This window comes from Arvicanthis niloticus, chromosome 1 (genome assembly GCF_011762505.2).
Source record: "Arvicanthis niloticus isolate mArvNil1 chromosome 1, mArvNil1.pat.X, whole genome shotgun sequence".
NCBI lineage: Eukaryota > Metazoa > Chordata > Mammalia > Rodentia > Muridae > Arvicanthis > Arvicanthis niloticus.
The window spans coordinates 90272951-90561308 of record NC_047658.1 but is presented as its reverse complement, the minus strand read 5'-3'; the positions used below and the strand labels follow the sequence as shown (position 1 = coordinate 90561308).

General features: G+C 43.2%; 3 protein-coding genes and 2 long non-coding RNA genes across 13 annotated transcripts in view; 2 read left to right on the top strand and 3 right to left on the bottom strand.

Moving 5' to 3' along the window:
* The window catches only part of Slc5a11 (solute carrier family 5 member 11), a 56552-nt gene extending 7125 nt beyond the window's left edge, over window positions 1–49427 (bottom strand). The window contains 13 exon segments of the mRNA XM_034511398.2: window positions 565–672; window positions 3741–3876; window positions 5908–6113; window positions 11842–11922; window positions 15337–15442; window positions 17144–17248; window positions 23585–23644; window positions 24867–24896; window positions 24899–24937; window positions 24939–24974; window positions 26059–26130; window positions 29618–29775; window positions 49219–49427. Of these exon segments, the coding sequence (XP_034367289.2) occupies window positions 565–672; window positions 3741–3876; window positions 5908–6113; window positions 11842–11922; window positions 15337–15442; window positions 17144–17248; window positions 23585–23644; window positions 24867–24896; window positions 24899–24937; window positions 24939–24974; window positions 26059–26130; window positions 29618–29775; window positions 49219–49234 (1153 nt within the window). The 5' untranslated portion in view covers window positions 49235–49427.
* Window positions 49428–67712: 18285 nt separating this feature from the next.
* Window positions 67713–197275, bottom strand: Tnrc6a (trinucleotide repeat containing adaptor 6A). 6 transcript variants are annotated; one of them, XM_034496354.2, is made up of 25 exons: window positions 136066–136468; window positions 135690–135737; window positions 116690–116777; window positions 109711–109732; window positions 99109–99486; window positions 89793–92375; window positions 88509–88685; window positions 87368–87543; window positions 86224–86256; window positions 84775–84855; window positions 83968–84019; window positions 82268–82410; window positions 81711–81857; window positions 81425–81562; window positions 80650–80778; window positions 80091–80168; window positions 79691–79898; window positions 77749–77880; window positions 75303–75461; window positions 74697–74837; window positions 73207–73314; window positions 72080–72304; window positions 70686–70756; window positions 70084–70223; window positions 67713–69709 (listed from the first exon to the last, which is right to left on the bottom strand). In XM_034496354.2, the coding sequence occupies exons 1-25, from the start codon at window positions 136068–136070 to the stop codon at window positions 69334–69336; spliced, it is 5838 nt and encodes a 1945-aa protein (XP_034352245.1). In that variant the 5' UTR covers window positions 136071–136468; the 3' UTR covers window positions 67713–69333. The 6 variants fall into 6 exon arrangements, with proteins under 6 accessions (XP_034352245.1, XP_076798323.1, XP_076798330.1 ...); XM_076942208.1 differs by lacking the exons at window positions 135690–135737; window positions 136066–136468 and adding an exon at window positions 197150–197274; XM_076942215.1 differs by lacking the exons at window positions 135690–135737; window positions 136066–136468 and adding an exon at window positions 197150–197274 and having other exon boundaries at window positions 72080–72301.
* On the top strand, window positions 180154–188490 carry LOC143443899 (uncharacterized). The gene is made up of 3 exons (XR_013113293.1): window positions 180154–180288; window positions 183654–183874; window positions 188027–188490. It is a non-coding gene; the product is annotated as an uncharacterized LOC143443899 (long non-coding RNA).
* LOC143443897 (uncharacterized) lies at window positions 194854–202474 on the top strand. The gene is made up of 2 exons (XR_013113290.1): window positions 194854–195082; window positions 201916–202474. It is a non-coding gene; the product is annotated as an uncharacterized LOC143443897 (long non-coding RNA).
* A 44417-nt stretch (window positions 202475–246891) lies between these two features.
* On the bottom strand, window positions 246892–277651 carry Rbbp6 (RB binding protein 6, ubiquitin ligase). 4 transcript variants are annotated; one of them, XM_076942188.1, is made up of 19 exons: window positions 277435–277651; window positions 272588–272687; window positions 270150–270186; window positions 265698–265742; window positions 263712–263800; window positions 263497–263596; window positions 262995–263134; window positions 261064–261177; window positions 259975–260147; window positions 258884–258987; window positions 258435–258772; window positions 256758–256854; window positions 256536–256614; window positions 256378–256432; window positions 254310–254378; window positions 252183–252545; window positions 251790–251891; window positions 249213–250961; window positions 246892–248863 (listed from the first exon to the last, which is right to left on the bottom strand). In XM_076942188.1, the coding sequence occupies exons 1-19, from the start codon at window positions 277598–277600 to the stop codon at window positions 247306–247308; spliced, it is 5478 nt and encodes a 1825-aa protein (XP_076798303.1). In that variant the 5' UTR covers window positions 277601–277651; the 3' UTR covers window positions 246892–247305. The 4 variants fall into 4 exon arrangements, with proteins under 4 accessions (XP_076798303.1, XP_076798305.1, XP_034342680.1 ...); XM_076942190.1 differs by lacking the exon at window positions 251790–251891; XM_034486789.2 differs by lacking the exon at window positions 261064–261177 and having other exon boundaries at window positions 277435–277648.
* Between the last annotated feature and the right edge of the window lie 10707 nt (window positions 277652–288358).

Sequence of the window (288358 nt, the reverse complement as noted above, 5' to 3'; positions counted from 1 at the left end):
GCCTTGGGCTTTCTGATGGCAGATTCTGTCTTCACTTGGGATCCTATTACCCCAGGGCCAAAGCTAGCTGATCCTGATGGCTCAACTCTGGGGAGGTAGACCTTCTTTTTTGTTTGTTTGGTTTTTTTTGTTTGTTTGTTTTTCAAGTCAAGATTTCTCTGTTCTCTGTTTCTCTGAGTTCTACATCGATTGGTAGGCAGCAGGAAGAGAGAGTGACACTGGCCCTGGCTTGGGCTTCTGTTTTGTTTTGTTTTTCGAGACAGGGTTTCTCTGTGTAGCCTTGGTTGTCCTGGAACTCACTCTGTAGACCAGGCTGGCCTCGAACTCAGAAATCTGCCTGCCTCTGCCTCCCAAGTGCTGGGATTAAAGGCGTGCGCCACCATCGCCCGGCTGGAGGTAGGCCTTCTGTTGGCATAGTCATACAAAACTCTGTGGTCCTGACAGATTCTGGCCTTTGTGGTGCCCACAGCTCTCCAGCTCAACCATACTTCATGTTTGCACCCAGACAGTATCCTCCTTTCTGGGTGGTCCAGGGGACTGCGTATAGGGGTGAGGGGACATTACCTGTGGGCAAAAGTTCCAGCACAAGTTTGGGATATGCGATGTCTGAACAGCCAGAGGGGTTGCTACAGACCCGCTGGCAGATGTCGGGATGTGCACAGGCTACTTGATCTACGGAAGAAATGTAAGCCACAGTGAGACAGACGGTCCCAAACCCAGGCCCAGCTAGAGTGTGCCAGAACCTGGCCAGCCCTAGAAGGGTCTATGAGCTTATACTCAAGAAAACTAGAAAAGAGCCTCAACTCTAAGCTGTGGCCATTGTCCCTTCAGCATTCTGAGCTCCTGCTGCCAACCCATAGAACTGAGGTGATGACATACTACTTCATAACATTAGCGTGACCGTTGTCTGCAAAAGCAACTCTGTTTCATAAGATTAACACGACAAGGCTGGCAAGATGGTGCTGACCATGCCGGGAACCTGTTTGATCCCTGGTTCCCTGTGGCGGAAGGAGAGAACTAAAGCTCATGTTGCCTCTGACCTCCACACTGATGTCATGACACGTGCACACATACACAAAAACATACTTACGCCACCCCAGCCCCCACATATACACAGTTCATAAGTAGACGAAGGGCCAGCAAGCCTTAGGACCTTTGTTTAAATCTCAAGGTGCCACATTATAGAAGGAGAGAACAGACTCCTGCAGGTTGTCCTCTGACCTCACACAGGTGACATGGCACACTTGCATGCATATGTGTGCACAAATGTGCACACATACACACACACACATACACACACACACCACTAAAATAATGATTAAAAATATAGGCTAATGGAAAAACAGAGCATACCAATTTAATACACATTAAAAATTCAGCACCTAGGTATGATCATACAGAACACAGTAAGAACACATTACTACTGTCACTGGATGCCAAATAGAACCATAACACCTAATAGCCAGTCATAGGAAGAATCCTATCTCGGACTTCATCTCCTTGGTTGTCAGGGTGGGAGACAGCTATTCATATCTACAGTGAAGTCCTTCTGTGTTACTTTTTAAAAAATACTTAACATTTTTTCTTCTTGGGTGTTGGGTCTAGGTCTCAGGGCTTTGTGCACACTGGACATGCAGTCTACTACTGAGCTGGACCCCAGCCCTGTCAGTGCTTTTCAACCCCCTTTCTTGCCTTCCTCAGATGCTCACAGGTTTCAGTTACTACTGCTCATTTTAGATTCAAGCTCTCCAGGAGTTTCAAACCCTAAATATCTTTTCTCTTTTCTCATCTAAAAAAAAAAAACCAACTTTATTTTTAGCTGTGTGGTGGCGGCATATGCCTTTAATCCCGGCACTCAAGAGGCAGAGGAGACAGGCAGATCTCTCAAGTTCAGGGCCAGCCTGGTCTACAAAGCAAATTCCAGTGATTTCCAGGACAGCCAAAGCTACACAGAGAAAGCGTGTCTTGAAAAATCCAACCAAACAACAAAACAACAAAAACCTTTATCTTTAAATTCTATGTCCATGTGTGTGTCTGTAAATGATTACAAGAGCCCAGAAAAAGGCCTTCGGTCCCCTGGAACTGCACTTGCCTCGCCTGGGTGCGGGGAACTGAACTCAGGTCCTCTGGAAGTATATTGTGAGCCATCTTTCCAGCCCCAGTATTTTTCTTTCTTTCTTTTTTTTTTTTTTTTTTCCCAATTCTTTCCTCTCCTGAGAAGTTCTCTGATTTCTCCAGTGTAAAATTGCCTACCCATCCTGGTTCTCTAGTTTGTCTCAGTACTGCACCTCTGCTGTGGCTAGGGTATGATTTGAGTCCATGTGTTGGGAGTTTGGGTCCTCAGTGTGGCAGTATCTGGAGGCCCTTTAAGAGGTGGAGTTTAGTAGGAAGTCCTTAGATCATTGGGGATGTGTCCCTCAGATTGGGCTGGGGAAATGCCTTCAGCAGCAAGATGCTTGCTGAGCGAGCATGGGAACCTGAGTTCAGCTCCCAGAATCTATGTGAAAAGCTGGGCACAACGGCACACACTGGTGATGCCAGCCCAGGAGTGAGGGATGGAAAGGCAGATAAGAGGATCCCCAGAGCTCATTGGCTAGCCATCCTAGTCAGATCAGTGAGCTCCAGGTTCACTGAGAGGCCCTGTCTTTAATAACAAAGGAAAGGGAGGTTAAATGATGTACTCGAGGCCACGTAGCTCCTAAGAGGGAGAGCTGAGGCTCAAGCACAGACAGTCCAGAACAGCACTAACCATCAGGACCTGTCTGAGCACAGGGACCTAGCCTCAGCAGGCGCACGGTGAGTGTGTCGCTTTAAACCATGCTCATTGTTGTCTCTCAGGCTTTACTGGACAGCTGTATACTTTTACATGGAGTCACCAAGAAGCCAAGATCTCAGATCTTGCCCTCCCCACCACCTAGGTAGCTTTTGCCCTCTATGTGGGGGCACAACTTAGGATCCCCATCTGGGCTGAAGAGGCAAGCTCTCAGAGTTCAGCACCATGGATGGTGCCCTTCCCTCCAGCTCCCTCTTAATTCTTAAAGATTCTAAATGATTTAGATGTAATTGGACTGGCTGATGGATGGTTGTTCATCCTATCCTTTCTTTGCCTCTGTATAACATCTGTAGAGGTGGTGAGCACGGGGAGCACACTCTCCACTTTATGGTCTCCTTTGAGTTAGTAACAGCCTTGGTGCTGTTTAAGGAAAAACAGGTTTGCTATGTACAGATCACCAGCTCCTGACACCACAGCACCACAGAGGTTCCTGGCCGCATCATCCTATTAAGTACTATTTATCCCTATGTTTAACCTCTTGACTGCATTTAAAAATGTAATCCCAGCACTTGAGAGGCAGATGTGGGAACATCATGAGTTCAAGGCCAGCCTAGGCCATATAAGATTCTTACTCAAAAAGAAAATCTTATGGTGTGTGGTGGTGGTGGTGGTGTGTGTGAGTGTGTGTGTGTGTGTGTGTGTGTGTGTGTGTGTGTGTGTGTCTTCAGAACACTGAGCTCAAACCCTAAAGCACAAGGACATGACTTGTCTTGGGGAATAAGCATGTGGAACCATGTGACCTTCAAGCAGTCTGTGGTGTGAAGAATGCAGTGGAGGACTCCACACCAGTCAGTCTTGCCTGCTGAGTCAGCATTGGGGAGCAGCATGAAGTCAGTAGCTAGACCATTTCCCAAAGCCTGAGACTTGCAGACAGACCAGTGACCTCTGTCCCCAACAGCTTCCTCACCTGGAAAGAGGACTCTGCTGACCATACCAGGGAACACCATTAGGAAAAGAGGAAGCACTTTCAGGTATGCAGCCATCAGGGAGCCGCCTTTGGCATGAGACAGGTTCTTGGCAGCCAGACTCCGCTGAACAATCACCTGGAACACAGTGAAGGTGGTTGGAAGCTGAAGACAGTGTGCTCACCGGTCATGTGTAGCTCCTCAGTAGGAGGAGTGGACCTGAGATCTGGGTCCTTGTTTAGGAGAAAGCATCTCTCTTCACCTTTATCTCCTGGTCTGACTGGGGTGGCCATGACTCCTTCACTGTCCCCTTCCTATTACATCCAAGAGTTAAGACTTTGTCAGCTACAATTAACTCCAGAATTAACCCACCTCTTCTGCTGTCATAGTTAGTTTAGGTAAAAGAATGTACTGAAGACAGTCCAGTTAAATCTGTCAGTAGAACAACTTCATATATACATATATATGATATATATATGATGTGTTGTGTATTATATAAAATATGTATATACACATATACGTATATATGTGTATGTGAATATAAATATATGCATACTCATATATTGCATACGTGTGTGTGTGTGTGTGTGTGTGTGTGCAAAGGAGGGGCTGGAGAGATGGCTTAGCAGTTAAGAGCACTAGATGCCCTTGCAGAGGATCTATTGTCAGTTTCCAGCACCCATATGATGGCTCACAAGCATCTGTTACTCAGTCTCAGAGGGTCTGAAGCCCTCTTCTCACTTACAGGCACCAGGTATACATGTTACACTGGCATACATCCTGGCCAACATTCATAGACGTGCAGTAAAAATAAATAAATGCTTAGGAAAGCAAAGGAACAATGTACTCTACCAGGGGATAGCCCCAGTGGGACTGCTAACTATGGAGGGAACATGACCTGACAGGCTGCACCCTGGACATCTCATAGGTAGGGTTCTTAGAGGATGACGTTGCCTTGATGACATCATCTCAGAGGAACTGTGTACTTTAGAGGTGGAGTTACGCAGCCTGGGTTCAAGCCTGTCTCCCCACTACCCACCTGTGTGAATCTGGACACCCAGTGTGGCCTTTCTTTGCCTTAGTATTCTTACCGACCAAATGGACAGCTTTGAAATTAGGTAGAAGTATTTGGCACAGTCAGGATAGCACCTAACACATAGTAATCTCTCATAGACAATAATTGCCATAATTTGCATGAAAGGTTTTTTTCTTAGTGTTCTTCTTTTGCTGTTGTTGGCTTTTTACAAAATATATATCCTTTTGTGTTAAGATAACTATTTTTCTTACTAACTGGAGCTCTCACTCAGCACCCTGAATAAGAAGAACATGTAGGGTGGGGTCTATCCCCCTCTGGACCATCACCCTAGGCTATGCTAGACTTTACAGTACAACGTGCACACAGTTAAGGTAAAAGCAAGGCTGCCTTGAGGCCCATTTCTCTGAAGAAGCTACGAGACCGAACTCCACCAGACGGCCACCAGAGGTGTCACAGTGTCAAGGATGTTACTAAATAGAAAATGTTTGTTAATGCTACGACTGCAGAAATAGTGACAGAAACTGAGCCAGGGGACAAGTGTTGGGACCCAAAGGATTCATCCACCCAGAGCTCAAAAGCCCTGGTCATGACTGGGACAAGATCAGTCTGTGGCTTTTAAATTCTGAAACTGATAGAAATTGTAGCGATTGAGTGGTTCCTTTTATCTTTCATTGTGTGTGCTCTCAGATTTCTTTTGTCTCACCATACTTTTAAAAAAGTGACACCCTTAACCTCTCAAGGGACAAATCTGTCATCTCTTTATGTTCTCAGGTAATGACAGAGAAGCTTCATATTGGCTCTAGATTCTTAAGTGCCAGGAGTGTCTGGGTTGCTTATTGAACAAATGACATGCACTTCAAATCTTGAAATAAAATTTATCATCTTCTTCTTATCTTCTTATAATGAAGCTTATGACTAGTTCTTCCCAGACATAGAGCAGTGTTACACCCCATGCCGCCCTACTCTGTGACCAGCAGCTCCAGATCCACCATTAGCATTTGTAAGCAAAGCAACTGGTAGAGGAGAGGATGCAAGAAATGGAGATGGGGAAACAGGACAGCAGACAGCAAAGTCACATGGCAGACGCCAGACGCCCCCAAGGCACCAAAGAGGCCTTCAGCCAGCTCCCATACCTGATCTGTACACCAGTACCAGAGAGATGGGATGGACATTCCAAACAGGATCCCAGGCCAGGGGAGATCAGAGGTCAATGGATCTCGGAAGATGTGGAAGGCATCTTCCCGGGGTAGCCCACAGCTGCTGTTCTCACTCCGGTTACTAGCCAGGGCTAAGAAGTACTGGTCCTTCAGGCCTTCCATCCCTCCGACGGCTGCAAAACCTAGGGAGCAGAAGAAGCCTAAGATTGCCAGGACCTCATGGAGTATGTAGCAAGGTAGAGACAGATGGTGGCCTAGTTAGAGCAGAGCTTCTGAGAAACAGTGTCCCCTTAAGGATTCTCAGTCTGTCCTTTCCCTCGCATGTCTCAATACCTGCTGAAAATTACTTCTCAGAATAGTTAACACAGAGAGACGTGAGTGTGTGGGTGTACGGGTGTATTCATATGCACATTCTGTAGTGGGATGTCAGGGTTAGATCAGAGGGCAACTTGGGGGAGTCAGTGTTCTCCTGCCACTGTGTGAATTCCAGGGATCAAGCTCAGGTCAGAAGGCCTGACAGCAAATGCCTTTATCCACGGAGTCACCTCACTGACTACTATCTCTAGATGCACAGTATAAAGCATGGGGGATTATATATAAAAAAAAAAAAAAAAAAGGAAGCAATCCATCAAATAATAGGCCTTTGATGTAAAATAATAAAATAGTAGATCTTAGAATGCTTTAGTTATGGAACTGTGAACACACACACAAAGGCCTGAGTTTGGATCCCCAGCACCCACGTAAGAGCCAAGCACCATAGTGATAATCTGTAACCACACCATTAGGATAGTAAAAGAAGAGGAGTGGATCCCAAGGGCTTGCTGTTCACCTACTCTAGCTAATGGGTGAGCTCCAGGTTCAGTGGGAGATCCCTGTCTCAAACAATAAGATAGAAAGAAATGGAGGAAGACACCTTACATCGACTCCAGCCCTCCACGTGTGTGCTCATGAGCAAGCACACCCACAGACATGTGTACAAACACCACACACACACACAATCAGCAACAACTCTAATTCAATTAAAAGAAACTTGGGATATCTTTTGATACCAAAGTCATAGGTCCTGCTAATATCACTGCAGTTTGTTACCTACCTTTAAAATTGGGAACTGTTGAGAGGCCCACCTGCTATAATGGCCACACAGCTTGGGCTGAATGAAGACACTAGAGGCCTTTCTGCCTTGTGGCCCACCTGCAGGGAGAGCCACTATGATGTACAAGTATGTGATAGAGAGTTGGGAGAGGAACAGATACTGAATAGTTTGAACATTATGAAGAAAGGTAGAAACAGAATCAGAGGGTAGTGAGGAACAGCCTGGTGTGTAGCCTCTGCTGCCACCTAAAACCACGGTAATGTCCCGGCTGGTGCTATGGGCCATGTTTGTGTCCCTGGCCATGCAGCAGCAGGGGTCTGTGCCAATGTCTGTGACCCATGTTACCACCAAAGGCCATGTAGATATCCCTGGTCTAGGCTGCTGCCTGGGACTATGTTAATGTTCAAGAGCTATGCAGAGCTGGCCCCGCCCCTCACCAGCTGTGGCACTTGGGATAGCGGGCCCCATACCTTACCTGGGCAGCATAGTAGAGCTGGTTCTAGTGGCAAGACAGGGACAGGAGGTGAGCTGCCCAAGGGTGTGAGTGCAGAAGAGCTGGCCCCCACCCCTTGTCTGGAGAGATGGCTCAGCAGTTAAGAGCACTTGCTAGAGTGCTTAAGAGGAATGGGGTTCGATACCCAGCATCCACATAGAGGCTCACAACCATCTGTAACTCTGGTCCCAGGGGATCCAACACCCTCTTCTGGCCTCAGCACACATACACACACCCCCCCCCCCATCCATACACACACACACACATGCACACTCACTCACACACACATGCACACGCACACAGGCATACATGCAGACAAAATATCTAAGCATATAAAAGAAATTAAAAAGGTTTTGAGAAGCAAGTAACCCGGAACAGACAAACCACAGCAGATAGTACAGTTGAATATAGAATTGGATTAGGAGTGGGATCAAGCTTCCTAAATTCACGAATCAGTTGGTAATAATTGAAGTATAGACCATGGGCCGGAGGGAAGGCCGGGACCTGGGATTCTGTCTGATTGAAGTGCAGACCCTGACTTAACAGATCAGACTTGGGGCTGGGATTCCTTTTATGAGCTCTGGGGTGACACTGAGGTTACTGGCCATGGACCACACTCTGGTAGCACCAGTGTAGGAGCTATCAGGGTACCAAATAAAACTCCACTTAGATAAAAGGTAATGGCTTCTGAATTTTAGTCTTGATCTACTCAACCTCTTCCGGGTCATTTTCCCAGGTCATTAAGCAGTCAATCACACCAGTATCCGTAAATAATAACATCATCTCTTTGATTTCAATAGATGTATCTTATATTTCATATGGCAGCAAGGGGGCTAGGCAGTGGTGGTGCATGCCTTTAATCCCAGCACTTGGGAGGCAGAGGCAGGCGGATTTCTGAGTTCGAGGCTCAGCCTAGTCTACAGAGTGAGTTCTAGGACAGCCAGGGCTACACAGAGAAACCCTGTCTCGAAAAACAAAAACAAAAATCATATGGCAGCAAGTAATAAAAATAGCCTTTTCCTGTTTCTACTAGGACAGTTTGTAGTATCAAATGTTCTGGTTTCTTCTTTAGAAATTGGACTATTAAGGTTTTCTATTTTTTCTTGACTCAAATTTAATAAGTCACAGTCTATATATGAGCAAGGAATGGTGGCTGTCTCTCGACCTGGCTATTTCCTGTCATCTGGCTGACTCCTGCTGTAACGACATAAATTTCTGTTTAATAAGGCCCTCCCCACAATGACAGACTAAAATCTCTGAAACTGTGAGCCAACGCAAATCTTTTCTGTTTCTAAGTTGTTCATGTCAGTAATTCTATTACAGCCATGGAAAAACTAACAGTCATAAAAAAGTAAAACAAACAAAAAAACAAAAACCCAGACTCCATCACAACACAGGTAATGCCCAAGGCATTTGAAGCTAGAGGTGTGCAAGAGAGCTGTCAAAAAAAAAACAAAAAAAAAAAAACCCTAAGCTCGGCTCAGCCCCTACCAGATTGGCCCCTCATTAACAACCTGGCCAAAGAACTAAGCTCATATCCAAACATAATTCAGTTTACTCAACATCAAAGGAAATAATGAGGTGCCCAAAAAAGAAAGAAAAATGACCTACCGTTTTGAAACAAAGTGATAAAGGCAAACTGAGAGGTGACCCAGATGTTGCAACTGTCAGACAGGAAATGAAAAATAACCATGATTAATAGGTTATAGAGGCTGCAGTGCAAATGTGGGCAATATTCATGACTAGAGGGACAATCTCAGCAGAGATACACAAGGAAGGGCTAAATGGGACTGGGGTGGAGTCTGGTGGCAGAGTGTTTGCTTAGCGAGCATAAGGAGGTTGGTTTGCTCCCCAGTAATGGAAAAATGAAAGAGAAGGATGAAAAAGAGGGGAAAGAGGGAAAGAGAAGAAAAGATGAAAGGATATAACGGAGATGATACAGAGGTGACAAATCGCTCTTCCATCAGCAGACCACACAGCCAAAGAAGACATCAGCAAGCTGGAAACCATGTGGATAGAAATAACTCATGCTGAAATAGAAAGAAGAGGCCATGAGAAGGTGTGACATAGGGAGTTTGGTGAGACTTGGAACTAACCGGGTGTGGTGGTGTACACCTTTAATCCCAGCAGTGACCCTAACCCTGAGAGGCAGAGATGCAGGCCAGTATGGTCTACAGAGTGGAGGAGGTAAAGGAGGAAGAGGAGGAGGAAGAAGAAGAGGAGGAAGAGCTGGAGGAGGAAGAAGAGAAGAGAAAGAAGAAGAGGAGGAAGTGGTGAAAAGGGAGGAGGAGGAGGAGGAAGAGGAAAAAGAGGAGGAGGAAAAGGAGGAGGAGGAAAGAGAAGAGGTAAGAAATCAAAATGTGCCATTAAATCATAGTTCCCCAAATCTCAAGAGTCTCAATGAGGATAAACACAACCCCCATTCACATATTGTGTTAGAAATGTTACAACAGAAGGTAAGGAACCAGGCACAGTGGCTTAGAAGTTCAGCAACAGCCTCAGTCACACAGTGAGAAAAAAAGCAAAAGGTGTTAAAAGTTAAACAATAAAAAAAGATGATGCCGAAACCTTCAAGTCAGCCAAAGAGGGATCTCAGTACATGGAGAAGTAGAAGTGAGAACAGCAGACCTCCCTGCTGTGGTGCAGAAGGCAGGAGAGACTCTGCTAACATACTGGGAAATCAAGTCAAAACCAAGATTATTACATACAGTAAAGGCAGCTTTCAAAAGTGATCAACAAACAGGGGTGTTTTCAGACACAAACTTTACTACAACAGGGAGAGAAAATAGAAATGAAGAATTTTATTTTTCTTCACTGGGGTGCAGAACAGTCTGACTGAAAGCTAGCAAGTTATTTTTGTTGTTTGAATCATGAAACAAATGTCTGACTCTGTGGTTCTTTCTTTGAAATTTCATTTGAAAGTTGAAAGTGACATAGGTCCAAAACACAGTCTGTGCCCTGTGCTGTGCTAAAAGCCAAATCCTTCCTGGGCTTTTGGTACCCAGGCTTCTCCACAAACGTAATCAGTTTCACGGCCAGAGGCAAGATGGCTTAGGTTTGAAGTCTGAAGCAGTTCTCACCACACCTGGCCGCCATCTTACTTATTAGCCTTGTTTGGCAGCCATTGCCTGGAGTTTTGCAATCTAAAAGACTACCAGGCCAGGGAGAAGGCTCAGTAGCTAAGGCACTTGCCATACAAGTGTGAAGACCAAAGCTTGGAGGCTGGAACCCATGGATGAACTAGTTGTACTTGACAAAACATCTATAATGCCAGCGTGTCGCGGGTAGAAATTGAATGGCCATAGCAAACTGACTAGCTATACTAGAATTGGTGAGGTCATGTTGAGACTTGAAGACACAAGACACCCAAGATCAACCTTGAACCTCCGTATGCAAGTACACACACCCCACATGTGTGCCCCACACAAGCAAATATGCACACATACATGCATGCCCCCACACACACAGAATAAGGAAGATCTCCGATGTCACTGTTCCCAGTTTTACATGGAAATGCATCTGAATGCCATGTGCTTTGACATGTTGTATGTTACAGTGACACTGGACTGGGTGCAAAGGACATGAAAGCACTCTTCTGCTGTCCTATTCTTCTGTGTCCAAATCTCAAAAGGTCAGAAACATCACTGTCAAAGTTTGATGGCTCTCTTCCTTTCATTTATTTATGTAATCATTTATCCAGACAGTATCAGAAAAAGATTGTCCGTTTTCACTTTGAAAAATAGTCAATTTATTCTCTATCTACTACAAAGTGGTCAGCTCTGAAATTATATACACACAAGCAACAAAAGGAGACTTAGCAGGTTGTACTTACTTACTCTTATGTGAGTAATAACAGTACTCAAAGAAAGAGAGACCATCAATTTGAGAGGGAGTGAGGGGAGCCATATAGGAAAAGTTGGAGGGAGGAAAGGGAAAGGAGAAGGTGACTTATATAAGTATATTTTAATTTAAAATATTTTTAAAAAGAAAGTAGCAAAATCCAGAGTTGGGGATATGGCTTGCAGGTGCCCGTGTGAGAGCTGCACAGATCGAGAAGCTCGGGGGGGGGGGGGGGGCAGACAAGTGATTCCAGAGTTGATCAGCTCAGCCAGTGTAGGCAAACCAGTGAGCCCCAGGCTCCAAACGTAAAGGTGGAGGAGAGTAACTGGAGGAGAAAGCTGATGTTGCACACACACATACAAACATACAGGTGATATCCCACCTCCTCTTTCCTTCCCCCTCTCTATCTCACACACACACTAAACATGAATCCTGATCTGCAGGTTTGCCTATCACAGTGATGAAACCAGAGCTCCCCACTTACTGTAGCCCATCAGGATGAACGCTCCTATCAGCATGATCCCAGTCTGCAGAGCATCTGTGTAGATGACAGCAGCCAGACCTCCTGTAGGGAAGAGCACAGGCTAGGGTCAGACACTCCCACAGGAGGATTACTCCGGGTTAGAGGGGGCCAAGGTGGAGATCCCACAGATTTCTTAGGATTGAGGAGCCTCCCAGATGGCTGCCTTAGCCGGTCCCCCTGTGCTGTGAACATTGTTTCTGTTTCAGCTTCCTTCAGCTCCCTCCGGCTCCCAGGGAAGAGAACTGAAGCTGACTTCTCTACTTCTCTGACTTTCAGTGATCCAAACAATAGGGTGGACCTGCTTGCATGGGACTCCACACCTTTCCTCTAGGAACCCTGGGACTACGTTGCCCTGAGAACAGCATGCTTTAAGAAGCCTCAGGCACTGTGGTACCACACACTGGGAATCCGAGACTGTGGAAGGTGGAGGCAGGAGAGTACTGTGCTTGCTCGTGACCAGACTAGGAAACATAAAACCGTGTTCCAAAACAAGGTGACTGGAAGGAACTCAGAGGCAGAGCGAACCTTGGGTTCAGTCCTCGGCCCCACTTAACTCAATGGAGGGGAAGCTGCTCCCCACAGCCTGAGCTAACCACCCACCGCGTGAGGGAGGCCATCTGTTTCATCCAGCCATTCCAACTGACACTGAAGTATAGCTCCACAAAGCCATGTGAGGCCATCGAATCGTCCACCCAGGCTGCCCGTGCACTTATGGCACTGACAGGCCATTGTTTAAGCCCCCACAAGGCGTGTGGACCCTTGTTATGTGGCACATGGGTACTTGCAGCAGTTCCTCACTCACACAGGAAGCGGGGCTTACACTACAGGCCTAACTCTGAACATTTCCCTTTCTTATTAAAAAAAAAAAAAAAAGCTTAGCATCCTAGATATTAAGTTTCACTATGTAATACTCAAACAAAATTAGTTCTTAATTCTCTCTCTCTTCCTCTCCCACATCACCCTGGATCCCATTTACCACAGCCTCGTTCTGTTTACATATCACTTGTGCCCTGCTGCCCTCTGCCTCTCTTCAGGAACACCTACGTCATTTGTGAAAGTTATTTTCAAGAGTTGTACTTTATTTTTAAATATTTTGTTACATCTGCTTGTGCGTGTGCGCACACATGCCATGGCTCACGTATGGAGGTCAGAAGACAGCTTGCAGGACTCAGTTCTCTTCTGCCACCATGTGGGTTCTCAGGGATTGGGCTCTTGCTGACAGGTTTGGTGGTGAGCACCTTTAACCCCTGAGCCATCTCTCAGGCCCAACACCTTTATTTTTAAGGTTGGAAAAAGAACATGAGTTCTGGCTATTCCAAACACCACCTGGGCTTAACACCACCACAGTGGCCTAAGAGGATTCTCATCGAATTTGCCCTCTCAGAAAAATCTTTGTGGTGTTCACAAGTCCATAAATATGTAGACAGAGCAATGGCTCCAGCCTCCTCTGGGTGTCTCCCTGTTAGGGGAAAAGAACACTGACCTGATACCTGATACAGACATGTTTACCAGAAGGCAAATTGCTGTGAAATTAAGAAAAAACTGTAGAAGGGTGTGGCGTCCTTAACATCCCCCTCCTGAGCAGCAGCAATGGCGCTCTCTCCCAAGTGATGGGAGACCGGCCTTACAATCCCACCCGAGCTCTCTGCTGTTCTCTCAAGTGAGGCAGAAGTCATGAGAGCTCATAGGTTAGTGCTTTGAGGCCACCTTATTTCTATACCAGTTTGGTACCCACTGAGCCCTTCTTTTTTCCATATGGAGGCACACCATTCTATTCAATTGGTCACTGAACATCCAGTGGCACCAGGCTCTGTGAGCCCAAGAGGCATGTTTCTGCCCTCACAGAACATCCAGCCAAACAGAGGGGACAGACTCCTCCATTCAAGGAACTCAAAGATGAACTAACAGTGACAAAGATGAAATGAACATGACAATTAGCTCACTCCTCTTCAGCTCTGAGCACATGGCTTCCAGTAGTCTTTCTGCATTAGGGGCTTCTGTGTATACTGAGTTGTGTCCCCTCCCTCCCTGATTAGAGCCACCAGTGGGTGGTGTTCTGTGACACTTGGAGCAAGTTTTTCTTTTTTTCCTTCCAGAGTGCTGGTCCCTTCCCTGCCTCCTAGCCAGCTCCTCAGAGCTGCTGCAGTCATGTTCCGAGGTAAGCCTTCGAATAGCACCCCCTGAAGTTCAGTGGATACGGGCACATTGCCATTGCCACTGACGCCCTGGCTATACCATGGTTGGGGGATGTGTGCTGTCATCCCACAGGCTCTACAGTTGTCCTCCCCTCTTCTTGGAACTCTCCACATTTCTCAAGTCATTTAAATTTGGTTGAGAGATGACCTTTGAGAGTCCTTGACTGAGTGTCCTGTTTTCAAAGAGCCTTCCCCTTTAAAAGAGCTTTCCCAGCTCCTTAGTCACCCTTGGTAGCATTTATCAAGGGTAATAATATACTCTGACATTGACAATTGATTTCTTTGTTCATGATTTGTTTCCTCATAGCCACTAGAAGGGGTGTGTGTGTGTGTGTGTGTGTGTGTGTGTGTGTGTGTGTGTGTGTAAAAGTTTTGGGTTATGTTGTTAATTTGGTTTCAGTAGTTTTCTTTTGGTATGGAGAGTTGTTCTGGAGAGACAGGATCTCTGTATAACCCAGGCTGGCCTTGAACTCCTTCCCCAAGCCCCCAAATTCTGGGATTATAGGCCTAAGCCCACACAGCCAGTTTATGGTAAAGACTTTTGTTTCACGGGTCTATTTCCATACCCAGTTTTCTTTGGCAAATGACACCCAGGTGATCAACACACGTGAGTATGTTTAGGTACACATGCATTTGTGGAATGAATTACACCAAGAGGAGGCAGACCAGTGATAAGCCAGAGGAGACAAACAACCAGCTACTTGAGAGCCTCCTATTGCCAGTTACAACTTGAACACAGAACACAAATTTAAGAGAAAAAAGACAAAGCTGTCTAAACACAGGTTCTCAAACCAGCTTCACATTGCCCAACTTTGTATCATACATGTGGATTCACGCTTGGCACTTAGTAGTCTCTCAATAGTCCTTCTGGGATGCATGGGTAGGAAAAGATTGTGTAGCTGTGGGAATATTTGTTTGTTTGTTGAAATGGTCTTACTACACAGCCCAGTCTGGCCTCAGACTAGGATCCTCCTGCCTCAGCCTCCTGGGTGTTGGGATGATGGACATGATCCCACCTGCTTTATCTGGCTTATTTGTGGTGCATTTAAATAATCCCTTTTCTTATTGAATAACCTTCTTTCCTTTGGATAATGATTTTTAAAATGTGATTGTTCCGGACAGTGGAGTGAGAGTGAGATTTAATGAGTAAATGCCCTTAGCACACTATGACTGGTATGTCATGGAAGGTATGTCAGGATAAAGTAGGTGGCCCACAGCCCTGCCTAGCAACTCTCTAACTATCACCCATGCCCCATGATACCTGCAACAGTGTACAGAGCTGTGATTGCCAGCAGCCCTACTATGGCCAGGTACAGATCCAGGTTCAAGGACTGCTGAATGAAGATGGCCCCTGCATACATGTCCACCTGTAGGATGGGAAGTTGAAGAGTGAATGGATGGGTAGATGGACGACAGAGTGGGTGGATAGGGTAGATGGATGGGTGGATGAGGAGCGTGCGGAGGAGGGAGTGTGTAGGTAGATAGATAGATAGATAGATAGATAGATAGATAGATAGATAGGCTAGAGAGTGGGTGGAAGAGGGACTGAATGGGTGAACGGAGGAAGAAATGAATAAGTGGACTCATGGAATATATAGATGAATGGATAGATGGATGGATGGATAAATGGATGGGTGATGGATGGATGGATGACAGAGTGGGCGAATGAATGAATGGATAGATAGATGGAATGAATAGATGAATGGATGGATAGACAGATGGATGGATGGAGGATGAATGGATAGATGGACGGAATTGATAGATGAATGGATGGATAGACGGATGGATGGATAGATGGATGGAATGGATAGATGAATGGATGGATAGACAGATGGATGGACAGATAGATGGACTGATGAAGGAGTGGGTAGATAGATAGATGGATGGATGGGCAGACCAATGGATGGATGGGTGGGTGGATGGTTGAGGGAGTGGATAGATACGTGGGTCAGGGAGTGGATGTGTAATTGAAGAGAAAGGAGTGGATGTATAATGGGCATTCCTGGCAACTCCCCATGACCAGGCCCTCTCCCAAACTCTGACAAAAACAGTAAAGCTACACATATTATTTCCTCATTCATCTCATCCTAAGCTGGAGGGAGGGACTCAAAATAAAGCCCCATGGGCAGCTAAGTTTGAGAGGTCTGCCCTGCACTCTGGCAACAACCTCATGGCCTCTCCATTTCTACTCTCTTCCTACCTGCCCTCCTCTACACTGTGGCCTGTGTGTTCTAGCCAGGATGATCTTGTTCACCTGTGTGGCTCACATCATCCACAATAGGCAAGAGAGAGCTGTGTACCAGGCCCTTCAATGCTGGCCAGTTGTTAACCTCATATTCTTTATTCACTCTGTATCTCTGGGGCTTTGGGCTCCATCTCTTAACATATGATTTCGTGCATCTTCCAGCTTTGGCTTGTGTTGGTCTAGCCATCTGGACTGGCAATGCTCCTCTTTCCAACTGGTGGATTGCTCCTAAGATGGCATTCACCCTGTGCCAGACTATAAGAAATCATTTTAAAAAGAGCGCCTTGAATCTGCAGCAAGGACGCAGCCTATTGTGCTGTTTGTACTAGACGGGATTTCTCCTGCCCCTGCAGGACAGACATCCATGTGGGACAAGAGCATCACCACCCCCAGGAGTGACAGCTTCAGCTGATCCTGCTGAGCAGTCCATGCCTGGGGATTACAGTGCATCTAGTGTTTACCACCTTCCTGGAGACCAGCCCATCCAAAGGTCATCGTGAGCCATGCCCAGGCAGTCCTCAGCACATCTGATTAAGATCTGACCACTCTCTCATATCTGGAGAGATATGAGAGATATGAGGTCACAAGGGCAGGGAAGTGGGGGTGGTTCTTGGATCTTTATTCATGCTGAGATGTCACCAAACTTTGGCGTGCCTAGAGATTCCTTGCCTCTGTCTGTCCTTTATTCAAGATTCTTCTGCCTCCTCCCCTCTCTCTATTCCCTCTAACATCAAACCTGCCCCAGAGAGAAGTGATGTGGAGGAAACTTCTTGCAGTACACTTGATGCTGTAGGATCGTGGCTAGGCCATGTGTTCGCCTTACCGAGATCTTGGTGAAGATGTAGATGAACAGGTAGAGCACAGCCAGGGTGATGGAGATCCTGCTGCCTCCAAAGCGTCGCCTTAGGTATTCTGGCATCGTGGTAACCTGAGGGTTCAAAGAGATTGTAGCCCCCAGATGACCTTGGGCATTTGCTTCCCAGCCTGGCCACCAGCCCGGCCCACCTCTCCCATCCCCACTGAACTCAGAAGGACAGAATATCTTTTTGGGCTTCTTCATGGGAAACATAAGGAGAAAGAGGACTTGCCGAGGGGCAGACTGTGGAAGCATTTGGGTCAAGATAGGGTTCTGCACCTAACTTGTGTTTCAGGTGTGTGTGTGTGTGTGTGTGTGTGTGTGTGTGTGTGTGTGTGTGTGTGTACACGCCTGTGTGCACATAATGACTGCATGCTACTGCCCAAATGTGGAAGTCAGAGGACAGCTTACACGAGTTGAATCTCTCCTTCCATCATGTGGGTTTGAGGATCAAATTCAGGTTGCCAGGCTTGGTACCAAGCATCTTTCCCAGATGAGCCACATCACCACCCTAGACATGAGGCCGGGTGTTTTCCATCCTAGTTTAGCTGTAAGCTGGATTTTTTAAACTTATGAATGAAATTGTCAAAGAATAGTTTTTAAAAAAAAAATTAAAGAGAGAAGCAAGAGATAACATTGCTGAAGTACTAAGGGCATCCAAGCTGCACATGAAACTTTGTCCTCTGTCCCATAATAAGATGAGCATGCCTTATAGCATATCACATAAACACATGCAGTGGTTGTATGTCATTAAAAACAAAATAAAGCTCATTTCAAAAATTAAGGGGAAAAAAATCCACCAAGCAAGGTGGTTTGTGCTTACAATCCCAGTATTCAAGAGGCTGAGGCTGGAGGATTAAGAGTTTAAGCTTATTCAGTAAGACCCTGTTGCAAAATTAAATTAAATTAAATTAAAAAAAGAGAGAAAAATAAAAACCCTGAAAGACAATGGAAAGAAAAGTTTTGTTCCATGGAACAGTGTAGTTGGCCCCACAACCAACACTGAAATCATTACGGGAATCCCTGTCTGCCCATCCTCCAATGAGAAGCAAGGAATTCTGGGAACAGAATGTGTAGACTTGAGAAAACATCTTCATCCAAGAGGCACTGAGTTCTGACCACTCACAGACATCTGGGATGGGAGGCTGAGGCTGAGGCTGAGGCTGAGGCTGAGGCTGAGGCTGAGGCTGAGGCTGAGGCTGAAGCAGTCACAATCATGTGGGATGCTCTAGGGACTGGGTTGTCCGTGATGCTGAGAACCATGATTTGGGTTGTAGTTTTAAAAGGCTATGGAATGTCCTTCTCAGTCACTCTGGGACCTGGGGCTAGCAGACATTCTTCTACAAGGACCCAGGTGTCAGGTGAGGAAGGATAGATGATGGTGATAATCATGGGGTGCATGTCTACATTTGGAGAGGCCGGGCTGTGGTTTGGACTCACAGCATCTCCCAAAACCTCACATGGGGAGGGCTTAGTCCCCAGTTGATGGATCTAGTCAGAGAAGTCATTGGAGCCTGGGAGCTCTGACCTAGTAACGGACTCATCTGTTGATGAATTCATAACTGGCTGACATTATCAGAAGGTAGAGGGAACTAGGAAGCTGGCCTGGCTGGAGAAAGTAGGTGTTGAGGGATAGATTCTGTCACCAGCCCTTTCCTGACTCTCTTCTTCTTGGGTGCCATGAAGTGAGTGGCCTTTCCTACCATACTTTCCCCTCCATGATGTTTCTGTCTTGCCATGGGTCTAAAGCAAGGGAGACAGCTAATAGAAATATCTGGAAATGTGAAAATAAACCCCTCCCCTTGTTTATCTCAAAGACTATGTCACAGTGAAGACAAATGACTAATGTGGGCTGAGTGGCCAGACCTGCTTCAAGAACAAGCCTTGGCAGTGATCCCAGCATTTGAAAGACTGAGGCAGGAAGATTATGAGTTTGAAGCCAGCCTGGGCTACCTGATGAAAACCTGTCTCAAAAAAGTTAAACTGGTAAATTCATAGTAGAATCTGACGGAACATTCTAGACAGTAGGAGAATTCCAAATAAGATGAGTTAAATGTTGACACATATTTGATTTTTCATGTTAAAATATTGCCAAAAATAAATATACCAATAGATATGTTAGTAGGATTAAAGCTTTGTTGTCCATCTTTTCTCAAAAGGTAAATTGGGATGCTGACTCTCATGGGAGTTCTACCTGGACTTTTCTTTTATGCAAGGGTCCTCAGCAGGAAGTTTCCAGAAGTATTTTATACAGAGCTCTGACACTGTCAGGAATACAGCACAGAGAGGTTGAAGCAACCCTTGTACACTGTGGGAGCTGAGACCTAATCAGAGAGCACAATGGGTACTCCATTCCATTCAGATAAATGTGTCCAAAAAGACACTCAGCAACCACTATCTAATCTGTGAATGACAGCTACATCTGGCCTTGGTTCCTGAGTTAGTTCTCCTCTCATTGGCTGCTGGCGCTATCAGTTGACCCTGGGGTCAATCTAGGATAACTGCAGCTTCTACCTACAGGAAGTTTCTAGTTATTAAAAGACAGAAGAGGAGGAGAAGATGAGAAGCAGGAAGGAAGGAACAAAGGAGCGTGTTCATCATTAACACACAATGAGCCTTAAGCATCTCAAAGGTATCCCTTATTCTCAAGTCCAGGCCATTCAGGAAATAGTCCAGTGAGTCAGAGAATCTAGACCATAATCTTCCTCCAGGTATAGACTCAAACCACAGCCCAATTCAGTGATAAAGGACCAGGAGACCAATTAGGGACCATCCCTTTCGTTGGTACTAGCTGAATGGGCCCAAGTAAATATAGCAGCTGGATGTGGTGGCATGCACCCATAATCCTGACAGGAAGATCACAAATTTAAGGTCAGCTTGGGCCACATACTGAGACTGTCCCAAAAGCTAACTAAAGCAAGACAACTCAAACAAAAGACAGCCACCCTTAGAGATTACCACTGACAGTGACTCTGCATTAGATTATACACACACTGTCTCTCTTGATAGTGGAGACTTTAGAGGAAACCCCAGAAACTCTCTCCAGATGAGATCCAGTGTGCCCCTCATCCATGTCCTGTGAAATCAATGCCACCTGGTTATACCCCACATGAAGCTTAATGCATGGTCTTCACTAGATGAGTGTTCAGAGAAAATGACAGAAGAGCATGTGATTGCTTGGTGGGCTCCTGAAGGCTATGGCTCAGTCTCCATGTTCATAAGCAAAGTTAGTCTCTAAGGATGGGAATTATTTGATGCTGACCTCTAACAAGGTAAATATGCAGTAACATCTAAGGTCTGGGGAAGTGCTCAGTCTGTAATCTGCAGTGTTATCTAAGGGTTGGAGAGGTGCCCAGTCTATGTTTGCTATGCTAAAAGAGGGTCATAGTTTGATCCCCAGAACCCGCTGGGTGTCGTAGCACACTTAGAGATCCCAATGCTGGGGCTGGTGAGATGTCTCAGCAGTTAAGAGCACTGGCTGTTCTTCCAAGTCCTGAATTCAAGTCCCAGCAACTACATGGTGGCTCACAATCATCTGTAATGGGATCCGATGCCCTCTTTTAGCATGCAGATGCATATGCAGTAGAACACTCATACATAAAATAAAATAAAATAAAATAAAATAAAATAAAATAAGAAAATCTCAGTGCTGAGGAGGCAGAGACGGGAGGATTCTAGCCAGGCAGCCTAGTTTAATTGGTGAGCCTCAGAGCCCAGTGAGTTCCTCTCTTAAAGAATAAGGTTTGGCTCCTGAGAATCAAAGCCCAAGGCTGAACTCTGGCTTGGATGTGCATGTGCATAAGTATGCATGTTTACCCACACATGCATGTGTGCACACACAAGTAATAAATTCTCAGTGGATAACATTGAATGGAGAAGGTCTAGAAGACAGTATACAGAAAAAATATTGTTATGACCTTAGAGTAGGTAAGGATTTTTGTTGTTATGACTGGAGAGAAGATCTTACTCTATAGGCCAGCCTGCAACTCCTGTAGCCTAGGATTGCCTCAAATTCATGGCAATCCTCCTGCCTCGGCCTTCTGAATGGTAATATAACAGACATGAACCATCACATCTAACTAGGAAAAAAGATTTTTAAAATGAAACATTGAAAGGAAAGGTGATAAAAGAGACTACAGTAAAACTGAAATCCCTGGCCTGTACAAGGCTCCATGCCTGGTAACACACACACACACACACACACACACACACACACACACACACACACACACAAATAAAATAAGAAAATCTCAGTGCTGAGGAGGCAGAGACAGGAGGATCCTAGCCAGGCAGGCTGGTTTAATTGGTATCACACACACACACACACACACACACGGAAGGAAAGGAGAAGCCTCTGAATAGAAAACATGTGTATAACCCCTAAGTTCCCCCAACAGCTTGTTTCCAGAACTGATTTTGCAAATTCCAGAATTGATAACCTGTAAGAAAGTACCATTAGCATCATGGCTCCCCACAGCCCAATAGAACACACTAAAAGCCCACAAGTCACAGAATGATTAGTACAAGATCTCGAGTCACTCTACACAACCCTACACCACAAGGGATTCTCACCCCACCTTGCTACACAGCTAAGAATAGCCAGCTGCATACATCCCAGTTCCATGTGCACACAGCTTTAAGGAGTCAGATCAACTGCATAAAACTCCACTGCACAGGGTGTATAATTGAAACTCTAACACTAAACCAGAAAGTGAGCGGCCATGACTGAAGGGGAAGAAGCATCTAGAAGAGGACGTGGGAGTAGTCTTACAACACAACACATTTGTGCTTTACGGCTCAACTGTATGTTTACTGTGTGCTGCCACACCTGACTTTATGTCCCAATAAAAGCAAACTGGGTGGTGGTTTATGTTCTCACTTACCCAGCATGGGCTCACTCTCTCCATGGCACCACACAAAAGATGTCTTTTTAAATAATCCCAGGATTTGTTTTTTCCTATTTTGTGGTACAGGGCATAGAACCCAGGACCTGTGTGCCTGGGCTAGCAAAGTACCACTGACCTGCGTCACAGCCCAATATCATCTTGTTATAGGACATAAGAGTGTACAGCTTTATTCATATTGTCCCTTTTTCTGCCTTTATGTACCATGGCAAGGATGTCCCCTCTGCCTTGGAAGGCACCGTGAGTATTGATAGTTTATCTACTATAAACAGTTATAGCATTGAGTATTGATAGTTTATCTACTATAAACAGTTATAGCAGCCTGAGTTATCTCAGATCTCTCAACCTCACCCACTCCCAATAGCCAGCCTCCCAGCATGCAACATTGCTTTCTGCTTGCCAGAGAAAAATGGGACCATCATCTGAGAACACCTGCCTACCCCCCCCAACTCTGATGAACAACCTGCATCTTGCCACCCTTTCTCCTTCCCTGTCTGATCAGTTAAAACCTGTTGCTTAGCAGGTGCTTACAGGCCAAATCAGACAACCCAAGGTCAACCCTCCCAGAACCCTTGGAAGGAGAGAACCAGTTCCTGAAAGTGTCCTCTGACCTCCACATAGTCTGTGGCACACATGAACCTGTGCACACATGCACCTTGCACACACACACACACACACACACACACACACACACACACACCACTCTTGGCATATCTGAGATGTTTTGTGTATGTACTTCACTTCCCTATTTCACATGAGTTCATGAGCAGGCCCAGGCCCCCTGCCCATCCACACCTCCTTTAGACTCCTGGCAGTCTCCACAGGGGGGTCCATGAGTCCCACTTGGCCACTTTTTAACTTTTCGTAATTTCTAATCCCCTAATTCCTCCTACATTGTCTACTTTTAAATTTTCATATTACAAAGTTAAATTCTGTTATTGCTCAGTGGGTGGCTATGATGCCATGTGACCTGACACAGACAAGCAGCTGACAGTGGCGTCAAAGAGCCTTCGCAAAACTGCTTTCTACCAAGTCTAAGCCGGGGTGTGGTTTGGTGGCAGCAGTGATGGATTCCATCCCTAGCAGACACACACAAAAACCAAAGTAGATATCATCTGCCCAATTCTTTGTTGACATGCCATCTCAGTCAGAAATAGCTCAGCCACTGTGTCACACACATGCATGCATGGATATATATATATGCGTGTGTTTTAGCTAAAAGCAACATGTTATGGCCAATGCATATAGGGGATGGTAAGGTTTACCTTTGGGTTCTGACATTGAAAAGATCTTTTTGAGGCCAGTCACTGAGTACCCCGTGTGTACAGTGGATATCGGGTCCAGTCAGAACTGCATGGGATAGGGTTTTGGTTTTTTTTTTTTTTATCCCCTCACTTGTGCAGTGTCTGTCCCCAGTAGCAGACTTAGTGGCTGTCTGATGGATGTGTGCTGGCCTTCCCAAGGTTGTTCCCATGTCATATTACCCTCCCCGCTTCACACTCACCTGGCCAGCTATGTAGATGGGAAGGAAGATCCAGGCCAGCATCAGCACAGAAAACAAGCCCTGTCCAAAAAACAAAACAAAACACAATCAGAGCTTCCCCGTGTAGCCTGCACCCCACCCCTGATTCGGTCCCTTCCTTGCTGAGTGGGTCGCTTTCCCTGACCTGACCTTCATACTTCCATTTTTAAAATGCCAAGAGACTAACAGCATAGGGAAGAGTTCTTGAATCCTCAGCTTCTTAGAGGTGAGATGGGAAACTCATTTTAGCTAAGGCGTTTGGGACTAGTGTGAGCAACATGTGAGACCTTCAACCAAACCAAACCAAACCCCAAACACACAAACAGATGAAAAGAGGATAAAGGAGACAGGAAACAGAAATAAAAGATTTGGGGACATCTATTTCCATCTCCTAATACTATTGTATTAGGTACTCTTCAGTTGATTCTGTACCCCCTTCTATTCCCCTGCAGTGGGGGATGGGGGGGTGGGAGGGGGGTATGCTAACAGGGAGCTGAGGCTTCTGGGAGAGTCACCCCTGGAAGAGCCATCTTCCTCCCTTATGAATAAGCCATAAGAGAACCTCATCAGACTGCTTCAGAATCAGTCCAGTGGTACTGAATAAGCTTTTAGTCCATGCCAGGCACTCCCCTGCAGGAGTTCGATTCATCTCCACACCGCCCCCTAATGTGCATGGGAGGTTCAGAAAAGTCAGGCAACTGGACCACAGTCACACAGCTTGCGAATACGAATGCCGAGACCACCTGGTTCTGGCCTGTAGGAGACTCTTATGTGGCACATAAGTCCGTGGCTGGCACAGGGTAAGCACTTGAAAATATTTGTGATTATGAGCAATACAAGCGCCCCTAGAAAAAGCTACTCTGTGAGATGCCTCCAACGGAGAGAAATGTGCAGAAGCATCTCCGTGGCTCCGGGGACATGAAGGACACATAGCTCTGAGCATTTCGTTTCAGCGATGGCCAACTGATGCCTAAAATAGATGACTATGCCTTCTGTCACCTACTGCCTGTTGCTTCCTACGTAGGCAAGGAAGCATCTTGAGCCCTCACCCTTTTGATTTGGGGGATTGTGTCCCTATATAGGTCCCCAAAAAGCAGATACAGAGAGACACAAATAACTTTTGTTGGCCAGGAGCAACTGTGAAGCCTCCTGTTTGCTTAACTAAAGAGGGCATCCATTTTTAAAGTACCAAGTGAGTGTTCTCATGCCTCCCTGGTTTCTGCTGCAGAACAAGGGGAGATGTCTGTATCATGGCGAAACTCACATTAAGTTCATAGGCAGCGACAGAAAATGCACCACAGCAGCACCAGACCCTGCTAGGCCAATGAAGTGTCCCACTTCCAACGTTGCTGGCAAACAAGGATGCACCCACCTGTGGGGAGATGAATGGGAGAGATCCTGGAGCTGGGCCTGGGAAAACGTCCTGACTCCCAGTTCTGACCAGTCTTGAAAAGACAGGTAGGGAAATAGACTGTGAGACCATTCTATCCTGTGTGCCTTATTTGTGCAGTGCACAGCTTGAGAAAGTGTCTGTAGCATCCGTGATTACAGGTAAATACCTCGTGATACCAACCAGCTCTGCTTCCAGCTCAGCAAAGTGTGTGTGTGTGTGTGTGTGTGTGTGTGTGTGTGTGTGAGAGAGAGAGAGAGAGAGAGAGAGAGAGAGAGAGAGAGAGAGCATATGTGTTCATGTGTGCACATGTGGATGTGTGTGCATGTGTGCATGTATGTGCATGCGTGCACGTGTGCACATGTGTGTGCATGTGTGTACACATGTGCGTGTGTGTATGTGTGACAGTGTCTGAAGATCCACTTAAAAAGGAATAGCTAATTGAACTGTTGTGCTTGTTATCTGTGCCTTCAATATCCAGTCCACTTGGTTCTGTGAATAGTCTCCATTTTCATTCCAACAGACAGCTCAGAGCAGCAGTCTACCCTAGCCATGGCAACTGGTACACTGATGAGCTTGAGGTGCAGTCAGGGATACAACAGTTGCCAGGGATACTGCCAGGGAGGGAGGCAGATATTCCTCACACGCTGGCCTGGACCTGGAGGGGGATGAGCAGTCTGGAGTGGTGGTCTTGTGAAGCTGAAAGTGTCTGGCTATGGAGACCTTGGAGAAGGAGAGAGGCTAAAGCAGATAATTGAAACTAGGTTATCCAGTCATAGCAATGTTGGGAGATTGCACCTCTGCAAGTATCCTGGAGGTGGAATGACAGATTCTTTTATGTAAATAGATTTGAGTGGGAGCAAAGTTTTCTCTAGTTTTCACTACAGCTTGAAGACAACATGGAGTGAAACAATGTCAGAGTTTGAAGAGTCTTTGAGAAATGACTAAAAACCTACAGCTTTGCGGGGCGTAGGTGGGAAACAGAGCCTTGTGCATCCTCAGCAAGCATCTACCACAGAACTCCATCCCAGCCTAAGAAGATGTGAACTAACCAGAGATCACTTACTGGCCACCACACCATGTTTCCTCCAGCCAGGAAGTAGCCTTTCACTGTGTCCCGTTTGGTCCTCACTGTGGACTGCGAAGAAGAAGAGGGCTGTGTGAGGAGAGCGCGTGCTTGGCCATCCGAGGAGAGCAGAGGCTGTGAACTGCAAGGCCACATTTGGACCGAGATTCATTTTGTTTGACTGAAACTTTGACACGGCTACCTTTAGAGCAGACCTCCTCTCTGGCCAGGGGAGTCCTGCCAGTGCCCGCCTCACATGTTTGGGATAACCTGCAGGTCCTCTAGACATCTGAGCTGCAGATCTGTGGCTTGCCAGTGGCAGCTCCAAGTGGATTTCATTGTTTATTGTTTTCATTGTTCTATAAACTGTTTCTATGAGGTTTTCCATAAGTACCAGGTCATTTCTTTCTTTCTATTTTTCTTCTCCCCCCCCCCACCTCTCTCTTTCTCTCTCTTCAAGATAGTGTTTCTCTGTATAATAGCCCTGGCTGTCCCGAAACTCTCTTTGTAGTCCAGGCTGGCCTTGAATTTTCAAAGATCACCCTGTCTCTGCTTCTCAAGTGCTGGGATTAAAGGCGCATACCATGCACAAACAGCAGTGCATCCCCATTGACCCCTATGGGGTTGCTGTTTGGGGGCTTGTACCACAGTTGTTGAAGAGACTGAGGCTGAAGCCCCAGTCTATCCTTGCTCTGTAACATAGTACCCAGAGGTCAGAATCTGTACACATGAAAATCTCTCTCTCACAGTTCTGAGGGTCATAAGTCAAGGTGCCAGCAGGTCCAACTTCTGGAGGGCCTGTCTCTCTAGATGAAGACTCCTCTCTGTCCTCCCTCATGTGATGGGAGAGAAGAAGGGTACAAAAGAGACTGGCTGGTATCTTTATCTCTTTTATAATGCCCCCACCCTCCTGGCAACCACTTCCTGAAGGTGCTACCACTTAATACCATTACACAGAGGCTAAAATCCAACATGAGGTTTGGAAGGGATGTAAGTGGCTCATTCTCATATTCATATTCTCTCTCTCTCTCTCTCTCTCTCTCTCTCTCTCTCTCTCTCTCTCTCTCCAGGGTCTCATGTAGCCTAGGCTCAAAGTCTCTATGTAGCTGGAGGTGACTTTGAACTCCTGATCTTCCTGCTTGCATCGTTTAAATGTTGGGATTATGATTATGATTACACATCACTGTGCCCAGTTTGTTACTGTACTGGGGATATAAGCTAGGATCTCATGCATGCTAGGTGAATGCTTTAACAACTGAGCTAGTCCATAAGTATTTCTTTTTTATTTAAAAATTTAATTACAGTTATTAATTTATTCCTTTGTGTGCATGTGTGCAAACACATGTGTGCACATGCGCTTGCCATAGCATATCTGTGGAAATCAAAAGACAATTTATGGAAGTCAGTTCTCTCCTTCCACCAGGTGAGTTCTAGAGATCACACTGGGGTAGCAAGTGCCGTTACCCACAGAGCCATCTTGCCAGGCCCCATTAAGTAGTTCTTAAATATACTCTATGTAAGGCTATTCAGCCTCATTCATTACAAGGGAGTGTTAACAATACCGAGACATCCTTTTCCCATGTCAGGTTGGCAAAATGAAAGCAATACATTGATTTACCACCTTACTACTGAAGGTGGTAAACAGGCTGGCATATACCACTGCTGGGGGTGCAGACTAAAGCTAGCTTAAAGAGGACACTCTGATGGCTGCTGCCATACTACAAATACGTGTTGTCTGGTAACCTGAGAAATCCACTGTAAGGAAAGTACCCTGCATTAGCCTCACTCCAGAATAATGGGTGTACACAGTTGGCCCATTACAGCGCTGTGGTAAGAAATGGGAGAACAAAAGCCTAGATGGCCCCCAGCACAGGTCACTGAATAAGTCACACTGGAAGCATCTGCAGGAACGCCCTGCAACTTCTAAGACAATGAAGATGGCTCTATGTACTGATGTAAAAGATGTCTAGGAGACAGGCAGAGCTGGGTGGAAATAGCAAGGTTAGAAAAAAATAGGACAGTGCGCACACACACATGTACATATACATGTACACATACACACATGTACACACACAAACACATACCACACACATGTAGACATACATGTACACACACTATACACACACTACACACACGTGCACACACACATGTATATACACGTGTACACACTCTACACACACATGTATACCCATATACACATACTACACACACGTACACACACATTAATGTTTTCTTTCTCGAACACACACTACACCACACACACACACCAACATTTGCTCTGTCTCACAAACACAATAGTGTTTTCTCTATCTCTGTGTCTCACTCACAAACACACACACACATGCACACACCTAACATTTGCTCCATTTCTCTGTCTTTGTCTCCCTTTCTTTCTCTGTCTCTCTTTTTCTGTCTCTCTCTATCTCTCTTACACACACGCGCACACGCACATAATGTTTGCTGTCTGGGCATGATATTGCACACCTGTAATTCCTGCATTCCAGAGGCTAAAGCAGGAGACCCACACATTTGAAGCCGGACTGTACTACACAGCAAGACTCAGTCTCCAAAATACATGTCATTGGTTTTGATTTGCTTTTAAACCTGGAAGCATATATTAATAAAAATTAATCCAAAGCTCATGAATTAATAATCGTAGTCACCTCTGAAGAAAAGGGTCATAGTGAGACTTTATATGATACTTATTAAGCTACTATTAGTTTTGAGCCATGTGACTATAACTGTATTACTGTGAAAATGCATATATATGCATATGTGCATATATATGATATATATCATATACATGAGAGCATAGTTTTCAAAGTATAAAATGAGGAGTCTAGCTCATAATTTAGTAATAGATTAAAGAATCTAAATTCTTAGGGCCTAGGTTTTCTTTATCTATAAATTGGGTTTAAAATCTTCCTTGAGGGGCTGGCTGGAGAGAACGCTAAGTGGTTAAGAATGTTTACACTTCTTGTAGAGGACCAGAGTTGGGTTCCCAGCATCTACATAGGTGGCCCACAACAATCTTTAACTCTAGCTCACATTTTCTTCTGGTCTCTTCTGACTTCTGTGGGCATGCACACATGATCACATATCTATACACACACACACACACACACACACACACACACCTACACACACATTTTTAAAAAGTAACAAAATACTGGTTTTCTAAAAGAGATCTTCCTTACAAATTACAGAAAATAACATAACTTATGCCCAGCACACAGTGCATTTAAAAAATTCAGGGTCTCCCTATTCTAGCAATGTACTCTACCACTGACTTGTATCCCAGGCACCCACATATTTGGGGGGGGGATCTTTTAGAGACAAAGTCTCACCATGTATTCCTGGCTGTCCTGGAACTTGCTATATAGGCCAGGCTGGCCTCAAACTCACAGAGATCACCTGCCTACACATATTTTAAGTCCTAATTGCTATGGTTCATTTCTTCCCTTCTTGTTATCATGTTTCCTAAAGGATAGGTTTTACTCTGGGGTTTTGACCAGACATTTTCTCCTTGTCCCATCTCTCACATCATCTTCTGGCTTACCCATAATCCAACAGCCAGAACAAAGAGGAAGTACAGAACCAGGACAGCAATGTCTGCAGGCTCCATGCTCTTCTGAGGAAAGGCTTTCAGGGCATCAGACTGTGGAGACTGAGGGCTGATGGTGGCACTCTCCATGGTGCTGAATGAGCCTCTCGGTCCTGGGAAAAGCAAAGCAATGTTAGATTCCTTTCTTCTCTTAATCTGTGGCTGTCTCCCATGGGGTGGGGGGAGAAGAGAAAGAGAGAGAGAGAGAGAGAGAGAGAGAGAGAGAGAGAGAGAGAGAGAGAGAGAGACAGAGAGACAGAGAGACAGAGAGAGACAGAGAGGCAAAGAGAGAGACAGAGACACAGAGACAGACAGAGACAGACAGAGACAGGCAGACAGAGACATACAGAAAGATACAGACAGACAGATAGACAGACAGACAGAGACACAGAAACAGATAGAGAGACAGACAGACAGAGACACAGAGACAGAGAGATAGAGAGACAGACAAAGAGACAGAGATACAGAGAGACAGAGAGATACCTAGATGGAGATCTGGTGGAGACAGAGCTTTAGGAAGTCAGATACATCCCTCTGACCATCCACTCTTTCACCTACTCAGAAAAACATAGATTTTTCTGTAGTTGATTTGTTTGTTTGGTTTTGTTTTCATTTTAACAATTCAACTATTCACTCAGCAAAAGATAAAGAACAAACAATTCAAAGATTACACAAAACAGTGAGCATGTTAGTAACCCCAGCACTTTGGAGGACTTCTGATTGTGAGGCTAGCCTGGGCTACATAGCAAAACCCTGTCAGAAAGAGAAAATTAAAAAGAAAGTTCCAGCATGCTTTTTGTCCTGGTCTAGTTTCTGTTGATTTCCAAACACCATGACCAAAAGCAACTTGGAGAGGAAAGGGTTTATCTCATCATATATGGTACAGTCCATCTCTGAGCCAAGTCAGGAGCTCAGTGCAGATACTGAAGGAGAGACCATGGTGGAACACTGCTTACTGGCTTGTTCCCAGGCTCACGTTGAGCTGCCTTTCTCATACAGCCCAGGCCTGCCTCCCAGGGATAGCATGGTCCACAGTAGACTGGACCAAACCACATTAATTAGCAGCTAAGAACATGTCTCACAGACATGACCACAGGCTAACCTGATGGAGGTGATCCCTCAAGTGAGATTCCCTCTTCCTGGGCATCTCAGTTTGCTTTCTGTTGCTGTAATAAACACCAGGACCAAATGCAACCTGAGGAGGACAAGGTTTATTTGGCTTACACGTCCATATCACAGCACATCCTTGAGGGAAGTCAGCACAGGAACTCATGCAGGGACCTGGAGACAGAAACTGATGCAAAGGCCACAGAGAAATACTACTTACTAGCTTGTTGCCCATGGCTTACTCAGCCTGCTCTCTTATACTACCCACCTGCTTAGGATGGCACTGCCCAGAGTGAGTTTGGTCCTTCCACATCAATCATTAACAGGGAGATGGGCCACAGACTTGCCCAGGTCAGTCTGATGAAGGCAATTCCTCAACAGAAAGTCCCTGTTCCCCTATGGCATACATTTGTGGATAAGTTTGAATGGATAAAAAGTAACAATAATTTTAAAAAAAAAGTCATCACATGGCCAGAGTAAAGTAAGAGGAGGCAGTCTTGTTCTAATGCTGCATGCTTCCATAGATTGCTTATATTTAATATACACAGAGCACCTGCTGCCTGCCTGGAGTCCCTCTAAAGTGTTTTTCTACATTGCAAAGTGGATACTGTTATCATCCTTATTTTGTTAAAAAAAAAAAAAATTAAGACAGAAATGCTAAGAAGCTTGTCCAGGTAACACAATTCAAGTGGAAGAGTTGGGTTTGAACCCGAATAACCTTGCTCCAGAATCCATGCTTTGAACTACTATTAGACACTACTTCTCTGAAGACTGCATTTCCATGGGCAGTTAAAGAGAGTCCTACAATAGGCTGAATAATGGCCCCAAAGATATTAATATCTAATATCCAGAGCCTGTGATTGTATGCTAGCCAGTTGACCTTAAAATAGGGTGATCCCTGATGCAGCTGGACGCTTCTAATGCAATCACAAACAGCACGGAATTGGAAGGGCTGGATAAGGGTAAGAAGGGTCAGCTCAGTATTTCTGGCTTTAAGCATAGGATGATGGGCCCTGAACCAAGGAATGCAAGTGGCTTCTAGAAGCTGACAAAGCAAATGAGCAGAATCTGACCCAGGGCCTCCAGAAAGAACTCAGCTCTGCTGAGGCCTGTGTGTATGGTAGAGGATATTCAAGTCATGTGTATGTGCCTATGTGTATGGTAGAGGGTGTGCATATTAGGGTTCTCTAGAGTCACAAAACTTATGGAATGTCTCTAAATATTAGATATATTTATTGGAATGACTTACAGTCTGCAGTCTGACTAACCCAACAATGGGCAGCTGTGAATAGGAGGTCCAAGAGGCTACTAGGTTGCTCAGTGCCACGAAGCTAGGTGTTTCAGCTAGTCTTCTGTATAAGCTGGAATCCTGAAGAAGTAGGCTTCCAGTGGGTATGCTGGCAAAATAAGTGCAAGCAGGTAAAGATGGAGCCCTTCCTTCCATTGTCCTTATGTGGGCCTCCAGCAGAAGGTATGGCCCAGATTAAAGGTGTATGCCAGGAGCCAACCTTACTCCATTTTGAAAGAATAATTTTAGGTTTTGTTTTTCCTCAGCTATCAACTCCTGAGAAAGCAGGTGGCCAATGGTCACTGTGCCCTAAGGAAAGTGGTTGCTGCACCCTGAGCCAGACAAAAACATTGGGCTGCAAGATATCCAAGTGGCAGAATGCCCAGCCTCTGTGAAATTCCCAAGCACATTATCCCCTTCCCTGCCTGTATAAATTGCCTGAGAAAATATAGCTTGACGAACCTTGATCAGAAAACTTGACTTGGTCTTGTTCTTTGTATCTCCTGTCCCTTCCATTCTCTCCCCCTTTCTCTTAGGGTACCCTGTTGCAGGCCAGGGCAGATGTGTACCACCACTCCTGAACCTAAGATTTTTTTTAGTTGGACCTTGCTCTGTGGCAGACTGGCCTTGAACTGAGAGATCTGCATGCCTCTGTCTCCTGGAATTACAGGCATGTACCACCTTGCCTGGGCCTAAGATTTTCATGGCCACTATGCCTCAAGATCCAGATCAAAAGCATGTGTCACCATCCAACACTTACAGGATCAAAAGACTGTGCCTTTCAACCTCAAGATCTGGATCACAGGTGTACCCTCCATTTCTGGATTGTAGTTCATTCCAGATAATCAAGTTGACAATCAGGAATGGCCATCGCAATCTACCCCTTATCAACTTGACACACATCATATCTCATGGCCAAATGAAAACAATCAAGTTGACAATCAGGAATGGTCATCACAATCCATCCCTTGTCAACTTGATACACATCATATCTCATGTCCAAATGAAAACAATAACCAATACCCCATCTTCTGAAGTGCATATGTGTTATTTACCAAAGAGTCCAAAATAGTTGCTACCTCCTGCTCACCTGGTCCAATCAGCATAATTCTGTCTATATAGTGCACCAGTGTGAATTTTGTAGAAAAGACAGACGACGTTCAAGATCCCTTCTAATTAATTATGACACAGGGCAGGAGAGGTAATATATTTGAGGCAAAACTGTAAAGGTATACTGCTGGCCTTGCCAACTGAAAGCAAATTGCTTCTGGTTGTCCATATGGTCAGGTACTAAGAAAAAGACATTTGCTAGATCAATAGCTGCATACCAAGGTGTGTTAATTTGTTCAAGTAAGGAAACTACATCTGGTACAGCAGCTGCCATTGGAGTTACTACCTGATTTAGTTTTCGATTGTCAACTGTCATTCTCCACAATCCATCTGTCTTCTGCTCTGGCCAGACAGAGGAGTTAAAGGGAGATGTGGTGGGAACCACCACCCCCGAGTCTTTCAAGTCCTTGATGGTGGCACTAATTCCTGCAGTTCCTCCAGAGATATGACAATGTTCTTGATTCACTGTTTTCCTTGGGAGAGGCAACTCTAAAGGTTTCCATTTAGCCTTTCCAACCATAATAGCCCTCACCCCACAGGTCAGGGAACCAATGTGAGAATTCTGCCAACTTCTAAGTGTATCTATCCCAACTATATATTCTAGAACTGGAGAAATAACCACAGGATGAGTTAGGGGACCACTGGACCTACTGTGAGTCAGACATCAGCCAAAACTCCATCAATCACCTGGCCTCCATAAGCCCTGACTTTAACTGGAGGGCCACAATGTTTCTTGGGATCTCTCAGATTTAACATCAATTCAGGCCAGGCAGTGGTGGTGCAAGCCTTTAATTCCAGCACTTGGGAGGCAGAGGCCCTCTGGCTCTCACACCTCAAAAAAGACTCTGCTTTAGGGCTGGAGAGGTGGCTCGGAGGCCAAGAGCACTGGCTGATCTTGAAGACGATGTAAGATTGGTCCTTAGCACCTACATGAAAGTTTACCACTGCCTGTCTCTGGCTCCAGGGTCTACAGAGTGAGTTCCAAGACAGCCAGAACTATACAGAAAAACCCTGTCTTGGAAAAACAACAACAACAACAACAACAAAAAAAAAACAACAACAACAACAAAAACCAACCAAACAAAAAACAAACATCAATTTAGAACCAGTATTCAGTAGACCCCAGAAAGTCTGACTATTTTCTTTCCCTCAGTATAAAGTTACTCTTGTAAAAGACCATAGGTCCCTCTGGGGAAGAACAGGAGAAAGGCCAATAGCAAAACTTTTAAATGTCTTATCAAGGTCCTTCCTCAGCGGAACCTTCATTCAAGGGGTTCTGCAAACTGGCTCAAGTCTGGAAATTGATTCACTGGCCAAGACTGCCTTTAGCCTTGATCCAATATAGCCTTTCTTTCATTTGTTTGACAATTTTTCTGTGTATACAGGTCAAACAGAAATGCAATGGGCTTCATATCTATTTCATGCCTGGAAACACCATGAGTACTTAGCCAGTACCAAAGGTTCATACAAATCATGCCATTATAAAATTGACCTCGCCTGTGCTGACCATTGTAAGTTAGGTGAATATAATGCTGTTTTGTCTATGCTGGCTATTATAATAACTATGATCTCCTTGCCTCTGGAGATTCAGTGCTGGCACCTGGTCCCTGCTACCTTGGGGCCCAATTAAACCCATTGCATTTAGTTCAGCCAACTAAGCATCAGTGTCTCCAACCCTAAGGTTTGGCACAATTAAAAGGAAAACAAAACTCTTCAAATGTGCTGGTGCCCCTCTCACCATTTTGCATCTTACAGGATTCATGAAGGGCGTGTCATCTGGACATCCCAACCTGGTGGAAGATTAGGCTTTACACAGTGTACCCACTCTAGTGTTGCAATTTCCCTGAGCCTTAAAAATCTTCTCACCAGCATAAGGATAAGCTGAGGAATAGCCGGCATCTCCAACTCCTTTTCAGTAAGCCAACTTTTCATAAACGCTTCAGCCAATCAATCAAATAAGCTTTGGACACCTTTTTTAAATGTGCAAGCTTCCATATTAAACCTAGAATCTCCTCTCAGAGGATTTATATCAATAAACTCAGCCTGATCTAGTTTTATATTTCTTTCATCATTATCCCACAGCCTTAAAATCCGTTCCCACACATATTCTCCAGACTTCTGCTTGAATTAATTATCAAACTCAGTGTGGTAGTTTGAATATGCTTGACCCAGGAAGTGGCACTATTAGGAGGTGTGGTCTTTTTGGAGGAAATGTCACTGTGGGGGTGGGCTTTGAGACCCTCCTTCTAGCTGCCTTGAAAACAGTTCTGCCTTGACTGTCTTCAGATCAAGATGTAGAAGGCTGGAGAGATGACCCAGTGGTTAAGACCACTGACTGCCGTTCCAGAGGTCCTGAGTTCAATTTCCCAGGAACTACATGGTGGCTCACAACCATCTGTAATGAGAGCTGTTGCCCTCTTCTGGTGTGCATGAAGTCAGCTACAGTGAAAAAAGATCCCTTCCCCTCCCCCACCCCCCAAAAAAGGAAAAAAAGAAGATGTAGAACTCTCAGCTCCTCCAGCGACATGCCTGCCTGCCTGCCTGGATGCTGCCATGCTTGATGATAATGGACTGAACTTCTAAACCTGTAAGCCAGCCCCAATTAAATGTCCTTTTATAAAAGTTGTCTTGGTCATGGTGTCTCTTCACAGCAATTGTAACCCTAACTAAAACACTCCTTAAGCTCATGGTAATGTAAGGCCCCCACGAATGGAGGACCTCACCCAAGCCTCGGGAATTCGAGGCCACCCATTAACTGCAAGACACTGAACTTGATGTAATCAGCAAGAGGCATATTTTAATCAGTATACTGAGGTCAAGACCTGTAGCCCACGCAGGGGCAATGGGGTCTGACCCCGGGGCTTTGAAGACAGAGAAAATTTAAAGCCCAAAACCACAACTCAGGGGGGGAAACCACAACCCAGGGGGAGTAAGGGAGGGCTATTAGAGAGCACCTGTGGAAAGTCCCAGCCCATTATTCAGTTTGTGTCAGGGTACAAGGAACAGGCTAATCTCTAAGAGCCTATACGTAATCAGCCAAGTTCCTGGTATCCAGGGTGCACAGGCACGCTAACTTGAACGCTCAGCTCAAACCCTATTCAATCTATCTTATGGTTAGTTTTGTTCCTGGTATCCAGGATGTATGAGCACACTGAGAACTCCCAACTCAAACTCTCCTGGTATCCAGGGTGCACAACCCAAACTCTCCTGGTATCCAGGTGCACTGGCCTCCCAACTCAAACTCTCCTGGTATCCATAGCACTTGGTCACGCTGACCTAAACTCCCAGCTCTGAACTCCTATCTCATCTAATTTGTCTTATGGATAGCTAATTTCCTGGAGCCCAGAGTGCAGAACAAGCTGATCTGCACTTTTGACTCCATCTATGAAAAGTTTAAAATTTTTTTAACTCTTTCAGTAACGTAGCACACTTCCTCATATAAATGACAGTTTTTACGTCACCTTGAGGAGCCTGCTTTGCCTCAAGTCTGATTATAGGTCTAGAGGCAACTATTGGTGGGTCTTGAGGAACATCAGTATTGTCTTGCCTGGCATTTTCTTCAGAAAAAAAAAAATCACTGCTGGTATATCAGGCGATGAAGAATTAATTTCCTCAGGTAAAAGGGGCAATATTTTAAGAGGTGAGACTACTGAGGGTACTTCCTCAGGTGAGGTAAACCCTTGAGACTCTGAGGATTTAGAGTTCTCAGCTTCAACAGGGTCCACCCACACAGCCCCATCTCAAGTTACAGGAGCCCATTCTTTGCCAATTAATGCCCTTTAACTGCTGATACCTTCTAAGGCTGAGACTTAAATTTTTGCTGTAATTCAACCAACCTTGCTGTACTGGCTGGTTTTGTGTGTTAATTTGACACAAGCTGGAGTTATCACAGAGAAAGGAGCCTCCCTTGAGGAAATGCCTCCATAAGTATTTTCTCAATTAGTGATCAAGGGTGGGAGGGCCCATTGTGGGTGGTGCCATCCCTGGGTTGGTAGTCCTGGGTTCTATAAGAAAGCAAGCTGAGCAAGGCAGGGGAAGCAAGACAGTAAGCAGCACCCCTCCATGGCCTATGCATCAGCTCCTGCCTCTAGGTTCCTACCCCATGTGAGTTCTAGTCCTGACTTCCTTTGGTGATGAACAGCAATGTGGAAATGTAAGCTGAATAAACCCTTTCCTCCTCAACTTGCTTCTTGGTCATGATGTTTGTGCAGGAATAGAAACCCTGTCTTAGACACTTATCATGAGGGCTTCAGTTTGATTTTCTGAAACTAAAGCTCTGTGGCTGCTGGAGAGACGATTCTCTTCACAGGCACATTTAGATTGTTTATTTGCATCTGGAGCTGGTCAACTTTATTATGCAGTTCATTCTTTTATCGATTTATACATAAATGCTAAGAGCAACCAACTAGCAAAATCATTTTCCATATTTTCCCCCAAACTGCCAAAAGTCTCATATACCATGTCACTTAAACCATTGCCATTCAGAATTGATAAGCATAATCAATGGCATTCACTTCTTTAAGTTTGAAATAGTTTTCACCATTGGCTTTCAATATTTTCTGAATTCCCGGAGAGAGGGTGACTGAAGAGGTTTCAGTAGCTGAAGGTGCTGGTGAATTAGAAGGTACTAGCAAAGGCAGGACTCCCCCCTCCCAGTGGAGGGATAAGGACACCAACCCACCTACAAAACTTTTGACACAAAATTTGTCCTGTCTACAAGAAATACAGGGACAAAGATGGAGCAGAGACTGAGGGAAGGGCCAAACAATAACTGGCCCAAATTGAGAGCCATCCCATGGGCAAGCGCCAATTCCTGACGCTATTAATGATACTCTGGTAGGCTTGCAGACATGACTGTACTAGCCTAGCATGGGAGGCCCCACCCAATAGCTGTCTGAAACAGATGCAGAGACCCACAGCCAAAAACTGGAAGGCGCTTGGGGACTCTTATGGAAGAGTTGGCAGAATTGAGGGCCTCAAAGTGGCTAGGAACTCCATAGGAAGACCAACAGAATCAACTAACCTGGATCCTTGGGGGCTCTCAGAGACTGGGCCACCAATAAAAGAGCAGACATGGGCTGGACCTAGGCCTCCCCACACATGTGTAGCAGATGTGCAACTCAAGTCTCCATGTGGGTCCTGAACAACTAGAACGGGAGTTGTCCTAAAGATCTTGCCTGTCTGTGGAATCCGTTCCGTTCTCCAACTGGGCTCCCTTGTCTGACCTTAGTGGGAGAGGATATGCCTAGCCCTGCACAGACTTAACTAGCCAGGGTGGGGGAACACTCGGGAGGGGACACCCTCTCAGAGAAGGGGGAACTGAGAAGGGGGCAGCAATTGGGAAGTAAAATGAATAAATAAATAAATAAATAAATAAATAAATAAATAAATGGAAAAAAGAGAGAAGGTGCTGCCAAATTATAAAGCCTACTCCAGATGCTTAAAAGATTCACTCTTATACATCTGTTCCTCTAGAACCACTCCAAGTACCAACTTCCGTATTAGTCAGGGTTCTCTAGAGTCACAGAACTTATGGAATGTCTCTATATATTAAAGGAATTTATTGGAATGACTTACAGTCTGCAGTCTGTAAGGTGTTTCAGCTAGTCTTCTGTATAAACTGTAACCCCAAGGAAGTTCCAACAGATGTGCTTGCTGGCTAGTATGTGCGAGCAGGAGAAGAAGGAGCCCTTCCTTCTTTCATTGTTCTTAAGTGCGTCTCTAGCAGAAGGTGTGGCCCAGTTTAGTATCACCACACCTGGACCTAAATTTTTCTTATCTTGGAATTTGGTCTCTCCCAGGCTGGCCTTGAACTCAGAGATCTGCATGCCTCTGTCTCCTGGGATTAAAGGCATGTACCACCTTGCTTGGGCCTAAGATTTTCATAGCCACTATGCCTCAAGATCCAGATCAAAAGCATGTGTCATCCAACACTTACAGGATCAAAAGCCAGTGCCTTCCAACCTCAAGATCTGGATCACAGGTGTGCTCTCCCTTTCTGGATTGTAGTTCATTCCAGATTTAGTCAGGTTGATAACCAGGAATAGCCATCTCAGTGTGTAAACTGTGGGTGTGTCTGTGTATGTGCACAGGCCTGGAGGGGTATGCAGAGATGAACATCAGGATTTTTTTTTTTTTTGGCTTTCCACCTTATGTTTTGAGGTAGGGTCTCTCACAGCTTCCCAGAGAGCCCAGGGATCTGCCTTCTCTGTCCTCAGAGCTGGCGTTACAGGCAGGAACCACACAGCTGTTTACTGGCAATCTGAGCTCAGATTCTCATGCTTGCAAAGCAAGTACTTTCCACATTGAGCTAATGCCTCAGCTGTCTCCTGACCCCTGGATTTGAGCTCAGTAAGACCCATCTGGCACTTTGAATTCCAGACCTCAAGATGATAAGCCTGTGTTTTTAGCCTCCACATCTGGAATAATTGTCGGGGCGGCAGCAGCAAGGAGAGACTAGAAAAACTCCTTCAGTGGTTCTGACTGGGGTATGGGTATAGTTAGGGTCAGGAAGTCAGTCTCACCATCCACAGTGTGCACCCTAATACTGGGACAGATCTCCCCAGAGACAACACCCTGTGATGGTCCGTGTAGGTCTGTGTGGTATAAATGCAGAGACTCTGACAAACCAGAAGCTTTAAGAAGTCGTGCTCTGGGGGATGAGGGGTGATCAGTCAGAAAAGTGCTCTGCGTGAGCTTGAGCCTCTGTCTCCAGGGAAAAACAAAACAACACAAAAAGTCTGGCTATCATAGTGATATGATCTTGTCATCTCAGCTCTCGGGAGGTAACGACAGGAGGATCATTGGGGTTTGCTAGCCAGTCAGGCTAGCCTAATTGGTGAGCCACAGGTCCCACTGAGATACTATCTCAAAAACAAACAAAACCCAAGGTGAATGGTTCCTAAGAAAAGAATGGTTCCTGAATTTGATCCAAATGACTTCTGGGGTCTACATGCATGCGAATATACATGCACACATATTTGCAGCACATATGAACTTATATACATACCAAAGGAAGGAAGGAGTGAGAGAGAAGGGAAGGAGGGAAGGAAAGAAGGAAAGAGGGACAGAGGGAGGGAAGGGGAGGGAGAGAGAGAAAGAGAGGGAGAGAGAGAGAGAGAGAGAGAGAGAGAGAGAGAGAGAGAGAGAGAGAAGGATTCCAGCGGGCTGGAGAGAGGTCCTGAGTTCAATTCTTAGAAACCACATGGTGGCTCACAACCATCTGTAATGGGATCCGATGCCCTCTTCTGTGTGTCTGAAGACAGTTGCAGTGTACTCACTCATATAAATAAAAAATAAATAAATCTTTAAAAAAAAACAACAACAAAGAAAACAAACAAAAGGATTCCAGCTCTGGAGGCATCTTGCTGCCCCACCCCTTATCAGCCCTGAGAAGCTGAACAAGCCCTGTGATGCTACAGATAGGACACAATACAAGTTTGTGGTTCCGAGCCTGCTGGGGGGCTTTCACTCCATAGCACAGTTATCTTCACCTTGCAGCCCTATAGCTGAGCCCCCTGAATACAGAGATCGAAAGTGTGTGCCACCAAGACTAGCTGCCCGTTTGACACTGTCTGTAGGGCGTTGAACTTCGTCATTGAACACACACATTCACCACCATGGTCGGTATCTCCTGTTTCTTTAGTCTATATTTACTATTTCCTGCAAGGTGGGTGAGGAAAGGAGCGTCTCATTTTATGTGGAGGAATTTAGGAGATAGGTTATGCGAGACATGCTGTCTACCCCATGACTGCTGAGACAGACCCCAGTACTGTAAAACAAAAGAAAAAGAGAAGAAGCCCTGGCTTACTTTCTGTTGCTGTGATAAGCACCTCAGCCAAAGGCAACTTGGGGAGGAGAGGTTTCGTTTGGCTTACATATCTTAGGTCATAGTTCACTGAGGGAAGCCAAGTCAGAAACTCAAATAGATGCTACGGAGGGATGCTGCTTACTGGCTTGCTCCTCCTGCCTTCTCTGCTTGCTTTCTTATACACCCTAGGACCACCTGCCCAGGCACCACTCACAGTGGGTTAGGTCCTCCCTCATCAGTCATCAATTAAGAAAACGTTCCACAGTCCTGTCTAGAGGCCAGTTTTATGGGAACATTTACTCAATTGAGGTTCCCTTTTCCAGATGACTCCAGCTTATGATAAGTGGATGAAAAACTGACCAGCGCAGGAAGGAAAGAAGGACGAAAGGGAGGGAGGGAGGGAGGGAGAGAGGGAGGGAGGGAAGAAGGAAGGGAAAGAGGGAAGAAGGGAGGAAAAGAGGGAAGAAGGGAGAAAGGGAGGGAAGGAGGAAGGAAGGGAGGGAGGGAGAGAGGGAGGAAGGAAGGAAGGAAGGAAGGAAGGGAGGCAAATATTTCAATTTACAAACTGAGCTGTCACTATGATATATCACTCTTCTAATTGAAGAAAGAGTCCTAAGAAAAAACATTTTAGATGCTGCCATGAATATTAAAAACAAGTACACATCTAAGCATAGTGGTGCATGCTTTTATTTCCAGCAACTGGGAGGCAGAGACAGGAGGATTTCTGTGAGTCCAAGGTCAACCTGGTCTATATAGTTAGTTTCAGGACAGCCAAGGCTATCTATATAGAGACCCTGTCTCAGAAAACAAAAACCAAACAAGTACACTAGTGTCTTGCATAAACTGGAGAAGGGTCTAGACTTATGTATTTACAAGCATGGTTTTTGCCCCCATGACTGTCTGGGATGTCTGAAAGCCTCAGCTACGAGGTAGTCCTGTCCATTGCAGCATGTGTTGCATCAGCTCTCTATATACTAGATATAAATCATCATGATCAAAATCTCTCGCATCCTGAAAGATCAGTATCCCCAGTGCACACCTTTGCCCCAGGTTAAATAATGCCATTAAAGAATTTTTAATAAATAAAGGGTGGGCCTGGGCATGCAGCCTGGTGGTGGAGCACTTGTCTAATGTGCACGCGGGCCTAGGTTCCATTCCCAGCACTGCAGTAAGATACTGATAATAACAACAAGGAAGTAGCATGAGCAGTTGGGGATGGAGGGTAGTATCAGGTGGCAGCCAGAGATAGGCAGGAAGTGAGTCTAAAGGCCATGGCTCTGCCTGGGCAAAGTACAGCGTGGCTTCGAAGGCTGGTTGGTTTGTTACTGCAGTTGTAACAAAATACCTTAGCCTGCATACATTTTAAAGGTTTGTTTTATGTGTGCATGTATGTGCCTAAGTGTATGTATGTGCATTGTGTACATGTAGATGTCTGCAGAGCCAGAAGATGTCAGATCTTTTGGCACTGGAGTTATAGGCAAAGATATGAGTGGTGTACATTGAACCCAGGCCCTTTGCAAGAGTAGCAAGTGATCGTAATGATGGAGTCACCCCTCGAGCCCCGGGAATAATTTATCAGTAGCATGAATCTGTTGGCCACAGCTCTAGAGAAGCCCAAGATCAAGGTGATAACAGTTTTCTGCTATCTGCTGAAAGCTGGTCCTCATTAAATGATGCTTTTTCTGAGTCCTCCCAGGGTAGAAGAAACAAGCAGCCTCCATAAAGCTTCTTTTAGAAGGGAACTAATCCAGTCTGTGATGACTTTGCTATGGGACTTAAGAACTGCTCAGCGGCCCTGCCTCTTATCACTTTTGTGCTGGGGTTTGGGTTGTAACCTATGACTCTTAAGGAGACACACAAAATCTAACCACATCACAGGTAGAAAATCAGAGAAAGCATCTGCAAATTGCTTATAAAACTTGATAAGGTCAGCTGGACGGGGACATTCAAGAGCAATGTCCTGCTTCTATTAGGAGCTGCACAGAGACCCATTTTCTTTTCTTTCTTTTTTTTTTAAAGATTTATTTATGCATTTTATGCATTTTATGTATATGACTTTGTAGCCGTCTTCATGTACACCAGAAGAGCCACCATGTGGTGGCTGGGATTTGAACTCAGGACCTCTGGAAGAGCAGCCAGTGCTCTTAACAGCTGAGCCATCTCTCCAGCCCATGACCCATGTTCAAACTGACTTTTGTGTAAGGTAATTAAGAGGAATCTTGTCTGACCAGACAGTTATTTTGGATTTCTTGGGCATTATGGGATGCTGAGCATCATCTCTGGTTTGTATCCCCTACATGCCAGGAGCATCTCCCAAGTTGTGAGACCTAATATAGCCCTACTTAATTGTAGGCTAAGATAGCCCCTTAATTGTAGGCTCTTCGTTGAGAGGCCACAGGTGCTCTGAGGCCTGCAAGGCCCCTCTCACCGCAAGTGCAGCCCTGACTGTCTTTCCCCAGGCAGGACCTTGCTCTTAGTCCTGAGGTAACAGCATTCCCAGCTTTTCAGATGTGGGACAGGAGACTCTCTGAGAAGAGAAAACAAGGGCAAGTGCCAATATAAGCTCTTATGGGGAGCATGTGGTGGTGCACTGCTCTAATGCCAGCGCTCTGGTGAATTCTGGTCTACACAGGCTGGCGGGGGAGGGAAACTCTTATAGGGAAACAAGAAAAGGAAGAGCAGCATTGAAAGACAGGCATTGTGATTCACGGCCTGTGAAACAGGACAAAGGAGCAGGCAGGCTCCCATCCAGCTCTGCCCACCTCTGAGGCCCAGGCAGGTCTGGAAATTATGGCCCCTTGCTTCTGTGGACTTGGATGGTGATACCTGAGGTGTCATAACCTGAGGTGTTATGTGACCAGAGGCAGGCTCTAGGATGGGCATGGAGGGTTGTAGATTCCAACTCTGAAAGACTCTGGAGGCTCTGGGAGGAGGTGCGGCACCCTGGGCCTTGGGCGCTGTCTTAATCAAAGCCTCACTGGGTAGGACATGTTCTCACTGCCTTTATTTTATTTTATTTTATTTTGTTTTTTGTTTTTTTTTTGTTGTTTTTTTTTTGTTTTTTTTTTTTTTTTTTTTTTTTTTTTTTTTTTGAGACAGGGTTTCTCTGTATAGTCTTTGGCTGTCCTGGAACTCAAGACCAGGCTGGCCTCGAACTCAGAAATCCGCCTGCCTCTGCCTCCAAAGTGCTGGGATTAAAGGCGTGCACCACCACTGCCCGGCTCTCACTGCCTTTAAAAGTGAGAATGTTGTGTATCCTAGAGTCTAAAGTCACATAGGAAATGCAACAGCCTGGGATCCAGCTTGGCAGATCCTCTGTCACAGAAACAGGGAACTCTGGGGAAGCACACAATGCAATTCAGGTAGGAATGGTTGCTGTACCTGAGAAAAGTGGTGGAAGGATCTAGAAAATCACAGGGAATGGAAAGAAGCAAGAGGAGAGGAAGGACTGCGGCCTTCTGCTTTGGACCCATTGGGCCATCGGTGTCCCCAGCCCCACCCCCCGCTGAGCTCCTTTTTGCCCATTGCCTGCCAGGCACTGAGGAGGCCCACACATAAGCAAGTCTTTCATCACTGCAAGGGGAGGCTGGCACAGCTTCTAAGTGATTCAGAGACGTTGGAGCTGGGAGGCTGCATCTTCTCAGTGGGGACAGGAGCTGGACCACAGATGCTGGGAACCCAGAGCTGCCTCCCTGCACCTGCCTTGACCCACAGCACAAAGTACAACTGTGACCACAGTGACAAGTAGCTTGGGCACAAAGTATGTTGTGTGTTCTCTGCATCCTCTTGTTTCATCCTCCTGGTCATCCCTTTGGCTCATGGGTGAGAAACAAGGCACCAGGATGCCAAAGTGAAGCCGGGTCAGGTCCTGGGTGTGCCAGTCAAGGCCACAGGTGCTGCTGGAACACAGGTCAGGAAGTCACTGTGTCCCTGCAGCTGTCTGTTCTTCTTTCCTCCCTTCCCTTTACCTTCCTTTCTTGTCTTTCTCTTCCTCCCTTTGACTGCTTTTTTATACATATTTGTGCTGGGACTTAGGACTCAGTAGAGTATTTGTTAGGCAACCATCTATGTGGCAGGTTCTATGTTATGCCCTTATGCAGTGAGACATTTAAAATGTTTTGCTTATTTTTTTACATGCATGTGCCTGGATATATGTGTGCACATGTGTACCACATGTGTGCGTGAGCTCAGGAGAGAGCACTGGATCCTCTGGCACCAGTTATAGGATGGTGTGAGGCACTGTGTGGTACCAGAAACTGAACCCAAGGCCTCCAGAAGAGCCAACCAGGGCTCTTGACCACCCTCTTGAGCCATCTCCCCATCCCCTTAGTAAGACCTTTAGTAGGTGCCAGCTGTGTGCCACGCTCTGTGTTAGGCCCTGGAAGTCCAAAGGAACATTCATTAGTTATCATCTGTGTGCCAGGTTCTACATAGTGAGCTCTATCTGACTCTGAGGGCTCAGTAGAGCAAGTACCTACTAGGCACTAGCTGTGTACCAAGCTCACCACACTTAGGGAGGCAGCCCTGCTCCCACTCTCATGATTTTTACCCCAGGCCTTTGCCATGCCCAGAAACACCAAACGAAACGAGCTCCATTCAGTGCCTTTTGCACAGAGCACCATGAATATATGAACCCAGCCTGCCTCCGAGGGCCAAGTGATGGGTGGGCCTTTCGATCCCCTTCTCAAAGCCCCTTGCCAGCTCCCTTCCGGAGGGGTGGGGTGAGGGCAGCCAGTCCTGACAAAGGCTTTCTTTGCAAGCAGAACAGGCTGCCCTTGAGGTTGCCTAGTGGCCAGAGCACAAAAGGAAGCTCAGTCAAGCAGGGACAGCTCCTTCTGGCCTTTTACAGACCGATTGTGCTAAGGGAGATGTGGAAATTTTCCACACCACAGTGCAAGGGCAAACAAAACCAAACCAGGAAAGCAAGCTAAGTCAGAGCCACCTGTGGCCGACTGTATTTGCTCCAGGTTTTTGTTTTGGTTTGTTTTTGGCTTTTGGTCTCAGTCTGGCTCCTGTGTGTACCTTCTGATGAGAGTCACAATCTTTACAACTTATGTGTGTTCCAAACTTTTCACAAGGGGTGGAAAAGAAGTGTTATCCACATCCCACTGCTCACAGCTTAATGCCTTCCTGTGTATGTTAGAGACACTCCCAACACCAAGTGTCAAATTTGATGCTTCTGCCAAGATGCTGGCAAGTTTCCCAGGAAGAAGAAAAAAAAACAAACAAAAAAAAAAAAAAATGCAGGGAGGCAGGAAGTGGTTCCCTTGCACCAGTAGAAAACGAAAACTACCATCTAATTATAAATTTTAACTATGGGCAGAAGATTCCCTGGGAAATAGATGTATTGTTGCAAACCAACTGTGCAGACTTCAGAACCTCAGCGCACCAGCCCAGTTCTCCCCTGCTTCCTCATCTGTGATCTGGAGCAAAAACTTCTCCCAGGCTGTTTCCCCAGCTATAAAATGAGAATGACAGTCAGGTGTCCACCGAAGTGAACAGGTGAGCTTCATCACATGGTTTGGAACAAGATGTTTGATATGTTCAAATCCTTCAAATACAAGCAGCGGGGAAGAAAGAAAGGAGTGTGGACTTTGTGTCCAGGGAGACCTGGATGCTTGCGCGTGAATCTCATTTGCAACTCAGCATTACAAGGTTAGGCCTCTAGTAACCTCCACTTAACAGGAAAGTACCACTGGTAAATGACTGAACCAGGCCCCAGCCCAGCGTTAACTCTGACTTCTACTCACCATGAGATAGATAGAACCTTTGGCAGAAGCCCAGAAGTAACACCAAGCTTTGAGCTGTAGCCACTTGTACCCTTCTTCCTGTGCCTCAACGGGAACCTGCCACTTCATAGCCACAAGCTAGCCCTGTGTCTGGCCTGGTCTAAGGAGGTTGGTGGTAGACCAGCCTAGCTAGGGGGAGACCTCGCTAGGGGAGAGGGTCCACTGCAAGGCCAGGAAAACTGAGAGGGCCTAAGGCTGCTGGAAGAAGGAGCTCACCAGCCTCTTGATGCTTGGAACAGAAAAGGGCTGATGGAGGCTGGAGAGATGGCTCAGTGGTTAAGAGCACTGGCTGCTCTTCCAGAGGACCTGAGTTCAATTCCCAGCAGCCACACGGTGGCTCACAGCCATCTGTAATGGGATCTGGTGCTCTTTTCTAGTGTGTATGAAGACAGTGTACTCGTATACATAAAATAAATAAATTTTAAAGAAAAAGGCTAATGGACAGACTTATCCCAGCTCATTAGGGGGAAAAAAAAACCAGTTCTAGTGGTGATGGGAGAATTTCAAAGCATGGGACAGCAAGGCAAGTTTTCCTAATGGGCCATAGGAGATAAGAGATGGGAGTGCTGGGGAACTAGATGAGTCTTCTTCATCCACCTATCCCATACAGGTATGGCCCTGTCCCAAAATACCACAAGATCATCTATTTAATACAGACATGTTCATTCATGTCAGTACGGCATCTCTCACAGATGCCCACAGATATCCAAAATTAGCAAGTACAGGCCAGAGACCAAGCTCTTCAGCAGAAGGCAGGTGTCTCTGACTAGCCATGTCACTAACTGCTCACACCTGAAGCCCAAAGCATCCTTGAGTCACATCCACCCACATACCCAACTGTACACTGGTTTATTCATCCATCTTTCCATGTGTCTACCCACCCAAGAATCCATCTGTCCCTCCATTTATCCATCCATCCGTCTGTCCGTCCGTCCATCCATGAATGAGATCCATGAATATATCCAGCCAGACATCTAACAAGTGATATCTGAGCAGTTCTATTTTCCTCTACTTCCAAAACATACCTTAAATCTGTCTGTGCTCCTAACTAACCACCATCACTCCCAGAGCAAGGAGCTCTTCCTGCCTGCTGCTCCTTAGATTCCTTTCGATTTCTTCCTGATATGGAAGCCACAGAGGAATCCGAACACAAAGCAAATTACTCAGTTGCCTCTGTCCATTCTTTGAAAGCTCGTGATGTGCTCGGGGTCCTTGGCTTCCATTCCTTGTCTGATATGCTCTCACCCACCGTTTTACAAAGCCCTCCTCATTCTTTAGACGCCAACAGACATCGATCCCACCTGCCTACTCGTGGCCTCAGTCTAAGTCAGGTCCCTTTCATATCAAATGTCATTTTGCTCACAGTTTAGTGAAGCGTGGCACATGGCTTGTATAACTCTCCTGAAATTCCTTGTCTCACAGTACTGTGAGCACCAGGAAGGCAGAGATAACTAGTCTGCCTTATCTTGTGCCCCCAAAGCAGACGCTCTATAAACACTAGACTTACAAACAAATATCCCAACAATGGCAGCATTTGTCAAATGCAGTTTCAGAATCGTCTATCAACCATTCCCCAGAGCTGACCAGCTCACAGCCATGAGGGCTGGATCTCAGCTTTGCCCGGTTTTTTGTGTCACCTTGAGCAAATTGTTCAATGGCCTTAGGGGATGTCTGTTTACCCACCCTCCCTAGCAGCTGTGCAGTTGGAAGAGATCCAGGCCGTGTAGGTGGGCTGTGCAGGTAGGACCCGGCTTTACCTAGCTGATTAAGAGCAGAGGTATAGCCTTCCAGATAAGTGTGACCCAAGCAGCTTCCCGCTTCCTTATCTCTGCGGACTTCTCTGCCACACCTGAGGGCTGAGCCAGGCTGACCTCCGAATTCTCATCTGACAGATAAAGAACCTGAGGCTTCCATCCCTCATTGTTCCTGAATAGTAGAGCTGAGACCCCTGGCCTTTGTTGTCAGCTGCTGATACCCCCCACCCCCAAACCACACTCCTGTAGGCCAGGAGCAAACAAAACTTCTCTGACTCCCATGAAGTTCATGGATGGGAGATCAGCCAGAATGGTTGTCCAGTCCTCAGACCCAAGGAGCTTCCCAGTTTAGACAGTGGGCATCTCAGAGAGGAGGGAGCTTACCTTCTTCAGGATGCAGGCTCTACCGCCCTAGGGTCTCAGGGACTTCAGAAGCCAAAGGCAGTGACTGTGAGAAGGGAGACCCCTGGGATTTCCTGTCCTTTGCAGCAGAGAGCAGCAGAGGACAGCAGAGGCCCTGCCTCCTTGCCTGCTGCTGAGAAAGGTTCCTCACAGGTCAAACTCCAAACTCCAGCCTCGGCTGCGGCAGCAGTTTAAAGGAAGCCTGGATGGTCTCTCCAGAACCCTTGAACTCTGAGCAGGCCCCGTGAGGAAAGGGGCCTGCCCTGCCCTCATTGGGCCTTGGCCAGTGCCCTTACCTGGCAGGGGGCCCATGGCCTGGAGAGGCAGGGGAGACTGGAGCCTGGGTCCTGGGCTGCGTCACTCATTCACTCTCCCGCCTCCCCTCCACTCTGGGAGCAGGCAGCCTTAGGACAGCTGGAGGAGCAGGGGGAGAAGGGCGTGTAAGAGATAAAAGGGACGTGCCCAGAAGGACAGCAGCCCTAGTGCGGCAGCAACTGTGCTTTGTCTCCTCAGACCAAGGCAGGACAGACACACAGCATCCAGACTAACTGTGAGGAAGAAGCAGGCCCCAGACTGAGCTCACACAGTGTACAAGACTCCAGGGCAGGTCCGGGTAGAGCAGCTCAAGGCTGCAAACAGTTTTATTCATTCCTAGCATTTGCAGGCTGCTATGCTGAAGTCACTGTCAGTGTTACTGCGTGAAAAGCCACTTAGGTGACACCTGTCAGAGAGGTTTAACCAGGGGAACCTACCCTCAATGTGGCAGCAGCATCCTATGGGATGGTTTACAATGAAAACAGAAGAGGAAGACTGTGCAAGCCCAAGAACCTTAGTGTGGATCCCCAGCACCCTTGCAAAGAACTGGGTATCATGTGTATGTCTGTAATCCCAGGGGGCTGGGGGTTGGCATCCCAGGAGGATGCCATGGCTCACTGACCAGCCCATCTACCAATCAATACACTTCAGTTTCAGTGACTGTCTCAAAAACTAAGGTAGCAAAGAAGTGTAGAGGCACATGCCTTTAATCCCAGCACTCGAGGCAGGGGCAGGGGCAGGGGCCGGGCCGGGGCCGGGGGCCGGGGGGCGGGGGCGGGGGGCGGGGGGCGGGGGGCGGGGGCGGGAGCAGGGGCAGGCAGATTTCTGTGAGTTTGAAGCCAGCCTGGTCTACATAGTGAGTTCCAGAACAGCCAGAGCTAACAGTAAGATTCCATCTTGAAAATATCATCACCATCACCACCACCGTCATCATCATGATGTAGTAAATGATAAAGGAAGGCTTCTGACTTTAACCTCTGGTCTCCACATATTTAAGTGGACGAGCACACCCATACACATTGCAACACACACACACACACACACACACACACACACACTGAGCTAAGTACTACCATTCCTCCCTGCCTTGGTGCCTCATGCTGAGGCTGCTTTTTATACCTCCATTGTCACCACAGCCTAGCTTGTTTTGTCAGGTACACTTGTAACAACAACCCCCCAAATACCTTGAGACTGTGCTCTGAATTCCCCACCTTTCTAGAATAATATAAAGAGCACTCTGCATTGGTCCCAAGGTCAGAGCCTGCCAGAGAGAGAGATATTTTTCAAAAGCAGCAGCAGCAGATGATGATGGTGATGATGACAACGACCATGACACTAGGAGTCAGGGCCATGTGGACACAGCACCAGCGACAGAAGTAGGTTATCGTAGAGGACACACTGCAGCCCCAATCCAGCCCTGATTTCTTTGGACAGACCTTGGGGGGACCTGGGGCAGGTTCCAGGAACTTTCAGTGGAAGCCTGTATACCTAACAAGGCAGGACAGGGGGAACCGCCACCAATGGCAGAACATGCGCCCCTGTAGGAGAGATAGCCATGACCCAGCCCTAGTGGTGGCACAACATAGGAACCCTTTGAGCTCTACAGAGCTCTACGGAGCTCTACGGAGCTCGTGATGGTCATATGTGAGAGCCAGAGGTGGCCACTCGACTGTGGCTGTCACCTCTACCTTTACCCAGGGTGATAAAGAGTAGGAAGAATGACATCGTAGCCATTTGGGAGAGCTGTGTGGGTTTTCGATCTATACCCCTTGTCTCAGTGGCTTTTCTCTTACTAATTTTTTTGTTCATTTTATACTTATTAGTTTATAGGTTCCACTCACCACCCCAGTCATTCTCCCTGGTCTCCGTCCACCATTCACCCTCTCCCTTCTCCACATGCCCTACATATTTTCCTCTGTTTTAAAGAGTAGTGAAGAGAGCATGCAAAGTAATGGGCTCACAGGGGCGTTTCATACCCGTGTCCTTTTACTTGAATAGCGTCCTTCTTCTCCTCCCTCTAACTGGTTCCCTCCCTCCCTTCCCCCAAACTCTCTCTGTTTGTATGTCCCAGGTGTTCTCTCACTCTCTATTCCCCTCCTTCCCCTTAAGCTCTCTTCTCACAGTGCCCCCTTTCCAGGTTCAAGACCCACACACACATACGTAAATTTAAATCTATGTTCTACACAGGAGAAGTGTGTGTGTGTGTGTGTGTGTGTGTGTGTGTGTGCCCACGTGCGCATGTGTGCAGTACCTATTTTTCTTTACTTACCTCCGTCTCCTGCCCATGTTCCTCCTTGCTACTTCTCTTTAAGATGTGTCCTTCCCTGATGGGTCCCTCCACTCTCTTGTCATATCCATAGGTCTATATATTTTTAAATCTAAATTCTGTGTATGAGAGAAAACATCGCCGGGCCGTGGTGGCTCACGCCTTTAAATCCCAGCACTTGGGAGGCAGAGGCAGGCGGATTTCTGAGTTCCAGGCCAGCCTGGTCTACAAAGTGAGTCCCAGAACAGCCTGGGCTACACAGAGAAACCCTGTCTCGAAAAACCAAAGAGGGGGGGGGGGAGAGGGAGGGAGGGAGGGAGGGAGGGAGAGAGAGAGAGAGAGAGAGAGAGAGAGAGAGAGAGAGAGAGAGAGAGAGAGAGAGAGAGAAAACGTGTGCTATTTGAATTTCTGAATCTGGCTATTTGGCTTTGACGATTATTTGAGGGTAACCTCTAATGCACTTTTCTAACTGCTGACCTAGCTAACTCCCCAGGAGTACGCCGCAAATACTTGCTGTTTCTCAGAGGCTTCCTTCTCTCTCCTCCTCAGTCTTCTTCCTCCCCTTTCCTTCTGTCACCCCTAACCAGGTAACTCAGAACCCTCCCGCCTCTAATCCCTCCAGTAATTTGCTGTGGACATTTTATTTAACCAGTAGTTTTAGATTAAGGAACAAGATTTGCACAATAAAAGCTAGTAATGCGAGAATTCACAGTAGACCCAGAACTTCCGGGACAGAAATGCATAGCAACAAAGCAAACCTCAGTACCCTGCTGTAGCAGGTGCCCACAGGTGTGACAATGGTTAGAACCGGTACACAGGAAGAGCTGGCCCGCAGACAGGTGAGCCTTGGCTCTCAGGCCCTGATCCGCCAGGAGCTGCCAGTTGCAATGAGAAAACACCACACTCTTTCCCCTCTGATCTTTTAACCCAGACTTCCACTGTTGGAATTTCTGGATCCTGATATCTCCTTTATTTGTTGCTGTTGCCGTTGCTATAGCTGATTTTCAGAGCCTGGATAATTTGTAAAGCAGAAAGGTGTTCATGGTTCTGGAGGTTGGGGTTTCAAGGGCTTCACAGACCAGGGTTGCCTTCATCTACAGCAAGTGCAGGCAAGTATGAAGGTTCGGGGCAAATATTTGAAGTGTCTAAGCCCTGATTTTCTCGCCTGAAATGCAGGATGATAACAGCATGAGGACAGTTCATCAAGCAGATGCCTTGAGATCATGCCCATAACATTGGTCCCAGCCCAGGGGTCATTTCCCTTTTCTCCTCTTTAGCTCAGGAGTGTTCTGTGGAGTGCTCCAGTGGCAGAAAGTGCAGGGCAGCCATGAGAACCCAGCTGTCTGCTCTGAAGCCATGACTTAAGGAAATGTTCAGAGTCCAATGTTGTTGTGGCTGCTCTAGGGGATGCTGAGGCAGTCTGTTCAAAGCCAGCATGGGTTCCATAATGACAGAAAAGAAAGAAAAAAGAAAGACTGCAAACACCAAGGACAGTGAGCTGATTTGAACATGGAAGTGGAACTGATTTAAATGAATATGCAGGGAGGGGGGTGTTGTTATCTTAGGATCAATAACTATTTAAAATGGTTTCCTAAGTGCCTAATAACTCTGGAAATACTCTACCTAACACAAGTTCCTGCATGTAAGGTAGCTCATGACCAGAACATTCGACTGCAAAAGCTTTCTGGAGTCTTTCAAAGTAAGAGGTTCCCCCAGCTGAGAGGTCTGAGAACCACTGCATCCAAGCAGGCCAGCATGCATCCGCGCCTGTCCTGTGAGCTCTCTGAAACACATCCTGTCTAAAGCCAGAGCCACCGGGTATGTGTCAAAAGGTGGCAGGGCTCAATGAGTGAAGTGCTTGCCCTGTGAGTATCAGAAAAAAACCCAAGTTCAATCCCCAGCACCCACATAAAAGTCAGACACAGCGGTGTGTACCTATAATCCTAGTGCTGGAGAGGGGGACAGAGACAAATTGGCAAGCTTCAGGTTTAGTGAGAGACTCTGTCTCAAAGTGTAAGGTGGAAAAGAATCTAGGGAAACACCTGCCTGGACCTCAGGGTTTCACATGTACATACACACACATGCGCGCACACACATGCACACACACACAAACACACACACACCAACGGTGTCTTCTGATAAGGGCAGACCTGGGATGCCTGTTAAGGGCAGCAGGCACTGCTGCATTAATGCGGGTGTTTGTGTCTCAATACAGCAGAAAGTGCTTTGCATAGGAGGCTGTTAAAGCACCGGACCTCTTTCACTTAATCGCTAAGCACTTCAACCTCAGGGGTTGAGGTTAAAGCTCAACGTTGGCAGGGCCTGAGGTCTGAAGTGGAATGTGACCACGCTGGAAGTTTATCAGAGTAGAACAGGATCCGTGGAAGCCAAGTGCTGTGCTTTATACCTGAATCTGTGGGAAACTTTATCCTTGGGGTCAGAGGTTAATGGCACTTGGAGGTGAGACCTGGGGAAACGAGATTAGGATAGAGGGTGTCATTTCTGGATCAGTGGTTATCTCTTGAGTGCCTGTATTATAAAAGCTCCCCTCTAACCCTTCACTGCCCCCCTCCTCCAAAAGTTTTATTTTCATGGGAGTGATCTAGAAACAAGAGTTACTACTAAGGAAGTGGCAGGGGAAACTATGTGTGACAATGCATAGGGAAACTGAATTGACATAAGGGACTGTGAGCGGTGGAGCTGAGGCTGGGCTGTCACAGGTAACTGTTGTGTGTTGTATTGAAAGGATGAATGGGTGAGCTAAAGGTTCAACAGAGAATTCCTTCTTCCCCACCTCTGACTCCCAACACCGCACAAAGATGCTGGGCTGGACCAGTGGGAGGACTGTAGAGAGTGCGGAAGAGGTCTCAAGCTGTGTCCATGCCTTTGGGCCAGCCAGAAGATGACTTTACCTTTTGAGTGCTTGCCACTCTCACTATGTGGGACTCTGGGCTTCCTTAAAAATCTAGAGTTAGTTCCTGGGGATTAGAGAGATGGCTCAGTGGTTAAAAGTGTAAGACTCTTGGGGAGTCGTAGTTTACCCCCTAAGTGAACCATGCAGAGACGTAAATCAATGCAAAAAGCAAGAGGAATTTTAATGATCCAATGCATTAAGGCCGTTCTACACCAAAGGTGGAGTGGCGGCCCAGGCAGCCCATTTGGTCAGTTTTTATGCAGTTTAAGGGGTAGACTAGAGAAACAGTGACTAGGCACAATATGCTTGGCAGAACAGTGTGACTTTTAAACTGATTGGTCTTTGGGAAATGAGGTGGCAAGGACCTCCCTTGTCTGTAAGTGGCAAGGGTTGGTCGGTCCTGCAGAATGTGTCTACATGCCTTCCCCACCCGAAGATGGTTCCCTTCCATGTGGTCTGAGGAATGTTAGTCAACCTCTTCCTTCCTCCTCTGACTGAGGAATGTTAATTAGCCTCTTCCATGGGGGGAGACAAGTGTTCCAAAGTTGCTCTTCAAAAGCACTGGCTGCTCTTCCAGAGGTCCCGAGTTCAATTCCCAGCAACCACGTGGTGGCTCACAACCATCTGTAACGGGATCGGATGCCCTCTTCTGGTGTATCTGAAGAGAACAACAGTGTACTCATATACATAAATAAATCTTTAAAAAATCTTTTTTAAATCTTAGTGTTTCATCCAGCAAGTTCTTTGCTAGATGTAACCCTTCCGCCTTGGACGCCCAGCCTCTGGAACCATGAGGACATGAAGCTTCATGCTCTATACATTACCCAGGCTCTCAGATTCAGTTATAGCAATGGAAAACAAACTAAGATATCAGCAGACCAAAACTTGTGCCATCACAAGTCTGGGACTCTGGGTGTTTTTGCTGAAGGTCTGGCATGGGGGTGAGTCAGCATGGGGCCAGCTGCATGACCCATGTCCCTGGGGGTCTGTGGACAGTGTACAATTAAACCTTGGAGGTAGGAATGTCACCTGCTGTGAATCCATGCCTAAACCCAGCCATTAAGTCAGAGCCTGGGAATGCCATCCTCCTTTAGAGGCTAGACCTAGAGCTGGGGACCAGGCCTTCACCACACAAGCCACTTCACATTCACACTGGGAGAGTCTCATGTTACTGCAGCATGAGACTTGGCCCTAGCATGTCCATCCAAAGCTCACGGCCTATGGTGAGTACAGGGCACATTGTAAAATGAAGGTTCTGCTATCTTGCTCTAGAAAGACAGAGTGTCTCCATCCTCAGCCTAGGAAGGATGGACACAATATCCTGGGATGTCATTGTCCCTCCACTTTGCATCTGGCCCCTGTGATTCAGCTGGTGTGTGACCTGGATAAGTTGTTTCGCCTCCTCAAACTTGATGCACACCTCTAAGAGATGTGCATCTGTAAGAAAGAAAAGGCAACAAGAGAGTGCACAAGGAAGTGCAAGCCAATTATGGAGCTTTGCTCTGTGAGAAACAAAGATGCCTCTGTTTATTAAGTTACTTTCATGACCATTTTCAGGATTACTGGTGTTGCTGGTTCATAACTAGGCCTCACCCCTGGACTTCTCAGGTACATTCACTGACAGTTCAAAACACCTTGCCCCAGCCTACCACTGCATCCCATAGGAAGCTGCATTAAGGTCGAGAAGGCAGATATGGGACCTCAACCGTGCTTTGGGAAACATCACTTGCCTTTGTGGTGCCTGTTGACACCACAGCCGCACAGAGTCTGTGCCTTCTCTACCCTTGGCTGGAAGAAGCAGGTAGCTGCAAATGCTCGGAGATCGTACGTTATACCATGTCCCTTTACTTCTGGCTTTGTGTTTGGTTTGAGACACAGTCTCAATAAGCTGCCTGGGTAGAACTTGCAAATACTGCCTAAGTTGGCTTTGAATGTGTCATCCTCTTGGTTTTAGCCTTCTGGTGACAAGTGTCCATTACCGTACCAGGCCCAGTGCCCTCTGAATGCTACAGTGATCTCTATTATAATGGCCTTCAACTCATAACAAGCAGTGAGAAGTGTGTGCTCTCAGTGGCTCTCCCCTTGCCGACAGCAGAAGGTGGGACCAGCATGGCTTCCTTATTACCTCCCCAAGTTCTGCGCCGGCCTTTAGTCCTCTGTGACTGCAGCTTTCCCACGTTCTAACAAACTACTGCTTCCTAAAAATGCCAAGCAGCAGGTCGGTCACCAGCCTTTGGTTAACCCTGCCTGGACCACCTCAAGGAGGTGCCCCATCCCCTAAATCATTACTAGAGACCTTTGCTGTGTGATAACAACTTCCTTGCTGGGACGTGTCTCAAACAGCCCCCTGCTGTCTGCAGGAGGAACTGCACAGGGCCAAGCATGAGGTCACTTTCCCACAGGTTGAGAACACCTACTCTAGTTGAGTCCAGACACATTTAAAGTTTGAGAAGGGATGTTTCCAAATGTTCATGAAGGACGATCAGATCACATAGGCAGTGAGGAGATGACCCACTTTCTTGGGCTAATGTCTATGTCAGCCAGATCAGAGATGTGAGGACTCTGAGCTCTCCAGGGAGGAGATTTATAAAAGAATCATCAGTAATGTATCTGTGGTATAAATTTGGGATTTTAAATTTTAAATAGAATTACAGAGGAAAGCCAGCTGAGCCTGCCTTCTTCTAAAGGAAGTTGCTAACGTTTTGGGTTTTGTTTTGTTTCCCAGAAGTCTGTTTCTGTGCGCCCCCCTGTGGCTGCCTTCTCCACTTACATGCAAGGTGGGTCCCAGAGGTCCTTCAGTTATGGGGCCGGTGGGCGTACGGGTGAGCACAACTCACACCATGAGTCTCCCACATTCATGAGCACGCATGCACACAGACAGCAAGCAGTTAATACCCCCTTTTCAAGGTAAAACAATAAAAATAAAAAACAAGACCAGCAAGATGTCTCAGTAAAGGCTCCTGCCACCAAGCTTGGGGACCTGAATTTGATCCTTCACCCCTATGTAGAAGGAGAAGACTGATTTCCTCAAGCTGTCTCAACTCATACAGACACAATCAATCAATCAATTAGTAAATGTGAACAGAAAATAAAGATAGATAAATAAATTAAATAGGTTAATTAATTAACGGGCCAAATGAAGTAACAGGTGAATGGTGTTACGGAAGCTGAGAACCACACATGCAGAAAATACAAGACTGGAGGATTCATGTATCTACAAAATTATCACCTCAAAATGACAACCATTGTCCTTTCTAGTGTCCCGAGTGCTGTCACCCTCCCCCAGCCTCACCAGCAGACAACCAAGTTATGTCTGAAGTCTCTACAGCTGTGTCTGTCTGTGGCCCATCACGTGCTCTACACACCTTGGGACCTGCTTGCTTCACCTGGCATGCTGATTTTAGTGCTTGTTCCTGTTGCTTGGATCAACAGTTGGATACACAACTGCTCTTCTGTTAATGGACATTTGAATTGGCTTCTCTGTGGTCCCAGTACCGTGAGCCATAGTGGACAGCCTTATGCTGACACATCCTTTCTCTCGGTAATGACTTGGGAGGGAAGCAGCTGGAACCCGTGGTCAGTATGTGTTCGATTCAGAAATAGCCAAGCTATCTGCAAGTGGTTGTGGCACTGTCCATTGCCTAGAGAGGAATGAGTCGCACACAAGGGTTCCTTTGTCTGTTCTGAAGCCACACAGTTCTAGCTCCGTTGCTTCCCACCTCACCAGCCAGGTGGCTCTGCAACAGGCACTTTAAATTTCCCAAGGCCTTGGTTTGTGCAGCTACTGGGTGGCTTGCTATTCTGGGCTATTCTATCCTAAATCCTGCCACAGATTTGCTATGTGTCTAAGTTACTTTCCTATTGCTGTGATAAGACAGCATGACCAAAGCAACTTTTATAAAAGAGTTTATTTGGGCTTACAGTTCCTGAGGATTATAGTCTGTGACCATCATGGAGGAGAGCGAGCATGGCAGCAGGCAGGCAGGCATGGCACTGGAGCAGCAGCTAAAAACTAAAACTAACATCTGATCCCAACAGACAAAGCAGAGAGAGCTAACTAGGAATCGTGTGGGCTTTGGAAACTTCCCACTGCCTGCCCCAGTGACACACCTCCTCTAAAAGGCTACACCTCCTAATCCTTCCAAAGAGCTCCACCAACTGGGGACCAAGTATTCAAATGTATGAGCCTATGGGGATGTTCTTGTTTATGCCAACACACCAGGCCTATCATAAATCCCCTCCAGACAGCACATCTTCAAACCTTACTAACTGTAAGCTTCAGACAATGGATGTTCCTGTTCCTCGTCAGTATGCCTGCACACGCCACCTTGCCTTGCTTTTGATCCCAAATTCTCTGGGCCAGATGCAGAAAACTCAGGATTTCATGCCTTTAGATGAAACGGAAGAGAAATTTGAACAAACTCTCTGGCTTCAATTGCTCTCAGTTAACTTTAAAAACCGATAATTTGGGGCTAGGGATACAGTCAGTTGATCACGTGTTTGTCTTGTAAGCATGAAGCCCTCTGAATCAAAAGGAGGAAAAAGAGAGAGAGAGAGAGAGAGAGAGAGAGAGAGAGAGAGAGAGAGAGAGAGAGAGAGAGTGTGTGTATGTGTGTGTGTGTGCCTAACTTGTGCAGGCATGCATGTTGGGCCATGTTAAGGGTCCTCTTTTTTTTGTTTTTTGTTTTTTGTTTTTTTAAGACAGGGTTTCTCTGTGTAGTCCTGACTGTCCTGGAACTCACTCTGTAGACCAGGCTGGCCTCGAACTCAGAAATCCACCTGCCTCTGCCTCCCAAGTGCTGGGATTAAAGGCGTGCGCCACCATGCCCGGCTCTATTTTTTCTTTTTTATAATTTATTTTTCATTTTATATGCATTGATGTTTTGCCTGCATGTGTGTCTGTGTGAGAGTGGCAGACACCCTGGAACTGGAGTTACAGACAGATGTGAGCTGCCATCTGGGTGCTGGGAATTGAATCTGTCTCTTCTGGAAAATCAGCCAGTACAGTGCTCTTAACCGCTGAGCCATCTCTCCAGCCCTGAGGGTTTCTCATGAACCAGGAATTTGATATCTTCAGCCAGGCTGGTGGCCACTGAGTCCACTGAGTCTCCATGTCCTCTAACCCTGGGGTTATAGTTGCATGTGGCCATGCCTGGTTTTGTTTACACAGGTGCTGGGGGTTTGAACTCAGATTCTCATGCTTGCACTGCAAGCTCTGGTCCTCACGTTGCCATCTCCTTCTCCCCAGACAGAACTTTTTATAAGAAAAATAAAGGCTGTGAATAAGGTTGCCTTAGTTAGGGTTTTATTGTTGTGAACAGACACCATGACCAAGGCAACTCTTATAAGGACAACATGTAATTGGGGCTGGCTTACAAGTTCGGAGGTTCAGTCCATTACTATCAAGGTGGTAGCATGGAAGCATCCAGGCAGGCATGGTGCAGGAGGAGCTGAGAGTTCTATATCTTCATCTGAAAGCCATTAGGAGAAGACTGGCTCCCACATGGTTTGGAGGAGAAGGATCTCATTGCCCACTCCCACAGTGACACACTTCTTCCAACAAGGCCACACCTCCTAATAGTGCCACTCCCTGGGCCAAGCATATTCAAACCACCACAAAGGTTGAGTCATGGTTCAGTGAGAGAGGTATGGCTCAGCAAGAGAGAACGGCAAGTACAAGACCCTGAGCGCCATCCTCAGCACCTAAATAAATAACAATAAAACCTTTACATAGACTTCACCCTGTCAATTTTGAACTGCATGGGTTTAATACAAATTCATCAAAAAGTCTTTGGTGTTCAGAGCTTTAGCATAGTAGACAAGTGGTCTCATGACATATCTCCATCCGAGGAAGCAGAGACTTGGGACGTCAATGAGATGCCCAACACAAGGTCACACACACATCACAATGCTGTGCCTCCATTGCAGTTGTGGGTACTGGGATGTGGGGAGAAGGATACACCTACACTTCTCTTGGACAGCTGATACTTCACACAAAACACAGAAGTTCTATCCTTGACAGCCCCAGAGGGGAAGGCCCTGCAGTGCCAATGCAGAGGAAGGAATGGCTATGGCATGCTCTAGGAGGTCAGAGGAGTGCTATTAGGACATGAAAAAGAATGAGGTTCTGATCCACGGTGCAACCTGGAAGCACTTCGAAGCCATACAGGCAGACCAATAGCCTACACATTGGCCAACTCCAGTTATAGAAACATCCAGAATAGACAGGTGGAGTGAGTCATTCCTGACAGCACTCAGGAGGCAGAGGCAGGAAAATCAAGAATTATATTTATACATAGTAACACCATTGTCTGTTGGGGCTGGCTCAGCGCTGAGCACTTACTGAGCTGCATGCCCACCATCTCACCGGGCAGGGTTCTACTCCAGCCCAAGACCCAGCCAACCCAAGACGTTGCCTAGAGCGGGGAAGGGCTGTTTGTGGTGGAGATGGGGGAGATGTAGTAAACAGTGGCGAGCCAGGTATGAGCTTGCCAGTGGGGCCTGCTGGACTTTGAGCACACTTAGTGCCTTGGTTTTACAGTGCCGGCGATCTAAGAAGAACCTGGCACCACTGAGCACAACCAGCGCCTCTGACCCATGAGTGAATTATGGCATGGGGACTCTGTCAATGAAATGGTTAGGCTCTTTCTAATAAATAAACGTTCTTGGAGTAGGGCGCTAGGCTTTGTTGGTTTGCTTGTTTGTTTGTTTTTCGAGACAGGGTTTCTCTGCATACCCCTGGCTGTCCTGGAACTCACTCTGTAGACCAGGCTGGCCTCAAACTCACAGAGACCCATTGTCTCTGCCTCCCAAGTGCTGGAGTTAAAGGCCTGAGCCCACCACTGGCCAGCTAAGATTTTTTTTTCTAATACTTCAACCTTTTTGTAAGCTTGTATTAATTGATTGATTGACTTTTTTTTTGTTTTGTTTTGTTTTTTTTTGTTAAATCTATCTCTCTCACCAGGCAGTGGTGGCGCACGCCTTTAATCCCAGCACTTGGGAGGCAGAGGCAGGTGGATTTCTGAGTTCGAGGCCAGCCTGGTCTACAGAGTGTGTTCCAGGACAGCCAGGGCTACACAGAGAAACCCTGTCTTGAAAAAAACAAACAAAAAAATCTCTCTCTGTCTCTCTGTCTCTGTTTCTCTCTCTTTCTGTGTGTGTGTGTGTGTGTGTGTGTGTGTGTGTGTGTGTGTGTGTGACAGAGAGAGAGAGAGAGAGAGAGAGAGAGAGAGAGAGAGAGAGAGAGAGAGAGAGAGAAAGGAGGGGGGATGCCTTCACTTTGAGGAACCTGCTCGTGTGCTTATATGCTTAAAGAGGCTCCAGATGTAGATTGCCGGTGGACTATGGGCTGGCTGGAGATTCTGAAAAAGCTGATAGCTATTTCTTCACTGGCCATCTACTACCAAGTCCTCAGCGCTGTTGAACCTCCAGCTGATTTCATGTGACCCCACCCACATTATGGAGAACAATCTTCAGTTTAAATGTTCATCAGACCCAAGCATAGCCTCACAGAAACATCCAGAATAATAGTAATCATGTATTTGCAATGCCATAGTTCAACTGATCTGACACAAAAAATTAGCCTTGGAAGATTCGGTCTCATCGATGTCGAAACTCTTCTTCCTTGACAGGAAGCTTCCTGTTTCCACCTCCTCCCCGTGACTTCTGCCTTTCAGAACTCCCTTTTGGCCTTTCCCACCTGAGACCCTCTACTCATCTTGGGGTGTATTCTGAACAGTCTAGCTGCTTCTTTCAAGGGCACACATGCGCATTGGTGCAGTTCCTGGTCCCGCCTCATTCCCCACCTCCTTTTCCCATTGGCTTCCAACCTAGCTTCCTTATACAACTCCACCCTTGAGCGACATCGCTCAGCCTCCCAGCGGTTCCAGCCCAACCTCTCCCTGCTTGCCTGCCACCTCAGTCTACTTTCTGTTGCTGACACAAAATATCTGAAGCTGTATAACTTATGAAAAAAATTAGAAGGTTATTTATTTAGCTCACGGTTCTGGAGGCTGGGAATTCCAAGAACACGATGCTGGCTTGGATTTGGCATCTGGCAAGGTTCTTCTTGCTGTGTCATAACGCGGAGCCAGAGCAAGCCTTCTGGAGAGCGCTTGCATTTATCACACAGCCACATTCTATCCCCATTAACCCATTAGGCCATGGATGGGTTGATTTTTTTTCACCTTCCAAAGGCTCCAAGTACCATTATTGTATGAGAGTGAGCGTCAAGTTTCTAGCATGTGAGTTTAATGAATGGGAGGACAGAGGCAGGCGGCCCAGCACATGCTCATTGTTTCATACCCAGTGCATTAAGTGTAGTCTCTACCCAGAGCAACAGTGCATCCCTGTAAACCCCAGGACCCAAGAAGCTGAAGCCAGAGGATTGTGTGTTTGAAGTTAGCCTGAGCTACACAATAAGAACTTATCTCAAAAGTACAAAAAAGCCAAGCAGTGGTGTCACACGCCTTTAATCCCAGCACTTGGGAGGCAGAGACAGGCAGATTTCTGCGTATGAGGCCAGCCTGGTCTACAGAGTGAATTCCAGGACAGCCAGGACTACCCAGAGAAACCTTGTCTCGAAAAACCAAAAAAAAAAAAAAAAAAAAAAAAAAGTACAAAAAGGGGGTTGGAGGAGTCCCTGACCATATCCCTTCAGTCTCCTGTCTCCTCTCTCTGGGGTGTGGGGTCCTCTCTGGAATGTGTAGGTTACCTTGTGAGTAGTGAGCTTGCTGGCCGTAGCTCCTCCAAGTCTCTCACACAGGAAGCTGTGTTGGGGCCAGGAAAGTTGCCAGGCACCAGGAAACCTAAAGCCAAGTAGAGAAGAGAAGAAAGGGCAAGAAGCCCGGAGTGCATGAACAGGGACAAGCATTCAGAGGCCCGTTACAGAAGTGGGTCACACAGGAACTCCAGGTCACATCTGGTCATTTCTCGAAGGCTCGACAGCTGGAAGTTCCATTGAGTCATTCTCATTGCATTCGGAGCCTACAGATGGCATACTGGCCTTGGCAGGGTCGGAGACAGCAAGGCACTGAGGGTGCAGACAGCTGGTAAGTGCTGGACTGGTGTTGCTGTCAATACTGGGCTCTCTCATAGGCTGCCAGGTGCTGGGTGCATGCTAAGTTTAACAGCATTCACATTCTCTTTGTTGGTAGGGAACAGAACTCATGGTTCTCTCCATTAGTAGGGTCTACAGATGTGGCCACATTGTCCCAATGTTGATGGGGACAAATTTGTACTAGTTGAGAGGGGCACTGCACTTAGAAAAGTAGCACCTGCAGTGAGGTCAGGAAGCAACCAGCAAATGTCCTGAGGTAGGAGAGTTTGCTCAGATGTCAGGAGACAACCTTGCAGTCCTGGCTCCTGAGTTGAGGTGTGGAGACGGGCTCTCCCCAGTTGCTGAAGAAAGTCATTGTAGGGTTGTAATCACAGCAGTGACTGGATTGAGCAGAGGAGTAAAGGCCAGATTTCATTCTGACTGCGGGGTGGAGACTCTGTGGGCTGGTGAGCAAGGCTCTATCTGAAGCCAGGTTCTTAGTTCTGGTAATTTACTGTAGGAAAACTGTCTGTTTATGAAAATGCAAGGAGCTGAATGTTATGCAGAACAGAGATTCTGAGGCATTGAGGGTGTTGTGGGGCAAACGTGGTGGGATGCTGACCCGGCCCTGTAGAAACTCTTCAGAGGAGAACAGGTGGGCTGGATGCTATACAAGGGCCAGTGCTGGGCAGCGGCGCAAGTGGCCTGCTGAGACTTTCACCTTAGGTAGGTCCAATCAAAGCCTCCTTAACCAGGAAACAGAGGCAGCTTCCGAGGTCAGGAACTGGCAGGTGTAGGAGCTCTGCCCAGGTTGTCATCCCCCCCCCCCCCACACACACACTCATGGTTTCACCTAAGAGCTTATATCTGTTTTTCAAGATTCCTGGCTTTTTATGGGTGTGACTAGCTGCATGTATATATGAACACTGTGTGCTTGCCTGGTGCCCTTGGAGGCCAGAAGAGGGTGTAGGCTCCCCTGGGATTGTAGTTACAGATAGTAAGAGCTGCCATGTGAGGGAATTGAACTTGGGTTCTCTGAAAGAGCAGCCAGTGCTCTTAACTGCTGAGCCATTACTTCAGCCCTACTTAGGAGATTTCTAAAATTTGGTTCACCTCAAAATCAAGACTCAATTTAAGAAGATTTATTTGGGGGCTGAAGAGATAGCTCAGTGGTTGAGAGCACTGGCTGCTCTTCCAGAGGTTCTCAGCACCCACATGGCAGCTCACTACCACCTGTAACTCCAGTCCTATGAGACTTGACTCTCTCTCCTGGCTTCCTTGGGCACTGCTTGCATGTGGAACACATACATACATTCAGGCAAAACACATACACATACATTTAAAAGGAAAAAAATTAATTTTTTCCTAGTGCTTTGAGCATGCTAGACAAGTGATCTACTTCTCAACTGCATCTCTGCTGGGGTGGTATATGAGTGTGTGCATATGAGTGTGTGTATATGAATGTATGTATGAATGTGCATATGAGTAGGGGGTCTGTAGAACCAAGGCAGTTGTTGGTGTCTCCCTCTTTCACTACCTTACTTCTTTTATGTATTACTCTGTGTGTGTGTGTGTGTGTGTGTGTGTGTGTGTGTGTGTGTGTGTGTGTGCGACCTGAGTGGAGATTAGGAAACTACTCTGTGGCCCTGGTTACCTCCTTCCACCTTTATGTGACCTCCAAAGGCTGAACAACTCAGGCCATCAGTTTTTGAAGCAAGTTCCTCCACCCCCATGAGCCATTTTGCCAGCCCCTTCACCTTACTTCTTGAGATAACGACTCTCACTGAGCCTGAGCTCTCTAATTGTGCTAGACTGGTGACTAGACACGTCCCCAGGATCCGATCTGTGCCCCTCAGTGCTGGGATGGTTGGAGCACACCACCCGACTTACTTCTTAGGTGAGTATCGAGGAACTGAACTCCTGTCTTCATGCTTAAACAACAAGCGGTTTGGCCCCTAAGCCATCTCCTCATCCCCCAGTTTACATATTTTAACCGAAACTTTCTTTTTATGTCTAGATCCATACACATCCATAAGAAATAAAGAGAAACTCATGGATTCCCAAGTTTTCCTTGCTGGTCACAGCTATCACTGAACAACGTCGCAACTAGAAGTTGCGTCTAGAGAGTTCACTGCCTGCAGCCAGATGGTCACAGGTGGGTGTGTGGGTGTGCGTGTGCGCATGCCTACATGCCAGTTGTTGTGACCAAATCATTGGTGTACACTGCATTATTGACTAAAGCAGTCAAGACACCAAGCATCCTATTGCCAGCAGAATCTGTTACAGAGCCAACAATTTGGCTGCTCATAGCATGCCAGTAATGTGAGAAATAAGGGCTGGGCCTGGGACTACACCTTGCAGGAAGCACCAGATGAAAAGATAGAACCCAGGTGATGGTCCACACTTGCTGTATTAGTATATTAAGGCCCGGAAACCTTGGGCCCTATGAAATGACATGGCTCAGGGCACAGGCGATCCTCCTAGGCAGGCAAGACTAAGAGCCCTGTCCTGTCCTGTTCTAGTCAGCTTCCTTGTTCCCTTGCTCCCATCTGACCATTTCTGGAGCCCTTCCAAGTCCACCTCACTCTCAGATGTTTTTGCCCATGTGTAACTGCTGCAATGCTATCCGGGTATCTGCTCAGAGGCCTGCCCTTAAAAGGGACCTTTCTCTCTCCAGAATTTTTTTGTACAAGGGAATGATGAGCAGCGAGCACACCAATATCGTCCTCTGACATGGGTGTGCGCACTATGCATAGAAATCAAGAAAATAAAAGCTAGGGGCTGGAGAGATGGCTCAGAGGTTAAGAGCACTGCTCTTCCAGACGTCCTGAATTCAATTCCCAGCAACCACATGGTGGCTCACAACCACCTGTAATTGGATCTGATGCCGTCTTCTGGTATCTGAAGACAGCTACAGTGTACTCACATAAAATAAATCTTAAAACGAAAATAAAAGCTTAACAACTGTGTGGAGCTAGGTACCTCTAGAACACAGCTGGAGAAGTAGAGCCAGAAAGTGGCTCACATTCTTCTTCCTCTAACTGGGGATATTTGGAGGGGTGGGTTGAAGCACGCAGCTTTATGGAGCTGTTTCATGCGAACGCTATCCAGAGCACATTTTGGCCCAAACTCTAGTCATGTCCATGGCTTTTGTGTTTACTGGAGTTCTAACTCTAAGAAGCACCCTCTGATCTGGGATCAGTGAACACTGCTGAGCAGCCGTGTCTGAGGACAAGCCAGGTTCAGGAAGATCTGCCACGGAGGGGAGAGAGAGTGCAGGGCAGCTTGTGGCAGAGGTGAGAACCCGGCTGAAGTGGAAGCGGGAGCATACTCCACTAGGCCTGAGCCACTGCCTAAGTTTAGGCTGATTCCCAAAGGCCCCAAGCAGTTGGAGGTGTGTCAGACACAGGCCTGTGGGAAGGGACAGGTAAGAACGAGGTACTGATGATAACTGGGAGGGATATGGAGACTCAGTAGGGATAAGTAAGTAGCAGTTATTAATAAGGCAAATATCAAAGCCACTTAAAATATATTTTTTAAATCAAACACTTTATTTCCACATAACAAGCGCAAAAAACTCCCAAACACTTTTAACAATACAATTAACGAAGTCATGAAGTCAGTTACATACTACTCAAAGCCCCAAACGGTCACTCAGCTTAACGCTCCAAACATCTCCACACATGGTTTTTCAAAGCTACCTTTGGTTTTTGGAAAAACCAGTATGGACGTCAACACACACCGAATGCATTAAACATTTGCTTAGGTTACGGTGTCCGACATTAGCTTATACCTGGCAAGTGGAGCGTGGTTTGAAGTCATACAGGTTCTGTGCCCAGAGCTCCTGCAGTGAGGAGGGGCGAAGGGCACGGGGAAGAAAGGCCAGTCCAGGTGGTGGCATCCCCACTGTGTGAGGTATGAGAGGTTAACGCTAGGACGCTGTCAAGTCAGTAAGCTTCGTGTCCGAATGGTCCCGATGAGGCTTGAGATGGGCACAGATGGTGGGGAAGGTGAAGCCAGAGAAGAGCTTTGAGCAACAAGCTCCCACAGACGCTCAGGGGAGGAGGGAGCAAGCTACAGTTTCCACTGTTCTCACATTATCTCAGGGTGATTGTGGAGAAGTTCAGGTAAAACGTTCAAATATTTGCTTAGATTTTTAATCTGCTGCTCTATGAGAAGAACTCTCACATGCAGCAACTTTGTAACTTTTATTATAAAAGAGCCTACAAATAAATCCACAAAAAAGAGACAATTAATGTTGAGCAGCCAAAAAGTCATGGTTTATTATCTGAAGATTTCATAATTCAAACACAACCAAACTGTACATTTACAATCACATATCCTATCTGTAAACAGTTAAAAGCCACTGACCGCTTTTGCATCTTAGGACACAAACAGTTAGAATCAAGGCAATGAAATGATGGCATATTCTGTACTGTTAAAAGTTTACCCTTGTTTAGTCTCTCTTTGACTAAGCAAGCATTATAATACCATTTGTGGGCAAAACAACAGGGGCTAGGGAAGAAAGAAATTTTAAAATGGTGTAACTCGTTAGTTTGCAACAACATTTAAAATTTTTTATACAACAAACAACTCTGTAAGCCCAATGTCTTGGTTACAGTATGCATAGTTACTGATCTCGGCTTTAAGGTACAACAGTTAAACATGAACACAGTCACAAGAGAGCAGAGACATGAGAGCCACTGATGGGGTTACAAAAGTCACCTAGCGATTAGCAAACCATCATCACTCACTACTAAAGGACAGCATCTGAAAGCAGACGGCAACTCCAGCTCGAAGCGTATTTTTTTCTTTTTTCTTTTTTTTTTTTCTTTTTTTTGGCAGAGAAAATCTTGAACAGAGCAATACGTAGTATCAGTGCTAAAAGTTGGGGTTTCTTCTTTCCTATAAGAAACTACAAGATTTTTTGACCGGGGAACTGGTTTCCTGAGAACCATGCTCTTTGATTTAGGACAGGAATAGAAAACAGAAGAACATGGCCAAATGCTGCTCTTTTTCCCAGAGATAGAAAGCGTCTTTTAAATCACCCTCCTCTTTTTTTTTTTTTTTTGTCTTTTAATTTTTTTTTTAAATGATGGAAGAGTAAACATTTTTTTTCTCAAAAAACAAACAAAAAATCTGTAAACAAGAAGGTTCACCATGGGAACCTTCAAAACAACATGGAAAGCCTGTTCAAAGTGCAGGGCCCGTCCTGGGCAGCAGGCGGGCTGCAGGTCACAGCGGTGGCCACAGTTTCTCAAACTGTAGAGCGAAATTCTTTAGTTTTACAACATGAAAAAACTGGTGCAATACTTTCATTAAGAATCCTACGTCAGTATCTTAACTTGATCTTTTAAACTCCACGATACCACACTAAGGTAGGCAACATGAGGCATAGTAGAGAGCGCACGCCTTTAAGAACATCCTTGAGTAAACATTTACACTGGAACAGCTGCCCCCCCATATTGCCGATTAGACGGAGAGAACATCACTCAGTGCAAAGGTAAAAGCTCATACATCAGCCCAAAAACGGTTTTGCAAAAAAAATACAAATAAAAATAAAAGGTGGGGATGGGGGATGGAAATGAAGGAAAGAAGGAATCCGAAGGCTAAACATGATGAATACACAAGTGAGCTCATTCCACACGGTTAGCTGTATGGCGCTATTTGGGAGTGTAAATAGATAGATACCCTTTCACATTATAATATTGGCCTGCATGATTCAAGTATTCAAACTGATATGTTTTGGGGAAAACAAAGTGGAAAATGTGCAGAAAACAGCTGTTCCCACAGGTGGCCCTGGCTGCAGGCGGCGAGCCCAACTTAGTGCTCCTTTCCTTCTCTTCTTGAGGTCACAGTTTACGTCTATACCTATGCAATTACATGGACTCTCCACCCCCACCCAGGTGGTCAACAGAAAGAAAAGCATTAATGGGGGATGGGCTGCTAATTCCCCGGGGGTCGCTGCTGCTTGGGGGACCCCACAGGCTTGTGGAATAATGTGGGGTCCCCCAGAGGGAAGTGCCGTGAAGGTCTCCACAGTTAGTTCCCGACAGCCCAGCACCATTCCAGTGATTGAGATCAGTCCGGCTGGAGAATGAGTGGGAACAGTCGAGGGAGCCCAGCCGGCTCTGGCTGGACCCAAGAGACTGCCAGCCAGGAGAAGGGGTCAGAGACTGACTTTGTGCAAAGAAGCGACTGATCTCCTCTTCACTGGCAAACTCAGCGAGAATAGTAGTGTTCCCCAGCACACACCTAGAGGAGAGGACACAACATGAGGTCTTCTAGCTGCATGGCTTCACAAGTTCAACTAGCAGTGGGACCTGCTCTGAGAGAAAATCAAGGAGGTGCAGAAGGAGCCTGGCCTGTTCCATGCCCAGAGTGAGTGTCCCAGAAGGGGCCATGGGGTATCTAGACCAGGTCTGCCTCCCACAGGCAGTGAAAGGGCTTCTCCAGGATCTAAGGTCTTGTTTATTTCCTGAAGTAGCCTCCAACTCCTAGGCTCAAGTTATTCCTCTGCCTTAGTCTCTCCAGGTCCACACTAACCAGGTCCACACGGGGTCTTGGGTTGGGCTTTTACTCAACAGCTCCCCCAGACCCTCTCCATCAGGAGTCTTAGGGCAACTTACATGTGCAGAGACTTTTGTGCCTTCACTACCTCTTCTTTTGAACTGTAACGGACCAGAGCATTTCCATGTGGGAGGTTCAGATGGAATGTAATCAGTGGGCCATGCTGCATGCACAGGGTGCGCAGAGTTGAGCCGTCAATCTAGACAGAGCAGGCTGAGGTTAGGGGCTCCATTATAAGAGCCATTGGAAGGTACCTCTTTCTCATGCCGGGTTTCTTATGTGCAGTGGGCCTAGAGCTAGGCATGGCTTCATGTCTTTTCCTCACCCACTCCAGGACAGAACCTCAAGACACTGCTCCCTAGGAGTGGGAGAGTAGCCCAGAGGCTAAGAAAATGCTCAGATAGGAAAAAAGCCAAGGTTTCTGAGGGGCAACATAATCCCACAGAGACATACCTGCAAAGCCCAGCACCACTCAGTATTGGGTGAGACATAGGTTTTGTATTATTGTGTTGTCCTAAATATAACAGCATGAGAATCATTGGATCAGACTAGAGGCAGCTGAGTGTCACTTTCTGCCTAGCCTTGATGACCAATGACAGGCCTGTTTGGAACACTAAGCCTTCCCCAGCCTACTGTGTGCACTGATCAAGCCCCTCCTTACCTGAGGTGTGAGGTTCTTCAGAACAAGCCAATTGGTTATTCTCCCTGAGCTGCTCTCACCCCAGCTGGAGCCTGAACAAAGAAAAAGCAGTCAGTATTCTAGAGCTCTGCTTAAATGACTGTTTAAGACAAATACAGCCAATCAAATGACAGTTAATTTCAGTCATCAGGAATCTGGGCTTCTTTCTCTTTTGCCTACTTTCTCCTTGTGTAACCAAAGACCTGTGACATCAGCTTGCTCCGACTTGGACCAGGTGCTGACCCCTACCTTCAGGTGCCTCTGTTCCATGGCATCTTTTCATTTAGGGCAAAGTACTTCCAAAAGGTGCTCTTAAGGGCAGGCCTCAGGTACACCTCTCTGCATGTGTCCCTAAGACAAGAACCTTTAAAGGCCTGAAGTGTTTGGCATCTTTTGACTTTGTCTAGGTTACCGAGTGAGTTCCCCATTGAGCCTTTCCTGCATGACCTCAAGGCAATCCTTTTCCTTCTAGAAAGTAACATTTAAACACAATTAAGAACCACCTCCCCCCCAAGACTCCTTACAGGTATTTCACTGTATGTTACCACAGGCCTATGTCTGCTTGACCTTAAGGGTCAATAGGACCCACTTCCACTCTCAAATGTCTGCTTAAACAGTAAGCTTCATGGTCATTCTTGGGATAGGCCAAGCTATTACCCAAACAAGCCCAATCTCTATATACTTCTCTCCAGCTTAATTTCCTATGTAACAGTCTTGCTCTGCAAGCCAGCTACGAGTTAGAAAACAACAGACCTTTTAAGATGCATTTCCTTTGGGGCTGAGGGAGCGCACACCTTTAATCCCAGCACTTGGGAAGCAGCGGCAGGTGATCTCAGTAAGTTTCATGCCAGCCTGGTCTACAGTGAGTTCTAGGATCCACCAGCGCTACACAGAGAAACCCTTTCTCCAAAGCCAAAACCCAAACCAAACCAAACAAACAAACAACAAAAGAACAAAAACAGACAGACAACAAACAAACAAATAAACAAACAGCCAAGCATTCCCAAGGAGCTTTTGAGAAGAGATCACCCCACTAGCATTGCTTTGGGTAAGCATTCTTATTTATTTAGACAGGGTCTCATGGACAGATGACACCAACGTCCTCATATGGACTATTCCTATCCTCACTCGCCCTGTGCTAGGATTTTAGGCACGCACAACCACACAGGTTTGGCTAAACATTCTTAAGGAAATTAGTCAAGACTCCTAAAGATAAGTAAAAGGTAGTGATGACCTAGAATTCTGTTCAAACTCACTCTGCCTTTAGAGTGTGAGCCCGTAGCTGACAGTGTTGGTCCATGTTAAATTGGAGAGCTGGTACTAACCAGTATTCAACAAACAGCCCATAATCAAGCACGATGGCTACTGTGTCCTACCTGGGGTATATCTGGCGTCAGAATTTCCCCATCCTCCACCTACACGAAGGGGAGAATTATCCCACGTAGACAAGGGTGGCTTCTGACCAGTCAGCCCCGGAGGTGGGCGGGACGGAGCAGTGATGTTTTTAGGTGGCAAAGGGACTTTCCACAGCTCATGAGCCAGAGAGGTGTTTGTAACTGAACCAGGAGACCACGTCAATTTGGAATCACTATTTCTGGCTACTTAAAGGAGAAGAGGGAAAAAGAAAATAAAAAAAAAAAAGTGAAGAAGGTGGGATAATGTTAGAAAGAGAAAGTTCACACAATAATATTCACTGTCCCATGAAAAGTAAGTCGAATAAACAATAACTATCAAATCCAGTTAAAGGCCTACAGGAGAAAAACAAATAGCCCAAAGTTGACCATCCTCCCCCAGGCCCTGGGCCCTCATCGGTTGCTGTCTTTAGACTGTGCAAGCAGAGAATGCCCTCAGATCACAGCACAGACTAGAAGATGGTCCACTCAAGAGAGACACAGCCACAGATACGTTTTAAGCTCATCATTTACTCATAGGAGACGGGCTATAGCAGTTACTCCAAGTTAGAAAGGTGGCAAATGCTCACTGGGAGAAAGGCAACTATGTCAAACACAGTGCTAAAAGACAGGGGAGAGAAGGGGTGGGAAGCTCCTCAGTAACTCTTGAGCATTCAGACCTGAGTTATTACAAAGTGCATGGCCATCAGGCCAAGGCTCCTCTGAGTGTGGCTGCAGGAAGCCTAGCCACAGCAGTGTCCTTGAGCTGCAGCAGACACGCACACTGAAACCCCAGGGCTCTAGCCATCTAGCTCACTGCAGAGACACACCTCCAAATGTGCACTTCCCACATCTCATACAACTACCAGTCTGTGAAGGACTGAAAATAAAGAACAAATACAAATGGCATGCAGAAGGCTTTGGATTAAACGGTGCCTTATCACAGGGCTGAGGTGGCTTAGATGGCAGAGAGCTGTGTGGTAGATGTAGACTGGTCTTCAAAGGGGAGAGATGATGTTTGCAACACTTCAATAGGATCACAAACCCTCCCCAACAACCTGAGAAGCCAGCAGAGGAAAAGCCCCAGGGAGGCAGTTCCTGAGAGGGCCTACCTGAAGTGCTTTGTGCTGTACTGCTGAGGGGAACATTGTAGTTGGAGGCACGAATGGATGACCAGGCACTAGTTGAAGGCAGCGTGGTGTTCAAGGATGAGGATGACCCTGCAGAAGGGAGTCAATTAGCAGAGCTTCAGGCCCACGACAGCAGCTTCCTTCCTGCCGTCTCTGACCTGGCTTAGAACAGGTACTTCCTCCTTGATCCCCGAGTGTGCAGTGGCTAAATGAGCCAGCTCTCCTTCCAGCTTCCACTGGGCACTCAAGAGGCTGTTATGCTGCTCCTAGCTTGACTCTGAACCACAATGACTATGTACTGGCCGGGCAGGTCATCAAGGCAGCCTGTCAGGCAGTCCAAGAGCCAGGCCTTTCAGCCTTCTCCAAACTTGGGCTCTGTAGTTAACATATTCTCTTCCTTCGGTTCTGGCCCAGACCTGACCATCAGCTAGGCACCAGGACAGTCCCTTGTGCACTCCATCTACATACACTGACCTTTCCGCTAAAGACTTTTGGTTGGAGCTCTCTTTCTTTTAACATAAAATCTAATCTTTTGACTTTCAGAACATTCTTCCCACAAAGAAACAGTTTCTATAAACAACTAATTCTTCTATAACTCCCTTTAAGCCTGGCCTCGTGCCTCACTATCTTCTATTGAATTGACTTTCATGACCTCTGCACAGCTATTTGGTAGATTCTGCCATTTCAGAACGACAGGATTCTTCACGTAGCACTATGATATGACAAATACTTGCTGCCTTAGTAAACTATATATCAGTAAAGACTGTTAGCTCTTTTACGTGCTTTGTAAATTACTGAAAGGGATAGAAAGGAGAATATATTTTACACAAAAAATTCAATTATTTTAGTATTTCAGTAACTCTTTTCATTAATCTTTCTTCTAGGACAAAACAATGGACAGAATATTTACATATGCCTATAGTGAAAAACTGCCCCATGGTAGTCATAGGGTTATTTCACCTGATAACCCTTTAGAAAAGATATGTGTTTCATAGAACCTTGAGATTCCAGGCAGGCAGACTATTTAACCTGAGGAAAGTCCGTCAACATTCCAAGTATAAATGAACTATACAACTGGCAGTGGCTGACAGCGCTACTGGAGATAAACGTTTGCATTTCCTTAGTGTTTACTTCATCAAGCCACAAATCCAAATCATCTTTTTTTTTTTTTTTTGGTTTTTCGAGACAGGGTTTCTCTATGTAGCTCTGGCTGTCCTGGAACTCACTCTGTAGACCAGGCTGACCTCGAACTCAGAAATCCACCTGCCTCTGCCTCCTAAGTGCTGGGATTAAAGGTGTGCGCCACCACCACCCGGCCCAAGTCATCTTAAAAGTAGACAGTTAATGTGTTTTCTTGTCACAACTCTTGTAGGTGTAAGAGGCAGAATTCTGCCTAAAGACTCCTGAGCCATCCTGACTTGTTATCCCATGCTGCTGCACAATGATCTGACACCAACTCAAGCCCTACGTACCACTGTTCCTGTCCCTGAGGTGGTCAACTTCCCGCACAGTATTAATTGAAAGACTGTTTATGACACTGCCAGGAGTGACGTAAGGGTCAGTTTCAGGGTCAATGTTTGGATAACCTTTCCATGGTTCACCAGGGCGAAATTCTGCAAATACAAATTCAAAATTAGTGTACAGCTTTAAAATCCAACTTAAATATGCACACATTCATTTCTAAGTTCTGTGTGACAACACCCTAAAAGGCCAGGCTGGTAACACACCTATAATCCTAACTTGCTTGTTTATACAACTGAAATCATTTCTCTGAGCTTGTATCTTTTCAGCACTGCAGCAATTCAAACAGGCCAGAGATGCACCTCTGGTGACCCTCGGTGTCAGATGAGTCCTTTGACATCGTCAGAGAAGAACTACCAACTAGAGGCTTTCATGAGACTCCTCATACCAGCTGGTGGACTCATCCACCATCACTGTTTGGAGCAGTACACTGGAGCATGTAGTCAATGACCGGAGTTCAAGCTCACCTCTCCCCTGCATCACCTCAGCACTTCTGATCACAGAGCCAGGCTAAGCCACGGCTGAGACCAGACACGGAGAGGCTGTAAGCATCTTACCTGGTGGCCAGTTAACACTGCTAGAGCCGTTAGGCGATTTGGCACGTGGCCAGCCATCTCCTATTGAACCTGGAGGACTGGCTGGTGAAGTACTGCTATTCATAAAGTCATAGGGAACAAATGGAGACTCTTCCAGCCTAAAACCACTTGAAATAGCACCTACAAAGAACAATACGGTGGTGAGCAAGCTTTATCATCACAGTCACTTCTATAGCAAAGCTTCTCATTAGGAAAATGGATGCCCAACTGTCCAGTACATTATATGAAGATGCAAGAGAAAAGGAGCACTCTGCTCTCTGACAGACAGCAGGTAAGGATTTTGACACATCACATAAAGAGTGGGTGGAAAGAACTGCTGACTCCAGGATGCCTGTTGCTTCTTTTCTCTGTGCCTCTCTGCTTATAATTTCATTCTGATGAAGACAGACCCTTTGCCCAAGTGCCAGATCAATCTCTACTAATTGGTGTGTGCGTGCGTGCGTGCGTGCGTGCGTGCGTGTGTGTGTGTGTGTGTGTGTGTGTGTGTGTGTGTGTGTGTATTTTCACTCATGGAAGGCAGAGAGAGTGTCTGATTTCCTGGGGCTGTGAGTTGTCAAACACTGGTGCTGGAAGGTAAACTGAGGGCCTCTCTCAAGTGGAGAGCTGTCTCTCCAGTCCCACCTCTAAATGGCCTAATCGTTTGACTCCACATCTACTACTCTGTCTTCTGCCTCTGTTCTGGCTCAGAACAGATGTCATCAAGCTGTTCTCTTAGTAGGTCTTCCTACAGCTGAGTAGTTGATAAGTTTAAGACTTTAGGGTTGAGTCTCTTCATACAGCCTCTTGAGACTCAGCATACCCAGGCATTCCTATGGAACACTGTCTCAGACTTTTAACACAACTCAATGTGCTACATCTTAAGAGTACTTATTATACTGTATCATGAGTGTCCACATTTACCTCTGCTAACAAAAGAGCTTCTCTAGGGCAGGTTTCTGTGTGCAGAAACATCTACTGTTTACAAGTTCAACTATGGGCCCAGAAGAACTTGCTCATCTGTGCATTCTAGGAGTCTAGAATCATCCTATAAAGGCACAGGAAATCCATTAACTTTTGAAGACAAATAGGTAATAATCCCAGCTAAATATGATATTTCCAAAAGAAATTAAAGTAGCTGTTAAAAAGATAATTATCAAACCTATGACATGTGTGTGTGAGAGATGCCAGATATGTTAGTATAGACCTATAATTCCAGTACCAGGGAAGCCAAGGTAGGAAAACTGTGAGCTCAAAACCATCCTGGACTACATAGTAAAATCAAATAGAAAATTGCTGTATAATTTAATTCCACAATGAGCAAACCAAGTTAAATAATAGAACATAAGGACAATAAAATCACTTGGATACCCCCTAAATGAGCATAAAAAAGGGGATTAATGCTAGGTGTACACCAGGACAGCAGGTCTAGAAGGCTAGACCCTGTGTGTCCTGGGTGGATGGGGACCTCAGACTATTATTCTGGAAATGGATACAGAAATAAATCAAGTCCTAATGACATATCCCCATGGATCAGTGTATTTCCCAACCTTTCTGCAGTAGTTAGTGATTAACACAAGTCCCATGACTGGTCAATAATCCAAAAGTAAAATACACCAGAGTGTACAGCCAGTCCTCTAGGATGTCTATATTGCTGCTTCCTTCACCTCAAGGCTCAGAATACATGCAGAAGAAGGGACGGAAAGACTTTAAGAGCCAGGAAATGGTATTTTCTAGATATAACATGGCAGAGGCACATATGAACTTACAGAGATCGTGAGAGCATACACAAGACCAGTGTAAATTCAAGCTAGGCAAAATCTCAGCATCCAGGAAGGGAGAGGGACACAAAGTCTCACTCCCAGATGAGGAACCATTGGCATTGACTGTGGCTGGGAAGGGAAAGTTAGTTTGCTTCAATGGAATAACACTCAAGGACAGGTCACAGGGCCAGGAGACAACAAAAACTGGCCTCCATAGTTGTTGCTGGTAGTTTAAAAACAAAACAAAACACTACCCACAAACACACACATACACACGTTATATGACAATATATATTGTCAAAGAATAGATAAATACATTTAAAGAGAGAAAATGAGATATTTTAAAAAATTTAATACATCCCCAGATTGCTCCTATGTCTCTGTAACACATTATAATTGATGTCAATTTGTTTTCTACTTGGAAGTTTCTGGAAAAGCAGTTAACTCCTGAGCCATCTCTTCAGCTCTTTGTTTTTGAAATTACAGTGTATGTGGAGTATGTGTGAAGGTCAGAGACAAGTTGGGGAGATGGCTCTGTCTTCATATCATGTGAGTCTTAAACACTCAACTCTGGTTGTCCAGCTTGGTGGCAGACCACCTGTTAAGCAGTCTTCCTCCACACCCACCCACCATTTGTTTCCAGACAAGTCTAATACTATAACTGATACCATGTTTGCTGGAGTTTTGATCCAACGACGTGTTCACAGACATGCTGTCCACTGTTGTCCACTTCCTTAGTCGAGACTGTGGCTCTTTAATACTGTTCATATCCATATTTACATTCAAGTTTGAGTTCAAGCCTTGAAAACACAATTTAAATCTTACAGAACAGTGTATTGTCCTTCCACTACCAAACACCTTGTTCCTACTACTCTTAACTGTGCAAATGTGCAGTGACGTCACAAGTGCCTGGACCGTAGCTGCTCTAGTGCTCCACGGTACTCTGTTTTCAAACCATAAGGGATAATGCTGTCATAGGTGGAAACTATTCCTCCATACAACTTAGATTATTAAAAAAACTTCCCAAAATAGTAGCAAAAAAGTTTTAAGGAGACTGTGTAAAGTTTGTTGTTGCACCCTGAGACATTTTCCCAGAATGCCATGTATAATATATGATCATTCTCAATTGTCATTCCTTGATTGCAAACTGATGAAATTTCCAGATGGCTCACTAGCCAAAGGATGCTATTTAAAAGTACAGCTCCTGCCAGGCAGTGGTGGCACACGCCTTTAATCCCAGCACTTGGGAGGCAGAGGCAGGCGGATTTCTGAGTTCGAGGCCAGCCTGGTCTACAGAGTGAGCTCCAGGACAGCCAGGACTACACAGAGAAACACTGTCTCAAAAAAACAAAAACAAAAAGCAAAAAACAAAAACCAAACAAACAAAAAGTACAGCTCCTAGCTCCAACAGTAACATCTGAGAAAAAAAAAAAGACTCCAGTATCTAAAGGCACAATTTATTAGAAATTCAGTGGTTTCAAATTCTGATATTACATCTGAAGTATGAATTCTCCAAAGTCATTCCAAGTTCCATTTTTGCAGAAAGCAATCAAATTTGTGCTCTTAGACCTATGAATTAGACCAAGAATTTGCAAATATACTGCATAAAGGTTCAAAAGGTATCCTGGAGAATGTATGGGCTATACAGCCTTCCCTCTATCACTATGCAAAAGTACCCACAGATAATGTTAAAACAAACCAACAAACACAGCTCTGTTCCAATAAAACTTTCTTTGTGAAGTTAAGACAGTGGGCCAAGGTTTGTTTACAGGCTATAGAGCGATGTCTGTGTGAATGAAGCAGAAGAGACAGGCTGTCAGGAGAAGCAGCTCATCAGTGGCTTCTGTACTGTCTGGCACAGTTCTAACTGACATGGAAACTTCTTCTGCTAACCACCCCAAGACCTTATGTCCTAGCTGAGAGTCTATTATGTAATACCAAAAGAATCAAATAAGAAGCCTCCCAATCAAAGAATCACCAGCAGAAGCACATACCCCAAGCACTGTTTACAGCCCAAAATATGATAGGAGAACGAATGGTCTTTAACAGAACTGGGGTAGTAACCAACTACTCATGAGGAACAACTCATTTATAGGAAACTGTTGTTCAGGTGGGTGAGATAAAAGACAAAAGGAGGTGTGGTTAACCAAGAATCAAAACATAATCAGGAACCTGGGAAAGAGAAAACACACAATCCTTAAATCTCCTCAAAGAATAAAAAAACCTGGTTCTACAGTGAGGAAAATGACAATTTCTCTTCACACTTGTTCTCCTAAGACAAGTGACAACATATGGGACTATTCCCAGTATATTCTAGAGCAGTGCCTGCACACCACGTCTCTTCCTCACAGTGTTGTCATGAGTTTTCCTGCCCTTGCACACTCTACAGTCTGAGTCTGAAAATGAGTGTATCCTTTAGTCTGATCCTTCCAGTAGGTAGAACAGTCTGAAATACTGTGATAGCACCCCTGAAACATGAAGATGAGCTTCATCTAGAAGAAAGTACATTCCTCTCCAGTAAGTAGCGTCTAAGCCCGGCGCTGTGCTGGAGGACAGCTGCAAAGGCAGTGGAGGCACTGTATAGTGTACAGTGGCCAAGCAGGAACTCACCTATAGGAAAGTTGCTGAAAGCATTTACTGGCGATGGCCCTTTCTGCAGCTCGGGTGTAGTGTGGGGCATGACATTGTCAAGGAAGGACTTCATGGCTGGTTGATGGAGCGGCTGCTGAGAAGGCGGAGTCTGCTGCTTCACCAGCAGGCTTGGATCAAGTTGACGAGACTGTTGCATCATCTGCTGCTGCACACTAAGAGGTCGACCCTTCAAACAACAAAACGATGCAGGAAAATTGTAGGGGATATGTTTACAGGGACAAACTCTTCACTTCTGAACTCACCTCCTTCTCAGGAAGAAGGTCACCAATTAAAGTTCTATAGTTACAATGACTAAAAAGCACACTTGGTTATATTTTAATAAAATTCTTTCATAGACAAGTGGAGAGAACTGATCTACCTGCTGGTCTTGCTGCTGTCGGTTAGCAGAAGGCACGCTTCTCTGACTCTGTGCCCTCTGCTGCTGCGCTAACAATCGCTGAAAGAAGACAGAAAAAGGTTGTCATTGTTCAGCTGTTACTAGTTAGAACGTTTAAGGATGACTATGGTCAATGGACCTTGTAGAACTATGCTACATACCCATATCCCACCTCACATAGTAACATCTTTCCATGGAATATCTCTACTAGGTTCCAGAAATGGGGGAAATCGCCCCCCCCCAAAACCAAAAACCACCACCACCACCACAATACTTGTGCAGTATTGTGACTCTGTATATGTTAAACTCTACCAATAAAGCACCCCCTCACCCCAGCTCACACTTGTAACAGGATTGTTTTTCCTATTCATTCTTCCTTTCCTGTATCTCCCCTGAAGACATCTTGCGCTTCATGTAGGTTCATGGTTCATCTTTTCTGACATGCTGTCAGCTCTATGCACGCTATCATTGTGCTGCCTCTGTTTACTGCAGTGCCTAATACAGAACCCCACTGCATACCAAGGAGACAGTAAGTACATACCTGTAATTGGGAGATTTGAGAAAGCTGGTTTAGTTGGGATAGCTGGTTCAGCATGGCTACCTGTTGAGGGCCAAAGAGCGGATTCAGGCCACCGTTGTTTGGTGCATACTTCAGCAATGAAACTGGAACCTTAGGATCACAACGGTAAGTTAATAATGTTGCTGTAATACCCAGACTAGCTAAATATACTGTGCAACTTAATTATCAACAGGGCAGCTCAAGTAGTGGCTGTTTCATGAGGAGTTAGTCATTCAAAGTGTGTTCTCACACATACTCTTTCTCACAGTAACTACAAATAACAAGGATAAAGCCTAACCTATTTGACGTCACTATTGCTCTCCCGACAGTGTTTTACAATGAAAATGGTACAGTTCAAAATAACCATTAATTTTATTTTTCGCTCACACTTTTGCAATAACAGCTCATTGGCTCTTTCAGCACCCCGAAGATGTCAAAAATTATTATAATGCCCAGTGGTTATCTCAAACATAAAATTTTAAATTTAACTTATTTTTATGTGAATGGATGTTTTGCTTCCATGTTATGTCAGTGACACATGCATTCCTGATGCCCAGAGAGACCAGGAGAGGGCATCAGATTCCTCAGGAATAGAGTCACAAATAGCTGGGGGCTGCCACGAGAATGAGAATCAAATTGGATCCTCTGAAAGAACAGCCAGGGCTCTAAATGCCGAGCCACCGCTCCAGCCCCTAAACATAAACGTATTCAAAGTTCTTCCCAGGAAAGTGGAGGAGAAGACCAGAAGCTTGTTCACCTGAGGGGAGAGTAATGGAGGAGGCACTTGAGCACGAAGATTAGGCTGAGATGAACTGAGAGGTTGTGCTGGAGGCTGCTGCATGCCCCGGGGTTGTGCTGCTGTGTTTCCAACACCAAACATACTGGGATTGCCATTCTAGAAAACAAACAACAAAGTAACAAAGTGATTCTTCAGGGAAAGACACTCCTTACCATATGACACTGTTTTAAACTACATACAAGAGAGACATTACTACTAAGACAGATCATTCAAGAGAAAGCCTATAATGCACATCTGGACTTACCTGTCTAACAGAATTCAAGTTTTGCGTACCCAGCCCTGCTATGGAGCCAAGGGCCTGGTTAGGTAGTGCACTATTTGAAGGGGGAAGCTTCATGCTTTGACTGGACATAAACTGCATGTTTTGGGATTCATCTGCTACAATGCCATCCTGATTGGACAGACAGAAAGATGTGTAACACCAGCCAAGCAAACAAGTAGAAGGGAGAAATCATTGCAGGAACAGAAGAGAGGCCACATGACATTCCAGCACCAACAGGAAACAGGTAGAAAACAGAAGAGATCAGATTAGTGTTAATTCTAGAGCACATAAAAAGAGTCAAACACATATTTCATGGGATTAAGAAGAAAATATAAACACAAGGTCTATGCTAAACTGAGATATAAATAAAACAATAAACTAAAACTCCATTAATAGGAAAGTCACTTGATTATGCTTTTTATATTATATATATTTTCCCTAAATATTATACTACTAAGGGCATGGTTGATTATTCTCAGATTTAAAAAAAAAAAAAAAAAAAAAAAAAAAAGGAAGGAAAAAAGAAGGAAAGATGGTACCTTATCAAAGTAAGGATTGCGCTCCATGGAAGACTCTTTGGAAATCTGAGGCCGAGACCCAGGGCCTTTCCCGACCGTTCGATTGTAATCACCAATATTCAGGCTATGTTTATCAATCTCCATCCTCTTGTCTTGTAACATTCCTAATAAATGCAAAAGATTATCACCAGTAGGAAGAGAACCAATTTATTTCATTAAAAAAACGGGTTTACTTTCCAAAATGAAACAATTTCTGCTTTAACAAGAATATGTAAAAACTACATTTCCATTACATAAGTTCTACATCTTACAGGTAACATTCATCCCTTAATTCTCCACATTTCCTCAGTCCTAAAATCTAACCCATTTATTCATTGCAAATGTTCTGAGATGTCTATCATCATCAAAATACCAACAAAAGGAAAAACTTCTTTAAATAAAACACCTTTTAAAAATGCCATTAATTTCTTAAAATACATCAAGTATTTGAACAGTCTTCCTTTTAGCACCTGAAAAATCCTCCCTAGATCATCAATAATCTCAAAACAATATCCCTTTTCTCAGTTCTTTCCCAAAGAGATACATGAGGAGCTGACCAGAGTTCTGCCCACTAGTGAGACATGAGGAAGTGTTAGCCCTCTTTAAGCCAGCTCCCCTCTCCTCACTGTCCTAGGACCATCTTCTGTGCTGAGTGACAAACTAAAACAGGTAATAGATCTAGATAGGTTTACATAGAGCAGTCCAAAGAAGTAAATTTAGAATGAAGAGACATGTAAGTAGCTGGTCATCACTAACAGTGCTGCAATCATAGCACGGCAAGTAAAGAGTCCAATGTGTCTGTCTGCCTTGAATATAAGAGTTGCTGTGTGGATGTTGCTCAAAGTATAGGTTTTTAGATTCTAGATGTTCAACTGGTACTTCGTGCAAATACTATCAAATCCAAAAATTCAGCATTTGAAATGCTTCTGGTCCTACCTGAAACCACCTGCAGTGTATCTCGTTTCAACTGGATGTTAAATTTGTATTCATTTCTATGGGCCAATCATTTTCTTTCTCTTTCCCACTTTGCTTTATTCAAAAGTTAACTCTAATTTAGTCTTTAGGAGAGAAACAGGCTGCAATGAGGGTCATTTTCTCAGTGACACAATGGGGACTGCATTCCATTGTCCTCATAAGAAAGCAATTTGTTGTATAGTGAGTCAGAAATGAGTATGGAGTCATTTCACCACTGCGTTCAATTTAGTCCTCTAATTTGGGAAGATCAGCCCCAGCCTGGTTATCTGGCACTGTCACTTTGGCCAGGCTGAACCACCTACTCCAGCCAGCCCTGCCCTCCTTCATCACTCTCAGACTTCCTGTTCCAGCCAAAGACTGCCTAGCATTTCTATGGTTTGAGATGTTTGTCATTTACCAAAGTCTTTATTATGCAGTCCTCTGATCCAGATGACTACATCCTGCACCTCAATAACGCCCTCTTGATGGGGCTTTGAGTCCACAGATGGACACCAGCACCACCTGAGATGTGCAGTGACGTGTCCCTTAAAGGGATATCACAACTCACTTTACTAGGTTGTGCTCACACAGTGTAGCACCAAGGTGTCTATGTGAGGAGCCAGAGCTGCTCTCTTCCACTGAGTAAGGCTCTTTCAGACAGAGCAGGACACAAGCAGGACTGTTTATCAGTGATGAATACACACCAGAATGACTGACTTTTCTCTCACCTCCAGAAAGATCCATCTTATTGCTCTGTACATTTTCTTCTGGTGAGTCTCTCTGAGGTAGGAAAAAGCAGTGTGTTAGCAGATTTTACCAAGCAAATCAAACGTGAAGAACTTTCCTTATTCCCTCATCTAAAATGTTAGCAGACTTGATCAAGCAAAACCAACGTGGAAAACTTTCCTTATTTCCTCATCTAAAATGCAAGCAGGTCATGAAGTTTCTCCTTTTAAATGTGTCTGTATTTCTGTGTGTTTGGCACAGATGTGCAAGTGCATGAAGAGGCCAGGACAGAACTTCGAATGCCCTGGAGCTACAGTAAATGTGGGTGTGAGTCCCCTCCAAAGTACAGGACAGACCCTGTTCCCCTGAAGAGAAGCAAGTCCTTTCAACCATGAACTGACTCTCCAGCCCTATTTTTAAAAATATTATTATGCTTTAATGTATTTTTAAGATGTGCTCAAAATTTACACAATTTAAGAATTAAGTCTTGTTGGCTAATTTTACTCTTAATCAACTCATATTTTAAAGATGAGAAATAATTTTTTAAAGACATTGTTTTATGTAAATATGCTGTAGCTGTCGTCAGACACATCAGAAAAGGGAATCAAATCCCATTACAGATGGTTGTGAGCCACCATGTGGTTGCTGGGAATTAAACTCAGTACCTCTGGAGGAGCAGTCAGTGCTCTTAACTGCTGAGCCATCTCTCCAGCCTGAGAAATAATTTTTAATAAAATAAAATAAAACTGGGATATATTATGAACCATTACTAAAAAGGGTTTTATTGGCTGCTAAGACAATATACTTACTGAAAAACTGATATTTGAAAACTGTTTAACGAAGGGGTTTATCCACGCGTCCTCTTGTTTGTTTCCGCCTTTCATCATTCCCTTTGTAAATAAAAGAGTAGAGAAGATGCCATGGCCGTCTCTAATTATCTGGACATCGTGATGGACTAGTAAAACTTTAAGACAATTCCCAACTCTCATTTTTAGCCAATATTTTCTCCTTCAATCAACTCTTATTTAGAGGTGTTAACAATTAAATAAGTAAACTCATTTGATTTTCAACTTCCTTTGCTCCAGGCCTCTGGTATAGCTGTAATGTACAGAGATCTCTAAAGGCAGGCAGTCAGAAGGAAAAGACAAAAGCAATGGAGGACCATGGGACATTCCGGCCTCACAGATGGACTGTGCTCCCTGACATGTATCACCATTTAGGTTTATGAAATTCTCATACCAAAGTAAAAATTAGTACGTAGATTCTCAGCTTTGTCCTAACAAACCAATTTAATCCATAATTTAGTCATGATATGAAGGAACATTTTACTAAAAACCAACATCTCTCCCAAACACCCACTAGATATTTTCACATGATAATGTCTTTAAAGGTTTCCATTTGTGCTGCTAAGAACACACTATGCTGAGCAGCAGTTGGGCTGCTGTGGTGGGCTGAGCAGTACAGATAGTACACTGAGAACAGGCAGCAGACACAGAGCGAGGCTGGAAGCCACAGAGACCTCACAGAGACCTCGGCCTCACACTGATGTGATGACCATAGGACCATCTCAGTGTATTAATGTCCTTTCCCAATGCTATTACCTGTTCCTTCTGACTGTGAAAGAGCACAGCTTAACTCCCCACAAAGGCAGATCTCTAAAGCAAGCACCTAACTCTCTCCAAAGAATCTGAAGGCACCTCTGATTCCTGTTTCCTCTTTCCACTTCCTCCCATAGACTGAACAACTGCTAACCTCTGCCCTTTCTATCCTTAAATGCATTTCTAACTGTTTTTCCTTTCCACCTGGGATGATGTAGCAGCTTCTTGAGATCCCTACCTCTGGTTTTTCTCTACTCCAACTAGCATTTCACACCAATACTAGACATCTCTGAATAAGTTTTTTTTTAAGCCATTGAAGTTGCCTTCTTGTAAATTTCACTGGCTCCATACTTTGTCTAATAATAAAGTTCCTATTTATCCTTCCTCTAACTACAGAGCCAGCTTTTCTTTGTCATTTCTTAGAAATCTTTCAGTTCTATCAGGCCATCCCAGGTATCTTCTACATCCCAGCACACTTGTGCTCACCTGATGCCCCACCAGAGACTAGGAGCCCCTGAAGGGGCTGCTCTTCAGTGTATTCAAACCCCAGCACCAAGCACAGTACCTGGCACACAGCAGAAGCTAAATAAGAGTTTGCAGTTGCTCTCTAAAGATTTTTACTAGCAGAAACAAAGGAGAAAGAGTAAAAAGGCTACACACCCTTTCCCTTCTCCTTTTTTTGCCACTCAGACCCTGTAAGGAAAGACAAAGTCACAAAACAGCACGGTCCAGTGGGAAGAACAAGGTGTTGAATCGCAAGACTTAAGCTGAGTCCTTGCTCTGTCACTTACTAGTTATGCAACTTTGGGCCAATCACCACCTTTTCCAGTCTCAGCTTCCTCCTCAGTATCCTATCTCAGAAGTTTATGAGGATCAAATGATTCATGTAAAACATGTACAAGCAAGTCATAAGCTACATGGCCAGGCATCAATAGGCAAATCCAGCCAAATGAAAAAAATTATAAAATAAAAATGGCAGGTCCTAGACATTGAATCCCAGGATTAAAACGGACCAACCTTGGCCTTGAGTTAGGCCAGGTACCCACCAAATATATGACTTTTTGAGGTCTTCAAAAGCTAATTATTCTCAAATAGGGTGATGAGGACATTTTAGAGTCACTTGTGAGACTGGGCACCTATTTTGAAAGATGTTCCCAGGAGAATCTACAGCCAGCCCCCAGTCCCCAGTACTACTACTTCCCAGGACCCAGTGGTTCCTAAACCTGGCTCAACATCAGACATATTTGTTGAGCTGGTGCAATTTCCAAAACTGAGTAGACCTTAGGATTAGCAGACTACATTTTGAACAAATGCAACCCATTTCTCATGTAAAGACAGGTATGGAAATTCTTCCTAGGGATTTCATCACAGGACCTTGGGGATGAGAAAGGGACAATGATGGTTAGTGAATAAACAGAATGGTGACTCTGGGCATGGGGAAGGCTGGGACTCTGGTGAGGAGGTTAATGGAGACGGAGATGAACTGGCAGTGAAATGGACAGTCAACATGGATTTGCCCTTCTCTTCATCCTCACCACTGCTGGTGCCTTGTGGGGCTTGTTGCCCCAGGCAGTACTGGTGGAGCTGAGGAGGAGAGAAATCCCGAGCTGTAGCAGTGGGGAGAAAGGAAGTTCCCATGATCTTATGTTTTTCTAGGTAGCTGCCCATTCAAGAGGCTATACACCTAAGTTGGGGGCTGCCTGGACTGTACTGACTGCCATAAATGGGCAGATAGATTAATTTTCTGTGGGTAAACTACCTTTGAGATATACAGTTTCAAGAGCTTTGCTCTTGAAATGTTTACCTTTGACGACATTTTCTTGGTGTAAGGTGGCCAATTTAGAGACGAGTTAAGCTCTTGAGATGAGTTGCTGTTCCACATTCCAATCTCCACATCCTCCTCCTCATCCCAGCCTGTGGGGCGACTCCCGGGCAATGGCATCTCATCACCACACCAGCCATCTTGCATAGATTTGGGCCCTGATTTGCAGATTTATGATACAAAGACAAACAGAATTTAAGGGAAAAAATTCTCCAAAAGGTCAAGCATGTTTCAAAGTACAGAGACATGCAAGCTAAACCAAGTACACTTTTACTTCTCAGATACACAGAACAGAAAAGGTGTATTTTGTGACACTGAAAGTCACTGGAAAGAACTTATTTTTATTAAAACATCCAATAAAACTTTCCATGTCTTCACAAATCTTAGGGTTTCTAATCATGGGCAACAGTGGTTTATTTTTTTAAAGATTTATTTATTTATTTTATGTATATGAGCACACCATTGCTCTCTTCAGACACACCAGAAGAGGGCATCAGATTCCATTGCAGATATTTGTGAGCCACCATGTGGTTGCTGGGAATTAAACTCAGGACTCTGGAAGAACAGTCGGTGCTCTTAACCGCTGAGCTATCTCTCCAGCCCCGCAATAGTGGTTTCTTATACATACTTATTCGGTCTTTAGAATGATACAAAAGACAGAGGGCAAATGAGACAGAAAAGATAATTTCCTATACAATATTTTCTACAAGGCTGTTCAAAGGGTACTGAAGCCACAATAGAACAAACATCTATCTCTACTCACAGTCCTTGGGGCTCCTACAACAACCTCTTGGGTCCTGAGCCGAAGAGGGTAGAGGAACAATATTCATGTGCATTCCAGGGTCCTTCCCATGTAAGATTTGATGGACTGGACACATGTCCCACATTATACTATCTAGTATCTCAAGCTAAATAACATGAAAGCTGCTAAATTCAGTTTTAAATAATCCAACAAGAGAAAGAATTTAGATTTGGTGGAAGATATGTAAATCATTAATAGTTACTTTTGAGAAATACATTAGTAGTGACAATTTAGGAGCACTAGCCCATCATTTAAATGTAGCTCGTGAGTTTATCAGCAGCACCACTACAAAATGGCTGCTAAAGATCACTGCTGACTTACCAGATTTGCTTAATGATTGTGGACCAACAGAGCTGGAGCCCCATGTGGATGCACTGGATGCTGCAGTAATGGGTTCTCCCCAGCTGGGACCACTGTCTATGGGCTTGCCCCAGGCTGAAGTACCATTATCCACAGTTGTGGCTGGAGTAGAAGGCTCTGCCCAAGGTTCACCCCAGCCTTTAGAAAGTATGGGAAAAGAAGTCATCAGCATAGATGTTAGGAAGCACCTCAAATAAAGGACAAGGAAGAGGACTTGGAGAACAAGATGAAGAATCTCACATCACACACTGAAAAATGATGCTGTGACAAGCAATAGACATATTTTGTGAAGAATACAAATTATTCTGCATTAACATAACTGTATAATGTTTTAACCATTTCTTTCAAAACTGCCTTCTTGGTGTTAGGGCAGACTCTTTTTAATAATTTAATTGTAGCAAATCATCTTCCTAAAAATGTCAGGTTCTTCTGAACCAAAGCTTCAGAACTGAGCAGTGTAAATTTACACTAATTACACTTTCCTGAAAGGACAGTCTTTCCACAGCACTGTAGTGGAGAATAACTGACTACATGACTACCATCAGGTACGCAGCCAGACTACCTTATACACACTGGAAAAAAGGTCTACACTTTCCCTAAGAGTTAAACATAAATCAATAGACTAGGCTTATATTTCAAAACAAAACAAAAGCCCCACATAATTAGGCACTAAAATAATTCATAAAAACATCACCGGCTCTCTAACCAATGGAGCATCACTCAATAAAACTCCCATTAACAAAGGCAATGTAGGCCTGTCACATTTAGAAAACGTTGCCCTATCAATTTACAGAGAAAGTACTGAGTACAGGAGAGGAAAGGTCGGAGTATACTAGAAAGCAGTGTGATGCTTCAGATGCACACACTGTATCCAGTTATCTGAGGAGATATTGACTTCATGCCTCATTTAGAAAATCCCCTAAGGTCAAATATAATACCAAATATCTAGAGTATTGTAGTCAGGCACTTGTCTTTATTGCACTTCAATAGTGAAACCACAGTGTTAAGGCTTGACTAAGAATACCTAAATAAGTATGTAACTTTGCCACTTCACCCCTTCTACTACATTCCTAACAGAATAGAGCAACAATCCTCAAGACAGAGCTGTTGCCTGGTGAACATCACCTCTAGGTCACAGCTGAAAGGCCTCGATGTGCATACTCTGTGTTACGTAAATCTTATGACAGCATGTCAACACAAAGCTTGCTTCCACAATACCTCTGCACTCCACATAGGAACGCTTACCAGAGCCACTGCTGGTCTCCTTGCTTGAGACGGCACTTGCAGCCGGCAATAGCCGGTGCATCTGTGCTTGCTGGTCTGAGCGGCTGCTGCCTTCCGGGATGTTTTTATTCCACATGTTCACATTTTTGTAGTTGTATTTGCTTGGATCTCCCCAAGCTGAAGTTCCATCATCGATCTCCATTTTTCGTCGTATAGATTCTGGGGATGGCTCCTCCCAGCCTGTGGGTTCTTCCTCCTTTGTTGGAGCAGGAATAGGTCCCCCAAGCCAGCCTGTACCAGGAGGCTTGCTGGTGGCTGGTGGGATTCCCCATGATCCAACAATGTCTTGTTGCTTGTTCCAATCTGGAGAACTAACTGGTTTTGATGAATCTCCCCAACCTAGAGACTGATTACACTTTGGAGGGTCTCCCCATCCCTGGGAAGAAGTAGGTTTAGAAGATTCATCCCATCCTGATGAGTTATTTGGATTTATATTATTTCCCCAAGTAAAAGAACTAGTTTTCCCAAGTTCGTTCCAACCAGAAATGGACCTGTCACTGTCACTGCCTCCTGAGCTGGATTTCTTATTAGCCTCACCCCAATGGTTACTCCTGGAAGATTCTCCCCAGTTATCACTGGCAGAAACAGACCAGCCTTGGCTTGACTTTTGTCCATCACCCCAGCCTTGTTTGTTCTTTTGCGAATCATTCCATGCAGACTTGTCTTCTTTGCAATTCCCCCACTGATTGCTCTTGATCATTCCTGTAGCAGCAGAATCATCTTCCCACCCCCCCTGGCAGTTTGAGCCTTTGGAATCTCCCCACCTCAGAGTAGGTTTGGGATCACCCCACCCTGATACAGATGAGGTATCATTACTATTAGGGCTAGTCTTATCTGTACATGCCCCTGAGTTAAAAGTCTGTGTTGCAGAGCTTCCCCAGGCCTCTGTCCCATTGTCAGTCTTTCTTTCCCCTCTTGGTGATGTCTCTGTATCCCAGGCAGTATTCTGCTTAATAGGAGTCTGTCCCCACCCAGAGTTGGATAGGACACGTGGATCTAAGTCAGTTCTGTTTACAATGCTTTGGAGTAATGTGTGCTGATCAATTTTTCTTCTATCTCTACTCTGACTTTCCCCGGTTACCTTCTCTTCAAGGCGTCCAGTGCTCTCTGCACTACCATCACTCTCCACTGTGCCTCCTGCTTTGGCCCACACACTGTTTTGCTCATTCGTCTGAGATGTGGCAGAACCCTGATCATCTTCCTCAGTAGATTTCCATCCATTTGTAAGCTTCTTACCATTGCCATTTGCACTGTCATTGGAATGCTGGTTGCTAGGCAGTTTGTTCCACTCCACACTGGATAGACTAGTGCCAGTGTTCTGTGCAGGACTTCCCCATCCTCTTCGACTTCCTCCAGAATTTGCACCATTTCCACTTCCCCATGGTGAACTCTGGGAATTCACTGTCCCAGGCTCCCATACACCTCCCCCTTTATTTGTATTAACTTGAAAGTTAGTCCCCATAGGCCCATTTATGCCAGGCTGCATTAGAGTTGCATTCACAGTGTCACCATTGGCTTGGCCATTAGGGCCTGCACATTTGTCGCCAGAGTAATTAGAACCATAGGCACCCCATGTAGTACCGTAGGAGCCTCCAGTTTTTGACTCTCCATTACTAAGGTGAGAAAGGGAAGTGCCATTCATAACTGACGGAGCCTGTATCTGAGGATGATTCATTGTGCTCACACGCCAGGCCCCTGGATTACTAGTAGGCAGTTCATTATTTTGTACTGAACCGGAGTTTGGTAAACTAGAGGTCATAAAGTTAGTAGTGTTATTTGGTCCAGTCGTTTCAGTGGTGATATTCTGAGGTTGACCACTGAATGAAACCTTCTGTGTACCACTTACTTCAGGCTCACAAGTTTCCTGAAGGCTACCCCAGGTACCATGGGTAGAAGAGCCACTGACTTTAGAGTTGATACTCTGATTGTTAGGCATCTGGCCTATGGTACTACATTGAATATTGATGCCAGAACTCCCACTCCCTACAGGCCCTTTTAGGGCAAGTCCATTGTTTTCTAATACTGGCCAGGCACCATGGTTGCTAGCTGAATTCAAAGTGCTTGGATTTAACCCTCCATTTGATGAAGAACTTACAGTGCCCCAAGCATTCATTCTATTGTTACTACTTTCTGGTTTGCTTTCAGGAGCATCCACAGAAACCTGACATGTGCTTATTATGGCTCCATGGGGAAAGCCCCACGGGCCAGTACTACTTCCATGGCCCACATTATTGCTGCTGCTACCAACCACAAATTTGCTTTGAGAACCAAGTCCAGTGCTGTTCCGAAGGCCATCTTTCTCACCACCTGTGTTCCCTGAAGCCATGACAGTGATGTTTCTCTCTGACTCAGAATTGGAGGCAGAATCAGCATCTATACATTCTGAAGCCAACTCAGGATCACTGCCAGGGGCTGAGGGCCATGCTTCTTTTTCCAACAAGTCGTTTACAGCATTCTTACAGCTTGTGCTACAGTCACTTGTAGAAGACACAGGTCCCCGCTGGCAATTTTCATAATGGGATCCTGAAGTATTATGATTTATATCTAGAATAAAGGAGAAGTATATCTATTTATAAGTGTTAACAATTTCCAAAATGATATTATGTAGGCTGAGAAAAATGATGATCCATTACAAATACACGTAGCTCCTCAACATTAGCAAGATGCTCCGCAGAATGACTTTGAGGCTCTGATTATCTTTCAGCCACCAATCTCCACGCTCAGGAATTTCACAGGCAGAATTCTGCTGCTTTGTTCAATACTCTACAGTACAGCATGGAACAGAAAGTCCCACAGGGAGACCTGCTAAATATATGAATGGACAACATCCAACAAATACAAGAATTCTGGAGTGAGGAAGACTGGGTGGTAATGATGAATAATGACAATCCAGGCTTAGGACTTGACGTGGGAGAAAACAGGCTGGGATGCAGAAAGGTAAGTAAGTGTAAGCAGCCCAAAGTGACTCAGGTTCCTGAAACAGCTTTCCATACAACTCCTTTGGGTTAGAACAATTCTGTAAGGATCCCAAAGCCTTGCACTGTATTTCTGTTTTATTAGTGTATACATTTAAATACCATACAAGAAAGAACATTAATTTTAAACAATTTTCTAATTTACTTTCATAGCCATGCTTAGTAGGAAACAACAGAGAAAATTTGGTGTTGAAAATCACCAAATTATGACCAGTAAGTAATTCAGCAGCTGATACTGAAGTCCATAAGGGACCAATCATATGACCAAGCCTTAGACTGCCATCCAACTACCATCTATGTTTATTTATTTCTATTCTTTCCCACAGACAGCATCACTAAGTGTTTTTGTTAGTTTCTCAGTCTAACTCATTTAAAGGTCAAGTGGGCAGAAATGCATCTGTGACACTAGCTACATGAAACACTTGCACTTAGGCTGTCTTGAAGGGTGGCTTATACTACAATTCCCAGGATGAAGGTCAGAAATAAATCAAAGTCACACTATTAGCGTGATTTGCTAGTATGAAAAACTATTGCTGCTTGTACCACTTTCTCAAAGTACAAATGCTAAGTAACAAATGATGAAGAACTGTAAGAATGGCAAGAAAACCAACTAGAGACCGACCGATCTATAACGTCTCCAGTTAATAAGCTAAGTAAGTGCTGCAAAGTGCACCAACTACTGCTCCCTTTGCAATTACTTCATCACAATGTGAGTAGCTGGTTTTGGTCACACCACTAATCCAAGCTCTTAGGAGGCAGATCTCTGATTCAGAGGCAAGCATGGACTAATTAATAGAACCCTGCTCATCTGACCATCCATCCTCCCAAAAGGTAGTCAATGGTATTTGTCTTCTCCATTGCTCATGTAGAATCCATATGGTAAAAAGAACCAAAAAGTCAGTCTTCCTGGAAGAAATAATTCTATACTGCAACTCATAGGGGAAATATCCACCCCTGGCCAACAGTCACTGCTACACAGCAGCAGGTCTGCAAACCCCTGCACCAAGTGCCTGGGACAATTGTATAGTACAAGTATCGCCCTCACTTTGTATGTAAGAAACCAAGAAACAGAAGTTAACTTGTAGAAACTGAGTGAGAGAAGCAAGATGTGATGGACAGTTTTAAGTTAACTTCAAACAAACTAAAGTCACGAGAGGAGGGAACCTGAATTAAGAAATTGTCTCCAAGCTACACATGGTGGTAGATGAGGAAGACAGATCTGAGTGTGAGGCCAATCTGGTCTATAGAACAAGTTCCAGGATAGTCAGGACTACACAGAGAGACCCTGTCTCAAAAAAAGCAAAACTAAAACCAAACCAAAGCCAAACCAAAACCAAAAACCAACCAAGCCCCCCACACCCACCAAAGACAAAAAAAAAACCAAAAGAACAACAACAAACAAATCAGGCTGTTGGCAAGCCTGTAGGGTATTTTCTTGATTAATGGTTGACGGGGGAGTCCCAGCCTGCTGTGAGTGGCCCCATCCCTGGGCATATGGTCCTGGGTTCTGTAAGAAAGCAGGCTGGTTAAGCAGCACTCCTCCATGGACTCTGCATAAGCTCCTGCTTCCAGGTTCCTGCCTGGTTCCTACACTGACTTCCTTTGATGATAAACAGTAATGGAGAACTGTAAGCCTTTTCTTCCAAAGCTGCATTTTGGTCACAGTGTTTCATCACAGCAACAGAACATACAAGATACACAAGATAATTATAGTCCCCTATACAGCAAAGTAGCTTTTAAAAGAAAAAAAAAAAAAGGACTGACACACGAGGAACAACAACGGGGCCTCAAGCTTGAATCCTTTATAGATGCTAGAGGACATCTATATAGGAACCTGTGAAATGAGGTCATATTATTTTCATCTGGGGGGTTGGAAGTGCTAGGGATTGAAACCTTTACATGCTTGGCAAGTATTTTGACACTCACTGTGTCCCTGGTCCTTTGAGTTTTGAGATGGCGTCTCTCTGTGTAGCCCAGGCTGGTTTTGAATTTGTGAACAATCTTTCAGTACTAGCCACAGGAATATTGAGATTATGGTTACAACAATGTGCCACCATACCCAGAAAAAGAAGGGTGAGGGTAACCTTTTAATAAACTTGGTTGTTCAACTAACCATTAACTACCTAAGAAAAGCATTTAGTAACTGCTGTCAGCAGGTGAGAATTACATGAAAGGTCAGGCATGATGGAGCGCGCCTTTAATCCCAGCACTTGGGAGGCAGAGGCAGGTGGATTTCTGTGGGTTCTAGAACAACCTGGTCTACACACTGAGTTCCAGAACAGCCAAGGCTATGTAGAGAGACCCTGCCTGTCTCAAAGCAAAATAAACAACAAACCAAGAGACATTTATACCACCTAGTCTCTGAGACCAAAGGCAAGACCTTGTCTCTTTTGTCTGCCTTAGTTTCCTTATCTAGATAGCAGGGACTACCCTCATATGACTGCTACAAGAATTAAATGATTAACTAAAGGAGCTATATCTGGCCCATGTAAGGCACTACCATCATTAATGAATGCACACCCATGATTATCATGATACTCATCTCCCCAACACATTTTCACTTATCTCATCACCCACATGAAGAACAAAATCACAGCTAGTGTAATGTGTCTGTTTTACTATTGTAAATAGAGTGTCAACTACTCATACTCCTAGGAAACCTCCTTCCAGAAAACATGGGGTAAAGCATAAAACTTCTTTAATAATTTTCCTTAACTTGGTATTTTTCCTATATTTTTAAAAATTATTATTTAAACATATGTCTATATATTTGTGTGACTGTCCCATGACATGTATTTCTGTGTGTATGTGTGTGGTGTGTGTTCCTGAAGGCCAGAAAAGGACACTGGATTCTCTGTAGTTGGAGTCACAGGCTGTTTTGAGCCATATGATGTGAATGTTGGGAAAATACTTGGTTTTTTCAAAAAGTGCAAGACATCTAGCCATGTTGTTTTCTAAGACTTAAGCCTTCGCCTTTATTCTTCCCTGTGTACAATAAAGCAAAAGCACCACCCCTTCCCCCACACCTAGGGCAGCCAGTTTGCATCACTATCTTGGATTACTGCACGTGTCTCTGCATGCATATGTTGACAATTCCATAAGGCAGGGATAAGAAAAAAAAAAACACTGGGCATCTACATTTACAATAAAACTACTCACACTGAAAATAACAGAGTTTAACTATGAATAACACAAAGTACTCCCACTGCAACATGAAAAAGACAGGAATACATATCAATAAACCTACTCAATCCTGTGCTGAAAGGACTGCTAGGTAAATTATAATTCACACATGTAGGTGTGGTAATAAAAGTCTGTAATCCTGGCAGTTGAGGAAAGAGGTGGAGAGAAGAGGATCAAGGTCATATTCAGCTACAAATGAGATAGAGGCCAGGCTGAGCTTTACACACTCAGGCAGAACACACTGTGTACACAGTAAGTACATAAATCTTAAAAAAAAAAAAAAAAAAAGGCTGGAGAAGAGACTACCCTTAGTCTCAGGGCACTGAACATGAAATGCCATGAGGTTCATCACCTCACTTTCAAATGGCTTAACCATAACGAACGTGTGCATGCATGTGTGATAAGAATAAAAAACCACAGTGAGTCAATTAAGAATGCTTCAGCCCTTGGGTTGGAAAGGATGGACAGTCACCATTCTAGTCTTTTAACTGTACTGCATGGCTTGTGTCACATGAATAAAGGAGAGATCAGAGCATTTGGTCGTAACAGTATTCCATCAGGGCTAAGTATTACCTCCACTAGAGTCTCCCAACTCAGTCTATTTGAACAAGAGCAGGATCTGTCCTGGCTTTAGAGTCAAGTGCAAAGAAGCAGTCTGAAACTCTGTGTCTTTACTGTGTGAGCTGTGTGTGTGTGTGTGTGTGTGTGTGTGTGTGTGTGTGTGTGTGTGTATGTATGTGTGTGTGTACCTAAGTGCCAGAGATCAGACAACTCTGTAGTCTCAGTTCTTGAGACTGAACTCAGGCCATTAGGCTTGCATACATGGTACATATACATACTCATGCAAGATCACAAGTACACATATTTTTAAAAGGTTTAAAAAATAAACCTATAAAGACAGAAGTACCAATCTTGTTCCTCAGTGTTTCCGTTCCATAGTCTGCATTCCCTATGGCTTTAGGATTCAATGTCTCCAGATACATGTGGCACTTTGCTTGCTAATCGTCTAGACACAGGCAGAAGATATTCCTCACTTTCTTTGGAGGCTTTTGCCTATGTTCACACCTGAAAACTTTCATCAGAATGCACATATGTAAAACTTGATTTCTCTGACTCACACTCATTTTGTGTATATGTGCATGATTGTGCATGTGTGTGGAGGACATAGGCCGATGCTGGGTGTTTTTGTTCTTAGGATTGGGTTTTTTTTTTTTTTTTTTTTTTTTTTTTTGCCTAGACTTTTTTTTTTTGTTTGCCAACAAACAAGTCCCAAGTCCCAAGGATCCTCCCTTACCTTATCTTCCCAGTGCTAAGATTACAAATATGAATCACTCTCTTTGGCCTTTAAAAAAAAAAAAAACAGGGCTGCTAACTCAGCCCTCATACTTGCACAGTAGCACTTTAGTGAGTGAGCCATCTCTCCAGTCCCATACTTATTTTTGAGACACATGACTCTAATTACACTACTGTTGTTTCCACTTTAAAAATAGCTTTGTTTTTTTCCCAAATGGAAGAGACATACATAAAATTTCATACTATATCACATCACTGTCTGTTTATCATATACCATCGGACCTGGCTCAATATAGGTATTCATTCAGGTATTTGATAGATAAGTAATACTTTACTAACAGATTGCTTATGCTGCTGAGCAATACACTGTTTTCTAACCTGGGTTCCCAAATGAAACTCAACTTCTTAATTACCTATAACCTGGCCTATGTACAATGTTAAGCTCATTTTAAACAGTGTAGGTCTTTGAGTAAATGTTAGTGTGTGCTGGCTGGTCTTATGTCAACCTGACACAAGCTAATTTATCTGAAAGGAGGGAACCTCAATTGAGAAAATGCCTCCATAAGATCCAGTTAAAGGGCATTTTCTTAATTAGTGATTGATGGGAGAGAGCACAGTCTACTGTGGGTGGGGCCATCCCTGGGCAAGAGGTCCTGGGTTCTAAGCAGGCTGAGCAAGCCATGATGAGCAAGCCAGTAAGCAGCACTCCTCTATGGCCTTAGCATCAGCTGCTGCCTCCAGGTTCCTACCCTGACTTCCTTCGATGATGAACTGTTTTAAAATATCTCATACAATTTAGACTTCAAAGCACCTTTATAAGGCAAGATCCTGTCCGGCAGCAGTGGGGCACACCTTTAATCCCAGCACTTGGGAGGCAGAGGCCGGCAGATTTCTGAGTTCGAGGCCAGCCTGGTGTACAGAGTGAGTTCCAGGACAGCCAGGGCTACACAGAGAAACCCTGTCTCAAAAAACAAAGCAAAAAACAAAAAAACAAAAAGGTAGAATCCTGGTGTCTATATTATAAATTAAGAAAGAAGGTCCATGATGGGTATGGGGGCATAAACCTTTTAATCCCAGCACTTGAGAGGCTGAGGCAGGTGAATTTCTCAGAATTTAAGGCCAGCTACAGTTCCAAGGTGAGACTCTTAAAACAAAACAATTAAAAACCAAAAGGAAGGTCTCATGAATTAGTTTCCTGATCAGTCTCACACAGGTAGTAAGTGATTTAGGAGCAGAGGAAGTACATCTACGTCCCTTTAAAAATGTGCTGCTCTAGAAACCTAGCTTAGAAATGTCTTCCTGCCCCTTTCTTATCACGTCCAATATACTGCTATAGAGTACCACGGTGTATGAGCATGGCTCTGGAGTCAGACTCATGGGCTTGAATCCAAAATGTACTATTTACTAGCTGTGAAATATCTACTATATCTTAAGAGAGAGAGAGTAGTGCTTGGTATACATAAAAGAGCATTCAGGCAGCAAGTGACTACTTAGCAGGGATGGTCAGGAATAAAGATGATAGTTACCCCTGTGTAGGGTGGCTCAGGAGTAAATGTAACTGAACAACACAAGGAGTGGGGAGGGCTTGATTTTAACTACAAACTTCTGAAAGTATGGGACCTGAAAGAAGACCAAAGCAATCACCATATTCAGTTTCTAAGTAAGACAGGTATATACCCCATAGTAAAGGATTCTCCACTCAGTCTTCCTACTCAGGATTCTAAAATCAAAGCCCAGCTCTTGCTACATGAAACATATCACCAAAAACTATAGATTGCAACACTCCCACACTGCCAGTGAGCTGTGTAAGAACTGCCTTTACTCACCTGACTGGCTCTTGCTGTTCTGCACCTCTCCGTTATTTTGTGGCTGTTGATTTGCTACAGCACTGCTTTCTGATTGGCTGTTTAACACCTTAACAGCAGATCCCAAGTTTGCTGCTATGACAGGAAAATGCTGACCCCTCTTTAGAAGCTGTTTGTGTTCCTGGTGGCGAAATCTTGGAGGTACTTCACGCGGATACCGAGGCAAGGCTTGTGGCTGCTGCTCTTGCTGCTGCTGCTGCTGCTGCGGCTGCGGCGGCGGCTGCTGATTGCTGGCTGTAGCTCGCTTGGCATTATTATTAGTGCTGGTTGCTGTGGAAGTGCCGTTATCAGAGTTGGCAGGCTGAGGCTGGCTTACACTGGGCTTTATCTGTTCTGGCACTAATTCCAAAAAAACAAAACAAAACAAAAAACAAAGAAACAGAAAAAGATCAGCCAGTGAGTGAAGTATACTTTACCTTCAAACTCAAAGGCACTAAGAAAACAACCCGAACAGAAGCTTTAGGCTTCAGAACACCCTCATTCAGAGGTGCAAGTTTCTGAAGAGATACCACTATGTGGAGTCAAACTTCCCAAACAAGCTACTCAAGTGTCCACAATGATGGTCATTCTTGACCAGGACAATGCTCATGGTCATCTCTCTTTACCATACTACACTTGGCCAGAGAGCAAATATTTGTTATTTAAAATATACAACAAAAGAACAAATGGGGCAACTGACTGATGGCCTAAAGCAGGGGTTCTCAACTGTGGGCTACCTATCAGACAGTACAATTTATAACAGTAGCAAAATTACAGTTATGAAGAAGCAACAAAATAATTTTACAGTTGAGAATCACCACAACATGAAAAACTGTAATAAACAGTCAAAGCATTGGGGAGGTTGAGAACCACTATCCTAAAGGAACCTTCAATTCTCTACTAACCGTTCTTGTTTCATTTTATTTTTATATTCTTGATTTTTAAAAAATTAAGCATTTGCACAGGTGTTCTACCTCCAAGGGTATCATCTGTACACTACATGTGTACAGTGCCAGTGGATTCCACAGAGGCATTAGATACCTTGGGGCTAGAGTTACAGAGGGCTGTGAGCCACCACCGGGGTGCTAGGAATTTAACCCAGGTTTCCAGATGAGTCAGTGCTTTGTTTTCTATTTTATCATCTGAGACATGATTTCACTGTATAACCTGGGTTGCTCCAATAATCCATTATATAACTCAGGTTGCCTCAAACATGCAGTCCTCCTGCCTCATCACCCTAAACTGCAGGGCCTATTAATGGATGCAACCATATTGGGCTTAATCCCTATTTAAGTTTTTAGAAGATACAGGTGAAAAACCCTTCATTTTCATATAAAAGGACAATGTTAACAGTTTTCCACTGGTAAATACAATGTCTGAGCAAAGGACTAGCTTGGAATAACAAATGCAGGTGACACAGGATAGAACCTGTGCACCCACTAAGAAAGAGTAATTACCTGAACAGCACCTTAAACAAACCTAAGAAACTACTTGTCTAGTATATATGTAACTGGAAAGTGACAGGTGACTATGACTGTTCAGCATGAATATCTGTAAATAACCTGATGAAAGTACCAAGAATAGACCTCATCTCTGAAACAAGGACTGGCATGGTGTCTGAGAATTGGCTTCAATTCAAGCCCAATCTTGCTGTCTCCTCCATTAAGACTTCCTAGTGTCAAAGGCAATAGTTACTACAAAGCACAGAACATAAGCCTGTTTAAGTACTGGCTGCTCTGTAATGACTGGCATACTATTGTACCTGCAATAGTCCAATACAGAACAAAATAGAACTCTGGTACTGGAAAGAATACCTGAGAAAATTCTGGTAAAGTCCTCCCCCCCACCCTCCCGGTAAAGTTTTGTGTGTGTGTGTGTGTGTGTTTGTTTTGTTTTTTTGAGACAGGACTTCTCTGTGTAGCCCTGGCTACACACAGAACTCACTCTATAGACCAGGCTGGCCTGGAACTCAGAAATCCACCTGCCTCTGCCTCCCAAGTGCTGGGATTAAAGGCGTGCGCCACCACTGCCCGGCCCCTGGTAAAGTCTTAAGAGCTCTAGTCCAGTAGTAAAAGACCCTGAGCTGGACTGAGAAAGCTATTGTTTTATTTCTCTTCTATAAAGCATTACCCAACACATTGTAACAGTAAATAAATGCTATTGTTGTAACAAGAGAGCTATTTATCAGGTGCTTCTACCATAAAATGCTTTGACTGAGGTTTTGGTCACTGTGTTTTAAAGTATTCAATCCACCTTTCTCCTACATGGTCAGCTTCAGGCTGCCTGTCAACAATCAAAACTAATCTTTTTTTTTTAATACACATTTCCTGAGTTATCTCTCACATTAATATTTTCTATATAGATCCTAGTTTTTATTTCAGTGTGACTTTATTTTTTAACAATACTGAAGTAAACTATAGTCAAGAGAATTTACAAGTGAAAACTAACATTCTCTCTTGTTTGGCACTCTTTCATTCTTTATTATTACTGTATTTATTTACTGTGTATGTTGACTAATTTCATGTCAACTTGACACAAGCTAGAGTCAAAGCAGAGAGAGTCTTGAGAAAATACCTCCACGAAACTGGGCTGTAGGCTGATGGGAGAGAGGCCAGCCCACTGTGGGTGGGGGCAATCCTGACTTGGCTATCTTGAGTTTTGTAAGAAATTAAGCTGGGTAAGGAAGGAATGGGGATCAAACCAGGAAGCAGCCTTCCTTTGTGGTACCTCTGCATCAGCCCCTACCTCCAGATTCCTGGCCTGCTTAAGTTCCTACCCTTACTGCTTTTGATGATATTAAATTGTGAGTCAAATAAACCCTTTCCTTCTCAAGGTGACTTTGGTCACAGGGTTTCATTACAGCAATAGCAATTCTGACTAAGATAGTGGGGTTGTATGTGGGAGCACCACTGGGCCAGAGGACAACTTTCAGAGTAAGATCCAGGTGACTGTGTGGACTGTGAGGAACAACCAACCTTAGCTTGTCAGGTTTGCCATAAGCCATCTCACTGGTCCCATCATTTTCATCCTTTAAAAAGTATTTTTGTTTTATATGTATACATGTTTGCCAGAATGTATGTATGAGTGCATGAGTTAGATTCCCTGGAACTAGAGTTACAGACGGTTGTGAGCTGCTTTGTGGGTGCTGCAAACTAATCAGGTTCAGGTTCCTCTGTAAAAGTGCTCTTAACCATGGAGCCATCTCTCCAGGCCCATCCTTTTCTTTTAGCAATAACTTGGGCTAAGCATTTTTTCTCTTAATATAATGCTCCCAATAGGTAACAATGATGTATATTCCTTTGTGCATCTCACACAATAATAAGAAAAAGCTGTGAATGCATTTTATGGATGTCTAGGATGAAAGGCATTTTATATTAATAAAATAAAATTTATGTAAAGCTAAAACTTTTCATAAGCTGAACATCACAGGATCAAAACATATACAAATTGAAGAAAGAAAAAAAACATTGAAAAAAGTTGACAGTGGTAATAACTTTAAGATGGGGTGGTGCTGTAACATCCTGTCCTCTGGACATGACACGGCTATCACAACCATCAACTCACAACTGTCACCACTGCACAAGACCTCCATAAAGACCAAACCATTCCATCAAATATGGACTAGATGATGGAGCTCCAGGCCCAAGCCCTAACTGAGGAGCTACTGGTACTGGACAGTTGCTGGGGAAAGAACTGGACTTAGTTATCAAAAAAAGAAGACATGATAGTCAGACGTATATTGGGGGTAAACATAGGGGGAGTTAGAGGGAAATAGGGGTTACTTGATATAATCACATTTTATTATATACATGTATAAAATAAAAAACTTAGAAAAACCGTAAAATCCAATTGTTCAGTGAGGCCTAATTTAAGAAAACATTGACCATAAGCACTTAGCTTATTTAGAATTAGAAGTCCAAGTTAATGTGACAAAAGCTATCTGAGTCTATGTGTCCCTCTGAGCAAACATTCCCTTTTCTGGATGTGTGTACCCATGAGGTCTGCTGTTCCTAATCCCCATCTGTGGAATGACTTCAAACATGGCTTGGTTCTTGATACAGAGTATCAAGACTTCTCAGACTATAAATCTTTATAATGTAGAAAATACAACAAATACCAACTGGACAATAATAAGCAAATACAGCTAGCTCACTTGAATTAATAACAAAAAATTCAAAGCTAAACAAGCATGGGCAAATCATAAATAACCAGTTCAGTAAACATTAGTAAAAGTGAGAAAACTCCAATTTTAACCTACCAATCTTAAAAGATTTACTCTTTTAAGGTGTGTGTATATATATGAGAGAGAGATAGAGCTAGAGAGAGAGAGAGAGAGAGAGAGACAGAGACAGAGACAGAGACAGAGAGATATGCATGGCCCCAAAAGGATATCAGATCAGCTGCAGCTGGAATTTCAGGCAGTATAGGTACTGGAAAATGAATTCCAGACTTCTGCAAGAGCACTCAGCATCCTAACCTTACCTCCAACTCACCTTGATAAACCCCCATCCAAGTTCCAAAGATGATATAACTCATGTCTTAAGGAAAACATAATGTACTGTTATTTTCCCTTTACTACATTGGGCTCTATTTTAATGGAAAGAAAAAGCAAATCACTACCTGAATGACCCTAAAGCTCTACAGAAAGTCCTAGCATGTTATTTCAAAGCAAGAAAGGTGGCCAGGATATTGCAAAACCAGAGTGACAGAAACGTAAACATACATGTTTCTGTTTCACCTGAATGCCAGACAATGTGTGTGTTATCTCTTCATCATAATTTTATGCCCTTGAGGTACTACCGTTTTACAGATACAGTGAGGGAGACACAGAAGAAAGCTGTGTAAACAGAGCATCTAGTAAACAGCAGACCTAAAAGGCAAAATCAGTGTGACCTCAAAACAAATGTCCTTCATAATGTAAATTTAATGAAATTAAGAGTAAAAACCTAACAATAGGGGAATGGTTAATAATGGATTAAACACGTTAAAAAGTATTTATGCCTATTAAAATAAGACAGGAATGTGGGCTCAATGAGTTAACATTAATGAAAAAAATGAAGGAAAACCAAGCTCTGTGTTCACTTCTGACAGGAACAGGTATAGCTGTAGATTTTAGCTCAAACCCCAGAGCTTTCAATACACTACCTGTTTCATTCTACAACAAAGACACGGGCTGGATCATCTCCCCTCTGAGTACTGGTATGATGCTGGAAAATGAATTCCAGTTAAGAAACTTGCCTAAAACCACAGAAATAAAGACTGCAAAGATGACAGTCAACCCCAGTCACCATCTTTAGCAGTGACTCAAAGCTCTCAGCCTCTGGCCATCCCCCAGCATTGTCCATAGGACACAGCAGAACAAAGGATCTCATCAGAATGCACTTTGAGATGTAGGTACTACTTTGATCAAAGTTAAAGGACTAAAAAGTGTACAGTGTTAAATACAGGTGAAATATTTTAGTGTGTACTGTCTTTTTGGAGGACTTGTAAGTGATGTTATCGGATACTCTTACTAATTCACCTAATTCTTTTCTAAAGCTTAAGAGAGAAGGTTCCTATATTGTTCATTTTCAAACTGAAGCCCTGATTTTGTAGATTCTTAGACTCTCAGCTCAGGACACACAACTCTGGGACACTCCCATACACACACCCAAACTATCTACTCTTCTCCTTAATTTCTGAACATAGTTACAGATTACAGCTCACTGCTAAACTGCTTTTCTACTATCTCCTGTTTCCTTGGTCCTTTTCAGAATCACTATACACATTAAAACACATAATCTTTCATTTTTATCAATTTAAACAATTTACTGGTGGCTGTGTTCTTAAAACAGAATGAGGCCATAGCATTTTCTGTGAATGTACTGTGTACATTAATCTAATCTTATGCATGTCCATCTAAATCCTCTTCCCTCTTTAATAACAGGCAAGGAAAAAGGACTCTATCAACCAAACAAAATTATTTTCTGTGAAAGTAGGCTGCTATTTTCACATCTTATTAGCAGAGAACTATAAATCTTATTTGTCACATAACTCAAAGACAGCTCTCACAGGAAGAAAGGAATCTGGCATTAAGCGGTTCTTTCTTTCTTTCTTTCTTTCTTTCTTTCTTTCTTTCTTTCTTTCTTTCTAAAGAATTATTTATGTATGAGTACACAATGTCGCTGTCTTCAGATACACCAGAAGAGGGCATTAGATACCATTAGATTGCTGAAAATTAAACTCTTAACTACTGAGCCATCTCTCCAGCCCCCATTAGGAGGTTCTTAATCAGCAATCATCTCTGTTTGGTTTCAAACATCAGCACACACTGGCCTCCAAATCAGCTTACAATGCAGAACCATGGTGGCATACTGAATAAGCCACACTAACCTCAACACCATCCTAACTCTCCTGGTGACTCATCTACCAATGTGACAGAATGAGCTATGGGCACGTACCAGAGAATAGGTACCAGATTCTCCAGAGTGCCATATCAGCTGTGAACAGCCTCTTAAGTACACCCAAGAATCTCAACCATCTACACCATACTACATGCTTGAAGTCACAGCTTCCTGACATCTCAGTTTTCTACTCTGAAGCTCTATAAAGTCACTTAAGATCTTAAACTTTGTTCAATAGGAGGTTTGATCATTGAGAAACTGAAGAGCTAATATGCCTCAGAAATAAAAAACTACTTCATATGACCTAGCAGCACTTCCTCAGATATATACCCCAAAGAGAAGAATGCAACACTTTCAAGTGCCTTGTAGGATGATACAGACTCTAAGCCCATCACAGAATTATTCTCAATAGCAAAGATGTATCAAAACTTGAATGTCCCAGTAGATAAAGAAACTATGGCATAGACCTATGTATGAGCAAGCACACACATGGATGATGGAGACATCATGGAGACACACACTCAGATACAGATATAGAAAGAAAGAAAGAAAGAGAGAGAGAGAGGGAGAGAGAGAGAGAGAGAGAGAGAGAGAGAGAGAGAGAGACAGACAGACAGACAGACAGACAGACAGGAATGTTTCTCAGCATCAAAAAAAGGTGTCTTAACATTGGGAATGACAGAGATAAAACTGAAGACTATGCTAAGTAAAATAAGCCAAAATACTACATAACCTCACTTAAACGTAGAATAATAATAATAATAATAATAATAATAATAATAATAATAATAATAATAATAATAATAATAATAGAGACTTTAGCTCTAGCCAGGTGACAAAGTACTTGCTTAGCATATGTAAAGCCCTCAGCACAGTCCCCAATGCTATCAAAACAAACGAAACCCCAAATTCCTCAGAACTGACTAGTTATCACTAGGAACAGAGAGAAGTGGGAATGAGTTACTCAAGCTGAGAGAGTCTTGAAACTTACTACTCCTTAAGAGTCTATTTAATACTGAATCGCCACAAAAACAGAATGGAAGGTGGATTCAGGTTCTGTTGTTACCAAAAATCAGAGCAAACAAACAAGACCCACCATCTAGGGTGATGGGTATGTCACTTCACTCAGTAGTAGTGCTCACCCACCTCTGTGCACCAGAACAACTCAGCACAGGCTAAACCTGGCCATCCAATGCTCTAATTTGTCACTTCTACCCACTATAAACCTCAAACCATAAACATAACAGACACATACCCAGCATAGAAATGAAATACATGTTTATAAATAAAATAATCGGGAGCAGTTGTGAAGGGAGCTGCCAGTAAATGAAGGAAGAAGTGAAACAGAAGGAAACAGCACATTGCATCTCACGTGACTTTCTACAGTCAGCTGAACATGCTCAGACTATGGAAGACCTAAAAAGTAGGAGGTAGTGTAAGCAAGCAAATAAAATGATGACTGACATCCGGAAAAGATACTAAATAGTAGGTACTCAAAGATAACACTGAAGAGGAAATATTTGTGAGTCAACCAACAGTCTAAGACAGGATATAATCAAGTGTTCAAAATTACAAATGTAATAAGTTCTGAAAAACTAAAAAGGGTAGAGATCAAGAACGTCTAGAGCAACCTACTGGAAGGTTGAAGGCTCCATGAAACAGCCATGTTCAAGAACCTGGCCCCCCTCCCAAAAAAAAACAAAACAAAACAAACAAACAAAAAAAAAAACCCAGGAAAAAAACAGTAGTGTACAAGTGTAAATTTGTGGGTTGGCTAGATAGTTAAGAGGTCAGATTGAAAGAACCCTGGAAGAGCAGAGGAGAAAACCAAAACAAACAAAAATTAACCCCAAACCAAAACAAAACAAAGAGCAACAACTCCTGGCCACAGGGGGCATTCTTCTAAGGCTGCTGGAGTAAGTGCAGATCAAGTTTTAAGATGCTGTCTGTGTATACTCTGCATCATGGTAATCCTAATTCAGTCATAATCTTACTTTCAACTCCTCTTCTGACCACAAGATCTCCCAATGTAGCCCTGGCTGGCCTCAAACTCACTATTTTGACCAAATGCTGGCCTTATCTTAGAGGTCTTCTTGTCTCTGTCTCCAGGGTTAAAGGTGTGTATCAACACATGGCAGACCAGCAGCTACTAGTCTCGTCTATTATACCTGCCATATCATGTCTTTATTCCTGTATGTATTCTTTCTCTTCCCTCTCTGGTCTTGCTTCTCCAGGATCACTATCTAAGCCTTTATATGGTCAACCATACCCATACGCAGAACAAATATTTCATTCTTACTACCTCTTCTATCTATCTGCCTCCTCTGTCCAGAAATGTATCTGTCTTAGCACTTTTAAATCTCCACTCATGTTTCAGCCAGTTTTCAATGAACAGAGGTTAGCAGCTATAAAAATTTAAAAAGCTGGATATGATAGCACATGCCTACTATCAGAGCTCTTAGTTCCATTCTAGTCTGGGATACAGAAGCAGCTCTGTGTCAAAACAAATAAACCATGCCACTCCTTTGCATAAGCTCTTCATTAGTGGTTCCTAGCTGCCTATAAAAATCCAAGCTCCTTAGTATGCTCATATATAAACATATAACATTTACATAAATACATAAAGCTCCCTTGGACCTGAACCCCACCTGATTCTTCAGCCTCAACTCTCTCTATTGGACTCTGTTTAAGGCTTCATTGCTGTCAGGTGAAATAGCACTCCTCTGTGCTTAAGGACAACTTACTCAGTTGAACTACATTGTATTGTATTCTGTTTAAGTGCGCCTCCAGTTTCCACTATATAATAGGAGTCTTATGAATTATAGTTTCTTTTTTTATGCATGCAGCCAGTGAGCCCATCTGACGATGTGTGTGTGTGTGTGTGTGTGTGTGTGTGTGTGTGTGTGTGTGTATGTGTGTGTGTGTGTGTAAAACCCAGAAAAAAACCACTTTGTCATGCTCAGGAATGCCCTCCATCACCTTCAAGAGATAGTCTCACAGTGGCCTGAAGCTCACAAATCTGGTGTGACTGGCTGTCTATCAAGCTCCAGGAATCCTTCTGTGTCCATCCATCTCCCCAGTGCTGGGATTATAATAGCATGCTGCCATGCTCAATACTTTTCCATGGGTTCTCGTGGTTCAAATCAGATTTGACTTACCTCCCCAAACAAGGGATTATAATTTCTCCAGAAAATATCAGGTTGAGTAAAGACAGGCCATTCATGGGATTCCTGAAGCTGAGCAAATGATTTTCTTTCCCAGGTGGTTTGTAACCTGTACTCATAGCTAAATCTATATGTGCATAGTTCTTTCTGTCTGCTGAATCTTTCCAATAAATTATAACACTGGTATGGGTAAAGTAGAGAGAGACGGAGAATTTCTCTCCAGCTCTGGCTAAGCTGTAAATAAATCGATTTACACCCTCAAATTCCTAGCTCTCAATTTTTCCTTAGATTCATGCAAAACCTTTCTTCAGTGAAATATAGGTTAACTATTCTTATATACTCTTACAAGAGAATATAATAGATGTTGCCTTAACTAGTATGAATCTCATAACCATAGGTTGTACTGTGAATACACATACTAATGAGACACTGAGCGAATAGTTCTGATACAGCTAAAACCCCAACTTGGTATGCTGAAGATGAGTAAGCTCAGTCTCTGAGCTGTACAACTTTGACTACTAAGTAGTCAGGTGGAAGCTGAAGGACTCTTGACTCAGGATTTGCAAGAGGTTAAGCTCTAAATCTTCAGTCCAGGGTGCTTAGGTAATCTGGCTCAATGACCCCAGAGTTAGCAATGTATTATTTAAGTGATAATACAGAAATAGGAGTCACTACAATTCCTTTATAAAGGACAAAGAACAAGGAGTGAAGCAGGCAGAAACTAACTGACACCACCCCTGAGTAAGAGTTTAGAATGGAAGACTGAAGTAAAGGCATTTGCCTAAGACTCACATTGGACAGCATTAGAAAGTGGGATCTACTCAAAAGACAGCCTTAGGACAGTATCTTCTCCATGTGGTGATATACACCATAAAAAAGCTCAAAGGAAGACATCAGTGTGACTTCACTGAAACAGCCTGTTCCCATCCCAGTTTCCTTCACACATTTTTCTCCCATCCTGAAGGTGAATAAAAATGTACATAAACAACTTGATTTTAAAGAAAAAAGAAAAGAAGAAATAGCTTTAAACAACGTACCTTTGATTTTTTGTTCAGTGGCCTAAAATGAAAACAAACAAACAAAAAACAATGTAAATATGAAACTGAAAGAAATGAATTGTTATGATAAAATGTTCATATATCACTATTATATAAGATATACATTTTTATTAAAGAAATTATCATTTAGATGAACTATACAGGAAAAGATATGCATGCAAGCATTCTTTTCCCACAGATGTGCTCCATTGTTCTTGATAATATGTTTACTAATAAAAATTTCTGTACAAATTCTTTAGATATAAAGCACAGAAAACATTTTATGGTGGCTTATAATTTTCTAAATGGGAAGGAATATAACATGTTTCTCATGTTACATTTTAAATGATTTTATAATTATCACCTTTGCATAAATAGTTTTGGAATAAATTTTGCATGCTTGAATGGCTTCAAATGATCAAAGAGTTACACTTTCTATAAGAAAAGTTATACATAATCACTCTGGCCAAATTTGTAATAAATTTAATTTCTGGAGATCAAGTTGATGTTTTAGTTAATATAGTCAACTTTTCAGTATCTGCTATGTGGAAAAACTTCAAACTGACTTGTTTTTGACACATGTAACAAAAATGAATAACAGGCAGCAAGGTGAGCTGATAAACCTGCTTTCCCAGGCCTGTGCCTAGGTTCACCAGTTCTCTGACACCAAACATGAGGAGACAGCTGGAGGACAGTGGGGCTGACTCAGGTGAGGCAAACTGCAAGGGCCTCCACAAGAACTATTTAAAAAAACAGCAAGAGAGGACCACAAGCAAATCACCTTCTCATCCAAATCATGGTATGGAGACCTGAATGTAAAATATTCAAGAACATTCAGGCTGACTGGAAAAGGTGAAGTAATAATAACTGAATAAGAATCATTTCTAAATTAAGACAAAGCTTTTTTCAGGGCATGGTAATTCATTTTGCTTAGTCAAATAAAATTATTAAGGTATCAAACATTCCATATTGTTACGTCATTATAAATATATAATAAAAACTACAGTTATTCTACTTTTGAAGCCACACCAAATGTTCAGCTTTCACTATGATGCTTTGTCCAGTTTTAGAACATTAGAGATACACAAAATAATGGAGGCCCATCTTGTATTTTATGATCAAAATTAAAAGAGAAACAGTGATGGAAAGGTAATGCTAAAAGACCTGTCAACTAGGTAGACAATAGTTATTTATTTTAGGGAAAAGTAATTTTGTTTTATTTTGTTTTTTCAAGACAAGGTTTCTGTGTGCAGCCCTGGCTGTCCTGGAACTAGCTCTGTAGGATGGCCTTGAACTCAAGAGATTCACGTGCCTCTGCCTTCCCAAGTGCTGGTATTTTAAAGGTGTTTGATAACACCACCTGGCTATAATTTTGAAAATCTTAGAACTTAGAACTCTGTGAAGTATTAGAAGTACCTTGTTATGCATGTTAAGATATCTCACAAAGCCAAAGACTCAGCATAAGAATTACTTTGTAAGCCCCCCCCCCCAAACTCTACAGATCTCTTTCAAAGAAAGAGAAACTGCAAGACATAGAAATTATGACATTATTAAAACCAAAAGCATATAGTGATACTTTTATAGACTTTAGAAGATAGTGTTGGGTGTGAGAAAGCAGTTTTATGATGTTCTAGAACAGTGGTTTTCAACCTCCCTAATCACCCTTATGTTGTGGTAATCCCCAATTATAAAATTATTTTCATTGCTATTTCATAACTCTAATTTAGTAGTTACAAATCACTGTATAAGTCAATGTTTTCCGATGGCCACAGACGACCCCATTGAAAGGGCCATTTGATCCCTAAAGGTGTTTGAGACCAACTGCTCTAGAACAATGACCAGCCTCATCCACTATTATATCTCCAACAGAGAATGGCCCCAGGAGGTAATACATGGTATTACTTAACCCTGAGAACACTGACCTAACATGGTGAAGGAATGAATCTGATAGAAATCCAGCACTCATTACAACTGGTGAGGAGGAAATGGAAGTAATAGAATTTTGCTTCTTAAAGTAAGTTTCTGTAGGCTGGTCTAAGAACGCAGTATAATTAAATTGCTCTTGGCTCTAACTCTCACATGTGGAAATGAGTTGATACTCATTCTCAGTTCTGTCTTTCTCCTTTCTGATCCTTGACAACACTGTCCAGATATTATAAACTATGGTGGTGTGAATGACTCCTACAGGCTCTAATATTCAAATACTTGGTCTCCAGTTTGTTGACTGCGAAGAATTAAGAGGTATGACATTAGAGGAAGTATATCATTGGGAATGAGCTTTAAGGTTTCAAAAGCCCACCATGCCCAGTTAGCTCTCTGTGCCTCTTGCTTGATCAAAATGTAAGCTCTCAGCTATTGCCCCAATGCCATGCTGACTCTATGCTACAATGCTTCCCACCATGGTGGTCATCTGGAACTGTGAGCTCCAATAAACCCTTCTATAAGTTGCCTTTGTCAGTGTCTCTTCACATAGAAAAGTAACTAAGACACAAGGAATAAAGAATTAATTTAGTTCAACTCACTTTTTAAAACTGAGATAACAACTACTCAAAAGTCTTTTCTATGAGTTAGCAAATGACACCTAGTCTAGAACCCTGGTCTGGTGAATACTAAGGGAAGAGTAAGGTGTATGGGAACAGAGAGCTGTAGGAAGAGCATCTCACTGCCCTCGACAAGCACTTCCTCAGTCTGATCATGTTAGCACCAATGCCTCAGAGAAATGCTCTGATGAGACTCAGATCTAAGGGAGGGAAGAAGTCAGACATTTCTACAGTCCAAGTCTCTCTTAGGCTTTAGTAATTTACATTCATAAAACCCCTTCAAAAAGTAACAGCAACATAAATAGCAAAACTGTTGAAATCTATCTTATCAGAAAATTCCAGCTTGTGTCATTGCTGTACCAACACTTCACCACCACAGACTTTCTAGGTACTAAGTTACATGGTTATGTGAAGGATGGTCTAAGTTATCCCTCATAATTAACCCATTTCTCAATCTCCCTGGTCTTTACTACACCTCCCTTAAGATCCCTTTTAAAAGTTTTCCTATAGAACTGGAACCTGGGGGTCCTGCTAATCTCCCCTTTAAGTTTGAAGCTATATATCTGTGCTCTATCAAATTATTTTTTAGGTCTAAGAACCAGGAGATTCTTCATCATATAAAAAGTATTGCACATACATTGCCAGCTTATTAGGATAAGGCTTTTAGAACAGAAAAATGTTTAAAATGAAGTTATTAACTCATTATCATGATCATTTACTAGAATGGAAAATACTATTTTTTTAAAGTACCTAATTTTTAAATAGACTTTCTTGGAGAAACACTAAATATTTGAATATATGCTTAAATAGCAAAATAAAAGACCCGTTGATGTTAAAATACTGCAGTGAGTTTTGATGATGCAGTGAGTTTTGATGATGCAGTGAGTTTTGATGATGCCTAAATAAGCTATCAAGAGGGAGAGGCACAGGAATTTGGTTCAGTGGAGAGCTAGCTTATTAGCATGCTCAACACTCTGTGTTTAATATCTAGCACTTAAACAAAAAAATTGTGTTATTTGGTTTTTTATTTGAAGCAGAAAATAGCTCTTGGCATAAAGTTAGATTTCAAAAGTACACGTGCTGTTAGGGAGTTAAGTCTACGTGTTTTCTGTATTTGTAGCATGAGAACCTACACTTTCTATCACATTATAAAATGTTCCTTATATATAATTTCCCAATTTAAAAGTTTTCCTGTATATGGTAAAAAATAAAAAAGTATGAGTAACACTGCATGGAAAACAGAGTGCTGAGGTAGAGCTGTAAATAGATACCCAATGAGAGAACGAGGTTTCAACTTGAATTCTGCATCTGTTGCCATGATGAAACCAACATTAGCCACTGAAGTCATTTTATACTGAACACAAACAGATTAGAACAGATAGCTGCTAACATCGTCTTCTTCAGAAGGGAAAGTGCAAGGTTCATACATAGAGCAGGTGAGTTATGATGAACTTATGTTCAAACATGCATGTAAATGATTCTGCCCACCTGACTCATGTTTGTCTCCTATACTGGAATATACTTGCTAGCTCCTACAGAAAACAAAAGAAAGCTCCACAAACCTTGTCTTAACAGTTTGTGATTCATGGTCTTTCATATGGGCCAATCTGGAAGTTTTCTTTTTTTAAGGAGCTATTTGGTAGCAGTGTATGGAAATACCAGCTGTCCTTATTTTGCCAACAGGTTGCATTCAAATTCAGTTATAAGCTGGTTTTTTGCAATTTGGAGAAGCTGTATTTACATTGGCAGTCTGGACAATGAAATTTAACAATTATTAGGGGTTTTTAACTTCTGTTAGACTGTTCAGTGAATTGAAAGGATACATAGCAATACTGTAGGCATGTGGAAGATCTGGTAAAAGCAAGCCATTTTTCTTTCAGCATCTGGTGGGTGGTTCTTGTGGAATGAGAGTGAGACTGGAGCCACTGAGGCAGGGAAGTGGGAAAAAATGAAGAGCTGTCCCTGCAGATCTGACACATGACAAGCAAACACCATTCATGAACTCCATGTAAATGTGTGCATACACAAGGAGGCACCTTTAGTGACTTGGTGATAAGTTGACTGTGAGGGAAGGCAAAGATGAACTTTCACAGCTGAGCCATTACTTCTATATGATGACTAAAACTATTCGACTAAGCATCATCTTTTTGCAGAATCTCCTCAAATTCCAAACACATATTCTTAATTATTACCTTAGGCTCTTTCCCAGATCTGCTGTATTGTAACTTACCAGCTATATCTTGAACTCCTTAGGACCAACAAGGCCTAAGGCAATGTACTGGCTGGTTTTGTGTGTCAACTTGACACAAGCTGGAGTTATCACAGAGAAAGGAGCCTCCCTTGAGATGTCTCCATGAAAACCAGCTATAAGGCAGTTTCTCAATTAGTGATCAAGGGTGGGAGGGCCCACTGTGGGTGGTGTCATCCCTGGGCTGGTAGTCCTGGGTTCTATAAGAAAGCAAGCTGAGCAAGCCAGGGGAAGCAAGACAGTAAGTAATATCCCTCCATAGCCTCTGCATCAGCTCCTGCTTCCTGACCTGCTTGAGTTCCAGTCCTGACTTCCTTTGGAATGTGGAAATGTAAGCTGAATAAACCCTTTCCTCCTCAACTTGCTTCTTGGTCATGATGTTTGTACAGGAACAGAAACTCTGACTAAGACAGGCAACAACACTCAGATGCTGGCCAAACCAGTTTCTACATTAAGCACACCAACTAGCCTCATCACGAGTCTCTAGTTTAACTCAAGAGTTCTTTTACGGGCAAATGGCACCATGGCCCTCTGTACAGTAAGTTTTTCCCAACCTTAACTTGAGGACACAACTTTTTCATTAATACCAAATACAGACGGACCAAATTGCAAAGACCATCCAACATCAAAAAGCCTCTGGTGGGGCCTCAAGGCACCGGCCAACACAAGCCTCTGTACTAGAGCCCTATCCAAACACCTGTGATGCATCTGTATATTTCTTCAGCTTCCCCTGAGGGTGGCCAGATTGGACTGACAGATGACTAGTGTCGTCACCTACTATCTCTCCTCACACTCAGTTCTCCAAATGGTTCTGTACTCTATTACTTCTACCAATGGTGCACAAAGATTAGCACACCTGGAACTAATTAACTTACCACTTCTTTTTTTGTACTCACTAAGCAGAGTAACGGATCCCAAATATATTTAATCACTCAATGGAATCTAAAAGCAAAGCTAGGATGTTCTATCTTCATAGCTACTAAGCAAATTCTATGGTTTATTTCAACAGTTCCTTAAATCAGTACTCCAATTTCTTCCCATCTAATTCAACATTTTCCTGAGGAAAAATACAAACACTCAAAGTCTCAAGAAGAGACTTTACCCATCACTCACTGCTTCAGAACTATCTTCTGATACTCCTTCCCTACAACCACCTCCCTCAAAGCCTCCATATTTTAATACATACAGGCTACAAAGCCTTAGTTCTGAGTGCCTGGGGTACTTTTCTGCTCCTTAATCACCTGACTTATTTCTATTCTGAGAAAATATCCTATCCCTTTGCTCCATCTCAGGCTAAGTTATCTTCTTCCTTTGTGTTTCAACAGCTTCCCATAAAGACATGCTTCATGCATCATGCCTTTTGTGTCTGTGCTGAATGATAAGGTCCTAGACAATACCTTCCCTAAGTACATATTTAAAGAGCACAGCAGTACTTTTTCACTAAAATAAATACATAGTGGTTTATTGGGTCTTTTGGAACATTTTAAGGTCCTTCATAATTTGACAGAGAAGACTGAGTGGCAGATATGTGGTCAGTGGCCTTTGCATACTTGCTTTGGCTCCAGCTTCTTAACCTGTATTGAACACAGAGTTCTTTTCCAATAAACAAACACCTTAGGGCTTGCTTAAAAGTGAAAATTTAGAAACTCAGCACAGGCATTAAATTAAAGGGGACTTTTACTCTTTATCATGTCAAAACTTATTTAAATATGATTTGCTTAAATACAGTTTACTTTATTTCCTACTTTGCTCATGTATTTTATTACCTCATTTAAATCAACACTTGTTTTACAAAACATAAAGAAACTGATGCGCAAGAAGGCTAAATAAAATTGATGGTCATGTCACTCTAAGGTTGTATGAACAAGTAAAGCATCAAAACCCTCTGTATCTTCACAGCCATTAAGTTTCTGTGTTCTCCCCACTTATAAAATTATAATGAAATACATAGGAATCACTAACTGAAAGATAAACCCCATGAGATGTACTTACCTTTGAAAAACTCAGTATGGGCAAGATTATGCATTGAATTACATATCTGGCAAACATATATGCACATTCAAAGACATTAAATATTAAAATGAATCTTCAATGAAGTTAACAAACTTAAAATCAGATGCTTTAACAAAGTCATGAGTAATTTCCTTTTATTCTATGTTCAAACTGCTTAACAAAGTGTATCATATACTACCTTCTTTTGAGCAGCTTCCTTCTTTTTCTTGTCGTCTTTTTTCTTTTTCTTTTCTTCCATCAACTGTTCTTCTTCTTGCACTAAATCCCTGAACCACACAGTTGCAATTAACTTTCCCAAAATGGATTTAGAAATAAAAATAAAGTTGCATACAGATTCATTTTCACTTATAAGAAAGAGCAAATCTGTCTTTATTCAACACAACTTGCAACCTAGCATAGCTATCATGTAGTACAATGACTTTTAATTAACAGAGCTTCCCTTTGCTAGTACAAGAGCTTTCATCCCATGTCATATCACGTAAGGCAAATGAAAAACTGATAGTTTTACACTGAAAAGCTGCAGGTTCCTTCCAATTTTGGGTAAGTTGTAGTTACCTTGCTAAGGGTCCCAATTATCATACAGCACTACATGCTGATGGACTGCGATACTTCCTTCCCCCCCACCATATGTGCATGTGCACATAGTTTATGATGCTGGATCAAATCCAGAGCTCTGCACTTTAGACAAGAAATTTATCACTGAATTACATACCTAGCCATAGATATTTTTTAGAGTACAAATTACTCATAAATAGGTACTATGTATTTCAGAATTATAAAAATCTCAAACTATTCTTTCTTTGGGATACTATAAGCTATAATGTATGTTATTAGTTTATTTAAGTTTTTGGAATCTCAAAGTTGGCAACAGAAAGAACTTCTTGCCAGGCAGTGGTGGCGCATGCCTTTAATCCCAGCACTTGGGAGAGGCAGAGGCAGAGGCAGGTGGACTGAGTTCGAGGCCAGCCTGGTCTACAAAGTGAGTTCCAGGACAGCCAGGACTACACAGAGAAACCCTGTCTTGAAAAACGGAAAAAAAAAAAAAAAAAAAAAAAAAAAAAGAACTTCTTGTCAGGATTAGGTAAACTACTTCCTCTTTCTTTCTCCCTCCATCTCCTGAAATTCAGGGAGAAAGCAACAACTATTCAAAACTAATTAGTGAACTACAACAAAAGGAGTCATACCTGGTAATAAACACGCAAGTCTTAGTTAGATTTACCTGCCACTCCTCAAACAGAACAGAAAGAAATGGGGGGGGGGGGGGCGCGGGCATAAGGGATAAAAAAGTCAGATCCATTCTAATTCCTGAGCCTTTCCTGCCTAAATGGTTACAGAAAGCATTTACTCTAAAAACCAAATTAAAACCAAAACAATGCTCTCTAAGGAAACTAAAACTTCCAAAGGAGGCTTACAGGTCTCTTCCCTGAGTGCACAGCTCTTCTTATCAGAGGCTACTGGTTTTCCATCCATCACTCAAGTGAGGCCTATCCATTCCCATGATGCTCTGGATTAGTCCTGTCATTCAAGCAGTGTACTGAGAAAAGAACTCTACAAATATGTGGAGGAAACTCTGGGTACCCACATTAGTCAGCCTAGAGTCTAAGTTTCATGATACCACTGAGTAACTGTTCTACATATTGAAGAAAACCATCATACATAAAAATAATATGCAACTCTGCCCTGAATAAGCTTTCTGGAGGACATACTACAAACAACAGAGAGCCACAAAGGGAGGGTCAATGGGGAACATAACCACTTGTTAAGGCTGAATGGCAGTGAAGATGAAACAAGATAAAACCAGAAAGATAGGCAAGTATGTAGGAAACTAGAAGAGGCTATAATGTACTGCAGAGAGCCTAAACCTGACTCTTCTGATCAAAAAAATTGAGGGACATTAAGCAGACTAAGAAAATACAAGTAAGTGGCATTGTACACAATTGAAATAACAAATTCATGCCAAATGCATTATGATTGTACTCTCTTATATTCTGTGTAAGGACCATCCCATCAGTCCAAGGCCAAGATGACCACAGTGTACAAGAGTAGCAGAGTCGATGGTATGCACAAAGGCAATAAAGCCATGTTCTCCTCCTAAGACAGGGAAAATGCAACAGCTCTAATTCCTTGGCTTTTTTCAGCCTCCCTGTCACCATGCTAGAACTGAGATACAGCCAGGTGTGTGTGGCAAATACCAGCATGCACAAGTTTGATACCAGCCTATGCTATACAGTAAGCTCCTCTATCATGAGGAAGCAGGTTTACTTTACATTATTTCCCAAGGCTGAGATAAGGAGTGATGATTTAATACACTGGTCCTCAGTAGCACCCAAAAATACTGTCTACCTTACTTGTGTCAAGATATCAGTCTTATTAGCATTTGTTCTTCATGGTCAACTACAGGCTGGTTTTTCTGATTTTTCTCCATTCTCTAACGTTTCTCAAACTTTATTTTAGGATTAGTTTTGTAAAGTTAGCAAGCATCACTAATACTTAAGACACATGCTAGATATCTCAAAATGTAACAGGGGCTGACATCCAAAGGACAGGGAAGTTGTTCTTCAACACTGTCATTACCATCCACTACACGGTCACTCACTCACTCTCTTCATCTACTCATCCATCTTTTTTCTAGGTCCATCCATCCATTCATCCATCCATCCATCCATCTTTTTCTAGGTTTTTACATGTACCAAAATGTTAGCTATTGCTCCCTTCAAGGCCAGTGGCAAGATACTTCAAAGCTATAGTTCTATAAATCTAAAAGCCACTGGGCTCCCCCTCTGGGCTCTCCAATGAGAACTTAGTATTTTTACTTATAGCCTGTACTACTTAAAGCCTTTGAGTGCCCAGAGGGAATTTTGTAGGAGACAGAAATGCTCTGGAATTACATAGTTGTATACATGTTATATCTATTACCTATACTGAAAACGTAAATGTTGTTGTATATAAACTGGATTCTTCATATGATTTTTTTAATATTTATTTTATGTGTATGCTGCTAAGCAGCAATGAGGATCTTAAATAAACATTCAGGGGACAGCAATGTGAGTCAGTGAGTAAGTTGCCTACCACCAACCTTGACAACATGAATTCCATCCTCAGGACCCACACAGTGAAGGGAAAGAGCTGATTCCTGCAGGTGGTTCTCTGATCCTGGTGGAGTGAGACCCTTGTGCTATGGCACCTTTCTACTTACTCCACTCCCAGCAGACAATAAATAAATAAACAAATAAATAAATAAATAAATGTATGTTACTTTTTTTCTTTTTCTTTTCTTTTTTTTCTTTTGCCAAGTGGTAGTGGCACAAGCCCTTAATCCCAGTACTCAGGGGGAAGAAAAGCAGATGGATTTCTGTGAGTTTGAGGCCAGTCTGATTTACAGAGTGAGTTCCAAGACAGCCAGGGCTATATAGAGAAACTTTGTCAAGGAAGGAGGGAGGGAGGGAGGGAGAGAGGGAGGGAGGGAGGGAGGGAGGAAGGGAGGGAGGGAGGGAGGAAGGAAGGGAAGGAAGGAAGGGAGGGAGGAAGGAAGGGAGGAAGGAAGGGAAGGAAGGAAGGGAGGGAGGGAAGGAAGGAAGGGAGGGAGGGAAGGAGGGAAGGAGGGAGGGAAGGAGGGAGGGAGGGAGGAAGGGAGGGAAGGATGGAGGGAGGGAGAAGGAGAGGGAGAGAGAGGGAGAGGGAGAGAGAAAGAGAGAAAGAGAGAAAGAGAAAGAGGAGAAAAAAGAGAGAAAGGAAGGAGAGAGGGAAGGAAATAAATGAATTTATTTCATATTTTTTTCTTGTGAATGTTTATGGGATGATAAGGGGAAAACTAGACCTTAGCTAATAAATAGTTGTCTTAGTTAGGGTTTCCATTGCTGTAAAGATATATCATGACCAAGGCAACTCTTATAAAGGACAACACTTAATTGAGGCTTGCTTACTGGTTCTGAGGTTCAGTCCATTATCATTCTGGCAGAAAGCATGGCAGTGTCCAGGCAGGCATGGCGCTGAATACCTAAGAGTTCTGCATTTTGTTCCGAAGGCAAACAGAAGACTATGTCTCCCATGTGGCTAGGAGGAGGGTTTCAAAGCCCACCTCCACAGTAATACACTTCCTCCAACAAGGCCACACCTCCTAATAGTGCCACTCCCTGGGCCAAGCATATTCAAACCACCAAAATACTGTAAAGTGTAAACTTGAACAGTTGGGTAGTTTTTAAAAACTAAGAGACAAGCTAGTGAGATGGCTCCTCAGATAAAGGCGCCTACCACCAAACCTGACTGACAACTTGAGTTTGAGCCCCAGGATTCATGTGGTGAAAGGAAAGAAATGTGTACTGATTTGTGTGTATATTGTAACATACACATGCATACACAGTGAATAAACACAGTAACAAAAAAACCAAGAAAGCATAAAACCTTTTGGAAAGTATGACAACAATACAGCAAGTTATAATATAGATAAACAGAAGATGAATATTTATTCTAACCTGCCACACCATCCTTTTCTTTTTCTTTTTTTCTTTCTTTCTTTCTTTTTTTTTTTTGGTTTTTCGAGACAGGGTTTCTCTGTGTAGTCCTGGCTGTCCTGGAACTCACTCTGTAGACCAGGCTGGCCTCGAACTCAGAAATCCGCCTGCCTCTGCCTCCCAAGTGCTGGGATTAAAAGCATGCGACACCACTGCCCGGCTGCCACACCATTCTTGAAGATATGACTTACAACAGTAAAGCACTAGACCATAAGACATATGTATATGAAAATTCACTGCAAATCTCCCTCAAGGGAGCTGAATGCAAATACTGGAAGGCCCATCAATAAAGAATGACTGCTGCATACAAAGCATAATGAAAAGGAGCTGACCTGTTTACTCACTGGAAGGAATGTCCCTAACACAGTAAAGGAAAACACACTAGCTATACATTCACAAACAGTACTATTCCCAGCCTGTCCTGTAGACCAGACTGGCCTCAAACTCAGAGAACCACCTGCTTTTCTGCCTCCTAGTGCTGGGATTAAAGGCTTGTGGCAGTACAGCCTAACCCAAAAAACAAAAAACAAAACATTTATTTAAGCTGAGCGCCAGTGTTACATTTGTATTATTTTAAACATAGAGGAAGACACATGAAGATAACCTCCTGAACCTGAAATGGAAACATCAGTGGAAGCTATCATTATAGCTGGATAGGATTTAGAGAAACGGTTTAAGAAGTACATTAGACATGCCCCAGTATGGTGGCCAACACCTGTTGTCCTAGCACTCAGAAGGTGAGAGTAGGAGGATGAGGAGTGCAAAGCCATCCTCAGCTACACCAGCCTGAGGTTAGCCTGAGCTATATAGAAGACCCTATCTTTAAGAGAGAGAATATTAACAATATTTCTAATTTGAGGTGTTATGGAAAGCATACATTAATTTAGTACAAAAAAATTTCCAATACTAGATCTGATTTCACTTTTTCATACCTACAACAGCACTACACAGACAAAAGGAAAACTGACAGGAACAAAATTGACAAAATAGTGGCCAATTTTTGAAAATGGACAAGGGTAACTGCAGACTACTCACTGTGTTCTATTTTCATCTACTCTTCAACCTTTCCACAGTTAAAAACCTAAAAACTACAAGTCTCCGTACCACTGGCTAAAGGTAACAAGCTGGGCAGAAGATTAGAGTGATATGAATGGAACCAAGAGTGCTAGAGGCCCAGGGCTCCACCCCAACCAACAATGTACACCTCAGAACTGGAGGCACCTCCCACTCTTACACTTTCTAAGGTTGAGGGTCAGTTCTTCTAATATCTCTTTCCAAAGGAATTATTGTTCACTCCTATTAGGAATATGAACTAAGGATTAAGATCTGCAAGCATCTATTCATCATCAATGTGCAAATGGCACTCTCAGATGATCCATTAATTCCAAGCCTCTGGAAAGGGAATGATTCATAGGTACATACTTGAAAATAGTAGCAGCAGGACAATCTACATGAAAACATTAAACCATAGCCAAGGCATGTGGATGGGAGTAGGCTTGCATGGTGTACTGAAAGAGTTAACAAAATCAACACAGTAGGTGTCAATTACAGGATGATCCTTGGCCTGTGTCATTCCCTAACTGGTGATAACAGGTACCTAGCACCTCAACTGCACAAATACCACAATTCAACTTACTTAACACCTTCTGCCAAAGTATGATACAGGACCAGAATCCAACAGAAACCTTCGACAATAATTTTCTTTTTAAAAAATATTTATGCTTATATTTATTTTATGTGTATGATTGTTTTGCTTGCATGTCTTCACAACATGTGTGTGCCCAATGCCCAAGAAGTCAGAAGAGGGCTTCAGATCCTCTGGAACTTGAGTTATGTGTGATTGTGAGTCACTATATAGGTACCAAAAATCAAACTTAAGCCCTCCACAAGAGCAACAAGTGCTCTTAACTGCTGAGCCATCTCTCCAGTCCAAGGATAACAAATTTCTTACAAACCCTGCTTCTGGTAAATCTCTTAAGCACGTTTCCCTTTGATGCAGGGAAGATTCTGCATGTCTTCTGCAGCTGCATGGGGTGTGATTGTGGAAGCTGACAACTAGTTTCTTCCACTATTTACCCTATTCACCTCTTTCCTTTGTTGATTGTTCTTTCAATTTCCTTTCATTCAGAGGCACATAGAGTTAGACACACTCCCTGATATATGTAGAAGAACAGAGAGAGGGGCCATCCATGACTAGGTAATGAAGATGATGAACTTCCAAGATGGCTGGCTTCTTCCTTACCCTCCTGGCCTGAGACAAAAGCCTGGCAGTTTAAAAAAGGCCTTGTGGGCTTTTTCTCCCTCCACTAGTGTCTTCTGTTGATGGTCTGCCTCAACAAATTCAAGACCAATCAGGATGTTTACATCACAGCCGGGGAGGTGGGTGGTGGCAATCAGCCATTCTGTTCTTCAAACTGACCAACCCTAGAGGAAGAAGACCCTTCAAAACTTCTAAAAAATAAACCCCCATCCCTCAAAAAGAGGCTGGACTTCAGCTTCCAAAGTCCCCTTTGCTTTGTGGAGTCTTTTTTTTGTATTTGTGTGTGTTCGTGTGTGTTCTCTCTCTCTCTCTCTCTCTCTCTCTCTCTCTCTCTCTCTCTCTCTCTCTCTCTCTCTATTTTTCTCTCTCTCTTTCTCTCTCCCTCCCTCTCTCTCCTACCCTCCCCCACCCACCTCCCATCTCTTTCTCTGTGTGTATGTGTGGGTGTTTCCTTGCCCCTAATAAAAGCCATTATCAGCTTATATCAGCTTAGTCTGTCCACTATGTTTGAGAATTTCCCCACTTTTACTTGTCATGCTCTAGAAGTTTTTCCTCCCTTTTAATTACTGAACTCTACCTACTAAGACCCCTGTACAGAAACCACTGCACAAAATTACAAACATTCCACACAGCTACATGTTGAGTTCTGTAGGTCCTCCTAGTGAACTATGAAACCTGAAGAGGCAGGATTTCTACGGACACAAAAAAAAAAAAAAAAAAAAAAAAAAAAAAAAAAAAAAAAAAAATGGAGCTTTTCCTGTCAAGAGAGTCCAGAATGACATGGACCCCAGGGAGCATAGAGACTGGTTAACCTGACAGATTAACAGGAGGGATACAGAATGGAAGTGTACAAGAGTGTTGGTAAACATAGGAAGCACATCGCTTGTATGGTAAGAAGGAAGTAATCCCAGTGAATGTGTAATGTCCAAACCACAATTCGAAGGGAAAACAAAGAGAAAATGCAAGACAGCCAACACAGTGGGACAGCTGACAGCATGAAGATACAGACACTAACTAGCCTCTAAAGTCCAAGCTTTAAATACAGATGGTTCTAGTTGCTTTAGGAAAGGAAAGGAAACAGGAGGCAACTTTTCTGATGGCCCAAGTAGCCTATTGGTGGCAGGTCACCCTCACACTCAATCAACTGCATGTTCAAGCTGGTTATAAAATCCACATCATATCTGTTAGAAGATCATCTGTCCTCCTTCTTCATATATCCCACCCATTGCACTTCCTATTGGCTTTACTGTTTTCCTCAGTCTTGATTTCTGTGTTCATCAATAAGCTAGTCAGTACTACATTGTAAGTCACTGATAACCTAACTAGTACCAGCAGACAGCAGGACAGAAATCCAATTACAGCAAAAATTGGTAAGGGAATGAGTCGGTTGGGGTCAGTTTTTCCAATAACTCCTGCAGTAAAGTGAACAGAACAGAATGAAATTTGTAACAAAGAAAACTAATATGGAAAAAAGGTATCAGTGAAAATAATTATGAACAAGGGAGTGTAACAGAGGCTATTTTCAATCACAACACATTCAATAGAACAGAGGACTTTAATGTAAAATGATACAAAAGGAGAATGGACTACATTGAAGCTGAAAGGGGACCAGCAAGAAAGAAAAGCAGAGTTGAGAAAACAATGAGGGAGAAGGGTGAAGATCACTTGGTTAACATCGTGACAATGAGACAAAGTAACTTCATACACTTCACCACAAAAAACAAAAACAAAACAAAACAAAAAACAACAACAACAAAAAAACCCCACCTCAGTCCTAGGCTGCTCCTGCCCCAAACACAGCTCCAGAGAGGCAACCTACAAAACAGCCTTCACTCTTTACACACCAGAAAACTGAAATACAAAGACTGCCAACCAGTTCCAGAGTACAGGAAGCTAAACCAAATACAACCTGTGACCTTGCAATGACTTCGACCAGAAAAACAAAACAAAACAAACCCAAAAAACTATTCTTTTTGCCTTGCTGTAACAAACAGAGCTGAGACAACACAGAAAATGTTAGTAAAATCTTTGCATTAGCAATCATGAATGTCAGTGTTGTCTCCCCAATGATGAGAATGGCACTGTAATTACTAAGAAAATGCCTTTGAATGTGGAATATAGACATACAAGTTTTTAGGGGTAGAAGGGCATCTTGTTTGCAAGTTGCAACAATATTATGCATATAAAAGGGGGAAATAATGAAAGTTCAGGCTTTGGAAGTTAGTCAAAACAGATATCCCACCATCAGGAAAGCAGCACTCTACAGAATACAGTGTTGGAAATATTTATTTTGGACCTACAAGCCTGAAATAGAGCAGTAATATCATTCCCCATCACTGTGAAAAGACACTCTTCCACGGCTTACCAGGTACAAGGCTGTCTATCCTAACGCTCACTCAGACTGCGAGCTGCCTACCTAAATCTCTAAGCCCATCCCCTTCTGAAGCTTAGCTCAATTACTACTTCCTTCACATTTCTTTCCAACCAATACAGACCTCACCCTTGACCTCCAATTAAACAATATACATGGTCTAATTATTTTAGATGTTAATCTCGATGTTCCAGAAAGAACTAATTACTAGTGCAGGGAAAAAAACCGGTTCTCCTTGAACTGTACTCCCTGGCACAGAGGGTCTTAATTAGACAGCAATGCCTGCTTCCTTCCCTTACTAAGATGCTGTAACTGTACTCCTTTCACTTTTCCCACCCACACACAATTTCTTCAAAGACCAGATCAAAGGAGCCCTTCCTAAGTACTACTCGCTTGTAGTGCAGAGTTTGGGGGCCCATGTCGAGAAAAGGAAAACTTAAAATTCAGATCCAGCAGCAGCTTGTGTGGCCTTATAAACTAACATCTCATAAGCCTCTATGCTATAACTAATAAAGTCCAACTGTACATCCCTGAAAAAGTTGTTGTGAAGATTAGATCAGGTAAAACAGATAAAGTGCTAACTGAAGGCACTGAGCAAGTGTACACTAATCACGGAGACATGGCTCAGTGGTTAAGAGCACTGACTGCTCTGCTAGAGGTCCTGAGTTCAATTCCCAACAACCACATGGTGGCTCATAACCATCTGTAATGGGATCTGATGCCCTCTTCTAGTGTGTGTCTGAAGACAGCTTCAGTGTACTCACTCATATAAATAAAAAAATAAATAAATCTTTAGAACTGTTTACATGCTGAACCTTTCTTCCAAACAAGTTTTAGCTACATGGACCTCACTGCAAGACACTGAGTGACAGGTAGGATAGAAAAAAAGGCTGAGCGGGAATATAGAGAAAATGTTACTGGATACAAAAAAACAACTCTTAAAGCACAATACAGCATCTGATACACCCCAAAGCAAACGCTAACACCCCCAGATTCCAACCATACATGGTATACCAAAACCATATAACACTATTACAGGAAGAATATAGATTTATATTCATTAGAAGAAATACAAACACATTGGATGTGGTGGCACACACACCTCTACTCTCCAACACTCTGGTCTCTTGGAAGCCAGCCTGGTCTGCAGAGCAAGTTCCAGGACAGCCAGGACTACACAGAGAAACCCTGTCTTAGAAAAAGAAAAAAAGAAAGAAAGAAAAGACAGACAGAAAAAGTTCAACATATCAAAGGATTCATTTCAAGAATGAAAGGTTGGTTTAACATACAAAGGTCAGTGTACTACAATGTTAAAAGAATGAAGACAGTTATTGATGGCATCAGTATATAAGAGCAGCAGTCACAAAAATTCAAAAGACTATCATCATGAAAAGCAATCAGGGCTGAAGAGAAGGCTCAGTGGTTACGAGCACTGACTGCTCTTCCAGAGGACCTGAGTTCAGCAACCATATGGGTGGCTCACGACTGTCTGTAATGAGATCTGACGCCTTCTGGTGTGTCTGAAGATAGCTGCAGTGTACTCATATACATTAAATAAATATTTTTTAAAAAGAAAAAGAAAGAAAGAAAGAAAAGCAATCAAACTGGATGTAGAAGAAAACTTCATTAAACCAGACTAGGGTAGTTACAGAAAAGCCCACAGCTTACATTAGTGACAACAAATAAGTAACATAGCCAATCTGAACATTCTTTTTCAATACTATATGAAACAGACAAACAAAAACAACAGGGGCTAGAGACATGGCACAGTGGTCAAGAGAACGAGCTATTCTTTTAGAGGGCTCATGTTTGGTGGCAGCTCACAACCCTCTCTAATTCCAGTTCCAGGGGATCCAATACCTTCTTCTGGCTTCATAGGCAGACACACAGAAAAACAGCCATGCACACACAACGTTAAATAAATACATAACAATAGTAAGTCTTAAGTGAAACGGAAGGAGAGCTCAGTCAATAGGGTAAGCAAAGCAAGACCAGGAGGAAGGTGGAAATCTATCTGTATTCACTGACAACAGAGACTGCGGGTGTAGCTGGGATGGAGGACATACTTAGCATACTTAGTTAAGCTCCTGGTTTCTATTCCTTTTACCAACTAATGAAGGAGACAATTCCATTTCTAATAGCATCAAAACCACAAAATACTCAGGAATGAATTTTTTAAAAAGTACAAGTTATGTACTTAAAACATAGTATATCTTTGAAAAAAATAAAGGCCTAAATAACTAGAACGTATTTATGATAATGTTATTAAGATATAATCTAAGCTGATCTACAAACTGTTCTTATCCAAGGCTCAACTTTTTCATTAAAACAGACAAGCTGATGTTAAAATTCACATAGAAACACCAGGAGACCAACACAACTCGGAAAATAAGAACTGGGGGGACCCCTGCTACTGGTTTCAAGCCTAACTACAAAGCTACAGCAATGAAGACAGGATGACCAACAGACCAAAAGACACAGATTCCTGAGAGAATGCCCTGCATAATGAGCAACTGACCTTCAAGGATACCAGAGAAACCATCTTTTCAACAAATAGGGCCAAACAACTAAAAAGTTATAAGAATGAGATTGGTGCCCTCACATCACATACAAAAAATAACTCAAAATGTGATGACAGACCTAAATGTAAATCCATAAAACTGTTAGAAAACAAAGACATTTTTGCAACCTAGGAGGAAAAAAGGGAATTTTTCCAACCTTGGAACTAATATCAAAAGCACAAGCAACAGAACTATCATTGATAAGTATCTGTGCTTCAAGGGACCAACAAGAAGATGAAAAGAGCAGAGAGAACAGAAGAAAATACTTGTAAATCATACATAAAATAAAGGACTTAGTTCTAATCTACATTAAGAACTCTCAACTCAACAATACAAAATAAACCCCCCAAAATGATGTGATGACTGATGCACACATACACCCAGCATGTGGAGAGAAGCAGCAAGGAGACTGAGGAGTTCCAAGTCAATCCTCAGCTACATATCAAGTTTGCAGTTACTCTGCACTACATGAAACAAACAAAACAAGCCAGGTATGGGGGTCAAGACCTTAAGCAGTTTAGGAGGCAGAGTAAGTGAATTTCTGTTTGTTCTAGGCCAGCCTGGTCGACACAGCAAGTTTTAGGCCAGCCAGAGTAGCAGTGAGACCCTGTTTCAAAAAGAAATACAAACAAAACTCAAAGCTGAAATTTAAAAACAGACAAAAGACTATAAATAGACATTTTTTCCAAATCAAACAGCCAATAAAGGCCATGAAAAGATTCATTAGCCATTAGAGAAATGCAAATCAAAACCACAATAGATGACTTCATCCACAAAGATGACTGTCTCCCAATTAAAAAGGACAAGTGTCAGCAAGGATGTGTGTGAAGAAGAGCATCTGCTGGTGAAGTGGAGAATGGGGTGACTGCATTGTACTCAGCCTGGCAGCTCCTAAAAAGTTACAGCTATTGTACAGAACCGGCAGTTTAATTACCAGGGAGATATTTAACAGAAGTAATAAAAAGACATCAATATAAAAACTAGTACATAAATGTGAATGGCAGCATTATGCAATCCTTCAGTGAAAACAACTGAAATGCCTACTAAATGATTCAGAGATAAATAAAAGTAGCAGAGTGCTGAGGTGTAGCTTAGTAGTGCAGTACACACTTGGCTTTTGAAGCTTTGGGTTCAATTTCTGGCAATACAGACAAACAAACAAAAAAATCACATATTGATGCAAATAAAAGATGGCAAATCTGCGCAGTGGGATGGTATCTTTCACTCATTAAAAGGAATGAAGTGCTGACAATGAATCAATACAAGCTTGAAATACAGTAAAATAGACACAAACACTAAAGAATCCTAGCACATGGTCCATAGTTATGAACGAACAGCAAAACAAGTGAGCTGGCTCAGTCTTGTTTGTTATTATACAAAATCCAATCAATTGCTGTTTGCAGAAAATATCTTTTAAGATTCAAAGTATAAAATTCTTCAACTAGGTTTCAATCTGTTTTGAACGTTCCTTTAAAATGGGAAGCTGAGTCATTGTGACCTAACACTACTGCTTTACTGCAGAAAATGCAAATGCTTCTCCCTGGTTACAAGAAAGGATTTCTGCTGCCTAGCCAACTCAACACAGAGGATGCAAAAGATGCTTAATCTAAAATGTCTTAAATAGGACTGTTAACTATATTTATGTTAGTAGACCTCCTTTTAAGACTAAAAGAAAGCCTGCCTCAGTTACATTTTACTCTTTTTGATCTCAGCTTGCTCTTCTGACAGCCACTCTAATGCACACTAAATCTTTGAAAGTCTGGTAAATACCGTATCCTGTTAGGTTCTGGGTTTTTTGTTTGGTTTTTTTTTTTTTTTTTTTTTTTGCTTTGTTTTGTTCAAACACATATTCAGTTTTTCAAAGTACTTCTTTTCACCTATGGTTCCTTGTATACTCAGCATAATTGCTTTGTCTAGGGCCACGAGGCCAAACTAACTTAAATACTAGGCACAGTGGCCTGGATCCATAATCTCTGAGCTGAGAAGTATAAGGCTGGAGAATCCCAAATTTCAGCTTCTTGGTAAGAATGTTTCAAAAGCAAAACAAACAAACAACGCCAGAATACACATTACAAACATAACCAATGTTTCATTTTCTTACCAAATTTATTTGATCATCACTAATCAAAGTTGAAAACGACTTTTATATCCACCAATAAGGAAGCTAGCTTTAAGGTAACAATCACAACCTTTAAATTTAAAGTAGACTTGCAATTTTTGTAAAGTTAACACTTCAAGTTTCAAGTTAAACTATGTAGTATTTCCTAATATGAAAAAAACACTATCTAGGCCAGCATCAAAGTGCAAGTGCTGAATAATCCTTCCGAGAATTGACTTTCTCTAGAGTCCAGGTCAAGGAGAGCACCTGCAGGGATTTGCTCAGAACACACACATCACTATTGGTGGGACACTTTAGCCACAAAGATTTAACCTCAATCTGGTCATTCAGAGGTAACCAGACAAACCCAAATTGAATTTTGCAAAACAACTAGCCAAAAAATTACACTGTCATCAAAGAGGTAGCAGGGAAGTTTCAGAGACAAGATAGCTAATGCAACATTAGATTAAGGAATGGTGGAAAGAAAACCCACCAGGACAACTGAAAATATGGACCAAACTTTAGGGTGAAGCTAAACACTCCATGTTTGGTCGCTGACTTATGCACAAGAGGCTCTTTACTGTATAAACATACTTCTGCATTTGGGGTCTGGGGTGTAAATGATAAAACATGGTAAAATAATCTTGAGAAGCAGTGCTATACTAGTTTTGGTGCTTTGCTAAAGATTAGAAATGACCTTTTATTAAGATTAACTTTATTTTTAATTATGTTTGTATGTATGAGTACAAGCACCCATGGAGTCTAGAAGAGAGTATCAGATCCCCCAGAACTGGAGTTACAGTCGGTTGGGAGCCAGCCAATGTGGGTGCTAAGAACTGAACTTGAATGGAACATGGGTCATCTGCAAGAGAAACAAGAGCTCTTAACTGCCTACTCATCTCTCCAGCCCTCAAATGAAAAATAGAAGGTGGACTTTTCTTAGAGTGAGGTTAGTTCAGACTGAATGGAATATATACAACATACCCTGTTTTAGTATTTCCAATCATGGGCAATATTCCTGGGGTTGTCATAAAATGAAACTATAAAAGACTTTGTCTTTCAAATTATACTTTCAGATATATTTAATATGCCAAAATTCAAAACATTAAACTATTTTTGTGATGTTCATATTCAAAATTTCCAGAGTATTCTCAATTTTAAGTTAAGTTCACAGTCTGCATTCATTTATTCTAGCAACTAATTTGTACATAATCTCTAAATTAAGCTAGAAAGAAGCCTGGCTTACAAGCCACATCAAAGAAAGCAACAGAAAAGTCTAACAAAATTAGGATGATGGCAAGAACAGACAACCTTATCTAGAAACACACCCTAACCACTCCTGTTGCCCTGAGTTTCCTGTGACACTGCCTCTGTTCCAGACATTTATGGTGCAAACGAAAGTTTCCCACATTAGATGGTATATGGTTTACAGCATCTTTAATATTTGTTATACAATTTAACAGTTGGTTTGGAGGCTGGGATCAGTATCACAAATTATGTTAACTTCTACTTACACACTACATCTAAATTATAGGAATCACTAGAATGCACATGAAATAACTGACATCATTGTTATTTTTGGAAAGAAAGCAGAAACATGTTATATCTTACCTAATGGGTACTGAAAACACTAGAAGTGGAGAAGGCCTGTTGGAATCCCAGCTCTCTCATTTGAAGACTGTCTCTCAATAAGAATTTTCTCACTTGAAAAAATGATACCAGCTGATATCCACCTTAAGGTCCAGCTCTGAGTATTCAGTAATTCTGTAACTTTAGCCTCCAAAAATACTTTCAAAATTACAACAGTTGGGGACTGGAGGGATGGCTCTGCAGTTAAGCGTACTGGCTACAGTTCGAATTCCAGCACCCACGTGGCAGTTTAAACAACCTGTGGTAACACCACTTCTAGAGGATATCAGATGCCCTCTTCTGGCTTCCAATGAGTACTAGGGTCCAATGTGTGCACAAAAATCCATGCAGCCAAAACACCCATACACACAAAATCTTATTTTTAAAAAATTGTTTTGCATCAACTAAATTACACTATTAATGGAAGATTTGTTTCCCCTCTCAACTGGTAATTAACTAATATTGTTTCTCCTCATACAAGTCTATTTTACTCTGAGGCTGGGTCACTCTCCTTTACCCTAAATGGAGAATTCTAGCTATATGAACTCCTCTCACAACTCACCCGCTTTGAAATCTCGGGATGCACTCTTACTCACTTTTCTCTACACCACTTTCATGCAAATCCTCATCAGCTTTCACCTAGAGAACAATTATACCTGCTCATAATTTCCAGTCTTAAAGTTTCCTATCACACTGATATCTTACCAGAAGGTAGACAGTGGCTCCTTAGACCATCTAAAGATCATGTATAAGTTTTCAGCCTTATAGTAAAAGACCTCCACACCCCATGTCTTAAGACTGATTAACTGTTTGCTATTTCTGCTACACAAAATTCCTGTGTGCTTTCTAGGTTTGGGTCTTCCTTAGTCCCACTCCAATGGTAGTCACCCTCATCTAGACATCACAGCTCCCTCTTTTGAATGTTCATGGTACTGACAGAATGAGAATTCTAAAGACCAACAATTAATTCTAAAAGCTAGCTAAATTTATTCCTAGTGCCATTTTGCTTGACACCTGGCACTGTCTTGGTAAGAATTTGCTACTTACTACAGGAAAGAAGAATGCCAACCCAACTCTGGCCCACACAGAACAGAGCTTCTAAGCTAGACACACATACTAGGGTTTGCTGGGCTTTCATGATACAAAAAGATGCTTGATAAATTACTCATTTACATATTTAGGACTTTCCATGTCCAACAATAATGTTCTCCATCCCTACCTCCTCCCCCCCCCCCCCCCATGGACCTTTGTTAGAATCTGAAACATTCTGATCATTACAAATACTGACTAGGGGTACTCCTGGTAACAGTGGACATCCTGCACTACAAAAGACAGTCCTCAAATAATTAATTAGCTGGTCCAAAATGTGTCCATGATGAGAAACTCCAAGACAAACATGCTGCATGCAGTTGTAGGTTCTATTTTCTAAAAGAAATTTTGCAGTTTTTCAAAGTGTAACACCTTACCTTCAATAAAGAGTTTAAACACAGCATGAAGGTTGATGGCTTCTGAAATTACTAATGGTAGGAACTCCTGTAGTTACCCCAGAATACACCTCAAACCTCTTATATGTAAAGCAGAAGAACTGCGAACACCTAATTCACCCAGACACTCAGGGGTAAGGAGGTATACAAAGTTTTTAGATGGATATACCAGACAGATGATAAAAAGTTGTTAAGTTTGCCAACATTCTTCCCTTTACTGGTTCCCAGAAAATGCTTAGCGTTTACTAGGGTGAATACTACCAACCATGACTTCCTGAGGAGGATAGTAATGGGTAAAGAGCGATACTTTCTTAACTCAGGAAAAATGAAGCATATGCCCATCTAATCTAATCTAATAACCTTTCTCTGTACTCAAAGCACCTTAACCTTAAACAAAAACTGGTCCCATCTCACTGGACTTTGTGCCATAAAATGCCTGTATTTTTTCTTTTTAATATCTAATGATCTTATGAAACGCCTCAAGCACAAGAATGGAATGCCATCTCCTTCTGACCCTTGAGTACATATTAGAGCTTTCCCACCTGATTGTACATGCCCTCTGTGGACACTGACATCATCTGATCTCTTTTTATGTAACCCAAGGGGGTCTAACAGACCTTAGTAACTAAGATGGCCCAAGCCTCCTGTTTCATAGATTAGACAGAGGCTAAGTGACCTGCCAAAAGTTAAGGTCATTTTAAGTGGCAGAGCTGGAATTCAAACAAGGCCAAGTGAAGAGATTCCAAGTTCTGCCCAATCATAAAGAAGTAGAAAATCATGCTTGTGTTACAATGTTTACCTAAATTCTAGGTACCCTCACAGAATCAAGACCTATGCAGCTGCCTGACAAAAAAAAAAAAATTAAAAGAAGAAAAAGATTCAAAACCTACACTATTACTAAAATTATACCTCAATTATTCAACTATTTTGTTTGGTTCTGTATCTTATTCTTTCTTTCCTGCTTTTCACAACATAACTTGTTTAAACAACCAGCTGACATTTAGCCACTGATATCAGCTCTTAAGGTCCCTTTAAATGATTCCATAACTATTTAGAGTTCCAGAAAACCCCTTATTGGGTAAGCCAATACTGTTTCTTTGCCAAGAGAACAGATTCTTTAACAGTTACCCCAACAGATTAACATTTATAAAATCAAAGAGCCAGAAATTTGGAACAATTATACATGGTGAAAAATACTTGTGCAATTACAAGCGTGCTAATAACCCCAACATAAGCTTAGAATTTCCAATAAACAAACGTAAGCCATATTAAGACCTAAAACAAATGAAGTTGTTTATACTGTATTAATCTTGAAGTTTCTGAGTGTCCAAATATGATGCAAAAGCAAATGTGAAAGGAAAAGTCTGTTTTAAACATGGATCTGAAAATGGGTTAAGTATAGTACAATTCGCTAATATTTTTATAATTACAGCTCAATAAAACTAAATGTTTTCCAGAAATGTATTACTTGGGGGGGGGGGGGGGTAAGAGGACAAAACAAAAAACCAAACAAACAAACAAAAACAACCAACCAACCAAAAAACCCACTTCTCCTTTGAGGTAGTATTTGATGCTTAAGTTACCAGTGCAAAAGCACTCAGGCCCAGCAGAAATGATAATCACTTACTGAGAACAATTTTTAATTTCTCAGCTGATAAAAAAAAGCACACACTGAACACAGACTAAAATGTAGTTTCAAAGGAAAACAAAACGCAGTTTATGCTTCATGAAGTTCAAGGACAAAACTGTTTCCAATGCAACAGAATCCGCCTGACTACAATGTGCAGAGACAGAGAGGAAAAAATGCGAACACATAGTATCTTTTTATAAAGGCAACAATTTAGCTACAAAGTAATAACGGGGAAGCCAAAACAGTTTGACAGCCCGCCATAAGGGCCGCCTCAATCATGAGTCACACAATGCCTGCAACCATTTACAATAGTAATTAATGCACAAGTCCCCTAATTAAATTCTAAAAGGGTGAGAATGCTTTAACTAAGTTTACAAGAACTGCCTTTTGCTTTTCTTTTTAAGAACGAACACACTCGTAATTACGCGTCTCCCTGCAATGCCCCCCCCCCATGCAATAGTCCCTGAGGCCGTTTTTCCCGAATGTCTGTTCCGTGAGTGCGAAAGCAAATGACACGAGGTTGGGGGGGGGGGGGCGAGGGAGGTGGGGGGGGTCCGTAAACCCAGGAAGAGCGAAGCAGAGTGGAAACACACGATTATAAAGGGGCGGGAGACTGAAGGCTCGCCCATCTTACCTGCTAAGATTTCTCTCTACGTCTTTGGTAGCTTTAGCTTCCAATTCTCTGAAATAGCAAACAAAAACAAACAAAAAAAAAAAAAAAACGGGGGGAGGGGATGCGCGTGAAAACGGAGCTGCTGCGGCAGAGCGCCCGCGCGGTGGGGGAGGGGCGGGGCTGCGGGCTGCAGCGCTGCGGGCCGCCGACCCAGGGCGGCCGAGCCCAAAGCCGTAGCCCGCGCGGGACCGAAGCTTCCCGGATCGCCCGTGACTCCCACCCACGCCCGCGCCCCCCGGGACTGCCCCGCGCCGCCGCCCATCAGCCCGAGGGGTCCTGCGGCAGCGCCGTAGGCTGGTTTCTGGCCCCGAGCGAGCCTCCCCTCCGGTCCGCTCACCTCATGTGTGTAAAGTGCACTAGCGCGTGGGGCGCGGGGAACGAGGCTCGCGAGCCTCAAGCCCTCCGCAGCGCCGCGGGGACAGGCCCGAGCCGCTGCACCAGCGCCATTTTCTACACCGTCCCGCTGCCGCCGCCGCCGCCGCCACCGCTGCCGCCGCAGGCCCCAGACCGGAAGTGAATGCCCCACTCGCAACCCCTTCCGGGGGCGCGGTGGCCCCGGGTCCCCAAGATGGAGGCCCTAGCAACTAGGCCTGCTAGACAAGGCAGACACTTGGCAACTGTCTGACGTGGCCGGGACCTCGCCGGAGCTGTCGGGGAACTCCGAAGCTCCCCACGAGCGGCTTTGGGGCCTCGCAAGAGCGGGGCGCAGCCTTTTTCGCCGAGGCTGGCTCGGGCTTGACTCGGACCATTCCCCTCCTCCTTCTTTACTGCGACACAAGTTTCCTTCCCCTCTGCCCGGCCCCTCCCTTACAGAAACACGCCTTAAAAAAAAAAAAAAAAAAACCAGCAAACCGCAAATTCCACCCCTGCCGCTGCCAGACTAGCCCGCGCCGTTTTTTTAAATTCACCCACATCTAATTACTTTTGACCTTCAGCCAGATTATTTAACCTCTCTATTTGTGCTGCTTCTCAGGTGAAGAATGCACACCAGAGGTTTCAGTGCGATTTTGTGCCTCAAAATTTTACACACCCTTGACTCAGCAATTCCACTTGCACGAATTTCTCCTCAAGAAATGACCATTTTGGGTATCACTTTTAAGTACTTCACAATCAAGATATTAACTCAAAGCACAGAAAAGAAGGTTGAAAAACTAATTGTAACCAGACACGAAGTCTAACGTTATGAGGTGGCATTAAACGCAGCTACTTGCAGTGCCTGGGGTCTTGGTTACAATAAAAGGATGAAAACACAGATGCCATACTACTTCTCAGAAAGGCATGTGAACACCCAAAGATGCTTATATTTGTGGACACTGTAAGATACGTGTCTGTAGACAAAGTATGTAAATCTACATGTAGATAAAATGAGATACAGCAATATAATACACGAAGATACAATTATTACAATTATTTTCTTAAATTACAATGTAGACACATACCTGAATGTAAATAAAATACACACCTAAAGGTGGACGCAGCAATATAATGCATTAAGATACAGTTATTATAATGCACATAGGTACATACATATTCAGCACATATAATGCTGCCTATAATCTGCAAATTTCTCCTCTACTTAAAAATCTACTCCCTTTTACTTTCTCAGAAAACTCACTCTGCAGACTACTTCCTTTTGCTCTTTTCTATTCTAAGTCCTTTAACTGGCTTAAACCTGCTCCAGTCTCTCCCGTGAAACAAGCTCTGTGATTGTCTGGTTCTGCTCTGGGACAAATGTGTGTTGTTGCAAACAAGCTAATGAATGAATGAATGAATGAAAGGAACTAACCAACGTGTTAACTTCTGCTTCACGTTTTTCTTCTTTTAGTGTTTTTAATTTTATGAAACTATAAACAGTTTTTGGAAAAATTTACAAATTGCAAAGAATAACAAATAAATGCTAGTAATTTTACATTTTAATTTTTTTGAGATGGGGTCTTTCTCTATAGGCTTGGCTAGCCTCGAACTCTCTACTATGTAGGCCGGACTGGACTCAAACTAAGAAATCTGCCTGCCTCTGTCTCCTGAGTGCTAGTGTTGTATAAATACACACACACACACACACAGAGAGAGAGAGAGAGAGAGAGAGAGAGAGAGAGAGAGAGAGAGAGAGCTTCAAATTTAAGTAGGACCAATAATCCTGGTTAGATTAGGAGTCATCTGGGAAAAGCAACTCCAATAGAACATATGCCCCCATCAAATTGCCTATAGGCAGCTCTATAGGCATTTTCTTGATTAATAATTGATGTGGAAGGGCTCAGCTTATTAGGGGTAGTACCACCCTTGGGTAGGCTATCCCAGGTTGTATGAGAAAGCATGCTACAAGCCATGGGGACCAAGCCAGTAAGTAGCACAATCCTCTATGTCTCCGCTTTAGTTTTTGCCTCTAGGTTCTTGCCTTGAATTCCTGCTCCGATTTCCCTGTATGATGGACTATAAACTGTAAGCTGTTAAGCCCTCTCCTCCCCAAGTTGCTTGTCAATATGGTGTTCATCACAGTAATAGAAGGCAAACTAAGATAGGATCTTTCCCTTAAATTTCTGCCTTTGTTTCTGCCCTTATCTCAATACTCCTCCTCCTCCTCTTCCTCCTCCTCTTCCTCCTCCTCTTCTTCTTCTTCTTCTCCTTCTTCTTCTTCTCCTTCTTCTTCTTCTTCTTCTTCTTCTTCTTCTTCTTCTTCTTCTTCTTCTCCTCCTCCTCCTCCTCCTCCTCCTCCTCTTCCTCCTCCTCCTCCTCTTCTTCTTCTTCTTCTTCTTCTTCTTCTTCTTCTTCTTCTTCTTCTTCTTCTTCTTCTGCCTCTCTCTCTCTCTCTCTCTCTCTCTCTCTCTCTCTCTCTCTCTCTCTCTCTCTCTCCTTACCAAGAAAGTTAAATGACTAGACTAATAATTCACAAATTGTAATTTTGGAAGGTAAGGATTCATTTTTCCTCTTTATCAAAAACCACAACTGGGGCTATAAAAAGAACTCAGTAGTTATAAGAGCACTGGCTGCTCTTCCAGAGAAGCCAAGTTCAGTTCCCAACACCCACATGGTGGTTTACAACTGTCTATAACTCTAGTCCCAGGATATCTAATGTCTCCTGGCCTCCTCAGGCACCAAGCATATATGTGGTACACATACACTGGTAAAACACTCATACACATAAATAATTTTTGCAATGCTGAGCAAAATGTATGCTAAGTAGCACTATACATTTACCTATATCCCCAACCTTTATTTTTAAACTTTAAAAGGTTTCCACATTAATAAATAGAAAGAACTTGGACACACAAACATGTAGATACTTTCCTGGAAAGAGTGTATTTACTTCATTTAATTAGAATTTCTTCAGCACTTAATGCATGCTATTTCAAACTGTTCTAAGTACTTTATGCAAATATTAATTAGACACTAATTGTTGTCTTTGTACCTCCCACTGAGGTAGGAGTATTATACACCCCCTGTGCCAACAGATGTGATTAATTTTCCCAAAATCGTGTAGGTAATAGGTGATTAAGATTATATGTGTTTGTTTATGTGTGTGTATACATTTGTGCATATATACAATTCCTTGCCATCCCCAAATGGTGATCACTGATCATCTAATCCACTATATATAATCAATTTACAAAATATAATCATTTCGAATATATATGTACACACACATACTGTAAAGGAGAAAGTAACAATGTCATTCCGTGAATAAATGCTCAGAAGACTACATGTAGGAATCTATATGTCACACAGAGACTGGCATACCAGGGTCTAGTCAGTTACATCTCAAAAACTAATTACATTGCACACACCATTGCTCTAGAGTAGAGAACGAGGAAATAATAACTAAAAAGTCTGTGTTCATCCAGCGCAGATGCAATGTTGCCCTAAATGTTTTCTGTGTGCAGCTGATTGAAGCTGAAGACATGGATCCCAGGTATATGCTTCATTAATGGAGATTTCTGTGCTATCTTAAAAGAACCAAGGAGTACACCCCAAGAAAGTCTGATACTACATTGATGAAATCATCAAGATAGGAGGGGGAACTGAAAAGCATGTTGTAATGGAGCCAAATGACAGGTCAGTAGTAACAGCACCAGTCCCTAAGCTGTTCCAACTAGAGACCTCAAGATTAGCTTTAACTTTCCCTCTTTTTCTCTTTCTCTTTCTCTTTTTCTTTCTTTCTCCCTTTCTTTCTAGATTAATTGGCTTATTTTTCCTCTTTTTTTAAATTGGATATTCTACTTATTTACATTTCAGATGTTATCCTCTTTCCCCATTCCCTGTCCCCACTCCTGCTGCTTCTTCTATGGGGGTGTGCCCCCACCCATCCACCCACTCCCTCCTCCCCGTCCTCGAATTCCCCCACACTGGGGCATCCCGCCTTCACAAGTCCAAGGACCTCCTCTCCCACCAATGCCTGACAAGGCCATTCTCCACTGCATTTACTGCTGGAGTCATGGGCCCCTCCATGCATGTTCCCAGGCTGGCAGTTTAGACCCTGGGACCCTCCTGTCTGTCTTTCTTTCTTTCTTTCTTTTTTTCTTTCTTTCTTTCTTTCTAAAAGATTTTTATTTGTTTATTTTATGTGTATGACAGACCAGAAGAGGGTATGGGATTCCATTACAGGTGGCTATGAGCCACCATGTGGTTGCTGGGAATTGAACTCAGGACCTCTGGAAGAGCAATCAGTGCTGTTAACCACTGAGCCATCTCTCCAGCCTCCCCCTCCTGTTTTTCAATGCGACACAGGACATTTTATTTTGGAAGCATCTTAGGTTTTTCTTCCTTTCTTTTCTCACTGACACTCCCCAACACACCTTGAAACCCAGGGACCCTTCCCCAGCTCCTGTTTTCCCTCTTTTTCCTTGTGGTGCTATACTTTACATGGAACATGATTCGCCCATCTATAGTAAAAAAATCTCCTTCATTATGACAAATACATTTCTGTAGCCACAATATAATATAATCAATATAAGAGTTCTATCACTCAAGAAAATTCCCTTGTGCCTCTTCTCAGTCTCTTTCAACAGTCTTCTCCCATATGCTCGATGGGTACCAAAAAACAAGTTTTATGGTTCAATATCACCATAAATCAGTACACTCATTATAGAATGTCATATAAATGGAGTCACACAGTAATATACCCTTTCCTGTCTGGCGTCTCTACCTGAACAAGTCTAAGATTCATTTTACATTGTTGCATGTACCAAATTTGTTTGTTTTATCACTAATTTTTCATTGAGTAGATATACCACAATTTGTTTGCCTATCTTCCCATTGATCGGTTATTGTTTTTAGTTAGGGGAGGGGGCTATTATTATTATTCAGTGGACAGTTATGGAGCAATTTCCTCCGGACTGAAACATGACCTTCTGGAGATGGGAGGAAAGTCCTCACTCACAAGTTTGGGGAAAGCTGAAGCATGTGACTCACACTGTTCCTCTCCACGATTCCCAGCAACAGACAACCGCTGGGGAGAAGAGACTCTAACCAAAGGGGCTGCATGTGGTCATTCTGCAAGCATCCAAGCTCCGCTTTCCTGAGCGGTCCAGGCTGTGGAGAGCTTTCTAGTGATGAGGCTGCCTTTGAGTTACCCCTATTCCCCGTAACTCTTCACCCATATTGCTGTAAGTAGCCCAGTAAACTCCTTGATCGTTAGTTGGTCTTCGGTGACACTCTCACTTTGACCTGTGGTAGATGCTCCCTTTGGAATGAGTGGAACTTCACCGGCATCTCCCCAGGAAAACTTAGCACAGCAATGGGCACAGTTTCCCTTTCTCTTGGAAAAATACCCAGTGCTATAGTTTGGGTTATAAATGTCCTCTAAAGGTCACGTGGCAAAGGCTTTCCCCCCTCTGTGGTATTACTGGGAGGTGGTGGAGTCTTTAGGTGGGTAGGGCCGAGTGAGACAGCCTCAAGTATGCCTTTGACAAGGACTGGGAACCTCTGTTCCTTTTTCTTGGCCTTCTTGGCTACAAGGCCTTCCTGCTCTGCCTTGACTTCTACAGTAGTGTGCTCTGAACCTCAAGCTCATAAGCAATGTAATCAACCAATCATGGGCTAAAAACCATCCAAAACGGTGAACTGGGAACAAACAAACAAACAAAACCTTTTCTCATTCTACGTAGATTATCTCAGGAGTTTGTTACTGAAGCCGACTAGCATACCTCCGGAATAGAACTGCTGCATCCCAGAATACAAGTGCATTTAACTATATGAGAAACGAGAGAATGTTACTAAAATAGTATGTGCCCACTTGTATTCCCAAGTGGGTGAAAGGTCATGATTTCTCTCTCTCTAGTGAGCATGCTTGCTCTATTTGCAGTGTGTTGGGGCAATTTCCACACAGCAGCCTGAACACTCTTACTTTAAATAAAAACATCATCATCTTCTTCTTACTGTCCATCTTAAAATAATACAAAGGCATTGAGGGTTCTTAACTCTGAGTCTAGTATCTTTACCCTCCCCCGCTCCCTCCCTCCCCGCCTTCCTCCCTCCCTATGTTACCTGTAGTCCTGACCTTACATTGCCTCCTTTGCTCACCTTGCCTCAGGCACTCAGTCTTCATTCTCTAAAGGGTTCCTGTCTTCCTGATCAGGAAATCTCAGCTTTGCTTTATCTCCTCAGGTTCCTGCACTGGCTTTGATGCTCCCAGTCACATACTAGGAAGCGTTCTGGGCTTCCCATAGCATTCATCACATTTGTAATGAAACTCCACTGTCATCTATTTATTCTTTGAATCTCCCAAATCTTAGGAAAGTGGGGAAAGCAAGGTACCTGCCTGCCCTATTGCTCCCATCTCCACGGGTAGCAGAATGCCTGGTAATGCTTGTTAATGAACAAATTATCTTCCTATCTCTGCTTATCTCCTCCATCTAAATACACACGTTGTCACTGCCAAAGTGGCTTTTCAAGCAAGTAAATCTGATGAGCTCCCACTGCCACTAAATGCTCTTGAATGGCTTGAAGGCTAAAAATTCCTGAGTAGTTGCATTCTGTAGAACGCCATCTGAAACTCCTCACATAACATAAAAGGCCTATGAGAGTCTACCCTGCCCCATTTCTTAGAATCTCTATTTTATGATCCTGGGACATTGAACTACAGCCAGTTCCTGGGTCTCGAAGTAGATCTGTGACTTGAACGTGCTGTTCCGTGTGAATGGAAAACCTTTCCTCCCCATTGTGTCTACCTAATGAATTCTACTTCAAAGTGGCCTTCAAATCCTGCCTCCTTTGCAAACCTTCCCTGAGACTCTCTGATTCTCGTCAGAATACAGATATGAGTCAAGTGTGGATTGTCATTTGCCATCATTCTAGTTCCCTGTTACTGAAGCATTCAGGGGTTGAGTCTCACATGTTTTCATGAGTCAATTTATTTTATCCAGCCGCCACTGACATGTCTGGCCCCAGAGAGCAGAGAACATTTGTTGCCCCTTGTGTTTGATGTATTGACAGTACCTAGCTTAGTGCTTGGGGGGTGGGGGCAAACACTGAGCTGAAGATGTCTGTAGAATAAAGAAGAACAAATGTTGCCCCCCCCCCCCATCTAGTATTTCCTCAATGTGTGCTAAGGAGCACCGTCCTTCTGCCAGCTGCTGTCTGTCACCATGAGGACCACTGGTGGGAACAGGATTCCTCTAGACTCCCCTGGCCTCTTTGACTGCTGATTTGCTTTCTGTTATAAATGCCAACATCATTCTTTCAACTTTTTACCAGACCCACTAGGCATCCTCGTGGTTTTAATCCTCGTGGATCAAATGGGTACTCCTTTCTTTTGACTAGGTCCCTCAGATAGTTACAGCCAAAGGAATCAGTCACTGCTCCCTCCTTTCTCCAGGAATGCCCCTTGTCTTGTCATCCAGGCTACCCTCCTCTGTTCCCAACAGGTTTTAGTCCAGAAATGCCTAAGTTAAGTATTTTATACTAGTGATGCTTATACCTCCTGACCAAATTGAAGGTAATTTGAACATTAAAATGCATTATGCTTCCCCAGGGTCTAAACCACCAGCCGGGGAGCACAAAGGGAGGCACCCATGACTTCATCTGTATACTTAGGGGAGGATGGCCTTGTCAGGCATGGGTGGGAGAGGAGATCCTTGGTCCCATGAAGGCTGAACACCGAGCGGGAAGGAATTTGACGGTGGGAAGGGGGAGGGGAGGTAGGTGGGGGCACAACCTTGTGGAGGCAGGAGGGGGTGATGGGATAGGGGGTTCCTGGGTGGTGGGGGGAGTGGGGTGAGGGGATACAATCTGAAATGTGTTTTAAAAAAAAGTAAAGGAAAGAGTAATGAAAAAAAATTTTAAAATGCATTATGCTTGTAAGGGATTATAACAACATAATGGGAAATTATACATCTACACAAAGATAAATATATTCATAAAATCTATTCATTCATTGAAAGTTTGATGATTCCAACCAAGATGGATTAACTAGAATATTTCCCTTCTCTCCCAAAGCAAGTTTAAAAAAAAATAGACAAAATAACGAGGTAACCGTTTTTAAAAAACAGTAAACATCAAGCAATGTGGACAGTGATCTGTGAGAGATCGGAAACAAATGATGCGAAGTCTACAACCACCTCAGAGTAGCCCAGGAGGACCAGCTACACTCTCAATCAAAACAGCCTCGGAGTCCAGAGTCCAGGTTAGAACAGTGGCTCTCAGCCTGTCTAATATCTCGACCCTTCAACATAGTTGTGGTGACCCCTCAACCATAAAATCATTTTCATTGCTAATTCATAACGATAATATTGCTACTGTTATGAATCATAATGTAAATCTCTGTGTTTCCCGATGGTCTTAGGGAGCCTGTGAAAGGGTTGTTCGACATCCCTCAAGGTCAGGACCCACAGGTTGAGAACTGCTAGAGTATCAGATAAGAGAGAGCTAGACAGACACTGCACAGACCCTGTAAGGTCTGTGTAAGGTTGAGAATCAAGTAACACATTTGTGTCACGAAGCTACTTGAGACCAGGGGTTAAAACCACTCAAGTGCTGAACAAAGAAGATGTGGGTTCACAGAGAGGGTGGAATAGCAGGGAAAAATATACTCATTGGCCATAGAACCAGCAAGATGGCTCAGCAGATACACGTGCTTGTCACTAAGCCTGATGACCTGAGCTCAATCTCAATCCCAAGTGATTACCCTCTGACCTCCTCACGAATGCTGAGACTTGTGTGTCCCGCCTCCCCAAACAAGTAAATAGATTAATAAAAAAATTTAATGGGCTTGTTGGCAGACTAAGTCTGATGACCCGGGTTTGATCTCTAGGATCCTCAGAGTAGAAGGCAAGGACTGTCAGCTGAAAGTTGTCTTTAGACTTCCATATATGTACTATGACACATGGGGGGTAGGGACGGAGCACGCATGCAGTCACACTCATAATATATAAGTAAATAAGAATGTAAGTGTAACAAGAAATTTGAAATATACAATAAAGAAGATCCCCAGTGCACTGAGGAAGAACTTCACATGCATGATTTGGGGGAGACTCAAGGACAAAGGAATAGATGAAATATTTGAAGACACAATGCAATTTTCCCCCTAATTTGAGAAAAGCACCCCCCCCCCACTTCCCTGCAAATGCATGGTAACCTGAAATTGTTCTGTTTTTTACTTAACGAGTGAGGATGAAAAAACGCTCCGATGGCTTCCTGGTTATAGCAACAAGATGGCCCTTGGGGAAGCAGGGAGCAACTCTCAGCAGTGTTGAACTTGCCAAGCTCCAGAGTAAGAAATAAAAATTTGCCTTTTACAAAGTAAAAGAAATAGTGAATCAATCAATCAATCAACTAAACCCAACCGAGGTATAGAAAATGTGATTTCTACGTATAAAAGGACGGTAGGAATCAACAAAAAGGTGGGCTATTGATAGGCACAACATGGGGCAATTTCAGTGTTATCATGTTGATAGAAAGGGGCCATGGCAGAAGGTGAGGAGGATTACAGAGACTGGATCATTCAATGTATAAAGTTCCAGAAAATCTGAACTATTCCTTATTGATAGAAAAGCTGTCAATGGATGCCTGAAGACAGGAAGAGCGGGGGGTGGGGTGGGGGGGGAGACAAGAGGGAAGGATGAGAAGAAAGGGGGAATGTTGGGAGACGACAGATACGTTTGCTATCTTGATTGTAGTGATGATTTCACAGCTGTAGACAGATGTCAAAACTCATCAAATTGCAAGCTTTAAATATGTGAATCAATAAAGCTGTTTCAAAAGACTCTGATGAGAAACAGGGTGTTTACATAATTTCAAAATACCTCCCACAAATTGCTTACAAACTAAAAGGAGGGGAAAAGATACCACCCCAATGAACTGATCAAAGTTAGTATCACTGGGGTCCACACACACGAGTCTAGCATCCCTAGGAGGATGCAAGGAGAAAAACATAACATCACTCCAGCATCTTTCTGCGAAAGTGTACAATCTGAATGTGATCACGAAGAACTCACACAAACTAAACTTTGCAAGGGTGAACTGGTAGCTTTTCGGATGCCAAAATTTTAAGTCGTAAGAGAAAATGAAGGAATTGTTGATAGCTGAAGGAGACCAAAGCCAGGTCTGGTGAAGCAGGCCTGAAATCCTAATTACTTGTGAGACAGCTGTGAGGAGGAGGGAACATTCAATGTCAGCATGGGCAACTTAGGAAGGTTTTGTTGCTGTTGTTGTTGGTTTGTTTTTTTAAGATTGGAGATGTAGCCCAATGATAGAGCAGTTGCCTAACATAAGTAAAGCCTTGGTTTTTATCTCTGGTACCAGGGAGTAGGGGGAGGAGAGGAGAAGGGAATCATGACATCAAAAAGCAGTGTTTGAGGTCCTCTGTATGACTGTAACCACAGGGCTAAGAGGGGTGTGAGGGTTCGAGAGTTTCCATGTTAACTGCTTGAATTCAGTGGTTGTACTGAGACTCAAACTTCCCAGCGGTCAGGAAATAAGGTGTGCCTTTCTCTGGAAGAGATGAAGTATATATTTGGATATATTTCTAAATGGCTGACAATTTATTTTCCACAGATTCAGGGAGAAAAGAGCCTTTTGGAGTACTGCAAACTTTTCTGCTAGTTTGTAGTTATTCTAAAATGTCTTCTGCTTACATATTCATTGATGGTGTAACATTGGTGGCAGAGACTCATAGAAATAGGACAGTTGGGTCAAACATAATGAACGTTAGCCATTTTCCCAGGGAGGGGTTGTAACAGCTCAGACATGAGTGTGATCACTTTGTCAGGGGGTGTTGTACCAGCTCGAATCCTCACCTGCCACTAGAGACATTTCCCATTGTGGGGAATGCTTTGTCAATCCATTCCCTTTCTTTAATTAGCTTGGCTGTCAGTATTTCCCTTCCCCTTTTTTCCTTCCTCCCCGTGTGTGTGTGTGTGTGTGTGTGTGTGTGTGTGTGTTTATAAATAATCTAAATTTCTTTAGGAACAGTTTCTATTTATTCCTTATAATTATGAAAGATCTTTGTATATTAAAGCAGTTGTCTCTTTGTCTACGGTATGGACTGTAAAGCACTTTTATTTTTTAAGTAACCTTTAAAAAATTCAACTTTTAAAATGCCTGTGCTGGGGCTGAACCCTAGCTGTGAGGCATAGCTAGGCAATTGCTCTACCACTGAGCTCCACACATGCAATGTTTTTAACCATTGTGTTATCTGCCTTGTAACTTGGTCTAAGGTGCTTTAATACTCTGTAGCTATGTTAAATTTATGCATTAACTTTTGATTCTTTTAGTGTGTGAGTTTGAGGATCTTGTTTCTAAAGTTTTCCCCCAATTCAAGACCACAGGGGAGATCACTCTTCGTGTTTTCTTCCTGTTCCCATCGCCGTCACTTTGCAGTTCCCCTTATTTTCTGTCAATCCGGTGGTTTAGATCTTCAATGTCCCTCAAAGTTTACTCCCCAGGTTGGTACCACTGAGCTGCAGAAACTTTCTCTAAACACACAAACACACATACCTTATTTTTAATTTTATGTCTTTGCATGTGCTGTGTGTGGGTGTGTGAACGTGAACGTGAATGGTCACAGAGAACAGAAGAGGTCGTCATCACATCCCGTACAGCTGGAGTGCCAGGTGGTTGTGAACCATCTTTCCAGCCCTAGATGTTAGAAACTTTAAAAAGAGAGGCTTCCTGGGAGGTCTGCTGGTCACTGGGGTGTGTCCTTGAAAGAGATTATGGGATTCTTGTCCTTCATTCTCTCTCTTAAAATTTTGTTTGTGTATGCATGTGCATGTCCATGTGTGTGTGGGTATACATGACTATGTACCTGGATGTATGTTGTTCAGATGGTAAAACTCCACAATATTTTTTTTTTTAAATTTGGTTCCATCTGTATCAGAATCACAGTGGGATTCTTTGTAAAAATTAACAGGTTGATCTAAAATTGATGGAGAAATTTAATGAAGCCAGAATTGACCAAACAATCTTGCCAATGATTAGTGTGACAGGGCCAGAGTTCTATCTCAAAAGTGCGTGTCTCTCTCTCTCTCTCTCTCTCTCTCTCTCTCTCTCTCTCTCTCTCTCCTTTCCCTCTCCCCTCCCTTCCTCTCCCTCCTCCTCTTCCTCTGCCTCTCCCTCCCTTCTCTTCTTCCCTCCCTCTTCCCCTCTTTCCTTTTCTCTCCCTCTCCCATACACACACTAACAAACTTGGAGGACTTGTACTGCTGGTTACCACGAAGGCACATTAATTTAGCAGTTCAAAATGGCTGTAAAAATGGCCACACAGATCAAAGGAATTAAGGTGATGGCCTCAAAATCAATCTCACACTTACGGTCAATTTTATTACAACAAGAAAGTCAAAACAATTCAAAGAGGAATGAGGGGTCTTGTTGTTTGGCTTTTTTGTTTTGTTTGTTTGTTTGTTTGTTTGTTTTGATGTTCTAAGACAGGCTTTTTCTATGTAGCTCTGGCTGTCCTGGAACTCTCTCTGTAGTCCAGCCTGGCTTCAGAGATCTGATTGCCTCTGCCTTCCCAGTGCTGGAATTAAAGGGATGTGTAACCACTGTGCAGCTGGAAAAGAGTGGGGTTTTTTTGTTTGTTTGTTTGTTCCTTTTTTATTTAAACAAGGGATACTGGAGCAAACAACATCCCAATGCAAAGGAACGAAGGCGGTCCCCAGTGACAAACTATGCTTTCGTTTCCTTTTGTTGCTGTCCCTCCCATATATTATGTACACACATTAACTCAAGCTGCAGCAGAGATGAACGCTAATAACTACAAAACTCCTAGAAGAAAACATAGACTTTTACAATTTAGGCTCATAAATCTTTATGATGCCAGGCTTGGCAATAACTCCTTAGCTAGGACACAAAGCACAAAGAATAACAATGAAAAAGGCAAATGGGACATCATCCAAAGTAGATAGTGGACACATCAAAGGAAATACTGATGAAGTAAAGGCACAGTCCTTTATTATGAGAGAAATATTTACGCGTCATATTTTTAGCAAGGAGCTACATACGGAAAGTAAACTAGGAGCTCCCGCAACAGAACAGACAACGCACAGCTCCTAAGCTTGACACGTGCAGGGAAGACGTACAGTAGGCCGATGAGCACCTTTTGATCTTTTGATCAGGATCTTGAGCTAAGACGGGAGGTATAAGAGTCGCAATGGGCAAAGATGGGAGGCATCAGAGTCATCGTGCAAATACAGACCAAAGCAGCAGCGGGATTTCATCTTACACCACGAGGAAGTCAAGAAGACAGTTGATAGCAAGTGATGACGAGAATGTAGGTAAATTGGAATCCTCCTGTCCTACCCATGGGAATGGTAAGGCTGCGAAAAACCAGATTCTCATTGGACCTACCAACGAAAAGTATTTCCCTAAGAGAAAGGAAAATGCACACTCAAACACCTATACATAATACTTACTGCAGATTTCCAGCAGTCAGAAGTACAGATAATTCAAATGCCTATCAACTGAAGAATGCAGGGATGAATGTAGAACCTGTACATACTGCTCAGTAAGGTTATTTGTCATAAAAACTAATGGACAGCTGGCCCATGCCATCATGAGGATGAAACTTTGAAATATTTTGCTAAGTGAAAGAAGCTGGATGGGAAAGAGCACATGTTATTACTTGATTTTATTTACATGGACCGTTCTGAATAGAGAAATCCATTGAGACAGAAAACAAATGAGTGGTCACCTAAGACTGGGGCAGGAGATTGGGAGATTATAAAGTGGCAGTCGTGACAGTGTTCTCAAATTGTGTTTATGGTTCTGTGAATATCCCCAAGCCCATGGCATCGGACACTTTTAAATGTGTAAGTTTTTAGGATCTGTGGATTGTGGTATAGTTCAAGAAAACTAGTGCCAGAAATGGCAATCAAACATTGTGCCACTGTTTACTGGACTGTTGGACTACTCTGCTATGATCAGAAGTATTCAGAGCTCTGTAGGAAAGAATGCAGGAAGTTTGTGTGAATGGAGCCAGGCATTATAGCTCATGCTGGTAGTCTCTGCATCCAGGAGCCTAAAGCAGGAGGATTTCAAGTTTCAAGCCAGCCTGAATTACATGTGTGAGACCTGTCTCAAAACAAACAAACAACAAACATACTGTTACCAGATCATAGGAAACAGGATGAGCAGAGAGCTGGGAGTGGGTCTGTTTACTGAAGGATAGGAAAGATTTAAGCTTGTTACATTTTTTTTTTAATACAGATCCTTTTATTTTGTATGCATGTGTGTGGGCACCGTCGTGCCATGGTGCATATGTAGGAATTAGAGGACATTTTTGAGAGATGAGCCCTCTTCTTTTTTTTTTTTTTTTCCCATGTGGGTTTCCTAGGTTTAAACTCTGGTCATCGGGACTAGCAGCAAGCACCCTGACTCCCCACTAACCCTCATCAGCTCAAGATTTGTGCTTCTCTGTAGGAGGAGCGGAAAGAACTACCAGAGGGACAGAGGTGTGGATGGTGATGGTGCAGGTAGAAGCCATGCCATCTTCTGTAAGCCCAGACAGATGGACAGATAAACAGAAGGATCTGTTCAGATACCTGTTACTCCGCACACAGCAATTTGTTTCTTCTTGTTTGTCTCAATAAGGAAAGAAAGTGGCAAAGGAGAGAGCAGATAGCAAGCAGGGCCCTGGGTTTGAAAGAGGCAAGTTAGGAGAGTTGGGCAGGGCTGAGAGACAGCCTCAGCTGCAAGTAAGGAAATGGGTCGTACAGGGGCCAGTGAACAAGAGCTGTGTCTGAGGCCTCTTCTCCTGAGTCATCCAAGGCAGGCCAGACAGCCCCAGATGCTTTCAGAGTTACTCACTCACTTTGGCCTGGAGCCTTTCACTCTCTGGACACCCTCCTCAAGACTGACTGCCTTTTGGCATCCTTTCTCCCAGAACTGAATGTTCTTCTCTAGTGAGGGCCGACACAAATCTACCTCCCTGGTTCTATACCGTATGCATTCCTTAATTCAAGCTGGGATGCCTGCAGTACATCACATGATTTCCTTGCATTAGGACAGTGAAAGATTAAAAAACAAAACAAAACAAAACACCAGAGAAATTTGTTAGCCCAGGGGTGGTAGGGGACCCTCTAGCTTGTTAAGGAATTACGCTGAGAAGTTTACCACAATAGCAGCTGGACAGCACAGAGAGGAATAGGGTCAGGGATCTGGGATGGGCATGCTTAGATAGGATATTTCTGGCTTCTTATTGGTTTAAGCCAGCCAGCTCGGTAAGGGGAGCAGCCACTCATCCTGGACCTATTTAATGAGCACAGCCACAGTACCCTCACTATGATGATCCAGGCCAAATGGAGCTCAGAACAGCAAGAGAAAGAGGTGAATGCAAAGAACCCCTCAGGGCTATGGCTGCCACCCAACACTGGCATTATTGCTGGGCCAAGTATCTAGGCACAGAGAGCACAGGGTGCCTGGCAGCAAGGGGCAGAATGGCATGTGGAAGGAACAACATGGTTGTTGCCTCAGATCTGGACTTAGAACCTGCTTCAGCTGCTGAACTTCCTGGGACACACTAGCATCTGACTGGCTGCTAAGCTTCTCTGAGCATCAGTTTCCTCATCTGCAAAGTGCAAGATCCTAAAACTCATCCCTGAGGGCTGGCTCTAAGAAACAGACTCTAGCCAGGCAGGGGTGACACATGCCTTTAATTCCAGCACTTGGAGGCAGAAGCAGGTGGATCTCTGTGACTTAGAGGTTATCTTGGTCTACAGAGCAAGTTCCAAGACAGTCAAGGCTACACACAGAGAAACTCAGTCTTAAAAAAAGAAAAGAAGAAAAGAAAGGGAGGTGGAGGGAGAGAGAGAGAGAGAGAGAGAGAGAGAGAGAGAGAGAGAGAGAGAGAGAGAGAGAGAGGCAGTTTTTCAGGCCTCTCCAGCCTATCTCCAAACTCTTTTATTTATTAGCTCTCCCTTTTAAGCCCCTAGCACAGAGGCACACTAAGTAAAATGGATGTCTCCTGGCCACTCTTCTGTTCTGGTCTTTTCTAGGTTCTTGTTCTTCTTGTTCTTCTCCTCCTCCTCCTCCTCCTCCTCCTCCTCCTCCTCCTCCTCCTCCTCCTCCTCCTCCTTCTTGGTTTTTCGAGACATGGTTTCTCTGTGTAGCCCTGGCTGTCCTGGAACTCACGCTGTAGACCAGGCTGGCCTCGAACTTAGAAATCCGCCTGCCTCTGCCTCCCAAGTGCTGGGATTAAAGGCGTGTGCCACCACTGCCCAGCTTAGAATCTTCTTTTTGGAAGCATTAGTCTGTGCCCCCACAGATTTTCTCTACTGTACACACTTGCTTCTTGCACACATTCATCATGTATAGACTCTTCTCCTGCCCACTGCCTCCTCCACCCCTACATCTTGTCTGTGAAAGCAGAAGAAAGCTCTTGCTCACGTATTCCCCAGCTCACAGCACATTCACCCCATGTGCTCAACAAACACATGTTGATGGGGTGAGGCTTTAGAGAGGGTGATGTTTAACCCTTGCTCCCCAAGCCTGGCTGACTTGAGGGTGGAACAGAAACATGGATTCTTGTCTGGCCCATACACTCTCTGCAGGCTCTTAGCTTGTCTTGAACTCCCCCCAGAGACTGAGGTGAGCTCAAGAAAGACAGCACAGACTCTGCAGGGACTGTATGACTTCTAGTATTTGCTCTGTAGCTTATCAGCTCTGAAACTTGCCCTTTCTGTGCCTTGGCTTACTCATCTATGGAATGAGTCATACGGTTGCCATGGAGATTAAATAGACGGCTGGCACAGTGTTTCTAACGGCACCTGGAACATAGTAAATACTGTGTAGGAACTTACTCTCCCCACACTGTTCTTCCTGTCTGCTCCACTGGTTCCTTCTTTTCTACAGCAGGCTATGGTGAGCTAATCCAATTACATTCATTACTGTTTCCATTGCTGCAACAAAATACGAGACGCAAGCAATTCAAAGGAGGAAGAGTTTATTTTGACTCCCATTTCAGGGATACCAGTCCATGATGTTGAAGAAAGCAAGGTGATTACAGAAGCTGTGGCAGCTTCAATGGTATGGCGTGGAGGGAAGCGTGGAGCTAGTCACACTGCAGTGGCAGAGAGGAAGCAGAGAGCTCAGGCCAGAAGTGGGCTAGCCTCTAACCTTTAAAGGCCTACCTTCAGTTTCCATGGCCTCTCCAGAAAGCACCACCAGGGCAGAGCAAGTGTTCAAATACACAAGCCTGGACACATTTCAGACTTAAACCATTGTGGCTGATGGTGCCACAAATGTCACTCAAGCCAATCTGGGGGAGTCCAGACCACATCTTTGTATCAGTTAAGTGGCCTTCAGCAACAGTTTGCAACCACTAAAACTATGTCTCTCCATTCTTTAAAATGATTATTCTTGTTATTCTTGTTGTTGTTGTTGTTGTTGAGATGGGGTTTCTCTGTATAGCCTTTGCTGTCCTGGAGCTTGCTCTGTTTTTGAGTCAAGGTCTCTCAGTGAGACCTGAGGATTTCTAATTTGGCTACTGTGGTTGGTCAGCCTGCCTCCAGGGGACCCCTGCCCCCCCCCCCCCCAGGGCTGAAATGACAAGTACACCATGAGTTTTTATGTGGGTGCTAGGGTCCAAACTCAGGTCCCCACGCTTGAGCAGCAAGGGCTGTTACCTGCTGAGCCTCCTTCTAAACCTCCTTCCCTTCTCACTTAGATGAACTGTAAGGGACCTGAGGAGTTTGTGGTTTCTGTTTGGGATCCAGGACAGGCCCAAAGCTGTATCTCAGGCAAAGTCCCAGGTGCTGCTGTTGAGGGTCCATGGACCACGCTTTACCTTATGAGACCCTAAACAATGAGGATTTCTCTTTCTCACCAATCTGTGTAATGAGGCAAAGAGAGAAGCAAGTTTACCAATAAAGGAGCCAAGGAAGACCAGGAAGAAGAAATGTAGACTGGCAAGATGGTTCCCAGGGATAATGTGCTTGTCACCCAAGCCTAATGACCTGAGTTGTAGCCATGGGAAAATGTTGGAAGGAGAGAACTGAGTCCCCAAACCTGTCCTCTGACATCCACACACATACAGTGGCATGCACACACTCACATGTGCACACAAATGTCCTATGTAAATACATGTATAGAATAATAAATTCTAAAATATTTTCTAAAAAGATACTTAAAGTTGCCTGGGCATAAGTAGTTCTCTCCCATTGTTTCAACATTTAAATGATCAGGACCATGAGTCCTCTCATGGCCTTGGAAAGGGTGCTTAGGCTCCAGCCACCAAGCTCATGACTAAGGCAAAGAAATGGGTAAAGGCAAGAACGGGTTCTGAGTGCCACCCATTTAATACAACAGACACCCTATGCCTGGATATCTGGAGCAAAGCCTGTTCACATCCCAGTACTCAAAGAAGGAGAAGAGAATGTTTAACTTGGCTCAGTTTGCCTTAAACACAATGACAAAGAGTAAGAGAAACGAACATTACACAAGTGACTGAAATCAGGCTCAGCCTGTGCTTATTTTGAGAATCATGCACATACCACCTGTCATGCTCAAGATAACAGGGTTACTGTTACAGCATCTCCCCAACTCTCTAATATTCAAGCTTGCATGCTGGGATGGTAGCAGATTATTTGAGTGCTGGTCCCAGAATGAACCCTGATTTCTGGCTCCTTTGAGCTAAATAAACACCTTTATCACAAATTCTTCTGAAAGAAGCTTCTCAAACCCTGGATTAGAAGAGTAGTACAGTTCTTCCCTCCCCACCTATAAGCTGCCATTCTGCCAGGGAAGGCACTCTGTTCTCCTTTGGCTAGTGCTGCTAAAAACTTGGACAAAACTGCTTAATTCGAAGGTCAAGGGGTGGAGCCTATGACAGAGCCTGAGCCAGCCAGCGCACTCTTTCTCCCTAGCAACCAGTGATTGGCTCAGGTTTGTGACAGGGCCAAATGAGCCTTCAGCTCGGTCATCAGAGGTTGAGACAGGCAGATCTCTGAGATCCAGGCCAGGCTGGACAACACAGGAAACTCCATTTAAAAGAAGAAAGAAAAGAAGGAAGAAAGAAAGAAAGAAAGAAAGAAAGAAAGAAAGAGAGAGAAAAGAAAAGAAGGCTCAACCAAGTGCTTTTGCTTGAGACACTAGAGAAATAGATTTGCATATCCACAAGGATATTTGTAGTTACAGAAGCTTCTGGAAGCCTTGGGAGCTGAAGAGATGGCTCATAGGTTAAGAGCACTGGCTGTTCTTCCAAAGGTACTGAGTTCAATTCCCAGCAACCACATGGTGGCTCACAGCCATCTATAATGAGGTCTGATTCTTTCTTCTGGCTTTCAGGTATACATGCAGGCAGAATACTGTATACATAATGAATACCCACACACACACACACACACACATATATATATATATATATATGTATATTTTAAAGAAGCTTCTGGAAGCCTTTTTGACTAACACAAACAACTGAATGGAGAAGCATAATGAAAAGTTGCTCACAGGGTGTAACCTGAGCTCATGCCATTGAGTTTGGTGTTCAGATTTTCTCAATTCGGTGGATCTAGTTACACTGGGCTTCTGTGAATTGCAACCCCAACTTCAGGGGTGAGGACCCTTGGTGTGGAACCTATTCTCAACCCCAGGCTTCTTATTGCTGGGCTCACTTCCAAGAGCCTCAGTTTCTTTATCCACAAAAATGGAAAGCAGTTGACCACAGGATGGTATTGAACAAGATGTCTGTGAAGGGCTCAACACGGGATCCAGTGCAGTTAAGGGCAAGGGATGGTCTGTGTGTTGGGGACGGGGTGAGGGGAGCGTGTTGGATGTGTCTACTTAGCCATCAGTGAACTGAATGAACTAAATGTTCTTGAGGACGGTCACAACTGCAGGCCTGGGAGGGCTCGTGGTCTTATGCTTGATCACTACATTTCAGATAACTATTTGGATCTGTATTTTGCTGGTATTTGGAAGAGAAGTGGCTTGGTTGCTGCTGCTGTGCCCACCTGGGCAAGAAGCCAAGGGCAAGCTGGGAGCCTCAGGCCCCAGTCCAAACACCCATCGTGAGATCATTTCTCTGTGAAGCTGCCTGCTTCCCAGTAGGTTGTAAAGGTGGGATGGCTCCTTCGTTCTCCCTTGATCTGCCTGTTTCTAACTCCAGAGTTCTTCTCCTCCCTCAGTCTTCCCTTTACCAGAGACACTAGCCTTTCTCTCCTGTACTCAAGAGGGCCCGACCTATGGCCCACCACAAATAATGCTTTGAACACAAAGCTGGAAATGAAGATTCCAGCTTTCTTTTCTTTCCCCTCCTTCCTCTCTCCACTCCCTCCCTTCTTTTGAGGCAGGGTCTCGGTGAGTAGTCCTGGTTATCCTGGAACTTGTTTGTAGCCCAGGCTGGATGAACCTCTTGTCTTTGCCTCCCAGGTGCTGGGGTTGCAGGTGGATGACACCATGGTTGGCTGTTCACTCATTTTCACTCACTGCCCTGTCAACAAAACCTTTTCTGGTGAGAACATGCTGAGTGTGGCTTTACTTCCAGGATGCAGGGGGGAACAAATCTACCAGGAACTCATAATTAACATCTCAAGAAATAATGGTGCCAGGTGGTGATTCTCTCTATGATTATCTTTTCAGGTTATCATTATTTTATGCAAGCTGAATTTGGTAATGTTACCAGTTTGCCACAGGGTAAATTAAGATCTGGCTCAAATCTGAGACCAAATTAAGATTTCTGACAAATAATTTAATGCAATGTCTGCCATATAACTATGGTAAATATTAGTTTTTCTCCTTCAAACCAGCTCCTAATAAGGTGTGAAGTATCTAGGGTTGACTGCATATTAAACAAAGAGTTTTAATTTCAGTATCATTAGATAACATTTATGTTTTTTTTAAAGGTGCATCAGGTGCATAGACTATAGTACAACATGGATCCTAAAGGAAATGTGTAGGAAAATACATGAAAGGATACACACAAAATTCACTGACCTGAGCCAAGAAGAGAAGGCTTGGGATGGTGGTGGTAATTAAAAGAGACTTTAGTCTAGGCATGGTGACATAAACCATTAATCTCAATACTTGGGAGTCAAGTGCAGGCAAATTTCTATAAATTTAATGTAGCTTGGTCTATATGTCAAGTTCCCTTACAATCAGGCCAACACAGAGAGACTCTGCCTCAAAAAAAACCAAAACCAAACTAAACCAAAACAACAACAACAAAAAAAAAACATTTTTGCCTGTTATGTCTTAAATTTTAAGCTTTTAAATGAGAATTGTGTATGTATGTGTGTATACACACACACACACATATATGTTACATACACAATTAAAATAAGTTTTTTCATTTTTTCACATTTTGTTTATTTATTTGTGTGTGTATGTGTACACATGCGTACCAACCCTAAAATACTTAAAAATATTATTTTACTTATCATTTTTAAAAACAAGCTATTGTATAGTCTAAAAAAGAAAGTAGGTAGCCGGGAAAGAATGAGTCTGCCTGCTTCACTCCTTTAGGGAGTCGGAGAAGCAGGGAGGGGGATGGAAGCCAGGCCTCAGGCACTGCACTCCTCCACTGCATGGTGTTCTTCAGCCTTCTTGACTTTGTGACTACTGGGACTCCACCATAGGTTTCCACATGGTTTCTTCTGCATGGGAAAGAGCCAGGAAGTCCGTGTTCTTCAAACTGGCTGACTAATAGCTTAAAGTAGCTCAAATCTTCACTTTTCCAAGTCGATTCTAGGTTTGCTGTTTAGGTTCGTTTGGATTTTTTTTTTTTTGTGGGTTTTTGTTGTTTTGTTTTTTGTCAACTTGATGGTAGAGTCATCTGGAAAGAGAGACCCTTAGATGGGCCAGTAGGCAAATCTATATGGTCACTTTCTTAATCGATGAGTGACATAGAAAGGTTTGGTGGGCTGTGGGCAGTGCCATCCCTGGTCAGGTGGTCCAGGGATATATAAGAAAACAGGCTGGGCAAGCTATGTAGAGCAAGCCAGGCAGCAGTGGTCTTCCATGGTTTCTGCTTCGGTTCCTGCCTCGATCCTCGCCCTGACTTCCCTTCATGATGGACTGTTTTTCTCTCCAAGTCGTTTTTTGGTCAGTATTGTCACAGCAGAAGAAAACCAAACTAAAACACTAGGTCTCCAACAAACTTCAGGTAGTTCTTCCTTAGAGACTTTAACTTTGGAATAAACAAATAAACAAACTGGGAGCTAGGTAGGCTGGAGAGTGGATGCTATCCGGGAAGAATGGCAACCAGACAAGCTGGGTCTTTCAGGAAGGCTTAACCCTCTTCACCCTCTGTGATGATTTGTATATGCTCAGCCTAGGGAGTGGCACTATTAGAAGGTGTGGCCCTGTTCAAGTGGGTGTGACCTTTCTGGAGTAGGTGTGCCACTGTGGGTGTGGGTTTTAAGAACCTCATCCTAGCTGTCAGGAAGCCAGTTTCTGCTAGCAGCCTTCAGATGAAGATGTAGAACTCTCAGCGCCTCCTGCATCATGCCTGCCTGGATGCTGCCATGCTCCTGCCTTGATGTTAATGGACTGAACCTCTGAAACTGTAAGCCAGCCCCAATAAGAGTTGCCTTGGTCATGGTGTCTGCTCACAGCACCCTAACTAAGACACCCTCCTAAGACTTTTCTCTCTTTTAGCATGTTGGAAAGATGTCATTCACCTAATTGAACATAGCCTTCAAGGAAACATATTTGGTTTGGAGCTTTGTACAGTCAAAACAAAGCAAGGAGGTTGCTGACATAGCTTAGCTGGTAGAATACTTTCCTAGCATGAACAAAGGCCTGGGCTTGATCTCCAGCACTGAACAAAAACCTGTGTGCTGCTTCACACATTTCTCATCACAGACATCCTCCTGTCTCTGCCTCCTGTCTTACAAAAGTGCTGGTATAGACAGACATTCGCTAGCATGTCTGGTTTTGTGTGGATTCTGAGGATAGGGACGCAGGCTCTCACACATATGCAGTGTGGGTATATGTGGGTAAAATACTTTACCCACAGAGCTACCTTCCAACCCCTAACTTACTTATTATTAGGAAGTGGTCTTGCTTTGTTGGTCAAATTAGTCTTGAACTCCTCACCTTAAGTAAGCCTTCTGCCTCAGATGCAGAAACACCTTGGTGTTCAGAGCACTGTACACATTTGTCTTCCAGTTTGGATGCCTCTCCCATCATCTGCCCTGAAGACATCTATAGCACACATCTACTCACAGCATGGTCCTGCCTTTCATCCTAAAGCCTTTCCACCAGAGAGCTTTTGAAGCACCGTGTCCCACCCTGTCACTTAGAAAGAACACTTGCCATCTCTTAAAACGTGCTCAGATGCCTGTTCCCTGTTCGGGCTCTACTCCCATGTTACACGTTTATACATCTTAAGATTGTCCTGGGCATTTTAAAGGCCAGAAAACATACTTCCAACTGGCTTAGGTGCCATAAGGAATCCTGATCTGCATCATTTGCCAGTGGCTCAGCTCTCCATAGATTGCTTTCTGAAGTTCACTGACAGAAAGCAGCTGTAGTAGAATGGTAGCCTCTTGCCTTTATCAACAGTATCTAAAGACATGGGACTAAAGTTTCTTCTTTCCATACTGAGGATGGGATGTTAGGTAAATGTCCTACCACTGAGCTACATACCTATACCTCAAGGCCAGCAAATCTTAAGGCTCTCTTCAAGGCTTATCATAAGTCCTTGTCCGGCTTCCCTCTGGACCTCGTTGGGCTGGGTGTATTCACTGCACATCTGTATTTGTTACTTGGGTAAGTTGACAAAAACAACTCACAATTCTAGGGCAGAGCACATTGTGTTGGTAAAGTCATGGTGACAGGTGCTTGAGGTCATGGGTCACATTGCATTCAAAGTGGGAAGCAGGAGGAGACAGATGTTGGTGTTCAGCTTGTTCTCTCCTTTTTACTCAGTCTAGACCTGAATGAACATGAATGGGCTGATGCCACACAAGGGGCAGGTCTTCCCATCTCATCACAGACATCCCCACAGGTGCATCTTTTAGGTGACAAGTTGAAGTGATAATCCAATCACTATCATACTCTTAACCCACCTCTGTCTTAAGAATTGAGTACTCTATTGACATATGGGTTGTCCAAGGTCTTGATCTCTTTTCTCTCCTCCCCTCCCCTCCCTTCCCCTCCCCTCTCTTCTCCTGTCTTCCCCTTTCCTTTCTTCTTTCCTTCCATTCTGTTTTTGTCATCGTTTTTGTCTTTCTTTTGCTTTATTTTCCAGACATGATTTCTCTCTGTAGCCCTGGCTGTTCTGGAACTCACTTTGTAAACCAAGCTGACTCAGAGATCTGCCTGCCTCTGTCTCTCAAGCGCTGGGATTAAAGGCGTGCATGGCTATGGTCTAGATTTCTTAATTGGTTACTGACACAGACAATGAACTGTTAATTGGGTTTGTGTCAGGCTCCAAAGTGTCCCTGATTCCCTGGAGCTGGGGACAAATTATGAAAAGGAGATACAAAAGGTATTGAAGAAACAGCAGCATGCCCCACATACTTTCTCCCTCAAACTGTTGTTTAGAATAGCGTTATTTTGAATATATATGTGTAAGTGAATGTGTGAGAAAGGGTCTACCAGCTGGGGGAGAAAAAAAGATGTGCTCATCAAAGCTGGACAGTCAATAGCAGCATGGCATCTTAGTGTACTGTAACTGGAGCATGAGGTAATAGGCTAGTGAGTCTTTCCTGAATTTACTAAAAAGGTCACAGTCAAATGGTAAAAGAACAAGTTTGACTGCCCCATCTTGTTTTTGATTTAGTGATAGGATCTCACACTGTAGCCTAAGTTGGACCGGGACTCATTACCTATGTAGGCCAGCATGGCATCAAACTTTCAGTAATCCTCCTGTCTCAGCCTCCAAAATGTTGAGATAACAGGCAAGCACCTCCACATGGCATGGGCCAACAGGCATGGCCTGACTCCATCTTTTATTTGTTCCATTGTTAATACTCCCTTGATCTCTCATTCCAACCATATTCTTAGAGGTAAAGATAAGATGGTAAATTGAGGCACATGTGACCTCTTGCATCAAGCAGGGTCGTATAGGGCTGGCTTAGCATGCATGGGACTCAAGCCAGATCTGTCAAAATGAAACACAACACACACCCCCTCCTCAGCAGCAGTAACAAAAAAACAAAACAAAACAAAAAAAAAAACAAAAACAACAACAAAAAAAAAAAACCCAAATAATGACATGCAAAGAGAACTGAGGGGGCTGGGAGGTGGCTCATGTGGCAATGTGTTTGCTGCGCTAGCAGGACAACCTGAGTTTGATACCCAGAAGCCACATAAAAATGCCGGCTGTGGGGACCACTCCTATGAGCTCAGTCTGGGGAGGTGGAGACAGGCAGATTCCAGTCTGACCTAAGTGGTGAGCCCCAGACTAAGAAGACTCTCAAAGGAGGTAGATGGTATTCCTGAAGATGACACCCAAGGTCATCTTCTGGCCTCCACACATACGTGCATGTGTGAGCATGCCTCCCCAACACACACACCACATACATATGCATGCACACATTAAAATATAAATGAAAACAGCTAATCACAGATGCTCCCATCTTGGCTGAGGGTCTGCTGCCTACCATCCTCTAGTTATTTGGAAGACCCCTTCTCTTAGGCTAGCAGGAGGTCCTGACACAGCTGGAGCCCACAGTGTGGTTGAAAGCACCACAGTAGGGGTCAAATTTATTTATCTTTTGTTTGTTTGTTTAGAGACAGGGTTTCTTTGTGTAGTTCCTAAGGCTGTCCTGGAACTCACTCTGTAGACCAGGCTAGCCTCAAACTTAAAGATCCACCTGCGTCTGCCTCCTAAGTGCTTGAATTAAAGGCATGTACCACCACTACCCAGGATGCCAAGTTAAGAAGGCAACTTCTGACAGGATAAGTAGCTTGCTACAAGACAAACAGCTGGAGTGGGGGTTGGGAGGTGGGGACATCCTCTTGGAGATGGGGGTTGGTAGGATGATGAATGGGATGAGGAACAGTCAGAGGGTGGAACAGGAGGATAAGACTGGACTGTAAAAAAGGTATAATAATAATAATAATATAATTATAATAATATAATTATAATAATAGACACACAGCTGGTCTATGGAAAGCTAAGAACTGAGCCTACTAATGGCAAAATGAAGACTCTTAGTCATTGTGCTTTATGCTTCCCCTCCCATAAGAATCCCATTGCTGTCCCCATTTTATAGATGAGAAGATGGAGGCAGAATCTGTTAAAGGTTACTGATTCTCAGAGCCAAATCAGAATGTAGGTAGATCTAAGTGACTTTGTTGTTCACTACAATCCTACACCACCTCTGCAGGGGCCCGTGTCCAGACCTCAGCCACACTGCAGTGTCTAGTCATTTATACACCTCTCCATTCACTAAGGCTACAAGATGCTTAAGAGGAAAGACCAGGCTATTCGGCTCTGTTTCTCTGGCCCTAGACCAGTTTTGGTGTTTAATCCTCTATGCAAACGTTTGCTGAATGAACTGCATAATCATAACTGGAGGAATGATTGCTAGGGAAGTTTCCAGACTCAGGGTACAGCCTCGGAGATTGTGCCTGGGCCAGTCCTCAACCTCAGTAACAAAGCCCTCCAAAAGGAAGAAAGAAAGAAAATGGGGCGTAGCAAGGATTCCAGACTGGATTCCATGACGTCACCCGAAGTTGGATGTCTGCAGTCGTAAACAAAGGCCCTTGTGACATGGGCCCTGGCCAGGCTAGCCACTCAGCTCCTGTGGGGGAGGTGGTTGAAGAGAGCAGCCCCCATGTTGGCCTCAACCCTGTATTCAGCCTCTGGATTTAGCAGGTAACTCCTCCAAAGGAAAACCAGGACAGGAAATCATGTTGCCATGGAGACCAGAGAGGCCTTTCCAGACAGAGGGGAAAATAAACACACTGTGCTTGGACTTAACCCCCACCAAGCCACGGAGGCCTCATCTCCTAGCCAGTGAGGCCCCAGTTTTCTCTAGAAATTTCTCATGGCCTCTCCTCTGAGTATCCTCGACATCAAGGACTGAGTGAATGGGTTACTTGACCTAAGCAGTGTCTCTGAGGCAACATGAGCCTGTGGATAGAGGAAGAAGCCATTTTGTATTTCACCTTCAGGCCTCCTCAGACTCTCAGAGCTGGCAACTGAATTCTGACAGTGACTAAACATTTATGTTGTGTCTGTTGTATGCCAGGTTCTACCTACTTTAGAGTTATTAAACTCATTGAGTCCTCATAGCAATCTTATTATAATACTTTTACCAGTGAGGAAACAGACACCCAGAGAATGAGTGGCTCTCCTCGGGTCATATATAGTTGAGAGTGGCACCAGAATTTCAATGTTCAAACTACAGATTCATTGTATAGTATGACCTCCCCTCCCCCCATTGTTTGATGAGTCTCTCTACCTTGAACGATTGTTATGGGGTTAAATTCAGTGTGCAGTTACCGAGTACCTACTGTATAATAGGCGATATACTGAGCATGGAAAGAATATCAAGAGAGAGACAAAGATGATACCTGAACACACAACTTTCAATACAGAAATAAGGGATCTTTGTTTTATAGTCCCAAGATGAGAAAAAGTTGGCTCCTTGGGAGAAGTGAAGAGAAGCCAGAGTAGCTGAGGAAACAAAGGCTTAACCACATAGGGAACAAGGAAGATTAATTTCTAATTGAAGGCTGGAGAGATGGCTCGGTGATTGAGAGCCGTCTGACTCTCTAGAGGTCTTGACTGTCTAGAGGTCCTGAGTTCAATTTCTAGCAACCACATGGTGGCTTTCTCAACCATCTGTAATGGAATCTTATGCCCTCTTCTGGTGTGTCTGAAGACAGCTACAGTGTACTCATTCATAAAATAAATCTTTTTAAAAAATTCTAATCGAAGGGGTAGGGCTTATTCTTATATCAGAGTGAGCACTGAGGAAACCTGCGCTCTGCCAGGATGCCTGCCGTGGACCAGGAGCCAGCCCATTCAGGCTGAATGCAGAAAGGTGCCCACCAGGATATCTGTCTTTATAAAATTATTACTTTTTAGGTTAACACATAAAGCGATGGGTTTCCTTGTGGCATCTTCATCCCTACGCGTCACTATCTGTTCTCATTTGTTCCCCACCCCAACCTCCCTCTCCTGTGCTCCCTCACTGACACCCACCACTGTATTTCTTTGGAGAACTTTCTCAGTTGCACTCCTCTTAAATGCATTCTTATTAGATGTATGTCTTAGTTTGGTTCCTATTGTGACGGTGGGACACTCCAACCACGGGGAGGAAAGGGTTTACTTGGTTTACACGCAGTTCTTCACTGAAGGAAGCCAAAGCAGGAACCACTTTGGGATGCAGGAACTAAAGCAGAGGCCATAGAGGGATACTGCTTCCTGGCTTGTCAACCAAGGTTTGCTCAGCCTGCTTTCTTATGCAACTCAGGAGCACCTGCCCAGGGATAGTGCTGCCTGTGGTGAGCTGGGGCCTTTCCCCAACCATCATTAATCAAGAAAATATACCACAGGCTTGCCTACAGCCCAATCTGATGGGAGCATGTTCTCAGTAGAAGTCCCCTCTCCCTAGACGACTCTAGCTTGTGTCAAGCTGACAAAAACTAACCAGCATGGTGTAGCCCACCACGCTCTCCATGACCAACTTCCCTAAAGATCCCTACAAAACCAAATACATACGCATGAAATTTCAAATCTAAGACCCACATACAAGAGGAGACGTGGCTCTTCTTTCACTGTTGACTTTATTTCACCTAATGAGCTCCAGTCCCATTCATTGCCCTGCAAATGCGTGCTTTCACTCTTCTTGACGGCTGGATAAAGCTCCCCGGTGTAGATGTACCGAATTTTCTTTATCTGTTTATCTGATGACAGACACCTAGCTGGTTCCATTTCCTGGTGGTTGTAGTCAATATAAATAAACATAATAAACATGAGTGTATAAGTATCTCTGTGGTATGCTGACCCAGAATCCTTAGTGGAAGTGCTCTGTAGTGGCATAGACAGGACACATGTACACCTGTTTTTGTGTGGCCTGCAGACTAAGAAGAGTTTCCCATTTTCAAATTTTTGAAAAAAGGATTTTACAAAACAATAAAATGAAAAAAAATTAATTTAAAAGTTAAAATGTGAAAAGAGAAAAGGGAAAACAAATTAAAAATTAATAGAAAGAGAAAAGAATTAACATACTGTGGTGATATAGGAAAATTACCTAAAATTCCAGTTTGGAGCTGGGCAGTGGTGGTGCACACCTTTAATCCCAGCACTTGAGTGGCAGAGGCAAGTGGATCTCTATGAGTTAGCTATAGGCCAGCCTGGACTATATAGTGACTTCCAGAACACCCTCACAAGGCTACACAGAGAAATCCTGTCTTGAAACACAACACAAAACAAAATTCCAGTTTGGGTGGTGGTGGTTTGTATATGTTTGGTATCAGGGACTGGGGTATGACTGTGATAGGCCTGACCATGCTTTTGTTTGGAGGGCTGTGACTTTGGGACTTTGGAAAGCAGTAGAATGCTTTAAGTGGGGTTTAATAGGCTACACTAGTAGGAATATGGAAGACTTTGTTGCTGAGAGTAATTTGAACTGTGCAAACCTGGCCCAGGAGGTTTTAGTGGAGAAGAAATTCAGTATGTGGTCTAGAGACTGTTTTGGGGGTATTTTGGTGAAGAATGTGGCTGCTTTTTGCTCTTGTCTGAAGAGTCTGCCTGAGGCTAAGGTGAAGAGATTTATATTAATTGCATTGACAAAGGAAGTCTCAAAAAAGCCCAACAGAGACTTTGTTCTCTGGTTAAGTTTCATGAAAAGCTTAGAAATTAAAAATATAAAATATATGGTTCAAATATTAAAGGTGTACCAGGAAGTGAAGTGGAGGTGTGGTGTTTTGAGTGAGAATGTCCCAATAGCCTCATGGGTTTGAACACTTGGTCCTCAGCTGTAGTGTCTATGGAGGAAGTATGCCACTGGGCACGGGCTTTGGGGGTTTAAAGACTAGCACAAATCCTTTATCCACACTGTTTCATGCTTGTGGTTCAAGATGTGAGCTCTCAGCATCCTGTGCATACCACCATGCATGCTGTCTGCTGCCCACTGCCTTCTGCCCGCTGCTTGCTGCCCCCTGCCATATTTCTCTATCACAATGGACTCCTATCCCTCAGGAACCGTAAGTTCAAATAAACCATTCCTTTTATAAGTTGTCTTGGTCGCCGGGCGGTGGTGGCGCACGCCTTTAATCCCAGCACTTGGGAGACAGAGGCAGGCGGATTTCTGAGTTCGAGGCTAGCCTGGTCTACAGAGTTAGTTCCAGGACAGCCGGGGCTACACAGAGAAACCCTGTCTTGAAAAAAAAAAAAAAAAACAAACAAACAAAAAAAACAAATAAGTTGTCTTGGTCATGGTATTTTATCACAGTAATAGAAAAGTAATTAATATAAGAGGTGGCAGAGCCAGGCTATATAACCCAGGGCCTCCAGGCCTTACTTTCTTTTCTTCCTCTCTTTCTTCCTTCTTCTCTTTCTTCCTTTCTTTCTACTCTTAATTTTTTTATTGGTTCTTCATGAGTTTCACGTCACATACCCCATTCTCATTCATCTCCCCACCCCTTTGTGTCTGTCCTCTGCCCTTGCAACACCTCCCTGCAAAATAAAATTTAAAAAATGAATCTCACTGTGGAAGCTGCAGTGTGTCAGTGTGTCACACAGTACACCCTTGTGTCCACACTTCTTTACTTGCAAATGTCCATCGCAATGAGTCACTGGTCTGGTTCGAGGCCTCTGGCTTCTGCTACGCTATCAAATACTGGATCCTCACAGGGACTCCTCTCAGATATGTTGTTGCCCTGTGCCATGGGGATCCTGTAGTTTTGGATCTGTAGGACTGGCCCCTTCATATGCTCCAGCAGTTCATAGATGGGGTAGATGTTGTGGTGAGCCAATTCAAAGTCCTAGATCTGGGCCTGAGTGAGAGCTGAGTTGGTGAGCCTTCTACCTCTCTCTGACTCATGACACCAAGGCAAGCTATCTAACACTGTTCTGGCTAGCTCACCTAATGCCTCAGCCAGCAAGGGGCAGGACCAGCTCTCTTCATCTCAAGCCCTTGGGGCTGGCTCACCTGTACCCATGCCACCAGAGCCAGCTTTACTGTGCTGCCTAGGCTAGGTACAAAGCCTGCTTTCTAGACTGCGGCAGTCAGTGAGGGGTTGGATAGGCCTTCAGGGTCTTAGCTCTCAGGTCTTACCCCTGTCTCAGGGTGAGGGTGTATTCCAGAGGTTGGAGAGGTGAAAAAGTGACTCTCACACTGAACGTTATCTGAGCTGCTACCTCACTTGGCATAAAGGCTGCAGGTGGGGCCAGGAAATTCCACTACTTTACAGTGTTTGCACTGGGCACATAGGCTCCTTGACCTCTTCGGTGCAACAGTTTCCTCTATGATTAAAACCTTCCACCTAAGGGGGAAGTTCTCTTTAAGACACAGGATGTTGGTCGAAGCCGGTGAAACAACAGGATGCTGTAAGGCAGTGCTTCTTACAACCTTCCTAACACTACAGTTCCGCATGTTGTGGTGATCCCCAACCATGAAATTATTTTCATTGCTACTTCATAACTGTAATCACCTATGGAAGCAAAACATAATTTTGCTACTGTTACAAATCATAATGTAAATATCCGATATGCAGGATATCTGAAATGTGACCCCTGTGAAAGAGTTATTTGACCTCTAAAGGAGTCAAGACCCACCAGTTGAGAACTACTGCTCTAAGGGTCTGTGGGTCACTTCTTCCTGCAAGGAAGCTTTTAAAGATCAGGAGCAAGCAACTCAAAATAGCTTCAGGAAGTTCCTGAAACTGACCAGATTCCCTAATGCCCTTCCCGCCTCCCAAAGCTTATGTAAACTGTAAGAGCTGTAGGGACACACTCTAAGAGATGAGCCTCTGACTGAGCTACAAGAATGTCCCCCATAGGCTCACATATTTGAAGGCTTGGTCACCAAGGAGTGGCACTACTTGAAAAGGATTAGGAGGTGTGGCCTTGTTGGAGGAAGCCTGTCACTGAGGGTGGGTTTTGGGGTTTCAAAATCCTCAACCAGTCCCAGCTGCTCTCTTCTCCTGCTGCCTGTGGACCCAGATGTAGAATTCCCAGCTACTTCTTCAGCACCATGTCTGCCTGTGTGTCGCCATGCTCCCTGACACAATAAGGACTAAACTTCTGAAACTGTAAGCGAGCCCCAGTTAAATGCTTTTCTTTTATAAGAGTTGCCTTGGCCATGGTGTCTTTTCACAGCAATAGACCAGTAACCATGACATTCTCCAACCTGTTGAACTGCCTGCAGGTTTCTAGCTTTTATAAGCCCTTACCTATGCTGCTGTGTGCCTTGGTGATACAGCTGTCATTTATGCTCTTTTAAGTAACCCCTTGCCTATATTCCTGTAAATAATGCGTATAAAACTCATTGTTCAGCAAGTTTTTGGTAATATTGGTATTTTGGCCTGTCATATGTCCCTTGCCTGTCTCCCCAAGAATAGTATCATACGACAACCTTAGGCCCGTCCTCTCAGCACTTAAGAACATGGAGCTTTGGAACCTTCAAAATCACAGTGTAACTTGAGTCAAACTCATTAATGTCCCTGTGCCTCAGTTTATCCTTGGCATGTAAGGATTATCAGAAGGATTAAACTTAATGATACATTTTCAGAACACTTAGTGGATATTATAAGCCCTATGTCTTGGGAATCTGAGAGGTCCATTCAAAGGGCTGTATGGCTTCCTATTGGTTTTAACGAATAGTAACCCTGGAAGAAAGGATAGAGGGGAGCAGGTTTGACATATATTTTATGCCCCCATAACTATGGGTACTACCTACTTTAAAGATGCCTTTGCTACTACCTACATGGCCTTCCATACCTCCGTCTGTTAGAGAGGTCATGGATCCTCTCGGCTTCTCCAGCCCCATCTGGCTACAAGAGCCCACTGTTTTTAGCCTTGGATCCTCTTGGGTTTCTTTCACTTCATCCTCTCTTCGGAAAATTTCCTTCCATGTAATGCTCCTTATGTGACCAAATTAAAGTCCACCTTCTATGTCCTGCTGGGGTCTCGCTGAAGCACTTCCCACTGAAATTCATTAGCCAAGCTCATCTGGGAGACTCCATGGGTTCTGACTGGCTCCCCTAAACTAGAGCTTTCCCAGTTCCTTTCCACAGCATCTATAGCTGAATGTCCCATTAAAACATGCCACTATCGGGCTGGAGAGATGGCTCAGCCGTTAAAGGCTAGGCTCACAACCAAAACATGTCACTATCCTATTCCTTAAAGATAGACAGAGGTACTTTCACAAGTTGGGAGGTAAAAGCACAGTAAAACACGGGTGAAACACACAGGATTTGGCAATGTATTTCAACAGCTGGGTCCATTTGACCCAGTAACTTAATCTTTAGGAATTCATCTCAAAGTTAATAATCCTAGTGGTGAGTGCTGGGATGACAGCATGTATCTGACAGTGGTTGACTAGTTAAATTAATTCAACCATGGACCTAGAGAGATGGACCAGTGTTTAAGGGCACTTGTTGCTTTTGAAGAGAACCCAGGATCAGTTCCCAGTTCAGAACCCAAGGTTCACAACCTGTTCACAATCTGTTACTCCAGTTCCAGGGGATCCAGCACCCTCTTTTGACCACGGAGTATTCATATGGTACATATACATACATACAAGCAAAATACTGTACACCCATAAAATAAAGTGAATAAATCTAATAAAAAATGAACCATTTTAAGGGCTGAGTGGGATGGGGTTGGCACTCAAAAAAGTCCTAACCCTGACTAGGCAAATGCTCTACTGCTAAACAACATCTCAGTATGTATGTATGTATGTATGTATGCATGCATGCATGTATGTATGCATGTATGTATGTATGCATGTATGTATGTATGCATGTATGTATGTATGTATACATGCATGTATGTATGTATGTATGCATGTATGTATGTATGCATGTACGTATGCATGCATGTATGTATGCATGCATGTATGTATGTATGCATGTATGTATGCATGTATGCATGTATGTATGTATGCATGTATGTATGCATGTATGTATGTATGCATGTATGTATGTGTGCATGCATGTATGTGTGTATGCATGTATGTATGCATGTATGCATGCATGTATGTATACATGCATGTATGTATGCATGTATGTATGCATGTATGTATGCATGTATGTATGTATGCATGCATGTATGTATGTATGCATGTATGTATGCATGTATGTTTATGTATGTACATGCCATGGAAGGAGTGTAGAGGTTGGAGAACAACTTTTAGAAGTCTGTTCTCTCCTTCTACCTTGTGGGTCCTAAGGATAGAACTTAAATCCTTAGGGTTGGTGGCTTGCACCGTTATCCACTGAGCCATCTCTCCTGCACCACAACTTGAGTACTCAGTAACTTGCAAGCTTTCTAAGCTCCAAAGATAAAGCTGCACACGAGTCTAATACAGGCTCCTCCTCAGCAAGCTTTCCTCTAACAGCTGGATTACTGATAATAGCTGGTTTACTGATAACAGCTGGATTACCGATAGACAAAAAGATAACAGTGTACAAGCCTAAAATCCCAAACTTAGGAGGCTAGATGGGAGAATCATAAGTTTGAGGTCATCCTTGGCTACAAGGAGTCCCAGGTTAGTCTGAACTACTTACTGAGATTCTGTCCTGAGACAAGGAAGTTGAAGGTGGGGGGATAAATTAAGTATTTACATATTTATGCCAATAGAAGATGTTCTATCTCATTAATAGAAGAAAATTGCAGACTCCAGAACAGGAAGTTTAAAAAATCCATTTGTCTTCCCAGGCTCTGGGGATCAAAACTTTCTTTCAGTAAGCTACACAAAGGCAATGGCACAGCATGAGCTTAGGGTGTGTAATGTGTGCAAAGCTCTGGATCCCATCCCTGGCACCAAACACAAACCAAACTCCATTGTCCTGAAGACGTTTTCATAGGAATGGTGTCTCCTAAGTATCTTCCAGTATTTCATTGTGTGCCTGTGCCGCAGTTTGCCATGGAGCATCAGAAAGCTTAGCGTTTATAGCAATAAACTGTGTGTTATATTATGCTATACACAATTGCTATACAACGATTCATTGCTGCATAACAAGTTATCCCAGAATTCATCATTAGCTTAAGACATCAAACGTGTGTCACTCCACCTTCTCCCAAAGTTGCGGTCAGGTGTGCATCAGACATGTGGTCTCACCTCCTAGTTTGCATCAGGGAGATTTTCCTCTAACCTAACTCACAATCTTTGGTAGACCTCCTTTCAGATTGCCAGTTTTAGGCTCTTCCTCTGTTCCTAGACACATGGGCCTCTCCGTAGGTTACAGAGGAACAGCGGAGTTGCATCAAAGAGAGCCAAGATGAAAGCGGAGTCTTAACACCACACAGGGACACAGAATCTCATCAGTTAGGCCAATTTTGCTAATGAGAGGTGGTTCACTCTCTCCCACATTAAAGGGGCAAAGACTTTATAAAGGTCATGAGTAACAGAAAGTAATCACTATAAAGGACATGCCCAGGGTGGTGGTACACACTTTAATCCCAGTACTCAGGAGGCAGGGAGGTCTTTATGAGTTCAAGGCCAGCCTGATCTACATAATAAGTTCCAGGCCATCAGTCCAAGGCAGGAACTGATAGACAACTTATTTATTAATTCAACAAATACGTGTGGAGGACCTGCTCCCCACCCTGGCATCATGTTTCTATATCAGCAATAAAATAGTAAATAGAACAGAAGTCTCAAGCCCCCTTGAAGTCAGCAGTATGGCAGAGATGAGCCGAGGTTTCGAAAAAGCTAAAAGCAAAAAAACAAAACAAAAAAACAAACAAACAAAAACAAAAAACAAACAAACAAAAAACCAAAGCGGTGGCCTCATAGGTTTACAGGTAGACTCTCCACAGTCTGTGACTGACTGGACATTGGTGAATTAGGGCTAGGAGACACTTGAGAGCCAAACTCTCAAGTTTGGGCAGCTGGTGAATTCTGGTGCTTTTCTTGTCAGGAAGGAAGTTGGAAGGTGAATAGATGTAGTGAAAGCTAACTAGCCTATGTTGAATTTATGGAATCCACATGGGCACAAGCCCACCATCCTAGCTACTTAGAAGGCAGTGGGAAAAAGATCAGAAGTGTAAGGACCACCCTGACCTACAAAGGGAGTTTAAGACCAGCCTTGACAATTTAGTGAGACCCTAACTTGAAAAAGAACCAACCAATCAAACAAACAAAAAAACAAACACAAAAACAAGAAAAACAAAACAAAACAAAACAAAACCCTGAGAAACAACAAAACAAAAAAACCTGGGGCTAGGGATAGTATCACATACCTTTAATTCTAGCACTCTGAAGGCAGAGACAGGCAGATCTCTGTGTTTAAGTTCAGCCAGGCCTACATAGTGAGTTCTAAGCCAGGCTATGTGGTAAGACCTGTCTCAATAAACAAACAAACAAAACATGAACAAATCATTTGTTTAAAGGTCTGGAGTTGTAGCTCAGTGGTACAGTGCTTGCATGTGCAAGGTACTAGGTTCAATTCTCAGGAGGGAAATAACAAGAATTTAAAGAATCAATAGGCTACAAGGTTATATTCAGGAGCTGAGTGGACAGCAATGGAGGACCTCGGAACTGATGTCACCTCACAGCAAGAAGTCAGTGATGTGGTGATCATTTGTAAAGCCATCCCGGTGAATGCAGAAAGAGAAGGCTTGTAGAACATAGAAACTTGGCATCTAGAAGGGATGGGAGAGAGGAAAGAGACAAGAAAGAAAGAAGACCAAGGAGGACACAGAATCTAGAAGGGTGCCATGGATTCTGTGAAGGGACCTGGTAGAGAAAATAATGACTGAGTAAATTGGAAAAAAAAAAAAAAAAAAAAAAGCCCTCAGGAACCCAGTGTGTCTCCACTGGTACAAAAAGGAGGTCACTGCCTGCTGACAGGAGCTGCAGAGAGGGGAGTGGGAAGATGAAATTAGAACCACTGAGAGCCAAGGATGGAGAGAGGAGTGCAGACCACTGTTGAGTGTTTACATCCTGTGGACACGTGCCCGGATGGGAGGCATTATCTAAATGAAATGTCCTTCCCGGAAGCATCTAGTGTCTGAAAGGCTGCCAGCCCTTTTCCTCTTTGATTTGCTCCTAATGCATAGTTCCATTAGGCCAGGTGATCAGGCGAGAAAAGCTGAGGGAGGCCTGTCCTTCTGGGCTCTGGGACAGGAAGTAGCATAATGTCCAGTGGATGGTGAAGCAGAGGCTCCTGGAGCACAGACAGCAGATGATTTGAGTTCCCAGACTTAATGTTCAGAATCCGAAAGGAGCTCCCTAATTCTCCCTCCTCCTCTTCCTCCTCTGCGTATGTGAAAAGCAGAGGCTGAGTCCACCTTGTTTTTTTAGTAATTTTAAATTTTTAATAAAACATAATTCTATCATGAGCTCCTCTTTCCTCCCTCCCATCTCTCCCTTACCTCCTTTCTCTCTTTTTATTATTGTTACACGTGCATGAATATATAAATACAAGTTGTTAAATCTGTTGAGTGTTGCTTCTATGTATACGATTCAGGGCTGACCATGTGATAGTCGATAACCAGTTAGGGGATTTGTCCCTGAGGAGGACCAATTCCCCTCTCAGTCATTCTATCCTGGGCCTCGTGGGGCTTCCCCTTCTGCTTTAGCATGCCAGTACTTTGAGGACTTATCTACATTTCTGTGTGGTTCTGTTGCAGTAGTGGGGGAAAGGTACCCCACTTCCATCTGAAATCCATGCTCTGTCACTCTCCAAGCCCCCCTTTTAAATATTTACTTCTTTTATGTATATGAACATGTTGTTGCTGATACACAAGGAGAGGGTATTAGAGCCAATTACTGATGGTTGTAGGAATTGAACTCGGGTCCTCTGGAAGAGCAGCTGTTCCTAACTGCTGAGCCATCTCTCCAGCGAGTCAAGCCCCTTTCTAAGGAGCTCCAAGGTTACTAGTATCATTTAATACTACATTCATTTATTTTTTTTTCATTTATTTTATTCTTCAGCGCCAAGTAATTAAACCCAGGACCTTAGGCTCTGCTCAGCCCTACTAATGGAAGTTTGAATTATAATTTGGAAATAAAAAGTAGACATTTACAGACATCCGGTTTGAGATAGTCTTCTATTGGAAAGTGAGCATTTATAAAAGCCCTGATATCAGGCCTTTGGGAGCTTTGAATGAATTTGCTGCGCGCCCCTCCCCCATCTCCCCTTTTGCTGCTGCTACAACCTGAGGCTCCTCTCCGCACAGAACAGACACCCCTGGGCGAGTGCAGATCGATCTCTGGGAAGAGCTTTGAAGCCAGATGACTAAGGTGTGAGTTCATTCCTAAACACCAGCTGTGTGACCTTGAGCTCTGGCATGCTACCAAACCTGTCCTTCCTAGCTTCCTTTCCTCACTCTTTTTTAGGGACATTTTCATCCATGCAGAAAGCTGAGAGAAAAATGCTGTGGCAGCCTATATGATGATACAGTATTGATATCCTGACGATGAACTCACCATTCAGGGGTAGCCAGCCTTTTAGCATTTGTTTATTTATTTTTATTATTTGGGGAGAGAGAGAGAGAGAGAGAGAGAGAGAGAGAGAGAGAGAGAGAGAACGAGAGAGCACTGTGGAGTTAGTTTTCTCTTTTCACCTTTACATGAGTTGGAAGAACAGACGGAGGTCATCAGGTTGCGCAACACTGAGCCACCTGACTGGCTCCACGTTCAAGCTTTCGATATTGAAATATACTATTATCTGGGACACAGACTAGTTATTCTGGGATTCATGGTCCCACTCCCACCAGCCCTCCACCACAGTCCATCATTTCAACCTTCCTAGATTCAACTATTGTCAATAGTTCGTTTGCTCTACTTGCTATACAAGATGTATGTGACTGAATTGGTCTGTAATACACCAACATATGTGCCAGTAATTTAAAGGCTTTGTATATCTCCCCTAGATAGTCTGACCTGTATCACCTAGAAATAATATTCTCCTACATAAGCACAACGCCAGAATCACAAAATAATAAGGTCCCAATGATTTCCTGATGCTTTCTCACTGTGGAGTTCCTCCTCCAACTTTACCAAGTATCCCTTGTTTCTTTTCTGGCTGTTTCAGTTCTTCTAGTCAGGTTCCAATCTGGTACTGGAAACCAAGTTTATGCCTCTTAACATTTTTTTCTTCCTGCATTTTGTGTACCCATTAGTAAATAACACTGAATTTGGAAGACTCTAGGGGGGAATCTTCTTGTAGAGCATGCTGATTCTAGGGCTTATCTGATTCTTTTCTAGGGAGGGAGAGCTAACTTTTTCCGGCCTTGTTTCCCTTCTGGAAAATGAACAGAGTAGCTCCATGCAGTTTCTACATGCACAGTCAATGTAAAGACTCTACGCCATAACGCTTGTAAAGTGCTGGGTACAGTTCCCGGAACACTGCTTCCGTAAACGTCGTTGTGGTCGCCATAACAACCAGCTCTCTTTGGCTGTGATTGTCACCGCCATCTTTAGTCCCATAAACTCCAAGGCATAGTGACACGCGGACTTTTTGATTACTTCCTAGACCTTCTCGGATATCTTACGCTTGATCTTGCCCCTCCCCCGAACCTAATTGTTGAGTCTCAGCCAGATGAATAACTCTCTTAACCCCTCCAAGAACTAAGAGATTAGCCTTCCCCATCCTCCTAAGGGTAGCTTCCTTTTCCAGAACCATAAGGTTAAAACTTCCAAACGGCTCAGACAACATCGAGGCATCAGCTGATGCCATGCCCACTCAGGGAGGAAGGGGATGCTTCGTCATTGCTGGAGCTGCGGTGACCTTGGTGCTGGGGCTGTCTGCACACAGCTGCTGCAGTGCTGTTGAAGGGATGCTGGGGAAAGGAGATTGGCTGGCAAGGGAAGTGAGGAATGTGCTGCCAGAACTCTGGGCTCCCAGCCAGATGCTAATTATGATGGCTTGGGGATGGGGTAGGGGGGTGCCATGGGCCCCTGTCAGCCTGTGGAAGGAAGTGTGGGGGCTGGTGGGAGTGGGAGAGGTGAGGGAAACAGGAAAGGTGACAGGGTCTGACAGGTTGGAGAAATACACTTGTTCCCCCCAGGGTCCACCCTCCCTGCAGACCCAAGCTGTCTGGGAGAAATTGTGGCTGTCACCATAGCAACAGCAGTAGCTGATGTGTGATGCACAGTGTCTTTATTAGAGAACCCTGCTCAACCTTGTGCCAGCACTTTTCCATCTGAATCTTGTTTCTTCACTGTACAGGACTTCAGATGGCACTGGTGGGGCTGGGGGCTGGTGTTTGGAGATGGAGCAGGGACGAGGTTTTATTACATTTCTGGGGAATGCAGATAGATGTCAGAGAAGCAGATTTGTACACAGCTGAAACATCATTTAAATATTCAAGCTGCCTCAGAATCCCCTTCAGGTACACACAGACTGCCTAAGCAGCATTCCTGGCTCTACACTCAGAAGACCCCAATGGGAAGGATAGTCTGGGATGCTGTGGACCTGGTAGTCGAGGTGAACCTGAAGGCAAACCCAGTTCTGCAGACTTTCACGTGGGCAGTGCTGGCTTTCTCATTGCTCCCTCATTAACCCTCAATGTCCTCATCTGTAAAATGCGGACACAGCCGCCTCAGGGGCATGGTGAGAACTGAATGTACTCAGGGATGAAGGTGCTGTGAAACCTAACACTGAGCCTTCGTTAGGTGTTCAGTACCCTCGATACTCGGCTCAGCCTCAGCTCTTCCCCTGAGCTGCACTGTGGCTGCTACTATTATCCCACAACTACAACTAGCACTCTGCCACCTCCTCCGCTGCCACTGTGGAGAATGACACTCTCTGGCAGAGCATGACTATGAGTCACTGGTAACCAGTCCTTCCCCACAAAGAAGCTAGGGTACCAGACAGGGGAGAAATAGATGTTTACTATGGCAGACAATAGCTGACTCATCAAACTGCTGGGGAATCTAATGGGCAGGGGGTAACTAGTTACTAGTTACAGGTTCTCTCTATGTAGTTCAGGCTACCCTTAAACTCATGGTCCTCTTGTCTCAACCTCCCAAGGGCTGGTTTACAGGCAGGAGGCACCAAGCCCAACCGGCTACTATTTTTTGTGAGACAGGGTCTTAGGCAGGCCACGCCGGCCTTAACTCAGTGTGTAGCTAAGCTTGGATTTCTGATCTTCCTGTCTCCACTTCCTTTTTTTTTTTTTTTAACTGAGTTTCTGGGTGTTTTTTTTTAAGAACTGTTTGTTTGTTTATATATATACCTGAGTACACTGTCTCCATCTTCAGACACATCAGAAAAGGTCATTGGATCCCATTACAGATGGTTGTGAGCCACCATGTGGTTGCTGGGAATTGAACTCAGGACCTCTGGAAGAGCAGTCAGTGCTCTTAACCGCTGAGCCATGTCTCCAGCCCCTGTCTCCACTTCCTAAGTGCTGGGATTGCAGATTCAGGCCACCTCGCCCGGTTTATGTGGTGCTGGGGACTGGACCCAGGGCTGTGTGAATCCTACTCAAGCACTCTACAACTGGGCCTTCTGCTCTGAATATTTTTTTCCAGTGTGGTTTGGAAGAAAACATATAGTACCATGGGAAAAAAAATGTGAAGCTAGTATCAGGGCCCTCGGGGAATCTGTGGAAACAAAAACGATGAAAAACTGCAGGATCATTGATGTCTGGCTGATACTCTTCTCATAGAGAAATTTTGGAGACTCTGCTATAAATGGAAGCTGGCAAGTCATAGAGAGAAGGTGTGAAAACAAACTGTAAATTTCTCTACTAATCAGGACTAAGATGTGTGAAGAGAGAGTTCGGCTTATCAAGGTACAGAGTGCTGTCTAGCATCCAGGGGTGTCTCTACCCAAAGTCACCGCTGACCTGAAGGAAGAGCAAAGAATGACCTCTCCTCAGGGGGGTGAGGTACAGGAGCCCATCGCACCTCAGTGCATCTGACTTCAGTCATGGAGACAGATGAAGGGAGTGTTCCAAGGGAAAGGCACAGAATTAATGACGACAGCGTAGGCATCACAAGGTTCTCTTCAGGCTATTCCACCCACTGTGGAGTCAGAGTACCTAGGGAGGAAGATGAGTCACAGAGGCCTTATTAACTGCACTCAGCAAATGCAATTTTCTTCCCCAAGTCAATCTTGGAAGCACACAGATTGTTGCTGGGCTTGAGGACAAAGACTACAAAAACAGGTGCAGAAAAAAAACCAATTCTCCTTTCCTGTCCAGAACTTGTCGATGAGGGTAAGGAGAGGGCAGTACTGAAGACGGTGATGGTGGCATTGATAATGAGTCAGCTTCTAAGAGTAAAATGTTCATTTAAAAGCAAAAGAAGAAAAGAGCGCTCTGGTAGTTTGAGTAAAAAATGGCTCCCATTGGCCTTGTTGGGAGGATGTTGTTTTGTTGGAGGAAGTATGTTACTAAAGAGTGAGCTTTGAGGTCTCATTAGCTCAAGCCTGGCCAATGTGTCACTGTCCCTTCCTGCTGCCTACATCCTGATGATCTGGATGTAGAACTCTCAGCTCCTTCTCCAGCACCATGTCTGCATCCACACCGCCATGCTTCCTGTCATGGCAATAATGGTCTAAATCTCTGAGTTTAGTAGACTAAACTGTAAGCCAGTCCCAATTAAATGTTTTCCTTTATAAGAATTGTTGAATTTATGGTGTCTCTTTACAGCAATAAAAACATAACTAAGACAAACACATAGAAGAACAGCCTTCATGTTAGAAGCAGAACCATTGAATTGTCACAATTCTGAGATGGAAAATAGTGTCTCTATTCTATAGACAAAGCCACTGAGGACTGCAGAGGTCCCAGGAGCTTGCTTATGTGTGGGTGGCAGAATGACTGGAGTTCTCCATCCTTCCTTTCTGGTCACATGGCTGTCATTTTGCAAAGTAACAGCAGCTTCTCTCACTGAAAGGGGAATCTCTGTTTTCTCTCTTACTCGCCTTATTGTGTACAATGGACTGGGAATAAAGGGGGGAGATGGTGGGCTGGTTCCAAGCCTGGGCTGCAAGAGACCACACATGCTTTTCATCTGCTCTTTGGGAACCTGATCACTGCCACATATCCAAGGCCAGGCTAGCTTCTCAGGAGGAACTGCCTGTTAAGAGTTCTAAGACTAATAGAGTCTGAAGTCTGAGCCCAGCTGCGGCCTGGGCATCAACAGAGTCTACCTTAAATCAGCAGAGTTGCTGTCTCCAGCCTACAGCTAACCATGGATACAGAAGTCCAGCCCACCCCAGAGAAACCACCTTGCTGACCTACAGACTCACAAGCCATTAGGAGCAGTACAATTTTAAGCCATTACGTTTTAGACTGGCTTTGGTTTAGTAAAAGTGAATTGGAAGAGCAAGGTATGTCAGTGAGTCGATGCTGGAGCTGGGGCTCATTCCAGGTGTACCCCTCCCTCCACACTGTCCTCTTAACACTACGTTTCTCAGGAACACTCACAAAGAGTCCAGTTTGTTTGGGATTTCCCATGTCTTCAGAATAACCACAGTCATAGCTTTCCACCCAAAGTGAATTGAGCAGAATCATGTTTTAAAATGTATGCTGGCAGGGGGTGGGGGTGGGTGCCTAGGGAGATGGCAGAGTGTGTATGTTAAAAATAAACATGGTGTTGTATGCTTATAATCCCAGCACTGACACTGTGGAGACAGGTAGGTTCCTGGAGCTCATTGGCCAGCCTGCTTAACCTAATCAACAAGCCTCAGGTCCCAGTGAGAGACACTGTCTGAGAAGACCATGTGGATACAGCTGAGGAGCAGTACTTGAAGTTTACTTCTGGTGTTCATATACATGTGTACATGGCACTTACATCCAAATAGATGAACACACGCACACACATAAGCACTCCATATACAGAAACATATACATATACCGTGGTACTTTGAGTGTAACTGGGAGGTGTGGCCTTGATGGAGGAAGTGTGTCACGATGGAGGCAGGCTTTGAGGTCTTATAAATATGCTCACATTCCTCCCAGTGTGGAACTCAGTCCCCCTTCTGCTGCCTGCATATGAAGATGTAGAATGAAGTCTGAGTCCAGCTGAGTCCAGCATCAAGTCGTCTGCACACTGCTGTGCTTTCTACCATGATGATAATGGACTATACCTCTGAAACGGTAAGCCATCTCCCATTAAATGTTTTCCTTGGTGTCTCTTCACAGCAGTAAAACCCTAAGACACATACATATACACATGTACACATGCCCCCATATGTGTGTGTGTGTATGTATTCATACAGAGACACACACATATTATGTTGGCTTCTCATCCCCATTAGAATGCCCTCTCCACTTCCAAGTCTTGTCCAGCAATCTGAGTAGATGCACGATTCCATCTGGTATGTGCCTTCTTCCCTCGGCTTCTTGGTACTTCTGTTTACCACCCTTACTCCAGTCAAACACTTTTACTCTGATGTAAGACTTGCCTGCTCACAGGTCTTCATAAGACCCTGGTGAATAATTGCTTTTCAGGAATTCTCACAGCCTGTTCTTATGGGAGGGTTGTTGGCCAGGCACCATGCTCACATGCCTTCTGAACAACAGCTCCCCGCTTTCATTTATATATCCTTCAAGAAAGAGGGAACTCGGCTGGCCTGAGATGGCTGAATCCCTCAACAGTTCAAAGGAAGCACTTCTCCTTGGTCTGTTTCTAGGTGATAACCTCTTAGCCCATGGAATATCTTGTCTGATAAGCATCTTAATCTGTGGTGATGGGGAGGGGAGGCTATGTTTAGTAGTTCATGTTGTCTGGTTTATGATGGGACCCTTGGGCCCTGCTGTATTAGGTTTTCCCCTGATCTAGAAGTAGAGACTGGCTAACTGATCCTGAATAGAAGCCATGGGTGCTGAGGCTTGGCTTAGCTGCCCTGGCCACATTAGGTTTCCAGGGTCACTCATCATCAACACTGGGGAAGGAAGTGCAGTTGTCCCATGCTGTATCTCTGTCCTATGCTCGCTTTAATAATGCATCCTTCACTGTCATAAGCTGTCACTCTGATGTCAGTGGCTTTTCTGAGCCCTGAGAGTTCTCACAGCTAACCATCAAGCTTGACTGAGCTTGTGAGCTTCTACCTCACTCCCATCTCTTCTTGCTTTCTCCGATGGACTAAATAAAACCGTTTTTCTGCTTGACTCTGGCCAAATGGTTCTGACCACACTGGGATCATTTGCCATCTCACACTCTCTTCTAAGTGGTTCATTGGCAAACTTCTTTCATACAAATTTAGTGCTGTTTGGGGATACGACATGACGCTGGTGATAATGATTTGCTCCAGCATAGTTTGTCTTTTTGCAGAACTGTGCTATGTGAACATGCTTGTATGAGTGCAGCATACCTAGGTTCTGCTTTATGCAAACAAAGGGAAGGTTCCTTAACCGGTGCTCATACCACTGGTGGCCACATGGATTCTACTGTACAACTTTCTCCAGAAGTTCCCCATTCTTTGCTACTTAGATCACTTGACCTTGTTCCTATAAACCAAGCACTAACCATAATTCCTGTGGAGTAGTCATAAGGCACTTCTGCCATCATTATCTTAAGACAAATTTCTACACATGAATTTGTCAGTTAAAGAGAAACTTAGTCCCCAGATGTTGCTGCAGCTGGGGAGGTGGTGGAGACATGAGGAGACCTAGCCAGAGGAGATAGGTCACTTGGATTCTAGTCCCGTGCAGGCTCCAGCATGGCTGCCTCCTCGCTGCTGACTGAATAGAACCAGCCTTCTCATTTACAAGCTATTCTAGCCACTGATCCTTTGCTTCCATGATGGACTGTTTCCTCTCAAACTGTGAGCCCAAATGACCCCCCCCCCCACCTGCGGGTATTTCTTGCAGGCATGTTGTCATGGTGATAGGAAAAGCAACTAATACAGAAGGCAAAGGGTGACCACTCTGGAAATACTAATAGCATCCTGCAACTTGGAGAGAAGCAAGTGAGGAGAGGAGCCAGAGGGTGGGGAAACCAGCAGACCCTTGCTCTGTCTAGTTCCAAGAGAGAGTTGAAAGGCACCTAGGTCTGGCACTATTTAGTTGAAAGGATGTTTGCTATTACCATTGTCTTCCACAAAAGAGAGTAGACAGAAGAGAACCCAAGGGAAATCACCCAGATGTGGCATTCCTGTCAGGCAGAGACACCCTGCTGTCTACTTCCTCACCATAGTTGGTAAGCAGATGGAGGGTGGAGTCACCTAAGAAGGGAACACCTAGGGCCAAGTCTTCCAGGAACATGGGTTAACTCAACTGCAGGAGCAGAGCCCAGAACCTCTTCCCCTCTTTCTCTTTGCTGCCTCTCCACCTGTCTCTGATGTAAAGATAAATGAAATACAGCATACCAGCAAGCTCAGCCATCTTTCTTCTACATTTGCGGGTCAATAGATATGTTCAGAAATGGATGATCCTAGAAACCAATTTAAATTTTCTAAAAGCATAAAAGCCGTCTAAAATTGAAGATTAAAATGACATACATAAATTAACAGTACAGCAGAGCAAACAGTGCTTGTATCAGATTATAGGACGTGATAAAAAAGAGTACAAGATGACCAGTTATAGCAAATCATACTTGAAATCTTTGTCAATGAACTTGGAATTCAAAACACGAAAAGAGTCAATTTAAAAAGAAAATATTGAGATTGGCTCAAAAAAGTAAAATCCTGAGCTTGTGGGGCTAGAGAGGCAGTGCAGGAGTAAGGAACAATTCTTACTCTCGCAGAGGACCTGAGTTCAGTTTCCAGTAAGCACACCAGGGGCCTCACGTCTGCCTGTAGCTCCAGCTTTAAGAGCTCTGTTTTTATCTCCAACATTGCCTGCACATATGCACACACACGCACACACAAATAAAAATTTTAAACAAACAACCATCAACAATAACAACAAAATCCAGGGGTCATGACTAGAGGGATGGCTCAGTGATTAAGAGAGTTTTCTGTTCTTGCAGAGGACTTGGGTTTGATTCCCAGCACCCACATAAGAACTGACAATCATCTGTAACTCCAGTTCCAGGCACCCTGACATCCTCCTTTGGCCTGCATGGGTATGAGGCACCCACATGGTGCACAGATGACTTGTAGGCAAAACACCCACACACAATTAAAAAAATAGTTGGAAGAGCAATTCTTAAAAATGCGAAGAGATAATAAAAGCCCGTGGGCTGGCCCAGTGAAGGCTTTCGATGCCAAGCTTGTTTGAATAGTTTGAGTTCAATCCCTGAGACTGGACCCACATGACAGAAGGAAAGAATCGACTTCCACAAGTTGTTCTCTGAGCATTTGCACATGTGCACACACACATACACACCTGAAATAAATGAGAACACAATTTGCGCTCTCTCTCTCTCTCTCTCTCTCTCTCTCTCTCTCTCTCTCTCTCTCTCACACACACACACACACACACACTACGATAATTTTTAAAAGTAAAACGTTAGCTTTTGCTTGGAAACAAAAGAATATGACAAAGTTTTTTTTTTTTTTTTTTTTTTTGGGAGACAGGGATTAAATGTCTGAAGAACAAAGGTAACTGGGAGCCACCAGGTTCCTGATCTCAGTGTCAGATGAAGGTAGATCCAAGACTAATGAAGGCAGTCAAGACAAAGAGGACCAAACTCCAGGGAAGCCTAAAGCAAGAACACACTGTCCAGTAGACTCTAAGGACCAACTATCAGCCTGGAGTCATTAAGAAACTTAAAAAGAAAGGTTTGGAGGATCCAAAGGTCAGTTGGTCTGTCTGTCTGTCTGTCTGTCTGTCTGTCTGTCTGTCTTACTTAATTACTCTGTAAGAGAGTCTTGTACAGTCCAGGCTATCTTCAAATGGGCTATATAGTCAAAGGTGACCTTGAATAGCCAAGGGTGACTTTGAGCTTATTTTTCCAAGACAGGGTTGGCTGGCCTTTAAGTCACAGAGATCCTTCTGCCTCTGCTTCCCAAGTGTTGGGATGGCCACCACCACCACCACAACCACTGTTGCCTGACTGACCTTGTTCCCCCTACTTCTACCCCTCAAGCACTGAGATGACAGGTGTGTACCACCACACGTAGTTTATATGGTACTGAGGATAGAGTCCAGGGCTTCCAGCTTCACATGTGCTAGGCAAGTCCTCAGTGGACGGAGACACAGTCCCATTGTGGTTTGTATCCATTCTGAATGTAGATATTTTTAAAGATCAACTTTGCAGTTTTGTGTCAAGTGCTATAACATTAAATGGTGAACACATATTTTATGGTCCTGTAGAATTTTTATAGTAATGGATATTAACAGTCTGAAAAAAAAATCTTAACAAGATCCCTGAAGCAGAAATAGTAATCTGCTTTCTAGGCATGATGATGGAAAAGAAACAAAGAGAGAGAGAGAGGGAGAGAGAGAGAGAGAGAGAGAGAGAGAGAGAGAGAGAGAAAGGAAGAAAGAGAAAGAAGAAATAAAAGAGGGGGAGCTGGAGACTCAGGGGTCAGGGGTCAGGGGTCATTGTTCAGGGGTCAAGAACACTTGTTGCTCTTATAGAAGACTCATGCTTGAGTCTATTGACATATATATGTACACATTATTAGAAATATAAATAAATCTTGAGTCAGAAAAACAGAGGCAGCTCAAAAACATACACAGACTAGGAAGACAATGTTTTGTAAAACTTTTCACAATTAAATTAATAATATATTTCTAGAAAACACAAATAATTACCAGAATAAACATATTTTGATTTTTTTATTTGATCACTTTTTAAAATGTGTGCCTGAGTGTTTTGCCTGCATACATGCATGCAGTACCCATGAAAGCCAGATGAGGGCATCGAGTTCCTTGGAACTGGAGTTTCAGACTGTCATGAGCCACCATGTGGGTACAGCAAATTGAATCTGGGTCCTCTGCAAAAGTAGCCAGTGCTCTTAACCACTGGGTCATTCTATATTTGAAGAGTAAGAAGATAGCATTTATTGAAAAGCAAAGAAGTAACTTGCTGTTGGCATGAGTTGTCCTTAAATTTTACTTCTACACTACAACTACTATTACTGATACATTTTAATAAATACTACATTGATGATGATGATGATGAGGCCTTGCATGTGCTAGACAAGTGCTCCACCTAAGATCCACCCGCCCTACATGATTTCTTGAGGAAGTGCTTCCAAATAACCTGGAACAAGCCATTCAACATTCTTAACAACTGTATCATAGCACAAAGAAGCAAAAGACATTCATTTTCTGAGAAAGCCACATAAAAACTAAAATAAATAAGTAAAGCTCCACGACATCATAAAAAACATACTCTGTGGTCACTAGAAATGACATGGAATAAACATGGCATTATAGGAATGTAGGCAATACTCCAAATTAGGGAGTATGTCAATAAACATCTTTAACTGTATAGTTTGGCTTTTCATGTATGTAGTATGCATGTGTGCTCAGATGTATTTGGGTGGGTGCATGGGCATGTGTGTGCAGATGTGTGTGCAGGTCCAAGGCTGACCCTTGGTATCTATCTCAATTGCCAACCATGTTGTATGTTGAAGCAGTCTCTCTCATTGAACCCAGAGCTCACCCTTCAGCTAGTCTGGCTAGTTAGCTCACTTCAGGATTTCTCTGTTTTTGAGGGGATTACAGGTGGGCCACCACAGCTGCTCTTTATGTGGTAAAACTCTTGTCCCCATGCTTGTTCAGCAAGTAGTATGCCTGCTGAGACACCTCCTTTTAAGTTTCTATTTTAGCCGGGCAGTGGTGGTGCTCGCCTTTAATCCCAGCACTTGGGAGGCAGAGGCAGGCGGATTTCTGAGTTCGAGGCCAGCCTGATCTACAGAGTGAGTTCCGGGACAGCCAGGGCTACACAGAGAAACCCTGTCTAGAAAAAAAAAAAAAAGTTTCTATTTTAGCTTAACAAAAAGAAAATCTTAAAAATTTAATTAGTAGAGTAATAACAAAATATTTCCTCACTATCCACCTATGTTTCTGTCTAAACCCATTTTTACTTCGAAATATTATCATTTTATTGATTTTTATTTCCCTTGATAAGTCTCTCTAGAGTTTTATTCTATTGATTTTATCAAAGGCTCAGATGAAATGATTGTATTTAATGTCTTTTTGCCCTCTGCATCGTTTAATTTAGTGATGTCCGTTTTTATCTTGAGTCCTTCTGTTTACCTGCCACTTACAGCAGATAAGTGCATCCTTTTCTTTCTTGTGCTTTTGTGTATAGTATCCATGCATGCTTGCATGTGTGCTAGAATACGTGTGGGTGTGGGTGGATGGGTTACATTACATACATGTAGAGGTCACGGGTTGGTAGTGAGATCCTTTTCTCCGCAACTCCCCACCTTTCCCCAGTACTTTCCAGCCGAGAAGCCTGCCTCCTGTACTTTGGGATGATAGGCAGGCAGCCACACCCACCTTGCATTTAGCTGCTTTTGTTCTGGGGATGCTAATTTCAATGCTGGTAAGAACTCCACCCTCAGAGACGCCCTTTACCACACTGCCAGAACTGTCTCCGTTCTTGCACGATAAAAACATTTACGATTGAGATTTTACCTCTGGTTTCAGAGCTCCCTACACCTTTTTTGTGTTGAAAGGTCCATGCTTTCTTTCTAATTTTCTATAGAAACTACAGATCTCATTTTCTCAAGGAATGGACCATTATCCTCCCTCTCCCCTCCTCCTCTTCCCCCTCCCTATAACTTTCACCCTCCTAAGGATCTTCCTATGGACTCAGATTGGCCTTGAACCTAAGATCCTCATGCCTCGTCCTCTGAGAGCTACAATTACAGGTGGGCATCATTGTGCCTGGCCTTGATGATTCCCCCCCCCCCACCCTTATGACTTGTAAGTATTTTGATTTCTTAAAAAATAAATAAATAAAAACTTGCCGGCCAGTGAGATAGCTTGGAGGTTAAGATGCCTGCACACAGTCCTGAAGACCTAAATTTCATCTCCAGTCCCACAAGGTGGCAGGAGAGAACTGACTCCAGAGAGCACTGCTGTGGCACACGTTACCTGCCCGTGCATGCCTGTTGCACACATGCAAGAGCGCACGAGTACACAAGTCAAAAATTAACTTGCTATAATTTGTTATTTGCTTCTATCAAGTGCTTGACTCTATAGCTTCTGCCTTGAGAACTGCTTGGCTTCCATTTGTCCTCGCACATTTCCGTGTTTATGTGTATTGTTTGAGGAGTATGTGCACTCTTGTGTGGACTTATCATTTAGGATTTGTTAATTCCATTATTTAAATCTTGACCTTGTATTTTTTCCTCTCTGGCTGAGAATAGTTGATCTCTTGCTTGGTTTTCATTTTTTTTAAACATTGTTAACATTTCTGTGGGATAACACTTTGTTCTTTGTCTCAGCTTTGCTTGAAGTTTGAAAGGCAATGAAATCAATGGCCTCTAACAAAACTCTCTAAGGTACAGGCTATGGGACTCAAGGAGGTTTAGAATACAAAACATGGACTTTTACCTAAAGAGTTTTAGGTTTTTAAATACTTGCTTTTAGTTCTTCTTATTGTGTATTATGGTATGTGTGTGTATAGGCATGTGTGCCACAGCGTGTGGGTGGAGTTCAGAAGACTGCGGGAATTGGCTCTCTCCTTCTACCACATGGTGAGATAAGTGCTCTCACCTGCTGAGCTCCCTAGCTTGCCCTAACTAGATTTCTAAAACATTCTAAGCACTCTAAAAACATGCTACATGCTACTTACCAGAAAATTAAACTGCACCTGTACCTTTACACAGTCCTGTCTTTTCTTTCTTTTTTTGTCTAAGTCTGAGAATGGCAAGAACTCTTAGCTTCAGTCAGAAGTTGGTTTCAGTGGTGCCAAAGTCAAAATAATAAATGTCTGATCCAGCGTTTGCGTTTGTCAGGGACTCACTCATTTGTTTGCCTTAAGGTGCAGGGGATCAGACCATCTGCGAGTGTCAGGCGAGCATTTTGCTGTGGAGCAGCGTGCTATTCCTTCCAGAGAGTTGTCATGGACAATGGTGCTTGCCTCTTTGATGTCTTAGCATCGGGATGGCTCCTTCTTGCTATCTAGTACAACGGACACAGCCAGTGTATGAACGGCGTACAAGCTCCTGGATCCAAGAACTGACTCAATACAAGGAGCAGTATAAGGTGCATGTATTCAAGTTTCTGTGTATGTGTGTCCATGTTTATGGGTCCCTATGCAGGTGTTCGTGAACCTGTATGTGGAGACCAGTGGAGAAAATTAGATCAGTGAGCCCAGGGGTCCACTTTCTCCACCTCCCCAGCGCTAGGATTTTCCTCTCTCTCTCTCTCTCTCTCTCTCTCTCTCTCTCTCTCTTTCTCTCTCATTTTTTATTTAGGTTTTTATATAATGTATGAATGTCTGCATATAGGTCAATGTAGTATATGTCTGATACCCATGGAAGCCAGAACCAGAGGGTTTCTGATTACCTGATACTGGAGTTACAGATGGTTGTGAGCCACCATGTGGGTGCTGCGAACAGAACCCAGGTCCTCTGCAAGAGCCATCAGTGCTTTTGACAGCTGGACCATCTCTCTAGCTCATGTGCAGTTTTTTTTTTTTTTTTTTTTTTAATGTGAGTTCTGGGAATCAAACTCAGCTTGTGGAAATGTTTTATTGACTAAGTCATCTCCCTACCCTTCATGCTATATCTTTAATTACAATCAAATGAAGCAATTTATTCTTAAAAAAAAAACCAAAACAAAACACCTTTTTGAACCATCTTTGCCAAACATCCTGCTCGATTGTTTTATTATCAATGGTCTGGTCTCCCATTGTGTTTCAGGTGTCTTAACTCTAGAGTGAGGAAAACGTTTTTTTCAGTCTTTTGGAAGCTGAGTCTGATATGTAAAGAGAAGCACCTCACAAGACTGCTCCTGCGGCAGAAACAGGTGTTGGTTATGGTAAGGAGGTTTAAAAACAGAATTGCACTGTCTTGGACAATATCTATTCTAAAGATAGTTTTATTTATTTCGTGCATTTCTGTGTGTCTGCACATGGGCTTATATACCATGACACGTGTGGAGGTCGTGGAATAACTGGTGGGAATTGGTTCTCTCCTTCCCTCTTGTGGGTTCTATGGACTGAACTCAGGTTGTCAGGCTTGGCAGCAAGCACCTTTACTCACTGTGCCATTTCGTCAGCCCAATATCTATTTCTTCTTTCTCTCCTACAGTGCTATGCTTTTTAACTAATAGACATCTGTGAATGTTGCTATACTGGCCGCATGAGTGTGTGTGTGTGTGTGTGTGTGTTTCTCCACAGTGGAATAGTACTCTGTCTAGAATGCTTTGTGTATGTATCCTCTTCCCTCCACAGCTAAGGTTGCCTTTCTGTTTCTTTTCCTTTGTATTCTGGTTATTTTAGGCATCCTTTGTCTCTTCTCTGTGCACTTCTGGTTTGTTTTGCATTAGGCAGACCCGGAAGCACGACACAGCTAGCTTTGAAAGGATCTAGTCTGCTGGGCTTTGTCTGTGCTGTTCCACTGGGTGGCCTTGCATTTCATCCTTCCTTAGGTCAACAGCCTCTGCCTGTCATTTGAAGCATGAATCGTTCTGTCCTTGTGCTGACAATGTTCTATTTTTAATAACCTGTCCATTTGTGCCTTATTCTCAGACACACACCTTGGGCTTAGTGCCCACAATCCTGACTGAAGAAGACGTGTTTTCAACTCAGCAAACACTTCCGAGATGCCGAGTTCAGGATGCTTTTCAATGGAGTTCATGATGATTCTCTGGCCTCTTCTAATTTAATTATTGTTCCTGACTAATTTATTTATTCAGTGTCAGGAGGGGTTAGGGTAATTTTGGGTTTGAACTAAGAATTAAATGCAACCATGCATGTCCTATAGGCTTTATTAGTCATTTCCCCGCCTCTATTCCTAGCCCAGAGAAAGGCTATGCTGTCTGGGCATTGTTACTCAATTACCATTTATCCACACATACATTTAAGCAATGAAAAAAGAGAAGGCTAAAGGAAGAAAAGGAACAGAGGGTCTGAGCCTGTAAGAACTAGGAACAACCGCTGTGCAGGCTGGGAAATGTTGAGCAGGACTGGATGCCAATGGTCCTGTGTCTGGGAGCCTCTGAAACAGCAGCTTGGGATGTGTTCCCTGGCCAGTAGCCAAGCAACCAGAGGCAAAAAGCTTCGTAAATTAGTTTTGATCACTGCCTGGCATTTCCCATTTTCTGCTTATAGAGAGGCTACCATGTAATTTGTATATCTTCTCTTTGAAGAATTACTTTTGACATTCACATTAAATATTATGCCATGTGATAACTTATTTAGCCACCTTATAATGTGTGCTGCAATTAATTCTATTTAATTGGGTTCTTTGTTCATCTTTCTGCTTCTGTCATGACTTCCTCTTCCTTAAGTTCTTTTTTTCTTGTAAGTTAATTTTAATTATGTGAGCAATACTTTAAGGCTTAACTTCTTATCAAAACCAAGTTGATCTGGGTTGTCTTTCTCCCTCCATGGAAGTACAGAGGTAGCCAATCCTGTGTGTGCGTGTGTGCATGTGTGTATGCATGCGTGTGTGCATCAAGTGTTTAGTCATTGTACACATTATGTATGTGTCAAGCGCATAGGCCAGAGGCTGACTTCCCCCTAGTTTATTTTTTATTGCTGTGATAAAGATCATAACCAAAAGCAACTTGAAAAGGAAAGAATTTATTCAGCTTACATATCCCTGTGGCAGGACATTATTTGAGGGAAACCAAACTCAGGCAGTAACTTAGAGGCAGGACCTGAAGCAGAGACTATGAAAGAACCCTTCTCACTTGGCTTGGTCCTCATGGCTTGCTCAGCCTGCTCCCTTACATCACTCAGGACTACCCCAAGGGCCTTCCCACATCAATCAGTAATCAAGAAGATGCTCCACTGAGTTACCTACAGGCCAGGCTGATAGAAGCATTTTCTCACTTTCTCCCTCTTCTCAGATAATTCTAGCTGTGTCAAGTAGACAAACACTAGCTAACTAACTAACTCAATAATTAACTAACTAATGAGAATATTGACATCAGATGTCTTCCTTGCTCATCTGCACACCAGTTAATATTTTAGACAGGATCCTTCATTGAACCCAGAGCTCATCAATTCAGTGTGGCAGCCTGGCCAGCAAATCCTGCCTGATAAGACTACAGTCATTCACAGCCACACATAGGTTTTTAAGTGGGTGTTGAGGACTGAACTTCTGACTACACATCCATAGTATGCAGATATCCTGGCTGCTTCCTGTTTATCTGTGTCTACTACCTATTAATGATTTATCATTGGTTTTTTAAAAGGCTAATTTTTATTTTATGTGTTTTGCCTACAATGTATGTCTGTGCCCTACAATGTATGTCTGTGCATCTTCTGTATGCAGTGCCCAAGAAGGCCAGAAGAGGGCATCAGTTTCCCTTGAACTAGAGTTATTATGGCTGTAAGCCATCAGGTGGGTGCTGGGAATGAAACCCAGGTACTCTGGAAGAGCAATCAGTGCTCTAAACCGCCAAGCCATTTCTCCAGATCCCATCTAATCTTTATTTTAAAAGTACAGTATTAAAAGATTGTTACATGGTACAACTTGATTTTCCTCCATCCCCCTAGTAATACATCTTCAATATAGCTTTGTGTCTATTTTTAAATTTGGCCTAAACTTCCATAGATAGATACATGGTAGACTTTATTGCTGTTTGATTGCTTGGACATAGTCAGCTGAGCTGGGGACTATATGAATCGCTTTGGTCAGTGGCTGCTGTCAAGGGTATTGCCTGATATCCTTCCCACCAACCTCTGGGCACCTACTCAGACAGCGGTCCTTTAGGGAAGGACACTGAGCAGGGAACTGGTCCCTGCATTGTTATCTCAGGGGACAGGAGTCTCCTTGGCTGCAGAGCAGCCACACACTGCTCACCAGCCCTCCAAATGTGGGAACTGTGCGTATAAAACTGTAATTTTAGCTTTATTTAATTTTTCAAATCTCAAGTGCTGGGATTGAGGGGAGGAACCCTTAGAGTTTGCTTATGGGGATGAAAATCAGTCTAGCCTCTACGGCCATCCCCACAGAGGAAAGTGAACAATGTTTAAAAGGCCAACAGATAGTTTCCTGTAGAATAAAAGAATGTATCGAAGATAAGTTAATTAAAAAGGTGAAAAATCAGTACATTTTAAGCCAGCCGTGTCATTAAGATGCTGCCAACGGTATCAGTGTTAATCAGCCCCAGCTCGACAGAATCTAGACTCACCAGGGAGATGGCCTCTGGTCACCTCGGTTGATTATTGATGTGAGAGACCCATCATAAGTGTGGGTGGGGCCATTCCCTCAGCAAGGGATCCTTTGCTCATGATAAGGTGACCCTCTGCTTTGATCACCAGTATGGCTCTCATCACTCTCTTCTGACTGCGGACATAACTTGACCAGCTGCATCGAGTTCCCATGGCCACGACTTCCACCCCGACGGACAGTGAACTGTGTGTGAGCTGAAAGCAATTTTTTCTCCCTTAAATGGCTTTTTTTCCCCACCTGAGTTTTGTTTCTTTTTGTTTTGTTTTGTTTTGCTTTCAAATCACAGCAACAAAAAAAGAAACCAAGACACCGCCCAGTTAAAGTTGGATATATTCACTCTAAATGCCTTCCAAATTTATCAAGAGGCACTGCCAACTCACAATGGTGGAAGGGATTGTTGTAATCTTTTACATTTGGCATTGAAGAGTTTTCGGTTAGCTATGAGAATTTTGTTCCTGCCGTGCCAGATGGTGCTCCAGAATCGCAGACTCATCGGGATCTCCAAGCAGGAGGAAAACTGATGTTTCCCTCTGTTGCTTCATCCCACCGTATGAGAGAGACTCAAAATATCTGCGCAGCTTTCAGGAGCAGACCAGAAAGTGTCATGGACACAGTTGCTAAAACAGCTCGGTGTTGTATGTACAGTGCAATGACTCACCGCCAGTGTATGGAACCTGTGAAAGACTCAAGGCTGTGAACACGGGGAGGCTGGGACTATGCCAACATTTGTTGCCTAAATTGTGAGCGATTTCATAAAGACTCACAGGACCGTTGGTCCCAACTCAAGATTTTCTTGAAACAAAAACGACATGCTTTGCCAGGAACTTTGTAGTTAAAGACAGAAAATGACAGTGATTTCTGTTTTGCTTTTTCACCGTTACATCATCATCACAACATATCTGAAGATAAACCTGAAGCTCACAGGGAAAGAAAAACAGGGTTTTGCCCTATCTAGGGATTGGAATTTATATTAAAATCTAAACTTTTCATGATGCAAACCTGTAACTACGATTTTGTGCACTTTCAAATACAAATCCAGAGCTGGAGAGATGGCTCAGTGGTTAGAGAGCACTGGTTACTCTTCCTGACAACCCAGACTCCCAGGACCCACAAGGCATCTCACAATTGTCTGTAACAGGTCTGGGGGGGGGGTGTCCCACACCCTCTTCTCTTCTCCACAGGCACTGGACACATCTGGTGCACAGACAGACATGAGGACAAAATACCCATATACATAAAATAAATAAATAAACAAATAGATCTTTTTAAAAAATGAAGCTATATCCAAAATATTTTTCCATGGTAATCACCAGCACTATGTTAATTTCCTGCAAGAGCTACAAGAACAGTTTGAAGAACCTATTTCTGGGAGTAACACACTTTCAGTGTATGTAACTTCCTTTGCACCCTACACTCACAGTTCAGAGATAGTGGCTTGACATGGTTTGGACAAAAGCAGTTTTAAAGCCACTGAAACAGACAAGCTTCTGCTTCAATGTCCAACAATTGTGACAAAGATCACTATGCATATTAGAGAGTAGAAGTTCTGGGCTTCATGTGGGACTCCTAACAGTGGGAGCAGAGGCTGCTTCTGATTCTGTGGCCCGCCTTTGGGACCCCCTTCCTCCTACTGGGCTGCCATGTCCAGCCTTAATAGAAGAGGAGCTGCCTAGTGTTACTGCAACTTGATATGCCAGGGCTGGTTGATTCCACGGGAGGCCTGCCCTTTACTGAAGAGAAAAAGAGGAGTGGATGGGGTGGGGGGTGGGGGGTAGAGTGAGAGTGGGGGTGGGGAGGGAGGAACTGGGAGGAGAAAACTGCTGTCTGAATGTAAAATAAATAAATAATAATTTTTTAAAAAGTAGGAGCTCACTGGGTATTCAAATCACCATTTGGAAGAAGTGACCATACGTCTAGAGCAACGTGGGTGTGGGATTCTTTTTCAGCTGCGAATATAAATGTGGATGATTCCACACCTACAGTGGGAGCAGAGCTCACCTAGGTTAGATAATACATAATACATCTAATGGAAGTTGAGCATCAGAATTGAACTGTGCTTTAAGAGCTAAAAAAAAATAATAATAAAAAATAAACACAAAACAACAACAACCCCCCTGGGTTTCAAAGACTTAAAAAGAACATACCACTGGATAATGTTTATATTGGTCACATGTTGACATGGTATTTTAGAAGTGCTAGATTCAATAAAATGTTAAATTAGTTTCATGTGTTTCTATCTTTAAATGAAGACACAGCTACTAAAAACACTTGAAAATTCCACGTGCAGGGCTGGGGCCGTGGCTCAGTGGCACAGCATTTATCTAGCATGCTGAAGGTGCTGGGCTTGATCCCTATCACTGCTAAATACAGACAGACAGACAGACAGACACACACACACACACACACACAGACACACACAGACACACACACACACACACACACACATATGATAGGCAGATATAAAATGGCTTATGTTTTTATTTTATTTCACAGTGTAAAGCTAGAATCACTTCCCTTGTTTTGAACACCTTTTCTCCTGGGAGAATCATCTCCTGAGAGAAGGTCTAACAAGAGCACATTGTAAGGCACCTGACTTCTGTCCCCAAACTGAAAGATCTGTCTAGATTCAAGCATCTGGCCACGGACCTGAGCCATTAGATACTGACTCCTGGGACTTTGACTCTGCAGTAAGTACAGCCAAGACACTGCTATCTGGAGTCTGACTGAATAGTGCTCCCACTGATGGGGGTGGATAGTGGAGACGTGTGGCTAAGAAGACGTGCCAAGCCCCAAAGCCCAGTGAGATAGGAAAGCCTCCACAGGGAACAGAATGATAGAGGCTGAAAGGGAGGGCACAGGGAAAAGGGAAAGACCGTGCTGAGGAGGATGGATTCCTGGGACAGGGAAGCTACAATTTAGAATGAACTGTGGGTAATGGATACCCAAAGAGGGCAGATAGAGATGCAGGCACAGGAGAGGGCTGTGTGCCTGCACTGCAGGGATACCCAAGGCAGGCAGACAGAGATGCAGGCACAGGAGGGGGCTGTGTGCCTTCTCTGATCAGCAGTGCTGAGAACACATCCAGTTTGGGAGTGAGAACCTGGGTTAATTAATGAAAAAGACTCTCGGGACTACTGTTGTCATGGCAACCATGAAAGGACTAGTGGGGATTTGTACAGACAAACAGAGCAACAAGTGTTATCTCCTTCTTTTTTCCCTCCTGCCTGGATTCATAGAGATGGGTGCTCTCTCATCCTACCTCCTCTGTAGCCCAGAACATCAGTGTGGATGGGAAAGATTCTGTCCTTATTCAAGAGGTACTTTCGTACGCTCAGTCTCTCTGACTATATATTTAGGTTTGAATAAGGATTCTGGCTTATGACTGGCCTCTTGTAACCCTGCCTTCTGCCCTAGTCCCAAGGTCACCTTCCCCTCTTTCCTCCAACTGAGTCCTTGCTCCAACATCTTGTATGGAATAGAACATTCTGTTCCCAGGAGTTGGAAGTGATTCAAGGACCCCAGCCCAGAGACCAATTACTACCCAGTGCCTGTGGCTCACACCCTGACTGACGATCACCCCAAGGGTAGATGCTCTTAGACTCCCTTGGGGTATAACCACACCTGTAACAAAATGCCTTGATCCCTTGGTGCCTGACTACTGCTTAAGATGTTCCTTTGTACATTTTGTTCTGCCAGCCTTTCCCCAGGGTGCCTTTGCTACAGTGTGTGCCTGGATGTCTGCTTAATCAGGAAGGCCAGCTGAGGCAGGTCCTGTGCAATGTTCACTAAGCCTGGAAGAAGCTCAAACAGACCTAGTCAAACTCAATCTACAAATATAGTTCTGTTGAAGCTTTTACCTTAATCAATAGTATTGAACTAAGTCATTTTCTCCTAAGCTTTTCCTCCCTTTGACTTTTCCAAGTGACTGGCTTATGTGGCAACCTTGTTCTGACTGAATTCCAGATGTTTGTTTAGTTCACTTGATGTATTCCAGCTGCCTGACACACGGTGGGTTCTCAACTAACAATCACTGAATAGATAGAAAAAATGGTAATTCTGCCTCTTAAGAGATATGAATACATATCAATGATTGGTATCAGGGCTTACACCTTACACTCAAGCTATATCTGACTTATAATAACCTAGGTGGGTTTTGTTTGCCAATACCTTCGGCTTAAGAAACTCCTTCATAGAGATAAGTAGAAATATATGAAACCAGAGTCCTCTTCCCTTCCCATTTAGTTGGGCTTTACTTCCTGTCTGCTGTACAGAGTTCCTAGTGACCAACCTTAGCAGCTGTTAACCAGCAGACCTCTACAGACCCCTCCAGCCAGCCTTTTGTCTTTGGTTTCCTCCTGGATCTCCAGAGAAATCTCTTAATTGGTCTTCCTGATTCGCTCCCCCTCTGACGTCTCCATGCATCCACTGCAAGTAAACACTGCTTTTTAAGACACTGTGTGTTGCATTGGTAAGAGCCTGGGTAGCAGAATGGCCAGATGAGTCGTGGCCAAGCTGTTTGGAGATGGACATATCTTTGACCAGAGAAAAATCACCTTCAGAAGGGGATGTCTGCCATAGGGGTATGGATATTAGTTGCTTTCTTTGGGTCTTAGGGGCTAAATTTCAAATCTTTGATTTCAACCCTATTCAGCACATCAGGATTGTGAGTAGCTGCTTCCTCTGTTGACTCAGTGCATATCAGATACCTCAGGCTGCAAGGACTGATCCATATTCTCCAGTGTGAGATACATTACCTGTTCCATTCCTCAGGTAGTGGGGTATCTTGAGATCCAGGACACCTGGCTTCTAGGCCGGGCTCTGCCACTAGTTGCATGACTTTAGGCAAATCACATCACCTCTCTGGGCCTCAGTGTCCACACCTGAGAAATGAAGGGATTACAGATTAGTTATTTGCCACCGAATACCCATCCCCTACCTCAGACACAGCCCAAGTGTGTTTTCATATGAAATGCAGGCACTGCAAGCAACTCCTGGTGCAACCTCTGCCTGTATTCCTTTCCTTCGAGAAAGTCTATTATAACAAAGGAAAGAATAAAGAAATCTGAAGGCTGTGGTGGTTTAAATATACTTGGCCCAGAGGGTGGCGTATTGGGAGGTGTGGCCTTGTTGAGGGAAGTGTGTCACTGTGGGGGTGGGCTTTGAGACCCTCCTCTTAGCTGCCTGGAAGTCAGTCTTCTGTTTGCCTTCAGAACAAGATAAAGAACTCTCAGCTCCTCCAGCACCATGTTCCTGCCTTGATGATGATAATGAACTGGACCACTGAACCTGTGAGCCAGCCCCAATTAAATGTTGTCCTTTATAAGAGTTGCCTTGGTCATGGTGTCTCTTCACAGCAATGAAAACCCTAAGACAACTGCTTTCATTAATACTTAAAAAATAACCCACCTTTGGTCTGGGGCTCTTGCTAAGTGTAAGAGCACATAACTAGGGAAAAAAATCAACTCAAACTTAGTGTTTTAACTACAATAGAGATAGCTAAAGTGTAACTACTAAAGAGTTATACTTTCTGAGAACTTAAATGATAGTATTAGGGAAGAGAGAGGAGGAGAGAGAGAGAGAGACAGAGAGAGACAGAGACAGAGAGAGAGAGAGAGAGAGAGAGAGAGAGAGAGAGAAAGAGAGAGAGAGAGACACAGAGAGAGACAAGTTGGGGAGGAAAGAGCCTTGAGGCTTTGGAAGTTGCTGGTTTGCAGAGCAGGACAGCTGGTTTTGGGGAGCCCAGGGCCAGCAGCCGGGTGCAATGGATAAGAGGCAGGGCTTTGGAGTCAGACGATCCAGTTTAAGATCTTAGCTGTCAGGTGAGTGATAATTTATTACTAATGTTAAACACAAGTTTTCTACAAGGTCCCTGTCTTAGTTTCCTCTCCTGTTGCTGCGATGAAATCCTTGACCATTGTGATGGAGTCACAGAAGCCTGAGGGAGCTGGGCAGGCTGTATCCATAATTGAGCAGAGAGATGGCCCCTTGTGGGGACACACACCTTTAACCCCAGGACAGTGGAGGCAGAAGCAGGTGGATCTCTGTGAGTTCAAGGCCAGCTTGGTCTACATAATGAATTCCATGCCAGCCAAGTCTATACAGTAAGACCTTGTATCAAACAAAACAAAACAAACAAACAAGAAAAATACAACAACAACAAAAATCCACGAACCAGCACAGCCCCAAAATGCAAACAAGTAACGGCAGCTTGTGTGTAGTGAAGAAATGCCTGTCTGTACCCATGATGCAGGAAATGAAAGTCTGACATCTCTGATGCCTCATTCGGGACTCCACTGCAGAGCCGGCTTGTCTGGTTCATAGGTTTCATGAATCACCTTATGCAGTTGCTTCTTTTGTGAACTATGCTGACAGCTGCCAAACGGGGTGATTGCTAAGGTCCTGCCTAGTGTCCAGCTGATGGGACACTGTCTGTGCCACCCTACCTGGTTCTCTTTTCTACGTTATTGTCTAAGAGGAAGGCCACTTAGCTATGTTCATAAATTGACGAATCAGAATTTATATCTTTTACCTGTTATCTCCTTGAAGAAAGAATATCACTTAAAAAAACCAATTAAGGTGCTGAAGAGATGACTCAGCAGTTAAGAGCAGATCTAGGGGAGAGGGCAGGTGTGTGTGTGGTGGTGGGAGGAGGAATCTGGGAGAAAGGTAGTCAGGATGTACTGGCTGCTCTTCTAGGGCACTTAGATTTAATTCCCAGCACCCACAAGTAGGTTCACACAGCAATCTGTAACTCCGGCTTTAGACGATCCAATCCCAACAGACAATTTGTAGGCAAAATACTCACTTTAAATGACCCACCCTCTCCCTCTCCCTCTCCCTCCCTTCTTTCTTTCTATCTTTCTTTTTTGTTTATTTGCTTTTTTTTTTTTTTTCAAGACAGGGTTTCTCCATGTAGCCTTGGCTGTCCTGGAACTCACTCTATAGACCAAAGGACTGTAAGATCCCGCTGCCTCTCGCTCCTAAGTGCTGGGATCAAAGGTGTGCACTGTCGCCACCGCTGTCTCCTCCTCCACAGCTGCCAGCAGGTGCACTTTTTAAAATTTAAAACAAACACAAGAGTGATCAGTGTTCAAATGGGGCATGTGGCTGGAACTGTTGCACTTTAGAAGCTGAGGCAGAGGATTGTGTTCTAGCCCAGACTGTGGTAACTTACCTCAAAACGACCAACAGCAAAACCAATTAACACAGAAATGCAGAGGCTGGAATAACAGGTACTCACAGGAATGGTTAAAGGATTGAATAAAACTAGTTTGGTCCACTGATTTCCCTTAAGCAGGAAAATTCCTGTTTTTCTCCTCTCAAATGATAAATGCTTTACACAAACACTGAAAACAAAGGGCCAGGGATCCAGCTAGTTAACAGAGTGTTTACCAGCCATACATGAAGTTCTTGGTTCAGTCCCTAGCACTGAATAAACGGGATGTGGTGGCCCACACTTGTAACTTTGGGAGAAGGCAGGAGGATCAGAAGTTCAAGGTCATCCTTGACTATATAGTGAGTTCAAGGCCAGCCTTGGCTAAATGAGACCCTACTCCAAGAAATAAAAACACTAAAAACCAAAACAGACCTAAAATTTGAAATGGAAATATCGACAATATTTGCCAGTATGCTCTTTATTTTATTGCAACAGGAGACAGAGGCCAGCAGCTCCTTTTGGCTATGCAAGGCTGTTCTGCCAGGCTGCACACTGGGCCAGCATTCCGTTTGCAGATCCCCACAGCTCCTTTCCTTTCAGACCACTGCAGTCTGGCATCTGCTGCTTCCGACCCCGTGATGTGGCTTCCAGTAACACCATCAAGATCCTGCAGTTGCCAAATCTGGCAGCCAGTTTCTGTCCTCATTTTACTTGATGTCTTAATGCTGAATCCTAAAACCATTTGAATGTCTGCGGGGTGAGTTATCATCCTCATACAAGCAAAAAGACCAAGGATTCTTTAAAACATGGGAATAATGCTAAAAATAGCCAATGCTTCAGGTTTTCAAATGACCATCTCAAAAGTGACCAAATCCAACATGACATTTAAGATTACAGAGACACAGCCAGGCGCAGTGGTACACACACCCGTTTTCCCAGCACTTCAGAGGTTCAGGCAGGAGGATCACCAGTGAGAGGTCATCCTGAGCTATATAACAAGATCTCCTCGACTTAAGCACAGAAGGGCCAGCATGTAGCTCAGAGTGCCTGCCCTACACGAGCAAGGTCTTGTGTTTCATTCCCTGCACCTAAAGGGAAGAAGAAGTGGGGGTGGGGATGACTGATTCTAGACATTCATTTGTTTTAACATCTTAAAGAAAGATTTGTTTTTATTTTATGTGTCTGAGTGTGTATGCTAAGTGTGGTTTTAGAGGTCAAAAGAGAAACTGGGTTCCTTAAAGCTGGAGCTATGAGCGGTTGTGAGCCACCTGAAGTGGGTGCTGGGAGCCAAGCTCAGGTCCTCTGGAAAAGCAGTAAGTATGCCTAACCACTGAGCCATCTTCCCAGACAAATTTGTTTAATCATTCACCTGTACACACACACCCACACCCACACGCACGCACGCACGCACACGCACACTCCTACAATGTGCCAGGCATTGTAGAAGGTGTTGAGGAGTAAGACTGATTCTTAATTAAGAACTCCATTGGCATGTAACACACATGCTATCTGTGTCTACAGTCTCATGAATGTTCACAAACAAAACACACTGATTAGCATTGGCACCCGGATAAAGACAGTCTGAGCAGCCTCCCAGAATCCCCTCTGGGTCTCCTTGCAGACCCTTGATCCTCTCAACAGTAAGTGCTTGCATTCTGTGTAGTTGGAATCATTCAGAATGTATTCTGAATGAACAACAACCAGCCTAACTTGAGACCTATCCCATGGGTTGGAATCATTCAGAATGTATTCCAGGTGAGTCCCTGCCTTTGTTCAGTGATATTGGTGAGATTTGTGGACTGTGGTGTAGCTGTCAGCCATGCAGTCTTGTTATTCTGGAGTCTCTCTGCCTCCGTACTTTGGAACTTTCCACAGTAATTACATTCTCTTTCCCAGGAACACTAACCCCTTTCTCTTTGTTCTTTAAAAAAAATGTTTGGGGTGTGTGTGTGCGCATGTGGGTATGTGTGGGGTGTGCATGTGGGTATGTGGATGTATATGCCTATAAACACATAAGGGAAAGCCTTTCTCTACTGTATTCCTTTAAGATAGTGTCTCTTCAGAGATCTGGAATAAGGGAAGAGCCCAAGAATCAATGGGGGTGACCTTAGCTGTGACTCACTACACTGGGGATATGGAACCTGAAAAAGCCATGTTCTGTAGCCAGACAGGAACCCCAGTGGAGCGATACCCCACCCACAGAACTTTCAACCCAGAATTTATCCTGTCTACAAGAAGTGCAGGTACAGGGGATAAAGCAGAGACGGAGGGAATGGCCAAACAACAACCAGCCTAACTTGAGACCTATCCCATGGGCAAGCACCAATACCTAACACTATCAATGATACTCTGTTATGCTTATAGACAGGAACAAGTTGTCCTCTGAGAGGCTCCACCTACCAACTGACTCAGACAGATGCAGACACCCACAGCCAAGCAGTGGATGGAGCTTGAGGAGTCTTATGGAAGAATAAGAGGAAGGATTGCAGTCCCTGAAGGGAATAGGAACTCCACAGGAAGATCAGCAGAGTCAACTAACCTGAACCCTTGTGGATCTCAGAGTCTGAACCACCAGCAAAGAACATACACGGCCTGGACCTAGGCCTCTCCACACACCTGTAGCTTCTTCTGGACAACTGGAATGGGGGTGGGGGGGTCTATCCCAAAAGCTGTGGCCTGTATGTGGGATATGTTTTTCTAGCTGGGCTGCCTTGTCTGTCCTTAATGGGAGAGGAAGCACCTAGCCTCACAGAAAGTTGAAGTGCCAGGGTGGGAGGAATACCCAGGCGTCCCTACCCGCTCAGAGGAGAAGAAGAGGAGGTATGGGGAAAAGATTGTGGGAAAGGGTGACCAGAAGGGGGGCAGTGAGTGGGATGTAAAGTGAATGAATTTTAAAAATTAAATAAATTTTAAAAAACTATAATGTTTCTCCAACATAGACTTTGGTCGTAAGACATAAAGAAATCAATCTAGAACTAACTGAGCAACTTCCACCCTGCTGGTTAGCTTTCTTTGTGGCAGAAGATGCTCTGCATCCCACCTTGGGGTGAAAACACATAAATGCCCTTGCCCAGCACTGGTCCCTGTATGCTATAATACCAACCTTCCAGGAAGTATGTGCACCAGTACAATTGTGACCCAAAGGTAGTGAGGGTAACCAACCACTTTCTTATTGGCTTTGAGGTCTGCTCCACAGAAGGAAATTCATGGCTGTTCCTGTAAACATACCCAAAGCTCATGGCTGGGGAGATCATAGGCCTTAGGGGAGTTGAAGTCTATGCTTTAATGGGGCAAACTGTACACAGATGCAGAACAGAATGTGCTTTTATTTTTAATTTTGCTGTGCTAGGATGGAATACAGGGCCTCTGTGTGTTAAATGAGTGTTCTACCACGGAGTAAGAACCTAGCTCTTTTTTTTTTTTTAATTTATTTTATGTATATGAGTACACTGGTGTGTCAGACACACCAGAAGAGGTCATCAGTTCCCATTACAAATGGTTGTGAGCCGGGCGGTGGTGGCGCACGCCTTTAATCCCAGCACTTGGGAGGCAGAAGGCAGGTGGATTTCTGAGTTCGAGGCTAGCCTGGTCTACAGAGTGAGTTCCAGGACAGCCAGGGCTACACAGAGAAACCCTGTCTCGAAAAAAAAAAAAAAAATGGTTATGAGCCACCATGTGGTTGCTGGGAATTGAACTCAGGACCTCTGGGAGAGCAGTCAATGCTCTTAACCACTGAGCCATCTTTCCAGCCCAACCCAGTTCTTTAATATAATTATCTTTTAAGAAGGAAGCTGTGAGAGAGGGAGAAGGGGGAGAGCTACGAAGATGATGTGATCAGTAAAGTGCTTGCCAGATCTCCAGCACCCATGGGAAAGCCAGGTGGTGTGCACCTATAACTCTGGTGCTGATGCGGGGAGAGACAGGCAGATGCCTAGTGTTTGCTGCTTAGTCAGTCTAGCTGAATTGATGAGCTCCAGGATCTGTGAGAGGTGTCTCAAAAGAACAATACGGAGAGCAACAGAGGAAGACACCCAGTATCAACCTCTCTCTTCCACACACATGCATAGATACTTGCATAAACACATATGATTTCCAAACAAATCATAAAGTAGTTGAGCTATAAAGAAAATTGACCTAGTTGTGGTGAAAAGACACAACGGGTGGGGGGTAGATTGATGACCTCTTCAAAGAGGTGATTCTTGAACCTACTTCTAAAATACATGAAGGAACAAATCACAGGTAAGCAACGCAGTCCAGACATGGAAAAACACAGACCAGGAGTGCTTTGAGGCCAGAAAAAAAAACTTGGAACATTGAAGAGCCCACTAGGACCATGTGTAACTCGGTAGCAGGACACCTGTTTAGCATGCAGAAGGCACTAAATACAATCCCCAGCACTGAAAATAAAGAGTAGTCAGGGAGCCAACTGTGGTTAAAGGACATAGAAAGTTAATGAACCCAGCTAGAGTTGTAGACTACACTCAAGGGTTTATATCTCATTTACAATGTTTTATTTTTTGTTTTTGTTTGTTTTGACAAGGTTTCTCTGTGTAGCCCTGGCTGACCTGGAACTCTGTAGTCCAGGCTGACCTTGAATTTAGAGATCTCCCTGCTCTGGTTCCCACATGCTATGATTAAAGGTGTGTGCATTTTTAAAGACAGAACTTCTGGATGCTGATGGAAACCATCTCCTTAGAGGGAACAGCTGATGAAGAGAGGAGAACGGGATGAAATTAGGAGCAAGACATTTGAGCAAGTCGAGAAAGAGGATGCAACCCAAGGTTAAAGTGAAGAAATTAACCTATGGAGGTTCATGGACAATTCTACTTAAGAAGAGAGAAAGCAGATTCTATGGCCCAAATATATGGCTAAGGCAGTGGGGAGCAAAAAGAAAAAAGAAAAACAAACAAAAAACCTAAACAAACAAAAAAACCCCACCACATCTTTTTCTAATTGGTTCTATGCTAGCTAGTTTTATGTCAACTTGACACAAGCTAGAGTCATTTTGGAAGAGGTAATCTCAATTGAGAAAATGCCCCACTATATTGACCTGTGGATAAGCCTGTGGTTCATTTTCTTGATTGACAATTGATATAGAGGGCCCAGCCCATTTTGTAGGCAGTTCTACCCCTAGACTGATGATACTGGGTGCTATAAGAAAGCAGACTAAGCAAGCTATAAGGAGCAATCCAGTAAGCAGAACTCCTCAATGGCTTCTTCAATCTCTGCCTTGAGTTACTGTTGGTCCATCATCCAGAGAAGTCGGGACAGGAAATAAACCCTTTCCTCCTGTGGTGGTTTGAATATGCTTGGCCCACAGGGAGTGGTACAGTAAAGTGTGGCCTTGTTGGAGGAAGTGTTGGGGTGGGCTTTTAAGGTCTCCTCCTATGCTCAGGCTCCACCCATTTAGAAAAGGAGCTTCCTCCTAGCTGCCTGAGGATGTCAGTCTTCACCTGGCTGCCTTTGGATAAAGATGTAAAACTGGCTTCTGTAGCATCATGCCTGCTTGGATGCTGCCATGCTTCCTGCCTTGATAAAATATTTACCTTTATAAGAGTTGTCTTAGTCATGGGGTCTCTTCATAGCAATGGAAACCCCAAGACACTCCCCAAGTTACTTTTGTTCAAAATGTTTTATCCCAGCAATAGAAACTCTAATGAAGGCAGTTTTTAACATGCACAATTAGATAGTTAAATGAGAAGTGGGGGAGAGATAAGTGGCCAGAATGAGTTGGAGACATCAAACAGTTAAGGTTACGTATTCCATGTGACATGTATCTTATCACAATTAAAAATAATTCCTTTGGGCCAATGAGATGGCTTTGTGGGTCAAGACACTGCCACCAAACTTGAGGAACTGAGTTTGATATCCAGAACCACATAGTGGAAGGAGAGAACCAGCTCTCTGACCTCCACATGCAAGAGCAGTGGGCACAAAGGGACCAAGCTTCCTCTCACAGCCGTTAGCTGACTGGTTCAAGGGAGGTGAAGGGAGCAGGGGTTGGATAAGAGAGTGACTGATAGGAGATTTGTGGTCCAGCATGGTGGCATAATCCATGAAAGGCTGTAACAGGAAGTTATGAACTTGGAACCAGCCTGGGATACCTACCAAGTTCAGACCAACCTGGGCTACATAGCAAGACCCTGTTTCAAGAAAACAAAGACATACATATTTGTGATTTTATTTAAAATATTTTAGGAGCATTTGATTGATTTAGAGTGAAACTGAGTGTTTTAAAACTTCCAAGTTAGTAATTACAGACTCTTTAAGATTATTAATTGTGTTAAGCATTTAGTAGTATCTGCTGAATTATAAGTTGGCTTTGTCAGTTATCTGAAACACTAAAGAGTTGAAACACTTAAGAGTCTTAAATTTGTAATTCAGTGCCAGGGAGACGTTTATTAACCAAGTTTGTAAATGATTTTAATATTTAGAAAAAATTTACAAGCTAAGTCAAGTTTATAAGCCAAGTCAGCTACATGAAAGAACAAATAAAAAGTCATTAGCTTTAAACAAGACGGGTCGAATTTATTAATGCAACAATGGAATCTGGCAACTATGTAAAAGGTCTGGGAGTGACTGGGGTTTTAGATCCATAATTTTAATAAGTTGAGCACTGGTTAGAATGTGAGTAACTGTGAGCATATTTGTCTGTAGCCTGAGGCTCAATGTCAAGTGTGAACAGCCATATCTGCTGTCTGCAAGACTCCTACGACAGTCTCAAGATCTCATGTTCTGTGTTTTGATGTCTCCTCACACTCCGCTCACAATTCACCAAAATAACAGATAAAGGTATACTTATGTCCATATGCACTTTAGCATGTAAGTCCATCACTACTACCAAAGAGGAAAGAGAATGTGAGTGGGTCAAAAGTTCCCACAAGCCCACAGGGGGAAGCGTGGTGTTGGACAGCTCTGGCTCTTCCCAAGCAGGCCTCTGGGAAAGTCAAGGTGAGATGCACACCAATATGGGAGTGAGATCTTTCTCCCTGGGCCTCTGTTAAGCTAGTGAATTACAGAGCCACATGTGTCCTGGCTGGGTCAGACACTGTCCTTCTGCCTTCTAAAACCAGGAGAATTAAGCATCCCATGGCTAAGTTTTGAACAAAGGAGTTTATAATTTGCTTGGTTGCTTGGGGAAAAGGCTCTGATCTTGAGTATTAGCCAGGACTGGGAAGCAAATTCCTTCTTTCCCACCCCCTCCATTTGTGCGTGCATTTGTGTGTGTGTGTGTGTGTGTGTGTGTGTGTGTGTGTGTAAGTGCCATGATACATGTATGGAGGAGTAATTTTTCTCCTTCCATCACATGGGTTCTGGAGAGCTATTTCATGTCTTCAGGCTTGGTAATAAGTGTCCTTATTGAAGAGCCATCTCACCAGTTCTCCTCCTCTTCCTCCTTTCTTCCTCCTCCTCCTCTGCCCCTCCTCTCTTTTTTCTTCCTCCTCTTCCTCCCTTCTTCACATTGTTGTTAATTCGAGTCAGGGTCTCACTGAAACTAGAACTCACTAATTCAGTAAGATTAGCTGGCTTCCAAGCCCCAAGCATCCTGTTCCTACCTCCCTAGGATTACAGGCTAATGCTGCTGTGCCCACCTTTTATGTGGGTGCCAGAGATGCAAACTCAGGTCCTCTTTTCCAAACGAGCCCTCTCTGTAGACCTCCTGACCCCCTTTTAACATTGGGCCTCTGAAACAATGGAAACTGAGGTTAAAGCAATGTTTGTCCCAGATCTCAGCTTCGTGCTTCTCTATAAAACAGGAGTAGCCATGGGGCTACCAAAGGCTACCATTGCCGGGCTAACACTGAACTATAAGAATACAGAGCCCTCTTCTGAAATATAGGCTACTTAGTCTGGCAACACATTTACCTTCATCTTTTATTATCCCATGGGTTGGCTCCTGAAGGAAGGAACAGGATCTTCATTTGGATTAATGGTCTAACTTCTAAAATCATAAAGTCCAGAGAATGGAAGCTGTAGACATATGGGCCAGAAGTGAGGGTTTGGAGAGATGGCTCATTGGTTAAGAGCGCTTGCTGCTCTTGCAGAGGATCTATGTTCAGTGCCCAACTCCTACATGGTGGTTCATAACTTTCTGTAACTCTATTTCCAAGGTTCAAACACCCTTCTCTGGCCTCTGGAGACACTGTGCCCACAGTGTGCACAGACAATATGCAGACAATATACTCACACAACAAAAAAGAAATCTTTAAAAAACTGAAGAAAAAAACCCCACTTCAACCTACCTGCCATTACCCATAAATAAACAAAATTGATGAGAGAAACACCAACTACAATAACTGTAACTGGGTTAAATCTCCCCATTAAAAGAACTCAGGTGACATTGCTGAGGTTCAGGTTTCATTTTTAGGTCCCTTACCTGAGCACTATCTCTGTGAATTTTCTGTGGTTTCAAGATTTTCACAGTAACAGTGCTCTTATAACCTCTTAAGTTGATGTTAAGGGGGAAAGAATCTTTGAATGTTTCTCTAGCCTCTGCAGGCACCTGCACTCATGTGCACACCAACCCACATGCAGATATGTGTCTACATATAATTAAAAATGATAAAAAACAAATCTCAAATAATTATGTGGAGAGAGACCAGTGGTTAAAAATGATTACTGTTCTTTCTGTTTTAGTTCCTAGTCTGTTTCAGGCAGCTTACCAACTGCTTGTAACTGATGCACTTATCTGGTTTCCACAGGTACCTGTATACATGTGGTGCACACGTGCACATAAATAGAAAATAAATTTTTAAATCTTTAAAAATATTTTATTTAAGCCTTGGGAGATGGTTTAGTGGGTAAAGTGCTTGCTGTGCAGGTATGAGGGGTAGAATGTGGATCTACAGCACCGATGTAATGCCAGGTACGTGTGGTAACCTCTGCATGGTCCTAGCACCTGGCAGGCAGAGACAGAGGTTTCCCAGAGCAAGCCAGCTAGCTAGACTAGCCAAATCAGTGAGCTTTGGGATTGAGAGACTTTGTCTCAATATGTAAGGTGGTAGTGAACAAGGAAGACATCTGATGTTAGCCTCTGGCCTCTGCACATCCACCCCCCCACACACACACACATGTGCACCTATATACATGTGAACGCATATACTTGTGTGAATGTGTGAGTATGTGTGTGAGTGTGTACATCTGTTTATACCTACCTTTGTCTTTTTCTCTGTGTCTATGTCTGGGTTAATGACAGATCCCATTTTTTCCTATTAAATTAGAATGTATTAACAATATTTGCTTTTAAATGAGGCAGCAAGTGTTCGATGGCCCCAGCAGTTGATTCCATACCGACCAAGAAATGGTGGTGAGGTTCCATAGAAGACTTAGCTTTTCAGTAGCAGCTGAGGACACACCTCACTCCAAGGCTGAAAGGTTTGATGTTTTAGCTAGGCAGGTAGCTAGTTGCAAATAAGTTTCTGGTGTATTTTTGTTTGGGTTCATCACTGGAAAAACCTTCACATTTTCTGGCATTTTGTACAGTTCTTAAATACATACCCTAATACATTAAATAATGTGTCTTTTCTTTACCAAAGAACAAAGAAGCTGAGTGTTTGGAAAGTGTTCGCCCGGCTGCCAAAGCCTCCTCCTGCATTGAGTTCAATTTCCTGGTGTCTTATCCTCAGTACTGAATGTCCTATTATGCCAGTCTGTCTCTCCAAGCCGCTGACCACAGTGTGTTGACACACCACTTGAAATCAGAGATAACATTTCTTCCTACCTCTGACAATGACAAGGACCAGGCCCGTGATTTCTTTGGCGTTGTTAATGCTATACAGAAATTGTAACACTTCTTTTCATTCGATTATTCTCATGAGTATTGTCCCCACTGAACAGCTAATGTGCGTTGGTGTAAAAAAAAGCATGAGTCACACCATCCGGTGCTTCACAGAATACTTGGAAAAGGAACACCCTCTGGGGAGGAGGCGGTGCTAACAATCTTCACCATCTTCAATGCCTGCTTCAAGTCAGGCTGCAGACTGTTAACAGGAACCATTCCTAGCAGGCAAAGCACGAGGAAGCTTAGCACTCAGACATGACTGTTTCTGAGTAGTTGAGTGAGATGGGGGGGGGGGGGATATCCTTGAATTTCTGCCCTTTGTTTTAACACCTTTCACTCCCTGATCTGCTGGTCTCATGGCCTGCCGAGGCCCAGTGAGATGCCAGGAAATTCAATCATCCAGAGATGATGTATGTTGTATATGTGTGGTGCGTGCACGTGAGTGTGCATGCCCACGTGTCTGCATTCGGAGGCCAAAGCAGGATGTTGGAAGGTATCTGTGTTCTATTGTTCCGTGTGGCATTGCCTTGAAACTGAATCTCACCGAGCCAGATTACCATTAGGCCACAGTGGCTTGCCAACAAGCTCCAGGGCTCCACCTGACTCTGCCTCTCAGTTCTGAGGTTATAGACACAGGCAGTCATGGCTGGCTTTTGCAACATGGGTGCTGGGATTCAAACTCATGCTTGCAGAGTAAGCACTCTTGCCCTCTGGGAGGAATCTCCTCAACCCACCACGCAGAGATTTGAAAAGTGCTTGCTTGTCTGTGTTCCTATGCTTTAACAAATGAACGTGTTTCAGCCTAACTGGCACACAGCTAACCCGTGAATTGGAGTTGAACTGTTTGGGTGTCTTAGCCAACTCTGCCCCAAAGTGAACTGAGCTAAAACCATGTGAGCTACGGGCATGACCCACAGTCATGGGCGGACTTCATGACCATGTGATCTCTGGGTTTGCAGAGGGTCTTGTGTTAATGAAGGCCCTACACTTGGTTTAATGCTCTCTGGCCCTCATCCTGAAAGTCTTAATACTTTTTTGGTAAGGGGACTTCCTTTTCACTTTGTGCACTGAGTGCCGTAAAGCATGTGGCTGGTCCTCCTACATCTGAGCTCTGCCTCCTGAGTGAGTCTGGCTCCCAGGCAAAGGAAGTCTTTGCCACTCTAAGGATATCAATAAGGACATCGTTGTTCCTTCAGTGGGTTGTGTTGCTTTGCAACACTGTAGCAAAGTAAATCAACCAGTCCTTCAGTGGCATTTCAATATGCCTCTTTCAATAAATATTTATTTTTATATTTTTGGTTGTGAGCATAGGCTTTAAGGCCTGAGCCATGCCTCCAGCCCAATATTTATTTTTAGTGTGTGTGTATACGTGTGTGTCTAAATAGTGCAACATATACATTCAGTACCAGAAGGGGCCAGAAGAGGGTGTCAAATTCTCTGGCACTGGAATCGTTGTAAGGCACAATATGGGTGCTGGGAATGAAACCCAGGTCTTGGGGCAGAGCCAGTGCTCTTGATCACTAAGCCATCTCTCTGGCTCTAGAATGCATTTCTAGTCTGTGTCGTGTCTCAAAAACAAAACAAAGCAAAACCCAAAACAAAAACAATAGATTACATAAAAAATAACCAAAAAGCCTCCAGGCTTTGCCTCTTGTGCTTGCCACACCTCAGAATTATCAAGTTTCTTTTTTCTTCGCCCAGCACTGAGGATGGAGTCTTCCCCAGGCTGGGAAAGCACTCTACTGAGCTGTATGCTCAGCTGTTGTTTGTGCTTTTAATTTTGAGATAGACTTTTACTATGTTGCCAGGTTTGCCTTGAGCTCACTCTGCAGCCAGGCAGGCCTTGGACTTGCAGCTTTTCTGCTTTAGTCTTCCAGATAGTTGGGATTGCAGACCTGTGCCAACCAGACCCACTTCTATGTCTTTCTCACATATGCATTACATGAAATGTGATTTTTCTCTACCAGTGGCTTCTCATAGAGGACACCCAGTTGGCTGGTGGTGTAATGACCCTGCTTGTTGGGCATCTGCTGCAGATAATCCTACCTCTGCACTTGTATCAGTGTACAGATTCTCCCAACATCTTGTTTATCATGAATGTTAGACAGTTGTATGGTTTGCTTCTGACTTTGCTGGGATTTCCTGTGAGTGTAGGGTATGTGTGTACACAGTGTGTGAAGGTGGGTATGTGTTTGCCATGGTGTACATGTGGAGGTCAGAGGGCAACTTCAGGTGTCTGAGACATGGTCTCTTGTTTGCTCACTGCTGTGTAAGGCAGGCTCCCTGTCCAGCATCTTCTGGGGAACCTGCTCCTGTCTCACCACAGGGAGACTTGGAGTGCAAATGCTTGTTCATTGCATCTGGCTTCACCGGGGCATGGAGGGGGTCTGGAGATGTGAACTTGGTCCTCAAGCTTTACACCAAATGTTTTATCCACTGCATCATCCCCTACCTGAATCCTGCCCAGCACTGCTGGATATTTTGTTTTGAGACAGGGTCTCACTATGCAGTCCTGACTGGCTTAGAAGTCATAAAAATCCTTCCTGCCACTGCCTCAGAGAACTGGAATTAAGAGCGTCTGTCACCGTGCCCACTGCGCCCACTGTGCCCACCAAGCTCACTGTGCCCTGGCTTTCTACTGTTGTCTCCTCAGTAAAAATAAAAACGGAACCATGAGATGACTCAGCAGGTAAAGACAGTTGCCACTAAGAGGGACTTAAGTTAATCTCTGAGATCCACATGGTAGAAGGAGAGAAAACTCCCTCAGGTTCTGACCTCTGTATGGGCATTGTGGCATATGTCAGCCTGTGCACACACACACACACACACACACACACACACACACACACACACCAAATAAATATATGTAATAAAAAATAAAATCAGTTAATTAAATTGTGCTTTAAACTTCAGTGATTACCAAACTAGTAGAAACTTGACACTTTTTCTTTTGGTACAGGGACAGACCCCACAGCTTTGATCACACCGGGAAGCTCTGGACCACTGAGTTCCAGCCCCAGCTCATATCGCATGTGGCTGAGGAACACTGGTTGGTCGCCCAGGTAATTCCATTTTGGAAATGATGTGAAATCTCTGGCCGAGTCACGCAGCAACCTGACAAAGTTGCTAATGGAAGATGCGGCGCAGGCAATCTCTTGTTCAGTGAAATCCAATTTCCAGATCTCTGCAGCCGCCTTTCCCATTCACACTTTCCCCGCCAGCCACTGGCGAAATCATCACAGCACAGATGATCTAGGAGTCCTCTCCTCTCATTAAGCCTCTGCGGCAATGGTTGGAACTATTTTTATCATTGTTCTTACACTCCAGTGCACCGCATTTTAGTCATTAATCTATTTTTGTTAATCAGAGCCACAACACAACATAGTAGCAACAAAAAGCAAATTTTACACGAATAAACAGTGGTATGAAAATGATAGGGCTGAGATAGATTATGTTCTGCTAATAGAATTCCAGTTATAGCCTGTTAAAGACTGAACACTGTGAACCCAGTTAACAGCAGTGTGTAGTAAGTCTTTATTTTCTTGGCCATTTCAGACTTACGAAATGCTTAAGCAGGTGACCTTTTCTCTATTTTTGCCCCAGAAACTGCAAATCTATGGTGCTCTTTTACAGACATGTTGGTTGGTTCCATTTTAGAAACACTGACTTAAAAGATAAAGTCTGAAGCTGAGGAGATGGCTCAGCTAGTAAAGACCTTGTTTCGTGAGCAAGTGGACCTCAGTTCAGCCCCCAGAAACCATATACGAAGTTGCCATGATGGCACATGCCTGAACACTCAGCACTAGTGAGGTAGGAGGCAGAGATGGGCAGATGTGCAGAGATCAGAGGACAAGCTCCTAGAGTTGTTCTTTCCTTCCACCAAATAGATCCCTCAGGCTAACTCAAGTTCTTACTTTTGGTAGGCACGATTATGGGCAGAGCCATCTGGTCAAACCCCTCGTGAACTCTTAAAGCTGGGTTTGCTGGCCTCCTACTGTGTTCTCCTTTATCCCCCCCTCCTGTGGGTACCTCCCTCCTTCCATCCATGTTCTGTCTCTATTCTTACAGATTTCCCCTGTAGGGCCATGTGGTAACACATGACCTGTTCTGCCCAGAGAACTAGCCTTCTACCCCTGTGGCTACCTGAGCCCCCATATTTTGACCATTTTCTCAGCTGTTTCTCTTTTTATCATCCTGTGGACTTCAACACACCCTTCATCATCCCATTTGAGAGCCGTGTCTATCCAGGCGCATCCGTGGTTGTTACCTTGGCTGCAGTATCAGCCTGGATTTCATTTTTTCCCATCTTCATACAAATGTGTGAAGATGTCTAGAGTGACAGCTGAGTTATTAAGAATTCCAGTAAAACAGAACTGAATCTACTCCACTATCTGACTGCTCCCCGGCCTCTCATTACTCCGCTCTGCTTATTGACGTGTGCCTCAATGAATAGGCAATTCCTTACCTTCTAATGTTCTTCGCAGGCAGTAAGGGAATAGAATTAACTCTATTATAGTTGCTAGTTAGCTTCATGAGACAAAAAGAATATATTCCCTTTTACCCACTCCGGTTTACTTACTGAGACGGGGAGACCCACAACAATAGAAGTTTCTAAATTCCCTAACTCCAAAACATCGAGCATTGCTTAATAAAGACATACAAAATACAATCCTGCCACAGTGACAAGACTGTTGTTCTCTTTCTCTTTTGTTATTGTTTTCATTTGTTTTGCTTTGAAATGGGGTTTCTCTGTGTAGCCCTGGCTGTCCTGGAACTCACTCTGTAGACCAGGCTGGCTTTGAACTCAGAGCTCCACTGCCTCTGTCTCCCAAATGTTGGGATTAGAGGTGTGCTGCCCAGCAACAAGACTCTTTCATTAACTCTGATGATAATTAAGAAGTCTTTTGGGGCCGGGTAGTGGTGACACACGCCTTTAATCCCAGCACTTAGGAAGCAGAGGCAGGTGGATTTCTGAGTTCGAGGCCAGCCTGGTCTACAAAGTGAGTTCCAGGACAGCCAGATATAGACATTGAAACCCTGTCTCGAAAAACCAAAAAAAAAAAAAAAAAAAAAAAAAAAAAAAAAAAAAAAAAAAAAAAGAAGAAGAAGCCTTTTGTCTTTTGAGGGGTCTGGGGAGATGAATTCATTGTTAAGTCCACTCTTTCAGAGGACCTAGTTTTAATTCCCAGCACATACATGGTGGTGCACAACTAGCTGTAACTCCAGTTTCGGGAGCTCTGACATCCTCATCAGGATTCCAGGGGCACTGCATGCATATGGTGCAAATACATACATGTAGACAAAACACTCCTACACACAAATAAAAAGAAATAAATTCATTTTAAAAAAAGAAGGCTTTACGGATGGAGCTATATGTTGGTTATATAAATATACAGCAGATCCATTATTTCCACTCTGTACCCTGGTGGATCATCTCTGGAACCTGCTCTCTCCCTCTCTCTCTCTCTCTCTCTCTTTCTCTCTCTCTCTCTCTCTCTTTTTTTTTTTTTTTTTTGGTTTTTCGAGACAGGGTTTTTCTGTGTAGTCCTGGCTGTCCTGGAACTCACTCTGTAGACCAGGCTGGCCTCGAACTCAGAAATCCGCCTGCCTCTGCCTCCCAAGTGCTGGGATTAAACTGCATCTCTTATCCATTGGAGGACATTGCATCTAACATCCATAGGATAGTCTGTCTCTCTCGCTGAAGCCTCAGCTGCTTCCATAATCAGATGGAAACAATAACTGTATCATAATATTGTGGGGGTAAAGTCATGTAGTCAACAGATAACTAGGGCTGGGGATGGGAAAGCAGCACCTAGCATGATCCTCCACGACTAACACAGGAAACAGACAGAAAACTGAATTGCTGTCAAGGGCTATAGAGGGATGTCTAACCTGTGGCCTGTATGCTGCATATGTCCTGAGATAGCTATAAAGGGATGTCTAACCTGTGGCCTGTATGCTGCATATGTCCTGAGATAGCTAAAAACGAGGTTCAACACATTTGTAGATGACAATGTCATGTCTCAATGAAAAAAAAAAAGCAAAAACAAAAAAAAAAAAAAACCAAAAAACTTTGGGCTTGGAGGATTTCTCAGTGGGTAAAGTACAATTCCCAGCATCCACCTGACAGCTTATAACCTCTGTAACTCCAGTTCTAGGGCACCTGATGTCCTCTTCTGGCTGACTTGGGCAATACATGCATTCAGTACACAGACATGTAAGTAAAACATCCGTATACACAAAATAACAAAATAAAAAGAACTTGAAAAAAATACTTTGAGTGCCCCAATTTCCAAAATACATTGTTTTTAATGTATACATGGAAAATGTATCCAAAATTCTCATGTCCTGGGTCAAAAAGAATTTCTCAGCAAATATTAAAGAACGGGTTTGTTCTCTGACAATAGTCAACGGTAAAAAACAAGAAGAGAAGAACAGTCTCCCTTTATGTTTTAGGAATAATACGTTGCAAATGATTTTCCTAGTAGAAATGATAAGATATTTTAAATCAATGATAATAAAAATATTACATGCCAAAGTATAGAGTCCAGTAAAGTCATGTTCAGCGAGGGATTTACAGTTCTATACACCTATACCAGAAAGAAAAAAAGTTGTAAGAATCAAATACCCAAGCACTCACATCAGAAGTTTTATAAGAAAATAGCAAGTTAAACTCAAGCCAGACATGGTGGTGTACATCCATAATCCTAACACTCAGGAGGCAGGGGCATTCAGATCTCTGTTGGGGTCCAGGCCACCCTGCTCTCAACAGTGAGACCCTGTCTCAAAATAACAACAACAACAAAAAGCAAAGGAAGAAGAAAACCTCAAAGAACTAGAAGGTAATATTGACATCAGGAAATCACTAAATTAGAAAGCAAACATATAATAAACAGGAAGACAAATCAGAAGCAAGTCCTCTCATTTTTATTGACTGTGATCGTGTGTGTGAGTGTGAGTGTGTGCATGTCGTGGACACACGTGAGGGCAGAGGACAGCTCTCAGGAATCAGTCTTCTCCTTCTACCATCTGGGTCCCAGGGAGCCCACTCAGGTTGTCAGGCTTGATGCACGCATCTTTACCGATCAAGACAGCACAAGAATAGGATCTTTACAAAAAATAAATCTTGTTGAAAAATAAGGTATAATAAAACCGATTCCTCATAATTTAATTTTTAAAAAGTTGCTTCTTTGAACAACTTAAGGGGAAAATGCATAAATACTTTGTAAAAAGAACTGGGGAAAGAGAAATACAGAGTAGATAAAAGGATGTCAAAGCCTGTGGATACTGAAAAGTAAAAAAAAATTTTTTTTTTTTGGTTTTTTTGAGACAGGGTTTCTCTGTGTAGCCCTGGCTGTCCTGGAACTCACTCTGTAGACCAGGCTGGCCTTGAACTCAGAAATCCACCTGCCTCTGCCTCCCAAGTGCTGGGATTAAAGGCGTGTGCCACCACCGCCCATCTAGCGTCTGAGAGTCAAATATCACTCACTACCCTAAAGGAGCAAAGTGGATAAATCGTGTTAGAATTTCAAAAGACAAAAAAGCCACTTGACAAGCAAAAAAAAAAAAAAAAAAAGTGTGATAAAAAGAAAATTCAGAGTAAAAGAGGAATTTTCTTAATCTGACAAGAAACAAAACTCCTTCCAACAACCAAACCCTTGGGCAGCCATGTCATCTAACTGTATAATACTGAGCTCTTTGCCTTTGAAGTCAGGAGACAAGGATAATTGTTTTTGTTCTGTTATTTTATAGACGCCTTAGCTGGTGCAAGGAATCAAGAGAAAGATTAAAAGGTGTGAGACCTGGAAAGCTCTGAGCTACTGGCAGAGCAGTTTGAGTCTCTCTTGCAGAGTGGGGCTAATGCTTGTTCTATGATCAGGACTTATCCCTGTATACACACAACCTGCAGGAATCTTATACAGGTGTAACAGGAAACACGCACAAGGATGCACACAGTAGCATCACCCACAAGAGCAGGAAAGGGGGGAAGCATTCCCAGACGCCAATCAAGAGCAGATGATCAGGTGGAGTCTGGCTCTGGTGCACAGTGAAACAGATTCTACAGAATGCTCTCATCAATTTGGACAAACCTCACAACATAGTAAGTAGTAAGCAGAGAGGCAGAAGTTACGCCTATGTCAGAGTCATACAAAGGTTGGAAGCTGTAAAAATAAGATGTTCCTTATGAGGGCTCGTGGGTGATAAGACTATAAAGAAGGTAGAAATATTATTACAAAAGTCAAGACACAGTAGCTGCTGGGGAGGAGTGTGGTGCCGTGGGAGAGCTCCTTGGTTGGGCACTGGCTGTAACACAGCCTTCTGCTGCTTGAGGCTGCCTGATATGCTTGCATATCTGGTACTCTGGTAAGACTCATTTGAAGTATTTTTTATTTCTCTTTTTTAAAAGAATTTTTTTTTATTTTATGTGTATGAATGTTTGCCTGTAACTATGTAATGCCCAGTGTGCGCACTATTCAAGGAGTTCAGAAAAGGGCTTTGATCACCTAACACTGGAGTTAGGAGCAGTGAGCCGTGCATGAACACTGGGGATCAGACCCAAGGCCTCTCAAGAGCAGCCATATTCTTACCTCTGAGCCATGACTCCAGCACCTAAAATATCTCTTTGAAAGTATTTCCCTTTATAGCTCATTACTAGTTTACAAAAAAAGTTTACATAAAGGAAAGGTGACTGACTGTATTAGATGTCACCATGATTGGCCAAGTCAAAATGGACCACGGGATTTTTAAAATGCTCCCCAACCCCCGTAAACTCACTCTTTTTCTTTCTTTCTTTTCTTTCTTTCTTTCTTTCTTTCTTTCTTTCTTTCTTTCTTTTTTTCTTTTTCAAGTCACAGTTTTCTTGTGTAGCCCTGTCTGTCTTAGAACTCACTCTGTAGACAGGCTAGCCTCAAACTCAGAGATCCTCCTGCTTCTGCTTCCTGAGTTCTGGATTAAAGGCATGCACCACCATTGCCCAGCGGGTCAAGCAATTTTGATTAACACAAAATTCTAGAAAAAAATTAAGAAGGAATCAAACAATAAAGAAGGCGGTAAGAAAGTATACTACTAGTTGATTACATAAGGGCTATTTAAAATTTCAAATTGATAATGGATTAAATGATAGATGACAATTGCCATGGTGCATGCACTAACTAGGCAGCTCAGGATAGGGACTTACTCTTGATTTGGGGGGGACATGGTGATGTCATAATAGTTATGTTTAAAGGAGGCAGGGCAGACTTTGAAGCTGGAACAATAGTTCCACAATACGATGACTGCTAGCTTGTGAAAGGCCTAGGCTCAATCTAGAACTGAAAAAAATTTTTTTAAAATCTTAAATAGATTGAAAGAGAGGTAGTTATGAATTTTTGTAGGGCTGGAGCATGGCAGACCATAACTTTAATTCCAGCACTTTAGAACCAGAGACAAGTAGATCTCTGTGAGTTCAAGGCCAGCCTGATCTACATAGTAAGTTCTAGGTCAGCAAGGGATACATAGAGAGACTCAGTCTCAAAACAAAACAAAAACAAAAGCAAAACCTCCCAAAACAAATGAACCCTATATGCAAAATTATATCATACCTAATATTTGAGTTCCGATAGTCTCAGCTGGGAGCGATGATATGGGTAAAAAAGACTGCCTTTGACTGAGAATTACTGGAGCTAATGATGGTTGTGTAGGTTTTACTATATTATGTATATGTACATGTTTTCAACTTTGACTAATAAAATACCAAATAAAAACCCAAGACAAGTAAAGGAAAGAACACTGGCTAAATCAAGACTCGCTTTGAAAGGAGAATAAAAATAGGGCGTGTGGGAGCTGGGATTCACTCTCTTATCTTGCTCAGAATAGCACCAGTTTTTCCCAGCGACAACCCAGACTCAGGGTTCTCAAGCTTCAATGTGTTTATGAATCACCCAAGGTTCTTGTTAAACTATGGTGGGGTGCAGAAGGCCTGGTGTGTGTGTGTGTGCGTGCGCGCATATGCTTGGATAAAGTCTCTCACTAAGCCTGAAGCTCATTCATTCAGCTGGACTCGATGGCCAATGAGATTGAGGAATCTGGTTGTACCCACTACACACACCCCACTTCCCTGCCATCATCCAGAGCTGGGGTAATAGGAGCATGTCACCAACCCTAGATCTTTACACAGGCTCTGAGGATCTGAACTTGGGTCCTCATGCTTGTGAGGTAGGCACTTGACTGAGCCGGCTCCCCAGCCCCAAGCTTATCTACTTGAATTTGTGTAGTCAGTCTGGGAAAAAAATAGGCATAGTATTTTAAGTTCCCCAATCAAGGGGTATACCTCTCCACTCTGGTCCTGACTCTAATTTGTTTAGGCCAATGGGGCGGCAGCAGCAGCAGCAGCAGCAGCGCGGGTAGCGGTTTGAGAATGGCTGTAGCCTGAGGTTTCCCTCTCTGACTGTGGCTGGGATTTTCTCACTATCTTGCAAAGAAGACTGGATATGGAGATACACAGCCCAGACAATTTGTTTACTTTTTTTTCCTGCTTTATTTTTGAGAGTTTCATACACGTATATATGTTGTATTCTTACCCACTCCTTATCCCCCTCCCATTTCCTCTGACCCCTTCTTTTTCCCAGCTCACCCCCTCCTACTTTCATGTTGAGTGTGTGTGTACATTGTATCCAGCCATAGCTGCTACATGCTTACAACAAGGACCACGCCATATCCAGAAGATAGCATCTCACAGCACTCCGCCAGCCTCCAGCTCTTGCCATCTTCCCACCCTTGGGCCTTGGAGGGAGTGCCACAGATGTCCTGTTGCAGGCTAAGCACGCAGCAGTCAGTTTCCCCCATCGTTTGACCACCAGTCTCAACCGAGGTGCACTGGTAGAAGACCTGATCGATTTCAATGCCCCCTGCCATTCACCAGTCCCCGATCACGGCCTCCACTCCCAGCTGGGAGACATAGCTGGACAAGCCAATACTGCCAAGTGCAGTGCTGCTCCTGTCATGCCAGCTGCAGTGGCTGACTCCCAGGACAAAGAGCTACAAACAATCCTATTTGTAAGCTACTACTTTGGAGGTGGTTTGCAACCCAACACACACTGGTTTGTTTCTCAGAGGTTTTTCTTCATGCTGCGAATCCAGTTTCCCTACCTTCATCTTTCATGGATGCTCATCAACTCTGGGATGAGACCTAACCCTCCCCCCCACCCCCCAGCAAGGTCTACAACAGAGCCCTTCACAATCTGGAACACCTCAACTGGCACATCCATGCCATGCGCCCTGCTCAGCCCACAGGCTTCTCGGGGCTCAAGAGACTGACTTGGTCCCCGAGCCAGGCCTTTGCCCCTGCCTCTCCCTCTGGATGGAGAGCCCTTCTTGACCTTCACCTCGCTCACTCTGACTCAGATCACATCATCACAGAGGCCTCCTCTGACCGACCACATTCCATCTATGCCTACTTCTCGCCTGAAGCCCATCTTCTATGTTTTCCTGGTACCTTGTTATTTCATTTCTTAGCAAGTACCCTGGTTTGAAACAATAGATTGCCTTGTGCAGACTTGTTTAACCTGTGTTGTTAAGAACAGGCTGTTTCTATTTGTGCGTTAATTCAGCCCCAAACCTGCACGGTACCTGTTGCATGGTAACTGTTGACTAGCTGGTTTTGTTTTTTGTTTTTTGTTTTTTTTGTTTTTTAATGCAGGTTACCGTGATGGTTAACTGTGTAGGCCCTAGGTAGAAAGTGCTGGGGCCCAAATCCCACCTGGTCATTTACTAGTTGTGAGACCTTAGGCAAGTAAGCTAACTGGTCATTCTGTGCCTCGGTTTCCCTGAGGGGCTAAAGGTGACACTCTTCCCGAGCTGATGGGTAGTTGTTTCTTGTGGAACAGATAGCTGCAAGTCTGCAGCCACCCACTTGCCCTGTGCCTACAAAGGTTGCCATGATGGGATTCCCATGGGATTCACACCAGCCTCCCCCAAAGGTCAGTTTATCAGCCAACTCAGCCTCCACGTGCAAAGGTGTGGACTCAAACTCACAGCAAGCTCAGTGAGTCACCCTGTGTGTCGAACCTGAGACTGCCCCTGGGCACTGAATTTTGGCCCTGCTTGCAGCCTTGATGTCTCCCTCAAAGTCAAATGTTTGGAGTTGTAGAGATTTGCCTCCCGATGGCTGTCACCCTGCCTCCTGTCACCTGATGAGTGTAGCTGGGCTGGCATCTAGGGGTTAACAGACAACCTTCAGACAAAACCAATGGCAACATTATCTGGGTGAAGAAAAAGCTGACAAGGGACCTTAGGACATTCCCAGTGGCCAAGTCCTTAGAACCTGGCTTCATCGTTCCTGGGCAGAAACGACATACAATCTAGATATCCGAAACAAAAACAAACAAACAAACAAGATTTTAAAAACAAGATGAGAGTTGCGGCGCAGAGAGAGAGAGAGAGAGAGAGAGAGAGAGAGAGAGAGAGAGAGAGAGAATGAGAGAAAGGTGGGCTCATGAAGAGGGGGTAGAGGAGAACAGGGAGCCGGGTGGAGAGGTTTAGGAGATGCGCAGTTGCTTGGTCCACCCAACAAAACCTAGCTTCGCAGGGCTGGGCCCAGAGCTTAGCTCCCCAGAGCCTCGGGTGCTTTCCCCCTCCCCCCAGCTCCCTTCCACCCTACCCTGGGAGGGTGTCCTGTGCATGTTAATGAGACAGTTGAAGACAGCTTCCCAGATAATTGTTAAAGTGTTCAGCAACTTACCAGGCTGATAGACAAGAGGACTGCAGAATGATGGGGGGGGGGGTTCGGCTCCTGGGGCGGGGGCAGCACAGGGGCCTGGTCTCCAGGTACCCGGAGCTCACAGGCTGAAAAATGAAGAAGGGTTTTCCATTCGATCAGGCACCAACGCAAAGGTAGAGCGAGCCAGACCAAAAGGCAAAAGGAAGGAGGGGAACCTGCGTGTGTTTTTGTATTTAAATTGTTTTTGAGCCCACGTAGCCCTGGGAGTCACATGCCGCCTCCAACATCACCGGAGCCATCACATGATACAGGTCCCCCATCATGTGATGAGAAAAATCTGCCTAACTTCAGGCCCCCCGCCCCCACTCCTGCTCACAGACTGACAGACGAAGTGCTTCTAGAAGAGTGCCCCCCCCCCCGCCCCAAATCAGTGACAGAGGAAGGGATGCAGATGGGGGAGCCTGAGCCCACGCAAGGCTGATCTTGATGAATTGTTAATGTGCCTCTCTCTCCTAAGCCCTGAGACTTGGAGCCACGCCAGCCTCATTTGAATTCCAGCCTTGAATAACCAAGTGTTGCCACCGCTGGCCCAGCAAATGCAGGGCGCTTGAGCTCACACCATCCTGCCTCGTTCTGGGGAGCCTGATGGCTGCCTTCCCTACCCACAGTTTCCGACGCGTCACTAACTGTGGAGGTGGAAGCGGCGGGGGGGTACAGGGGGGGACCTGCAGAAGAAGAGCCGGCTGGAACCTTCTAGTCCGTCGTCCCACCCCTCAGCCGCAGTCTGAGTCAGGTGGAGCCCGCTGGCTCTCCGATTGCAACGTTTCCTTTTATACTTGATTCTGGGACCTCTGTGGGTGGATACCTTCATATTCTTGGGTCTGTCTGTCGCTCTCTCCTCATACTCATTCCCGGATCAAGACACAAATTGTGTTTAAAAATCTCCCGCCCAGTTGCCTTCCTTTGTGCTCATTTATTCGCACACTGAGATTTGGCTGCAGGTTACACACACACACACACACACACACACACCCCGGGCTGGGACAGAGGTTATGGTGTGGAGTTCTGTGCTTGACAGTCATCTTGTCAAGATGACAAGATGAACCACACAAATACAGAATGAAAACCCTCTGTCTGCCCAGTCTAAAGACTCGGCTTATGCCCCCACCCCACCTCCACTCCTAAACTACTCAAGAGAGGAAACTTCCTCTGCTCCCCACAGCACACGCTCCAATCATCTGCTTGATTTGTTTGTTCTCTGCATCGATTTACAAGTCAACTGGAGATTCCACCCTCCTTCCCCGCCCCCTCAGCGTTAACATGAACCTCTGATTCTTACCCACGGAGGGACTAAACAATCAGGCAAACAGGTGGGTTACTCTCCTTGGGGGCAGTGTGACCTACTGTCACTTGGTAGTTCAGGAGATCCTGTGGAAAACCAGGTGGGCAACAAAATGCTCTGACTGAGCCACTCAGCTGTATGCTTTCCCCTTCCTGATGTGGATGGACTTCCTTCAGTCCTGTGAGGTCCTGAACAGATAAGAACAGTAGAAGGGATGTGAGGGCCATCTGGCTGCGACATCTGTCACCCCATTGATCGCCAGGGTTGATTCGGCTGATCTGGCTGGCTAGGCGGGTGTCCCCTTCCTCCCTCACCGCTCCATGTGCGTCCCTCCCGAAGCTGCGCGTGCTCAGTCGAAGAGGACGACCTTCCCCAAATAGAGGAGGACCGGTCTTCACTCAAGGGTACACGAGTAGCTGCGCTCCTCTGCTAGAACCTCCAAACAAGCTCTCAAGAACCGTAGAAGAAGAATTTCTCCTTGTACTGCCTGCCCATCTGTCCTAATTAGCTCTCTAGTACCCTGGCCAAAAGCACCGTGGGGAGAAAAGAGCTCATTTGGCTTTTACATCCTGATCAGAGTCCATCACAGAAGGGAACTCAGGGCAGGAGCTCAAGGCAGGAACAAGGAGGCAGGAACTGATGCAGAGACCACAGACAGATGCTGCCCACTGATTGTTTTCATGGCTCACTTAGCCTGCTCCCCGCCTAGGATCGGCACCCCTGACATTGAGCTGGACCCTCTCATATCAATAATCAATCAAGACAATGTCCCACAGATTTGCCCATGAGGTAGTCTGATGGCAGCATCTCCTCAGTTGAGGTTCCTTCTTTCCAGATGGTTTGTGTCAAGTTGACAAAACAAAACAAAACAAAAAAACAAAAACCAAACATTACTGGCTAGCACACTGCCTGACAGTAGAGAGCTCATCTCATCTCCAGCCTGCACAGTGCCCACCTGGTCCTCAGGCCTTCAGACTCAGACTGAACTCCATGGCTGGCTTACCTGAACTGCCAGCTTACAAGCAGCAGGCTAAGGGGCCTCTCAGCTTCCCTAACTGCAGGACTCTGCTCCTCATGCTCTCCCCACCTCTCCATTGATTCTATTACTCTGAAGAATCTGACTAATACCCCAGAAAACATCAAAACATCAAATACCTGAACTCTGGGTCAAAAAACAAAAACAAAAAACCTTCCATGATGACTGATAACCAAGTGGGTTTGACGTGAACATACACTACTTGTATAACCCAGGCACAACAAAAATAAGGAATAGAGGCTGGAGAGATGGCTCTCTGGTTGGCAGCACTGGCTCCTCTTCCTGGTGACCCAGGTTCAGTTCCCAGCACCCACACGGTGGCTCATAAACATGAGTGACTCCAGTTCCAGGGGATCCAGTGCCTTAAAATCCCATCCGGCACAGAACATACATACAGGCAAAGCACTAATACACATACCATAAAATAAATGTAAAAATATTTTAATAAGGAATAATCTTACCAATCGCACACCCCATAGAAGGTTAATATCTAAGATATATAAGAACTAAAAACCACCACCACCACCACCATCACCACCACCAACAACAACAACACCACCAACAACAAAATCCAACCAACTAAACAAACAAGAAAAACCACAAATCTCTGGACATCAAGAAACAAAATAACACAATTAAAAATGGAGTACAAATCTAAACAGAATTCTCAAAAGATGAAACAGGATTTGCCAAGAGACACTTAAAGAAATGTTTAACATCCCTAGTCATTCATGAAATGCAAACCAAAACTACTTTAAGATTTCATAGTACACCAGTCAGAATGGCCAAGATCAACAAAACAAATGACAGCCCATGCTGGCAAGGACGTGGGGTGAGGGGAACACTTGACCTTTGCTGATGGGTGTGCGAACTTGTACAGCCACAGTGTAAATGATTGCAGAGGTTCCTCAGGAAGCTGGAAACAGCTCTACCTCAAAATCCAGCTATACCACTCCTGGGTATGTACTCAGAGGACTCTGTATGCTACTACAGAGACACTTGCTCAGCCATCTTCATTGCTGCTCTGTTCATCAGAGTCAGAAATTGGAAACCGCCTAAATGTCTATGAATGGACAAATGGACGAGCAGAGTGTGGAACATTTACGCAAGGTAATATCATGAAAGTCTCAGGTAAATGGGTGGCGCTTGAAAGAACTCATACTGAGTGAGGTAACCCAGATAGAAAACTACAAATATGGTATGTATCTGCTTCTATGTAAATGAGGGCTGCTAAGTCTTTGATAAGCAGGCTACAATCCATATAACCACAGAGATTATGTATAGGACTGGGGCGGGGCGGGTAAGGGATGCTTCCTAGGAAGGGGAAACAGGATAGTTAGAGGTGGTGTGGGGGCACTAGACTGGGAGAATCAAGCAGGATAGGGAAGAAAGAGGGGAGCAAGGAGGATACATGGAGAGAAACAGTTAAAATTAAGGGCCATTTGAGGGGTCCTATAGAAACCTAACACAGTAGAGGCTTCTTAAAATATATGCATATATGAAAGAAATCTAAATGAGTGAGACAAAGCTCCAACCAGACATCTCTTGCATCAAATGAAAGGTCCAGTCCCAGGAATGATTTACATCTAATCATGTAGTTGGCCAAAGGGGCTCCATGAAACCTCAAAACAGCCCAGGCTACCACCAATCCTATTGGTTTCTCCCCACAGACTGATGAGGCCTTACCGCTGAAGACAAGCACTGTATAACTCACTGAACACAGAGAACTCGAGCTGCTGTCTTCCCAGAGCCTTTGTCCCTACTGACTAGTGTCCATGCTACTGGAAGATGCTCTGAACACTACAGAGGACAAAGGTAAATGGCAACTCAGCTAGAAACCTTTTGATCTTATTTTATCAGGATCTTTTTTGACGCCTGTCTGAACTCTAAGGAACCCAGGCACACAGTGCAACATGTATATGCAGGCAGAACACTCGTATCCACAAAATAAAATCAGTAAATCTGAAGAGGAAGAAAGAGGAGAGGAAAGGGGAGGGGGGGGGAAGAGGAGGAGGAGGAGGAGGAGGAGGAGGAGGAAGAGGAGGAGGAGGAGGAGGAGGAGGAGGAAGAAGGGCTGAGGCACAGCTGATACACTGTTTACCTAGATTGTACAAATCGCTGGCTTCCGTCTTCAGCATTGCACAAACTGGTAGAAGCGGTACATGTCTATAATCTCAGTCTGGGATTGCAGGCAAGGGGATTAGAAGTTTAAGGTTATCCTCTGATACCTTGTGAGTCTGAGGCCATTCTGGTCTACATGAGACTTTGCGTTACAATAACAACAAAAAAAAAACAAAACCCAAGGATTCATCAAAACAAAATTGAAAATGTCTGCCATCCGGTCTCAAATACAGGCACGGAAGCACGAAGTGTAACCCTGGTGTGCTGACCGGTCAGGCAGAGGAGTTGTGCTTTCCAGGCTGTTGGCCTGAGTTCCATAGAAAATGCTGGGCCAGCCTGGATCAAGAATTAGACCCTGTCTCAAAAAGCAAACAAACAAACTAAGAAAAAGGAAACCCACAACAGCAAAGAAACAGAAGCAATGGCAAAAAGAATCATAAAGAGGTGAAGGAAACCACCCTACAGAAGATGCACAGAAAAAGGGGACGATGGGGAAGCGAACAAAGTATTTGTGAGCTCCAGGAAAGCTCAAGAAGCCCAGGACAGCTGTAACCGGAGACGCTCCAAGGAGGAGGGAGATGGAGAAAAGACGGTAATGAATTATGTCTGAAAAGCTTCCAAATTTCAGATGAAAACCATAGACGCACGGGGTTTAAAGGGCTAAACAGACAGCAAGCACAAGAAACAAAACAAAGAACTGTAACAAACAGCATACAAAGCAAGGAGTATGGTGCTGCAGGCCTTTCAGGGCAAGGCTAGCCTGGGCTACATAAGAGAGTACCAAGGTATCCAAAGCTATTAGACTTTGTCTCCAAGGGATGGGCGTGGGACCATATGGGTTATTTTCACAGGGCAGTCATCATCATCATCATCATCATCATCATCATCATCATCATCATAAAGCAAGGTGGCCATGGTGACACATACCTTTAATCCCAGAACTTGGGAAGCAAGGCAGGAAGATCTCTGTGACTTCTTGTGTCTAAGCCAGCCCAGGCTATGAGACCCTACCTCAAAACAAAAAACACAACACCAAGTTTTGATTGTAAGAATTAGGGAATACTAAACACACAGCTCCAACTGACCCAGTAATTCTGAACACAAGTATTTACCTAAGTGAAATGGAAACATCTGTTTATGCCAGATTTATACAGGAGTGTTCACAGCAGCTCTATCCCAAGAGGAAAAGGCGTGACGTCTCAAATGTCCATCATCTAATGACTGGATCAGCAAGATGTGAGATATGCATACAACTGTAGAAAGAAATTAAACAGTGATTCAGCTGTCAGCATGGAGGAACATTTTAAAAAAACGTACTAAGTCACTAAAATATATGTTGTGTTAATGTCTTTATGGGAACAGCAGCGTCTTAGGAATTGTGTGGGGCCAGGGATGTGGAATGGGCAGGAGAGGGGCAGGGGGATGAAGAGGAAGGAAAACCAGAGGGAAAGGCCTTCGTCTGGGAGGGAGGTACTGAGATCAATAGACTAGAAAGGCGAACACTAGCATAGAAATATCAATGAAAACACAAGCTGCTATACTCAAATCAAAATTGTAAGCCTTTAAACCAGGTAAGGAAGGGGATGGGGGCAGGTGACCAATGTTAGGAATGACAGATGCATTATTCGAAATCATGGCAGTGGAACTGGTCATCAGAGCACATAGTATCATGTGCTTCATACTAATAGATCATTTAGATGGAGTAGACAAGCTCCTAACGACACAAACTGTAATTCCCTCTCAAGGACAGGTAATCTGGGGCCAGCAAGATAGCTTAGTAGGTAAGGGTGCTGTGGTCAAGCATAAGGACCTAAGCTCAATCCTGGGGCCTCACATAATAGAATGAGAGAAGTGACTCCACATGTGCACCAGGGTGCACACACTCACACACCCACAATGCAAATGCAAATAGACGTAAGGAAAAGAACAGACAACCTACATAATTTGAACTGTGGCTGAAGGCTTTTCAGCCAAGAAAACCCAAGAGCTAGAAGCCTTCACTGAGGAACTCCAGCAAATTCCTGAGGAAAAACATATTTGACTTCCAGAGAGGCTCTTGCAGAGCGGAAGAGGAAGGTTCCCTGGATGACTACAGACACCGAGGACACCATCGCCACTAGAAAACCAGCAGAGATGACGCAGAGACAATCACAGTCCAAAGTCATTGGTGAACTTAGTGGGGGAAAAAAACTTAATAAAATTTTAGCAAATTGAATGGCCATGCGGGATTTGTGCCAGCAAAGAGGACTGACTTTACATTCAGACAGTGTAAGTCATACAATATACAGAAAAGAAAAACCCTGTGGTACGCAGTGTAGAGATGATTTGACAAGAGCCAACATTTATTTCTTTAAGATTTATTGTTTTAAGATGTGTGTGTGTGTGTTTCTCCATGGGTGTGACTGTGCATGCGTGTGCTGGTGTCCATAGAGGCCCAAAGGAGGCATTGGATCCCCTGGAACTGGAGTTATAGATGGCTACAAGCTGCCATGTGGGTGCTGGGAACTGAACTCTCATCCTCTCAGGAGCAACAAGGGGACTTTCTCACCTGATATAGGGCATCCATTAAAAAGTCTACAGCTAGCCTGCCTGTTGTGGTGCATGCCTTTAATCCCTGCGCTCAGGAGACAGAGGGAGGCAGATAACTGAAATCAAGGCCATCCTTGAATAAAAGAGCACGTTTCAGGAGAGCCAGGGCTACACAGACAAACCCTGTCTCAAAAACAAACAAACAAAGCAAACAAGTTTATAGCTAAACTGTATGCGATGGCAAAAGGCTGAAGGCTTTGGTCCTAGATCAGAACATACCAATGATGCTAGGTCTCACCGTGGATACTCAGCATCAGTCTTAGACACATAGGCACAGGAAGACCAAAAGACGAAAGGCATCCAGCTTGTAAGAGGAGTAAAATCATCATAAATAACATGATATCTGTCTGTCTGTCTGTCTGTCTGTCTTGTATGTGCGTATGCATGCATCTCTCTATCTCTAACTCTATCTCTGTCTGTCTGTCTCTACCTCTATAAATACATAGGTGGCCCCAAGTGGAAGACATTCGAGTTGAAAGGTGAGCTTAGTACTATCTTAGGATCCAAGACCTGTATTTCCTCATACTAGAGACAATCAGATTTTTAAAAAAAGATTTATTATGTTATGTATGTGAGTACAACTGTCGCTGTCTTCAGGCACACCAGAAGAAGGCATTGGATCCCATTACAGATCCCATTACAGATCCCATTACAGTGAGCCACTGTGTGGTTGCTGGGGATTGAACTTGAGATCTCTGGAAGAGCGGTCAGTGCTCTAACAGCTGAGCCATCTCTCCAGCCTGACAATCAGATTTTTAAAAAACTAAGAAATACTGTATGAAGTGGTTAGAATGAAAATGGCTTCCATAGAGTTCATAAATTTGAGTATTTGTTTCCTATTGGCAGACTGTTTAGGGAGGATGGGAGGTGTGTCAATGAGGGTGGGCTTTGAGGTTTCAAAAGTGCATTCCAGCCGGGTAGTGGTAGCCCATACCTTTTATTCCAGCACTTGGGAGGCAGAGGCAGGTGGATTTCTGAGTTCAAAGGCAGCCTAGTCTTGAAAAACCAAAAACCAAAAAAAAAAAAAAAAAAAAAAAGTGCAATCCAGGCTCCGTCTTCTCCCTCTGCCTCCTCCCTGCAGATTAGATGTGAACACTTAGCTATTGCTCCGGCACTGTGCCTGTCTGCCTGCTGCCGTGCTCTCTGTATACCCTCTAAAACTACAAGCAGGCCTCCTTGGTCATGGTGTCTCCACACAGCAGTAGGACAGTAGCTAAGATTGCTACTTGGAAAACTTGAGGATAAGTCTACAAAAAATTGCCAGTTCCTTTTATCCTGAAACTGAGTGAACACTGCCAAGATTCAAGGGTGTTAGCGTGAATAGAAAGCATCGTTTGTTAAGATACCCACCTACATCAGTCAATTAACTGCAGTGCCAGATACAATCCCAGATGCTGCTGCTGGCCTCCTCCTCCTGCTCCTCCTCCCTTTCCTCCTCCTGTTCATCCTACTCATCCTCCCCTTCTTTTTTCTTCTTTATGTTTTGTTTTGCCTTTTGAGACAGGGTATGTATCCCTGTCTGGTCTGTAACTCACTATGTAGACTAGGCTGGCCCCAAACTCACGGAGATCTGCCCACCTCTGCCTTTTTAGTTCTGGATTACAGGTGTGTTTCATAACTAGCTTCTTTTCTTCTTTCAATTAAAAAGTTGAGTACATAAATAAAAGTGGGAATAACCCAAACATTGATGAAGAGATGAATGGATGGGTAAAGTGATGTGGTATAAACACAGAAGGGATTAAATATTATTTAACATTAAGTAGTTAGCCGGGCGGTGGTGGCGCACGCCTTTAATCCCAGCACCTGGGAAGCAGAGGCAGGTGGATTTCTGAGTTCGAGGCTAGCCTGGTCTACAGAGTGAGTTCCAGGACAGCCAGGGCTACACAGAGAAACCCTGTCTTGAAAAACAAGAACAAAAAACAAAACAAAACAACAACAACAAAACATTAAGTAGAATGTACTTAATGTACCTTTCAAAAGAAAGGTAATTCTGACAGCATACATGTATAATAAACTTGAAGATTTTATTGCAAAGTGAAATAAGTTAGTTATAAGGAGACAAACATTTTAAGAGCTTCTACTTACATGAGGAAACTGTATTTACTTTCTCTCTCTCTCTCTCTCTCTCTCTCTCTCTCTCTCTCTCTCTCTCTCTCTCTGGGGGGAGGGGCATGTGTATGCAGTTTCCACAGAGACCATAAGAGGGAACTGGAGTTACAGTAGGTTGTGAGCTTCCAGAGTTGGCTACTGGGAACTGAACTCAGGTCCTCTGAAAGAGCACCAAGCTCTCCTAACCACTGAGCCATCATCTCTCCAGCCTCTTTTGCAAATGTTCATAAAACCACTGTGACAGGCAATCCAAAAAATGACTAATATAAAAAATCTTATGTTATACAAATTATTGCAGTCATAATATTGAGACATCAGTTCTAAAATGTATAGAAAAATAAATGATGTGAGAAATAAGCATAAAACTTTCAATGAAACCAATTTTGGAGGCTAAAGGAATCAAGATGGCACAATGCAAAAACAAAGACAGATGAAGAATACGGGGACCAGAGAGTTCACAGGCAGACCCAAGGCCAACAACACAAAGAGCACTACAGTGGACACAGTAGGGCCTTTAAAACAAATGGTAATCGCACAGCTAATTTACATATGCCAAATTGCATTATGCATATGCATTAACTCAGAGGAACCATCCCAATGCCCTCAAGTTCTGTTTATGAGAGCCTGATACTAAAGCCAGATATCAGCAGCACAGAGAACCAGAAACCAGTATCCCTATAGATGGGGAAAAAAACCTTCATAAAACACCAGCAAACTAAATTCAGTCGTACATAGAAAAGAATAATACCCAAGTGGGATTTTGTCCAGAAACGTATAGTTAGCTTAACATAAGAAAACAAAGGATTACAGTACTCACTGTTAACAAAATAAGGATAAAACCCTGGCAACCATGCCAACAGCAGGAAAAGTGTTTGATCAAATCCAACAGCCTTTCATAATACAAATGCAATAAATAGGAGTAGAAAGATGCATTATTATTATTCTAAATTTTATTTTTATGTGCATGAGCATTTTGTCTGCATGTGTATCTGTGCCCCATGTGTGTGCTTCGTGCCTGCAGGGGCTACAAAAGGCTATCATATGCCATGGGTTACAGAGGGGTGTGAGCCATTGTGTGTGTGTGTGTGTGTGTGTGTGTGTGTGTGTGTGTGTGTGTGTGTTGGGAGTTGAACCCCAGACTCCAAAACTGCTGAGACAGCTCTCCAGCCCTACAGAGCAGCATGTTTAACCTGACATAAGCAGAACTTCAGCACTGTTCAACGGCGTTGACAGAAAGATGGAAACAAGAGCTGCCAGGGCTGACTGACAGTCTGAGACGGATCTCACACAGGAAGAGACAGAACTGACTCCTGAGAATTGTCCTTTGATTTACCATGGCATACGCACGTGTGTGTGTGTGTGTGTGTATGTGTGTGTGTGCACATGCATATTCGCACAGAATATAATTTTTTAAAACTCAAAGTAAAATAAAGTTTCAAAAGCCCCTCAGTTTATAATAGCATCAAAGTGAGAGATTGGATTAAGGAAGTACTATTTGGATTAACGAAGGATGTGTACACTATAAACCTTACTGAAGCAAAGATTATCTAACTAAACGGACATGCCTTGCTTACAGATTGGAACACAGAATGCTAAAATTGTGACGCTACCTGAAGCAATGTGCAGATTTTATGCGGTCTTTACTAAAATCTCAGCCATCGTTTTTTCAACGATAGACAAGATGAGCCTAAAATTTTAATGGAAATGTAAAGCACTGAGAATAACCAAAACGAGCTTTAAACATTCTTTTAGAATGCCGGCTGGTAAGGCGGTTCCGCAGAAAGAACGCTGGTTGCTCTTGCACAGGATCTAGATTTGGTTCTTTGCGCCTACATGGTGAGCCACAAACATCTCTAACTCCTGTTCCAGATGATCTGGTGCCCTCTTCTGGCCTCCTGCGGTACTGCATGCATGCAAAACCCCCATACACGTAAGATTTTTTAAAAATAGATAAATCTTAAAAAACAAAAAACAAAAAACAAAAAAAAAAAAACAGATTTTAAGAAAAGAGTTGGAGAACTCACACTTCTTAATTTCAAAGCATCTCAGAGACACAGTACTACTAGTATATAGGTAAATATCTGTGAGCATATATACGTGTATTATCTCTCTGTCTATATGAGTGAATGGAATAAAATTGAGAATTTGCAGGCAAATAAATGGAACTAGAAAAGATCACCTTGGCTGAGGTAACCCAGACCCAGAAGGACAAACATTCTGTGTACTCAGTTATAAGTGGATATTAGCTGTAAAGTAAAGGATAACCATGTTACAACAATCCACAGACCCAAAGAAGCTAAGTAACAAGGAGAACTCAAGTGAATCTCACTGAGAAAGGCACTAGAATAGACATTGTGGTGAATGGGAGGAGGGCTGGATGGGGTGTGGCTGGGAACAGGAGGGATGAGGTGAATGGGAGGAGGGGCTGGATGGGGTGTGGCTGGGAGCAGGAGGGATGAGGTGAATGGGAGGAGGGGCTGGATGGGGTGTGGTCAGTAACAGGAGGGATGAGGTGGAGGGAACGGAGGGAGAGACGACTGTAATGGGGGACCTCTTTGGGATGAGCTAAAAACTAGGGCAATGGAAACTCTCAGGAATCCATGAAGGTGACTCTAGCTGAGACTCCTAGCAATGGGGGATATGGAACCATATCCTGTAACCAGGCAGGACTTGCAATGGAGGGACCGGGACACCAACCCAGCTATAAAACCTTCAACCTACAATTTGTCCTGCCTACAAGATGTGCAGAGGTAAAAGGTGGAGCAGAAATTGAGGAAGTGGCCAACCAATGACTGGTCCAGCTTGAGACCCATGAGAGGGAGCCCGCCCTGACACTGCTGATGATATTCTGTTATATGTGCAGACAGGCACCTGGGATAACTGTTATCAGAGAGGCTTCATCCAGCAACTGATGGAAACAGATGCAGAGACCCACAGCCAAACATTAGGCAGAGCTGGGGGAATCCTGTGGAAGAGGGAAGGAAAGACTGTAGAAAACAGAGGGGTCAAGGACACCACAAAATCCCACAGAATCAACTAACCCAGGTCCATAGGAGCTCACAGAGGCTGAACCACCAACCAGGGAGCCTGCATGGGACAGACACATCTGTTTCAGTTGTGTAGTGCTGAGGGCTGTCTTGTGCACTGTGTATTCAGATGCTGATTCCTATAGCCAGACATTTATCTACAGTTCAGATGTTGGCATGGTCAAGCATCTCTGGTCTCAGGGCTACGTAAAACTTGTGTTCCATCATCTCTGATTGGTTAATAAGAGCTGATCAGCCTATGGCTGTGCAGGAGAGGACATCTGAGCCCAGTGGTGCAGTCTCAAAAAGAAGAGAAAGGGAGGAGAGAGAGAGAGAGAGAGAGAGAGAGAGAGAGAGAGAGAGAGAGGAAGAGGTAGAGGAGGAGGAAGAAGAGAAAGAGGAAGAGAAGGAGAAGAGGGGGAAGAGGAAAAGGAGGAGGTTTGGAAAGACCATGTGGATGGATCAGGAAGATTCGCCATGAGGTCTTGATGACAGTATAGCCATGAGGACAGACATGGACCACGTGATCTCACATGGACCAGGTGAGATCAGATGGCAAGTAATGGAGATGTGATCGGTAGTAGGCAGTATAGAGGGTTCTAAAATAGCTCAGAACCTGCCCAGTACAGTGCCAGAAGCTCATTAATAAAAATACCAGGTCTCTGTGTCATTCACTTGGGAGCTAAAACAGGCTAGAGCAGGTATAGAAATGCCCTGCAATTATCCGAGAATAAGGGGGGTAAAAAAAAAAAACAAAAAAACCAAGGATTCACTTACGGTGTAGCTTGGTCTTCACGTGGGACTCCTAACAGTGGGAGAACAGTGGGAGCAGGGGCTATCTCTGACTCTGCTGCCTGCCTTTGGGACCCTTTCCGCCTACTGGGCTGCCTCATCTAGGCTCAATAGGAGAGGAAGCGCCTAGTCTTACTACAATTTGATATGCCAGGGCTGGTTGATATACATGGGAAGCCTCCCCTTTTTAAAAGAGAAATGGAGAATGAGTGGATGGTGCAGGGATGGGAGGGATTGGGAGGAGAGGAGGAAGAGGAAACCGTGGTGAGAGGTGTGAACTTAATTAATTAGTTAACTAATTAATTAAAACTTTTTGAGAATGCAGACATAATTTTTTACTCCAATCATCAGACAATTTTGGAAATAGTGCCGAGCTTCATCGGGGCAAATACTAGTTATTCAGCAGGTGGTTCAGGGACATGAAACAATCCCATGCAAAACATTTAAACAGGGCTACAGAGGTGGCTTAGCACCTCTCTAAATTTGATGCTCTTACAGAGGACCTAGGTTCAGTTCCCAGCACCCATATGGCAGTTCCCAACTCTGTAACTCCAGTCCCAGAGGATCAGAAACCTCTTCTGACCTCTGCTGACACCTAAACATACGTGTAAAAAAAACTCTCATGAGGATAAAATAAATAAATCTAAAAATAATCTTTTAAATTTGACCCCCATTTTATATCATACATGGAAAAAATCAATCCAAATTGCATCATGGACTTGAATGTGCAGGCTCAGAGTTGGGAGTTTTGTCAGAAAGTGCAGAGTAGACCTCTATGATTTTGGCTCAGTCAGTGGGGTTCCATGTATGTCGCCACAAGCACAGTGATCAATGAGAAAATAAATATATTGGGCATCATCCAATTAAAAACCTTTGCATGTGAAAAGGTAGCACATGAGAAGGCAAGTCACAGAATGGTGAATATATCTATAATCCATTCTATGTGGGTACAAGTCAAATAGAATAAAGTCCGATAAAATTCAGAAGCCTGGTGTAACTTCAAGTGCCTGTGACTCCAGCCAATCAGAGGCTGAAGCTCGGGAGACTTTGAGCCCAGGTGCTCAAGCCCAACTGAGGCCACCTAGTGAGACCTCACTGAAAAATAAAACAAATGAAACCAAAAATGAGCATAACTGATGAGGCAGGAGGATTGCCACAAACTGAAAGCTAAACTAGGCTCCATGTTCAATTCAAGTCAGGTTAGACTATGAGAAGAAATCCTGTCTCAGAAACAAAAACAAAAATACCAAACAAACACTCCCCCCCCTGGAGAAACCAAGCAAACATTAGAATAGACATTTCCCTCAAATATGCAAACAGGCAATAAGCACAGGAAATATGGTCTTGTTTTTCATTCCTTAGGAAATGCAAATCAAAACCAGGAAATACCACTTTATCCATGAGGAGGGCTGTTTGAAGCACAGGGCACCTGCCTGCAGATGCCAAAGGATGAAGAACAAGGTGCTGATGAGAGTGAGAGGAGTGAAGGTGACTGACAGCCAGCAGTGAAGGTGATTGACAGCCAGCAGTGAAGGTGATTGACAACTAGCAGTGAAGGTGACTGACAGCCAGACGTGAAGGTGATTGACAGTCAAGAGTGAAGGTGATTGACAGCCAGAAGTGAAGGTGATTGACAGTCAGCAGTGAAAGTGATTGACAGCCAGGCTCTGAATGATGAAGGGAATCTAGAAAGAAGCTAAGCCGAGAGGTCCCATGAAGAAGTGGCTCATAAGCTGGTGTTATGGGGAGGGGGGAATTTCAATGCCCAGAGAAATGAGCTGATCTGGCAGAGACCCATGACGGAGAGATGGATGAGTACATCAGACTGATGGACCCAAGCCTGAAATGTCTGAATTGCTGAGGGAAAGTCTTTAAAAGAAGACAAAGGGAACGGAGAGCTGGCTCAGCCAAGAGCACTGGCTGTTCTTGCAGAGGACCCGTCCGCTTCCAGTCTCCCACAGGGCAGCTTACAACCATCCAGTTCCAGGGAATCTGATGCCCTCTGTTGGCTCTTCAGGCACCTCAAACCTGGTGCACATATATGTAAAATGCACATATATATATAAAATAAGGTAAATAAGTCTTTTTAAAAAGGCAACCAATACGAGGAAGAAAAAATTAAAGTCAAGGAGGCAGAGGCCAGTATGGAATTGGCTGACAGAGTTGTAGACAAACTAGAAATGACAATTGATAACCTGGAAGATATGCTGAAGTGTGCCAAAGAGGAGCACCATTGTACACCAGGGATGCTGGACCAGACTTTGTGAACCAGAGCTCCCCAGTCCTGCTCTGATCCTTCCTCTGCTGTTGACTGCACTGGATCCCAGCTGCTGCAAGCCGACCTCTACACTCCCCTTTCCTGCAGGTTGGTTTCCATTCACATTCACTCTAGAGCTTCTGTAGACCTGAAAGTAGGGATCAACATGGCCTAGACTGGTTTTGGTTGTGTGTCAATCATGTAGAACTGTGTCCCCTGAGTGAACTTTTAGAGAGAATTTCTTTACCATCTTATGCCTATGCAAATTTGGCAATGCACATGATTGAAATCAGATGCATCACAGGAAGGGACATGAACAGTCTTTCATAATCCAAGCATGTCAATCAAAATACAGAGCCCCTCAAATTATATCCCTTAGCAACCTACCCTCCTAAAACCCTATAACAGAAGTCCTAGGTAATAACCTAGGACCTTTGAGTACTCTACCACTTATCTGGTCCTTTGTCACTCTTGATAGCACATCTGCTCTATATCATGGCCTTGCTTCTCAATAAAGCCCTCATACAACTTTGTAATTGGAATGCCCCCCCCCCCTTTTTTTTAACGCTTTGATTAAGATGACCAGAACCTGGAAACATCCAGTCCCGACACTGGCTCCTGATGGGTGGACGGTAACTCTGGAAGCAAGAATGAAGGCAAGGTTGCAAAGGAGACACCTAACATAAGCTCAGAGGCAAACTTTGTGGATGTCCAACCAGAGAGAGCCATGCTTTTGATCTTGGCTGCACACTGAACTCTGTGGGGAAGATTTTATAATCCCACTGTGTAGATGTTATCCTAGATGTATCGTGCAAGTGAGAACTCTGGGGGCAGCACCCAGCCAGGCTTCAGTATTTGTAAACTTCTCAGGTGGTCCCAGTATGAGGTTCCCTTTTGAGTCTCAGTATCTGGAAGAACTGTGGACTTGAGGGTCCCGAATGGCAGAGCAGGAGTTCTGTGGAAAACATACCATCGGTCAGTTCAGATCCTACACTGAAAGCCTGTTTGGCTCCCTTAAGTTCCTGGTGTGCAGTTTTGTACCAGCTACATCTTCTCCACCCCACTCAGGATGGAGCAGAGGATTCCTCTATGAACAAGAAAAGTACCTGGAAAACTTAAAATAAAATGATCCATCGAGGGCCCCTTTAACAGAACCCACCTGATAAACTCACACCTGCATACTTTTTTATTTATTTATTTATTTATTTATTTATTTATTTATTTATTTATTTATTTTTTTGGTTTTTCAAGACAGGGTTTCTCTGTGTAGCCCTGGCTGTCCTGGAACTCACTCTGTAGACCAGGCTGGCCTCAAACTCAGAAATCTGCCTGCCTCTGCCTCCCAAGTGCTGGGATTAAAGGTGTGCGCCACCACCGCCCTGCCACCTACATACTTCTAAAGCTAAGAAACCCTTTTAAAAATGTACTATGTTAGTTAGGTTTTATTGCTGTGAAGGCAACTCTTTTTTTAAATTGGATCTTTTATGTATTTACATTTCAAATGTTATCTCCTTTCTGGGTTTCCCCTCCAGTACTTCCCTCTCCCATCCCTCCTCCCCCTGCTTCTATGAGGATGTTCCCTCTCCCACCCACCCACTCCCAACCTGGCATTCCCCTACACTGGGGAATCGAATCGAACCTTCACATGACCAAACGCTTCTCCTCCTATTGATGCCAGACAAGGCCATCCTCTGTACATCTGCATCTGGAGCCATGGCTCCCTCCATGTGTACTCTTTGGTTGGTGGTTTAGTCCCTGGTAGCTTGGGGGTGGGGTGGGGTGAGGGGGTGTCTGGTTGGTTGATATTGTTGTTCTTCCTATGGGGTTGCAAACCCCTTCAGCTCCTTCAGTCCTTTCTCTAACTCCTCCATTGGGGACCTCAAGGCAACTCTTATAAACGACATCTAATTGGGGCTGGCTTACAGGTTCAGAGGTTCAGTCCAGTATCATCACAGTGGGAAGCATGGCAGTATGCAGGCAGGCATGGGGCTGGAGATGCTGAGAGTTCTACACCTTCATCCAAAGACAGCCAGGAGAGGATTCTGTCTTTTGCAGGCAGCCGGGGGAGGGTCTCATTTCACAATAGGTGGAACTTGAGCATAGGAACCCTCAAAGCCTGCCTACACAGTGACAGGCTTCCTCTAACAAGGCTACACCTCATCCAATAAGGTCACACCTCCTAATAGTGCCACTTCCCATGAGCCAAGTATATTCAAACCACTACACATACCATATCTTCACATGTCCTATTATAGCCACGAAAGACGACAGGGTGTTATGACAAGGAGAAGGTCAGAAATGCAAACAATAGAAAACTAAGCTATTATACTACATCAGCAAAAATAAACATTGGAAAATGTCGGGGAAACTTAGCATGTGCGGGGGGGGGGGTGCTCACCAAACCTGATGATCTGAGTTTGATCTGGAGGACATACATGGTGGAAGAAGAAAAGTGATTCCTGCAAATTGTCCTCTGTCCTCCACACATGCATTGTGACACCCCCCCCACACACACAAATAAATACATTTTTAAAAAGATGAAATTAAGAGGAAAAGGTAAGAACATTAGAAGTTCAGTCCAATAAATATAATCCCAAATAATGAATCCCAGAAAAAAGTATGCAGAAACAAATGGGAATTATTATCCACAAAGCATGGTATTTAGAGCCCAAAGACATGGCTTTCCAGATGGAAAAGGCTCACGTGCAAACCAGCAAGGCACCTCTTGAGCTTTACAAACCTTCTTAGATGTCAGTGGCCACCAAAGGTGGGTGCCAAGGATGAACTAAGGACAGAAGCTCAGGGATGTGTTTCTCATAGCAAGCCCCCAAACAACACACATGTCAAGACAACCACAGCAAAATTCAAAAGAAAAACTTCAAGAATAAAAACAAAGGAAGACCAGTAGGGTGTGGTGACTGTGTCTTAATCCAGCACTCAGGAAGCAGAAGCAGGCAGAGCTGTGTGAGTTTGAGGTCAGCCTGCTCTACACAGTGAGTTCCAGGACAGCTAGGGCTACATAAGAGAGAATGTCTCAAAAAGAGAAAGAAAGAAAAAGGAGATAGATATAGGAAGGTAGGTAGATTAGATAGATAGATAGATAGATAGATAGATAGATAGATAGATAAGATATAGATAGATGATAGATAGATAGATAGATAGCTGAAAGATAGGCAGGTAGGTAGGTAGATAGAAAAGAAAAAAGAAAAACTAATAACCACTAGCTAGTGTTTGGAAAGTTAAATGTCTTGAAGAATGAAGACATTACTAGAGTGTATTACACAGGACAGAAGGATGTACACACTTCTCAAAGGCCTTGCTTCCGATCCTTTGTAGAAAGAGCTGATTCCCCCAAAACATCATCAAAATGGACCAGTTAATGATGCTTCACTGGCTCAGCTCTAACATCATGATGATGATCAAATTCCCCACAAAGATCAAGACATCAAATGTTTTATACAACTCAGAAACAAAAATAGGGCTGGCCTGAAAAAGCACTTGCCACCAAGCTTGACGATGTGAGTTTTATCTCTGAGCCCCACGTAGTGGAAGTTGTCCTCTGGTTTCCCTCTATCCTCACCCCAAGTGTGTGTGTGTGTGTGTGTTCCTTAAAAGAAAGGGAAGTGCCACAAAGATTCCTGTACAGAAATGAATTAATCAAAATAGCTTTGAACTCCTTACTGATATCAGAAACTGTAGTACAAAATTCTACAATTCAAGTGTGAGTGAAAATTTTTCACACAGAGTCCATGGGGTAAGAAGATCTCTGACATTACAGGGTGAAACATTTTTACCTTCTGTGAACTCTATTCATAGATTTACTAGAACATGTGTCCCCCACTCCAAATGAAAAGAGATGACACTGTTTGTTTTGTCCTGTTCTGGTTTGTTTTTATTATTATTATTATTATTATTATTATTATTATTATTATTATTATTATATTCTAATGAGAGTGAGAAAGGAGTGTGGATTTGGGTGGGGAAGTGGAGGGATTTGGAAGAAGCTAAGGGAGGGGAAAGAGCAATCAGACTACATTGTATGAAAAAAATCTATTTTCAATTAAAAGAAAAAATACCTTTAAAAAAAAAGATACTATGTGGGCTGATGACTTGATGAGAAGCTGTATCAGAGAGAATTCCCAAGAGCTGGCAGGATGGTAGCTCTGTGACAGGCCTACAAGGACAGCCTGCTTTTTCTCAATGGGAAGGGAAAGGCTATTGAATAACCCAACTGGAAAGAAAACCATGAAATGGATGGAACCCTTGGCTCACATGAATGCAGTGAGAGGAAACCGTATTTCTGGGACCTATTGCAAACCATTTTCTAAAATGAGAGATTTTATTAATTCCAAGAAAAGTTTAAATTTTATGAGGAAACTTACTGTACCAAACGACTGAGTTTTGAGGTGTTTTATGTTTTTATGATTGAAGTGTTCATAATGTGAGGAAGGGTAGGCTGCATGAATGAATGCCCAAGGCACATGTGAGAAAGTCTAATGACAATCCTGGGGTTCATTCTCTCCTCCACCTTTCTGTGGGTCCCAGGGATTGAACTCAGGTCGGTGTCTTTCAAGGTGAGCTCAATGACACTGAGCCAGCTCACTGGCTCTCAGCTTTAAAGAGTTTACACATTAAACATTTTTAAAGCCCATTTTAATTTAAGCTGGTACTAAAGTTTTACTTGGGGAGAGGTGCTTCAAAGAGTTGGGTTGTACCTTTATAAATCTGATTTATAGAGATAATGCTTTTTTTTTTTTCCAGGATGGGGTTTCTCCACCTAACCAGGGCAGTTTCAAAGTCACAGAGATCCACCTACCTCCGCATCCCAAGCACTGGGACTGAATGTGTGCACCGCTACTACCTGGCAATAATGCAACTTTTATTGGCATTTTTGTTTTGCTGTCAGTGACATTTAACATTTACAAATCAACTGGCTATTGTTGTACTTCTGTGTAACTTAGGCTGTAATTTTGACAAGCTCTAGACAGAGAAAATGTTGCTCTTTGAAAGTCTGTAGCTGCTTCTGCCCTCTAATGGCACATTCATGTCGGGGGACTTGTCTCTCAGTTAAGGAAAGGACCTTAACGACTAATTTCAGTTTAAAAGATGAAGAGGTATGGTGTACAGTGATGGGGAGGGTACACGTGAAAAGCCCAGATGTGCTCTGAGAAGGGAAGGAGAGTGATCAGAACATCTGTGAAGACTGGGATCCTCCTACAGGAAGAATACCAGAAGAGGAAAAAAAAACCAGAAAAATAAAATAAAATGAAAGGAGAAAACTAACAGAAACTGGATCTTGCACTGCAAGCATCAAAGATATTAAGGATGAACTGGCTATGCAGCTTGCTTGCCTGGCATGCATGAAGCCCCTGGTTACATTCCCAAGACTATAATCAGGGTGCTGCAGGTCTGTAATCCTAGCATTTGATGGGTAGAGGTAGAAAGACCAGGAGATTGTGGTTATCTTGGACTATATAGTGTGTTTTGAGGCCAGCCTGGGACACATGAGACAGAAAAAGACAAGAGGATATGATGTTCCTTATGTTAAAAAAAAGTCTCTAGACAGTTATAGAGAGCTTAGGTTTTCAGCTGACTAGCAAGTCTGAAAACATATTTAAACTAGTAAAGATGAGATGATCCTGGAAATGCAAACACTGACCAACACCAAGGGTCATGTAATAAAATTTTGGATAAAAAAAATACTTAAAATGAGAACATGTAAATTTTTTTTTTTCCAGAGATCGTGTTTCTCTGTGTAGCCCTGGCTGTCCTGGAATATACTTTTTAGCAGACCAGGCTGGCCTCTAATTCAGAAATCTACTTGCCTCTGCTGCCTCCCATGTGCTGGGATTAAAGGCGTGAGGCACCATGCCCGGCTGTGACTTTTTTTTTTTCAAAGTACATTGAAGAAAAATCTGTCCTTATGCTGATGTACAACCCAATACAGCTTTATAGTTGAGAATTTCACATTAAGCCCACTTTTGGGCCCTCTACTCAGTTCTGACTACTTGTCTCCCACTTCTGGAGCAAGACCACAATGCTATGAAAGCTGCCTCTCAGCCATGGGATAAAACATGTGGCCCAGCTTAAATCTTTCCAGTAGCCCCAGTCAGTCACGGTAACCTCAGTCACTGTAGCCCCAGTCAGTCATATTTCAAGCAAAAAGCAACATTCATGTTGGTTTAATAAGATCATTGTTTACTTTCCATTGGTTTTTTAATATTATTTTTATTATTTTGGTTTTTTAAGACAGGGTTTTTCTATGTAGTCTTGGCTGTCCTGGAACTCATTCTATAAACCAAACTGGCCTTGAACTCAAGAGATCCACCTGCCTCTGCCTCTCCAGTGCTGGGATTAGAAGCCTGGCTCAGGGTCTCATTCCTGTAGTCCTGGCTGGCCTTGAACTTGTAGCATTTCTCTTTCACTGCTACTAACATTCTGGAATGACAAGCACAAGGCACCTGTGTAGCTCCATTGAGTGTTTTATAAAGTTAGTGCAGAAGGAAATAATCATTTTTTAGAAAATCTTTAACAATGCTAAAGATGTCAACAGCTGGTCACTGAGGTGGCTTGAGAAGCTGACGTGCTTGCGGGGAGGAGGGCTTGCTTAGCCCAAAGCCCCAGGTTTGATCGTTGGCACAGCATAGACCAGAGATCAGAGTTTCAAGGTCACTCTTGGGCTACACAATGAGTCAGAGGCAACCCTGGGATACCCGAGGCAATGTCTCAATAAAAAGACGAAATGCTTTGATAAACTGCTTATACTGTGTTAACTTGAAATCTTTAATAGTCCTGCTAATCTCAGTTCTCCTGTATTTAGCATGCAGTGTTGTCATTCACAGCAGCTCCGGAATTTTAGCATAAGTACTTGTGGAGCTCGGATGACAACTTTGATTGTCAGTCCTCCCCTTCCACCTTGAGTATGCCTGCTGTTCACCTCTCTGCATGTCAGGAGCCTATGTCCGGGAGCTGCTGGGGATTTTCTTGTCTCTCTCCCATCTCATCATAGAAATGCTTGAATTGTAAATGTGTGCTCCTGTGTCAGGCTTTTCTTGGCTTCTGTGTGTCTGAACTCAGGGTCTCAGACTTAAGCCAGTGGGTCAGCTGCTGGAGAGGATGTCTTTGTACATTGCTGGCAGGAAATAAGTTTGCTCAGCCCATTATGGAAAATAAGGTTTCAAGATGATGACATAGCGGGTACAGCGCTGTGCACCTGTAATTACTCACTACTACTCAGAGAGGAGACATGAAGGTGGGTGAGTGGGAAGAGATCTTGAACCAAGGAGTGCAGGGCCAGGCCAGGCAACGTGGCAACTCCATCCCAAAAGTAATTAGCCAGATGTGTCGACATATACCTGTAAACCCATTTGGTGTATAAATCCAAAGGGAATTAAACCAATTTGTAAAACAAAACTCTTTCATTGTAACACTATTCAGAAATAGCTAAAAAAGAAAAAGAAGAAAATAAAAGATTCTTAAGTGTCCATCAATAAAGAGTTCAACCAATAAAGATTAAGTACTATTTACTGTGCACAGCACATTCAGTCATAAGAACAAAACCCTGGCACCTATAATTTGTGGTGTTCTTAAAGATCCTTTATAATTTTTATTACATCTTATCTATATGTGAGTGTCTGTGGACATGCATGAGCAAAGGGGACACAGTGAAGGTCAGAGAACTTGAGTTGTTCTTTTCTACCATGTGGGTTCTACCCACAACCCCAATCAGAAACTAGCATTAATGCCTGAGGTTGGAAAACCCCACATGTACCGTGAAGGGCCATGGGTACTTTTAATGGTTAAAGTATAAAGGACCTGGCAGTGCCTAACAAATAGGAATTAGAACAAAACAAAACCCTTTTATTGAGTAGTATTTCAAGTTATCCTCCAAACGCTACATTCATACACTAAAAAAATCTGTATCATGTATCTTTATGGAAGTGGGTACACAATGTACCAGAGCATCTATGTCATTAAAGGGCAACCCTGGGGCTGGCCCTTCCCCCATGAGTCAGTGTCCGTTTGTGGCACCTCACTGTAGAACACTGGAGACACAAACGCACATGCAGCATCCAGGCTTACTTGGGCTCTAGGGATTCAAACTCAAGTCCTCAGGCTTGTGGAAGCACTTAAGTCACTGAGCCATGTCTCTAGCCTTTGCATGTTTCTGTTAAACAACATTCAGCATACAGGTAGTTTGCGGGTTAGATGGGGAAGGGGGCAGGCACAGGTTCTGTGGCTGTTGGCATAACAAATCTATAGTTTACAAAAAAAAAAAAAAATTAATGAAAGAAACTAAGCTCAAACACTAACAAGAGACAAAGCTGGGAAACTGCTCTTACTTGCAAAGAACAACACTTTGAGGTAGATGATCAGTAACCAGGAACCTGTCATAGGGGTGGAGCTGCAATTAAGGTGAAGGCCGGTGAGCTTCAAGAATGAGCCCAATATTGTGAGTAACCAGGTAAGATTGGACAGTTCTGTGCACCAGATCTTTAGTCCATGGGGAAACGGGATTGACTTCTAGATCTGATCAGTAGGAATTAAGAGTATAATCTTGCTGGATGACCTCAAAGTAAAAGTGGGGGTATGATGAACGTGGGCATGAGTGGTCAGGACAGCTTAGCGCTGACAGCAGGTGTGTGTGCTTGGCATCAGGGCAGAGCTGAGCTGTCACAGCAAAAGCTGATCTGGCTCAAAGGCAGCATCTCTCGATGACTTCCTGTAGCACCTGTAGCACTCGTGTTACTTTGGCTCAGTGGTGACAAGTGCTTGTTGCTCTTGCATAGGACCTGAATTTGGTTCCCAACATCCACATGAGGCAGCTCACAACTACCTGTGACTCCAGCTGGTTACAGAGGGCTCCAATGCTCTCCTCTCCCTCCATGGACACACACACTTTAAAATAGAAAGAAAAAGAGGGGAGGGTGTTATCACTTTGAATTTTAAATGGTAAATGTTACCTTAAACACCACATTCAAGCGTCTTGACTCAAAACTGAGAACCAGCAATTATATGGAGCACCAAACACTCCAAGCACCTTGCTGCTAGACACACCTTCCTTTTGCTTCTACTACCAAAGTCCTTGGCTCCTGCACAGCACCTCAGAACAGCAGACTAGCAGTTTAACCTTAGACTGTGACAGACCCTATTCATGCCAGGTTCTCTAAAACCACTTAACCTGTCCCTAAGTCCTTGAGTGCCTTCACTGAGCTCCAGACAGACACAGTAGTGAAGGGGACGAGGACCACACTACTTGCTTTTGTTAGCGGGCAGAGGACAGACACAACCACACCACTTAAGTGGATTCTGTTTCATCAAGGAATTTAATATTGACCTAGCAGAATTCTAAGAAAACTAGGAAAAGCTAGAAAAGTCCAATTCCTCATCACTGGGAGTTAAGCACCCTGCCCTCCTTTTTAGAAACCTAAGTTCTAATTACTAGAAACAAAGATCTTCCACCAGCCCCTCTGAAATACATTTTAATGTTTAGAATTTTGTCTATTCAGCTTGACTTACAGGCTTGAAGGAACTTGGAAAGAGAAGAAATGAGACACTACTGTCTTTAAATAATATACATTTTCAACAAGTGAAAAGTTTACTGAAAACTTTTATTGTAATCAAAAAGTGACATAACGGGGCTGTAATGAGTTCAGCAAATCATTCTGCTGATATTTTTGAACTGATATCAGCATTTGCCAGGCAATTAAAAAAATTCAAATGTGAAAATTTCACAGTACAGTAAACTCCACCCCAACTAATTAATGGTGGTTAAAAATAATAGGCCCTAGCAAAACCTCTCATGTTCCATGGTCACAACTCACAATTCTGTACAAAAGTTCGTTATAAAGCTCTGATGTAAAAATGAAATAATCAAGCAGCAAATACTTTTAAGTGCAGCACAGGGTCTTCCATTCCTTATTTACAAGGCTGGAATCTCTTTACATTATAACAGAATTTAATACAGATGACTTAGTCATTAAGTCAATTAAAACATCCGTCCTTCACACAGTGACAGATTTCACTTTTTGGTCATCTTTCTCCTTCTCCTTATCTTTGTTCTTTTTCGCCTTCTTCTTCTTGTGTTTGTGTTTCTGGCTCTTCTCCACCTCGCCATCCGCGCCTGCGTGCTTCTTATGCTTCTTGTGCTTTTTATGCTTCTTGTGCTTTTTTTTGTCTTTCTTTTTCTTCTTCTTTTTGCTGTCTTGGCTTCCTGCTGAGCTGGCACTGCTGCTGTGGCTTCGGGTCTGGCTACCAGAAGGGCTATGACTTCTACTTGGACTAACACTGGGGCTACTTTGGCTCTGGCTCCTGTCTGCAGCTGGCTGGCTGGCTGCTGTTACATTCAAGCTCTCTTTTGCTTTCTCTGTTGTTTTCTCTTTCAAGTCCTTGGAGATACTGGCAACAGCGTCTTCCTTCACAGACACATTACTCTCACTGTCACTCTCGTTATAGTCTGGTTCAAAGGCAGCCTCATCAGTCTCTCTAGTTAGATCAGAGGAAAGCCTAGAGGAATGACTTGACTGGGGTTTTGGCTTGATGGTGTTCTTCTCAATCTGCCCAGGAACCGGCTCCTTCTCAATGGGAGGGTCTGGTGCATTAGGTATATATGGCAATTTGCTGATACTGGACTCTTTCCCGTTTCTAGCTTCAGCAACATGCTTCTCCCGTTCCTTCCCAGAGTTTTTATCTACAGACTTTGTCTCTTCACATGGGCGTTTAGTTTCGTAGGAGGCTTTATGATCATGAGGCTTTTTGTCTCTTGGGGGGCTAGAATTACTTTTTTTCAACTCTGCCCCCTTTTTAGGTAAATCTCTCTCCTCCCTCAGCTTACTTTTCTGTCCAGATAAAGAATCTTTACTCCGAGGAGGAGAGTCTTTTCTTCTTGCTAATTCACTTCTCTCGTCTCTTCGTTTGGAACTGGAATAATCTCTGCTGTCATAGTCCATTTTCTTGTCTCTACCAGGAGTGAAGTCTTTATTTGAGGAACCACGAACAGACTCATGCTTCTCTGAAGTCCTGGTCTCTTTGGAAGATTGAGAGAGATTCTTAAAATGTCCTTGTTCACTCAGGCGGTCCACAGTGCTCTCCTTGTCTGGCTGGGCATTGCTCTTCCTCTTGTCAGGGTTGTCCTTCTCTGACCCTGAGTGATCCCGGTCTTTGGCTCTCCCCTTCTCACTGGACGCAGAGCCCTTTGAGCCCCTGAGCTCATGCTGCATCAGCTCATGGCTCACCTCCTTGGTAAGCTTCTGAATTTTCTCAGACTGCTCACTTTCTTTCTCAGTGTACTTAACTGTAGCTGATGGCTTAGTAGTAACATTTTTTATAATACTAGATGGTTTCCCTACACTCTGTATAGGCTGTGTGGCTTTAACATCTTCTTCTTCAGATTCAAAGTCATCTTTATCCCATTTGGACTGAGGAACCTGAATCATAATTATAACATCTTCAGCAGGAGCTGTATTATCATTATTATATTCCTCCATAGTTTTAATGACTGTTCTCTTTGTATCTGTCTTTTCTTCAGATTTTCTCACAGGACTGCCTCCAGTTGAGCTTGTACTAAAACAAATGAATATACTTTTAATTAATAAAAAGTTTACTACTAATAAAACATTGGTAAGTAAATTTTTAAAGAGCTAGCTTTAAATAGGATTTTTTTTTTAGCTTTAAAAAGTTAAATTATTCTGCCCTAAGAAAGACACACATGATCAAACTATAAAAACCAATGTGGTTTGCCTCTCCCCGACTTGAAACAATACTGCAACCAGGCTCATCTGTCTAATCCCATGATGCAGACTCTTAAGAACATAAGTTACATACATGTATAAGACCAAAGGACATCATTTCCCAGAAAGGACACTTGCTGCTTTCACCCCCACTCCCCAACCCCCGACCTCAGCCCCCATACCTGGTATAGTCCACAAGCGTGGAGCTGGAGCCTTCAGTCCCAGCTACTTTTCGTTTGGCCTTTCCCTTGACTTTTTCCTGTTTGATTTTGCTAGATGATGACTCCAATTTTTCAGAGGGTTCTTTTGTAGTAGATGTGTTTTCTGCATTTCCAATTTTTTTTCCAGTTTCTCTGTTGAGTTTGATTTTTTTAGCTGGGGTAGTTGATGATGCAATCTTGTCTTTTTCTGGGGTCCTTTCCAGCTTTTCAACATCACCTTCCATTTTCCGCTTTGGTGATGGTTTCACTATTTCTGCTCCTTCTACTTTAGAGATTTTCACTGAAGACTCAAAATCTTTATCTACACTCTTTTCTTCAGTTTTTCTCTTCCGTTTCTCTCCCTTGCTATCAAGTAGTTTATTTTTCTCAGGCTTCTTGGCCTTCTCGTCCTTACTGGCTGGCTTTTCTGACTTGATGTCTTTGGAACAGTCCTTTTTCACCTTCTCCTCCTTGACTGGCTTGGTGTCCTGGTGTTCTTTTGCAGATTTAGAGTGGGCTTTCCTAGGGGTTCCAGTGACCTTCTCATCTTTCTGAGATGAGGAAGGTTTTACTGAGTCAATCTTTGTAGCCTCCTCTTTGGCTTTTTTGAGTGGAGGTTCAGACCGGGGAGATTTTTCACGGTCTCCGTCTACCTTTTCTTGGGCTCCTTTAGAAGGTTTTAAAACATTGTCTTTCTTGGCTGTAGCAGACCCGTCACTTTTCCGTTTGGTCTTGTCACTTTTTACTTTTGGCTTATCCTTTTCTCTCTTGTCTTTTTCAGACACTGACTTGAAAGTGATCGATTCTGCATCCATTGGCTCATCCCTAACAGGTGTAGCATCGTCTCTGCTCGGGAGAACGAACAGTGTATCTGCCTTAGTCTCATCAATCCCTGATGATTCCCTGGGTTTCCTAGAAGTCTCCAGTAGCTCTGGGTTCAGGAAGCTCTCACTCTCTTCCCCCTTTCTTCGTTTCCTGTGCTTCTTATGCTTGTTTCCTTTGCCATCTCCTGGAACAGTCTCACTCTCCTTCTCTTTCGATTTTGGATTATCTTTTGGATTGTGACTGTCTCTTGTTGAAAGCTTTTCTGGATAGTTGCCACCTAGATTTCTATTTCTATGACTTTGTCCAGCAGCGTAGTCTTCTCTGCGTCCTCTTGTGAAGGGTGAATTTCTGATATTAAGGGGTAAGAGTCTCTCTGGAGAAAAGTCTTCTCTGTTGGCCGAGGGTCTAGGCTGCGCTCCCACTGCGTACCCTTTGTAGTACTTCTCATACCACTCTCGGTATTTCCTCTCCCATTCCCGGTAGCGTTCTTTCTCAAATGGGTCTCTAAAGTCGACACTCCGCCCATAATAGGCTTTGATGTCATAAGGGGGTGGAACTTCTCGGTATCTATTAAAATACTCACGCTCTGTTTCTCCTTGAGGTACATTGCGTTTAGTGGGAGACTGTCCCCTAAATGCTTGAGGAGATCTCGACCGTGAGTGGTATCGTCTATAGGGAGGTGACCTTGACCTAGATCGGTGGTATCCATGAGACCTGGACCGTGAACGGTAATTGCGGCTCTTGCCTCTGCCTCTCCTGGGGTATGGGGGCGATCGTGAATAGGAGCGAGAGTGTGAGCGGCTGAAGGACCGAGAGTAAGAGCGTGAACGTGTTGAGCCAGACCTTGACTTTGAGTAAGTGTATGAACTTCTTGAATACGATGACCCACTATAGGGAGATTTAGACCTAAAAACAAAAGCACAGTTGATGGTTGAGAAATATACACAAAGTAAAAACAGACAGTCTAGTATTCTTTTCTCACGGTTTTATCTTTCTTTGCATCAAGTTTCGTCTTAGATGATTAAAGAGGTGCAGCGACCTCTACTGGAATGGAATAAAGTACACAAGTCACTTAGTACAAAACAAAAGCCAAGGCCTGACATCAGAGTGGAGTGCATTAATGTACCGTGAGTTTTATGAGCTATTAACATCAAACAAATGCCAATTAAATTTAAATTTCACTTCCTATCTGATTATTTCGGTAAGAATCTATTTTTTATCTTACACTAGCCAATGGTCTAGCTTAAAAAGGAACCACATTTTAAGTGTTAAGTCTAAAAAACAAAGTCTTTAAACAAACTTCCAGGGAACTTCCATAATTTGTTTTTCTTTTCTAATAATACAGTAAGGCGTATTCTGCCACTACTTTTTAAATCGCACAGGTTAATGTTACAGCAAGAAGCTGTAGCCTTATGGCAAAGGCCCTCAGAAGATTCTCTGGCTAGCCCCCTATGTCTTTCCTTCCATAAACATTTCCCATTTATTTCATGTTATGAATAACTTCAAGGGACAAGGACAACTTAGTCCCCATAAATGCTAGTTCTACACAATAGAATTTACACTGAGATTATTTTAATGGACATATTGGGGAATAAGCTATATCTCCTCCATTCTATAAAACTAGACCGAATCAGAAAAATCTCATAAGTGCAATGTTATTTATATCCATAGGTAATCCCTGGATATTCAAAGTCCCATTTGTAATTCTGTTGTGAAGGCTTGCAAAACACTAACCTGGAAAATGAGCGCCTACGCTCCTTTTGAATCTTTTTGTATTCCATCAATTCCTTAGCAAAATCATTTGTAAACTCATCTAGCTTGGACTTTTTCTTTTCCCTAGTAAAATAAAGTTAAAGAGTGAAAGTTAACAAAAACCATTTAAGAAAACTAACAAGACAAATGTAATTAGATCATGAATGAAATGAATGAAATTGCCATTAGTTTTCTACTTTAAAACTATGAATAACTAGGTATCCCTGAGGAAGTTGCTTGTATGGCTTTGGTTTAAATTTTAGGTGAATTTTCTTTACTAACTGGAAACACTGGAAAATGTTTCCAAAATACCTATTTAATGTTATATCAGAAAATGAAAAAAAGTGTATGATAATTCTAAACTAAAATACTCACTCTTCCTTTAGTCGTCGTTGCTCTCTATAGAACTCTTCCCTGGACAAAGGAGGTGCTTGTGTTGTAGGGATGGTATTTGAATGGGCAGTCTGCACTCCTGACGATACCCAAGGTGTTGATATATTGGCAGGAGCTGGTGGAAACCCTGGAGGAGGGACACTATATCCTGCTGGTGGAGGCTGGCCAGGAGGAAACTGAGGAGAAAACTGTGGGGGAGGTACACCTGGAGGAAGAGGAAGTGTATGGGGAGGAGGCGGATACAAAGGAGGTGGTGGAACAGGCACAAAGACTGGAGTTGCTGGTAGTGATGGGCCTTGAGTCCTCTGTGATCGTTCGCTGTGGTGTCGCCCACGGTTTATACTTCTGGAGAGATAAATTCCAACGTATTATACCTTTACATTAAACTCATCTGAGACAAATGAGGCTTTCTTTTTCTGTTTATAATTATTTTCCAAAGTGCAAAAACTGGAGTAGAGTCACCTATTTCAGTACAAATGCAATTAGGATGTATTTGTACACATCAGCCCTACAGGACAGGTATGGTGATGCAGGTCTACAGTCAGCTGGACAATCACTTTTAAGTCTAAGACCCGCTTGGGTCAATAACCAAGAAATTGGCTAAAAACAAAAACTTCTCAATAACTGTATTTTAAAATCCTGTACCCTCTGCAAGAGTAGCCAGTGCGCTTAACCACTAAACTATCTTTCCAGCTCCAAGATTCTAATTTTTAGGGCCTTTATCAACCAACAGGAAACATATTTTGAAGGAAGTGACAGGTTAACATGGCTGTAACCTAGTTCTCTCCCAGATGCTTTTCTAGACTCCATGTTTACATTAACAAAAAACACTCTAACTTCCTTTTGGAGGAAGTGGGTGAAACCAAACAAAACAGAATCATACTAATTCCAGTATTTGTAATCAAAACTGAAGACAGGAACATTTTCCCCAAAAAAGGTTAAACAGAAATAACAGTGCTAAAATGCCTGAATCCTTTCAAAGAATTTGAGTGCTTTTGCTAAACTAATGGATGTAACGGGCAAATGGTATGTAAGGCAGCAGGAGGTGTTCAGACTTGTCTGCTCAAAACCAGAGCCACGATTTAGTACACATCCCCTTTGTTTAATGCAATCTGTCATGAGATTAGCAATTCTGAGTGGCCCACTAGAAGATCAGTCATAGCCTTTATCAAGTTCGGAAGTTTCTGCATCCTGATTTAAATAACTATCACCATATAAAACCTAGGCTTTAAGACAGATCTCCTGGTCTTTTCTTTTGGAAAAGAGAAGGCAGGGAAAGACTGAGACAAAGAAACAAGTTTTTTCCATCTGGAAACTAAGCTGGCTAACTTTCATAACCTGAATCTTGCCATGCACCAATACAGACCAAGTAATCAGTGGAAGGAATACAAAGAACAGAGTCTGAGGGGCTAAGGAGATGGCTCAGTGAGTAGGTAAGGGTGCTTGCACAAGTGCAAGGAACAGAGCCCAAACCCCCAGCACCAATATAAAAAGCCAGGCCTGGTCACGCATGCCTACATTTAACCCCAGTGTTGTGGGGGCAGAGACAGGCAGATTACTGGGGCTTGCTGTCCACCAGTCTAGCTCCAGTTTTAGTGAGCTACCTTTTCTCTAGAGTAAGCAATGACAGAGCAGGGTATCTGACATCCTTCTTGGGCCTCTGTAAGCATGTATTCTCAAATACACGTGAGCATACATACCAAAATGTAATTTATGTTTTCTATGTTCCCTCCCTTCCTTCCCCAGACAGGTCTTGTTAAGTCACGCAAACTAGTTTCCAACTCACAATCTTCTTGCCTCTGCCTCCTAAACACTGAGATTACAGGTGTGCTCTATACTTCTCAATAAACAGTTTTTGTAGACATACCTTCAAATGAGACTTTATTCTGTCTGGTAGGGATTGAACCTAGAGCCTTACATAGGGTAGGCAAGAAACTAACCACTGAACTGTAACTCCCAGTTTCCAAATTTCTTAAGGACAACTACTAAAGACTTACTAAAAGAAGGAAGGAGAGCAAATGCCGTCTCCTTCCTCACCACTCCTATGCTCTTTCTGTGTATATTTCCTGGTGCTACAGGGTTATTTTCCAAGAGTTTTAGCATGCTTACCTGTAACAGCTTCTTTCTCCTCTTCTAATTTGCTGTGGTGGAGAAACTAGGTACCCAAGCTTGTTGGAACTGTGAAAGGTTTAAAACAAGCCAAAAAAACCTGAGTATTTGTCTTAGGTATAACGTATCATTATTACATTACAACTTATCAGTGCACACACTTTTAAAGTACCTATTTTAACTTGCTTAGAAAAGTTTCCTAATCTTAAACTCTTAATGTCATTTCAGAAGAGATCTAAGCAAATATTTTATTTACTTACAATAACTTTAAGGATAATGTAGTCTTGATACAGAGTATTTTCTGTATTTTCATGAGCATTGTACACATATAAAAACTTATGTGTTTAGAAAAGAGCCCTTTACTTTATATGCTTAAGTAGAATACTTTTTGAGTGTAAAAAAAGAGAAGATAAAGGTTGAACAGAAACAAACTCACAGTCCTGTACCCAGTAAACAAATGCCAACTCCAGTATGTCTATCTCTACATGCAAACACAGGTACACCTGTCTCTAAATTTCATATGCTTTCTAATGATATATTCTAGTCTCTCATCAGTCTACTTCCTCTATAAGAAATCTGGTTTATCTTTTCAAACGAAAGAAAACAAAATTTAGATATATCTTCATAAATCAGAATATTAATTTAAAAGACACTTAAATGTATGTGCACGAGTATTTTGACTACATGTATGTCTGTGTACCAGGTACATGCAATGGCAGCTGCAGTGTTTCAGAAGAGAGCATTCAATACCCTGGAGCTGAGTTAGAGATTGATGTGGGTGCTGGGAACCAAACCCAGGTCCTTTGGATGATGAAGTGCTCTTAGTTACTTAGCCATCTCTCCAGGCCAAATCTAATCATTTCTAATGCCATAAAGCATCCTACAGACATCAATGTAGTTTGTGTCAGGTCAGAAAAATCACTTCCTGTAGATTTTAGTAACTACTAACAAGTCAGGAGAAAATGAGGAACTTTGTGTGGCGGACACTAATCTTACGATGTATTTATTTACTAAATTGAATTTTGATCATTCAAATTAAGACAGAAAAGAGTTCAATTGTTTAGGAAAGTTAAGAATCTGAAAAACTTAAATATGGGATCAACTTACTAATTTGAGGTCCTTACAAGATCCAAATGTTCTAAAGGCAGAAAAGGACTTAAAAGTTTGTATTTCACTGTTTTGGAAAAGAATTACGAAGTGACCTCTGAAATTGGTTTAAAGTTCATAAGCCCCACTTAATGTGGACTTTTTTTTTTTTTTTTTTTTTTGAGATTTTCAGATAGAAATTGGAAATATGTGTAGACATATCAGATAGCATAAAAGTACTGAAAGAATTATGGGTGTTGTGAATACATAAAATGTGACTAAAAGTCTATTTTATTGTTTTTTAAACCATAAAACATCTAACTTTATATAAAGTTAAAATTTATCGAATTTCACAGACTATACACAGCACCATCCAGTCAAGAAAATGTAGTATTAGATCAAAACTGGATAAAATTAATCATTATGCATAGAGTGCCACTGTGACTGTGAAGGCAGCTCCTGCTGAGAAGCCCTACAAAGTATTTACCTAAGACAGCCGCTGATCTGTAGATACAGTTTGCCTTTGCTCAACTGGTTACACCTTCTTCACCATATATAAAACATAGAAGGAGTCAATCAACTATGTTACTAGGGGAAGGTCAGTCAATAGACTGAGTAACTTTGGGGAGTCAAAAGTGATGGGCTAGGGCAAAGCTCCAGGGCAGAATATGTCCCACGGTGAAGTATTCCCTGTGCTGAAGCCCTGCACTCAATTCCTAGTAACATACACACCATACACAGAGTTATGTGTACATTTTCTCTTGAATAAATGTCAGTGTCTTGAACCAAGTCTTTAAAATATCATTAGTTTCAGAAAATAATTCAATATACTAATATGAATTTGTGACAAAAAAACTATACAAATCTGGCATATTTAAAGCAGTTTACAATAAAAAGCATTCAGCAAGAGCCTGTCTAATTTGAAGTTGCCATGTTTTAGTTCAAAGGCAAGTATCTAAGGTTATTTTGAACATGTACTTACTGTTCCCAACCTGGTCGGCCACCACCTGGACGAGCAGCATTTATTCTTACTGGACCTTATAAACAAAACAAGACAAAACAAAAACAATGAGTAAGAAAGTCAATGTTAATTATTTCCTAAAGGGAAAAAAGATCCAAATCAAAATTAATTTTACTCACCAGTTGTAGGGATCAACTGTCCATGTAATAATGACTGTCCCAATAAAGATGGAGTTCCAAGGACTGGCACCTGGTAACCCTTTAGGAGTAATCACACACACATAAGACAGGAATAAAGTTTTAAAAAGTCAAAGCAAAAATTTAAAAAAAAATGTATATCTGTAAAAAACAAAACAAACAAACAAACAAAAAGCCCTAGATTTTAATGGCAGTAATATCTACCTTTTCTTCCATAAGAGCAGTAATAGCAATTGATGAGGCTCCCTTTGAATGTTCCGATGCAAGGGCGGCAGCTGGTAATAATTTATTATCAGAATCCCTAGAAAACAATGTAACATAAGAAAATGTCACCATAGTGGATAATGAGTAAAATGACAACAATCAGTAATACTGCTTATCTATTATATCCATAACCAGCACTGTGAGTTAGTGATGATGCTCATATCAAAGGAAAGTCAAAGGTCTGGGCTTGTAAAAAGCTCTTTACGAATAGCAGGTGGGGCCAGTGAGATGCTTTAGTAGGAGGCATCACATGCAGGCCCAACAACAGAAATTTCGGTCCTCAGCTCCTACAAGATGGCACTAGAGAACTGAGTCCTTGCAGTTGTCCTCTATCTCTACCCACATAGCTGGGGCCACCACATTCCTGCATACACACTAAAAAAAAAGATGGAATTGCCTGAAAATGCTACATAGAATATATATGATAGAAAAATAAATGCAGAAATATAAAACTTCAAAATACTGCTACCCTTTAATATGGTTCTTCATGTTGTGCCCTCCAACCATGTATTATTTGTTACTACTTCCTAAGTGTAATTTTGCTTCCGTTATGAATCATAATGTAAATATCTGTGTTCTCCAATGGTCTTAAGCAACCCCTGTGAAAGGGTCAGTCAACTTCCAAAGAGGTTTCAACCCACAGGTTAAGAACCAACCACTGCTCTAAGAGAATTCTTTGTTATTTATTTCCTTTACTATCTTATATATGTAAAGATTTCACCTTTAAATTTTTCTTTCAGTATATATGAAACAGGACCTGACACCTGTTTTTTAAAAGTTAGCTGATTTTTTTTTCAAAGATTTATTTATTTTATGTAAATAGATGCTCTATCTATCTGTATGTACCCCTGCATGCCAGAAAAGGGCATCCAATCGTGATCACAATAGATGGTTTGAGTGTGGTTGCTGGAATTGAACTGAGAACTGAGCCATCTCTCCAGTCCCAAAGCTGGCTATAATTGTTAAGAGAATGCATGTGTTAGTGGACTACAAAATCCACTGATGGTTTCAGGAGGTCACCACAATTTATTCTTTCTCCCCCTGCCTTCAGGCCCCTTTGGTCTTTCTAGATAGGATTTTTCTGTGAAGCCCTGGCTGTTCTGGAACTCAGAAGTCCTCCTGCCTTTTCTTCCTGAGTCCTGGGACTGAAGGCATATGGCGCCACTGCTAGGCTGAAATTTAGTATTTTAATAAGCACAGAGGTCCATTAAAGAAGGTAATACTTTAGGAGCTGGAGAGATAGATCAGTGGTTAAGAGTATTACTTGCTCTTCTAGAGGACCCAGGTTTGAATCCCAGCACTCATAATAGCTCACAATCAACTGTCTGTAACTCAGTTCTAACTAAGGGTTCCAACACCCCCTTTTGCCAATGCAGACATAGACATATATGCAGATAAAACACTCATACACATAAAATAATAAAATTAGGAAAAAAAAAAAAAAAAAAAAAAAAAAATTTTAACTTAGCAACTAAGAGGCAGCCAGAGGTAAAACTGAATTTAGAGGCTAGCTTGGGTCTACACAGTGAGACTCTACCTCAAAAATAATAACTATTATCAAAGAAAAACTACACCACTGACCCCGTTTGTTTCCAAAAATAAGAGATATAGACTTACCGAAAGGGTCCATCTGATTTTTCTGAATGGACTGATATAGATACTGTTGCAGTTATATCAGGTACTGGAGCTGGGGCAGAAGATGGATTTCCAGGCACAGAAGGGGCCAAAGAAGATGGATTTGAAGTTAATGAAGATATAGATGGAGTTGGGTGAGCTGAGGAAGATGTCACTGGAATCATCAGAGGATCCTGCTGTCTTGATATGGGAGATCTCATCAGAGGCTGCAGGTTCCGCTGAATGAGTGGTCTTGGTGCTGGTATTGGGGGTGGGGGTGGAGGTAACTGTTTTCGTAGTCTTTTTGTATAGCCAGTTTCATTTTTAAAGTTATTAACAGCCTATAAACACCAAACATAAAAATGCAGAATATGTAATGTATCAGTCATTTAAATGGGCTCAATCAGTAAAAATGCTAAAGATACTTTTGTGTCAAAGAATACAAAAGCTACCTGTCGTAAAAACTTGTTGGCAATTAAAGCATCAGGAGAAACATCATTCTGATGACATGTTGGACATGTATGTTCATCTGACTCCAGGAGTGCTGTTCTTATACCTATGTATGATAAGATGTCAAACATGAGCTGGCACAGTAGCAACTTGGTATTGACATAATGAATTAATGACACCCTCCAGGCCTAATCATAAGACTGTCTCGAAAGCAAGCAAACAAACAAAGGAAAGTAGCTTTACTGATGAGAATAAGGGCCTGACCCTCTGGAACTGGACTTAAAGATGATTGTGAGCTGCTATGTGGTACTGGGAACTAACTCAGGTCCAGTGAAAGAGCAGCCAACATTTAATAGATGAGCTATCTCTCCGGACCCAAATATGTTTTTTTGAGACAAGATCTCACTATATTACCCAGGCTGGCCTTGAACTCACAGATTTATTTCTTCCTGCCTCTACCTCCAAGTGTTTGAGTTAAAGAAAAACACGCCACCATATATGGACCTCAAACAAATGTTTGAACAGACAGAAAATGCATTAACAAATATTCATCTTTATCTAGCAATCAAAATATTATACAAAAAAAGTCTAGAAAAGAGTAACAAACATTTTACATGCCTTTAGTTTTTAAAATGGCTTAACAAAAACTGGGCATTAAAAAAAACAAAACAAAAAACTAAATGGGGTCAGTAGTTAAGAGCACTTACTACTTTTACAGAAGACTGGGGTTCAGTTTCCAGCACCTACATGGCAGCTCACAGTTTCTAACTCTAGTTCTAAGGTATCTCATATCCTGCTCTGTGGCTTCCAAGTCACCAGACACACACACACAGTACAGAGACATACAGGCAGGCAAAGCAATCTCTCCACTCCCTCCCCCCCCCACACACACACTCACACTATCTAAGGGACTTGTTAAAAAGTAATGATAAAGATCAGGACAGACATTAAATTGAAGGCCAACTTAAGTTAAAAAATAAGTAAATTAACAAAGGCAAAAGAGACCAGTTATATTAAAAAAAAACAAAAACAAAAATCAATCATTCACCCAACCGTGAAGGACACATCTTTACAAGGGTTCCCAATCTCTTACATTCATCACAGTAACTGTTTCCACAGCAGGGAATGACAACGGCATCAGTCATAATGTCTTTGCAGATGAGGCACAAGAGCTCGTCTGGGATAGGATCATCTTCTTCTGAAGATGATGATGGTTCCTCTGGTAAGAAGGGTGGTTTCTCTTTCTTCCCAATTGCATAGGCCTCTCTGTAAAAGACAGTGTGGGCATTTACGATTGTCAGAAGGTAAAGTACTCATGCTCTATGCTCAGTACACTATATCATAAAAGGAAGACATAATTTCAGTACATTGACTGTGTTTACACAAACTTGTCTTGCAATGTTAGAGGGCAGTTATATCTATACTACACAGACACAAAACAGAAATACAAATAATTAAACAAAAGTAAAGAAACACTTAAAAGAAACTAAAAGGATCTTAGTATGCTAACTCTAGGAAGTAAAGGCCAGGGTATGAGTTAGGCTACTACAATTTCTATGTGCCAGACAGAGTTTGAACTAGGAGAGTACTCTAAGTCACAATTTTCCTTTACCAAATGTTTCTTTATAAAAACAAACAAAAAAAAACCCAACAAACAAAAAGACAAAAAAAACCAAAAACCAAAAAAACCCAACAACAACAAAACACCTCCCACATTCTAGCATTCTCTAACGACCATGCACAGACGCCAAACTAATGCCACATGATGGGAACTGTCTTATCTATAACCAGGCCCTCAACCCAAATATACAACCAATAAATGATCTGCAATAAATGATCTGCCTGTAACTACTTTAAAAGATTAGTCTACTTAAGTCAATTAAACATGATTTAACGATTATAATACATTACACAAATATGAAAGAACACATCATTACACATTCTCGGTCTAGTGTTTTTGTAGAAATGCATTTCCCCAGTGGTAGGAATTAAATATATTTAAGAACACACAAAAAATTTATTCTACGACTTGCCTCTGCTGTTTCTACAGCCCCCCCACTTCTCCATACTCAAAGTTGTAAACCATAGGAATTCTTAGAGAAAACCTTTGTTTCATTTAGGGACAGGAGATGCTCATCTCAGTGCTGACATGAAATAGTCTCAGCTGGATGGAGGAGGGTACCTTAGGTGTGTTATTTGTGTTGCAGCTGCTCCATAGACATCACCACGATTCCACAAATAAGTATCAATTTGCTTATGCCCCACTGTTCCCAATTTGTGAAAGAGGAGTCTCCCACTGCCCAAGAGAAAAGAAAAAAGGGAAAAACAAAAAAGAGGGAGGGGAAGAAAACAGAGGATAGAAAAAGAAACAGAAGAAGAGTCTGAGTTGTTTATCAGTGGTGTTAGTGGAAAGAGTGAATGTTTCATTTAAAATATTTGGGCTCCCATCTCTCCCCAGTATGGGCTGTGTGTCTGACACAAATGGGCTTTTCTCCCCCAGGACTCAAAAGCAATGCATTTATTAGTTAGGGTTCACAGGTGTTGTTAACTTTTCCAAAACATACTTCTATTCTTTAAGAACTTTTACATAATATAGATGAAGCAGTCTGCTCTTAAATTGACTGCAAAAATCAATTGCAATTTAAAATTGTTCCATAGCGGTTATGACATGTCTCTGAATTAGACAGATATAGCATAACAACAGACTGCTATAAGATGAACCACAGAAAACTCAGGATGGTGGCTGATGAAAGCAGAGGAGTGAGCGGAGCCTGTGAGTGGGGCTGGATTGGAGGAACAATCATTCTTATTTGCAAACTATCTGAATACTAAAGTACACATACATCCCTAAAGGCTACATCTTTTCAGCAGCAACCCCACCTGCTCAGCATGCTACACCTCAACATTCCTATGTAAAGCCAGGAAAAGTGATCTGTCTCGCACAATATGGACACCTACCTACCCTTTAAAGTGGCATTACTCAAAGGATGTTCTGTTACTCAAAGGATGTTCTAAGATCTCAACTTTGTGATCTTCTGGAAGGCTAGCTTAACAATGCACAATCAGGATCTTATCACAATTTCTTAATAAAAACTGGAGGTTCATGGCAGACAATCTTGAATCACAGCCTAGAGGAACACTTACAATATAGCTGTGTGTTTAAGCTGTAGAAGATAGTAAAAGGTAGCCAAGTACATTATTAGGAACAGAGCTATAGGACACTAAGCTGAATGAGACCACCAGGTTCTTCTGTGTGTTCCTCTGTTAAACACTGGCTTATAAGGAACCTGACAAAATGGTTCAGCAGGTAAACTATCTGCCAGACTTCCTATAAAGTTACAAGAGAACTAACTCCACAAAGTTGTACTGACCTCTACAAAGGCACAATGATACACTCACACACTCTCTAAGAAGGAAAAAAATCTGGTTTAAAAATACAGTCTGAAAGCATATTAAAAATAAGCACTGAAGACTGGTCTGGTGGTGCACATATGTAACACAAATAATAGGAAAGGTTGAGGCAGGATGAACACATGAGACTACCTTGAACTACAAAGTCTCGTTACAAAAAAAATAAAGAGCACTAAGGCATTGTATAAAGCTGGCTGAACTATTAATGACTTGTAAACTAAGCCTATTTGAGACTGAAGATGATTTGATAGATCTAAACTTAGCCAAGGGTCCTCAGTATTTCAGTCCTGCCCAGCATTTAAACTCCCTTGGTATCTTACTGCACTTTCACTCCTAAATGTCTATCTCTCACGATGATTACGTGTTCTATTCACTTAGGAAATGGAAACAGCTTATGTTAAGAAAATGTAGGAGCATGTATGAGAATGAGGAAGAAAGAAATGACAGAAAGAAAAAAAATCAGAAGACTACAAGGGAAGTGGCACTCACTAATGACAAAAGTCCCCAAATTCATTTGAAATTTGCATAAATGGAGCAGACTGCAGCCTCTCAGAATTAACACAGAAATGTAACATGTGAAAATGAACAATTCTGGAATGGAAACTTCCCAAGGAATTCGAGTAGTCAAGTTACCAGCCCAAGTCTGAAACACTACACTGAACTGCCTGGTCCCCACCAATCACAGCTAAGCTGCATACTTACGCATCTATAGTTGGTATTGCATATTTTCCAGTGTTCGTAAGCATTGCACCTTTCATGTTAGGATCTTTCACTTCCATCATAAAACTTCTAGGAATTCCAGTGCTCTTTTTGATCCTAGGACCAGATTCAAAGTTCTTATCCTATTTGGAGGAAGCAAGAGGAAAGGAGACAAAACAGCCTTCTTTAGTAATGTCTGTGCACACCTCACACAGTGCTTCTCCCTGACTTTTACTTGTGATGCCTCCCACACAGAAACTCATTAACTTCTCAGGAATTGCCATGTGAGCTAAGTACTAATCACCTTTATTTCAGAGAAAACAAGACCTAGGGACAAGGAACATGCTCTATTCAACAAGACAGCCAAGATTGGGGCCTGGTAACCTAGACTCCAGAAGTTGTGCTCATCTACCATCTTAGGGGAGGAGAGTTTTATTTACCATGGTAAATATAGTTAAATAATTGTAAGAAAAACTAGACGTGTCAGTTTCTACATGGAACTTACCCCATTTGTTGGGCAATTCTTAATATAATGACCAGGTTTACCACAACGAAAGCAGGTATAGGATGGAGGTGGCGGACCTACTAGAGTTTTCTTCATGTAACTGAAAAGGAAAAAGAATTCATATGTACATAGAGACTTAGGAAAAATAATGCTTCTGATTGCGGGGCAAACACACCCCAAAGTTCCTATTAACGTAAAAGTATTTATGAACTTACTTGATTGGGTCGTATTCATGGCCAGATTGCGACATCATTGCTTTAATTTTGTCTTCCTCAGAAGCATTGGCTTCAGCCAGATTGGCAGTCTGTTTAACAGGTAATTATTTGACACACACATTAGAAACACATTAAGACCACACAGCAAAGACAACACACGCATTCTACACAGAGCAGCATCTAAATGAGCTGTGCTTAACAGTAAGCACCGGACATCCTTACATCACTCTTTGCTGTCTAGGGGAGCTTGGGAGGCTGCAGAAGATGTCAAATTTTTAAAAGATTTCAAATGTCACAGCACTGAGATTGTTAATTTACATTTAGAACCTGGAAGGTAGGGGTGGGATAAATGACTTAAGATTACTACACACTACAAGTCAAGGGGCTTTTGGTTTGTGGTGTCAGTTTGTACATTAGGTTCAAAAAGGTATGCATTAAGCATTCAAAAATTTAAACTAAAGATATAAACTTTTATTTTTTAATAAATAGACGTCTAGATATAAACAGGGTCTATGGGAGTGATTTTCTAATAACCTGGAATATTCAAGCATCTACCGCTCATACCAGCCACTCACTCACTGGGTTTTATCTTTACATTCATCCACAAAACAAGCAACCAGTTTTAACACTTTATTGTAATTTTAAATACACAGAATGCTTAATATTAACAGAACTTGGAACAGTAACATTTACAGAAAACTGATTACAGATGTTCAACAACTAATTTGTTTGAACCCAAACATTATTTTACAAATAGGTTAAAAACAAAACAAAACAAAAAACCAAAAACCAAAAAAAAAAAAAAAAAAAAAACCCAAACCCCCAAAACTTCCCGACTCTTCCCAGCCAAGTAACAATAGTAGAAAAGAACACTCAAGCCCAGCCCTTCCAACACATAAAAACAGACAGCATAGACTAGAAGCTGCCAAAGATGTGACCTCTGTGCTAAACCACTTTACACTAGAAAATGATAGGATGGTTCATCCACTCTCTTTAGGATCATTAATTTTAGTGTTTAGTTTTCTTAGGACTAGAGCTTAAGTAACATTTGTTATCGGGGTATCTTTTAAGGATACTTCCTAGAAAACAAAGGACAAGTCACAACCAAGCCAAGGATAAGATAGGGATATCACTAAAAGATAACTTTTCATTTTCTCTTCTGATGTTGCTGTTAAATTAGACTTTACATTTCTTGACAGTGGGGAAAAAAAGATTTTTGGGAATCCTTTTGAGCCCTCAATTCTACCTGTTTTGTTCTTCTAAAGACACACTCTGCAATCTAAAATATACTGTCTTAAAAAAGAAAAAAGAATTCATCACTAGTGCTTTCCCAAACAGAAGATATACATTACCAAGCATAAATGTAAGCAACCTTATCAAACAACATGGTGTATACAGTGATTTCAGGAGGTAACAATTTGACCCTCTGCAAACATACACACTCATATTCCTGCAAAAGCTTCATAAGTACACACGTAACAATTCATGTAGTCTGTGTTCAAACAAATTAGGTTGTTTAAATTTTTCTAATGCAGACAGACTACAAGTCTAAAGCATAAAGAAACAACTGTACCACATTTAAAATATTGACCTTGGTGGCATCAATTAAAAATTTCAAGAATTAACCACACAATTGTCCATGTAAAGGAAATCTTCTGTTTTGGCTATTTTAAAAGAAGTCCACATAATTCACAGCCAAAACCAGGGGATTCCTCCAGAATTATGTTAGTTTCCAGTATCTAATTAAACAAAATGGTCTAAAGGAAAAAAAAATGGTTAAGTGTAGCTTCTTGTGGTTCTTCAGTCTTGAAGATGAACATTATGTGGGGGCTGACCAAGTTACCCCCTATCTTCTCAGGCCAGCATGGCCATAACAGTACATACAATGCATTCACAAAATACATCCTCCCCCACCCATCTTAAAAAATACTGTTTCACATCTTTAAAATGTTATAAAAAGACTTATATTTTCAAGAATATATATACCTTTGTAAGCTGGGCCAGAGAAATAGATGCAGAAGAGTCATCAATCTGTTCACAAAAAATTAAACACACATTCAAGTTCCACACTGAAAACAGCTGAAAGTGATTATTTAGCCCCTAAAGTCACTTAATGTCAAATATTGGGCATTTTCTTCTTTAAAGACTGTTATATTTTGTTTGTAACCTGAAAATATGCTCAAGCTATTTTATCTTTTGTTTACATTTCATAACCAGTTTACAATGTATACAGTGAAAACTCAGGATAAAAAGTTGTGGCTCAATACTAAAATGTGAACCCCATGTCTTTCAATGAGCTTTAAAATCTGATAATGCTCACAACAATGGAATGTACAAAGCAAAAGAATTTAAAAAACAAAATAAAAAAACCCTCCTTTTTTTCTTTAGTTGTAAAAACAGGAAGCTCTTTAGGGCTCAGACCATGGCTGTGAAGGTAACAGTAACAGCTCCCAGGCAATTCCTATGTTTACTTTTCAACATTAACTGCTCACAGTCTGTTTATCCTCCCTGTGCAAGAGTAACAATAGCTCCTCTTGTCAAGAAACCACAGGTTTCTTTATCAAAACAAAAGATTGCTAAACCAACTCCACCCGAAAGCCAGGCCCACCACCCCAAAGAAAGAAAAAGGAAAAAAACATAAAAGATAACCCAAAAAGGTAACCTGGAAAAATGTCAAAGAGTTGTCATACACAGTGATAGATTTTAGCATGTGGAGAAGTCAATTGGGCAGGGATATATTAAGGACATAAGAGGGCTTTAAAAATGTATTTTTAAAAGTTCTTTCACTTGATCCCATTAAATGACTATTTTTTAAAAGATGCTTGTCTGCATGCACAAAGGCATTTTCAGTAATTAACTTCTGGAAAAGATATCCCTAAATCTCCTTATTTAGTCTTATTAGTGTCCTACTCAATGTTATAAGCTTCTCATATGTTAGTGGTCAGAATTCTTTGGAATGAACAGACTTCAATATCTGTCTCAAGGAAAATGTCTTCAAATATCCTTCTATAAAGTATTGAAAACACAAAAACTGAAATCCAACAAGATTCAATATGAAGTCCTTTGCCAATGTCCACTATATAAGAATTCAATAAATACAATAATTATATTGGCTAAATTTGAGATACATCTTGGCTAGCCGTGGTGGTACCTGCCTATGAAACTGAGACAAGAGGACCACAAGTTCCAGAGCTGGGCTACATAGTGGTTTTGAGGTCAGCATGACCTACATGGAAAGACTCAAAATAAATCTTACAAATATCTTGGGTTTAGTCTGATGGGTATTATTATTGGGATGTTTATTTAAACAAATGGTTCTTTGTCCCACACTTAAGGACTATATAGTTCACTGTGTATTAAACTTACATTTCTAATGTATAACCACTAATGCACATGTGAGTTTTCTTGCTTATTCTTAAAATTTTTTACTGTAAGGACTAATCTGAAGTAGAAATTAGTTAGGAAAAACTATAAATATCCTTATCCATAAGAAAGGCTAAGCTACTCAAGTTTCTTCATAAAGGGCTACATTTGAAACCATCAAGAATTACAGACAAGGGTCTGAGTAAGCAGTTGCTGGTGCAATCAAATCTAACACAACTCTGACGCTGTCACTTTGTTCTCTTTTCCTTTTTCCCTTTTGCTTTCTTCACCTTCTTTTATTATGGACTTCTTGAGTTCAAAGTGGTTTCCCACACAAACGGCATATTAATTATGGTTGTTCCCATCAAAAAATCTCTATACTATCTAATGACCTTATAATCTAAGAGATCAAATGCAGCAGGGCATTAAGACAAAAATGTTTAAAAAGTTTGGCTGAAAAATGTTAGAAATTTATATTTTCTAAAATGTAAATAGAAAATGACTTCTCAGTAAAATTCTGCCATACTTTAAAAAAAATCTTCAAAAACTAAAATGTACTACAGATATCACTAAGATTAGCCCTCTTCTGTATTCGGGCCTTGTTTATGGGAGCAGTAACCAGAAATCTGTTTAGTCCAATTATATTTGAATGAACCTAAATGAACCCAAACAATGTAATCACAATGTTTAGTTAGCAAGAACATCTAACTTTGGAGTACCAGACCAACATGGAAGGAAGGATGACTAAGGCTGAGGTAACAAACAGATAGTCATCTTTGATCAGACTTGGCTTAAATGACCAAAAATCCACAGGTTATGTGGTGATCCACACTTGTTATACCAGCACTTGCAAGGCTGAGTGAGGCAGGAGGACTGCCATGAGTTCAAGGCCGGCCTGGGCTGCATATCAAGTACCAGACCAGCTAGGTTGTTACAGGGCAAGACCTTGGTGTCTTAAAAAAAAACAAAAAAACAAACAAACAAACAAAAAACCCAAATTGACTAAAGAAAAAAAAAATCAAGTTGGGCACATCGGTACAAGCCTACAATCCCAGTACATGGGAGTTGAGGCAAAACTCAAGAGCTCAGAAGCAATGTCCCATACAGAGGCTAGCCTGAGCTACACGATCCAATCTCAAAATGAAAAAAACCCAAGTATATGACCATACTTTTCCTAATCACAATTTTAAAATTTTGTCCAGGATCTCTATTTTGCTTGTTAATATGTATACCTAAACCATCCTTATTCCTAAATTAGGAATAGTACTAATCAATAAACATGTTTCCATGGTCCTGAATGTCAACAAAGCACCCAAGCAAAAAACAGAGACAACAGATTATGTTATGTCTCCATCTCACTTAATTCTACTTAAAATTAAAACTGTTTAAGGTACTAAAAGGAAAAGAGAAATCTGAATACGTTTACAATAAACTTCTTATAAATGTAATACAGACATGCCAGGGAACACACAAGGCTAAAGAATGTTAACTTTATTTATGAACATGTGACTTGTGTTTATACACATGCTAATAAACAAAAAGGAAATAATTATTTTCAAGAAATAAAACTTCATCTGAATTAATTTAAATACTATATAAAAAAGTTTATACAAATGTGTTACATTAGCTACTACAGTCACCAGGACAGTTTTTCTAATTTGTGCTAGCATTTGGATACATAAAAATCAGTTTTAAACCAATCACCAGCAAAACAGAAACTTGGACAGTTTTTACAGCATTATGCTTTAAAAAACAAAAAACCCAAAGAATAAAAAACAATTCCCCCTTCCCCCAAAAATCATTTTTCCAAAAGTGGGGAAAACCCCCAAAACACTGACTTTTTAAATCTTTGAATCACTGTAGTCAGACAGGAACTAAAGCCTTTTATATATACTTTAGAGAACAAGTTCAAAGTTGAGATATTCTACTTATCATGTTTAAGATCCAATGATCCAAGGTTAGTGAAATGCCTCATACACAAATGTCAGTAGTATTTTAAAAAGAATAAAATGAATAGTAATCAATACCCCTGACTTCTAAATGAAGATTTCAAATACTGTGTTTTTGCGTACAAGTATTAAGCCTGAGCAGGAAAATGTCTATAGAGAACCATTAAATTCAGACCCCATTAAGACAGCCCTGTGTTCTACACCTGTCCCTTTAGAAGTGGTGCTTTTACTTAAAAGCTCAAAGTCAAAATAGTGTCACACTTTGGGCTAATCTGTAATTATAAAAAGATGTTATCCCAGTTAATAGGGGTTGCTTTTGATTAGATACAGTTTTCTGTAATCTCTAACTAGTGAAGCAGTTTAGCATCTTCTGAGAAAGGGAAACTGTCTAGCTTGTGTATGAATTGTATAAACCATCAGAATCACTGGCATGTTTATGCACTCTGGGTGGTGGAGACGCAAGTTCAGTCTGTTCTGTATAGTACAAGGGTACACAAAGGACAGGTGCTCTAAGGCACCAAATAAATAAACAAGACTGATTCTAAAGCTGCATCAGAAGTCTCTCAAAAGCTCTCTTCTACTATGTGTTTGCACTTGGGGAAAGGATCAAATAATGTAAGTTCTGCATGGTGCTAATCCATTTCTGAAAGCCATCAATTAGGCTGGGAAAAAAACTAATAAACTAAGTGAAACAACGTGGAAATGGCAAAATATACACTCCAAACAATTTTTTATTGCAAGAAACAAAAAGCACAAAACAGCCTGTACATACATACAAAATACTAACTATAGACAGACAGATGCAGAACATGTTGTCATGTTCTTCAGTGTTAAACCTACATCATCTAAAAAGGATCATACATTACTGTACAACACAGTGTCATATAGGGAGAGTGCTGTCATATTTAATATGAAACAGTAAAGGGTACAAATTACCCATTTCTACAGAGTAACTGCAAATTATACCACATATATATATATCCATATTCAACTGAACTGTCATCAAAATACAATTTATTTACAGTAAGTGCTATGGTCAGTGGGTATTCTAAGTGAGTTACTTCACTGAAACATTATAAAGGTAAAAGCAATTGTGTAGAAAAAGGGTGATTGTGTTTTTACATACTGCTTTTGTAGTTCCCATCACTGGTTCAGTTCGACTTCTAAAAAATAAAACAGAAACAAAAACTAACATTAGCTATTTATGAATCTCATGTACATATGCATGCATGTGTATAAATGTGTGGGTGTGTAGTCTCGTTTAGCCTAAGCCAGCCTTGAACTCACTATAGAGTCAAGGCCAGATCCTCTTGTCTCTTCCTCACAAATGCTGGAATATGTGCATCACTACATATGACCGACAAATATTAATATGTAGCTTTAACCTTACATCTTTAGGAATATAATTTTCTTTTGACAAAAAACCTTGAACGTAATTTCTGATATACTGAATAAGCAACTTTGACCACTATTTCTTACTTCCAAATGGTTTAAGATACATTCATAGTTTCTAAAAAAACCATATTGAGGAATTCTAGTTGAGACTTACTACTTACGCATTTATAAACTCTGTATTTTACTTATAATGGATTTAAAAAGTAGTCTTTCCTTTTTTTTTTTTTTTTGAAAACCTAGATATACATTTCTACATTCCAGTTTCCTAAGCAGATCACTGCTGGTACACTTATGAGATCTCTGACAGACTGCAGTGCTGACAACTAGCTTTCAAATCCAGATAGGCAGGGTAATGATTATTTCAATTTAAAAAATATTTTAAAGACGGTCAGTGGTGGCATATGCCTTAAATTCCAACACTCAGGAGGCAGAGGCAAGTGGATCTCTGAAGTTCCAGGCCAACCAAGGCTATATAGACAGACTGTGTCTCAAAAACCAGACAGACATTTTAAAACAATAAGCAAGTATTTAATAAAATTTAAGATGTCTGGAAAATATAATATAGTCTGAAAGTATTTTAAAATGCATTTCATGTTTATAATAGGACAAATTGTTGCTAGAAGAACATATATGTAAGCAAACCCAAAGTTTCTTTAGCCTAAATAGACTAGAAGGGGATCAGAACTGAGGTCATCCTAAAGATTATTGTAGAGAAATACTGAACAGCACCTAAGTTCACACATGATTTTGAACTGACAAAAATAACTTGAACTTTCTATTATTTGCTCAAACTGAGAATCTTATGAGGCAAACATTATCAAAAATTCTATATAAAAAATAAGCAATTTTATATGAAGCACGTTAAAATGGCCATGAACTTAAAATATTCTTTTTCTCAAGAGCTTATAAGTACTAAAAAATTTCAGAGATGAAATATTTGATACTTATTTTTAATTAATTAATACACACACACACACACACACACACACACACACACACACACACACACACACACACAGTCTTAGCCCTGGGTGTCCTGATCTTGCTATGTAGACCGAACTTGCTATGTAGATCCACTTGCTTCTGCCTCCTGAGTGCTGGGATTAAAGGCATGTGCCACCACACCCTGCTTGATACATGTTTTTTAAAAACCACACAAGTGTAATTTCATGCTAAGATATAGAAAATAATTCTACCTTATTTATGTATTACAGTTCTGCTATCAATATAAAACTTGTGAGATGACCATGCCCAGTGGTGAAGAACTGTAATTTTAGCTACACACAGGGCTGAGGCAGCAGGGCATTAAATTCAAGGTTCTAAGAGCTATAGATTCAAATCTATCACCACCAGCCTGAACAAGTTAACAATAGGACCCTGTCTTGAAATACTAAAAAAAGACAGATCTATGGATGTGGTTCAATGGTAGAATGCTTAATACAAGCAAGGGACTAGGTTTAATCCTCAGTACTGCATTAATAAAGAGAAATTTATTAAGGATATAGTTTTGTCTTTTATAAAAGCTCTAAAATAAAATACTCTTTTGAGGATTGCCCTAATTTTATTTTAATAAGTATTCATTCTATGCCAAGCACTACTTAATTCCTCATATACGAGTTAGAGGAACAGTTATCCCTAAGTATTTATCGAGAATTGGATGTAGGATTCTTACTCTCACCCACCATAGATAAAAGGATGCTCAAATCATTTACAGAAAACAGCATGCACTTTCATATAAACTCTGCAATAGTCTATACTTTAAAACATCTTCAGATTGCTTATATTTAAAAAAAAAATGTGTTCTATAAGCAATTACAATTTTGTTACTTTGTACTTATTGCCGATACAGTAGGTGGATAAAGGTTCTGAGTAGGGTTGACAGTTGCACTTATAACCCTACTATAACCTACGAGAGAAATCCTGAGATGAGACAATAATTTACTCAAAGTCCCACTAGTATGTATGGAACAAAAATGTTTCTTAGTAATAGCTCCCTTAACTATCAACTATGCCAACTTAGCCAGGGGAAAACATTAGAAAGAAAAAAAAGCAATCAAACTCCTATTGCATAGTTTTCATGGTTTACAAGATAAAATTTTAATGTTAGTAAAATGTTTTTAAACCTTTAAAATAGGATATTTTCATAAATGCATCAACTTTTATACTCACATAACATATGTCTTGCTTGTAGACTTAACACCTCCAATAGGAATTCTTCTGACAATTACAGATGAATTTTTAGGAATTAGTGCATTATCATCAGTATATTCTGTAAACAAAGAATCAAATTTCTATTCAGGGATCGAAGTATTCAGGAATGAGAAAACTTCAACCAAACATCAGTTTTACAGTACAAGAACACCAAAATCCACGTATCTTGCAATTAGGAACTACTATTGTTAGAAGAAATATCCCAGTCCTAAGTGAGCTCCTTCCACTGATGCAGTATGGTCGGTCAGGGCCTTGGCTCTAGAGCCGACTTTGAGAAACTCAAGTTCATGAGACTAAGCTGCTTCTCAGCTCATTTAACCAAGTAATGTTCAACATACAAACTATGGGGTGACTTGAAATGAGAGTGTACCTCCCTAATCCTCAAACATGAGCTAAATATTATGACCCCTGTTCTCATGTAGCTTACTACTAGAAAAGACAGGCTAAAAATGAAATTATAACCTATTGTTTTTAAAAATAAAGAATTGACAGTGGCTAACACTTTGTACAGAATGTTGTCCTAAACAAAGCCCCTCTGAAGGACTTAAGTTTGTAAATGAAAAGACTGACAAGCCAGCCAGACAAACACAAGTAAACAAAATGAATAGCAGTTACTCAGAGAAAGAACAAATGTGAGGAAAAACAAATGACAGGAAGACTGCAATGTTAAAGAAAATTAAAGAATGACATAAAGTAGTAAAGTATAAACTGTATACTGATTTATACTGTTTCCATGTAAAACAAGGAAGTCAATGGTGGATTTTATGTGAGGTGATGACAATTTACATTGCTCTGGTATTTGCATGGGAGACAAACTGAACAGAAACCGGGTGAGTCAGTAAGAAGGCTGCTTTGTGGTCCAGTGCCAGCCAGCATTAGTAACACTGCTGTGGAGGCTGCTCATGGTATGAATACTGCAATGATGGAGAAAGAAGAACTATACATAAATTCCTATGTTCACATAAGACAATCCTTATCAAGTAGTTCCTTTTTGAGCAGATCAAGAGGAGGAATGAGCAACATTTTTCTAGTCTATAATCACAACAGTTCTGTAAGATTGAAATTAAGTAGGCCTTAAGTATACTAAAAAGAGTTAAGGAAGGAATGAGTAAAATTATCAAGAAAAACAAGAGATGTGAAAATCTCCCTTAATCCCACAACCTAAAACAAAGTGGCATATCTTTCCTGCCTTCAATTATTTCACACATTTCAGGCATTTAATGTTTATCAGTTTTATTATTTTTGGTCATCAAGCATTTAGTTATTCCTTGTTCTACAGCAAATTGCCCAAGCAAAAGTTCTCTCAGCTGTTGACTATATTTCACAGGCATCCAACCAAGAATGATGCAATTTCCTAGATGTAAGCATGTAAGACTATCATTATCTTGGACAGTTTCCAAATCCCAAGCAAGATGAGTAAGAAAAATCAGAAGCAAAAAATTGGGGTATTTTTAAGTTTAATAATTCTAGAACCCAAACTTAAGAGTGTCAAACATTTGGCTGTTTCTTTACGTGTAACAACCCTCTAGTGTATTCACAAAACTTTCAAACACAACTTATTAGTTAGATGGGGTAATGACAACATGTCTGCTATTCCAATTCCCAGGAGGCTGAAGCAGGAGGATCGCCACTGTCTTCAAGGCTAACCTAGATTACATACAGCAAGATCTAGTTAGAAGGAATGACTAATTTGATAGGCACAGTGCTCTACTATAGCAGTAAGTTCAGGTGCCAACGCCCCTCAAACACAAGGTTCCAGCTGGCTAATCAGCGTATAAGCCCAAGAGTATCTGACACACAAATCCTTAACAAGTAGTTCCTTTAGATTCAAAAGGATCAGGGCTGGAAATTTGGTGACAGAGCACTCCACTTTGCACCAGGATGAAAAAACAAAAAGGCTTACCAGTGTTAAGTTTTGTCTAAAAACAGAGAAGCCGTGGACAGAATGAAAAACAAGATGAATTTAAGGAACAGATAGCCAGAGTAAGGATAAAAACAAAACCCCTTCATACTCAGCTTTCAAATCAACCAAGTTCAGTATGAAAGTTACTGGATAGATGGGAGGATCAGTATACTTTTCGTGGTGAGCCTAGCCTTCAAAGGTTTTCTTCTAAGACCATTTGGAATTCATTGTAAAATAATAGTTTAGAAACAAGCAAGATTAAGTCTAAAACAGAACTGACACAGCATTTTAGTTTTACCAAGAGTTCATGGTCCTTAATACCTGATGGATTTCTATAGCTAAAGGAATGTTTTACAGAAACATGGTACATCAGTAATTTAAACTTCTAGACAACCTAAAAAATTGTAAGTATCCTAACCATTTATTTTGCAACCTTTAATTCACTAGATGATTCTAAACCAAGCAGAATTCTTATTCAACTGCCTTGTAAAACTGGGCCTATTTCTTCTGTGCCTACAAGCATGCCTGCTGTCTGTGGAGCCAGAAGTCATCGTCAGGACCCCAGGGAACAGATAGATATTAAGAGTTTTGAGTTCCCCTGTGGGTGCTGGGAACACAAGTGGGGTCTTCTGCAAGAACAGAAAATACTCTTCCGGACTGAGCATCTCTCCAGCTCCTAAGTTGCGGTACCACTACCAACACCCTCCTCTAATCTGAGTGCACATGACAAAGAAAGCTCTCAACATTTTTTCTTAACCAACCTAACATCAAACTTTCTTCAATTAAGGACAGCACAGAGAAGAAACTTGCTATGAGACAAAGAACGTCCCTGTATTTTTTAGGTTTCGGATATGTCCAGAACTAGAAAAATAATGCAAAGTCACATGATGTCATTTGTGGACAAGAATTTTTCAATCACAACTTACTCCAGTCTAAAAGCTACCTTTAAATGTTGGTTGACAGCAGGATGGAAAAAGCCTAGTCTCAAATGACTCAACTGTATAAATTGTAATAAAAATAAAGCCTGTGTAGATTATTAAGTGCCCAGTATCCCCTAATTTCATTTATATTATCTTTCCTCTCATTCCTAAAGATGCATTTATATAACAATGTAGCCAAAAATTCTTAAAAAGCCATGTGTTTTATAAAGCAGAAGTCAACACTAAGGGCTGCTTTTGGTGGACTTAAGGAGTTAGTTATTTATTTATTTTGGTTTTTTTGAGACAGGGTTTCTCTGTGTAGCCCTGGCTGTCCTGGAACTCACTCTGTAGACCAGGCTGGCCTTGAACTCAGAGATCCGCCTGCTTCTGCCTCCCAAGTGCTGGGATTAAAGGCGTGCACCACCACCGCCCGGCTTAAGAGTTATTTCTTAGCTGCTTATACCATAAGCAACCTTTCCTCTTCCTAAATAGAAATTACTAAAAAATACAATTTTCAAAAAGGTATTTACTTTAAGGAAAACAGACAATATTCTTTTAGTATTGTAATTTGCTTATGTCTGTACCACAAATGAAAAACTGGTGGTCTACATGACAAGATTTAGTTGACCTACCAAACTACAGGCTACTGAGATGAGACCACACCCCAAAACCCCACCCCCACCCCCACAAAAACCAAAACCAAAAACCCATCCCACACCTTGTATCAAATTTAGCTTGGTGGAACATGTCCTTGATACCAGCACACAGGAGTCAGAGGCTAGCCTGATCTAAGTAGAGAAGTCCAGGCCAATAACTAAGACCATGACATAAAACAACTTCATTTAGAACTCTTTCTTCCCATACTATCAATGAATGTTAGAAGTCTAACCTACTAGAGCCCATCCAATGAGCATTACTATTCTGAGAAAAAGAAACCAAAACAAGTTCAGAGTCGGTGAAGAAGACTGACATTGCCACCATTCCTAATATAATGTTTTCAGAGGTGGTGGTGCACCCACTTTGAGTTCAGCACTCAGAGACAGGCAAGAGGATCTCTGAATTTGGGGTGGTGCACACCTTTAATCTCAGCACTAGGGAGGCAGAAGTAGGTGGGAGAGACCCGAATATTACTTTTAAAATGAAGAACTCAAATATTATAATCAGTGGCTTACTTATAGTCACACATGGTAGCACTCTTTTAGAAAAACACACACACACAAAAACACACTAGTGGTGCTGGGTAAAGAACCCAGGGCCTTGCACTTTGAAACTTTCCTGATTTGCTGAAGAGTTAAAATGTGGTCTAACGCCTGCATTCCCCACACTTGGGAAGCTCAAACAAGGGATTGTTGGGGTTGGAGGCCAGTCTGGGCTACAGAATTCAACTTCTGAGGAAATATCACTAAGTCTGGAATTACACCTCAGAGTGTTCACCTCAGAATGTTTTATAATACAAAGCCAATTTCAACACTAAATCCTCAAAAATACCTTTTCCACAAGCAACCCCATATAAATAAATAAAGGGGGGGGGGCGTGCAAATTGCTATCAGCTTCAAAACGCTGCTAGATTAGCAAACAAGTTATATGTATCTACTGCAGCTTTAACAAATGGGAAACCTTACACAGGCTTTCCTCTCCTGATGAAAAAAAAAAAAGTTACGGAACACCACAAGGCAAACACCCAACAGACTTAGAAGCAACCCCTTTTTCTTTTCAATCCAATCCCACAGTTAGTTTTAAAAAAAAAAAAAACCTTTAATTAAAAAGGAAGAGGGGCGACATCTTGAGAAGAACCAGCCTGCGAGGAAAGACCGACCCCAGCATTCAGAAGGCCAGTTAAACTCCAAGGTCGGATGCTGCAATCCTTGGCTATCAATGAAACTGTGTATGACATCGGGTAAGAATGGAGGTTACGCCCGGAACAAGCAACTTAAAATACCCACCTCGACCCAATAAATATCTGTGGCCCATGTGTCTCTTACCTTCTTTCGTCTGTGCGTTGGTGATCTGCAGATCGCTATCGGCAGCTTTCAGCTTTTCTCTCCCCATAATCTGCTTCTTTAAGTCGCAGAGGGAGATATGGAGCCCATCAAAGGTGACGGTGTCGTAGTTGAGTTTAGAGGAAAATTTATAGTGCACACAGGACATTGTGGCAAAGGATTCCTAAGGTTCAGCGAGGAGACGTGGACACTCTCAATATATGTATATTTATAAACTTAAGAGCAAAATATGTACACACACAAAACACTCAAAAGACAACGAAGGACCCTAAGGCCTCAGATTAAATACCCCCCCAACCACAAGCGGGGGTTCGTGAGAACAATAATCCGGAACCCCCCCGTACTCAGAATCGCTTCATGAGGGAGGAGCAGGACAGGAAAGGGGCAATCGAGGATCCGCCAACCGGCACAATGTCACCCGGCTGGGTCCCACTCGCTCATGCTAAGGGCCGGCAGGAGACGGGGGCAGGCGGTGCAGTCAGTAGCGGTCAGTCCACACGTTAGAGTCCGAATGACCCCGCGGGGTCAGGGGTCCATAGCGGCCGCACCTCCCGGCTAGTCTCTCTCCGTGGATGGGGGTGACCCAGGCCCCGGGAGAAGGTTGCGGGGAGAGGGCCTAGGCCCGGAGTCCACGAGCGGCCTTTCGCCTCCTCCCGGCTTCCGGACGACCGGCGTCGGCGTCCCCAGGCCCAGGCCCCCACCGCACACACACCCTGGCGCCTGCTCCCCGGAGGCCACGAGCGGCCCGCGGCCTAGGCCGAGATCGCGCGGTCGGCGGAGGAGAGGCCTTCCAGCGGCCGCCCGGTTCGGCTCCGCCTCCCCCCCGCCGCCGCCTGACACAAAGCCGGTGCGGGGCCCAGCTAGGCCGCGAGGCCCTTCCTCACCACCCCGGGCCCCGGAAGGAGGCTTCGTTGGCCCCGGGAACACCACCGAGGCTGCCCGACTCTTCCTCTTGCTGCTCCTCGCGCTGCTCCCGCTCCTGTCGCCTCTGAGCCCACGACCGCGTCGGGAAGCCCGGAAACGGTCGGGCGACGGCGAGGGCTTCGCTGGATTCCCTCTTTATTATTTTTTTTTTGTTCTGCCCCCCCACCCCGGCCGCTCTCCGGCCCGCACCCTGCGCCGACGACACCTCCGCGCCAGGCACTATGGCGGACGCGGCCTGGCTTCGGGCGAGCGCCCCCACTCCGGGGTCTCTTAAGCAGGGACTGCACGGGCGGCGCACGCGAGGCGGGGCTTGGGCGTGCGCGGATAGGCGGGCCCGGGGCGGGGCCATCTGCGTCACAAAGCGCACCGGCCCGCCCACGTGACCCGGCGCTTTGTGACTTGCAGCGTGGAACCTGAGGCTACGCGGAGAACAGGAGAAACTACGTGCGTCCGCAGAAGAGGGGGAGGCGGACCGTCCCACCGGGCGGGTCTGGAAGGGGCGCTCAAGCGGACGCGGGCCCTAAGTGCGGAGGGATGAACAGCTAATTCCACCCACGCACAAGTCTCATCACTGTGGTGGCTGCTGTGCCAGCGCTTACCAACTCCCCTCCTAACAGACTGCATACCCTGAACTCCTCCAAAGCTGCTGGTGAGAATGGACCGTCATCACCACCAGCAGCATCTTAAGAGATGTGGACTCTTACCTTGTGTTAGGCACCGCGCTGACTGCTGATGGTTTGCAAATTCTGGAGTCCGGTCTTCTGAGTCGGAAGTAACTCCGGTCTCAGAAAGACGCTGTCAGAGAATAAAGGATTTGTTGAGTCGCTGTAGATTAAACCCATGAATATATTTCCATATTTAAGACCACTCCTGGCATATTTGTGCCTCAATACAGGGGCCTGAATAAATGTCAAATTAACAACAGCAAAAAATATTCCAACTTATAAAAGAGAAACTTGAAGCAGACAGCGGTGCATTTTTCGAGTTTTCAAAGAAGGGAATGTTTGCCCCGTTGCAGGGTCCTCATTCCGTTTTAAATTACAAAGACCCTTAAGAGGGTTGACATTCTTTTTCTCTTGTGACATGGGGGACATACCGCATTTATAAGTTCATAAGTAATAAAAAATTATCCTAAAATTGTACAATTGCTATTATTTACAGTGCTCGATGTCTGGCCTTTCTGATTTTTTACAGGCTAGGCTCAGAGAAGTTCAGCAACTGAGAACAAAGTCATACATCCTAGAGGTGGCAGAGTTTTCAGGAACTTCCTGAATGCTAACGCCCCAGATTCTGACAGAACTTGGTTTAAATCAATCATCTTGTCAGAGACGCCTTCCTAAGGCCATCTTATTAAGATAGCCATCGCTTCTGGCCTTCTTTATTTTCTTCTTAACTGCAGAGGAATATACCTGGTTGGTTTTATTATTATTATTATTATTATTATTATTATTATTATTATTATTATTATTTTTGTTTTGTTTTGTTTTTTGAGACAGGTTTTCTCTGTATAGCCCTGGCTGTCCTGGAACTCACTCTGTAGACCAGGCTGGCCTCGAACTCAGAGAACCGCCTGCCTCTGCCTCCCAAGTGCTGGGATTAAAGGTGTGTGCCACCACCGCCTGGCATTAATTTTTTTACTTGTTTGTTTTGAGGTCTCACTATGTAGCCCAGGCTGGCCTTGAACTCACAATCTCCCTGCCTCAGTTTCCAGAGTGCTGGTCTTACTGGGTTTTTGTTAGTTGGTTGGTCTTTCCCATTCTCTCAGCTAAGAACATGGAATTTACTCTGATTTTTGTGACATTCCTAAATCTTGAAAGAGTATCTGGACACTGTAGGTACATTTTGATGTTATCTATAGAAATACGGTGGCAATGTTAGGTAACCATCAGGGATAACCCCAGAGACAGAAACGCAGCTTAAACAAGTCACTTATAGATTAATTTTTATAAATGATTAGTTTCTCCCTCTTCTCTTTGGTAATTCAAAATTTCTTACTCTATGGTCCACTTCAGGATGACTTTCTTAAAAACCTGGGTGAATGTCAGGCATGGTGGTACGAATGCACTTGAAAGGCATAGGCAGGCTGGTCTTGGTGAATTCCAGACCAGCCTGGAATAAAAATGCCTTTAAGAGCTACATAATGAGAACCTGTCTCAAAAAAAAAAAAAAAAAAAACATCAAAAAACACACCAAACAACAAAAACCTTTGAATTAAAGAGGACAGTAGAGTCGCAGAGGCATGAACCAGCTCATCTTTGGTACTAGTGTCTCTGGCTGTGGTAAGAGTTACAACTCTTAAAAGAAAAGTGAGATTCATTCAGCTAGATGGCTGATTCAGTCCTCTCTCTACACAGCATAGTTAACTCCTTTACCAAATCCAACAGTTGATCCATGGGCCACATCTGTCCCGACAGTGTCAGAGTCTAATCAGAGGAGGGATTTGTGTCTCTGAGAAGCATGCAGTCAATAGGAAGTGCTGAAGCTCTTCTTGTTCTCCCTCAGAGACTCTGTTTCCTGGATTTACAGACATGATGAGGAGTGAGCATTCAGCTACCACAGAAATGTCCTCCTTTCATAGACATTTGTGGGTTTTTTTGTTTTTTTTTTTTACCATTTTGCTTTAGTGTGGTGATTTGCTACAATTGAGGAACTAGTATCACTGTATTGTTATTAGCTGAAGTCCATAATTTACATCACAGTTCACTCTGTGTTTAATAGGCTGTGTTTTCTGTTTGTTTCCTACATAGGGCCTCCTCCATGCCGAGTTGGCACTCTTACACTGAGCTGCATTGGCAGCCCTGATGCTCTGCTGATTTACTCTCCTCCCTACTAACCTCAAACTTCTGCAGTTACTGATCTTTTAACTGGTTCCATAGTTTGACGTTTTCTAAAATGTTACATAGTGAGAATCACACAGTATCCAACCTTTTCACTGGAATATTGTCCGGAAAAAGTGGGGGAGGGGTGGCGGGGGATGTGGTTCAATGGTAGAGTTTTTGCTTACATGTTCTGCCTTTGGGTCTATTCCCAGCAACACAAAAACACTTTTTGTTACAGTTTTTTCAGACTTTGTTTTTAAGACAGAGTTTCCTGCAGCCCAGGTTATTCTTCAACTTGTTTTTGTGGAGTTACTGATGACCTTGAATTTTCTGGTTTGTTTGTTTTGTTTTGTTTTGTTTTTCCAAGACAGGGTTTCTCTGTGTAGCCCTGGCTATACTGGAACTCATTTTTGTAGACTAGCCTGGCCTAGAACTCACAAAGATCTGCCTGCTTCTATTCAGTAGGACCTTGTTCTCACTTTCCATCATGTGGGTCCTGGGCATCAAACCCAGATTGTCAAGGTTAGCAACAAGTGCCAGTACATTCAGAGCTATCTCAATGGCCCTAGACTTGAGTTTTCTTAGACTTGAGTTTCTGAATTTTATGATTTATATCAGATAAAGATGATGTTCATTTTTAGATTTTTAGAAACACTACTCAATTTGGGGCTTTCTGTGTAATTTCATTGGTAGATTGCTTGTCTAGTATGCAAAAAACCCTGGATTTGATCCCACTTAGCACCTAATAAATCAAGCATGGTATCAAATACGTGTAATTCCCAGTGGGAATTCAATGCAAGGTAAAGGGCATTGTATTAGTTAGGGTTCTCTAGAGTACCAGAACTTATAGAATGAATCAATCTCTCTCTCTCTCTCTCTCTCTCTCTCTCTCTCTCTCTCTCTCTCTCTCTCTCCTATTTATCTATACACCCACACACACACACACACACACATATTTGAATCTATATATGGGATTTACATATATGGGATTTATTAGAATGACTTACAGGATGTGCTCCAGCTAATCTAAAGATGTCTGACGATGAATGGAAAATCCAAAAATCCAAAGACGCTCAGTCACAAGGCTCAATGTCTCAGCTGATCTTCAGTAGAAGCTGGAATCCCAAAGACGTAATCTCTAATGCCAGAGAAGGAATACACTTGCTAGCAAGTCCAGAGCAAAAAGCAAAGGTTTCCTTTTTCTAAGTCCTATTTATTTAAGTTACCAGCATAAGGTGTGGCCCAAATTAAAGGTGTGTCTTCCAACCTCAAGATCCAGATTAAAGGCGCAGGAGAGATGACTCTGTAGTTAAGATCACTTGGCTGCTCTTCCAGAGGACCTGGCTTCAATTCCAAGCAACCACATGGAAGCTCACAACTGTCTGTAACTCCAGTTCCAGAGGAATCTGACACTGTCACCACAGACATACATACAGGCAAAACACCAATGCACACAAAATAAATAAAATGAAAATTTAAAAAAAATCCAGATTAGACATGGATCTTTTTTCTTCAAGTTAAGCAGAAAATCCCTCCCAAGTGTGCCCTCCATTTTGTAATTTTAGTTAGTTCGAGTTGATGTAATCAAGTTGATAACCAGGAATAGGCATCCTCTGTCAGCCTCAGCTATAAAGCAAAGTTAAGTCTACCTTGATACAGGAGACTGTCTCAGAAGAGAAAAGGAAAGACAGAGAGCTTGGCATACTTACTGAAAGCTAACGTCATAAATTGACATACACTGAAATAGGATAGCTACTTAGGAAATAAAGGGAACAAGAAAGAGAGTGGGCCCCTCCTCATTCTCTGATTGACTTCTGTCACTCAGCAGCTGATATCCAGGGGTTCAGCATAATTACCTAGGCCACCTGGGTACGAGCCGTGCACATTCTCTGTTTTGAGACACATCCCAAACAAGATTTTTAAAAATGGCTGATGATCCCTGGTCTGGGTCCATCCCATGTATAAGAAAGCTGTGAGTGTACACACCTGCAACCTCAGGAGGTGGAGGCAGGAGGATCAGGCTTTCAAAGTCACTCTGGGCTTCAGGACACTCTGTCTAAAAAAAAAAAAAGAAAAGAAAAGAAAAAAAGAAAGAAAGAAAAGAAAAGAAAGAAAGAAAGGGTTGCTTTGACTGTTTGCCATATCTCTGCCTTTGCTCCCTTCTCCAGCTGCAGACTTGCACAATACCCTAATAAATTCTCCTCTTTAAGAACAGAATTCTTAGCCGGGCGGTGGTGGCGCACACCTTTAATCCCAGCACTTGGGAGGCAGAGGCAGGCAGATCTCTGAGTTCGAGGCCAGCCTGGTCTACACAGAGACACCCTGTCTCAAAAAAACAAAACAAAACAAAAGAACAGAATTCTGCAGATGAAAAAAATAACTCGGGACTGGCAAGATGGCTCAGCAGCTAAGAGCACTTGCTGTTCTTTCAGCGGACCAGAGGTCACCTTCCAGCGCTCACATGGCAATCCACACGTTCTGTTACACCAGTTTCAGGAGACCTGATCCTCTCCTCAGACCTCCACAGACTCCAGGTACACGTGTCATTCACAGACATCTGTGCAGGCAAAACATTTATACACATAAATAAAATAAATCTAAAAATAAAAAAAAAAAAAAAAAGTAACTTAGGCCTAGTGATGGCTTAGAGGTTAAGAGACTCTAGTGCACTTCCAGAAGACATAAATTTTGTTCCCAGCATTTAGGCCAGGTGGCTCACAACCACCTATAACTCCAGCCCCATGGAAAACCTCTATTTGGGCCTGCATACACATGCAACCCCCCCCACACACACAGATAAAAATAATAAATCAATACTCTTTCTTGCTTTGTCTGTCTGTCTTTCTTTATTTCTTTATTATTTCTTTCTTCTTCTTCTTCTTTTTTTTTTTTTTTCTGAGACAGGATCTCTCTGTGTAGCCCTGGCTGTCTAGGAACTCCAACTATAGACCAGGCTGGCCTCAGAGATCCATCTGCCTCTGCCTTGCCTCGTGAGTGCTAGGAATAAAGGCATGCACCACCACCTCCTGACTATAAAACAATTCTTAAGAAAGAAAAATAATGATGCCACCACATGCTTTTCTTAATCCTTAAGCCCCCATTGGAGACTAAGTAGCTTCAAAGCTCCCCACTCATATCTACTGCTTACTGTGGACTTAGGCGAACTCCTTCCCATAATCCTTCTCACTCAGTGAATCTTGCTTTTCTGCTCATTGAATAAACTCACTAACTTTGCTGCTGTCTGCCCTACAGTGTTCTCTTCTGTGCTGGTCCTCACAATGGCTCCTCATTGAACCTGCCAGTTGACAGTATCAACAGATATTTTTCCAAAGTCAATTATGAGTGAGCCATTGTTTCTTAACCAATACTCTATTCAACATTCTTTCCATTAGCGACATTAAAATGTTCCGTACCCTGGGGCTGGGAGATGGCTCAGCAGTCAGCACACTTACCACTCTTGTTAAGGACCTGTTTAGTTCCAAGAACCCCCACGGCAGCTCATAAGCATCTGTAATTACAATTCCAAGGGATCTGATGCTCTTTTCTAGTCTTAGGCACCAGACACACATGTATACATGTATTCAGGATGAACACTCATATACATAAAAACAAAAATAATCTAAAACTAATTTTAAAAAGTCAGTAGTGTTATACATGAGTGACATCAGAGTTCTTTTCTTTTTTTTTTTCCTTGTAGTAGGTGTGCACTGGAACAATCACTCACCTTAGAAAACAGTCTTGCACTCTCTGGTGGGAATGATCATTCCTGTAGTCTACAAATTAGCCATTCTACTGTGGGTTGTACATACAAGGAAACTTGCTGTTGCAGAATTTCGTGGAAGCTCTCCTCCATAATAACAGAAGCTGAAACAACCCCAAAATCCATTTGCAGAAGATGAAGAAGCATATTATAATCGATCTAGATGGTGGAATATTATATAGCAGTAACAATAGATAAATATAGCTTTATCCCATAAACATGGTGGGAATTTTTAGTGGTTTTTTTTTTTCTTTTTAAAATAGAGTTTCTTTATAGCCCTGGCTGTCCTGGAACTCACTATGTAGATCAGGGTGGCCTCAAACTCACAGCGATTCTGCCTCTGCTTTATGAGTGGTGATATTAAAAGTGTGCACCATTATACCTGGGGTCTGCTTCTTAAGTTAAAAGCAAAATACAAACAAGTATCAAAAGATGGCATGTTATTGGGTATGGCACATGCTTATAATCAGGAGACTGAGGCAAGAAATGTTGAGGTTGAGACTAGCTTGGACTATGGACTCTGTCTTCAAAAACAAACAAAATGTAGCCAGGAGGTTCTTGTAAATCTGAGGCCAACCTGGACTACAATTAACTAAACAAATTAACAATTAACTCAAACAAAATAAAAACACTAACAACAACAACGACAAAAACTAATAATAAAAGTACATGACAAATTATAAATATGTTTTAATTCTGTGCACATGTGTGTGTGTGTGTGTGTTGATTTTTAAAACTTTTACTGACTCTATGTGAGTTTCACATCATATACCCAGTCCCACTTGTCTCCTCCATTCTGTCACATCCACCCTTGCCCTTGTGACCTTCCCTCCCAAAATAAAACACACACACACACACACACACACACACACACACACACACACACACACAGACAGACAAATAACAATAATAACAAAGCATAGAAGGCATCTCATCATGGATGGTTGTGTGCCACAGTGTGCATTTCTCTGTCCACACATCTTCACTTGCAAATGTTCGTCACAGTGAGTCCTTGGTCTGCTTCAAGACCTCTGGCTTCTGTGACACCATCAATATTGAATCCTCATCAAGAGTTACCCTGTTCTTGCCCTGTGTGATGGAGATCCTGCAGCTTAGGATTAACAAGACTGGCCCTTTTGTGTACCCCAACCATTTGCAGATGATAGAGCTTTTGGTGTGGGCCAACTCATAGCCCTGGATTTGGGTCTGGGTGGTCATTGAGCTGCTCAGCACACAAGCTCTCCCTTATCTGTGGGGAGTCAACAAAAAGCAGCTATCATTCTTGCAGCCATCTTGAGTCCTATACCCCGACAAGAGACTTGATTACAATAGCCTACAATGGCTGAGCACACTCTGATAACATCTTGTTTTAGATACCCAGGATTTTCCCTTGGGTGTGAGAGACTTAAAGGTGTGTGACTTAAGGGCGTGACTTAGAGATCAGATTTAGAGACAAGACCTAAGGGCATGACTTAAAGGTGTGGCTTAGAAGTGAGACATATAAAAGGCGAGAGGCAGACAGAAGAAATTATTATTAAGTATTAGGCACTTGGAAGTAGGCACTTGAGACAGGCAACTTGGATTATACATTAGACACTTGGAATTAGACACTTGTACTTGGAAGAGTATTGAGACTTAAGACTTGAGGCAGGTAACTTGGAACTGGGAAAGAGACTAGCAACTGGAACTAGGATTAGGACTTGTGACTTGGTACTAGGAACTAGGGACTGGGAACTAGGGACTTGGAGAGAAGAAGAGAGACTGAAGAATAAACGGGATTGAATCACACTCTGTCTGGTCTCCATTCTTTGCGTCCGTCCTCACTCTCTCTCTTGCTGAACCCCGACCTGCAGGCCAGAGCAGCTTGGGGCAGTACAGGCTCTAACAACAGCCCCCAAAGCTTTTGGCAGTGTGGCTCTCAACATTTTCGGTGCCTAACGTGGGGCAGCTCGGGCCACAACACTTATCCACACTGCCAGGGGAGCTCTCCGATACTGCTCCAGCTAGGTCACCTAATGCCACCATCTCTAGGAGGCAGGGTCAGTTCTCCTGTTCTCAAGCCCTTAGGCCAGCTCATGCACACACAAGCCACCAGTGAGAAATGGGCCCAGCTCTTCAGAGAGCTGTAGCCAGTGAGGGGTGAGGCCAGTTCTGCACAGCCCCTGCAAATTCATGTGGTCTTTGAAGGCTGCCTGACCAGGATGACCTCATGTTTTCCAGTGGTAATATGAGCCAGCAACATCAACACTGACCCCCTGCCACTGGGTAGCCACAGACTCAAACATAGACTTCAGTGGCAGCTCAAGAAGGGACTTCGTCATGGCCCCAAGTAGTAGGGCTGGCCACTCACAACAGGCTACTCCTCTCCATCCTTGAGTTTCCAGTTCCATCTCTCTTCGTAATGCTCAAGGGCTCCACTTCTCTTTCTTTCCCATCTGTCTGCTCCATACTTGCACATTGTGGTGGCTCCTGTTGCAGGCTAGACCGTGTAGCCTGGCAGCAAGCTGGCCTGCCTGTGCCATGTTGCTGAAGGGCAGGTCTGTGGGTGATATGGTGGTTCACAGGTCTGTCTTCCTCCTACCATGTTGTGCTTCCTAGATTTAATTTGATTTGATTTTTATGAGTCCTAGGCATAAAACAGCTTTGGCCACTATGGTGGTTTGAATATGCCTGGCCCATGGAAAGTGGCACTACTAGGAGGTGTGGCCTTATTGGATGAGGTGTAGCCTTTATAGAGGAAGTGTGTCACTGTGAAAGTGGGTTTTGAGGCTCCTATGTTCAAGCTCTGCCCAGTGTAGCTACTTGTAGAATTGAGTCTCTTGGTTGTCTTTAGATCAAGATGTAGAGGTCTCAGCTCCAAGCACCATGTCTGCCTGTACACCGCCATGCTTCCTACTATGATGATAATGGACTGAACCTCTGAAACTGTAAACCAGTCCCAACTAAATGCTGTCCTTTATAAGAGTTTCCTTGATCATGATTATCTCGTCTCAGCAAAGAAGACCCTATTTAAGATAGCCACTAAGTAGGGCTTCAAGTTAGGATAAACAAAGGACTGCTATCTGTTCTACCCCTGACTGATATAAGAACAACACCACCAAAAAAGGTATCTCTTTGCCAGGGAGTGTGGTGATTTTATGGGCACCACTTGTGTGAATATGGTACTCCATAAATATATGGAATTTATTGGAATGACTTTCAGGCTGCAATCCAATAAATCCAACAGTGGCCAACTGTGAGTGGGAAATTCAAGAATCTAGTAGTTGCTCAGTCCCACGAGGCTGGGTGTCTCAGCCGGTCTTCTGTATAAGCTGGGATCCTGAAGAAGTAGGCACCAACGGACGTGCTGGCAAGCAAGCCCAAGCAGGCAAAGAACAAAGGAACCCTTCCTTCTTCCATTGAA

What these genes read in the sequence shown, in the direction of transcription:
- Tnrc6a (XM_076942208.1), bottom strand. Translation starts at nt 197,229, where the DNA reads ATGCAACTAGTGGCAGAGCCCGGCCTAGAAGCCAGGTGTCCTGGATCT. An exon ending in AGGAAGCTGCTCAAAAGAAG is followed by an intron (nt 109,733 to 116,689) that starts GTAGTATATGAT and finishes TTTTCATTTTAG; the next exon opens with GCCACTGAACAAAAAATCAA. An exon ending in TCAAAACTCCAGCAAACATG is followed by an intron (nt 75,462 to 77,748) that starts GTATCAGTTATA and finishes TGTTCTTTGTAG; the next exon opens with GTGCTATTTCAAGTGGTTTT.
- Rbbp6 (XM_076942188.1), bottom strand. Translation starts at nt 277,600, where the DNA reads ATGTCCTGTGTGCACTATAAATTTTCCTCTAAACTCAACTACGACACC. An exon ending in AGAATTGCCCAACAAATGGG is followed by an intron (nt 263,135 to 263,496) that starts GTAAGTTCCATG and finishes TCCTCCAAATAG; the next exon opens with GATAAGAACTTTGAATCTGG. An exon ending in GGCCGACCAGGTTGGGAACA is followed by an intron (nt 254,379 to 256,377) that starts GTAAGTACATGT and finishes AACCTTTCACAG; the next exon opens with TTCCAACAAGCTTGGGTACC.